General features: G+C 36.0%; 3 long non-coding RNA genes across 4 annotated transcripts, besides 4 other annotated features; 1 reads left to right on the forward strand and 2 right to left on the reverse strand.

Moving 5' to 3' along the window:
• Positions 3,768 to 4,269: an enhancer, noted in NCBI's record as "NANOG hESC enhancer chr4:43115153-43115654 (GRCh37/hg19 assembly coordinates)". NCBI's record gives its function as "activates a minimal SCP1, AML or CMV promoter by ChIP-STARR-seq in primed H9 embryonic stem cells {active_cell/tissue: H9 hESC(primed)}" and the evidence as "EXISTENCE:reporter gene assay evidence [ECO:0000049][PMID:30033119]".
• Positions 20,750 to 21,343: an enhancer, noted in NCBI's record as "NANOG hESC enhancer chr4:43132135-43132728 (GRCh37/hg19 assembly coordinates)". NCBI's record gives its function as "activates a minimal SCP1, AML or CMV promoter by ChIP-STARR-seq in primed H9 embryonic stem cells {active_cell/tissue: H9 hESC(primed)}" and the evidence as "EXISTENCE:reporter gene assay evidence [ECO:0000049][PMID:30033119]".
• On the reverse strand, positions 113,820 to 173,583 carry LOC105374432 (uncharacterized). The gene is made up of 3 exons (XR_925265.1): positions 173,536 to 173,583; positions 172,600 to 172,708; positions 113,820 to 113,883 (listed from the first exon to the last, which is right to left on the reverse strand). It is a non-coding gene; the product is annotated as an uncharacterized LOC105374432 (long non-coding RNA).
• Positions 173,584 to 187,493: 13,910 nt separating this feature from the next.
• LOC105374434 (uncharacterized) lies at positions 187,494 to 221,328 on the reverse strand. The gene is made up of 3 exons (XR_925268.1): positions 221,186 to 221,328; positions 198,544 to 198,670; positions 187,494 to 187,554 (listed from the first exon to the last, which is right to left on the reverse strand). It is a non-coding gene; the product is annotated as an uncharacterized LOC105374434 (long non-coding RNA).
• LOC105374433 (uncharacterized) lies at positions 206,712 to 233,094 on the forward strand. 2 transcript variants are annotated; one of them, XR_925266.3, is made up of 4 exons: positions 206,712 to 206,913; positions 230,092 to 230,190; positions 231,027 to 231,078; positions 231,451 to 233,094. It is a non-coding gene; the product is annotated as an uncharacterized LOC105374433 (long non-coding RNA). The 2 variants fall into 2 exon arrangements; XR_925267.3 differs by lacking the exon at positions 231,027 to 231,078 and having other exon boundaries at positions 231,451 to 232,008.
• Positions 229,999 to 231,198: an enhancer, noted in NCBI's record as "MED14-independent group 3 enhancer chr4:43341384-43342583 (GRCh37/hg19 assembly coordinates)". NCBI's record gives its function as "activates an origin of replication core promoter dependent on BRD2, BRD4, P300/CBP and CDK7 cofactors, and independent of MED14, by STARR-seq in HCT116 cells {active_cell/tissue: HCT116}" and the evidence as "EXISTENCE:reporter gene assay evidence [ECO:0000049][PMID:35650434]".
• Positions 245,054 to 245,223: an enhancer, noted in NCBI's record as "experimental_80132 CRE fragment used in MPRA reporter constructs". NCBI's record gives its function as "activates a minimal promoter by MPRAs in K562 erythroleukemia cells, with activity observed for both the introgressed and non-introgressed 4:43356524 variant alleles {active_cell/tissue: K562}" and the evidence as "EXISTENCE:reporter gene assay evidence [ECO:0000049][PMID:34662402]".

A 288,358-nucleotide genomic window follows, 5' to 3' on the forward strand; every position in this document is an offset into this window, starting at 1 on the left:
ATGATGGCCAGGCTGGTTTCGAACACCTGACCTCAGGTGATCTGCCCTCCTCGGCCTCCCAAAGTGCTGGGATTACAGGCATGAGCCACCAAGCCCGGCCTATACTTTCTTAACTTTTAATCTTGTTTATATAATTGTCAGATTTATTACATGTGGTTATTATTTTTTAATGCTGCAAATAACTTTTTCATGCAGCTGAGTAAAATAATTTTTAATTTAAAAAGAATATACTAGAATAATGTAATGATGTGTAATTCTCAGTCATTTACAAACCATTGTCATGGTTTCTGCTATTTGCATGCAATCCACTATTATTTACTAAATATTGAATTTTAAAATCAACCTTTGTTAACTCAAATTTTATTAAAAAGGAAACTATTATACTACTGTTGAGGAAAACAGTATAATTGTTAAAGGAAGAATACAACTGTTAAAATATAGATTAAACATGGTTTTAAAATTAAAATGAGAATAACTATAAAATATAAGCAATATTAGTTCTCAAAAATTTTGCCAACTTTTGTCCTGAAGATATTGATTGGTGAGGTGAATGGGGCTGTTTAATGCTCAGTTTATAATAAAGAAATATTTAGGTTGGTTGGGTTGAGAAGAAGGCAAGTTTTCAAGGTGAAAAAATTGATTCTGTGTTTTAGCTTTAATGGGAATTCCAGCTCAATGGAACAGATAGTTGGAAAGAACTGAAACTATTTAACTGCCTTATTAGTTAGGATTTAATATTGAGAATTAATTTTCAAAGAAAATGATGCAAATGACCTTTCAAAACAAATTTTGTTTGATTAAATCATCTGATGCAACTCTTCTGTCTGTTCAGTTTCTCAACAGATCAAGTTTTGGAAAATAAATGACAGTAATGGCAAATTTTTCCGTCTTCATAAATTGCTATTATCTGGTTTGGAAAATATTACTACAGGTCATTTATACCATCTTTCAAGTGCCTCTGTACAATGTTCATAATATATTTAGTGAATTATTCATATGAGTTCCTTAACAAGCCGTTTAGACACCAAATATCCAAGCCCACTCAATAAAGTGATGCACTTTAGTTTCTCTTATTCCATTTACGAGTTCTCGCACACAGAATGCTGACATAAGCCTCTCTTGTAAGAATAACTAAATTGTTCAAATGGCAAATATATCTGTAGTATATGCATATTAGCAGAGCCAGTGGCAGTCATAGAAAACACCTTGAATTGACAGTTTTCTTCAGAAAGACTTAATGTTCATCTTAAAATTCAAAGAGATGAATGAGAATGCCTCTACATAAAAGCCAATGAGCCCCGGTATGAAATAGCAGTCATATTGACTGTTCTCTTCATAAAGCTGAGAAACAAGTTGGGATTCAGTGATCCATCCTTAAATTGACTTGATGGTTTTAGTAGTTTCACTGAGTGTACTCTCTGGGGCCTGTATGATTTTGTACCCTGGCTCTATTAGCAGGATCCTATCTTACTAGCTGTGAAAACTTGGGCAAGTTTCCATTTCTGTGCCTGTTATCTCATTTGTAAAATATTGATAATATTATCTAACCTGAAGACTTGTTAGAAGGATTAAATATATAGATAAATATTAAGCTTTCAGAACAGTATTTGACATATAGTCTTGCATAAAATATTTGACATACAGTTTTTTATAAGTGTTTGTAGTTTTTGTTTTAATTATTGTTTTCATTTACTCTTAAAACATCATTTGTTATGGACTGACTTGTGTCCCTTGCCCTCCCCCAAATTCTTATGTTGAAACCCTAACTCCCAGTGTGATTATATTGTGAGATAGGGCCTTTAGTAAGGTAAGGAAGGTTAAATGAGCTCATTAGGATGGGGCCCTAATTCCATAAGACTAGTGTCCTTATAAGAATACGAGGAGACATCAGAAATGCCTCTCTCTGCACATGTACAAAGGAAAGGCCATGTGAGGACACAGTGAGAAGATAACTGTCTACAAGCCAGGAAGACAGCATTTTACAGAAACCGATTTGCTTCCACCTTGATCATGGACTTCTAAACTCCAGAACTGTGAGAAAATAAACCTCTGTTGTTTAAGCCACCCAATTTGTGGTATTTTGTTAAGGCAGTCTTGCAGACTAACACACTATTTTGAAGATTGAGGCTTCCTTGTGTATACAACAGTAGGTAGATTTTTTTTTCACAAGTGACATTTCTATGTATTAAAACAATATAAAATAAAACACATGTTGATTAAAACACACTACTAAGAATCAATACATAGGGTCTATGTAATTTGAACGCTCTATTTTTTTTCTTTCAAATAGGAATGGGAGACAGATTATCAAAAGTTTTGATAAAATTGACCATGATACAATAATTTAAGCACTTTATGTAGGTAGACTTTACAGAACTTTAGGAACACCTGATGCATTATTTGAAACATACTCTATTGCTCCAATTATCTATACTTTATTATTACATTTTTTTCTAATGGTTTAATATATTATACATTTTGATTTATAAAGTGAGTTAAAGATTACTATGGCATACATTTTATTTTATTCTTGAGGCATATATTAGGCCCATGAAGTATACCTAACTTGAGAGGACACAAGCACAGCAGGCTTAGAACTTGGGAAGAGCTCCTTCATCTCCATTTTATATCCTTTTCCTTTTCTTAAAAAAAAAAGGTACAATAATAAGAAAAAAGTATATAACGTATTTTGGTCATTGATAAAGAGATTATTCTTTGAGAACCTAGTGTATGTCATATACTGAGTCAGGAACTGAAAATATAAAGATAAATTAGCAATATTTATCTCTTTTGGACCACTTGTCACAGTTTAACCTGGTCACATTTTTAGTAATGTTATTAGGATACTTTAAATTATATCTGAGGTTAATTGTTTTGTGTTGGAGTTTATACATTTTTAGTCTTCTTCCACCCACTCTGTAGCATTTTAATGAGTAACCAGTTGGTGAAAAGAGATCACACTTACATACAGCTGGTAGAAGTTATTGATTTACCGGACCAAGGGTCCAGAAAATTAACAAGGGTGAGTTGGAGAAATGCAGTTGATGAGCATTTCTTGGCTTAACTTTCCAGAAATGTTAGCTCACTTGTGTGTGCATCTTCTGGTGAGCCACTCTACATATGTAGGGTCTTGTTAGAATTGGAAAAACATATAAGTTATTCTTAATTGGTACTTCGGTCTCACCCAGTGGAGTGCTGAAGCCAGTTCATACTAGCTTGTGAGAAAAAACTGTTATAATTTTAGGAAGTATCTGAGCCAGTAAACGCAGCCATACTAAAAAGACAAATTATGTAAAATTACAAAAATAAGTTATATTAAAATATTATTTTAGTCACAAAGAGTTGAGAAAATTAATATACAGTTATTTTTACCATATATTCCCAATACAGTGGAATTACTGTGTATTTTGACAAAATACTTCTATCTTACACTACGTTTTCAATAAATTTACCAAACTCTTGGAACTACAGAGCTACCTCATCTAATGTATGGAAAATATCTACCATAAAACTGAATGAGCAAAGCTGTCCTCACTGTCAAACCAACCATTGCAATCAGACTTTTTATTAGATGAAATCTGATTCTGTTTTCAATAAAGAGAAGTATATTAATATGCACTTGAAAACATATTTTAAAATCCTGAGAAATAATTATTGGATACAACTAATAATAATATAGTACAAGCAGAGAGGTAAAGCAAACTGGCAGAATAGAAAGCTCCACTGATTGTCTACCCTGCAAAGACACCAAGTTAACAACTATCTATGCAGATAAAACACCCTCATAAGAACCACAAAGCAGGTGAGCATTCATAGTTTTAACTTCATACTGCTGAAAGAGGCACTGAAAACAGAGAAAAAGCAGTCCTGAATCACAGACGCCAGTCCTTCCCTATCCCCAGCAGCAGAAGTTGGGTGAGGAGAGCTTACCTGTGAGCTGGGGGCGGGGGAGGGAAACACAGCAATTGTGAGACATTGAACTCAGTGCTCTGCTGTTACAGCAGAAAGGAAAACCGGCTCAAACTGAGCTGATGCCTGCCCATGGAGGCAGTATTTAAAGCAGCCCTAGCCAGAGGGCAATCACTGTTCTCAGAGGTCAAATTTGAGTGCCTGCAATCCTTGCCACTGAGGGCTACAGTGATCTGAGTCTTCATATAAACTTGAAAGGCAGTCTAGGCCACAAGGACTGCAACTCTTAGACAAGTCCTGGTGCTAAACTAGGTCTGGAGATAAGGGATTGAGGGGGCACTCAACATACTGAGGTAGTACATGGGGCAGCCAAGAGAGTGCTGACATCACCCCTCCCCTAAACCTAGGCTGCACAGCTCGCAGATCCAAAACAAACCCCCTTTCTCCTGCTTGAGGAGAGGAAAAGGGAGAGTGGGAAGGACTTTGTCTTGCATCTAGGATACCAGCTCAGCCACAGCAGGATAGGGCACCAATCAGAGTCTTGGGGCCCCCACTCCAGGCCCTAGAAGAAGACTTTTCTTGACAAACTGGGCCAGAAGGGCCTTAGAGTAAAGGACCAAGTCCTGGCAGAGTTCATCACCTGTTAACTGGGCCCTGAATAAACAGCAGCAATTCCCAGGTACTACATCAAGGGCTGCGGATGAGCCACTGAGACTTGCTGGCTTCAGATGAGACTCAGCACATTAACAGCTGTGGTAGCTATGGGGCAAAACTCCTTCTGCTTGAGAAAAGTAGAGGGAAAAGTAAAAGGGACTTCGTCTTGCACCTTAGGTATCAGCATGGTCACAGAGGGGTAGAGCACTGAGTGGGCTCTTGGGGCCCCTGATTCTAGGACTTGACACTTGGACAGCATTTCTGGACCTGTCCTGGGCCAGAGGGGAGCCCACTGCCCTGCAAGGTGAGTCCCAGGCCAGGCAACATTCACAGCAAGCTGACTTAAGAGGTCTGGCAGTTCTCCTCATAGCCTGGGCTACCGGGTGAGTCTCCTCTGCCTTTGGAAAGGGGAGCAAAGTAGGGGAAGGACTGCATCTGGTGGTTTGAGCCAGGTCATCTGCAATACAACAGAACAGGAGGTAGACTTCAAAGGTTTTGACTCTAGTCCCTGACTCTAGGATGGCACTTCTGGACCCATCTGGGACATGTGGGACCTTGCTGCCCTGAGGGGAAAGACACAGGCCTGAATGGCTATGCCACCTGTTTATTGTGGAGCACTAAGGCCTTGAGTGAGGTAGGCAGTAGCCAGAGAGTGGTTACAGAAGGCGTTCATGAGACCCAGTGCTGTGCTGGTTTTAGGTCTGACCCAGCACAGTCATAGTTGTGTTGGCCACAGGGGTGCTTGTGACACTCCATCTCAGCTTTAGATGGCTCAGAATAAATAAAAACACACACTGTGTGTTTGGGAAAAAGTAAGAGAAGAGAATAAAAGTCTCCGCCTGGCAGAGCTTCCAGTGAGCCAAGACCGTGCCACCGCACTCCAGCCTGGGCGACAGAGCGAGACTCTGTCTCACAAAAAAAAAAAAAAAAAAAAAAAAAAAAAGTCTCTGCCTGATAACTCAGAATTCTCCCAGATCTCATCCAAGATAATCAAAGTGGTACCTATACAAATCTGCAAGAACTACAGCATTACTGGGCTCGGGGTGCCCCCTAAGGCAGACATAGCTTACATTCCCATACCCAAGTCCTTTCAAATATCTGGAGAGTCTTCCCAAAAAAGATGGCTACAAACAAGCTTAGACAGTGAAAACCACAATAGATATCTCACTCTTCAGTGCCAAGACACCAAAGAACATCTATTAGCATAAACACCATTGAGGAAAACATGACCTCACCAAATGAATTAAATAAGGCACCAGGGACCAATCCTGAAGAAACAGAAATATGTGAACTTTCAGACAGAGAATCAAAATACCTATGTTGAGGAAACTCAAAGAAATTCAAGATAACACAGAGAAGGAATTCAGAATTCTATCACATAAATTTCACAGACAGGTTTAAATAATTAAAAAGAGTCAAGCAAAGATTCTGGAGAGGAAAAAAAGCAATTGGCATACTGAAGAATGTATCAGAGTCCTTAAACAGCAGAATTAATTAAGCAGAAGAAAGAATTAGTGAGTTTGAAAACAGGCTATTTGAAAACACACAGAGAAGACAAAAGAAAAATGAACAAAAAAGGGTGCCTACACGATATAGGAAATGGCCTCAAAAGGGGAAATCTAAGAGTTACTGGTCTTAAAGAGGAGATAGAGAAAGAGAGAGGGGCAGAAAGTTTATTCAAAGGGATAATAACAGAGAACTTCCCAAACCCAGAGAAACACATAAATATACAAGTACAAGAAGGTTATAGAACACCAAGCAGATTTAACCCAAAGAAGACTACCTCAAGGCATTCATATAATTAAACTCTCAAAGGTCCAGGATAAAAAAGGATCCTAAAAGCAGCAAGAGAAAAGAAAGAAATAACATACAATGGAGCTCCAATACATCCGGCAGCAGACTTTTCAGTGGAAACCTTACAGGCCAGGAGAGACTGGCACGATATATTTAAAGTGTTGAAGGAAGAAAACTTTTACTCTAGAATAGTATATCCAAAAACAAAACAAAACAAAACAAAACAAAACAAAACAAAACACCCTTAAAACATGAAGGTAAAATAAAGACTCTGTGAGACAAGCAAAAGCTGAGGGATTTCATCAATACCAGACCTGTCCTACAAGAAGTGCTAAAGGGAGTACTTCAATCAGAAAGAAAAGGACATTAAAGAGCAGTAAATAACCACCAGATGGTACAAAACTCACTGGTAATAGTAAGTACACAGAAAAACACAGAATATTATAACACTGCAATTGTGGTATGTAACTTAGCTTATCCCAAGTAGAAAGACTGAATGATTAATCAATCAAAAATAGTAACTACAACAACCTTTCAAGACATAGTCAATAAAATAAGATATAAGTAGAAAAAACAAAATGTTAAAAAGTGGGGGAATGAAGCTAAGGCGAGTTTTTTTAGTTTTATTTTTGCTTGTTTGTTTATGCAAATAGTGTTGAGTTGTTATCAGGTTAAAAAAACAGGTTACAAGATAGTATTTGTAAGACTCATGGTAACTTCAAACCAATAAACATGCAATGAATACACAAAAAATAAAAAGCAGGAAGCTAAACCATGTCACAGAGAAAATTATCTTCACTAGGGGAGACAGAAAGGAAAGAAAAAAGATGGAGAAAACCACAAAACAACCAGAAAACAAGTAACAAAATGGCAGGAGTAAGTCGTTACCTGCCAGTAACAACATTGAATGTAAAGGGTCTAAACTCTCCAATTAAAAGACTTAGACTGGCTGAAAGGATGAAAAAACAAGACCAGTTGATGTGATGCCTACAGGAAACACACTTTACCTATAAAGACACACATAGAATGAAAACAAAGGAATGGAAAAAGACATTTCATGACAATGGAAACCAAAAAAGAGCAGGAGTCACTACACTTATATCAGACAAAATAGATTTCAAGACAAAAACTGTAAGAAAAGAAAAGGTCAAAGGTAACTATATAATGATAAAGGGTCAATTCAGCAAAAGGAGATAATAATTTAAAATATATATGCACCCAACACTGGAGCACCCAGATATATAAAGAATATATTATTGGAGTTAAAGAGAGATATAGGCCTGAATACAATAATAGCTGGAGAGTTCAAAACCCCATTTGCGCAGAAAATCAGACAAAAGCCTCAAACTTAATCTGCACTATAGACCAAATGGATCATTTCCTCCAAGAGCTGCAGAATACATATTCTTTTCTTCAGCACGTAGATCATTCTCAATGACAGACTATATGTTAGTCACAATACGGGTCTCAAACATTCAAAGAAATTGAAATAATACAATGCATCCTCTCTGGCCACAGTGGAATAAAACTAGAAATTAATAACAAGAGGAACTTTGGAAACTATACAAATAAATGAAAGTTAAACAATATGCTCTTGAATGACCAGTAGGTCAATGAAGAAATTCAGAAGGAAATTGAAAAATTTCTTGAAACATATGATAATTGGAAACACAACATACCAAAACTTATGGGATATATCAAAAACAGTACTAACAGGGAAGTTTATAGCTAAATGTGCCTACATCAAACAAGAGAAAAAAACTTTAAGTAAACAATCTAACAAAGTACCTTAAGGAACTAGAAAAGCAAGAGCAAACCAAATCCCAAATTAGTAGAAGAAAATAAATAATAAATATCAAAACAGAAAGGAATGAAATTGAGATAAAAAATACAAAAGATCAATGAAGCAAAAAGTTGTTCTTTTGAAAAGTTAAACAGAATTGACAAACCTTTAGCCCAACTAAGAAAAAAGGGAGATGATCAAAAGAAATAGTATCAGAAATGAAAAAAAAAGACATTACAAATAATACTGCTGAAATTTATATGATCACTAGTGGCTACTATGAGCAATTGTGTGCCAATAAATTTGAAAATCTAGAAGAAATGGACAAATTCCAAGATATATACTACTTACCAAAATTGAACCAGGAAGAAATGTAAAATCTGAGCAGACCAATAACAAGTAATGAGTTCAAAGCCATAATAAAAATTCTCCCAGTAAAGAAAAGGCTGGGACCTGATGGCTTCACAGCCGAATCCCACCAAACATTTAAGAACTACTAATATCAGTACTACGCAAACTCTCCCAAAAAAATGGGAAGAGAATACTGCCAAACTGATTCTACAAGTTCAGTATTACCCTGATACCAAAACAAGACAAAGATTTATCAAATAAAGAAAATTACAGGCCAATATCTCTGACGAATATTGATTCAAACATTCTCAACAAAATACTAGCAAACCAAATTCAACAATACATTAGAAAGTTTATTCATCATGATGAAATGGGATTTATCCCTGAGATGGAAGGAAGGTTCATCATATGTAAATCAATCAATATGACATTATATTAACAGAATGAAGGATGAAAGCCATATGATCTTTTCAACTGATGCTGAAAAAGCATTCAATAAAATCCAACATTTCTTCAGGATAAAAACCCTCAAAAAACTGGATATAAATTAGCTGGGCATGGTGGCACATGCCTGTAATCTCAGCTACCTGGGAGGCTAACACAGGAGAATCGCTGGAACCTGGGAGGCGAGGGCTGTAGTGAGCCAAGATCATGCCACTGCACTTCAGCCTGGGCGACAGAGTGAGACTCCATCTCAAAACAAAAAAGAAAACAAGCAAACAAAAACAACAACAAAAAATACTGGATATAGAAGGAACTTACCTCAACATAATGAAAGCCATATTCAACAGACCAAATGGGGAAAAACTGAAAGCCTTTCCTCTAGTATCTGGAACACGAGAAGGATGCCCACTGTCACCACTGTTATTCAACATCGTACTGGAAGTCCTCGCTAGAGCCATCAGGCATGATAATGTTATAAAGGGAATCCAAATTGGAAATGAAGAAGTAAAGTTATCCTTGTTTGTAGATGATATGATCTTGTATTTTGATAAACCTAAAGATTCCACAAGAAAACTATTAGAACTAATGAACAAAATCATTAAAGTTGTAGAATACAAAATCAACATACAAAAATTAGTGGCATTTCTACATTCCACAGTGAACAATGTCTCTACAATACAAACTATAAAAAAGTAATCCCATTTACAATAGCCAACATACAATTAAATACCTAGGAATTAACAACTAAATAAGTGAAAGATCTCTCCAATACAAACTCTGAAAGAAATTGAAGAGGACACCAAACACAAAAACAAAACCAAAAAACAAATTCCATGGTCATGGATTGGAAGAATCAATGTAGTTGAAGCATCCATACTACCCAAAACAATTTACAGATTCAATACAGTCCCTATTAAAATATCAATGACATTCTTCACAGAAGTGGAAAAAAATCATAAAGCTTATGTAGAACTACAAAAAATTTAGAAATCTGATCATAAAATGGGCAAAAGATTTGAATGGACATATCTCAAAAGAAGACATGTATACTAGTCTGTTTTCATGCTGCTGGAGACGAAAGTTTCAAGACATACCCCTAGCAGTTTTCATGCTGCTGGACATGAGAGTTTCAAGACATACCCAAAACTGGGATCAAAAAAAAAGGTTCAGTTGGACTTACAGTTCCACATGGCTGGAGAGGCCTCAGAATCATAGTGGGAGGTGAAAGGCTCTCCTTACATGGTGGCAGCAAGAGAAATGAGGAAGACTCAAAAGTGGAAACCCCTGATAAACTCATAAGATCATGTGAGATTTACTCACTATCATGAGAATAGCACAGGAAAGACCAGCCCCCACGATTCAATTACCTCCCCCTGGATCCCTCCCACAACACATGGGAATTCTGGGAGATACAATTCAAGTTGAGATTTCAGTGGAGACACAGCAAAACCATATCATTCCACCCAGGCCTCTCCAAATCTCATGTCCTCACATTTCAAAACCAATCATGCCTTCCCAACAGTCCCTTAAAGTCTTAACTCATGTCAGCATTAACCCAAAAGGTCACAGTCCAAAGTCTCATCTGAGACAAGGCAAGTCTCTTCTGCATATAAGCCTATAAAATCAAAAGCATGCTAGTTACTTCCTAGATACAATGGGAGTACAGGTATTAGGTAAATATAGCCATTCCAAATGGGAGAAATTGGCCAAAACAAGGGGTTACAGGGCCCGAGCAAGCCTGAAATCCAGCTGGGCAGTCAAATTTTAAAGCTCTAAAATGATCTCCTTTGACTCCAGGTCTCACATCCAGGTCACACTGATACAAGAGGTGGGTTCCCATGGTCTTGGGCAGCTCAGGCCCTGTGGTTTTGCAGGGTACATCCTCTCTTCCAGCTGCTTTCATGGGCTGGCATTGAGTGTCTTTGGCTTTCCAGGTGAACGGTGCAAGCCATTGATAGATCTACCATTCTGGGGTCTGGGGGATGGTGGCCATCTTCACAGCTCTACTAGGCAGTGGCCCAGTAGGGACTCTGTGTGAAGGCTCTGACCCCACATTTCCCTTCCCCACTGCCCTAGCAGAGGTTTTCCATGAGTGCCCTTCCCTTGAAGCAAACTTCTACCTGAGCATGTAAGCCTTTCCATACATCTTCTGAAATCTAGGCAGACATTCCCAAACCTCAATTCTTGACTTCTGTGCACCTGCAGGCTCAACACCATGTGGAAGCTGTGAAGGCTTCGGGCTTCTGCCCTCTGAAGCCACAGCCCAAGCTGTACATTGGCTTCCTTCAGCCATGATTAGAGCAGCTGGGACACAGGGCACCAAGTCTCTAGGCTGCACACAGCACAGGGACCCTGGGCTTGGCTCACAAAACCACTTTTTCCTCCTGGGCCTCCGGGCCTATGATGGAAGGGGCTGCCATGAAGGTCTCTGACATGGCCTGGAGACATTTTCCCCATTGTCTTGGAGATTAACATTAGGTTCCTTGCTGCTTATGCAAATTTCTGCAGCTAGCTTGAATTTCTCCTTCAAAAAATGGGGTTTTCTTTTCTATATCATCAGGCTGTAAATTTTCCGCATCATTAGCCTACAAATTTTCTGAACTTTTATGGTCTGTTTCCCTTTTAAAACAGAATGCTTTTAGCAGTACCCACGTAACCTCTTGAATGGTTTGCTCTTAGAAATTTCTTCTGCCAGATACCCTAAATCATCTCTCTCAAGCTCAAAGTTCCACAGATTTCTAGGGCAGGGGCAAAATGCTGCCAGTCTCTTTGCTAAATGTAACAAGAGTTGCCTTTGCTCCAGTTCCCAACAAGTTGCTCATCTCCATCTCAGACCATCTCAGCCTGGCCCTTATTGTTCATGTCACTATTAGCATTTTCATAAAAGCCACTCAAGTCTCTAGTAAGTTCCAAACTTTCCCGCATTTTCCTGTCTTCTTCTGAGCCCTCCAAACTGTTCTAACCTCTGCCTGTTACCCAGTTCCAAAGTCTCTTCCACATTTTCAGGTATCTTTTCATCAACGCCCCACTCTACTGGTACCAATTTACTGTATTAGTCCATTTTCTTGCTGCTGACAAAGATGTACCCAAGACTGGGAAGAAAAAGAGGTTTAATTTATAGTTCCACATGGCTGGGGAGGCCTCAGAATCATGGCAGGAGGCAAAAGGCTCTTCTTACATGGTGGCAGCAAGAGAAAATGAGGAAGAGGCAAAAGTGGAAACCCCTGATAAACCCATCAGATCTCATGAGACTTATTCACTACCATGAGAATAGCATGGGAAAGGCGGTCCCCATGATTCAATTACCTCCCCCTGGGTCCCTCCCACAACACGTGGGAATTCTGGGAGATACAATTAAAGTTGAGATTTTGGTGGGGACACAGCCAAACCATATCAACATGCAAATGGCAAACAGGCATATGAAAAAGTGCTCAACAATACTGATCATTGGAGAAACGCAAATCAAAACTACAATGAGATCTCTTCTCACTCCAGTTAAAATGGCTTACATCTAAAAGACAGGCAATAACAAATGCTGCTGAGGATGTGGAGAAAAGGGAACCCTTGTATGCTGTTGGTGGAATTGTAAATTAGTGCAACCACTATGGAGAACAGTTTGGAGGTTCCTCAAAAACTAAAAACTGAGCTACTGTATGATCCAGCAATCCCACTGCTGTGTATATGCCCAAAAGAAAGGAAATCAGTATATCAAAGAGATATCTGCTCTCCTATATTTGTTGCAGGACTGTTTATAATAGCTAAGACTTGGAAACAATGTAAGCATTCATCAATAGATGAATGGATTAATAAAACGTGGTACATATACACATGGAGTACTATTCAGCCACAAAAAAGAATGAGATCCAGTCATTTGCCATGACATGGATGGAACTGGAAATTATTGTGTTAAGTGAAACAAGCCAGATACAGAGACACAAAAATTGCATGTTCTCAGTTATTTGTGGGATCTAAAACTCAAAACAATAGAACTAATGGACAGAGAGAGTAGAAGGATGGTTACCAGAGGCTGGGAACGGTTGTAGGGGACTGGGCAGGGAAGGTGGGGATTATTAAGGGGTGCAAAAATGTAGTTAGAAAAAATCAATAAGACCTACTGTTAGACAGCACAACAGGGTGACTATAGTCAATAATAGCTTAATCGTACATTTTAAAATAACTTAAATAGTGTAATTGGATTGTTTGTAACTGAAAGGATAGATGCTTGAGGGGATGGATACCCCATTCTCCATGATGTGCTTATTCCACATTGCTTGCCTGTATCAAATAATCTCATGTATCCCATAAATATACACACTTACTATGTACCCATAAAAATAAAAATAAAAAAATAAAATTATAGCACTTTAAAATATACATTATAAGCAGCCTAATCAAGGTGGAAATGTGGTAAATGCAATGTAATTAATTTGCATCTTATATAATTAATTCAAAATAAATCAATATGATTTTTTTATACATATATTATACAATATTTTGTGAAAATTGTTATTTATAAAATAAGACATATGATAAAAGGCATTGTATTAGTTTTTTATATTACAAACTAGAAGCCTTTTAAGAGAGAAATGTATTGTCTTCAGTTCTGTAGGCTGAAAGTCTGAAATCAAGATGCCAGCAGGACTGATTCCTTCTGAGTGCTATGAGGGAGAATCTGTTCCAGGGCTTGCCCCTAGCTTCCGGTAGCCTTAGGCATTACATAGCTGTAGATGGACTTTTCCCTGTGCTTTCGCATCATCTTTCCTCTATATGTGTTTGTATATGTGTCCACATTTTACCTTTTTTATAAGGACACAGGTCATACTGGATTATACTGGTCATACTGGATTAGGGCCCAACCAAGTGACCTCATCTTAACTTGATCATCTACACTGGCCCTATTTCCAAAAAAAGTTCAATTCACAGCTACTGGGGGTAAGGATTTCAGTATATTTTTCAGGGACACAATCCAACCCACAATAGGCATGCTGTTACTTTAATAAATGTATATATATAGCAAATTCATTTGTTTGGGTTTGGAAATAATACAATAAAAATTAATGATTTAAAATGAAAAGAACCATATTAACTTTGTTAGATGCTAGAATCTAATTTTCTCTGTCTTCTATAAAAGGAAACAATACCTAGTACTGAAAATTAAGACACTGATAGTTGGCATATGTTAATTTTTCATAGTAATAAGAAAAAGGTAAGTATATTGTACGATAATTAAAAATAAAAGGAGTAAATGTTTCATGATTTCACTTGAGATTATTGGTTTTAATTATCATATTGAATTCTAAATACCAACTCTGACAGTAATTATATGAGTTTTACCTGTGAATTTTATTCAATGTGTCAGGAAAGCCATGGTAGTCTTTCAAAACATTTGTTATGTTTGAAGAACCAATATCATAAGCCTTTGCTACTGTATCTGTTTTTAAGTTGCTTTTTAAAAAAAAGTTAATGACAAATTCTGGAGATGAGTAGTTAGAATATACAAAGCAAATTATCAAAAAAAAGCATTTTTAGGGTTCAATATCTATTTCCAATGCTCTGCTTTATTTTTATGAGATTTTACCTCAGACTTTACACCTTCTTTGACAATAGCCTGAAATAAAAGAGAAAAAGTTGTCAAACAAAAATTGTTGTCACCCACTCTATTTCACAACATTTGAACTCAGAAGATTCCAACTCACGACATAGTGTTCCATTATAGTATTATGTGTCCACCTTAACAAAAACATATAAAAATAAGAAAAAAGAAGCCCTGTGTATTTATTACATTTTGGTTGATTAATAACTAAAAGAGAGATATATAAAATAAATATTTTCAACTATATGTTTATTTGGATGGGTGAGGGCTGTATCTTTTCTGTAAAAGTGAAAAACAGGTATTGTGGATGCAGGAATGCTCCCAGTTAGGTAAGTTTTTATAAAGACAAATTATGAAAGTTGAGAATCTGGAAATTGATTTCCTTAAAAACATCTGAGTCTGTAAGAAAGTTACACATGTCTTAGTTAGCACCACTGATGTATTGGCCCCACTGCTGGACACTGTGGTTCTGGCCATTTGTTCCCAAGCCTGAAGTCTCTGTTGAAGCAGCTTCTGTTCTGAACCATGACTTTCCTGGTCTGTGGGTCAGCTTAGTTCTCTAGGGTCTTTCACCAAGCACTCCAAGTGCAGGATAAGAAATGCCAAGGGCCCCAGCACAGACTCACTTACCTATCTGATTCTTGTTGCTACTTTCACAAGTCACCCTCACGCCATATTGGATGTGATCTTGAGCCCAGATAAGGCCTTCTAATGGCCTTCACATTCCTTACTTTTATTATGCCAGGAGAACAGATCTCCTGCTCTGTCTTTCTGCTTATTCCTGTACATATCCAGAGGTTAAAAAAACAGTTAAAGGAGAGCCTGAAATGTGGAGTGAAGTGGTAAGAAGAATACTTAGGGTCTGATCATTTCTATCATCCCTCTTCCACAATTTCTGGGATGGAAAAAGTGGACTTAGTGTTTTCCCATTCCTCTGCTTACCTCCTCCATTCTTCTAGCTTTGAGCAGTGAAGCTCATAGGCTAGTTTTCATAGAACTCAGCAGAACCTGGGGCATTGGCGGTCCTTAAGAAATATTTGTTGAATGATTGCTTGAATCCATGAAAAGATAATCTAATCTATACATTGACATAACCTGTAGAATCTTATTCCTCCTGATATATTTTAGACATGCTATTGTAATGGCTTTAAGTACTATTGATTTAATTAAATAACCATACATTTTTTAGTCAAAATGTGAGAGACATTTAAATAATAACAGGTCAAAAGTAATCCCCATCCTACTGACTAATGAAAAGGATGTGTGTGAAAATGCAAGAGGCAAGCATGTTAATATACTTTTTAAAGTTCCCATTATAATTTATGTGTTAAAAATTATTTATAGTACTTTGAATTTTCAGAGCTCATTAACTATTAATTAATTGATTTAATTTCTGTACTTTGAAGCAGTTATTCCGTGCTTACTTTTGGCATCTCAGACTAGACATGGTAAAACTAGAAATCTTGACTCTTCTATTCTTAACCACTGCTTCCCAGATATATTAACCATCTAAGCTCATGGTGCTGCCATTCACCCAGTTTCCTGTCCCAATACAAGAAACCAATCCTTGATTCTCCTCTTCTTCATCACTCACACCCAACCCATAATTTAAGCCTGTTGTTTCTGTGTCAAAATGTACCTTGGATCTCAATATATCTTTAATCACCTCTTCCCTGCTACCAGCCTAAATCTGTCACCATCAACTCTTAGCAGTATTATTTTCCTAATTGGACTCAAAAACAGACACTTCACACGTTTCCTCTTTATCCCATTACCCTATAAGTTTTGTTACATCCCTTATAGCACCGCTTTTTATTCTCTTAGAGTATATCATGTTATTTTTTTTTTCTCTACTTGTTATATTATTTTTATCCCACTAGAATGTTAGATCCATGAGAGCAGAGGCCTTGCTTGTGCTTTTCAGGGCTGTATTCTTGTTAACAAAAACAGGGCTGACACATGGTAGGAAATCAAGATGTACAAGTGGGAGCTAAAAAAATTGAACTCATGGAGATAGAGAGTTGAATGATGGTTACCAGAGGCTGGGAAGGGTATGGGGTATTAAGAGGGGATAATAGGTGGAAAAATGCAGTTAGATAAAAAGAATAAGATCTAGTGTCCAATGACACAGTAGGGCTACTATGGTTACAGTAATTTATTGTATATTTCAAAATCACTAAAAGACTGGAATTGGAATATTCCTAACACAAATAAATGATACTTGCTTGAGGTGATGGATACCTCAATTACCCTGATTTGATCATTACACATTATAAGCTTGTATCAAAATATCACATGCACCCCATAAATATGTACAACTATTATGTATCCATAAGAAAAATTTTAAAAAAGTTGCATTTTTGGAATGAATAAATGACCAAATAAGATAATTACAGCAATAAGAGAAAGCCTTTAAATTTTTTTATACAAAGAGATAATATGATCAAAGAATTTAGTTTTGATAGATTATTCTGGTAATGAAAGGATTAGAAATGGGAGTTATGTTTGGAGAATATTGTAATTTTGCAGTCAAGAAATGTAGATGGTCTTAGCTAAGGTAATAATGCGGAAATGGAAAGGAGTGGGTAGATACATGGAACATTTATGAGGCAGAATTGATGTGACTCAATGAATGATTAAATGTAGCTGAGTTGTGAGCAGAAGGAAGTTAGAAAATGACTTAGGATTTTTTAGCTAAGGAGACCCAGTTGTTCTAAAATATTTTAAAGAGGATGTTTCTAAATGAGTTTCCTTCACTTCAACACTAGAGAAACTCATTTAGAAACATCCTCTTTGAAGTGTTTCTAAAGCATTCAGTTAGAGATATTTAGAAGCCAGTTAGAACAAGAAGTTCTCTATGTATAAGGAGAATGGTTATGACTGGAGATTCAGCTTTATGAGTCATTTACTTAAATATGGATGTGGAAATCAGATCAATCTAGTAGAGTAGAGAGAAAGAAAAGACCAATTCCTAGGGTCCTTTAACATTTAAGGAGTGAGATGAAGATGATGATTTAGTAAGGGATACTGAGTCAATGTTTTTTTCTTCCAACAGCATTTCAAATTCTTGCTTTTTATGTATTCATTATTCCACTCAAATTGGACCTTTCTAAATATGCCCATATTTTCTAACTTACATGCTTCTGTTCATGATGTTCCCAGGAATGCTTTTTGTACATTTCTATTCAATGAATAGTGTGTTTTTTAATACTCGTTGAAAATACTTCCCTTGAAAGCCTTTTTGAACTTGCTCAAAAGTTTTCTCTTAGACTATGCATTCCTTGAGAGAAAAAGGAAGTATTCTTCAACATTACTCAGTGAATATAGCAAGTTTTCAATGAATATTTAATAATTTAATCTATGGTAGATTGCATTAATATCCCCAATTCTTCACTCCTCCTTGTATTCCTGCTCTTTGGCATGTAACTTGTAGTGCCCTCTCTGACACGGCGCTCATCCATGTGATTTTCTTCAGCCAATGTTAGGAAGAAGCAATGGTATGTGTAGTGCTCAAGATGTCTTGTCTGTTTCTGATTGCTCCTTTCTTCTGTCATCCTCTGAAGAGGGATATGCCTGGGGTTGCCTGCCAGTCTTAAGAAAAGGATGAAAAATTTTGAGTCATGCCAGGGAACTCAGCATAGATCAACTGAACCTGCAAAGCATGAGAAATAAACACTTATTATTGTATGCCATTGAAGTATCATGATTGTTTGCAATGATTTTATGGCAATTATCTTATTTTATTTTTGAATATAAATAAGTTCATCTAAAAGATATTTGATACATAATCTCCAAGACAAAAACAGGGCTAATTAAACAACATTCTTTAATATGGAGATTATCATCTCCTCCTTAATACTGCTTTAAAAATCTTTTTTCAATTTCTTTAAAAAAACTGCTTTATTGAGGTATAATTGTTATAAAAAAACTGTACACATTTCATGCATACAATTTGATGAGTTTAAGCATATGCATACACCCATGAAACCATCACCACAACCAAGATAATAAATATATCCATCACCTCTAAAAGTTGCCTTGTGTTCCTTTGTTTTCCTGTTTATTTGTTTGTGTTAAGATTTGCTCTCAACAAATTTTGAAGTGTAAAATACAATGTTGTTAATGATACATGCTATGTTGTACAGCAGATTTCTACAACTTATTCATCTTTCATAAGTGAAACTTTATACCATTGAACAATAACTGCACATTTTCTTCTCTCTTCAGTCCCTCACAACCACCATTTACTCTCTGAGCCTATGAGTTTGGCTATTTTAGATACATTATATAAATGAAATCATACAGTATTGCCCTGTGACTGGCTTATTTCACATAATATCATAATGTCTTCAAGGTTCATCAATATTTTCTGTCACATATGGTAGGATTTTTTTTCTTTTATAAGGCTGAATAATATTCCATTGTGTGTTTTCTTTATCCACTTATCTGTCAATGGACATTCTAAATTGTTTCTATATCTTGGTTATTGTTAATAATGCTGCAAAGAACATGAGAGTGCAGATGTCTCTTTGAGATTTTGCTTTCAGTTATTTTGGATATATACCCAGAAGTGGGATTGCTAGATCATATGGGAATTCTACATATAATTTTTTTGAGGAGCCTCTATACTGTTTTCCGAAAATATAGGGGAAAGCCTTCTTGACATTGATATTGGCAATGATTTCTTGGATATGACATCAAAGCACAGGCAACAGAAGCAAAAATAAACGTGATACAACATTAACCTAAAAAACTATACAGAAAAGGGAACAATAAACAGAATGAAGAGACAATCTATGGAATGAGAGAAAATATTTCTGTTTTTAAATTTTTTTGACTTTTAGTTTAGGTTTGAGGGTACATGTGAAGGTTTGTTAAGCAGGTAAATACGTGTTATGGGGGTGTGTTGCACATATTATTTCATTACCCAGGTATTAAGCCCAGTACCCAATAGTTATATTTTCTGCTCCTCTCCCTCTTCCCACCCTCATCTCTCAAACAGACCCCAGTGTCTGCTGTTTTCTTTTTTATATTCATAAGTTCTTACTATTTACTCCCCACTTACAAGTAAGAACATGTGGTATTTGGTTTTCTGTTCCTGTATTAGTTAGCCTTCGGCTCTGCCCATGTTCTTGCAAAAGACATGCTCTCAGTCTTTTTTATGGCTGAATAATATTCCATAGTGTATATGTACCGCATTTTTCTTTATTCAGTCTGTCATTGATGGACATTTAGGTTGATTCCACATCCTTTGCTATTGTGAATAAATAAGCACAGTTTTTAATTGTTGCCTTATACAGTTGCCTTTTAAAACATGGGATAAGAAAAGTGTTACAAACATAATAAATATGTTTATATTGTCTTTTTTTAAAATTATACTTTAAGTTTTGGGATACATGTGCAGAATGTGAAGGTTTGTTACATAGGTATACATGGAGCGAAAATATTTCTAAACAATGTATCTGATGAAAAGTTAATATTCAAAAAATGTAAGGAACTCCAGCTCAATTTCAAAAACAAAAAACAAACAAAAAACAAAAAGACCCCACAACCCAACAAATACCTTGATTAAAAATGGGCCAAATACGTGAATAAGTAATTCTCTAATAGAGACATACAAATGGCCAAAAGGTTTATGAAAGGTGCTCAACATCACTAATCATAAGGAAATGCAAATCAAAACTGCAATGAGATGTCACTTTGCACCTGCTAGGATGGTTATTGTAAACAACCACTACAAAAAAGATAAATACTAGTGGGAATGTGGAGGAAAGTGAACCTCTGTACACTGTTGGTGGGAATGTAAAATGGCTCAGCCACACTTTATGGAAAATAGTGTGGCAATGGTTTTAGTGCAATTATTTTATGGCAATACCTAATACAATTTCAAAATGAATTTCTTAAAAGTAAAGAAATAAAATAGAATCTCTGAAATTTAAGAAAAAAAAAATGAGTTACCCAATGGCAAAGGATAGAATCTCTTATAACACTAGGTGAATAGACTTTGACTAACCAACAAAAACTAACATATTCAATTGAGTGTTGCCTTTCAAAGCCCTCTTATTGTGAGGTTATTCAATTATTTTAATAAAGTAGCTATAGGTTAAGAATTTCTCTTTGTAGATTACTTTTAGAGATAGTTTATAAATCAGTAAAGAAAATCTAGATTTTTTACTTCTTTTTCACATCCAGTGAATTCAGAAAATAACACCCTTCTGATATAATAATTGGATGCTAACCAAGGCAGCCTTAATCCTCTTACCTTGACTAGACTTTGCACAGGTTTCTTCCTGACTGTAGGCACCTGACCTCCTTTTGCTTAGAGAATTTGTTTTAGAAAACTTGTAATTGTAAATCCTTTCTCTGTCCCTTTGAAATGTATGTAAATTATCCTCTAGCCTCTTGCCTGTTTTACAACGCAGAAATTACCTTTCTCGAAGACCTAGAATCTATCCCATTGAGATGTAGTCATCAAGAGGAACAGCTTCCCTATCTTCCAGTCTCTGTGGTAGGGTAAGACCTTCATAAACAAACACCTTGAGCCTAATCACATTGAGCAACCTCTCTGCTAATGTCCTCCAGCACTTTGCTGCTGGCGACCCCCCATGATTAAAAACCCACCCATCTTTTGTTTCAGTGGAATAGAATTCAATCTCTCTCCCCTTTTACAATAGTCTTGGGTAAAGTCTTCCTTGCCTGTCAAACTCTGTCTGGCGTAATTATTCTTTGAAAATGCAAAATAATGTAAAGCACTTTTTTTCAAAATAGATCAAATCCAGGTGGTATGCCTATTTTTTTTTATTATGGTAACCAAACTCAATATGAAAAGCAAAGTGGAAGTGATTTCATGTAAATTCTTATCTGAGAATCTTTTAAAAGTCAATTTCCCGGCCAGGTGCAGTGGCTCACGCCTGTAATCCCAGTGCTACGAGAGGCTGAGGTGGGTAGATCACCTGAGGTCAGAAGTTCGAAATCGGCCTGGCCAACATGGTGAAATCTGTCTCTACAAAAATAGAAAAATTAGCTAGGCATGATGGCAGGTGCCTGAAATGCCAGGTACTCCAGAGGCTGAGGAGGGAAGATCGCTTGAACCCAGAAGGCAGAGGTTGCAGTGAGCCGAGATTGTGCCGTTGCACTCCAGTCTGGGTGACAGAGTCAATTTCCCCTTGCTCTCATTTCTTCTGAACATTTTATGTTAGCCAATTCTTAACATATTGAATTGGCACTTTAAGATTTGAAGGCATATATTTTTCAGAGAATGTACTTTATTTTTCTTTCAATTCATCCTTTTAAATTTCACTAATGTGGAAGTAACATTCTTTCTCCATAAGGGCTTAAGTTGTTAAAAGATGAGACACAGGGATTTTCTTCTGTGTACCTCTAAACTTAAGGGATATTTTGCATTCCCTTTCAGTAGGATGTCACACAGCATTCCAGAGGCGAAGTACTTAGGGTAGCAATTACATTACTTTAATGGAATCACTTTTAAAGGTGCTATAATCAATCATCATTAACAACAACAAAAGTGACAAAAACTAACTTTGTTAACTAGGAGAGATTTTGAGCTCGAGATCCTTCCAACTAATTATATTTTGATAGATCATTTGGAACTAGCTTTAAATGTTTCCAGGAGTTTCTGAACAGTTGCCTTTTTAGAAGCCAGTTTTATTTTTAATAATATGAGAAAGGGACCAGAGATTTTTCTGGGAGTGAATTAATCAGGGTGAGGAAAGAAAATAGGGGTTAAAGAAAATTTGCTTTGTGAGATGGAAAGATACTCATGTACGGTGATGTTAACTTTTATTAAAGGCAAAAGAGAGAGCAGCCATTTCGTACAAACATACACAGACAACCAATGAAGGAGACTAAAGATAGGAATTTCCCATAACTAATGGGCCTCAAATATTTGTTCTTTGAACACAAGTGTAAGGCCTTCTGCATGGGTCACTAGGCTGGGCCCAGTACATTGATATTACTTTTTGAGTCGTAAATTAGAACATTTGTCCTGGCAATTATAAATCTATGCAAAGAATACAGTAATATAAACTACTTCATATATTCTGAAGCTGCTTTTAAAATATTTTGAGTGTGGTTGTGTAGGCTAAAGTATAGATACTCTATTAGGGCCTCATAAACAAAGGAGAAATGTTGGATGGGATGGAGAAAATTCAAGGATTGGGGAAAAATGTCAATGCTAAACAGTAAAATTATAACGAAACTACCTTGATAAGAAAACAAAAGTGCAAAACACTTTGCTAGCTTTTTCTACGGCAGCTTCAGCAGGTGGCGCTGGTGAGCTTCCAATAGGTAATAATGTGCATGGTAAAAGTTGAGTTTCATGGGTTATGCGGATGTACTGCTCTCCTCTCCAGGGCTCCAGGGATGAAAAAACGTGCAGTCCAATAAAGATCTGAAATACGTCATTCTTTTAGTATATATGTATTAAACAGATGCCTATGTAGGTATCAATTTATATTAGCAATTACAAACATATTCATGGCTTATTTCTAAAGAAAAGTGCCTGATAATAAAAAGATTTATTTGAAATTACTCAACATAAGTTTTAAAAAATGTCTAGTCCTGGCAGGGTGCGGTGGCTCACGCCTGCAATCCCAGCACTTTGGGAGGCCGAGGTGGGCGGATCACGGGGTCAGGAGTTAGAGACCAGCCTGACCAACATGGTGAAACCCCATCTCTACTAAAAATACAAAAATTAGCCGGATATGGTGGCTCGCGTCTGTAATCCCAGCTACTCAGGAGGCTGAGGCAGGATAATCACTTGAACCCACGAGGCGGAGGTTGCATTGAGCTGAGCTTGCGCCACTGCACTCTAGCCTGGGCAACAGAGCGAGACTCCGTCTCAAAAAAAAAAAAAGGAAAAAGAAAGTCTCGCCCTCAGTTTTCCTGAATTTCTCTCAAGTTCTATATGAGTACATCTGCCAAGGGCCACATTATTTTGTGAATGGATAATTGAGATAATTGGCAGTATGTTACAGAGCAGTGGCAGTTCTCCTTGAACTTAGACAAGATGCAAGTCACTTAAGGATGTTGTAAAATGTGGGTTTTAATTCAGTACATCTGAGTGGGACCTGAGATTCTGCATTCCTAACAAGCTCCCTGATGATGGCAATGCTGTAAATTTTCATATTACGCCGAGTAGCAAGGCTATAGGGGAATTTATATCAGATCTACCTTCCAGCCCTGGTAATCTTCCTTAACAAGTATGTGACCTTGATGAAGTCAGTTTATCTCTAATAATGAAATAGAAAAAATAAAGTAGTATCTCTTCTTTTTATTTATAGTAATCATTTTAGGGTCTTATAAAATGCTGAATTATCTACCAAAGGAAACATTCAGTTATATTTTGTAAATAGTTGGAAAACCAGTTGCATATATTGACTTTAACATATTAGAAAATGATTGACACATAAAAATTATTGGCTAAATGTGAAAAGTTTACTTATTTCAGATTTTAGTTTCTGTATTGACTTTTAACCTTAGAGAGATCCTTAAAACATAAGTGAATAGGAATGCAAGGTATATAAATGAGAGAATTGACAACAAGTCTAAAAACGGGGTGGAAATACTTCATTGAAAGAAAGAATGAGAAAAAATGCAAATTACTTAATTTTGTAATTATGATTTTAAAATAACATCCCAGAAAGAAATGAGAAAATAATTGTAAGTCATTTTTAATTGTGTGACTCAAATAATAAATTAATATCCCCATAGGGATGTAGTGATCAGCTAAAAGCGGCTTGCTGAGTGCCTACGAGCACCAGTGAGGTAGTGAAGCTATCCTGGGCTAACAAAGACGCTTATCCTTAAGTCACGTCTTCCTTATAGTTGATACCTGGTTTCCTGTTTGACTTGAGTAAAAATTTCCACCACACACTGTTTGTCCATATGTGTCTCAGCAGTAGAACAGTGACTAACAGCAGTTTTATTGGATTGGGCATTTGTTATCATTGTAATTAATGCCTGAATGTTCAGCAAGTGAGTCGTGTCAATAAATGGCATCTCAGACATGCAGGTAAATCGAAGAAGAATGCTTAGGCTTCTATATGGAAGTGCTGCAATCTTCAGTTATGTAAGTAATTTGTATCTCCTTTCTTAGTGCTTTGGAATCCCACTGCCTAAGGTCTTATTCCAGCTCTAAAGTTTAATGACTATGGCTTGGACAAGTTACTCAACTTCTCTGAAACTCAGTTTCTTCATCTGCAAAATGCAAGTATTATCAGAGCTTAACTTTCTAGGGTTGTTTAGGAAATTTTAAAAGAGATATAATACATGGGAACACAGTTTTGGTATTTGGTAACCTATCAACGCATGTTGGCTGCTAGTATTGCACTTGCCATTATTATTATCAGTAGTTGTTATTGCTGCATTGCAGAAATGGACTCTAGTTTATTTTCTGAACTTTTTGATTGTTGTTACTTTGTGATCATATTGATACTCAAATTCAACTATTAATTACGAACTATTAGTGCAGTTTAAGAGTTTCAGCCTTGTTTTAAAATCACATTTTTCCTATAGTCATTTTAGCCTTTGACGAAGATTTATTCTTCTTTTAAAATGAAGTCATGTTAACTAATTAATTACTGTAACTCTTTAGGTGATTCTGTAAATAGTTTTAATATTTTGGATAATTGTCATTAGTAATAATTTCCGCAGTTTTTCTTACAAAAGCAGTAATCATCTCTTGCATTTTTATGTTAACCTTAAAAAACTATGACAACCTGAAGTTTCTAAAGATGAATTCTCCTAAAGGTGAATCTAAATATTAAAATTCAATGGCATTTAGTGTGTTTCATACATACTATATTATTTGGTAGAGCTAACTTCCTTATGACCCAAAGTAATTTTGAGTTATAGCGTATGTAGGTAGGTAGATGCAATCTGATTTTCACAAATGAATAATTAGATTTGAAATTTAGTTCAGTTATTTTTCACAGCTACACAGCTTAAAAGCAGCAGAGAGAGATCTCAAGCCCAGGCCTCATTGTTCCAAATCCAGTACTGTTTTTAAAGCCACAAAGAGACTTTGACCTATAAGGTCTGGGAGTCAGCTTCAGGAGGATGTCGAGTTAAATCCATAAGTAGCATTTGAGATTATGTGGTTCCCAAGATGTCCTAAAGGAATTATCTGCCATTCTCACTCAAAGGCTTCATTTGACAGTACTTCCATCAGGAAACACTACGCTTTCCTGCTAAAACTGCCTATGGCTTTGGAATGCAGTACTATGGTTGTCACCACAAGCTCCAACTAAATGCTCAGTGGGATTATTGGCTCAGTGAGAGCCTAGCTTGGATCCTGACCTTACCTACTAAATGCACAAGATATTAAAACTGGAATCAACTTAATTCTCCCATTCAGCCAACAAGTATTTCCTGAGCTCCTAGTATACAAATTGATGCATAAGTTATAAAATCTAGTGAGTAAATAAGTAATTACAAGTTGTGTTAATCATAAATATGAAAGGTCAGTGGAGGGAGCAGGTTGTTGATATAGACTATGAATTGGAGGTGGAAAGGAAGCAGGGTGGTCTGAGAAGGGCTCTCAGTCTCCTTGCTTTACCGATTAGAAAACTGAAATCCTGACACATGAATTGCTGGTGAAGATCCCTTAGGTAAGTGACAGATGGACCAACACCAGAACCTATGTCCCTTCACTCCAACACTCAGGATTTTTACTTGATGTTTTGGAAATTAGTATTTTCAGATAGTCTAGTTGGTTTTAAAACTCAGCAACTATTTTTCTCAGATATATGTAGCACTATAAACATGTATATTAAAAAGAGAAAAGTAAACCTTTTCCCTGAGGAAAAGGCATTAAAAGTAAGTAAAATACTTAAGAATGCCATACTAAAGTGTATTTTTGTACCGTATTCATGTATATATTTCTTTTTCTATCTATCTATTATTTATCACCTATCTATCCATCTATCTACATCTAGTTAGATAGATCAATGATAGATCAATAAATATATATAAACTATCTAGGATCTAACCCATTTAACCAGAGCCTGTTACTAAAGTTCTGCCTGGCATCAGGGATGTACTCAAGTTGGAAATCACAGGCTATACCTAAGACATCTGAATTGTGACCTTCACGGAAAACAGCCCTGGGAAAGAGTGGTCAGTATTAGAGGTTTTCAGAGACTGTGTCTTTTATTGACACCAACAATGGCACGTATTGGCCCCCAGTAGGACTGTGAGTGAAATCTTACCTCTGACACTTGCAGACATTACCAACTGATGATGCACAGCAGTCCTGTATCAAAGGCTACTCACATAAAATGAGAATTATTAAGAGAGTGAAGCTAATTTCACAACCAAGGTACACAGTGTAACAGAGAATTTAGTCACATTCGGTTATAGGCGGTAAAATGTTGATGTGGGGAGCCCAGAAGGGAAAATTCAACACGTTGAGTCACACAGCAGAGCTGGTCTATGAACTGGATTCTGAAATTTACAGTTGATAAGTATAGAATTTTGGTCTCACTATTTCAGTCTTCCATACCATAGACCTCTCATCCATGGGACTGAAGCAAGCAATGGTGTGCATTCAAATGGAAGGCTCTTGTGGCTGATTCCTGGGGTCTTTGAGGACTAAGTATCCATAGGGAGGTGGCTGCCCTGCATTGTGAAGTGTCCTTGAGGCATGTGGCAGAGTCTGCAGCAAGGAGCCCCAGAGTTAAGCAGAGCCTCCTTTTCCGATGTTACAGTATGAAGCCAGTCATTGCCTAACTTTCAACCCCAATAACTCCTTTTTATTGATTTTTTTCTATAAACATTAAGATTAGAGTATTTGCCACATTGTTCTTATCATGTGCAAATAATTAGCTGTCACATCGTTATTATTCAGGTATATAAAATCACAATTAAGAACTTCTGATTATTCAAAGATAACTAGTGGCATCACATTGAGCTGTCATCATTTTAGCCAAAGCAAGACAAAAGACAGCAAAACTCATTATTTTACTTAACCTGTGAGGTTTTACCTAAGACAAGCTTTGGCTTTTTTGAAATGTTGAATTCAGCCCTTCATTGATAATAGGGACCTCTCTGACTAGAAATCACTGGGTTAAGTTTTGAGGGTTTGTCTGACTAACTCACTTTTTCTTTTCTTTCCTCTCTTTTCTTTCTTTCCTTTCCTTTCCCTTCCCTTCCCTTCCCTTCCCTTCCCTTCCCTTCCCTTCCCTTCCCTTCCCTTCCCTTCCCTTCCCTTGCCTTCCCTTCCCTTTCCTTGCCTTCCCTTCCCTTCCCCTTCTAACCCTGGAAAGTGAACATGGATATATTTAATATAGTTTTATTTGCTTAATACATATATTACATATAACCTCACTGTAGAAATCAGGGTATGGGTAGAAAACAGAATTCCCCTCAGATTGGTCAAGTAATTCTTTTATTTTTAGTGACTTATAATAATTGTATATCTTTGTGAGATACCAAGTGATATTTTGAGATATATATATATACACTATGTAATAATCAAATCAGAATAATTAGTATATCAATCACCTCAAACATTTATTATTTCTTTGTGTTATAAATATTTGCAATCCTCTTTTCTAGCTTTTTGAAAATATACACTAAATTATTAACTATATTTACCCTACAGTGCTACAAAACACTAGAACTTATTCCTCCCATGTAGTTATAGCTTTGTTTCTGCCAACTAGCCTCTCCCAATCCTCCACTGCTTCCTACCCTTACCAGCTTCTAATAACCAAAATTATACTCTGTACTTCCTTGAGCTTAATTTTTTAGCCCCCGTATGAGTGAGAACATGCAATATTTATATTTCTATGCTTAACCTATTTTACTTAACATAATGTTCTCCAGGCTCATCCATGTTGCCAAGAATGACAGAATTTTATTCTTTTTTATGACTGAGTAGTAATCCATTGTGTAGATATGCCACATTTCCTTTATCCATTTGTATTAGTCTATTCTCAGATTGCTATAAAGAAATACCTGAGACTGGCTATAAATAAAAGAAAGTTGTATTAAGTTTCTTTATAAAGTTTTATAAGGTAAAGAAGTTTAATTGGTTCATTGTTCCTCAGGCTATACAGGAAGCATGATTGGGGAGGCCTCAGGAAACTTATAGTCATGATGGAAGGTGAAGGGGAAGCAGGCACATCCTACACAGCTGGAGCAGGAGGAAGAGAGAAAATGGGGAGGCGCTACACACTTTTAAACAAACAGATCTCCTAAGAACTCACTATCACAAGAACAGCAGGAGGAACTTCTGCCTTCATGATCCAGTCACCTCCCACCAGGCTCCTCATCCAACATTGGGGATTAAAATTCAACATGATGTATAGGCAGGGACAAATATCCAGACTATATCACCATTTATCCATTGAGGGACATTTAGATTGATGCTATGTCAGGACTATTGTGAATAGTGCTACAATAAGCATGAGGGTGCAAGTATCTCTTCAATACACTTTTCTCTTTTCCTTTGGATAAATACCCAGTAGTGGGATTGTTAGATCATATGGTAGTTCTGTTTTTTAGTTTTTTGAGATATCTCTATACTGTTTTCCATAATGGTTGTCTAATTTACATTTTCACTAACAGTGTCTAAAAATTCGCTTTTCTCTGCATTCTTACTAGTATTTATTATTTTTTGTCTTCTTGACAAGAGCTATTCTAACTGATATGAGATGATATCTTATTGTGGCCTTTATTTGCATTTCCCTGATTGGTGATGTTGAACATTTTTAATATACTTGTTTATTTGTATGTCTTCTTTTGAGAAATGTCTATTCTGATCCTTTGCCCAATTTTTATTAGATTATTTGTTTGTTTGGTTGGTTTTTTTCTATTGAATTGTCTGAGTTTCTTTGCATATGTTGGATATTAGCCCCTTATCAGATGAATAGTTTGCAAATGATTCTACAGGTTATTTCTTCACCTGTTGATTGTTTTCTTCATTATTAAAAAGCTTTGCAGTTTCATATGTCATATTTGTCTATTTTTGTTTTTGTTGCCTGTACTTTTGAAGTCTCAGCCATAAAATTTTTGCCTCAGCCAATGTCCTAAAGCATTTCCTTATGTTTTCTTTTAATAGTTTTAGAGTTTTTGGGTCTTATGTTTAAGTTTTTAATCTATTTTTAGTTGATCTTCATATATGGTGAGAGATAGAGGTCTAGTTTCATTCTTCTGCATATGGATATCCAGTTTACCTAGCATGATAGGGTGAAGAAGGTGGTTTTTCCCCAATGTATGTTCTTGGTCTCTGTTGAAGACCAGTTGGCTCTAAACATGTAAATTTATTTCTGGGTCCTCTATTCTGTTTCACTGGTCTATGTGCCTATTTTTATAACAATATCATGCTGTTTTGATTACTATAGCTTTGTAGTATATTTTGAAGTCAGGTATTACAATGTCTCCAGCTTTGATTTTTTTTTTCCAGGAAAAGACATCTTAACAAGGGGAAAATTTATAGAGGTATAGGCATGGTTAGTGGAACCAGCAAGGGATGATGAGGGACCCAGAGACTAACAAGAGTAGGAAGCCATTGTAACTCCTAGGAATGCAGATATCGAAAGGAGAAATAATTTCATGGAGGCCTGTAACATTTGAAGCCATAGAGAAGGACTTTTTGCTTGAGATTTAATCCTAAAAAAGTACTGAGCTGAAAGAAATGCAGTACTAAAGCAAGACACAAGTAAAGAAAGGAATCCTTTTTGATGTGCACTGGATTCAGTTTGCCAATATTTTATTGAGGATTTTTGCAGTGATGTTCATCAGGGAGAGTGGCCTGAAGTTTTCTTTTTTTGTTGGATCTTTGCCAGGTTTTGGTATCAGGATGAAGCTGGCTTAATAAAATGAGTTAAGGAGGAGTCTCTGCTTTTCAATTGTTTGGGAGAGTTTCAGAAGAAATGGTATCAGCTTCTCTTTGTACCTCTGGTAGGATTCAGCTGTAAATCAATCTAGTCCTGGGCTTTTTTTTGGTTGATAGGCTATTTATTACTATCTTAAGTTTAGAATGTGTTATTGGCCTATTCAGAGATTCAACTTCTTCCTGGTTCAGTCTTGGGAGGGTGTGTGTGTCCAGGAATTTATCCATTTTGTCTAGATTTTCTAGTTTATTTGTATAGAGGTATTTATAGTATTCTCTGATGGTTGTTTGTATTTCTGTGGGGTGAGTGGTGGTATCCCCTTTATCATTTCTGATTGTGTTTATTTGAATCTTCTCTCTTTTCTTCCTTATTAGTCTAGCTAGAAGTCTATTTTATTGATTTTTTTTTAAACAGCTCCTGGATTCATTGATTTTTTGAAGGGTTTTTGTGTCTCTATGCCCTTCACTTCCACTCTGAGCTTGGTTATTTCTTGTCTTCTGCTAGCTCTGAAGGTTGTTTGCTCTTGGTTCTCTAATTCTTTTACTTGTGATGTTAGGATGTTGACTTGAGATCTTTCTCGATTTTTGATGTGGGGATTGTTGGCTTCATCTCTGGGATACAAGGCTGATTCTACATATGCAAATCAATAAATGTAATTCATCACATAAAGAGAACTAAAGGCAAAAATCATATGATTGTCTCCATAGATGCAGAAAAGGCCTTTAATAAAATCCAAAATCATTTCATGTTAAAAAGTCTCAATAAATGGGTATTGATGGAACATACTTAAAAATAATAAGAGCCATTTATGACAAAACCGCAGCCAATATCATACTGAATGGGCAAAAGCTGGAAGAACTCCCCTTGAAAACTGGCACAAGACAAGGATGCCCTCTCTCACCACTCTTATTCAACATAGAAGTTCTGGCTAGGGCAATTAGACAAAAGAAAAAAATAAAGCATATTCAAATATGAAGAGAGGTAGTCAACTGTCTCTGCTTGCAGATGACATTATCCAATATATATAGAAAACCCCACTGACTCAGTTCAAAAGCTTCTTAAGCTGATAGTCGACTTCAGCAGACTCAGGATACAAAATCAATGTGTAGAAATCACAAGCATTCCTATACAGCAACAACAGACAAGTAAAAAGCCAACTCATGAATGAACTCCCATTCACACTTGCCACAAAGAGAATAAAATACCTAGGAATACAGCTAATAAGGGAAGTGAAGGACCTCTTCAAGGGAAACTACAAACCACTGCTCAAAGAAATCACAGAGGACACAAACAGATGGAAAAATATTCCATGTTCATGATAGGAAGAATCAATATCATGAAAATGGCCATACTGCCCAAAGTAATTTATAGATTCAGTGCTATTCCCATTAAACTACCATTGACATTCTCCACAGAATTAGAAAAAAACCATTTTAAAAGTTATATGGAGCCAAAAAAGAGCTTGTGTAGCCAGGACAATCCTAAGCAAAAAGAAAAAAGTTGGAGGCATCATATTACCCAATGTCAAACTATACTACAAGGCTACAGTAATCCAAAACAGCATGGTACTGGTACAAAAACAGGCATATAGACCAGTGGAACCGAATAGAGAACTCAGAAATAAAACTGCACATCTACAACCATCTGATCTTCAACAAACCTGACAAAAACAAGCAATAGGGAAAGAATTTCTTATTTAATAAATAGTGCCGGAGAACTGGCTAGCCAATTGAAACTAGACCCCTTCCTTAAACTTTGTACAAAAATTAACTCAAGATAAAGACTTAAATGAAAATGCAAAACCATAAAAGCTGTAGAAGAAAGTCTAGCAATACCATTCAGGACATAGCCACGGGCAAAGATTTTATGACGAAGTCACCAAAAGCAATTGCAACAAAAGCAAAAATTAGAGCTTCTGCACAGCAAAAGAAACTATCATCAGAGCCAACAGACAACCTACAGAATGGGAGAAAATTTTTTCAATCTATCCAGCTGACAAAAGTCTAATATCCAGAATCTACAAGGAACTTAAGCAAATTTACAAGAAAGAAAGTAAACAATCCCATTAAAAAGTGGGCAAATGACATGAGCAGACACTTCTCAAAAAAAGACATATATGTGGCCAACAAACATGAAAAAAAGCTCAACATCACTGATCACTAGAGAAATGTAAATAAAAACCACAATGAGATACCATCTCACACCAGTCAGAATGGTGATTATTAAAAAGTCAAGAAACAACAGATGGTGATGAGGTTTCAGAGAAATAGGAGCACTGTTACACTGTGGGTGGGAACACATTTACAATTTGGATGTCAACCATTGTGGAAGACAGTGTGGAAATTCCTCAAAGATTTAGAACCATAAATACCATTTGACCCAGCAATCCCATTACTAGGGACATGCCCAGAGGAATATAAATCATTCTATTATAAACATACATGCACATGTATATTCATTGCAGCACTATTCACAATAGCACAGACATGAAATCAACCCAAATGCCCATCAATGATAGGCTGGATAAAGAAAATGTGGTACATATATACATGAAATACTATGCATTAAAAGGAATGAGATCATGTCATTTGCCGGGACATAGATGAAGCTAGAAGCCGTTATTCTCAGCAAACTAACACAGGAACAGAAAACCAAACAACACCACATGTTCTCATTTATAAGTGGGAGCCTAACAGTGAGAACACGTGGACATAGGGAGGGAAACAACACACACTGGGGCCTGTTAGAGGAGGGCAGTGGAGGGAGGGCATCAGGAAAAATAACTAATGCATGCTGGGCTTAATACCTAGGTGAGGGGTTGATAGGTGCAGCAAACCACTGTGGCACAAGTTTACGTATCTAACAAGCCTGCATGTCCTGCACATAAGCCCTGTAACTTAAAATAAAATAAAATAAAATAAATGTTAAAAAAAAAGAGTCCTGACCCTTTCTCCTCCAGACCTCCAATCTCTTGAAGATGACCACTCTGATGGAAACCGACTGTCAAGGAAATCCACTGATTCAGTTCATATAGAGCATCCTCCTAGGGTACACACAGGAGGAAAATGGTCACAAATGAATGGGGTCAGAGATTGTGAGGCAAATACAGAATAACCAGCAGATTTACTACTCTTCTGGGTAACTTAAAGGTTGTAGCATTTTGCAAAAAATGTTTGGTTTTTCTATAACTTCATTTATAGAAATGTCATGGAAAATACTAAACGTACACAAAAATTTAGTTCCTGACTTAGCCATGGGTAATAAAATCAACCCGACCTTGAGGTCTGTGCAATAATGAATACATTACTGTGTTGCCTTTAGAATCAGTGCAGAAATATTTTCCTCTATTAGCAGTTTCACTAGAATCAGATCATATATTTTGTTTCCTAGAATAGTAAGAATTACTTATACTGCATTTGTTTTCAGAGAAAAATAGCAGATTGATTACCAAAGATGTTTTCATAAAGGATATTATTGCAAGACTTGTATTCCTATTCCTTGAAAATATGAGAGATGAAATTATATGTAAGTAATCATGTCATTTACATTCTAATATCTATTCAGTATGCTCTGTAAGAAATGAGAGACAATTTTCATAATCCTCACTCAGTGGCCAGCTTCATTTCTGTCCATTCAATGTTCTTTAGTGTCTGATACATGACGCGTATTATAGGCAATAATCCAAGAGCTAAAGCATGTTTCTTCATTTTTATAGAGTAAAATTATATTATTCTGGTCAATTCCTGTTAGTCCACATAAAATATGTATATTATCTTCAGTTTCCCCTTCAATTTGCTTGATTCCACTCAACTTTAAAGGCACCTAGACAATGTAAATAACAGAGCTTTCTAATTCTATAAGGAGTCAAATCTGAACTTAATAGTAATTGGGCTTAAGAACAAAGATTTCTTCTTTAAATTCAAGATAGCATGAATGACTTCTTTTAGTTTTCACTTTACTGTCAAAGTTTGGTACTGGTGGAGTGGGGGTCACTAGGTGGCTGGTAAGGCAAAGCACTTAGGAAAAAAGACCCAAGGGCACAAATAATTTCTTGGTTAAATTATACTTGGTTGTATTTTCATCTTTATGTGTTCTCTAAGTATTTCCATAAAAATACGAAAGAACAAGAACTTTATGCACTCACTAACCATAGCTCTGTTGGGTTCTCTAGCAGGTTCTCCAGTGAGACTGGGAAATATTCTTACCATATTTATGTCTAGTGATTAGCTCAATCTTACCAATCACCTAGCTTTTCATCTAACTATACTCTAGCTTGAAGGCATTATATCATAATAATGCATAATTATTTGACACTTTCTTTGGTACATGTTTAATTTTCAAGGTTAAAGAAAAGCAATGTGGCTTTATCTTAAGAGGCAAAATCATCAGCTTTATTAATTAATTTAGTTTGTTAATTACTCCTCCTGTGACAAGTTACCTAATCTTGGTATGTCTCTTAGAATTCTGTGTTGTAAGAATTAAACAAGGCAGCATGTGTTACTTACCTAGCACAGTGACTGGTGCCAAATGGGGGCCTGATTAGTATTATTACCCATATTATTTTTCTTGTTCGCTGAATGTAATAGTCAGTAGAACAGTAATCTGGAAGCACTACTTTAATGCATGTGTATATAAGAAGCCACTAGGAATAATAATCAGTAAGAGCTTGAATCTAGAATTTACTCAGAGGTAGCTCATCAGAGACTGGCAGGAGAAGCAGGTAAACCAGAACTTCATAGTGTCCAGAAAGAGAAAATTCCTGGCTAAGGGGTCTAATCATAAAGCAGTAGCGCTATAAGTGGGAGGCAGTATAATTTGTCCTGGAAGCAAGACTGATATGTGTGGATGGAGATAGATGTTCCTAGGTGAGAAGATTCAGGAGGTACAAAAATGGAACTTCTTTACTTCTGTATATTTGATTACAGATTTATAAATATTCTTGTCTCCATTAATTCTCACTCCCTAACCGTGACAGAGTTATTTTATAGAATCCAAGAATATTGACTTACAAATGCACTGTTATTGCAACTGGAGATCAGCTAAAGGCCTTTAATAAAGGACCTTCTGTGGTGTGGAAGCCTCCTAAGTCCTTGTTATTTTCCAACACTAATTTCTCTATAACAATAGTGAATATTCATTATTGTATGCATTTATTCAACAAATGTTTATTGAAGAGCTACTAAATGCTAGGTTCAGCATTAGGTTCTGGAGATACAGATGTTCAGATAGCACAGTCTCTTTCCTCAAACTCCATAATTCAATAGGGAAGACAAATGATTACAACAAAACTGATGATAATATACTGCCTAATAGCATCTATCTAATTCTGTATATGCACATAATAACTACAGTTCATTTAGCATTTGCTCTTTGTTGGCTATTCATAACTCCTAAGCCTCACAAGTGCTGTGCCTATTTTGCAATTTGGGAAAATGAGACAAGGAAAAGCTAAGTGACTTATCCAAGTTCATATAGTTACAAAAAGTTTAAGCCCAGATTTGAATTTGACCCTTTCATGGTTGAATCCAACAGTGATGAATTTTTTCTGGGATGATGGGAATTAAAGCACTGTAGGAGAGAAGACTAATAATTTTGGATTTGAAAGATAGTTAGGTAGTTTTCAGGTCAATGAGAAGTGTAAGCACAGTCCAACAGAAGAAATAGTATTTTCATGAGAACATGAGACAGCAAGGTGTATCCAAAATATTAAGGGGTTCATATTGCTGGATTTAAGTTCAGAGAAGAAATTGACAAAAGGTGAGACCATGGATATGGTCTCGTTAGGCAGAATTAGGAAATTGAAGAGCTGTATATGCTGTTTTTATCATCTTAAAATGAGGCGTTTGTGAAAAAGGGTTTATTTCCATCAGTGGCAAATGTAGGCTGTATTTTGCCTAAGTAGTGTCTTTCTTTGCCAGTCTAGACTCTAGACTAGTGAGGCAAAGACTGGAAGGCTAATGAAAAGGCAGTTCAGGAATAAGATTACAGGGATTTGAACTAGCATAGGGTCAGGTGAAAAGGAGAAAATGGATCCCAGTTGTTAGCTAGGTAGAATGCTCTGGATTTCATGTATCCCATAGTTGGGAATGGGGAAAGTGGGGAAAATGCATCATTGATACAATCTAGAAGAAGGGATTTAGAATGACTCACATTGCAGATTTGAGAGACAAGTTGTCCTCAACCAAAAATTGGGAATAAACAAGGAAGAACAGCAGACTTACAATTTTTTGGGAAGGGGGAATGAAGGGGAGGTAAAGGGAATAAGACTTTAGTTTTAGACATGTTTTGGAGATCTTTGTCAGATATATAGGTGCAATGTATAGTAATGTATTTAAGCTAAAGTTCACTACAGAGATCTGCTAGAGTGTTATATTTGGCAATCGCTAGAGTTTGAAAAATTTTCTTTATATTTAGAAATAATGAATGCAAGTGTTTGAGTCTATCCTATGTGCCAGGCATGGTGTTAAACATTTTGTGTGCCTATTCATGTCCCATCTTCAGGGAGGTCTGTTTTTTCCTTTTCTCATTCCACGTTTAAGAAAACTTCTATCATGCAGCTACAGGTGAAATTTAAATACTTAAGAATGTATGTGCTTGGGTAAAGAGAGAGAGCTTTGTGAAAGGAAAAAAGATAAAGAACCCCAGGGAACACTTAGGGTCAAGCAAAAGAGACTAAGACGCAGTGATGAGAGAGAAGAAAAACCAGGAGATCAGGTGTTGGGTAAGCAACGTTGGGGGAGAGACTGCTCATGATGTAATAACATCAAATACTACAGAAAGTCTAAGTAATATAAGTGCTATTTTCACTTGGCAATTGGCAGGTGAGTGGGGGCTCCCACTAACATCGCAGGGGCAGACATTAGATTGCAGTGTATTAAGGAGTGAAAGTAAGTCAAGACAGTATACTGAACGTGTTTTAAGAATTTTGGTTGAGAAAAAGAGAGAATGAGAAGTGACAATGGGGTTCTAAGGCCAAGGAAGAGGTTTCTAAGTGTTGACAGGATTGAGCTTGTGTGTAGGGTCTAAGAAACCAAATGCAGTTATTGAAGATAGTTGAAGAAGTCATGCTGGAGGGAAATGAGAAGGTGGAGGACTGCAGAGATTGGCTGTGAGAGGAGGCTGATGTAAAATTAAAATACAGAATTTCACCAGAGGGTGGAAGAATAGTGGATTGGATGCAGAATTGGGAATCAAAAATATTCTGACAGTATCTCTCAATTCTGTGAAGAATGATCTGTTTTGGGGAAGAGTCTAAGGAAGTGAGGTCTTGAGGGTGGGATGTTTGTTTTAGGGCAAGGAAGTAGTTGGAGGGTCTTTGAAGACCTAAGGCTATGGGACCACGGATGTTAATAGAGCTGGGGTCCCACAGGTAACAGCTTAAGGAGGAAGAATTTTTAAGGCAATTATAATTCCTGTGCAATTCTGCACTGTATAAAGCTGAGGTAAATCAGTGTGCAGAAATAACCATTGTAATTTCACCTTTAACTGAGTTGCTATAGATATAGGGAACATCTGGCCCCAGGCTCTGTCAGTACAGATGAGGTAACTGCAGCCTTCAGAAGGGAATTATTGCCAGGTCTCGGGCTTGATTTTCTAACTTCCATCTTCTATTTCCTTTTTTCCATCTTTTCTTTCTTTTTTTTTTTAATTTCTCTCCTTCTTTTTTCCTTTTCTCATCCTCATCCTCCCTCTCTTTTTCCTGCTCTTTCTTCCTTTCCATTATTCCTCAGTTACTTTATTTCTTTCTCAGTGTATTAATGAACATTTTTGAGGTCTCTGACATCATTAAAAACTTTATCTATTGCTCTATTGTATGTTAAGCATATTTTCTCTAAGATAAAGTAGAAGGTGACTTTAAATTTCATGCTGCTTTGATTTTTTTAAATTATTGATTTGACTCAGGCCACGTCTCTGAGCAGGGTCTAAAATAAGACATGGAGTATATTTGAGCTTGGATTCACATTTCACATCCACCTTAATTTCTTTATTGAGTGTTGGAAAACACTGTAACTGAAAGAATTCTAAGAGGAACACATACATACATGACAATAGTATTCAGGATGTGTTGGCGACTTGGTTAAAGCTATAGCATTTCCCATGAGTTCATTTAACTTCCCCTTTCATCAAAAGACTTTCTAATTAGTGTATTATCAATTCATTAAATTTTCTTTCTCATTCTACCTCTCTACTAACCCAGTTCCCCATGCCACAAAGAGTTTTGTGATCTTTAGGTGAGTACATGATCCTGTGCAGTAATACAATATATAGAATCAAGACAACTTATCTCTTTGTTTGCAATATCATTGTACTCTGGTTGGTGTAATCCAGCTATCTTATTCTCCATGGTTTTCAAGAAGAAACCAATCTGCTTTCTGTGTGGATTGACTGGTAATTTCCTCTCTTATTTTATTTCTTGCATTGATGTTTCATTTGTTGACTGACCCACCCATGAGCTGAGATTCCATTTATAAAACAGAAATTGACTATACACATGTTACATTAATTTATTTAGGATATGAAGTAACTTCTTTGGGAAAAGATGTTTTTGTGAAGTAGCAGTTTCTGCAACCTCTTGCAGAACAGAGAGACCCCTTTAAGGAAAAAAAAATAACAAAAGTAGTGTTTTCATCTCTCTGTGCAGGGGTTACAAAAATGGAAAAGAAGTTTGCATGGCTTGTGTTGCATAACAAATAAGGCTTATGTAACACAAATGTTCTCCAGCCTGACCAACTTGAGTACCACACACCATAAGTAACTCAAAATATCCAAATTACAAAGGCATCCTCCCTATGTACTTGAATGACAGAAATTAGCATCTCTCAACATGTCCTCTAGCTATTTCTAAGAGCTTCACAGATAGTTGTCACATGAGTGCCCAGAAATAAGCCTCCTACATGATTCTGCTGCAGCCCCCAGACATGCTGCCACTGTGCTGGCTCCGCTGAGGTTGGCTGTGGTGGTGCCACCACTCTGATGGGTACAGCTGTCTTCGCTAATGACTGCTCTTGTCACTACCACTCTAGCTTTAAGGAAGGGGACCCAGCTCTATTTTTTTTTTTTTTTTTGCTTAGCAATCAGAAACTCAGGAGAGATTGATTTGTAATTTCACACAAAAACACAAAGCCCGAACTCTAACTGCAACTTGACTCTACTGAATGTTCAGAATAACAGAAGTGATGTAAAATTTACAATGTATATTACTGTATGTGGATCTGCTGAGAGACTATCAGAATATTCATTTTTTCCAGGGAAACCTTACCAATCTACTAATATCTGCTTTTGTTATTTGGCACCTTATCAAGTCTAGATTGAACACAGTATGATTCTTAAAGTCTGGGTTATGCATTTTCTCTCATTATAGCATGTGAAGGCCATTGAAATCCAGAGAAAGTCATGCTGTACCAAGGTTACTCCCCTTAGTTGGCACAGTCTCTCTTGCAGTACAAGGGAAAGGGAAGGAAAGGGAAGACCTATACATGTCTGCTGCCACGTTACCCATCTCTATACTCAACCTTGAGCAACTCTTTAAACAGACAGCATTTAATTCTGCAGGAACATGCGATAATAGGCAGGGATAGGTAAGTGAAAATATGTGTAATAAAGAAACATTTCTTTAAGGGAAATGATCAACCAATAATCAGGTCTGGCAACCCATTACAGATCCAACCCACATGATTAGATTGAAATTGTCTCAGGTATTTCCATTTCAGAAAAGAACTTTGCTTGGTGTTTAACTAAAAGGATTAATCAAAAAATATTTCCAGGGAAAGAAATAATCTTCTGAGGATGCAGTAAACAATTCACAGTTTTGGAATTTCAGGTACAGTCTCAGGCAGACACCCAATAATATCCATTTTTAAAATTACATCGGATTTTACTGATGTTATTTAAATTTTTAAAGTCTGAAAATCTAAGAGATAATTGATGAAAGAGTTGTATTTTTTTCCTCTGAGATGCCATTACAATTAGAATATAGGTTGTAATCCTTTTCCAAAATGTTTGAGACCAAACGTGTTTCAGCTTTTGGGTTTCTTTGGATTTTGGAATATTTACATATATGTAATAACATATCTTGGGGAGGAGACCCAAGTCTAAACACAAAATTTATTTATTCATTATTTATATGCATCTTATACACTGTATTAGTCTCTTCTCTCATTACTATAAAAAATACCTGAGACTGGGTAATTTATAAAGAAAGTAGGTTTAGTTGGTTCATGGTTCGGCAGGCTGTACAGGAAGCATGATGCTTCTGAGGAGGCCTCAGAAAAATTTTAGTCATGGCAGGAGGTGACAAAAAAGCAGGCACGTCTCACATGACCAGAGCAGGAGGAAGAAAGTGGGTGGGGGAGGTGCCACATACCTTTAAACAACCAGATCTCCTGAAAACTCTATTATGAGAACAGCACCAAAGGGGGAAACCTTCCCCCATGATCCAATCACCTCCCACCAGGCCCCACTTCCAATATTAGGGATTACAATTCAACATGAGATTTGGATGGGAACACACATCCAAACCATATCATACACATAGACTGAAAGTAATTTTGTACAATGTTTTAAATAATATAGTGCATGAAACCAAGTTTATATACATGAATTCATCAGAAGGCAAAAGTTTCATTATCTAGGCCACACATGTAGACAATCACACTGCTGCCATCCAGTCTAGTATTTCTGCAGTGAGGGCAAACTACTGGTACAAAATGTTTGTGAAACCAATCAGAAAAGATCTCCCTGGTGATCCATGCCTTTTTGTTAGTATAATAATGAACTGGTACCTCTGGTAGAATTTGGCTGTGAGTCTCTCTGGTCCTGGACATTTTTTGGTTGGTAGGCTATTAATTATAGTCTCAATTTCAGAACCTGTTATTGGTCTATTCAGAGATTCAACTTCTTCCCGGTTTAGTCTTGGGAGGGTGTATGTGTCCAGGAATTTATCTATTTCTTCTAGATTTTCTAGTTTATTTGCATAGAGGTGTTTATAGTATTCTCTGATGGTAGTTTGTATTTCTGTGGGATCGGTGGTGATATCACCTTAATCATTTTTTATTGTGTTTATTAGATTCTTCTCTCTTTTCTTCTTTATTAGTCTTGCTAGTGGTCTATCTATTTTGTTGATCTTTTCAAAAAACCAGCTCCTAGATTCACTGATTTTTTGAAGGATTTTTTGGGTCTCTATCTCCTTCAGTTCTGCTCTGATCTTATTTCTTCCCTTCTGCTAGCTTTTGAATTTGTTTGCTCTTGCTTCTCTAGTCCTTTTAATTGCAATATTAGGGTGTCGATTTTAGATCTTTCCTGCTTTCTCTTGTGGGCATTTAGTGCTATAAATTTCCTTCTACACACTACTTTAAAAGTGTCCCAGAGATTCTGGTATGTTGTGTCTTTGTTCTCATTGGTTTCAAAGAACAACTTTATTTCTGCCTTCATTTCGTTATTTACCCACTAGTCATTCAGGAGCAGGTTGTTCAGTTTCCAGGTAGTTGTGTGGTTTTGAGTGAGTTTCTTAATCCTGTGTTCTAATTTGATTGCACTGTGGTCTGAGAGACAGTTTGTTGTAATTTCTGTTCTTTTACATTTGCTGAGGAGTGTTTTACTTCCAATTATGTGGTCAATTTTAGAATAAGTGCGATGTGGTGCTGAGAAGAATGTATATTCTGTTGATTTGGGGTGGAGAGTTCTGTAGATGTCTATTAGGTCCACTTGGTCCAGAGCTGAGTTCAAATCCTGTATATCGTTGTTAACCTTCTGTCTCGTTGATCTGTCTAATATTGACAGTGGGGTGTTAAAGTCTTCCCTGACATTATTATTGTGTGGGAATCTAAATCCCTTTGTAGGAGCTGGTACCATTCCTTCTGAAAGTATTCCAATCAATAGCAAAAGAGGGAATACTCCCTAACTCATTTTATGAGGCCAGCATCATCCTGCTACCAAAGCCTGGCAGAGACACAAAAAAAAAAATAGAATTTTAGACCAATATCCCTGATGAACATCAATGCGAAAATCCTCAACAAAATACTGGCCAACTGAATTCAGCAGCACATCAAAAACCTTATCCACCATGATCAAGTCAGCTTCATCCCTGGGATGCAAGGCTGGTTCAACACACACAAATCAACAAGTGTAATCCATCACATAAACATAACCAATGACAAAAACCACATGATTATCTCAATAGATGCAGAAAAGGCCTTTGACAAAATTCAATAGCACTTCATGCTAAAAACTCTCAATAAACTAGGTATTGATGGAACATATCTCAAAATAATAAGAGCTATTTATGACAAACCCACAGCCAATATCATACTGAATGGGCCAAAACTGGAAGCATTCCCTTTGAAAACTGGCTCAAGGAAAGGCTGCCCTCTCTCACCACTCCTATTCAACATAGTGTCGGAAGTTCTGGCCAAGGAAATCAGGCAAAATAAAGAAATAAAGGGTGTTCAAATAGGAAAAGAGGAAGTCAAATTGTCCCTGTTTGCAGATGACATGATTGTATATCTAGAAAACCCCATCGTCTCAGCCCCAAATCTCCTTAAGCTGACAAGCAACTTCAGCAAAGTCTCAGGATACAAAATCAATGTACAAAAATCACAAGCATTCATATACACCAATAACAGACAAACAGAGAGCCAAATCATGAGTGAACTCCCATTCACAATTGCTACAAAGAGAATAACATATCTAGAAATTCATCTTACAAGGGATTTGAAGAATCTTTTCAAGGAGAACTATAAACCACTTCTCAATGAAATAAAAGAGGACACAAACAAATGGAAGAACATTCCATCCTCATGGATAGGAAGAATCAATATGATGAAAATGGCCGTACTGCCCAAGGTAATTTATAGATTCAGTGCCATCCTCATCAAACCACCAATGTCTTTCTTCATAGAATTGGAAAAAACTACTCTAAAGTACATATGGAAACAAAAAAAAAAAAAGCCCGCATAGCCAAGACAATCCTAAGCAAAAAGAACAAAGCCAGAGTTGTCATGCTTCGTGACTTCAAACTATACTACAAGGCTACAGTAACCAAAACAGCATGGTACCGGTACCAAAACAGATATATAGACCAGTGGAACAGAACAGAAGCCTCAGAAATAACAACACACATCTACAACCATCTGATCATTGGCAAGCCTGACAAAAACAAGAAATGAGGAAGGGATTCCCTGTTTAATAAATGGTGCTGGGAAAAGTGGCTAGTCATATGTAGAAAGCTGAAACTGGATCCCTTCCTTACACTGTATACAAAAATTAACTCATGATGGATTAAAGACATAAACGTAAGACATAACACCATAAAAACCCTAGAAGAAAACCTAGGCAATACCATTCAGGACATAGGCATGGGCAAAGACTTCATGACTAAAACACCAAAAGCAATGGCAACAAAAGCCAAAATAGATAAATGGGATCTAATTAAACTAAAGGGCTTCTGCACAGCAAAAGAAACTATCATCAGAGTGAACAGGCAACCTACAGAATGGGAGAAAAGTTTTGCAATCTACCCATCTGACAACGGGCTAATATCCAGAATCTACAAAGAGCTTAAACAAATTTACAAGAAAAAAACAACCCCATCAAAAAGTGGGCAAAGGATATGAACAGACACTTCTCAAGAGAGGACATTTATGCAGCCAACAGACACATGAAAAAATGCTCATCATCACTGGTCATCAGAGAAATGCAAATAAGAACCACAATGAGATAGCATCTCACGCCAGTTAGAATGGCAATCATTGAAAAGTCAGGAAACAACAGATGCTGGAGAGGATGTGGAGAAATAGGAACACTTTTACACTGTTGGTGGGAGTGTAAACTAGTTCAACCATTGTGGAAGACAGTGTAGTGATTCCTCAAGGATCTAGAACTAGAAATACCATTTGACCGAGCCAACCCATTACTGGGTATAAATCCAAAGGATTATAAATCATGCTACTATAAAGATACATGCACATGTATGTTTATTGTGGCACTATTCACAATAGCAAAGACTTGGAACCAACCCAAATGTCCATCAATGATAGACTGGATAAAGAAAATGTGGCACATATACACCATGCAATACTCTGCAGTCATAAAAAAGGATGAGTTCATGTCCTTTGCAGGGACATGGATGATGCTGGAAACCATCATTCTCAGCAAACTATCACAAGGACAGAAAACCAAACATTGCATGTTCTCACTTACAGGTGGGAATTGAACAATGAGAACACATGGACACATTGCAGGGAACATCACACATGCCTGTCAGGGGAGTGGGGGTCTGGGGGAGGGATAGCATTAGGAGAAATACCTAATGTAAATGTCGAGTTGATGGGTGCAGCAAGCCAACATGGCACATGTATACCTATGTAACAAACCTGCACGTTGTGCACATGTACCCTAGAACTTAAAGTATAATTTAAAAAAATAATGAACTGGTAAGAAATTCACACCTTGATAAAAGCAAGGACACAAATTTTTGCCTATCACAGCAAGTTTATACTTATCTTCCGGCTGCATTAGCACAACCCAGCATAGTTATTCCATCCTTGGCATTCTTAATTCCCATAGGGGCTGTCGTTTTTCTGTAGTCAGTGTCTTTCAGAGTCAATAACAGCAAAACAGTGATATTTATTTGCTATTATAAGCTTGTTCTGGCATCAGGTTTTCATCAGAGATGACCATGACAAACTCATCAATGAACTTATCCACTGCTTTGTGATCAGCAAATGTTTTATCAAGACAAATTTTTAAACATTTAATTCTCTATCTTTTCTTAAATTTCTGTGACCAGTCTGTTGAATATTCACAGTTCCCTTCAGTTTTCTGTTCATCATGATTGATATTTCCTTGTTTCATGATCAGCATATCATTAAATGGCTTGTGGTTTGTTTTATTAAATCTTCATTAGTTTTTCTTTTCTTAACTTTTATTTTTAGGTTCAGAGGGTACATGTGTAGGTTTGTTACATGGGTAAATAGTGTGTCATTGGTGTTTGGAGTAAAAGTAATTTCATCATCCAGATAGTGAGCATAGTAGCTGATAGGTAGTTTTCTGATACTCAGTCTGCTCCCACCCTCCACCCTCAATTAGGCCCCGGTGTCTATTGTTCCTTTCTTTGTGTCCATGTGTACTCAATGTTTAGCTCCCACTTATAAGTGACAACATGCGGTGTTTGGTTTTCTGTTCCTGTGTTAATCTGCTTAAGATGATGGCCTACAGCTGCATCCATATTGCTGCAAAAGACATGTTTCATTCTTTTTTATGGCTATGTAGTATTCTATGGTGTCTACCATGATTTCTTTATCCAGTGCACCATTGATGTGCACCTGGTTGATTCCATGTCTTTGCCATTGTGAACAGTGCTGCAATGAGCATACAGGTGCATGTGTCTTTTTGGTAGAATGATTTTATATGCCTTTGGTTATGTACCAAGTGAAGGGATTGCTAGGTCAAATGGTAATTCTTTTTTAAGTCCTTTCAGAAATCTCCAAACTGCTTTCCATAGTGGCTGAACTAATTTAAATTCCTACCAACAGTACATAAGGATTCTCTTTTCTCCACGCCTCACCAATATCTGGTTTTTTTTTTTTTTGACATTTTAATAATAGCCTTTCTGACTGGTGTGAAATGGTATCTCATTGTAGTCTTGATTTACATTTCTCTAATGATTAGTGATGTTGAGCATTTTATCATATGCTTGTATGCTTGTTGGCTGTGTGTATGTCTCCCTTTGTGAGGTGTCTTAAAAAAAGTCTTTGCCCACTTTTTAACAGAGGCTTTTTTTGCTTGTTGATTTAAGCTCCTTATAGATTCTGAACATTGGACCTTTTTCAGATGCATAGTTTGTATATATTTCTCTCATTCTGTAGGTCATCTATTTTCTCTGTTTGTAGTTTATTTTGCTGTGCAGAAGCTCTTTAGTTTAATTTTGTCCCACTTATTAACTTTTGTTTTGGTTGCAATTGCTTTTGCAGGCTCTGTCATAAAATCTTTGCCAAGGCCTATGTACAAAATGATATTTCCTAGGTTTTCATCTAAGACGTTTATACTTTTAGGTCTTACATTTCAGTCTTTAATCAATTTTGACTTGATTTTTATATATGGTGAAAGGAAGGGATCCAGTTTTAATTTTCTGTATACGGGTAGCCAGTTATCCCAGTTTCATTTCTTGAAAAGGGACACCTTTCCTCATTGCTTGTTGTTGCCAATTTTGTTGATGATCAGATAGTTGTACGTGTGTAGCTTTATATCTGAGTTCTCTGATCACTTTCATTGACCTGTTTTTGTACCAGTACCATGCTGTTTGGTTACTGTAACCTTGTAATAGAGTTTGAAGGTGGTAGTGTGATGTCTATGGCTTTGTTCTTTTTGCTTAGAATTGCTTTGGCTCTTTATGTTCTTTTTTGGTTACATATGAATTTTGGAATAGTTTTTTCTAACGTTGTAAAAATGACACTGATAGCTTGATAGGACTAGCAATGAATCTGTAAACTGTTTTGGGGAGTAAGGCCATTTTAATGATACTGATTATTTCTCTCTGTGAGCCTGGAATGTTTTTCCATTTGTTTGTGTCATCTCATTTCTTTGCGGAACATTTTTAAATTCTCTTTGTAGAGATTTTTCACCGCCCTGGTTAAGTGTATTTCTAGGTGTTTTATTCTTTTTTTGGCCCTTGTGAATGGGATTGTGTTCTTGATTTGGCTTTCAGCTGAGATGTTATTAGCGTACAGAAATGCTACTAATTTTGGTACAATTATTTTGTATCCTGAGGCTTTACTGAAGTTGTTTATGAGATCTAAGAGGCTTTGAGAAGAGATTTTGGGGTTTTCTAGGAATATAATGGTTTTGTCTGTGAAGATAGATAGTTTGACTTATTTTCCTATTTGGATGTTTTTATTTCTTTCTCTTGCCTGATTGCTTTGACTAGAATTTACAGTACTATGCTGAGTGGGAGTGGTGAGAGTATGCATTCTTGCCTTGTTCTTGTTCTCAATGGTAATGCTCCCAGTAGTCCAGTAAGTATGATGTTGGCTGTGGGTTTGTCATAGATGGCTCTTATTATTTTTGAGATATGTTTCTTAAATTCATAGTTTACTGAGGATTTTTTATCTGAAGGGATGTTGAATTTTATTGAAAGCCTTTGCTGCATCTATTGAGATTATAATGTAGTTTTTCAGTTCTCTTTATGTGATAAATCACATTTATTGATTTGCATATGTTGAACAATCTTTGATCCCAGGAATAAGGCCTACTTAATTGTAAATGTGCTGCTGGATTCAGTTTGCTAGTATTCTGTTGAGGATTTTTGCATCTATATTCTTCAGAGATATTGGCCTGAAATTTTCTGTTTTCATTGTGTCTCTGTCAGGTTTTCTTATCTGAATTATGTTGTCCTTGTAGAATGAGTTAGGGATAAGTCACTTCCCCTAAATTTTGGGGAATAATTTCAGAAGAATTGATGTCAATTCTTTGCACATCTGGCAGAATACAGCTTTGAATCTGTCTGGTCCAGGAATTTTTCTGGTTGGTAGTTTTTTTTTTTTTCTGATTCAATTTTGAAACTCATTATTGGTCTTTTCGGGATTTCTATTTCTTAATTGTTCAATCTTGGAAGATTATATTTCCAGGAGCTTATGCATTTTTTCTAGGTGTTCTAGTTTGTATGCATAGAGGTGTTCATAATAGTCTCTGATTTTTTTTTAAATTTCTGTGGGGTCAGTAGTAATGCCACCTTTGCCATTTTTGATTGTGTTCATTTAGATCTTCTCTCCTTTTTTCTTTATTAATCTAGCTAGTGGTCTATCGATCTTGTTTTTTACTTTAGAACAACTAACTTTTGGTTTCATCAATCTTTTGTATAGATTTCTGAACCAAAATTTCATTCAGTTCATCTCTGATTTTATTTCTTTTTCTACTTGCTTTGGGGTTGATTTGCTCTTGCTTTTCTACTTCTTCTAGTTGTGATGTTAGGTAGTTAATCTGAGATCTTTCTAACTTGTTGATGTAGGCACTTAGCACTATAAACTTTCCTCTGAACACTGTTTTAGCTGTGTCCCAGAGATTCTGATATGTTGTATCTTTGTTTTCATTAGCTAAGAATTTTTTTATTTCTGCATTAATTTCATTCTGTGGCTCCAAAGCCATTCAGGAGCAGGTTGTTTAATTTCCTTGTAATTGTATGGTTTTGAGAGATCTTTTGGTATTGATTACTATTTTTATTATGCTGCATTCCTAGAGTGCGGTTGGTATGATTTCAGTTTTTTGGAATTTGTTGAGAATTGCCTTGTGTGTGAGCATATTGTTGATCTTGGAATATGTGCCATGTGCAAATGAGAAGAAAGTACATTGTGTTGTTGTTGGGTGGAGTATTCTGTAGATGCCTGTGAGGTCCATTTGGCCAAGCGCTTAGTTTAGGTCTTGAATGTCTTTGTTAGTTTTCTGCCTTCAAGGCCTGTCTAACACTGTCAGCGGGCTGTTGAAGTCTCCCACTATTACTGTGTGGTTATCTAAGTCTCCTCATAGGTCTCTAAGATGTTGTTTTATGAAGCTTGGTGCTCCAACGTTGACGGCATATATATTTAGGATTGTTAAGTCTTTTTGTTGAATAGAGCCCTTTACTATTATGGAATGCCTTTCTTTTCCTTTTCCATCCTTGTTGGTTTAAAGTCTGTTTTGTGTGAAATAAGAATAGCAATCTTCCTCTTTTTTTTGTTTTCCATTTGCCTGATAGATCTTTCTCCACTCCTTTAGTTCGAGCCTATGAGTGCCATTGCATGTGAGATGGGTCATTTGAAGATGGCATACAGTTGGGTCTTGTTCTTTATCCTACTTGAAGTGGAACATGTTCACTGTGATATTAATGAATCTACCCTTTTAGTACATGATGGGGATTTTTATTTTTCACTTTATGCAGTGTTTTTCTATTTTTTCATTAACATTTATTCATCACTTTCAGCACGGAACTTTAACAGTTTATTTTTCTCTTTCTTCAGGCCATAGTAATGGTCATTCCAACACCATACTCTTCTGTAAGACATTTTACACACACTGTCCATTTTCTCCAACAGCTTGACTTTCTGTGCTATAGGTAAACAGAAATGCTTCCTCTTTGTCTTATTACTGTCACACATAGGGCTACCTGCTGGTCTTTTTGATGTTTTCAACAATATCTTTACACCACAGAACAAAAAATACACCAAATAAACCAACAGAAAACACAGTGAGTAATGCATGTAGGTCTTGGCCTCCTGTAGAGCATAGTGGGGAACCTGCTGTTAGTGTGTCTGTCCTGCACATGTGCCATTTTATGACCCTTTGTGGGGCTACTTGGGACTGAGAATCTGTCTGTACATGGAAAAGATGTATCACAGCTGCAGTGTGATGGGTGGGTCTTTTTTCCTTTGGGGATACTGAATAAACTGTGCATTGTGCATCTGTGTTTTGACTGTGAGCCACCACATGTGGTCAGGTATGAAGTTTCCCATTTGTAGTATCATGTCGGTGCTGAAAACTTTTGAATTTTGGAGCATTTCTGATTTTCGGATTGGTATGCTCAACTTGTAGATCTGAAAACCTGTGAGTTTTTAGAAATATTAAATCACACACATAATGCATTTTAATATAAATGTAGTTTAAGAAGATGAGCAAAAATTAATTTAACATATATTATCAGGGTTACAACTATTCAGTGTTCAAAAACTAGAGGTTCTCCTTCTAAACATTTAATATAATCTAACATAACACAGAAAAATGTTACTTGACTATTAAGTAGATAAGTATATCATTAGAAGGCAAATGTATTTTTTCTGCTCTTGATTTTCTTTAAGTGCCTCTCTCTTTTCCTTTATTATTCCCATAATTCCATATGCAGGGTCTGAAAATTTCAGTAATGTGCAATATGAGGTTGTTGTGTTGAGAGGTTAATGAAATACCAGGGTGGACTGGCTAGAGTTCTGATGGCCTGAATTTATATTTTAAATCAATCCAAATCCTGACTACATTTGATAACACCTATTGATTGTTATCTGATCCATATGAAATATTTTGTGGTTAATATTTTAGCTTTTAAGTTTGGCAGGGAATTCTAAAACAGAGGCAGCAATTCCCAAAACCTTCTAGTTTGTTGCTGCCAATTTCAGTGGCATTATACAGGCAGATTATGTCAGGAGAATTAATATTGGTGGCAGAGGATGTACACTCCAGGTCCTAGCCTCCTGAGATAGAGTTGGCTACATTTCACTGCAATGCCTCACCTTCTCCTCTGCAACCTCCTTTCTTCTTCTAAAGTTAAGAAGTTTCATTTCTTCCAATTGATAGCTGGACATCTGGAATTAGGAAGAAAGAGAATCATCATACCTGTTATATATGAATTTGCATTTTACATATTTTTCCATTTAATATTTAACTACACCTGATTTGTAAATTTGGGAAGAATAACTGAATTATTTTTCTCTATTCTGTCCTTTCTTTTGGGGCCAATTTGCCTGAAGGGAGCATGGATCCTGCTCTACCACATATGCATTCAACAGAACTGTCCAGTTTAGATTTTAATGAATAGATAACTGAGTCCTTCAGATTTAAGACTCAGTATTTGCAAATTTTCTTGGAAAATAGGCTTAAAGTTATGTCCCTCAATCTGACCTCCTCCAGCAAGAACAAGGATAGTGTTTAGATAGATTTTCTAATTTTTTAAATAAATGATAAATTTCATCTCTCAATTTATTTAGAATGTGGGTAGTAATGAAGGATAATATAGTTACTTATTGGGTCATCCCTGAAGATGGTGTTATATGTAACATACAATGCTATGAATAAGTAATGTTGGATGTTCTTCATTTGTCTCTCAAGACCTACTCCTCATCCTTCTCTGTGCTGATAATCTTTGGAGTCCTAATATGTTTTGATTACATCAAGGGGCTCCCAGACCCCTAGGCTTCCAACTGATGTCTACCAATAAGGATTACCAATAAAAGACTGAAGAGAAGTAGTAGAATAGAGTCAGGATATGTATTTTCTAGTTTTCTTCCTTGAAGAAGGTTCCAACGGGCTCTGTCTCTTAATTGAAAGTCACTGCTCCTCCCAAGGCATGTAACTCTACATGATTCTATGCCCTTCTTGTTTTCAGTAACCATTCCTTCTTCTTGTCCTGTGGAATCTAGGTTGATAAGAGCTTGGTCGCTACCTGTGGTTATTGCACCATCCATTGTGGTTATCCTACAATCATACCTTGGTAAATGTTCCTTGTGCTAATAAAACTGTATTGGACTATTGTGTTTTGCATGTATCATGTTTACTTCTGGGAAATATATATGTATATATTTATACACACACATATCTTACATTTATATACATACATAATACCTACACACATATTTATTCAAGAAACTTTCTGAGTATCTTCCATTCCTTTGGGACGAGAAGTGCAGAAAGAAGAAATATAGTTTCTACATTTGAGTAACCTACAGTATAAGAGACAACAGACAAGTAATTATAGTATAAGAAGGAAACAACTCTAATAGTTGACAAAAGGGTTGTGGGAACACATGAAAGCAGTAAATGATTTGCCTGGAAATGTTGTCAAATGCTTCACTAAAGAGCTGCTATTTCAGATGAGTCTTAAAGGATGAATAGGAATTTTTCCTTTGAAAGAGGCTGAATAATACCCTTTAAAATAATTTACTATAATTGATAAAGGCCAAGAAAAGTTAATGTGTAGAAGCCTCAGTATTTTTATTAAAGAATGAGGTAGGACAAAGGTTAGGTTGGAAACGCAAACTGGGAATGTATTTGAATATCTGTAGTTTTTATGAGAAGGAATTACTGTGTTTTTCAGTTGGCAATAGAAAACATCCAAGAGTTTTAAACAGGAAGAATGTGACATGTTTGCTTTGTAGATCTCTACTCTGGTGGTGTCCAGTTCTGAGCTGACTTTGGGAGAGACTAGTGTTAGGAAATTAGAGAAGTTTACTGTAATGGGCCAGGGATGAGATGACTAAAGCCTTAACAAAAGCAAAGTCGAACGGCTGTGTGTAGTTTAAGATTGCTCTTATCCCAGCACTTTGGGAGGCAGAGGTGGACGTATCACTTGAGCACAGGAATTTGAGACCAACCTGGGCAACATGGTGAAATCCTATCTCTACCAAAAACAAAAAACAAAAAACAAAAAAACCCAACAAAAATTAGTCAGGCATGGTGGCACACGCCTATGGTCCCAGCTACATGGGATGCTAAGGCAGGAGGATTGCTTGAGCCCAGAAGGTTCAGGCTACAGTGATATAGTGAGCGGTGATCCTGCCACTGCACTCCAGCTTCAGTGGCAGAGTGAGACCCTTTCTCAAAAAAAAAAAAGAAAAAAAAAGGAAAGAAAGAAAAGAGTGCTCTTAATACATCATCAGATAAGGCTTCCAAACTATCCCTTCACAATTTTTTTTTTGGAATCCATTTTATTAACCTTTTTTTTTTAACTGTTAAAAATCTGGTCAGAGGATTAGATTGCAAAAAAATTAATGTTGAGAGTATAGTATTAGCTTAAAAGAAAATAAAATAACTATTTTTTAAAAGGTTAATGATGGTCATTCAAATAAGTCACAATTATTTTATTTTCATACATATCACAATTTTATGTGACATACTTAAATATATTTTCATATTTTTATTAAATTCTCAATTTTTGTATTTTTACTTCCACTTTTTGTAGTGTACATTCTACACTTAATTTGAGCATCATCAAAGACAACTGCCACCCAGAGCATTATGTCTTGAAACATAACTCATGTTGTATTCAATATTGTTGATAAATGAAAGTTACTTATCAGCATTTACCATATAGAGAAATGTGAAATTGAATGGTGTAATTTTTCAAAAGCAATTAGTTGTCTAAGTTGAAGACAAAGTATTAGGTATAAAATATTTTAATCAAACAAAAAATTAAATATTATGTATTTAAATGTTTAAACATGATACTTTCAAGCTAAAACTACCTTGCAACATGTTGATGAATGTCACTGTGTTTCCTCTGGGTAAACAGAGGAAGTTTGCTATGACAGTGACAGCCACAGGTCTTAAATAATTGCCTTGGAACATAAGATAATCAAGTATGCCAGTTGTTCAGTGTATCTTTCCTGCATGGGTAAGAAAGTAGGACAAACCATGCCATTCAAGGTCTATTTAAACTTCACCAAAATAACTAGAAAATGTCAAACAATTGAGAGAATATGAGTTTTCTCCTCTAAAATGACAGTTTTTTTCCAACTAAAATAAAATCATGTTTTTATCATGACAAACCAATTGAATAGTTAAACATACCTGGATATGAAGTGACTGCTTTATCATGCCCATTAATTTACTTGAGTAATATTTTTTATTGATTTGACTGACAATGGAATTTTATAGCATCAGAAAGCAACGTATTTCTTTTGTTTCATATTTAAGGAATTGACGACATTTAAGTGAGGCTTAGAAACCATTTGCTGAACATTGCTCTGTGCTAGACATTGTGCTATGTGTTACTGCCTTATGAAGTAGTGAAAGTAACAGAAATATGAACTATTAACCACAATCACTAAACTATATAGCGTGCCAATACCATAATGCTCAACACAGAAGTACTAAAAAGAAGTGCATACCACCCAGAGAAGGAGGAAATATATATTTTAATATTAGTAGGCATTTTCTTTATAGGCACAAATTTAAAAGCCATCGTGAGCAGATTGTCAATTTACACAGTAAAAAGTGAACATGTAACCACAAGTGAATTAGCATCTTGGGGCACAGAACAAAGAGGTCATTAAATTAGAGAGGTAGTCAAACACCAGCTCATATAGGTTTTTGTTTGCTAAGCTTGGGCTCTATCTTATATGTAACAGGAAGCCAGCAACTGTTTTCAACAAGGAAGTGGTTTGGTCAGTTTTTGTTTCAGAAAGATTTGCTCTAAAGGAGGTTTGGAGAATGGATTTTAATGGTAATAAGTACTCCACGAGACCAGTTAGGAAGTTATGGTAACATTCCACACATGTAGGATGTGTTGCTTGGTTGGGTGTGAAGGTGAGAGACAGGAGATCCTGAGGATAAAAATTAGATTCTATGCTTGAGTCACTGAGTGTAGGTCATGTCAGGTTCTAGGATAGGGAATACAGGAGGTTTTCTTGAGATCAGATAATGAATTATTTTAGACATAATTAAATATAAATTTTTAGAGTGATGTACAGTAAGTAGTTCACTAGATGACTCAAGGGAGAGATAGAGCTTCTTATGCAGATTTTTTATATGTCAGCATGTACATTCATGTTATAACCTTTAATATTAGATGAAATTTTTTTGGAGACAATATTTGCAGTACAAAACAGAGTGCAATGATTGAGAACTCTCATGTTGAAGGAATGGGCAGAAAAAGCACAAAATAAAGGAAACTAAGGAAGTGCAATCAGAAGGCAAAAATGAAAACCGAGAAAAGAAAAACATCATGGAAAGAAGGAAATAACTTAGATGGTTTGGGAGTTGTCAAAGTTCCATAACATGGCCAGCTATGATGAGAACTAAAATTATAATAGGAATTAATAACTAGGAAATCATTCATTCCCCTGGGGAGAGCCAATTCAAAAGATATGTAGAAGCAGAAATAAAATTACATCATGGAAGCACTGCATGTAATATTGAAAATGATAGGAGTGAGATGGGCCTTTACTTAGACAGATGCAGGTTCTAAGACGCCAGACTATTAAAGAAAAGAGCTTATTGAAACAGCAATAAATAGTGTTCATTGTAGCATTAGCCAGGTAAGAGATTTATTGGATTTCTGCCTATGAATACTTCATCTTCTAAGTAAGTAAAGAAAAAGTGTTATTGGAAATATTCTTATGGAATATGATTTGAGTGCTGGTATACAAATTAAGATATAAGTCTCTGAAGTCACACTATGACTGTTCAAACTACAGCTTTGTCTATTGCCTGTTGTTTGACCCAAGCCAGTAACTGAATCTTGATATCTCAGTTTTCTCATTTATAATATGAGGGCATGCATAGGCTTATATAAAGAATAAATGCTAAGATGTACATGCATGTGTTGTGTGTGTGTGTATTATCTGTCTAGTAAAATAATGCCAAAATATGTGTAAGCCAGTGAAGATTTTAAGTAACTTCTTAAATGATTCTCAAACTTTGGCATGTGGTAGGCAAACCACAAACCTTGGTTTTCTTTTTCTTTTATTTTCTCCACTTTCCTTACCCACAGGTGGATATTAGATACTGACCATGTATTGTAAGAAAGTGTTACATAAGGCTGGGCACGGTGGTTCACACCTGTAATCTCAGCACTTTGGGAGGCCGAGATGGGCGGATCAAAAGGTCAGGAGATCGAGACCATCCTGCCTAACACGGTGAAACCCCGTCTCTACTAAAAATACAAAAAATTAGCCAGGCATGGTGGCAGGCGCCTGTAGTCCGAGCTACTTGGGAGGCTGAGGCAGGAGAATGGCGTGAACCCAGAAGGCAGAGCCTGCAGTGAGCTGAGATTGCGCCACTGCACTCCAGCCTGGGCGACAGAGCAAGACTCCATCTCAAAAAAATAAAAATAAAAATAAATAAAATAAAATAAAATAAAATAAAATAAAATAAAATAAGAAAGTGTTAATACCTGTGTTTTTATCTTTAATATCTTAAAATATTTCAATTTTTGTATTCTAAATTAAAATTTTACTTTTTGTATGACGGTGTTACACATTTACTTTTAGATAATTTTAGATAATTTTTCAGCTTGATAACTAGGACAAAAATATTTTCTTAACTATGGAAATTCTATTGTATCTGTCAGGGGAAAGGAAGACAGATGCCTGCTGCTGTTTTCAGCTGGAGTCCCCAGTTCTGCTCTTTATAAGAGGATTCCATTCAATGTTTTTTAGAGTGGAAGACATTATACTAGCATTGAAAAGGGATGCTTATTTTTTAATGCTTGATATTTTGAGAGTTAAGATAAATTACTTCCAAGTATAATAATAATAATTTGTGTAATCTATTATGCATTTGAAAACTCACTAATTATCCCATGAATATTGTGATTTTCAAGTCCCTTAAAAATAGATGGGAAGGCTTAAATGAGTGGAAATAAGTCACATAGAATACATACATCTTTAATGAAAAGGGTCCTTTCCTGGTTTCTATATGAAATAGTCTTTAACAGGTTTCACAGTAAGATTCATAATTGGGTCAGTAATGTACTGTAAACAATTTTCTGACAAGAAAATTCAGCTAAGATTTGAACTTACGGGACATATTCAAAATTATCAGTGATCAAAGAAATGCAAATGTAAATAAACAATGATGTGACTTGTTAAGCCTATTATGTTTGAAAAGTCTGCCAAATTCATAAACATTATAGTGAGGATAAAGTAGAATCCTTATTCTCTTAATACTATTGGATACATGAATCTAGTCTTATGAAATTTTAGTACTCTTAAAAATATGTCAAATACCTTAAAGGCATTCATACTCTCTGACTCCATAATTCTATGATCTATTCTAGGAAAATGTTGAATGTGAAAAAAACTATATGCACTAAATTGTGATTGTATCATTATTTAGGATAATGAAACATTAGAAAAAACCTAGATATTGAACACCAGAGAAAGGATTAAAAAATGTTGCTACATTAATGTTGCATAGCCATTAAAATATGTTTATAAAGTCTTTTGTGCAAAGTAAAATGCTTTTTATCATCATGAAACAGGTACGATTTATAAACCTGACAGAGTTTTCCATCTTAGCCCTCTATTACTCCTTCTTGGGATAGGAGAAACTTTGCAAGACTGGTTCTTAAATATTTCCCCTCTCTTTCAGTATCGTGTATTTAGCATAACAGATGAATAGTACCTAAGAGTCAGGAAGAAAAGAACTTAGGGAAACTAACGAAATTAATACTATACAAATAAACAAGTGATACATTGGAAGAATAACAAGGTAAGAGAAAGCTATGAGGGCTGGAAATTTTCAAGACGGCTTGAGGGTTAATGTGAGAGTGGCCCAGCAGAAGCAGAATTAGGGAGTGAGGTGAGGCCTTCCAAGAAACATGCTTGGATTAGGACATATAGCACCTTGAATGTTCTTCAAGACAAAAGGAAGATTACATTTTCTTTATAATTACAATTTTGTGACTGGAACTGGCTTCTTTAAGTGAGCCTCCACATAGGTCTGAGACATGTGCGGTCTCTAATTTTAAGATATATACTATGTAGGTTTTTGGCAAACAGGTGGTGTTTGGTTACATGAATAAGTTCCTTGGTGGTGATTTCTGAGATGTTGGTGCACTTATCCCCTGAGCAATATACACTGTACCCAATGTGTATTCTTTTATCCTTCACCCCCTCCCACCCTTTCCCCAGAGTCCCCAAAGTCCATTGCATCATTCTTATTCTTTTGCATCCTCATAGTTTAGCTCTCACTTATAAGTGAGAACATATGATGTTTGATTTTCCATTCCTGAGTGAGTTACAATAATGGTCTCCAGTTCCATCCATGTTGCTGTGAATGCCATTATTGCATTCTTTTTTATGACCAGGTAGTATTCCATGGTATGTGTGTGTGTGTATATATATGTGTGTAATTGCAAAAATATGGAACCAGCCCAAATGCCCATCAATCGAATGATGATGCTGCTATAAACATGAATGTGAAAGTATCTTTTTCATATAATGACTTCTTTTCCTCTGGGTAGATACCCAGGAGTGGGATTACTGGATCAAATGGTAGATTTACTTTTAGTTCTTTAAGGAATCTCCACACTGTTTTCCATAGTGATTATACTAGTTTACATTCCTACCAACCTTCCTACCAACAGTGTAAAAGGGTTCCCTTTTCACCACATCAATGCTAACATCTATTATTTTTGAGTTTTGATTATGGCCATTCTTGTGGGAGCAAGGTGGTATCACATTGTGGTTTTGATTAGAATTTCCCTGATAATTAGTGATGTTGAGCATTTTTTCATGTTTGTTGGCCATTTGTATATATTCTTTAGAAAATTTTCTGTTCATGTTCTTATCCCACTTTTTGATAAGATTTTTTTTTTCTTGCTGATTTAAGTTCCTTGTAGATTCTGGATATCAGTTCTCTGTTGGAAGTATAGATTGTGAAGATTTTCTCCCACTCTGTGGGTTGTCTGTTTACTCTGCTAATTATATCTTTTGCTGTGCAGAAGAGTTTTTAGTTTAATTAAGTCCTATCTATTTATCTTTGTTTTTGTTGCACTTGCTTTTTGGTTCTTGGTCATGAAGTCTTTGCCTAAGCCAATGTCTAGAAGGGGTTTTCCAAAGTTATCTTCTAGAATTTTTATGGTTTCACGTCTTAGATTTAAGTCTTTTATCCATATTGCATTGATTTTTGTATAAGATGAGAGATGAGGATTCAGTTTCAGTCTTCTACATGTGGCTTGCCAATTATCCCAGCACCATTTGGGGTGCCCTTTCCCAACTTTGTGTTTTTGTTTGCTTTGTCAAAGATCAGTTGATATGCAGTTGATATCTGACAGCATATTAAAAAGATAATCCACCATGATCAAGTGGGTTTCATATGAGGGATTCAGGGATGGTTTAACATCCACAAGTCAATAAATGTGATACACCACATAAACAGAATTAAAAACAAAAATTACATGATCGTCTCAATAGACACAGAAAAAGCATTTGACAAAATCCAGCATCCCTTTATGGTTAAAGCCCTCAGCAAAATTGACATAGAAAGGATATATCTTAATGTAATAAAAACCATCTATAAGGAGGGGTCAAGATGGCCAAATAGAAACAGCTCTGGTCTGCAGCTCCCAGTGAGACATATGCAAAAAGGCAAGTGATTTCTACATTTCCAACTGAGATACCCAGTTCAGTTCATTGGGACGGACTAGGCACTTGGCATACTCACAGAGAGCAAGGAAAAGCAGGGTGGGGTGTTGATTTACCCAGAAGCTGCATGGTGCATAGGGACCTCCCTCCCCTAGCCAAGGGAGGTGGTGAGGAACGGTGCTACCCGCCTGGGGTACTACGCTTTTCCCATGGATTTTTTCAGTCCACGGATCAGGAGATTCCCTTGTGAGCCTACACTGCCAGGGCCCTGGGTCTCAAGCATAAAAGTGGGCAGACCTATGGCAGATACTCCCATTGGCTGCTGTTCCCGCCGACACTGAGCTGCAGGAGTGTTTATATAATTCGTGGCGCCCGGAAATCCAGTGAGGCAGAAGAACCATCCACTCTCATGGAAAGGGGGCTGAAGCTAGGTAACCAAACGTCCTCGATCAGCGGGTTGCACTCCCACGGAACCCCTCAAGCTAAGATCCACTGGCTTGAAATCCCTGCTGGCTAGCACAGCAGCCTGGAGTCTGCCTAAGATGACCAAGTTCCTGGTGGGAGGGCTGACAGCCATTACTGCGCTCTAGTCAATGGTTTACCCCTGCCAGTGTTAGGGAGACTGGGAGGTTTAGACTGGGTGGTACTCCCCACAGCACAGCACAGTGGCTGTGGAAATCGTGGCCAGACTGCCTCTTTAAGTGGGACCCGGCTCCATTCCTCTTCACCATGCGGGGCCTCCCTGCAGGAATTCCAGCAACTCCAGCCAAGGCCTTATAGTCAGAACTCTAATTTCCCTGGGACAGAGCACCTGAGGGGAGGGGCTGCTGCAGTCTCAGGTTCAGCGGACTTAATATTTCCTGCCTGCCGGCTCTAAAGAGTCTGACTGATCCTGATGAGGGGTATTCCCCCAGCATAGTGCGCAAGCTCTGCTACAGGACAGTCAGACTGCTTCCCCCGATCCTGTGCCCCCTGACTGGGTGAGACCTCCCAACAGGGGTCGCCAGACACTCCATACAGGAGACTTCTAGCTGGCATCATGTCGGTGCCCCTCTGAGAGGAAGCTTCCACAGGAAGGAGCAGGCAGTAATCTTTGCTGTTCTGCAGCATCCACTGGTGATATTCATGTGAACAGTGTCTGGAGTAGACCCCCAGCAAACTGCAGGAGACTTGCAGAAGAGGGGCCTGACTGTCAGAAGAAAAACAAACAGAGCAACAACAACAGCAACATAAAAGATCCCACAAAAACCTCCTCCAAAGGTCAATGGCCTCAAATATCAAGGGTAGACAAATCCACAAAGATGAGGAAAAACCAATGCCAAAACACTGAAAATTCCAAAAGCCAGAATGCTTCTCTTCCTCCAAATGATCACAATGCTTTTCCAGCAAGGACACAGAACCGGGCTGAAGCTGAGATGGATGAACTAACAGAAATAGGCTTCAGAAAATGGGTAATAACAAGCTTCACTGAGCTAAAGGATTATGTTCTAACCCAATGCAAAGAAGCTAAGAACCATGATAATAGATTATAGGAGAAGTTAACTAGAATAACCAGTTTAGAGAGGAACATAAATGACATGATGGAGCTGAAGAACACAGCGCGAGAACTTCATGATGTGAACACAACTATCAATAGCTGAATCAACCAAGCAGAGGAAACAATATCAGAGCCTGATGACTATCTTTTTGAAATAAGGCAGGCAGACAAGATTAGAGAAAAAAGAATGAAAAGCAATGAACAAAACCTCTGAGAACTATGGTACTATGTAAAAAGACCCAGCCTACAACTTATTGGAGTACCTGAAAGAGAGGGGGAGAATGGAACCCAGTTGGGAAACACACTTCAGGATATCATCCAGGAGAACTTCCCCAACCTAGCAAGAGAGGCCAACATTTAAATTGAGGAAATTCAGGGAACCCCAATAAGATACTCCATGAGGAGATCTACTCCAAGGCACATAATCGTCAGGTTCTCCAAGGTCGAAATAAATGAAAAAATGTTAAGGGCAGTCAGAAAGAAAGAGCTCCTGAAGGAAACACTAAGCATGCAAAAGAAAAACTGTTACCAGCCACTACAAAAACAAACTTAAGTACACAGACCAACAACACTATGAAGCAACAACATTACCAGGTCTGCAAAATTAACCAGACAACATCATGATGACAGGATCAAATTTGCAAATAACAATATTAACCTTAAATGTAAATGAGCTAAATGCCCCAATTAAAAGACACAGAATAGCAAGCTGGATAAAAAAGACCAAGACCCATTGGTGTGCTGTATTCAAGAGACACATCTCACATGCAAAGACACACATAGGCTCAAAATAAAGTGATGGAAAAAATTTCTGAAGCAAATGGAAAGCAGAAAAAAGCAAGGGCTGCAATCCTAGTTTCTGACAAAATAAACCAACAAAGGTCAAAAAAGACAAAGAAGGGCATTACATATGGTAGAGGGTTCAATTCAACAAGAAGAACTAACTAGTCTAAATATATATGAACCCAATCAGGAGCACCCAGATTCATAAAACAAGTTCTTAAAGACCTACAAAGAGACTTAGACCCCCACACAATAATAGTGGGAGACATAATTATGTCAATAGTCACAGAAAAGGCCTTCAATGGAATTCAACATCTTTTCATGTTAAAAATTCTCAATAAAAAAGTATTGAAGAACTATACATCAAAATAATAAGAACCATTTATTACAAACTGACAGCCAATATCATACTTAATGGGCAATACCTGGAAACATTCCTGTTGAAAACTGGCATAAGACAGGGATGCCCTCTCTTACCACTCTTATTCAACATAGTATTGGAAGTTCTGGCTAAGGCAATCAGTCAAGAGAAATAAATAAAGGTATTCAGATAGGAAGAGAAGAAGTCAAATTGTCTTTGTTTGCAGATGACATGATCCTATATCTAGAAAACCTCATGAACTCACCCAAAAGCTTCTTAAGCTGATAAATAACTTCAGCAAAGTCTCAGGATACAAAATCAATATGTAGAAATCACAAGCATTCCTAAACACCAACAACAGACAAACAAAGAGCCAAATCATGAATGAACTCCCATTCACAGTTGCCACAAAGAGAATAAAATACCTAGGAATAGAGCTAACAGGGGAAGTGAAGGACCTCTTCAAGGAGAACTACAAACCACTGCTCAAGGAAATCAGAGAGGATACAGTGGGTGAAAAAATATTCCATGCTCGTGGATAGGAAGAATCAATATCTTGAAAATCGCCATACTGCTCTAAGCAATTCATAGATTCAGTGGTATTCCCATTAAACTACCATTGACATTCTCCACAGAATTAGAAAAAAATGATTTTAAAATTCACATGGAACCAAAAAAGAGCTTGTATAGCCAGGACAATCCTAAGCAAAAAGAACAAAGCTGGAGACCTCACGCTACCCGACTTCAAACTATACTACAAGGCTACAGGAACCAAAACAGCATGATACTGGTAAAAAACAGACAGATAGACCAATGGAACAGAAAAGAGAACCCATAAACAAGGCCACACACCTACAACTATCTGATCTTTAACAAACTTGACAAAAACAATGGGAAAGGATTTCCTATTCAATAACTGGTGCTGGGAGAACTGACTAGCCACATGAGGAAAATTGAAACTGATCCTTTGCTTACACCTTATATAAAAATTAACTGAAGATGGATTAAATACTTAAATGTAAAACCCTAAACCATAAAAATCCTAGATGAAAATCTAGGCAAAACCATTCAGGACATAGGAATGGGCAAAAGTTTTATGATGAAATTGCCAAAAGCAATTACAACAAAAGCAAAAATTGACAAATGGGATCTAATTAAAGAGCTTCTGTGTAGCAAAAGAAACTGTCATCAAAGCATACAGGTAAGCTACAGAATGGGAGACAATTTTTGCAATCTATCCATCTGACAAAGGTCTAATATCCAAAATCTACAAGGAACTTAAGCAAATTTACAAGAAAAAATAACCCCGTTAAAAATTGGACAAAGGATATGAACAGGCATTTCTCAAAAAAGAGATACATGCAGCTAAAAAACATATTAAAAAAGCTCAGCATCACTGATTGTTAGAGAAATACAAATCAAAACCACAATGAGATACCATCTCACACCAGGCAGAAAGGTGATTATTAAAAAGTTGAGAAACAATAGATGCTGGTGAGGTTGCAGAGAAATAGGAATGCTTTTACACTGTTGGTAGGAATGTAAATTAGTTCAACCATTGTGGAAGACAGTGTGGCAATTCCTTAAAGACTTAGAAGTGGAAATACCATTTGACCTAGCAATCTCACTAGTGGTTATATACCCAAAGCTATATAAATCATTTTATTATAAAGATACATGCACATGTATATTCATTACAGCACTATTCATAATAGCAAAGCATGGAATCAACCTCGATGCCCATAAATGATAGACTGGATAAAGGAAATGTGGTACATATACACCATGGAATACTATGCAGTCATAAAAAGGAACGAGATCAAGTCATTTGCAGGGACATGGGTGAAACTGGAGACCATTATCTGTAGCAAACTAACACAAGAATAGAAAAGCAAACATCACATATTCTCACTTACAAGTTGAAGCTGAACAATGAGAATACATGGACACAGAGTGGGGAACAAGACACAATGGGGTCTGTTGGGAGAGGATGATGGGGAAGAGCATTAGGGAAAAGAGCTAATGCCTGCTGGGCTTAATACCTAGGTGACAGGTTGATAGTTGCAGCAAATTGCCATGCCACACATTTACCTACGTAACAAACTTGCACTGCACATGTACCCTGGAATAAAAGAAAAAAAAGGCCATCTATGACAAACCCACAACCAACATCATTATACTGAACAGGGAAAAGTTCAAAGCATTCTCCCTGAGAACTGGAACAAGTCAAGGATGCCTACTTTCACCACTTCTACTCAATGTAGTACTGAAAGTCCTGGCCAGAGCAATCAGAGAGGAGAAAGAAATAAAGGGCATCCAAAATCATTAAAGAGGAAGTCTAACTGTTGCTGTTCACTGATGACATAATAATATACCTAGAAAACCCTAAAGACTAATCCAGAAATCTCCCAGAACTGGTAAATAAATTCAACAAAGTTTCAGGATACAAAATAATGTACACAAATTAGTAGCTCTGCTATACACCAACAGCTACCAAGCTGGGAACCAAATCTAGAACCCAAACCCTTTTACAATAGCTGCAAAAAAATATGCAAATACATAAAATACTTAGGAATGTACTTAACCAAGGAGGTGGGAGACCCTACAAGGAAAAGTACAAAACACTGCTGAAAGAAATAATCGATGACACAAATGGAAACATATCCCATGCTCATGGATGGGTAGAATCAATATTGTAAAAATGGCCATACTGCCAAAAGCAATCTACAAATTCAATGCAATTCCCATAAAAATACCATGAACAATGTTCGTAGAACTAGAAGATACACAACACTATATTTTAACTGGCAAATTCTCAATGCCAGTTGGTGAAAGAAGAATTTAAGAGAAGAAGGAAGAAGAGGGGAGGAAGAGAAAGAAAAAAGAAGGCAAGAAAGAAGAAACAAAGGAAAAAAAAGGAAAAAAATTTGTTTATAGAATAATTATATTTAAATGACTTGCTAGAAAAGTCTATCAAATTAATAGGATATCTATAGTCTTGATAGTGATTTTCCATAAGGAGATAACTAGATTAGTGGTTGCCAGAGGCTGGGAAGGGAGTTTGGGGAAAAGAGGAGTGGCTATTACTAGTTATAGGGTTTCTTCTTTTTTTTCTTTGAGATGGAGTCTCTCTCTGTCGCCCAGGCTGGAATGCAGTGGCGTGATTTCAGCTCACTGCAACCTGTCACTGGTTCAAGCTATTCTCCTGCCTCAGCCTCATGAGTAGCTGAGACTACAGGTGCCTGCCACCATGCCTGGCTAATTTTTGTATTTTTAGTAGAGAGATGGTTTCACCATGTTGGCCAGGCTGATCTCAAACTCCTGACCTCAAGTGATCTGCCCGCCCCACCTCCCAAAATGCTGGGATTACAGGTGTGAGCCACCATGCCTGGCCAATTATACTCTTTAAATGGATGGATTAAATGGGCGTGTGGATTATATCAGCAATTATAACAGCAATAAAGCTGTTACTGCCCTGCTGTCTGCTTCCCTGCCCCTTGCCACCCCATCCAAAAAAAAAAAAAAAAAAAAAAAAAATTGTGATTGTGTTTGCCTGATGGGACATTTGATTTTTTTCTTATTTTCTTAGCACCTTTTTGAATTTGTTGTAATTAGAGCATATTTACTTTTAAATTTTGTGAAACTTTTATTAAAAATACCATAGATGAAACATTTTCTCTGTTTCTTATATTGAATGCATGTTTTAGAACAATTTCTCCTTATAATGGTTTTGTTTCTGTTTTTGTTTTGTTTTGTTTTGTTTTGGAAACAGAGTCTCGCTCTGTTGCCCAGGCTGGAGTGCAGTGGCATTATCTCGGCTCGCTGCAGCCTCTGCCTCTAGGGTTCAAGCCATTCTTGTGCCTCACCCTCCCAGGTATCTGGGACTACAGAGGCTCACCACCATGCTAACTTTTTTTTGTATTTTTAGTAGAGACGGAGTTTCACCATGTTGGCCAGGCTGGTCTCGAACTCCTGAGCTCATGCAATCTGCCAGCCTCAGCCTCCCAGAGTGCTGGGATTACAGGCATAAGCCGTTGCACCTGGCCTTCTTAAAATAATTTTGAACAGGGCAGTATACAGGCCATCAAAGGAGACAGTACCATGTGTAAGACACATACTGGCTTTGAGGGGGATGTAACTCCTCAAAGGCTTTTACTTTTCTTCTTATACGACACAATAGAAGTTTAGTGTTTTTTTTTTCTAGTCTGATTTTAAATGATTTCATGTTACTCTTTCAACTTTTCACTGTGTAAAACATTTTGATACATTTGTTTATCATGTCACTATTTCCACAACTATGCTATATAATGCAATGATATCACTGGCTAAATGCTCAGGAAGTTCAAATCTATACCAGATTTCAAAGGCCAAGATTTGAGTAATTTCTTAATTAGAAACAATAATACAGACCAAACTTGTTCCTTGAAAATGTGGAGAAATCAATATTTAGTATCTATTGTTTGTTAAATATTACCTGAGGTAATTAACATATGTTGCATGTAGTTCTCCCAAAAGTAGGATGAGGAGATAGAGCTTCAAAAATGTTAAATAACTTAAACATGGTCCCACAGTCTGATAGGGCTGGTGTTTCTGATGAAGATTTCCCACTTTTCCATTTTTGTGGACCTTCAGGAGAAACATTGAAGTATGGGTACAGTGTGAGTGGCACATGAATTGAGTCATGGATTAGAATTTTGAACTCCCATGGGGACACTGATTTTCTACTTTTTCATTTGTATCTTCTTGCAGTACTTTCTTTGTTAATCAAACACTATGAACGAAAAGAAATGCTATTTATTAAATCCAAACAAAGATGATTAAAAAGCAAATATTTTAAAAATTAAGTCAAATTAGCTTTGAATTATTTATATGTAATTCAGTATATATATATAAATAGATATTATACACACACACATACATATATATATGTATGTGTATATATATATATTATATAGTGCCCTCATGGGAGTTCGAAATTCTAATCCATGACTCAATTCATGTGCCACTTATACTGTCCCTGTATTTCATTGTTTTTCTCCTGAAGGCCCACAAAAATGGAATTGTGCTAGACCCCTCTCATCATTTCTCCATATGTGTCCAATTCTTTCTGAATTCTATAGGAAACACAACATAGACTTTTAAGCTGTAAATTCTGATGTACTTCATATATGTTTGAAACTAGAAGCTAACTATTGTGTTCTATGAAAGTCTTCTGGGATAAGTTATAAAAGAAATGAATATTATCATTCATGCTAGTTTATTCAGGTTAAAATAACTGGTTTATGTTTAATTTTATTTGAAATACCATTTAACCCAGCAATTCCATTACTGGATATATATATCCAAAGGCACATAAATCATTCTATTATAAAGTCACATGTACACATATGTTAATTGCAGCCCTATTCACAAACAAAGACATAGAATCAGCCTAAATGCCTATCAATATTACACTGGATAAAGAAAATGTGGTACATATAGATCATGGAATACTATGCAGCCATAAAAAAGAATGAGATCATGTCCTTTGCAGGAACATGGATGGAGCTGGAGGCCATTATCCCTAGCAAACTAACACAGGAACAAAAAAGCCAAATACTGCATGTTCTCACTTATAAGTGGGAGCTAGATGATGTGAAGACATGGACACAGAGAGGGGAGCAACATACTTGGAGGAAAGAGAGGATCAGGAAAAATAACTAGTGGATACTGAGCTTAATACCTGAGTGATGAAATGATCTGTACAACAAATCCCATGCTGCGGACTGGCTTTGTTTTTCTGCCTCCTGATACCACGTTTGGCTATATGATTTCTTTTGGCCAGTGAAAGGAGGTAAAGGTGACTATATGTTTGTTCCAGGCCCAGGCATTATGTGATATTTTATACCCCTATTTGCTTGATTTCACTTTTGCTATCACTATTAGAAAAACATGCCAGGCATGATGGCTTACACCTGCAACCCTAGCCAAGGTGGGTGGATCGCTTGACCTCAGGAGTTTGAGTTTAGCCTGGGCGACATGGTGAAACCCCATCTCTACAAAAATACAAAAATTAGCTGGGTATGGTGGCATGTTCCTGTAGTCCCAGCTACTCGGGAACCTGAGGTGGGAGGCAGAGGTTGCAGAGAGCTGAGATTATGCCACTGCACCATCAGTCTGGGTGACAGAGTGAGATTTTGTCTCAAAAAAAGAAATGAAAAAAGCAAAAGAAAAACATACTTTTGCAAACACATTGGTTTCAAGAGGAAGATGAGATACAAATTGAACAGAACCACCATCAAACCAAACTGACCCAGCCAAGATCGGTAATCTCCTAGCTGACAATTCACCTACCAGGGAGCCCAGCTGAGACTAGTAAAACCACACATATGAATCCAGCTTAGGTCAACCAAATCCTTAGATGGCCTGTAGGCTTATGAGCTAATAAATGCATATATTTAAATCTGCTGATATATTGGGCATTTGTTATGTAGTGTTATTGTGAACATAGTTAACTCCTAAAAGTATGGACTCAAGAAGTTTGCAGTAAGTTGAAAAGTGGACTGGAGTGATAGAGATCATCTTGTAGGCTGCTGCAGTGTTTATATGTCAAGTGATCTGAATCAGCCATAGGAAATTAGAATGGTAAGTAAAAGATCATTGCAAAAAGCTGACTAAAAACCTTTCCAACCCCAGGTTCTTTCTCTGCATTAGAAAGATAAAATTTCAAACTGCATGTGAAAATAATTATTGCTATACATACATAGTGGCATACTAATAAGACTTAAACTTCATAAGTGAAAGCAGATTGCAAACTGAAAAATGTTTTGTAAGTGAAAGGGATTATTTAGTGAAATGATTATTATGCCTTTCACTATAAAAAGAAATTCTTATATTGAAATATCTATAAAATTCTGCTTCACTGAGAAATACGACTTTCTTGGTAATTTCTCCAGCACTTTGAAAGCAAACTATCATAGCACAAAAATATTAAAAGGCAAATTTTCTGTAAACAGGGATTGTTTTAGTGCATTCTAGTGAGGAATAAGAGATTCTATATATCAGTTCCTGGAATACTGTAATATTTGCTAAAGGCATAAATAGTTTTCAATAATTTTTAAAGACAAAATGTACTTCTAATAAAATGATAAAATGTAATTCCAACAATCTGCATATTTTTATGAAATTCATTTATTATTTTGGAAGCATATGTACATTACAGTCATTCCTCAGTATGCCTGGGGCATTGGTTGAAGGAATTCTGCATACCAAAATCCGAGCATATTTCAGTCTCTCAGTTGGCCCTAAGAAACCTCTGTGCAGGAAAATAAGTCTTCCCTATACATAGGCTTCACACCCCCTGAATATAATATTTTCCATCCACGTTTGCTTGAAAAAAAATCTGTGTGTAAGTGGACCTGTGCATTTCAAACTCAAATTATTCAAGAGTCAACTGTACTTTTATTTATTTAAACTGAATTCAGAGAAGTAAATTCCTTAACTCAAATTATTAGATATCTTATTCCTTGATTCTTCATGAATTCAGCTACTTTATATCATGTTAACAATTGTAGGAAAAATTAGAGCAACGTTTTCTTCAAATTACTAATAGTTTAGCTTAGGAGATGATTCTTCCTGATGTTTTTAGGAAAAAGTTGTTGATTTAGGAGGAAGTAAGGAGAGACTACAGAATATTTTTCAACATCTACTGTGTCCCAAGAAATATGTTAGGTATTTTATTTTCCATAGCTCATTCAATTCTCACAAATTTTTGGGTTAGACATTATTATTATATCCATATTATAGTTGAGAAAATGAAGTGTATTGATATGAATAGACAACTATTGATAAAAGGTCACAACAAATAAAACAATGTCCTAATCATAGAATAAAGAGATAGAGTAAAACAGAGATCATAGAATAAGTTATAGAATAGAGACCAGTCAGGACTGACTGTACAGTATGTGAGGCCCAGTATGAAAATGTGCAGCCTCTGGTATATAAATTATGAAAAATGTAAAATCAGTGACAGCAGAGCATTAAATCAAGCACAGTACCCTTGCAAGCATGAGCCCTGTGTGACTGTACAGGTTACATGACCATAAAGCCTGCTGTCTTAGTCTCTTTGGGCTGCTATAACCAGATACCATAGAATGGTTGACTTAAAAAACAAAAGTTTACTTCTCACAGTTCTGGAGGTTAAGAAGGCTGAGATGTGGGCCAGCATGACTGGGGTCTGGTGAGGACTGTCTTCTTGGTTTGCAGATGGCTGTATTCTTGCTGTGTTTTCACATGACAGAGAACAGAGAGAGGAAGCAAGCTCTCTCTGTCTTCTTATAAGGGCACTAATCCCATCATGAGGCTCCATCCTCATATCCTAATTACCTTCCACAGGCCTCATCTCTACATACCATCACCTTGGGGATCAGAGTTTCAGCATATGAATTTTGAAGGGACACACACATTCAGTCCCCAGCACTTTCCTGATAAATATATTTCAAACATTGGATGAAGAACTGCATGATGTGGCCTTGAAGTTCTCTTCCTGAACTTGTTGAGATGTAATGAATGGTGATGCTGAAAGGAACTGTGGAACCCATGTCATTTAATCCACCAAGTGTTTAGACGAAGGCCCTAAGGTTCATGATAGTACAACTAGGATCTGGAAAATACTTACTAATCAGGGACAGTGACAGCACAGGAGTCAGGGGCTCCAGAGTCTTAGTGTAGTATTCCCTCTACTATATCAGGCTGCCTCTATAATGGAGAACCAAAAATTGCTCAATTTTAGTTTTTCAAGCAGAGATCACAGCTGCGAGGGCGGTACTCTCGCTGAATAAGGTGTGCAGAGTGCTTTGTTTATTGTAAACATAGTTTTACAATCATTAAGACAAACATGAAAGAATAAACATTTTATATTAAAAGTATGGATATCCACTTTCTTTTGAAAAATCAGGCTAAATTGGATGTGCCTTCCTGCCCTCATGCACAATGGGGATAGCCTGTTGCTGGGGAGCCCCTGACCCCCTCAACCTCTCACTAACCAAGAAAATCAGTGCTCTCCAGGGGATTACAGTCTCTAGTTTCCCTCAATTTTTATTTATAACAAGGCTGTTTTCTCCTTTATGTTATCTGCCTGGTTCTTGAATCAATTAAAGCTTTTGATTTCTGCTTTAAAGATTAAATCTTTAGTATTCCCTTACCTGAGATACTATGTCTTCTTCAGAAATAGAAAGTGAAGAGTTACACATGGGCAAAGGACTAGAAGATGCAATGTTCCTCCTGATGTAGTAGTTGTTTATAATGGCATACGGTTATATTAAGGTAATTCTACAATGTTCGGTAATTATGCCATTATAAAACCTCTCTTTACCATTTAAATTGAGCCTATGCAGCATGGCTGTTTATGTTTAAAACAACTTACTAGGTTTTTCTTTTAGTGGGGCTACCTGAATAGCTGTTCTCTGGATAATGAATGCAACTGGAATCTCAGGCCTTAATAATTTCAAAATTCTTGAGCATCCCCTTGGCCTCTTTCTCTACACCCCTTCCCTGTTGAGAATGAAAATGTGGATATACCTCATTGAATGTCTGAGCATATTCTTGTTTATACTGATGCACAAGTCCCCAAGGTCTGTCTCTAACATTGTCCTGCAAACAACACATCCTTAGCAGAGGCGTAGCCTGACTCCCTGCTGTAATCAACCCTCCAGAGAAATTTAATTTTTAATTAAAGGAAGCAGAGTGTTTACTTTTGCTCTAGAGATGATTAATCAGAACTTTGTTATTTGTGTTGCAAAAAAGGGATAAATTAACTATACCTTTAATTAGACCAGAGGGAATTTACTTTCACTGTCTCATATCTAACTAAAGCAAAAGCAGGTGCCCTGAAACGAAGATATAGGGCACTTAAAATATTCAATAGCAAGTAGTGCAGAGGTTAGGTCTTTTGATAATTAACATGTTAACTGTAAGTTCTGGACAGTGTATTCACTGAATTCCTTATCTTACTAGCGCAGGTTAATTTATAGTTTATTTTAACTCATGAATTTCGTTTTTCTCAAATTGTTCTCTCTGAACAGATGAAAATCAAATCAAATACTTTCCTCATTGAATTAGTCAGCTATGACTGGCATAACAAAATGCCACAAGCTGGGTGGCTTCAATGACACAAATGTATTTTCTCACAGTTTTGGAGGCTAGATATCCAAGATCAAGGTGCTGGCAGATTCAATTCCTTAGGAGGGTCCCTTTCCTGGTTTGTAGGTGACCACCTTCTCACTGTGACCTCACATGGTTCTCATATACAAAGTGATCGCTCAAATTTTACAGACTATTTTATTTAATAAAGATAGGATTCAAGTCCAGCTTTGCTGGAACTATGCTGGAGGAAGAATCATAAGAGAATTTGCAGTTATTGCTTCTTTACCATTTACCAGTCATTGCTTTCTTTACCAGTCATTGCTTCTTTACCAAGAATAAGTGAGTATAGAACTCTCTAAATAAATGATATGACTCCTTCTTTGTGTGAAATATATTCCCCTTTGCCTCTATCCTTTGGAAACTCTAAGACAAATGAGAATTTCAATCACAGCAAATAAGTTGATCATTTTATTGATAAATTTGTACTTTTATTTTATGACATTCTATTTCTACTTAAGTTATTCTACATAAGAATATCTGTTTTTCAAGTAATTCACTAAAATTCCATCTGAAAACAGTGAAGATATTAGATAAAAACTGCCAATATTCTGTCTTAACTATTTAGAGAAAAACCTTGTTTCATGTGACTCCAAAATCTGTTAGACACAGAAAATGTGTATTATAGCAAGAAGAGCCACAGAAGTTAATATCTTTAAAACATAAGTTTATTTGGTAAAATATTAACAAAGGTATACTCTTTTTTCTTTTATGTATAAGTTTTAGGAAAGCATATTTCAGTTATTTGGAAGAGTCACATATAGATACTTTCATATATGGCTTATTTATGTCATTCATTCACAAATACTTAATGAATGTTTTACTTTGGGCTAAATGCTAGAGACACAATGTCCATTAAGGTCTCATGAATTTTGAAGTGCAGTGGGAATGACAAACATTAATCAAACAACCACAGAAACATATGAAATTATAACTGACATGTGAAAAAGGAGAGAACCATATGCTATGGTGTTTATGATAAAAGTGTTTGGCCAAGTCGAGAAAATCAGAGGGTTTAAGCTGGTATCTGAATAATTAGTAGAATTAATATGTTAAAGAAAAGAAAGAAGCACACTGTAGGAGGAGAAACTATCACTGAAAAGACCCTCTTACCTGTCATATGGCATCTTAATCTTTAGAGAAACTAGAAGTTAATGTAGGCAGGAAACATGCTCATAGTTGGGGTTTGAAAATATCATTCTGGCTATGGTATGAAGAATGGAGTGGAGATTGCCTTTATTAGGAGACCATTACAATGGTCCAAATGATAAGTAAAAATAGATTATGGTAGCTAGAAATTCTTGCCTAGTCTGAAGCCACCTAACAGATAACCTTCCTGAATCGGCCTCTAAAAAAAGTCAGGAAGATGTAAATATGTTCAAAGTCAAAAATTTATTTTATGATTTTTAACATTTTTCTAACTTTTATTTTTGAAATAGTTTCAGACTTGCAGATAATCAGATAATGCCTACATACACTTCAAATAGATTTTCCACATATTCTCATCTTATGTCCACAATACAATGATCAAAACTAGGAAATTAATATTGATGCAATACTATTAGCTAATCTTCATATCTCATTCAAATCTTGGCAGCTTTCTCGCTGATCTGAATATGACCCAGGCATCAGGCATCGATCTGGAAGCACACATTGCATTGATTGCTGTTGCTTTAGTCTTGTTTAATCTGCGGCAGTTCCTCAACTTGTTTTGTCTTTCATCACCTTGACATTTTTGAAGAGTATTGTTCAGTTATTTTGTAAAATGGCCCTCAATTTGAATTTGTCTGATGTTTCTTCTAGACTAAATTTAGGTTATATATTTTTGGTAAAAATATGAAGAAGTGATGTTGAAATTTTTTAAGCACATTATCTCAGGAGACACGTAGTACCAATAGTCCCATTGTGATAATTTTGATCACTTGGTTACTGTAGTGCCTGCTGGGTTTCTCCACTGTAGAGTTACTGTTATTACACTTCTCTTTGTAATTAGTATTTATGCCAAGGCAATATACTTGCAGACTATGTAAATATTCTCTCTCATCATAATTTTGCCAATTAATTTTAACATCTATTGAAGACTCTTGCCTAAAACAATTATTAATATGGTATTGACAAATGGTAAACTTTCTATTTCTGTCATTTCTTGTACACTTACTAATTGGAATTTTGCGGTAAGGAAGAACTTTTCCTTTCCCCCATTTATTTATTTATTTATTTATTCAATTATTTACTTATATTGATATAGACTCATGGATAGTTGCTTAATTCTACAGATTATAATATATTACTCTCATTGTTTGTTTCCAGTAATTGTTCCAGCTTCGGCCACTGACAGCTCCTTCAAGTTGACTCCTGTGTCCTTTGGATGTGTCTCCACGATTTTAAAAAATTTCCTAACTTCCTGGTATCATAAGATTGTACAGGTTTATCTTGTACTTTTCCTGTCTTAGTCCTCCAATTAGACATTTATACAAGCACTAATGCCAAATAATTTCTACTATGTTGATCCCCAAAGGGAACTCTCAGGATAAGGAAAACAAATGCTTATATTCATCATATACTCACCTAAATATGAGTCATTCTTAATGATCAGACCATCCAAGATTGGTTATATAAAAGCTAAACTCCAAAGAAAGCCAACCCAATTTTATCTTCAAAATGTAAATGTAATGCCTATGATCCAGGAATAATTAAAATTCAATTGAATTCAATTCAGGGGTAGAGATAAGGTAGGAGCTAGATAGAACACATTTGAGGTTAGCTTATTTCTAAAGCCCAGTGCTCAAACTAAAATCTATTTCCTCACAGCTTAAATGCCGAAAAAACCTTGCTTAGACTGTAGATAGAATCTTCTCCTGGGAATGACATGTCTAGGAATTAGTTGCAAAGCATTATATAACAGGAGAACCAAAATTGTCAATAAAAACCCAAACTCTCTGATCCCAGGCTGAGAGTTGTGGAGCTCAGGGAGTGGTTGTTGGGCTACCATTGCACCAGGATTTGTAGAATTCAAACAAATAAATTATTTCATTTAGGAAACATTAGAAGGCCCATGTTATACTGCAACTTATCTCTAGGACTTGGTATCCAGTTAAGCACTTGGGCCTGTGTGGATTAGCTGAAAATGCCTGAAATACGTAGCAGAAGCAGCAGGAGGAAACACAGACCACAGAGCTTCAGGATATAACAGATATATACATATATATACACAAACATACATATACATGCATATCAATTAATTTCCAACAAACATGTGGGTCAGAGGAGAGTTGAAAAGTGATTGCCAAATGGAACTAGCTATTATCCTATTATGAAAAATATGGCATTCATGATTGTTTTGGTGATTTTTTTAAAATAGAAAATAATTTTGGAATTTGTTTTAGGACAGAATTCATTTGTAGAGAATGAAATAAAAGAACCAGGAAAAGCTGCGACATAACTGATAGCTCCAGCTTTCTTTGGTGCCATAGGCTCACATCCCACCCTCGACACACCAGTGTATAGACTCAAAAACACTAAAAATTGTGACTTTAAAGTCTCCAGTTTCCTACACAAAAGTGCTGATTCTCTATTTTTTGGACCTATTTATGAGACAATTCATCCAATTAATGATAAATCCTTTTTTTTATTATACTTTAAGTTTTAGGGTACATGTGCACATTGTGCAGGTTAGTTACATATGTATACATGTGCCATGCTGGTGCGCTGCACCCACTAACTTGTCATCTAGCATTAGGTATATCTCCCGATGCTATCCCTCCCCCCTCCCCCCACCCCACCACAGTCCCCAGAGTGTGATATTCCCCTTCCTGTGTCCACGTGTTCTCATTGTTCAGTTCCCACCTATGAGTGAGAATATGCGGTGTTGTTTTTTGTTCTTGCGATAGTTTACTGAGAATGATGATTTCCAATTTCATCCATGTCCCTACAAAGGACATGAACTCATCATTTTTTATGGCTGCATAGTATTCCATGGTGTATATGTGCCACATTTTCTTAATCCAGTCTATCATTGTTGGACATTTGGGTTGGTTCCAAGTCTTTGCTATTGTGAATAGTGCTGCAGTAAACATACGTGTGCATGTGTCTTTATAGCAGCATGATTTATAGTCCTTTGGGTATATACCCAGTAATGGGATGGCTGGGTCAAATGGTATTTCTGGTTCTAGATCCCTGAGGAATCGCCACACTGACTTCCACAATGGTTGAACTAGTTTACAGTCCCACTGACAGTGTAAAAGTGTTCCTATTTCTCCACATCCTCTCCAGCACCTGTTGTTTCCTGACTTTTTAATGATTGCCATTCTAACTGGTGTGAGATGGTATCTCATTGTGGTTTGGATTTGCATTTCTCTGATGGCCAGTGATGGTGAGCATTTTTTCATGTGTTTTTTGGCTGCATAAATGTCTTCTTTTGAGAAGTGTCTGTTCATGTCCTTTGCCCACTTTTTGATGGGGTTGTTTGTTTTTTTCTTGTAAATTTGTTTGAGTTCATTGTAGATTCTGGATATTAGCCCTTTGTCAGATGAGTAGGTTGCGAAAATTTTCTCCCATTTTGTAGGTTGCCTGTTCACTCTGATGGTAGTTTCTTTTGCTGTGCAGAAGCTCTTCAGTTTAATTAGATCCCATTTGTCAATTTTGGCTTTTGTTGCCATTGCTTTTGGTGTTTTAGACATGAAGTCCTTGCCCATGCCTATGTCCTGAATAGATAAATCCATCTTAGTCTAAGAAATAGCAGTTATTCTCTGGGTATTCAATACACTGCTTTGTATCTTACAGATATTCAACTAAGTCAATAATAGCAGGTATATTTTATAAAATAAAGAAAAGAATAATTATGCCTAGTTTTGAATAATGTTCGGTAGAATACTGGAGACAAGAAACAAGATTTGCAATTAAAAACATGTAAATGATAAAAGAACTACTTATATACATAATGAGTTTATTATAAGATGATGATATAAGTCATTTGCATTTATCTTCTAAAATACTTATCTGGATGTTTGTTTTACTTTTTCATTAGTTACATTCAAGTCTTCGTTGTATTTAAGCCTCTATTTTTCCCGTGCGTGCTATAAAACCTGATATACTTTGTATCAGCCATTTCATTCTTACGGATGACCAGAGAATAAAAAATACCTTAAAATAATCCTAAATAAAAAAAGGTAATAAGGAAGAAAACCTGTAGAAACTATGTAGAAAGCAGACCCAAAAAGACTATAGTAGACCTCTTAGTTCTGGATGATTCTTACCTTTGCTTTTGATTATTAATGCTTTGATGAAGACTATAACCCAAATGGTGAGACGATTATAAGCTATGATATTATACTTTACTTTTATGACATTTACCCTTTAAAAACATTAATTTTGGAATTAAATATGTGAGGTGGTATGTTATACTTTCTTGATGAGATTGAAGAGGAAATATTTTATTTGTTGGAAGTAGAAAATGTGTAATGATGTGAAGGTAGGTTGAAATCTAAAAATCACTAAAAATCCCTTTACTTCATTCTCTTATTTTTTTCTTTCAACTTTTCTTTCCTTTATTCAAAATATGACTTGTTTCAGTAGAAATAATATTAATAATTCATTTTGAATGCTAGTTGAGGCAGAAGTCACTCTGGCTTCTCATCTGAGGACTTTTGAAAGACAGATGTGGTTCAGTTGCCTGAGTGTCTACATTGATTCTTTAATATAATTGCTGAAAGATCACAAATGAAGAAAGTGATTTATGCTCTCTATGCAATTTTTTGTGTCCATCTCCATCATTTCAATGAGACGAAAACATCAGAAACGTTGTCATCTGTCAATCAATCATCAAATAAATGTTGGCATTTTTCCATTATATGTGGCTTAAATGACTTTGGTAAGCATATTTTGTGTTATAACCCTTTTTACTAATAAAGTAGGGAAAGCCAAGTTTCTTGAACACTGATATTACTGGGAAAATAGAGATATTGATAAAGGCATAATCATAAATCAAAATGACTGAAAATGTCCATTCATGGTATGCTACACATATTCATATTTATGTCCCTAGATAATAAATATGCTCTATTAGAAAGTTAATAGATTGGCATTTAATTTAGAATGTAGTATTTGCTAATTTTGTTGGCATGAGTTTGTCCTCTGGGTGAACTAATCACATCAGACTTGCAGATCTACAAAATTGAAGACCAAGATGAAATAGCTTCCCTGGTGACATATGGAAGAAATGGTGATAATACCTTTATACATGACTCAAAAAATCTAATACAAATATAAATTATAAGGAAACCAGGACATTCTGGTAATTAAACAGAACTAGAAGACAATAAAAAATGTAGATCCTCTTAATTCAGAAAGGAATGTAGGTGCTTTCTTCTCAATTTTTATAATGTATCATTGAGAAATTCTCAAGAGCTTGCTGCTTGATGGAACTTGATTGTCTCAAGTGTTGTTTATTAACACACAACACCTTTGTCGTTTCAGCACATTAAGAAGTACAAAGAACCTCATTATTATTTTAACAGCTGCAGAAAAATAATATCTGGGAACACACATGAGAAACCTTCTGGGGGACTCCCAGCCAGAGGCAAGTAGTGTGATAGATGGTTAAGGGTTAGATTCAAGAGAAATATAGGAACTTAAGAAAGCAAGGTTGTATAGCTAACAATTTCTTGCCACACTTACATCTGTTCGACATATAGCCCTAGATTATGAATACCTTCTCTGAATAGTTCTCCCCTTGTATCACCCAGTGGAAGGAGGTCTTTACCACATTGTCCAATGTGAGCAGTGAATATGATTGATGTCTCACGTCACTGTGCTGGCATATGATGTGGCTTAGTTAGTAAATACCACTCTTTTCTCTTAATACTGTCCCTGCTTCTCTGTGAAAGATCTAGACATAGTGAGGATTATGCTTTTGGGGTTGAGCCTTGCTCATCATTTTGTAAATGATACAGTTTCATATTAGAATCAATGATACAATATGTCATATCAAGTGACAATATGTGGCATCTAACAATGTGTGGCAATGCATGGCATCTCAGTACCTGGAATGACTTTTTGGGCATGTGCTCTGTCTCCTGGGGATTTTCCTAGGAGAGACATGAAGGAGCTCTGCCTTCGAGGCAACTTTACACTTGACTGTTCTTTTCACCCAGGAAAATTCCTGAGTGAGAATGAATTCCTTTGCTCTGTGTGACTATTTCTCCATCAGATGTGAAGAAAAATGGGGAAAACAACCTTCAATATAGATTTGGTTAAAACATGACTCAGAATGGCCTTGTTACTATGAGTAGTTATAAAGTAGCTATTTATGAAGTTATTTTACTATTTTCAAACTAGCAGAGATGTTTATTAAAGAATGCTCATAATCTGGTTGTATAGTGGAAAAATAAACAGGAGCATCAGACTCATTGATCAAGGACCTGGTTGGAATCCCTTACCCCATGTATTCCATGTAGCTATGTGACATTGTTTTGTGATTTTAGATTGACACTATTTGGAAGGTTAGTAACCCTCTGTGAACCATCATTTTCTTATCTCTAAAATGGAAATTATAACTGCCTTACTGATGTGAGGAGCAAACGTAATATCTTATGCTACCATGCTGTTGTATGCTATTGCTTGGTTAATACTAATCATTATTATTGAAGTAATCTCTTACCATAAACTCAGAAAATATGTAACAGTTAGCAGAATTTCAAATTAAGTTTATTATTTGCTATGTAAAAAAGCACAGATTTCTTCCCAATGTAAACAATGTATATGCTTCTATACTATGTGACATTTCAGATAGAGAATAAAAGGTTGTAGGTATTAATACATATTATATAAAATAGCTTTATGATGTCATAGAGCTATCTCACACAGTACATATTAATAGTTCCAATGCCTTAAGGTGACGTAGTATTTGTCCTTAAATATTGCCCAAGATTGAGTTTCTGAAAAGAGTGTTTAAAATCTAATTTAGGGGGATATAAAAATGAATGTATACAGAAACTCTTTAGCAAATTTTTCAGTTCCATAAATAATTATTTGTAGATTTATATTGCAATTCAGGAAAATATGCATATGGTTATAGTTTACCTAAAAATGAAATGCACTAAAATATTTTGTAGTTCTATTTTTCAAAATATCATAAATAGAGAACATGATTATTAGTCACATACTCTGAATTTTCAGAATATTAGCATCCAAATGAAAATGGTCAGCCCTTATTAAAATATTCCAATTTTAAAACCTAAACCTTTATATGAAAACTCATTTTTTTGTGCCTTCCATTCATTCTCCGTGAATATTTATTGAGTGCCTGAACTCCTTACGATGCAGAGAAAATGAGTTTCCAAGTTCACAGCTGTGGTTTATGGAGACTCCAAATTATTTCACTACTGAAAACAGTCAGAATTGAGAGTAGCTAGACAGAGACAATGTTTAAAGGGTATTTAAAGGTGAGGTCTGCCTGATGTGGCCCTGCCCAGCTTTCCAAACTCATCACGTGACATTTTTGCCCTTGTCCTCTATGATCCAGCTACATCATCTCTTTAATGTAACCCTATTATATTCCTGTCCCTATCGGGGTATAGCCTACTAATTCCTTACTCTGTAACTCCTTTCTTCCCCAAGGTGTTTGTAACTCTCCTTATGGGCATCTGTCCTATATGGCTGCCTTTTCTGTACTCAAGGGAATACTTCTTGTCGTAAGTTCCACCTGCACAACATAAATCAAAACTCAAAAAATCCCAGGTTCCCATGCATTAGGAAGCAGACAGATGAGCAAGGCCCACCAATCAGGCACAGTCCCAATAAGCTTCCAAATGCTTTGAGTGGTGCTTCCCTTTTGCCCATCACTGACAGCTATAGAGATGTCTGACTTTGGTGAACATGGTGGAAGTTGCAGCAGTTTTCCAGGGTTTGGAAAGTCAAGATACCAAAGTGACATTGGTGGACACCAAAGATGATTCACTCTGGTTGTGGTGGATCAAAAGAAACATCAGCAGCTATTTCATCAGGCCAGTTCTATTGTGCGGTTTTAAGTGGTGTACTGGAAGTTTGTGTCAGAGCCTGTTCCTCCCAACAACGTTGCAAGCTACCTGATATACTTCCAATATTTTCTGGCAACCAGCTAGAGTCAGCTTCTGTTGCTTGCACCTAAAAATTCTGTTAAACATCCCCCAATGCAGCACTATCGAAAAAAGTCTCTTCTGTATCTATTTTTTATCTCAGAATGCTGGTTTATTACCTTCTTAGCACTTATCAGAATTTCTTATTATTTGTTTCTTTATTTGATTTTTATGTCTTTCCAAAGGGATGGTAAGGCAGAGGAACTTGAAGGCAGAGGCAGTGTCTTCTTATGCATCACTGTATCCACAGCACTAAGTACAGTTCTTGAAATTTAGTAGTTGCTTCAAGAATGTTTTTTGAAGCAATACGTGAAGCATGTGAAAGCTACTTCTTCATTTTCTTAGCTTGTATTCTTCACTCAGTGAATGAATCAATGAATTAAAGAACCTTATCTCCTTTTGACTTAGTCCGATTTCCCCAAACTAAGCAGAGCCTGAGACAAAGGCTTATGATTTTTACTTAATTAAGGAGTGCAAGCCCAGGGAGTATAACTGAGGGACAAGGAGAGTAATAGGTCTGGAGAGAGAGTCAACATGAAGATGTTCTATTGAGCTGATTTCTACTATGTAAGTCTATTTGATATTGTTGGACCATTTAATAAGAAGCCATACACATGTGTCTCAGGAAAGTCCTCTGGGAGGGTGAAAAAGCAAGAGTGTATCCACTCACTTCTAACTGCCCCTGGACAATGGTGTGCTTTACAGAGTGGTAAATTCCCCTCCCTTTTGCGTTCATCTATAGGAGTTTGGAAGAATACAATATCACTGAGTCCTCAACAAGGGAGTACCAGGGCAAAGCACAAGGAGCATATGGCACAGGCAAGAAGAAAGCTGTGGTCATGATATGCCTGTGTGAGGGGGACCACAGCTCACGCAGAGCTGCTGGCTACAGTGGCAGCTCGAAGAAGGGAGGAATAAAATTTGGGAGGATCTCCTTAGAAGATGTCAACCACAATTTTTACTTCTCAAAGTGTACCTTGAGGGAAATAGTTAGATGGAAATCTTGTTTTGATCATATGTAAAGAACAAACGTTATGTTTTCTTCAGCTTTTTTTTTTTTTTTTTTTTTTTTTTGGTGTGAGTGGGAATTAATTCCCCATTCAAGCGATTATAGAAATGACTTCTGGCAATTTGTACAATATCTAGACCTTGGCCACTTTTGTTTAGTTTAGGAGAGAGCACCTGAACTTTCAAACAGGAACAGTTATTATTCTATTCTTGTCAATTTGGAATTGAGAGTGGAGGAGAGAGGTTATAGTCTATTCCCAACTGCTTCATCTGTAACATTTAAGTACAAAAGCTCACAGATAAAGTAAGCTTACTAAATGAAATTATAGGCGGGGGCACTTTGTCCTGCAAGTTAAAATAACAGGCAGCTTAGTGGGAACATCTGTGATGTTATAAATGGAAAGTAAATAAACTGTGAGCAATAATAAAATTATCATTCCATTACGTTAATATTCCTTCACCTTTCTTCCATGGGGAGTTAGGCTTTCAGAGCTTAAATGGTTTTCATATTGTCTTCCATATATTCTTTTTTCTTGAGCTCTTAATTCATTATTAAAGTTATTCTCTTTTTAAGTGCTCCTTCTGAACATCATTTATATTTTCTATGGTACATTTGGTTTACCTGGGTAATGCTGGCTCAATGCTTTGTCCTTCCTTGTTGGCACATACTATTGCTTGTACTTGTACACCTTCTTCTGTCGATGAGGAAGCATGAAGATGATGTGGGTGAGGGAAGGGCTCATGAAAAAAGGGTATGGGGCACTATTTCTCCTAGTTCACAGGTTTCCCTATTGCTACAAAATTTGTTGTACACTTTTGTTTGTTAAATACAATTTGTGGACAGATATATCTGTCCTGCAACTTTAAAATCATAGGCAGCTTAGTGGAAATACCTGTGATAAGGCAAGTTGAAAAATCAAGGGTAAGTAACAATCAACTTACTAGCATTCCATTATGTTAATATTCTTTCAGTCTTTGTTTTAAAGAGCTTCGATTGCACTCCCACTATTGACAACTAAATCTATGAACAGTGTAGACTGTTAGAGATGATAGTATTTTTTTGTAGCAATTTCTCATTTGCTCTAGGAATGTGATAAAGTGTCTCCACTGAGGCCAGAAATACATAATCTTATTTTCTCTACTTTAAATTTTCCCATTACATTTTCAAACTGCATTTATTGACACTGCATTTAAATATTCAAGTCTGTTTCAGAAAATGCAGTTCAGCACCCTTGAGGTATTCCCAAAGAACTTGGTAAGCATTTGTACAAGATTTCTTCTCAGGTTGAATGGAAAAATATATAATAATGATAGTAATAAGTATACTAACTGATTTTAAAATATATTATCAATTATTAGGGCAGTGCTAGTCTGAATGATAATATACATACAATATTTATGTGTCACATTTATAAACAATGATTTTGTCTTCTTTTAGGCAGGTATGCCAATTAGTATGACTTGCAGATTAAAAACATGGCTTTAGATTTAGACAATCTTAAATTTAGATCTTGATTTTGCCATTAACATACTTACCTTACTGATATGGTTTGGCTGTGTCACCATCCAAATCTCATCTTGAACTGTAGATTCCATAATCCCCACATGTCGTGTGAGGAACCCAGTGGGAGGTAATTGAATATTGGGGGCTGTTAATTCCATGCTGTTCTTGTGATAGTAAGTGAGTTCTCATGCGATCTGATGGTTTTATAAAGGCCTTTTTCACCAGTTTGCACTGCACTTCTCCTTGCTGCTGCCATGTGAAGAAGGACGTGTTTGCTGCCCCTTCTGCCATGATTGTAAGTTTCCTGAGGCCTCCCCAGCCCTGCAGAACTGTGAGTCAATTAAACCTCTTTTCTTTATAAGTTACCCAGTCTAGGGTATGTCTTTATTAGCAGCCTGAGAACAGACTAATACACTTACTAACATTGTGACCATTGGCTCTGTTTGCTCATTTTGAAAATGTATAGCTATCTACCCCTACATAGTTGTTGTACACAGTTAATAAGACAATGGAGGTCTTGGCGTATACTAAGTATTCAGCATAAGGCTGCCAAGGAGAGTCATTACAGCTTAGCGATTAAGAGCTGGAGCTTTGGGTTTCAAAAGATGTACCACCTACTACTCATGTGATCTTGGGCAAATTAATTGACCTCTCTGAGATTCAGTTCCTCAACTGTGAAACTGTGGTTAAGAAATATATTTCACAATGTTCGTTCTTGAGCAAAAAATTATATGATATATGTAAAGCATTTAGCACAGTGCCTGACCCATGGCAAGTACTTAATACATGCTAGCTATAAGGGATACTATTTCATTAGAAAATGTCACTAGGTATATTAAAGCTTCTTGAAAAATTTATTAGGTTACTATTCAGATCTTATAAAATAATAAAATAATTCAATTTTGTAATCTAAAGGTAACTGAGGCATTTTTGATGTATATCATGAGATATAATTAATAAATGATACTTTAAAATAGTAACCATATTTTACTCACTGATATGTTAGATAATATTTCTAAGATTTTGCATTTTTTCATTGTAGTATTTACTTATGGATATTGTAACATGATTTCCATTTGAAAAGTACATTTTTTAAAAAGAGAAAATATCACATCAGTTCTAGTATAATATGTTTATTTCAAACATTAGGCACAATCATAACTACAAGCATTTTTTTCTGTTTGGGTTGTCATCTTATTTGTCACTTATCTGCCTGATATTTGCTATTTTTTGCTGGAGGCATACCAATAGTCATTGTACTTTGAATAACAAAAGAGAATTCATAAAAAACATAAATAATAAGTGATAATATATTTTGGAAAGTGCAATACCTAGTCTTACTCTCTTTTACAGTTTAATGTATTTCAATATTTTATCTGCTTGATTTATTTTGGCAACTTTTTTTCCTATGCTATGGAAGCAACTTTCTGAAAGAAAAAACACTGATTGAGTGATTACAGTCCCTACTCATAGACAAGTATACTTTTTCATTGCTTCTTGCACCTAGAGTAGCATATATTCAGTCCTAATCAAAAAAGACCTGTTTCATACTAGTGTGGAAAAAGTGGAGTTTGTCAAAAATATGTCTGTTCTTGAATAACCCCAGGCAGGCCATGGTATTACTGTTTTTCTTTAGAATCTGCAATTTCAAATGCTTAAGCAGCAATGTAAGCCTATGTAGTAATACTAAACCTATGAATACCTGTTCTTTTGTAAAATGACTACTTAATATCAAAGATGTGTGCTCTTATCTTTGGTATCCCTAGAACTTAATATGGACTAGATGGTCAGGAAATGAATAGGTGAAGAATATCTGTGTTTTGTAAATTGAGGAAAAATTTTTACTATTAATAGATATTTATCTTATAGTATGAGCTCATCATTTTATTATTTTTATAAATGCTTTCCACAAAAGGCATACATTTTATTCACTAAGCGGTTTGAGTATTTCATGTGAAAAAAAAATGTGTGTGTATTATTGAGGACATATAATGGCCCAGGAGCATAAATTCCTTATGTACATTTTCCTTTTTAGTCATCACGTGAACCCTCTGAGATACATTCCATTCTTCTCTCCATTTTATACATAAGGAAACTATGGCAGAGAGATAAAGTAACTCGACCAAAGTCACACATATTGTAAGGGAAAGAGTCAATGTTTTAACTCAGTCATCCTGATGTTAAAACTCTTCAGAAATGTGTTTTTGGCAATAGTGCTAATTCAGGCCTGTTAGTAGTCAGCCTAGATCCCTGTAGAGGTAAGTAGTCCCTGCTCTTTAGTTTTCCCTTAGATATTCAAGTAGTGCTTAAATCATCTTTATAAAAGTGTAACATAATAAAAAGTAATTTATTAAGCAATTAAGTATGAAAGCCTCAGATTACTATAGCAAGGGATAGCGTTGCATAGAAAATGTCGTGAAACCATACAGCTGTTCCATTGTGGATGCTTTCTCCATTAGTTTCTGAATTTGGAAGTTGTTTTCAAACTGGGAGGTAAATTTTTTCCCTAAAAGAATAGGGGGATACAAAGACCATTTTTTTCCTACCACATAGAAGTTCTGCCAGATGTTCCACTGAACAAAGAAAGAGAGGAAAATGAGTGGGTATCCTGGGTATTAATAGGATAGAGCTGGCAATGATGACAGGCTTGTCTTAGAGCAAACATTGGCTATTTCAGCATTGCAAAAAGCTGTGCAAATAGGAACAAGCTTTAGAGCTTAGAAATACACTGGATGAAGATGGTGCATTTGATGTTTTAATTTTAGCACAATTTGGAGACTGACACTTTAGTTATTACTAGTACATTTTTTTTTGACACAGGAAAATGCCCACTGTTGTGCTGGTGGTGTGGAATAAGGTAAGCATAGATTACACAGAAGATCAGTTTAAAACCCACACAATCTGGAAGACAACCCAGTTGAGCTGGGGCAAATATAGTGTCACTAATCTCTCAGTGAGGAGAGATTAATAATAAAGTGAAACCACTATCACCTTACTTATAGTGACAAAGAGGAAGAAGCACCTATCATTAGAAACTTGCCTGGTTCTATTAGCTGAGCTTGGTATCACCCTGTTGAACATAAACAATTCATAGAACATTAACATCAGGCAAGGCCATGACTGTGATAATGATGGATAGAGAAAAAACAGGGCCACTCAATAATCATATGAGAATACATAAAAAACGTAGACATTGTCCATATCACAAAAATGACCAAAACTGTCTAATGGCTACTACTTCTTTACCAATGACATCTTCAGCCTAGTCTCCTCACCATCTAGGTAAGATTTATTAAAATACCCAGTCACAAAATTAGCTCCCTGCACAGCCTCCAAGCCAACATTCTGCTACTTAAGGTCTCCCCTAAAATCACAAGTCCACATCCTGTACTGAGTGTGTTCTACCAACCTCTACTGCAGTTCTCCACAGTCCCCATGATGAGCATCCTTTCTCCCTGCATGTGCAGTAAACACAACTTAATCAGCCACAGGTGTGTTCCTGGTGGTCTTTGATTGGACTTTGCTCTTTAGACAATTATACTAAAGTTAGTTCTATGACTGTGTTATTTGAAACTTTGAGTTGGAGAGTAATAGAAATCTACTTGAACAAGCTTAAAAATAAAGGATATTTATTTATTTGTCCAAAACATAATACATGAAGAAGCTTAAAAATAAAGTATACTTATTTATTTATTTATCCAAAACATAATACGTGACTAGCTCAAAGCATGAAAACTCAGAAATGCAGATAGGCCTGAAGAAACACCTGAAAAAAGAATATCGAAGTCATCGTAAACTTAGGCATTCTCTCTCTCTCTCTCTCTTTCTCTCTCTCTCTCTCAATCTCTCTCTCTCGTTTCTCTTTGAATATTTACTTATTTCCTTCACTGTTCACTTTTTCTTTAGTCATGACCAATGAATGGAATAATATGGTGTCTTTAGCTATTGAGTGAAAATGTTACATTTCAGTTACACGTAGAGCCTGGTACATAGTCGCACATGGATACTTAATGAGTGCCCATTTTTCAGTATCCTGTTCTTGTCCCAACTAAAATAAGAAGGACCCGCTCAGCCTGGATCATGTATCTTATGATTGAGACAACTTAAATGCGTGACTGTTGGATCTTAACTCCACTAATAACGGCTCATGGGCTAGGAAGATTTCTAAAAAATGTTTACTACATGTAGTTTTTATTTCATAAGCTAGTTTTAGTCTCAGTTAATTATATTGTTGTCTTTATGATGCCTAAACAGTAAACCAAAGGTGGGTACTTTTAGAGATTAATTTTAGAATTAAGATAATAGGTAATAAACACCATAGTCAAAGTTCAAGTGCCTTCAATCAATAGAAAGTTTTAAGTTATTCTGGATTAATATAACTTTTCCCCAGCATGTAATATAAATTACATATTCATAAGAATACTCAGCAGTTTATAGTAAACAATAGTAAGACAATGTTTACATCACTATTACTGCCAAATCAAACAGTATTTGGAATAGCAATAATTAATTGTCTCTTTGCCCAATTATCTCATGCTTGATCTCTGCCCAAGAATCTCATATTTACCATATGATACACTTTAGGGTATAACTGATTCACAAAAAATAAAAATATTATGCAAACTTCACCAAGACTGATATTTATAAACAGACTTGAAGTCTGTGTAAAGCAAAGGATTTTTAATGGATAAAAATTAAATCCTTAAAAATTAAGTGATTTCAGATTGTTCAATAACTTCTTCTGATCTTGAAGGCTTGGTTGCATGAAATCAAAATGTCATTCCCAAAATGCTTGTTTATGAGAATAGTTCAGTCACAGTTTTGTTCTGCAAAAGTGTGTATGTGCTATTTTAATCAAACATTTAATGATTTTGATGCTATAGATATAACCTCATTAATATTAAAAAAACTGCTAACATAGCCTCCATTAGTAAATACCATTTTAATTGAATTGGTAACTTTTGAGAAGGATATTTTTTGGTAGGCTTTTATTTTTGTGTATGTTGGCAATTCAGATTTCTATCTCTTGCAAAAGTTATGTAGTCTCTACAATACATTTATATTCATGTTAAAATAGATTACTACTCATGGAGAGTGTTTCCCAAATACTTCACTGGACACCATCCCATCAATATGCAACACGCTCTGGGAGAAAAGGTTTCTGAGCAACAGAATGCTTAGGGAATTCTTTACACTGTTTTTCTATGTTTGATATTCACAAGGCACTAAAATATATATTGAAATTCTGTGGCAAAAGACAATGGTTCAGCTTTGTTTAACTTGATATTTCGAAAACTCTTATATCCATGAAACCCTTTATTTGTACAATATTTTTTCTTGGAAAATATTTGAAGATTCTTGTTATAGGAAAAAAACTGTTTATTATCTGGTGATTTTTTTTCCTAAGAGTAACAGAATTTCTTGTAGACTGTAGGTAATATGCATACTTAAATTTAAATGAGGAAATTAATGTGAATAATGAGATAATGCACAAAACAACATTTAGTTTTATTTTAAGTGGACATGTCTAACTGCAATATTTTGTTTCTGATACTGAAGTCCTAGAGGCATTTCCTCTTTCAATGCAGGAAAATACTCAATTCAATAGCATTTATTGATTGTTCATTTTGGGCAATACATAGTTCCAAGTACTGTTAGGGATGGAAAGATAATTAAACATTAATCTCTGTCAAATAGAATTTCACCATCTAGCAGGAAATTACACACATGCAGACTCACTCACACATACAATACTCACTCACACACAACACTCAAACACATTCATTCATACGCACACACACTCACAGCTCTACAGTAACTTGTGAAACATGCTAGAATGAAGAATGGACAAAATGTTTAGAAATTAGAAAGCAGAGAGAATGGGAGATGCATACTTGCTGGAAGTGGGTGGGAGAAAGCCTAGCAAGTTTGAGATGTAAATTGGATTTAGAATGATGGGGATACAACTTAAAAGGCCGATTCTTGGGTATTTTGAGCAGAAAGAAAAGCTTGAATGTGACCTGAGAAACAGAAAGCATTGTTTTTCTTTGAGGGAGTTGTGAATCCAGCTTGCACAATGTTTAAGGGTTGTGATATGATATTGCTATGGTCTGAATAATTGTGATCTCTTCAAATTTGTATCTTGAAATCCTCACTCTCGAGTTGATGGTATTAGGAGGTGAGGCCTTTGGGAGGTGATTAGGTCATGAGGGCAGAGCTCTCATGATTGGGATTAGTGACACTCCCTGCCCTTCCCGACCCAGAGTGACTTCTCATCACTTTTCTAGGTGAGGTTAGAGTGAGAATGCAACTCTCTGTGAGGATGTGAACCCTCACCACACAACAAATTGCTGGTACTTTAATCTTAGTCTTCCCAGCCTCCTGAAATGTGAGAAATGAAGTTTTGTTGTATTTAAGTCCTTTCTGATATTTTGTTATAGCTTCCTGACTAAGATATGCAATGAGATTAGAAAAATAGTTATTGAAATATTATAAAGGATCTATACCTCTAGCTAAAAGAATTGGACATGGATTTTATCCTGTAAGTGAGTGAATATTAAATATGTTCATAAATGCATCATCAATGTTAATATAATAGTATTAAATAGCCAATTAAATATTTAGAACAAAGATTTATATCTTTAAGCAACATATTACCTATTTTATGAAGATATTTCAGGTCATAAAAGATAAGATGAACTCAAGTAGGTATGACCTGAAGACAGAGAGACCCATTTGGAGGCTATTTTAATAATTCAGAAGAGAATTGAAGAAAGCCCGACTTATAGCAGTGAAAGAGAACAGGGAATTGAGACATATGTAGGAGATGTTTTAGAAAAAGAACAGCGTAAATAATTGAGTGGCTACACAGGAGTGTGAAAAGGTTTGAGAGAGCATTGAGGTGGTTATGAAAGCCTGGATTGTCAGGGAGGGTGTAGTGGACCTGGTTTGCTAGGCAAGTGAACCTTCCTCTCCAGTTCTAAATCTGAGCTCTCTGATAAGAAAAGTGCCTTTAGACAGAGAAGGAACATGTTCATTCCAGGGGCCCAAGAATCTGAATTTACCTTTGGAGATTGTGAAGTTTTGAGTCCAAATGACTAGAGGAATAAAAATGCTATCCATCAATTAAAATGGGCAGAAGAAGCAAGAGTGTAGAGGAAAGGGTGCTTTTAAATTTTTGCCTGAATTCCTACTGTAAGCAGGGAATTATGCTAGGGCCAAGCAAACAAAGAGTTATAATACATATCCCTTTGATAGCTCTGTGGTCTAAGAAGATAGGAAAATTGTCTAATGAATTAATAAAGAAGGCATCATACATTTCATTCAAAATGAGTGTCAAAGAGAATAAATTCTTCAGAAGTTCAAAGAAGATACCAAAGAGAGCTAGAGTGTTAAAATTATTTTTTAAACTTTTATTTTAAATTCAGGGGTACAAGTACAGATTTGTTATATAGGTAAACTTGTGTCATGGGGGCTTGTTGTACAGATTGTTTTATTGTCCAGGTAAAAAATTATTTAATAATATGCAAATTGGTCTTCTAAAGAAGGGCTAATAATTTAGCTAAGCCTAAAGGAGTGGGAGAGGACATTCTAGACATGGGAAACAGTGTAAGTAAAGACATAGACGCTTGTATATATGTAAGTTCATTTGTTCATCTATCCATCCATTCATTTAATAAGTTTTGGGTACCTAATATATGCCAGGCACAATCTATAGAGAATATTCAGAAATAATAAAATGAGACCAATTTTATGGCAATGATGTTTTACATTCAACTAACACCTACTGTGCATTGCAGGAGGTGCTTCCACCTACTTCATTTATTTAATCTTCATAAGATGTCTTTACAGATAAGAAATTTTAGTTCAGAGAGATTAAGAACTTCAAAACTGCATATAGTGTCTTTTCAGGAAAGAAAACCACATCAATCACATCTTTTGACTCTAAACAGTTCTTTTACACCATTACATGCCCTTCGTGCAATAACCTTTGGGTTAATTTATTAACCCAGTCATTTTTATATTTGGAGATTAAGAACTGGGAAAGATTTCAAAATTAATTATAAAACTTGCTTTAGTCCTGAGAGAGGTGAGGTCATGGGAATTCTATACTTATCAGTCCCATCCAGGGTTATATGTGACTCTCATGGGCCCTATGCACTTAAGACTTTGATGGCCCCTTATTCAATTAAGTATTACATTTATTTTATGACTGCATTGGTATAAAGAAGAATATATGTAGTGTAAGACCTAAAATGTTCAATATTATGTGAAACACAAAGGGTCTTGAATAGCCTAACTATGAGCTCACATGGTTATTCTGCTTCCATGGAAAAGGTCTTCTAGAGCAAAATGTTTGTATTCCCACAAAACCACAAAATTCACGTGTTGAAGCCCTTTTCCCCAACCTGATGGCATTTGTAATGGAGCCTTTGGAGGTCACTAGGTTTATATTAGGTTATGATGACAAGAGTTTCATGATGGGATTAGTGGCCTTATGTAAAGAGAAAGAGAGAAAGATCTCTCTCTCTTTCCCCACCCATTGGCATGCACCAAGCAAAGGCCATGTAAGCACATAAGGAGATGGCATCTGTGCGTAAGATAGGAAGTAATCCCTCAGCAGACACTATATCTGCAGGCAGCTGGATCTTGGACTTCCCAGCCTCCAGAACTGCGAGAGAGGAATTTCTGTTGTTTAAGCCACCCAGTCTATGACGTTTTGTTATGGCAGCCCAAATAGACTATGACACCTAGCCAAACAATCCCCTTTATCAAAGGAACCAGGCTCAGTTCCTACTTATCCCTGAGTAGTAGGATTCAGTTTCCTGACAGTTCATGGAGTTGCTCAAGCAAGCCAGTTACATCCTCCTTTGAAAACCGGGGAGCACCCATCCTCTTGTTACCACCAAGCCTGCTTTCCACAGTCTCTGTTTGTTTACTGTGTTCTAAGTACAACCCCCATGTGGCCCTGTATGGTGTAATGTGTTCCTGCCCTGGGCTTTGAGTATATGTGACCAATAAACTGCTGTTGACATCACCTGTCCAATGTCAGGTGTCGTGTGTTTGGCCATTGCCATAATCCTCGGTCAGGGATCCTTCCTTTCCCAATGAGGTGAATAGGAGGCAATGGAAACACCGTATTAATAGTAGATATTAAGCCATTTCTTTGACCTAGCTCATTTTTAAAATTCTGATTTTAAAAGATTAGGCCAGGCAGATGAAGCGGTCAGGAGAGACCATCTTGGCCAACATGGTAAAACCCCATCTCTACTAAAAATACAAAAAATTAGCTGGCTGTGGTGGTGTGCACCTGTAGTCCCAGCTATTCAGGAGGCCAAGGCAGGAGAATCGTTTGACCCCAGGAGGTGGAGGTTGCAGTGAACTGAGATGGTGCCACTGCACTCCAGCCTGGCAACAGAGCAAGACCCCATCATAAATAAATAAATAAATAAATAAATAAATAAATAAATAAAAGAAATTAAAACATTTTCATAGGCTCTGAAAGGTACTGTGGGGTCTAGACAAGGTGCCTACTGTGCCTAATAGAGAATTTAGTCATGGCCCAATATCAAACTCTATTATAGTAGATTTTTTTTTATTTTACTTTTATTTAATATAAACTCCTTTCATCTCAAATATATTCTAAAAGTATGAAAATAGAAAGGCTCCTCATACTTTCTGTGAAGAAAAAATTTTATTCTAAATTAAACTAGCTTTTCTTTCCTCATTACACCTAGTACAACTAGACTTAGGATCACCCTTAAAAAGTCATTACCAGGTACTTTTATAGGATATGCTTAAATAGAATCTGAATGCTGAGGCAGGAAAGACACAGACAATATATTTTAAGTTATTTTGTGAACTATAAAACGTTACAATAGTGCAATGTGTAATTCTTATATAGGTCAGTAATTTTTAAACAATGCTCAGAAAACCACAGGGTTTCCTCCAGGCTGTCTTGGGGGCTGCTGGGAAGGGCAGGTGTTGAAAGCAGGTGGGACCATGGGATTTTGCCCACTCCGCTCTTTCTCCTCTCTCACTCCTTGGTTAATCAGTCCAGCTCTGTTTATCTACGTTGACCAAACAAAAGATTTTACTGGAAGCAAGGATCCTGCTGCACAAAATGTTTTAAAATCGCTAATTTTAATTTATCTCTCATGTCCTACATCTAACAGGCATTTGATACAATGAGAAGCTAGAAAATTAAGCCAAAGTTGAATTTGATACAATAAATTAATGTGAAAAAGAACCAGTTGATAATAACTTGGCAATAGTGACATATTATGAAGATGCAGGGATGACAAAGTAGAAATAAAATTTTACTTTCTTTGTTTGAAGATAAACACAGGTATCTTGAGAAGCCTCTGGACAATATTTTGAATTTAAAATGTTGCATTCCATTATTTATACCAGATACACACAAGCATCTGTTCAACCACATCTGTCAGGAACGGGTTTCAGGGATACCATCCCCTGTTAACAATAAATCCTTTCACGAACAGCTAGCGTAACTCCTTTCTATGTTGCCTTTAACCTCTTTTCTCTTACCTTGCTCTAAATTGAAATGGAAACAACCGGTTATCACTCTACTCATTATAGTCCTTATTCTGAAAGAATAATTTTCCTCGTGGTTGTCTGTTTTCCTAAAACTAAATCCCAGTTTTCTCAGCCTTTCCACAAAACTATTATTTCCAATTCTGTCAGCATACTTTTGGTTCCTGGAAACATTCTCCTCAGTCTTAAGAAGTGGATCAACATATCCTTTACCAACAACTTGGTATTTCACATTTTAAGGACAACTTTGTCACACAAAGCAATGTTTTCCTTGTTAGTAGACATCAAAAATAGCTTGTTTTATATCTTCTAAGGACCACTATTTTGGATATCCCAATTATTCAAAACTTTCTGAATGTCGGAATCATATTCTAAATTCAGATACTCACCAAAATTCCTGCTGTGATTATATGTTATAGTCAAAATAACACAAAGTTAATAAAAGGTACAATGACAAAATACTCAGAGTCAATGTAAACAAAAGAAAAGAGGAGTGTCAAAAAGAATAAACAGCTTTTTCTAGTTGGATTGTTCATTGAATTATGGATATATATCTTAGGGTTGTAAATGATTGTGTGTAGCTTGTGGCTTAAAATTATCCACGAAAGCATGTTTAACTCCCATTACCTAATATGAATGTTTCAAAAAAATTGTAAGTTTCAAAGTTTCAAAAAGATGTTGTTAAATAAATGACAATTCTAGTGATTTATTTAAAAGTTCAAATTAAGTTTCCAATGCACTTGTGAGCTTGTGCTGTGAGTGATTCCTGACACTGATCTTTTTGTGGTACCTTAAAATGTCTGCAAATACCATAAGGGCTATTGTAACATTCTTATACAAACTGGGCTTCTGCAGGCCACACCAGCTGAAGATCATAGAACAGTTGTAGAAAACGTTCTTTCGCTTTTGCCATCTTCAGATTATATGAATTGGATTGTATCTTTCTCAGATATACCTCCAAATTGTTTTGTAATTTTATAAGGCTTGCCTTAAGTATGATTCATTTTAAGACTCTATTCTACCTTGTCATATCTGACATTTTCTCCTTTTGTTCTATCCATTTTTGGAAGTGATTTTTGCATGAGGTAGCTCATGCTTCCAATGACTGAAGCAAAGCAGTTACAGGTTTTGTGTGCTAATCCAACTATGAAGCCACTACAAATTGCCACATGCTGACTCTTGTCACTGGCAAAGCAGTGACGTTGTCTGAACTAACTTGTACTGATGGAGCTGAACATTTTTATCTTTTTCTGTTACTATGCAGTTAATGTCCATTCAATAGTTTAAGGAATTAGTTCTTTTTATTTTTACTCACTGTTTTATTATAGACTCCTTTTCCTAAAGCTCAAAATAGCATTCATAGAAACTGGATCGCAGATAATCTGATGGAGAGATTTCTGACTGTATTATGGGAAAAAATGTTATTATATATCTTGGCAGCTTTCTTCTGAGTTCCATGCCAGAAGCATAGTGAACTGCTTCTACAAATAGAGCCCATGCGGCCCAATTCCTCCAGTTCTTTAGACTATCCCAGACCTTTTTTTCAATCCTAGGGTGAATATAGTTTCAGCCCAAGCTTAATTACAACGATATACTCTTCCAATTACAAGACTATTAATGCCTAGGAAACTATCTACTCCTACTCCTAAGGATCCTTTCTTAAGTGGAATTCCAATACTTTTAGGCTCCCAGATAAATAGTTGCATAAAATTCCTGACATCAATGGAGTCTCTCAAACGAGTTAGGCTTGGCACTCAGTCATTATTCCGACTCCTCTATGGGAACTGATAGTAGTTCTCTTCATTTCCTGTAAATATATACAGGGACCTACCAAGGTTAGCGGTAAAAGATATTTTTTACCCCAGCCCTCTGTAACAGATGCTGTTGGTCTCATGTCTTATTTGCTGACCACTTGAGTTCATCTGCAGTTGTGGCTCACAATTCCAGGCCTATATGAAGCACATTAAAAGAGCTTTCTCCACCACAGGCATTTGCTACCCAAAGTGGAGAATATGGTGGGAGTTAACACCCCTCCAATCCTCAACTGATGGAGGGTCCTGGCTTTCATGTTCTGTGGTGAGACATTCTGAGCTACATTTCACATGGCTTCTCAGAGAGTCCTCAGTGGGATTGAACACAGGTTTCCCAAAGCAATAAACCCTTTTATTAAAAGATATTTTGTTTTGTTGGCTTTACTCTCCTGTGTTACTTGGTCAATTTCCTCATTTGGGTTTTCTCTCAAATAAGCTACCTACAGGCAATTACTTGTCTCGAGGTCTGCTTTTGTAGGAGCACAAACTGACAGGTGTTCTCTTCCAAGCATTATGTTCTTAGATGATCAATAACTGTGTTTTGTTTTATTTTATTTTTATTCTCACAATAAATTAAAATAGAATGACCTCTTTATTTATTTATTTTTCTGAGACAGGATCTTGCTCTCGCCCAGGCTGGAATGCAGTGGTGTGATTTCATTCATCACAACCTCTGCCTCCTGGGCTAGAGTGATCCTCCCACCTAAGCCTCCCAAGTAGCTGGGACTACAGGAGCAAGCCACCAGACCTGGCTAATTTTTGTGTCTTTTTTGGTAGAGATGGGGTTTCACCATATTGCCCAGGCTGGTCAGGATGACTTTTATTTCACTCAAATTTGCAAAGTATCTCTATCTATCTAATTCAGTATTTTGTACATGATGAATAACCCTAGGATGTCGTTAAATAAATGAAAATTCTAAAATTTTTGTATGGATTGTGTATTTTGTATTTGCCCTTGAAAGAAATGGCAAAAACTGCAATTACTTTGGAACCAACCTAAAATTTTATATTTATATAGTCTATCTATCTATCTATCTATCTATCTATCTATCTATCTATCTATCTACTTACCTATCTAGCTCCTATCTATCTAATCCATTCACCATACACATCAAATTTAATATTTTCTTAACATTTATTCTATGCTAGTATTATTTTTGTCGTTAGGAAACCCAAAATGGCATTAATGGCTCCTGCTCTCACAGAATTTTGTAGTCTAATGGGTGAGAGGAACATTACATGAATACTTACACAAACTGTTACTCATGATTATAAGTACTAAAAAGGAACAGTGCCAATCACATTGAAAGTATAAATATTAAGGCATCTAAACATATCTTAGATGGGAGGGTGTGGTGGTTAGAAAAGATTCCCCCAGAAGTAATGCTTCCATTACTTTCTGAAGCAAAAACAGCTAGAAGCAGAGGGCAGTGTGGATCACAAACTCTCTCTCACCCCGTTAGGATCTTAGATGGTACCTGAATGAGATGAAAAATAATAATTATCTCTTCTGTTTTGCTTAAAAACAATTTTAGATCTTCCTATTACAACATTTTAATGACCTAATTGAACCATGGTGCAGAGACAGTTTCAATTACATTAATTTTAATTACTTACAACACATTTAAATTGAATGGTATGAATTTGAGTTGCTCCTCATTCTAATATTTCTTTGTGCCGCAGTTCCATGATAGATTTCTATTTTTGTGTGTAAATGTTACAGTTCTTGCTATTTCAAGTGTAATTCCATTTTCATTTGTTTTTAAGGAAAATAAATTGAGTTAAAATTATTTTCTCTTTCTTGAAGTTTCATTGGCTCATTAAAGGTCAGCCATTTCATAAAAATTTTCAAAATGATACAATGACATTTCAGAATAACATGGGTGCAAAGGAGAGCCAATTTTCAAAAAATAAAGAGTAAAAGAAGAGATGAAAAGTTTAAATCGAATACATATTTATGTTATACATTGCAGCCAATTTTTAGCTACAAAGTTATATTAATAATTAGTGCCAGTTTATAATTAATAGAAACATTTAAATGGTAATGATCTTAAGTCTTAATTTTTCCCCTTTCTTTTATCCTCTCCATTTTTCTTTAAGAAATTTACGAAGTCAGCAGAAAGGGAAAAAATCAAATAATATCTTTTGAGTAAAGACATGGGCATATATATTAGCTGAAATAATTCTTGACTCTTGGTTACACTTGAGACCTCTCATTGTACTCTTCATTAACAATTTCCTCCTGACCAAAGACCAGGCCACAGATTCCCTATAATATTACTCTTTTTTTTTTTTGGTCACTCCTAAAAGAGTTTCTCCAATTCATTTACCCAAACTTCTTTACATTGATTTACTTCATACCTAGTGCCCTTTGCCTACCTTCTTTGGACCTGTTACTTCATGCTGTCTTCGGTTTCCTTTCTTTCCTTGTGACTTTCAAATCAATTTCCCTTCTAGGCAGGCCTACAGTGGGACACTTTTTCTGTTTCCAGAAATCTATCTCAGGTCACAGCCCCAGTTACTTGGTTACTAAAAATGAAATTTTGAAGAGTTTTTGCCTTAGAATAAAAATATACCTAGAGTACTGGGCAGATTTTTGTCAGAGTTGTAAGAAAGGCAGAGCCATATTAAAAAAAAACAAGATAAAAATAATAAGGATGAAATAGCACAGAAGCTTTCATCAAGTGTGCTTCTACAATCAAGGTCAGTGGAGGGATCTTACAGGCTTATTTATATTAGCACAAAAGGTAATGAAGCTTGAAATTTTCTAGTGATACACTGGAGTGGAATAAATAGTTCTATACAGAATTTTCAAACAAACAACGAATTTTTCAGCTTAACAGTGTGACAATCAGTCCTAATTCTTTTTAGATAGTCTTTAAATGCTATTCAGTATTTTTTTTTGAGTCAAGTAAAACAAATGGTTCTGTAAAGCCCTACATTCCTCTTTTTTCCCCCTTTGACTTTGTGAATATTTATTCCCCAGGTACCTGTTGGCTTTGCATGCATTTGGAAATTAAGAATTAAAATTCATATCAAGAACAGGTGCTCATTTTATGGTTTAGAGACTTTTTAAGAATTTTTTGTTTGTTTGTTTTGACTCAGAGTCACATCTGTCACCAGGCTGGAGTGCAGTGGCACAATCTTGGCTCACTGCAACCTCTGCCTCCAAGGCTCAAGAGATCCTTCCACCTTAGCCTCCTGAGTAGCTGGGACTACAGGTGTCCACCAACAGGCCCGGTTGATTTTTGTATTTTTTGTAGAGAAGAGTTTTCACTATGTTGCTGGAGAGTACTTTTAATTATTGCTTCAAACATGTCTAAGACTGATAAGCCAGATTAGCCGTCATTATTTTTAAAAATCATAATGGGCCCTGTAATAACCAATTTAACAATAAGAATTATAATATATTTTTTGATGATATAAGGAAACACCACAGTCTTTATTTTTATCCAATAAGAGATAAGAATGCTAACTTCAGAAGCAATGATTACATAGCTGAATGTATTGATCAGCAGATAGAAGCACAAATCTTCAAAAAGAAATAAAAATCAAGAGGTTGAGAAGATAAGGTATAGACTTACAAATCTGGTAAAGGACTGTTATTCAGTGTATACAAAGAACTCTTAAAACTCAGTGATAATGAGTGAAAGATCTTGACAGCTCACCAAAGAAAATATCCAGAGGACAAATGGCATATAAAAAGGTGTTCAATATTATATGTCCTTAGGGGATTGCAAATTAAAACAACAATGAATTGCTACTACACACCTGTGAGAGTGGCCAAAATCCCAAAAGCTTCCAACATCAAGTGCTGTCAAAGATACTGGTACCAAAACAGACATATAGACCAACGGAACAGAACAGAGGCCTCAGAAACAATATCACACATCTACATCCATCTGATCTTTGACAAACCTGACAAAAACAAGAAATGGGGAAAGGATTCCCTATTTAATAAATGGTGCTGGGAAAACTGGCTAGCCATATGTAGAAAGCTGAAACTGGATCTCTTCCTTACACCTTATATAAAAATTAATTAAAGATGGATTAAAGACTTAAATGTTAGACCTAAAACCATAAAAACCCTAGAAGAAAACCTAGGCAATACCATTCAGGACATAGACATGGGCAAGGACTTCATGTCTAAAACACCAAAAGCAATGGCAACAAAAGCCAAAATTGACAAATGGGATCTAATTAAACTAAAGAGCTTCTGCACAGCAAAAGAAACAACCATCAGAGTGAACAGGCAACCTACAGAATGGGAGAAAATTTTTACAATCTACCCGTCTGACAAAGGGCTAATATCCAGAATCTACAATGAACTCAAACAAATTTACAAGAAAACATCAAACAACCCCATCAAAAAGTGGGCAAAGGATATGAACAGACACATCTCAAAAGAAGACATTTATGCAGCCAACAGACATATGAAAAAATGCTCATCATCACTGGCCATCAGAGAAATACAAATCAAAACCACAATGAGATACCGTCTCACACCAGTTAGAATGGAGATCATTAAACAGTCAAGAAACAACAGGTGCTGGACAGGATGTGGAGAAATAGGAACACTTTTACAACGTTGGTGGGACTGTAAACTAGTTCAACCATTGTGGAAGACAGTGTGGCGATTCCTCAGGGATCTAGAACTAGAAATACCATTTGACCAAGCCATCCCATTACTGGCTATAAACCCAAAGGATTATAAATCATGCTGCTATAAAGACACATGCACACGTATGTTTACTGCGGCACTATTCACAATAGCAAAGACTTGGAACCAGCCCAAATGTCCATCAATGATAGACTGGATTAAGAAAATGTGGCACATATACACCATGGAATACTATGCAGCCATAAAAAAGGATGAGTTCATGTCCTTTGTAGGGACATGGATGAAACTGGAAACCATCATTCTCAGCAAACTATCGCAAGGACAGAAAATCAAACACTGCATATTCTCACTCATAGGTGGGAATTGAACAATGAGAACACTTGGACACAGGGTGGGGAACATCACACACTGGGGCCTGTCGTGGGGTGGGGGTGGGGGGAGGGATAGCATTAGGAGATATATCTAATGTTAAATGACGAGTTAATGGGTGCAGCACATCAGCACATGTATACATATGTAACAAACCTGCACGTTGTGCACATGTACCCTAGAACTTAAAGTATAATAAAAACAAACAAACAAACAAAAAGATTAGAGCATCAGGACATCTCATTTGTTGTTGGTGAGAATGTAAAATAGTACAATGACTTTGGAAGACAATTTGGAGATTTCTTATAAAATAAAACATATCTATCATGCAATCCAGCAATCACACGTTTTGGTATTTACCCAAAAGAGTTAGAAACAAATTAAACACAAAAGTCTGCATATAGATGTTTATAGCAGCTTTATTCATAATTGCCAAAACTTGAAACTAACCAATATGTCCTTCAGTAGGTGAATGATAAACAAATTGAGGTACATCCAGGAATAGTATTTAGTGCAAAAAGAAAGGAGCTATCAAGCCATAAAAAGAAAAAACATAAAGGAATCTTAAAATGTGTATTACCAAGTGAAAGAAACCAACCTGAAAAGGCTACATATCGTATGTTTCAATCAATATGATATTTTGGAGAAGGCTAAACTGTGGAGATGGTAAAAGGATCAGTGGTTGTCAGGAGTTGAGGAAGGGTGGCAAAGATAAACAGGTGGAGCACAGAGGATTTTTAGGGCAGTGGAATTACTCTGTATGAAGCTATAATGGTGGTTACATGTCATTACACATTTGTCCAAACCCAAAGAATGTACAACAACAAGAGTGAACCTTAATGTAAACTACGGACTTTAGTCCATAGTTTAGGACCAAATGTAAACATACATCATGGACTATAATGATGTATCAATATACTTTTGCTGATTAAAACAAATTAACCACTCTGGTTGGGGAGGCTGTTGGGGGTGTGGGGGGTGTATGAAAACTCTATATGCTTTCTGCTCAATTTTGCTGTAAAACTAAAACTGTTCTAAAAATAAAATCCAGTTTTCTTAAAAAAAGAAATGAGGACCTCCAGAAACAGTAAAACTAAGGATAAATTATATTACTTTATATTTTTAAACTCTCTAAAGATAATTGACTATCTAAAGTAAACATGGTAGCAATATATTGTGAGGCTTATAACATATATAAAAGTAAAATGTTAGCACCAAAGATGGGAGTAGGGAATGGGGAGTACAGATTCTCACAACTCCCTCTGTTAACTTGCACAGACAGTGCAAACCATGAGCCACATTTCGCTGATGGCCTACGAACATATGAATCTTCCTGGTGTTGATTCATACTATATTTTAAGAGTTGAATCAGTTGTCAGTATTTAAAAATCTGGCAATTGTGTATAAATTCCTGATACTTCATTTTTCTTGAAAAAGATCTGGCTTTGATTGGCCTGCATTTATGCATAGCAATGATCATCTGCAGCTGAGGATCCACTGCTTCCTTGGGCTGGGTAAGGGGCTCTCCAGTATTCTTTTACCTTCACCGTATCTTATTTTATTCTTGACAATAAGAATCAGTTTCCATTTATCACCATATTCCAATATTGCTTTACTTGTTTCCTTCACTTGTTTTCTGATAGCAGCCATTTGATTTGTGATCACTGGTCTAAAATGCTTAAGGATGAAGAAAAAGAATATAATAACCGTTCAAGAAATGTACCCCATTGAGGCAAATGTAACATAATAATTATTGTGATACCCACATGAAGATCCACAAGATACAACCAAATTGTCTTTGGTGATATGGTGGGGGACAGCTCAACATTTATTTTTCCTTTTTTTAAATCATGGTACCTTAATTTTACTTTGAAGAACTCTGCCCACCTCTCCTGCTTTTCTGAATTGTGTGTGTTCTTGGTGCATCTGTTAATGAAATTGTCCTCCCCACTGGGCCAATAAGACTGGTAATTTGAAGCTTGAGGGATGTGAAGCAAGGATGGAGAATCATTGACACTCTTTCATTCTGGTTGCATGGCCTTATAAACTGGCCCTTTGTTCTTACCCTGGTTCCTGTCTTTTCTGATAGCAGAGATTTTCAACTCTTGTTTTTTAAATTTATAAGTTACTTCATATTACTTCAATAAAATGTGGTTTTCTTTAAATTTTTGAGACTTAGGAAATATTGCTTGCTGTCAAAAAATTCTAAGATAGGAATTGATGTATTATTTTACACTGTATTCTGGAATATGCACATAAGTAGAAGTGGGTGGTTGGAAACAGTTATCTGTTACAATTTATGTCTTCAAATAATTTGTATTTCCAGAATATAATGATTATTTTCCTTATTATATTGAGCGTTTTTATTTTTTTATTTTTATTTATTTATTTATTATTATTATTATTATTTTTTATTATTATACTTTAAGTTTTAGGGTACATGTGCACAATGTGCAGGTTAGTTACATATGTATACATGTGCCATGCTGGTGCACTGCACCCACTAACTCATCATCTAGCATTAGGTATATCTCCCAGTGCTCTTCCTCCCCCCCCTCCCCCCACCCCACAACAGGCCCCAGAGTGTGATGTTCCCCTTCCTGTGTCCACGTGTTCTCATTGTTCAATTCCCACCTATGAGTGAGAATATGCAGTGTTTGGTTTTTTGTTCTTGCGATAGTTTACTGAGAATGATGATTTCCAATTTCATCCATGTCCCTACAAAGGACATGAACTCATCATTTTTTATGGCTGCATAGTATTCCATGGTGTATATGTGCCACATTTTCTTAATCCAGTCTACCATTATTGGACATTTTGGTTGGTTCCAAGTCCTGGCTATTGTGAATAATGCCGCAATAAACATACATGTGCATGTGTCTTTATAGCAGCATGATTTATAGTCCTTTGGGTATATACCCAGTAATGGGATGGCTGGGTCAAATGGTATTTCTGGTTCTAGATCCCTGAGGAATCGCCACACTGTCTTCCACAATGGTTGAACTAGTTTGCAGTCCCACCAACAGTGTAAAAGTGTTCCTATTTCTCCACATCCTCTCCAGCACCTGTTGTTTCCTGACTTTTTAATGATTGCCATTCTAACTGGTGTGAGATGGTATCTCATTGTGGTTTGGATTTGCATTTCTCTGATGGCCAGTGATGGTGAGCATTTTTTCATGTGTTTTTTGGCTGCATAAATGTCTTCTTTTGAGAAGTGTCTGTTCATGTCCTTTGCCCACTTTTTGATGGGGTTGTTTGTTTTTTTCTTGTAAATTTGTTTGAGTTCATTGTAGATTCTGGATATTAGCCCTTTGTCAGATGAGTAGGTTGCGAAAATTTTCTCCCATTTTGTAGGTTGCCTGTTCACTCTGATGGTAGTTTCTTTTGCTGTGCAGAAGCTCTTCAGTTTAATTAGATCCCATTTGTCAATTTTGGCTTTTGTTGCCATTGCTTTTGGTGTTTTAGACATGAAGTCCTTGCCCATGCCTATGTCCTGAATGGTATTGCCTAGGTTTTCTTCTAGGGTTTTTATGGTTTTAGGTCTAACGTTTAAGTCTTTAATCCATCTTGAATTGATTTTTGTATAAGGTGTAAGGAAGGGATCCAGTTTCAGCTTTCTACATATGGCTAGCCAGTTTTCCCAGCACCATTTATTAAATAGGGAATCCTTTCCCCATTGCTTGTTTTTCTCAGGTTTGTCAAAGATCAGATAGTTGTAGATATGCGGCGTTATTTCTGAGGCCTCTGTTCTGTTCCATTGATCTATATCTCTGAGTGTTTTCTAATTTCTCCTTTTGTTGCATCTTTTCCTGCCCCTCTTTCCTTTTGCCTTTTGTAGTACTTAAGTTGTCTCCATTCTGATTTTTTTTCTTTCCACACTGACTTGGCTATTGTACATTCTCTTAACTGATTTACCTTACCATTTAATATGACATATTCTATTGAAACAGTTTAAGCAGTTTGAGAATGATCAGTATCTTTACTATTCCTTAGAACAATACGAAGACCTTAGAGTGCAGATGATGATTATTATCTTCCATTTCATGTACTACAGTTGTTTAGTAATTTAGTTTTACCTGGTATTTATATGCTCCAAATTAGGAGTTACTGTTATCATCTCTATTGCTGACATATTGTCTTTCTTACAAACCTTCATGAAATTCTTTTCTTTCTTCTAGGTTCATGTTGCTTCTTTCCGAAAGGTACAGCATTTATTAGTTTGTGAACCGGAAGCTAAACCAGAAAATGTTAGTGGTAAACGCAAGGCTTGATTATTTATTTATTTATTTTGGCCTCACACCTGAAAGGCATTTTAGCTGAATATAGAATAATATGTTGCAGCTATATCCTCTCAACTCTGCATAGATACTGTTCCATGGGAAAAGGTTTGTTTCATTATTGTTCCTTTGTAATAATTTTAATTCTTCCTTTTAAAATATTTTCTATGATTTTAATGTCTATAATTATACTACTGTGTGAATATATGTGGGTTTATTTTTATTTATACCCTCTTGAGAGTCTGCAATAAGAAAAATATATCTTTCATCAACTCTAGAAAATTTTCAGGCATTGTTGCTAAGAATATCGTCTTTCCCTCATTTTCTCGATTCTTTTCCTCTAATCCCTATCAGATTTATGTTAGACTCTTAATCCCTCTTTTAGGCTTTCTCCCATTTTATTTTTTTGGGGTACATTCTGAAATGTCTCTTTAATGTCACTAATTCTCTCCGTGGCTGTGGATAATCTAACATGTAATTTGTCCAATGAAGCTTCTACTTTTTCTTAATAATTATATATTTTTTATTGTTACTTGTTCTATTTGGTTCTTATCTACTTATTTTTTCATTTTAACTCATCCCTTTTCTTATTTTTTATGTCTCTGATCATTTTAAAAATACTTACTTTATCCTCTAAATCTCACAGTTGTATTATCTGATGTTTCTGCCTTTTGGCCTGCTGACTTATATTATCAGAGGGCTTTATTCATAGGAATCTCATAAAGTCTGTGTTCAGAGATAATTCATCAAGACAGGATTTTAGTTTCTATTGGTCAAGAACTCTAGGGGTCTCCTTAACCCAAGAACACTTCATTAAATTTCTAATCTCTCAAAAAATGTAAGTGGTTAAAAATGAGCATCAATAACAGGTAACTTTTGGCATATCATTAAATTCTTTTTTTTTTTTTTTCTGAGACAGAGTCTTGCTCTGTTGCCCAGGCTGGAGTGCAGTGGCACTACCTGGGCTCACGGCAACTTCTGCCTCCTGGGTTCAAGCGATTCACCTGCCTCAGCCTCCTGAGTAGCTGGGATTACAGGGGCATGCCAACACACCTGGCTAATTTTTTGTATATTTAGTAGATACAGGTTTCACCGTGTTAGCCAGGGTGGTCTAGATCTCCTGACCTCGTGATCCACCTGCATCGGCCTCCAAAGTGCTAGGATTACAGGCGTGAGTCACCGTGCCCGGCCAAATTCTTAAAGTAGATGAATGTTTTCACCTAGAGCTGAGGTGTCCAGATATGAACTTCATAATTTCTTCCTTGTGATAGTGCTTGCACTTTTAAAGTTGATTCTTTCACTAAGACTATAATAGCCATTGAGTGTTCTGACTTTGTGCAGACATGTCAGTTTCAAGGTTTTATTTTGCACAAGTTTGTCACCTATCCTCCTAAAAGCATCAAACCACAAGACAGTAGGTTATTGAGACCAACAATTTCCCAATGGCTAGGCTGCTGAATGTGAGTTCTCGTGCTTACTAGTTTGGTTTTTAATGACCTCTTTGCTTTAAGACCCTTTTAACTGTTTTGCTGCACAGCTTTGAGTTTAAAAGTGCATGTCTTTTGTTTTACCCAGCATTTTTTATTTGTTTTGTTCAGAAGGATGTTCAGGATATGTAAACTGTAATCATACAGGAAATAGAATTGTTTATACTCATAAGAGGCTTGCATGTATTCCTTCATTTATTCCAAAAGCCATTATTGAGTGTTTCCATTGACAAGCAATGTCACTTTACTCTCTATGTATATATGCATAAATTAATAGAAAACAAATAAGTGAATGTAGTGACAGTGCCAATCATTATTGCTAAAATATCCTTGTTTTTTACTTTTACTACAATGTACTTTATACTTTAAATACAGTCCAAAAATAACACTTCTTATATATGCATTTTAAAAAATTTCATAGCTCAACAATACTTATTTCACTCTGACCATATTTCATTTCATCCTGACATTTACTGTCTGATCTTTCACTCAAATGTGAATAAATAAATGTTTATGTAAACAACACATTTTATATGTGGCATATCTTTTAATAGCCACTTTCAATTCAAGTGTCAAAAACCATAGAATACTGTTTTCTATCTGACTATGAGTAGAGTTATTAAATCTTTGAAGATCTGTGATCTTCCAAGTTCTTACATGTTTTGAGGTGGTTTCAAATATAGGAAATAGTTGTAGGCATGAACTCTAGAAAGGCCGTATAGAGATGAAAGAGGCTTTAGCTCTCCTAATCTCTATTAATTTTTGCCGTCCCCCCCTTTTCAGGCTCCCTATAAACATGTGATCTGAATAAAAATAAAATATATTTATTATGGAATCATAGACTAAAGATGAGTCCCCTAAAACAATGCTTCTCAATTTAATGTACATATGAATCCCCTGATTTTGTTAAAATGTGGATTCTGATTCAGTAGTTCTGGACTATGGCCTGAGTTTGTGCATTTCCACCAACAGCATGAGTTTTGAGTTGCAAGACCTAGATACACACTTTCCAATCAGATTATCTGCTCATAAATCCTTCTAATTAGAAAATCTGAAGCTGAAACACAAACAATAGCAGAACTGGAAGGAATTATACATTGCATATTGGAATCATATAAAAGAAAATAGAAGATAATTATAATTTAGTCAATAAGTAAAACAGAGTATTCACTATTTTTATGTGGAAATTACTAATACACAAAAACAGAAGATTATTTTTGTCTTAAATAAGCTTTATTTCTGTTAAAATTTGTGTTTTTTTAATTACAAATCTACTTATTCATGCAAAAATCAAATATTGTAAATATTTATATAATAAAAAGTAAAAATGCTTGACCTCTTATTTTCTTTTTCAGAAAGCAACTGAAGTTTATTGTGTAGCTTCCAAAATATTTTTTTGTCCTCTTTGAGAGATGAGCATGTGCTCAGCTTTTGTTGATAAATAAAAACAAAATTTTACTCGGTTATATTATGCAGCTTGTCTTTTTAACAATATTTTTTGATCACCTTCCATTTCAGTACACGTATATCTTCAATATTTTGAGTGGTTGCATGGATATGCTGTTCCATAATATTTAAACATTTTTAAGTTGATGGGCATTTATTCCAATTTTATTTTTTGTTCTTAATTGAATATTCTATAAACTAAGAAAAATTATGCATCCAAACAATTATAGCTAAATAAAAATGATCTGTATGGAATGTGTATACCTCTCACATTCTTTACAACTTCATTTGGTGCTATGTAAACCAAATCCAAAGGAGTTCTGAGTCCTGCTCCTTTGACAACATCACCTCTTTCCAAGCTCCAGATAACCTCCAGATGCTCCGTGTTTGGTTTCATAGTGGAAAAATAGTATTTAGTCAGATTTTTATTCTGATTTCTGATAATAATTATTTAATAAAGCAGGCATGAAAAGAAGTAGGCAAATTGGAGGAGTTAAAATGGAGTATATAATACTTTCCATTTTAAAAATTGACAAATGCATGCTCTACGTGCATAGCCCAGCATACCAAATTAAGGTGTTAAAATACCTTTGTTTGGCCTGGATAAATAGCTTATGATTTGCAAAAGAGAGATGATATGTTCATTCTGGTTTATAAAAAGCCATTTTAGAAATACAAATTGGATATGGGCCTTGAGAGTTGTGAGACTTTCTAACTCATAAAATAAACACAGCTAGTTTCCATATATTTAAAAGATCCAGTCTACAGTGCCTTAAGTCTAGAATCTAAAGGGAGAAAAATCATTTCCTCTAATGTATATTTAATAAACAAAACTGTCTACACAGAATTTCTAATAGAAACTGCTTGGCCTACCAAATATTATCTGATCTGAAAGACGATCATTAGAGAATGTTCTTGCAATATTTAGAGAAAAATCAGCCAACTTTATTTTATATTTATTGACAGACTACTTTTAGTGATTGGTACAATGAAAAATCTCTTTCCTAGTATATTCTTCTTAATAACCATTGTACACATTTTCTACTGACCCTGAAATAATAAACCCACTTCTAAGAGCAGTGGGCAACTTCATTTACTAGTTAGTAAGAAAATAAAAGCCTGACATGCATTGTCTGTAGTCTCCTCTCTTCACCCTAAAAACGTGTTTATAGCTTTACCAATCATCTTTCCCTCAAGTTTATAGGAAGAAGTATCCTGTTCTCTTTCCAGAAACAAGATCTTAACTCTGCTCTTGATTTTATGCTGTGGTTTTATTATTTTTTTAAAAAATATGCTTTTCCTCATGGGTTGTAAGCTCCTAGAAGACAAGAGCAAAATCTTTGTTATATTTGTATTTCCCAAGCCCCTGTCTCTTTGTTTCATTTTTTTAACTTTTAAGTTCAGAAGTACGTGCAGGTTTGTTACACAGGTAAACTTGTGTCATGGGGGATTGTTGTACAGATTATTTCATCACCCAGGTATTAAGACCTGAGCACTCTTTATTTTACATATCATTCCTGAATTCTAAGGTGTCCAGAGCTAAATTTGATGCATAACAGTAATGCTTTCATAATATGGGTCTTGCATACCCTTTTACATCTTTTTTCTTTCATAATCATCTTTAAAATTCTTCTTCGCTATTCTATCTAATACCTCTTTAAATAATATTTTGGAGTAAGTTTGATATAAACTAATACAATTAGTGGTTAATAAATATTGAAGGCCTCAGAAATCTTATTGCTTTATATTTTGTAAAGTAAAAATAAAACTATATAGAGTAATTACTACTCTTTTTATCGCAGTGCAATCCTATTAAAGATGCTTCTCTCTCAAATCCAATTCTACTTCTCCTTTTCATTTCTCTGAATTGTCCTTAGTGCTTAAAATTTATAAAATAGGTGTATTTGCATTGTATTTGGGCTTTGAAGCAACTGTATGGTTAATCAGGCTGCTAATTTTGTGCTTCTTTTAAAAGAAGAAGCACTTTTTACTTCAACATCTTAGATTTAATCTTAAGGAACCGAAAAATTAACCTTCTGTACGTTAAGAAGACTGTATCATGTCCAACCCTTTTCCCCAACTCCTGGAACATAAGTATTACCACAAAAAGATTTGTGGGGATAGTTGTTATGGTCATTTCACCTATAAAATGATATAGTTGGGAAAGAAACCTAGACTCAATGACTAGGTCATGGCATACTTTGGTATTACTGTTCTAAAACCTCAAGCCAAGCCTTGGATGTGTAGCCTGAAATGTGACAGAAAGGTCTGAGAGGAAGAAAACAGCTCTCAACCCTGACATAGGGTTGGAGTGAATGGTAAGATTTATTGATGTCAGTATGGTGAGATCTCACTGATAAAGAGAAAATATAATATGAAAATAGATTAGAAGTAAGGAAGACAGAGAACTCTGAAACTAAAATGCACTGCTAGAGTTACCTATGTATTTTGCTTAAATAAATGAAAAAAAAAAAAAACCAACCTGTTTTATTCAATGTCTGCTTTGCATGAGGAAAATTGCCAGAGAGAGTATTCATGGGGACTGGAGAAACCTACGTGAGCATTCAGCAGGCCGAAGATGCAGATATTCATGTTTTTCAATAGAGCTCATGGTCACTGCCCCTTTGCAAATAGAAGCTATCACCTTTTTGGTGAAATCCTTAGTGACAGTGCAGTGCCAAATGACCGCTCAGTTTTTGCACCAGCTGGAATGTAGAACCTGAAACAGTAAAGTTCTGTCTTTAATGGTTCCGCAGTGAAAGACTCAAACAAAACTTTTTCAAAGAGGAAAGCCACAGCAGGAAAAGGAGGTGAAGATCCATTTAATAGTGCACTTAACAGATGGTGGGATGGGAAAGCAGCGGAAATCACAGCTGAGAGGTGGGCCTTTGCAAGGCGGGAGGAATGTGGAGAGAAACAGCAGAGCGCAATGAAAGCAGACAGAGCCACACTGTTACTGAGAAGAGCAAACTGTTAATACAACGGAATTCAGGATAGAAGAGAGACCCGACATGGAGATAGAGGAAGCACACCCTGAGGAAACTGCAGAAAGCCAAGAGAAGGTGGAAGAAAGAAGTCTTACTTTTGAGCATGAGAAAGAGTGTGGGCAGGAGGCAGTCACCAGTTGACAGAGAAGGGCCATGGTGACATTGCACTGGTACAGAAAACAATAGTGCTCTGGAGGTGAAGTCAATGCAGATCCCATAGCAAAAGGTGAGAGAAAAGAATCCATTCTGCCTTGTTCTATGTGTTCTGAATACGTTTTACAACTGAAATTATTTTTTGAGAATAAAGAGATGATTTGCAGCAGCACTCTTTGATAGAACTTTCTGCTATGATGGAAATATTTTATAGTGGTACTATCTGATATGGCTATGTAGCACTTGAAATGTTGGTGGTGCAGTGGAGGAACTGGATCTTTAATAACACTGAGTTTTAATTAATATCCATTTAAATGTAAGTAGCCAAAATAATGGAGTGCCAGGAAGTTTTTTGAGGGAGTGCAAATATTCTTTGTCTTGATTGTGATGATAGTGATAGGTGTGCAGGTCTTTTTCAAAATTCATCAAACCGTACACTTAGAATGGATATATTCTAATTATATAATTCAATAATGTTGAAAAATAAATAACTACAAGTAGCCAGGAGCTTGCAAATTGGGCAGCACAGTTCTAATGATTTGGGTGCATAGTCACTGAGGTAGGAGAATGCCTATCATCTAAGGAATGAAGTATACTATACCATACAATGTGCTTGCTTGTTAAAACAGTATCTCAATATCACTTACAATATCACTTGACATTTTTGTAAATCTTGACTTGTTAGTAGTGACAGATATCTGAGTTGTGATGGCAGGTATCTCATGGCAAATCTGTACAGGCATACAGCAACCTCAATTCTTGCCTCCTTAGAAGACAGAATACGACTGAGGGGCATAAGGCAGAAAAAGATACAGAGGCCAATTTCAGAGAAGAGTGGAAGTGTATTAAAAAGCTTTAGAGCAGGAAAGAGGAAAGTACACTTGGAAGAGGCCCAAGTGAGCATCTTGAAGTTCAAGTGCCCTGTTTAACCTTGAACCTGGGATTTTGTATGCTGGCCTACTTCAGGCGTTTTGCTCCCATTTCCCTTCATTCTTCCCTTACGGTGAGCCGCTCGCATGCCTGGTGCCCTGCATGCACTTGTGAGTTGAGCATGTGCAGTGTGTTTACTGGAGTCATATGCATGTTCACCTGAAGCTTTCTTCCCTTTTCTAGTGGAATGCCCCTGGAAGGTCACGCTCTGCCAGTTTGCCTCTTAATGTGCATGCTTGAGCCCACTTGCCCAATTTGTGAAAGCTGCTGATTACCTATTCCAGGTGTTTTTATCTACTGGGAAACTGCCTCTCCCTGGCACTGGCTGAGACCAATTATTATTTCAGAGAGGCAGTGTGACAACTGCCTAACCATCATCTGATGGTCGCCTGGCATTCCTGGTGGGTGGGAGGAGCCCTCTCCTGCCCTGCTCATGCCTGGCTAGCTATTTACTGTAACGGACTTTCAGTCCATTTTTTTTTTAAATATACCTTGTTAAATTGCTCCTTAAGAAGGAAGGGGGCATTAAATTTGGGTAGATTAATTGTTTCTGCTAAGAAGACATTTATTGAGGTAAATAAAGGAGAATAAGAGGAAACAACCTTTTTCTATGTTCTTGCCTACACAGTAATTTTGGAGAGATCAACTCCAACAGTTGATGAATGAAAACCTCGAGACCACTTCTTCTAAGACTTTTTTTTTTAATGGATAAACCTATGACTGTTGAAAAAAGATATGGGAATTTTTAAGATGAGAGATTTACTACTAGTAATACATCCTTTATAGAATGCACACGACCACAAAACTATACATAAATTTACATAAAATAAAGATCATAAAACATGAATACAATCTTCAATTCTCCCTAATTAAGTTTTGTGTATTGGTATTAATTAAATCCATAAATGGCAATCAGTATTAATGTAAGTTGAAAGTGAATTATTGCAGTGAAAGATTGAGATCAGTGATTTACAATGAGGTGTTCCATTCAGTAGAATTTTTAAATAATAGTTAAATAGTAGAGGAGCGGCCTGGGTAATTATTTCCGACTTTCATTTTGCCCAGAAAACATTAAAAACCCAACAAAAACAACAAAAAAGGGACCTATTACCTACTGACCTCACCATTTACAAAATAGAGGATATTTTAACAAAGGTTCTATGCAAAAAAAAAAAAAAGTAATAAAAAGGAGAAAGGAAATGATGTCAAAAACAAAAGAAGGCAAATTGAGTAATTTAACTTTATGAAAAATTCACTATTTTACCCTATGTTTCTCATTTTTTCACAAATTGGTGAAAACTTTAAAATGGACTCTCCAAAGTCCACAGAAAAGCATTTGGGAACCACTGGTTTAGCTTCTACTGTGGCACATCTGTAAGGGGCAAGGAGATCATTGGCCCAGTCCCCTAACTTGACAATTGCAAAAGCCAGTTCTCTGGGGCTTCAACAGTTTGTGAAAGACCACAAACTAAGAGAGTAATAGAGACTCACCTTGTGCTCAGGGCTCCTGATTTCCATTTTCAACCCAGTGCTCAAGTAGATAGATGAGATGTTTCTATATAGAAGAGAAAATATCAACAGATTATTTCTATAACAATATGGTAATAATAAACTTCCTATTCTTAGGCCTTTGATTACAGACATTTATAATAGAAAGTGAGTTTATAATTATTTATTTTGGGTTAATTGAAGTTTTATATGAGAAATTTACATAATAAATTCTAGAATGCAAAAAGATATGACCTATTAACTATTTTCCTTTGTAAAAAGAAGTTTTGAATAAAAACATAGCTTATTATAATGCAGGACACTCTTATTTTATGATGTATAAAATAAAGACTGAAAATTTGAAATGTCTTTCAAAATGTTATGAAGTTACAGATCAGGGTCTGCCAGTCTCTTAAAATCTATCATACATACTGTAAACTTATCTACATAAAATAGGGATAACTACGTTAGCTTTACATAAAATAGAGCTAACTTTATTAACTTTACATAAAATAAAAATAAAATTATACAGAGCATAATTTTATTGAAATATTAATTTTACAAAAAAATCAGTACTAGGATGATTTTCTTAGGATACATTTTAATCTCTTAGTAAAACAAACGTGCAGACAAACAAAAGCAAATATGAAGTCGACCAGTGCACTAGAATGACTAACCACTCTCAAATTGTATTTCAGGTTGAAATATTCAAAAAGTATATTCCAAACAACAAAAGAAAACTTTCTTAAATCAATAACACCACTCCTCTTGAATGTTTTTGCCAATTCAACTCCCACTACTGGAGCAGAATTGATGTCCTTTTTAGAAGATATTGCGCAACGAAAGGTTGTTAAGAATTGCTGACATTAGAATCTATTGTGGTGTTTTATAATGGTAATCCAGCCTTTGAAACCAAAATCAAAGAATGGACAAAATTAACAACATACTATAACTGCAGATTATACTGTCTTTTTTTTTGGGATGAGATACTTATTGCCTAGAATGGAGAAATATAAATGACAACTATAACAGGTTTTTAAATTAAGAGATCCTTACCTAAAATATTCAGCCATTGTGCAAAGGTGCCTGGATTCATTTCTAGTCACATATCTTTTTGTAATATTATGTTACATAGTAAAATTCAAATTCTTCATTGTCCCCCAAATCCTTCTTCTCTAATAGGAGTGTCTCTACACCATGGGAAGCCAACTTTATAGCACAATTGACAAATGTATACTGATTCTTCTATTTCTGTGTTTAATGATATTTGAAATTGTCTCTGAGTTTAGCGAGAGAGATGTTTATCCATTAGTATCATTGGCCATAGGCTCATAGAGGTAGCACGGTGGGTGCGGGGAGGTGTTGATGTGCTTGCTCAGAGTTGCCAATTCTGCTCTAAACATTAGGTAGTGGTTTCTCAGCCTAATTATTTGTTTCCTCATATGCTGTAAGAAGAGTAGCAGCTACTGCTATGCTGTTGCTGTTACTTCTTAATCTCTTTAATCTCTTGTTTTGCATTTGTACATTTATAGAACTCATTGCACTGCTGTCTGGAAGAGGCTTCTTTTGGTATAATCAGAAAAAGCACACTTCCTGCTTTATTGCATCATACATCAGTTCATTTACGTGAAAAAAAATGTATTGCTTGCCAGCTTGTGCAAAGTGCTGGAGATACAAAGAAAAACTGGACACGGTTCCCATCCTTGCAAAATATGCAATGTACTGAGAATTCATGGTGGAGGTACAGATTTCTGAATTCTAAAAAGGCTCAGGGAAGGATTCATAGAAGAGGAAGTTGTTTTAATTATGACTGGAAGAAGAAGAAAGGGGCCAGTGAAACAGCAATGTACAGGCATAATGGCATATAGTAAGGTAAAAGTTAAACTGATTGTAGGTAAGCATGAAGCTATTGAAGTGTGTGTATTGGCCAGTTAAGGTCCCAACAGAACACAGATGTCACACAGAAATTAGGATAATTTTAGAAGGCTTTCTTTTTTTTCCATAGGTAGGATTTATAAAAGCATACAAAGAAAACATAGGATAAGACAGTGATCTGTGCAAATAACACTGGAGAAGCTGTTTTTATACCCAAAAGGATAAGATGAGGGAGCAATTGTCAGATCCCAAAAGGAGAAAGTCTGGTAGAGAATGTTGCCTTGAGAGAAGCAGTAAACTGAGGCAGAGCCCAGGAGGATTTGCAGAGAGGAATGCAAGACATTAAACCCCATGAGGCTACTCTTCTCCCTCACTCTGATCTCCTGGGGCTGAACAAGCTTGGAAGCTCATTAATGTGGTCCCACTGCACAGAGCAGGATGGAGGGGTGAAAATGGATCTGGAGAGGTAAACAAAACATACCCAGCATAAAATCTGTGTAGAAAACTTGCAGAAGGCGAGTTGGGTGGGGTGAATAGTGACATGATTATAAAGTAACTTGAATACTAATTAGAACTTTTACTTTATTTTGAATTTTTAGGAAGACTGAAATATTTAATGCTTTAAATCAGGAGAGGGACAGATTTGTATTTTAGAACATTCACTCTGGCAGTGGTCAAGAGGATTGACAAGGTCAGACTGGGTCTAGAGAAACTAGTTAGAAACTTTTTCAGTATTTGGCTAAAAAAATCTGAAAAAGAGAAAACCGTAGGTGCTGGACTTGGGGTAGAGATTAACTTAAGAAACAGGGAACTTAAACAAATCAACAAGCAAAAAACAAATAACCTCATTAAAAATGGGCAAAGGACATGAATGGATACATCTCAAAAGAAGACATATGAGTGGCCAACAAACATATGAAAAAGTGCTCAGCATCAGGAATCACCAGAGAATGGAAATAAAAGCCACAGTGAGATACCGTCTCCCACCAGTCATAATGCCTATTATTTAAAAAGCCAAAAAACAACTGATGCTGGTGAGGCTGCAGAAAAATGGAAAAGCTTATACACTTTTGGAAGGAGTGTAAATGAGTCCAGCCACTGTGGAAAGTAGCCCGCAAATTTCTGAAGAGACTTAAAATATAATTACCATTTGACCCAGCAATCCCATTACTGGATGTATACCCAAAGGAAAATAAATCATTCTAACAAAAGGACACATGCACTCATAGGTTTGTTGCTGCACTATTCACAACAGCAAAGACATGGAATCAACCAAGTGCTAATCAATGATTGACTGGATAAAGAAAATATACCATAGAATGCCATGATAAAGGAAATCATTTCCTTTGCAGCAACATGGATAGAGCTGAAGGCCATTATCCTAAATGAATTTATGTGGGAACAGGAAAGCAAATACCATATGCTTTCAGTTATAAGTGGGAGCTAAACACTGAGCACTAATGTACATAAATATGAAAACAGTAGACACCGTGGACTACTAGAGGGGAGAGGGAGGTGGGGACAGGTGAAAAACCTACCATCCGGGTACTACGCTCACTTCCTGTGTGACAGGATCAGTACTACAAACCTCAACATCATGCAATATTCCCATGTAACAAACCTACACAAGTACCTCCTACATGTAAAATAAAAGTTGAAATAAAAAGGAAGAAAGAAAAACTGGAGAGGGCATCCTACAAAATAACTGGCCTGTTCTCCTAAAAAATTTCATAGTAATAAAAGTCAAGGAAAAACTGGGGCCTGTCCCAGAATGAAGGAGACTAAAGAGACATGATAAATTACTGAGAAAAATAGTCATAAATGAATTATCTTTTCTGCAGAGAAGACAATTGGTGAAATTTGAAAGGATCCAAGGACTAGACAGTACTGATATATTAATGTTAATTTCTTGGTTTGAATGATTATATTATGGTTGTAAGAATATCCTTTTGTAGGAAGTGTACCCTGAAGTATTGGGTGGTGTTGGGGCATTTCATCAACAACTTGATCTTAAATGATTTGTTAAAAAATTACACTGTACTTACATTTTTTAAGGTTTGAGATTGTTTACAATTTATTAAAATTATTTGGTTTTGCAACGATAATGGAAACACATACATTGGTGTGGCACAATATCACTGTAAAAACGACGTTCTTAATTACAAAGGCTGTGGAGCAGAAATGTACTTTGAATAGTTGTGGTACATATATAGTTTATAATTATGTTATTAAAGAGGCTGTTATATTCAACCAATAAAAGTTGAAGCTGAGGGTGTTAAAATTTACATGTATTTTTGTATTTAAGAGTTAGAGTCCCTGAGTGACCCTGAGGGATCAGGCTGTCATGGACTTCATGTGAAATTGCACTTTTGCTTGGCTTGTTCTCCTTTTATCTCCTGCTTCCCCTCCTCTAAGACTGGTTTCTATAGGAGAAAGCTTCCTAATAAAGCACTTTCACCTAAATCCTTAGCTTAAGCATTGCTTTGGGGGAATGCAACGCAAGACAGAAAGTAAGTAGAATTACCACATTTTCTTTATCTGGTCTACTGTTGACAGGCATTTAGGTTGATGCCATATCTGTGCTATTGCAAATAATGCTGCAATGAACACACGTAGGCAAGTGTCTTCATGGTAGAACAATGTATGTTCCTCTGGGTATATAGTCAATAATGGGATTGCTGGGTGGGATGGTAATTCTGCTTTGAGTTCTTTGAGAAATCGCCGAACTGCTTTCCACAGAGTTAACTTGCAGCCTGGAAAACAGCTAGGACTTGGAATTTAATTCTCAGTGTTGTAACTCAGTGTTGAGTCTTTGGGGCTTTATCCTTTCGGGCTTAACAATAGTACTCTAAGGACCAGCAGTTGGTATTGGGAGACACCTTATAAAGGTAGCAAGAGGTCTGCTGTTTACACAGACAACTTTTTCTTCCTCAAGAAGGTGACTATTCTTCTGCTAGATCTAAGACCCAGAAGCATTACAGAAGCAAACAAAACTGAACAAAACATCAGCAGGCTGCAAATTTTCCAAATTTTTATGCCCTGCTCCCTCTTGAATGCTTTGCCTCTTAGAAATTACTTCTGCCAGATACCCCTAATCATCTCTCTCAAGGTGAAAGTTTCACATATCTCTAGGACAGGGGAAAGAACTGCCAATCTCTTTGCTAAAGCATAGCAAGAGTCACCTTTGCTCCAGTTCCAAGCAAGTTCCTCATTTCCATCTAAGACCATGTCAGCCTGGGCTTTATTGTCCATATCACTATCAGCATTTTGGTCAAAGCCATTCAACAAATCTCTAGGAAGTTCCAAATTTTCCAACATCTTCCTATCTTCTGAGCCCTCTAAGTCTCTAGGAAGTTCCAAACTTTCCCACATTTTTCTATCTTCTTCTGAGCCCTCCAAATTGTTCCAACCTCTGCCTATTACCCAGTTAAAAAGTTGCTTCCCCATTTTCAGGTATCTTTACAGCAGCACCCCACTCTACCAGTACCAATTTACTGTACTCGTCTGTTCTCATGCTGCTAACAAAGACATATTCATGACTGGGTAATTTATAAAGGAAAGAGGTTTAATGGACTCACAGTTCCACATGGCTGGGGAGGCCACACAGTCATGGCTAAAGGCAAACGAGGAACAAATTCATGTCTTACATGGCAGCAGGCAAGAGAGCTGTGCAGGGGAACTCCCACTTATAAAACCATCAGATCTCATGAGACTTATTCACTACCATGAGAACAGTATGGGGGAAACTGCCCCCCGTGATTCAGTTATCTCCACCTGCCCCGCCCTTGACACATGGGGATTATTACAATTCAAGGTGTGATTTGGGTGGGGACACAGCCAAACCATATCAGTATGCCACCGCAAAGCAGACATGCATCCATAGCAATTTTTGTCACTTGATTAGATCCAGTTCTGTCCCTGAAAAATGACTCTTTATGGCCCCAGATTTAACTCCACTGAAGGCAGTACATCTTAATGGCCAAGACTGAAGGCTTCATGATTTGCAAACTGTGCGATGCTTGGCAGATGAGAATTTCTCTGAGCCTTCATGTCTTCATCTGTTACTTGGGTATTTTTTTTATAGTACTTATTGTGAGACTTACGTGTTGTGAGGTTGTTGTGAGACTTAAGTGAGATAATACATATAAAATCAGTAATTTTTAAATATGCTAGTTATTACTTCTAGAATGGGCTATTAAGTATATTGCATATAAAAATCTTAAACACTGCCTGGGATACCACAAATCCTCCATGGATGTGCACTCCAATTACTATTTTACATGTGTTTCTGCTCTGTAATATGTAGTGTGAAGACTTTAAAGATGTAGGGTCTAGCAAAGTGCTATACGTGCTTAGAAAATTTATACTCTACACACAAAATGTATACTTTTTCCTTCCTATGTTCTCATTTACATAAAAGATTTGAAAATGTCAGCACCCTTCTTGCAGTTGGAGAGAAAGGGATGAAATAATGCTGAAGGTCCAAGTGGAGTTTAAATCTTAAAATAAAACAAACATAGATTGATTTGGATTAGATAGGGCACAAAATAGGTGCAAAAGCTGTAATTTAGTTAAGTTTTCCAGCAGGTTTAAAGCATGCTCAGGGCAGCAAGGAATTCTGTAATGGTCTCTTTTGTTATGAAAAGCGTGCAAAATGTAAAATCAGATGTCATGGTGCTCTCATTGCTGGGAGGATAGTATCCAATTATCCTCATCCATTACTAGTAGGCTATGGTAAAACATTACTGGATGGTTGCTTGCAAAGTCCAAAGTGACAGTCCTGTCACAGAGTCATATCTTACCTGTCCCTCCAGCAGGCACTGAAATATTGAAAGAAATCAAAAGGAGTTGAATATTTTCAGAAGACTTTTTGGAAGTGATATATATTGTAAGGAAAACAATGGGTTCATTAGATGTCAGGATCATTCGTCATGTTAAAATGTCTTCTAAAGCCTCCTATCTGCCCCTACCTAATTTTCTTGGAATCTGTCTTTTATGGTTTCTCTTGAATCCTTTCTCTTTCTTAGATAGATTTGGATTATGTCAAGTTTTTAAGACAGTCTGGAAAGGAGCAAGGTGGAGATCAATGTAAAAATAATACTTTCTAAATAATGGAGAATTACTTGAAATTAAACCATAAACTCATGTCTTGAAGTCTGTGGCCAAGGGCTTGCTCTTAGGTTAGTGGCTTTACACTCTGTGTCTCCTTCTTTGCGTATCTGACCCAAGATTTCACAGAATTTTATAACTTAACTATTCGACCTCAACTACCAACCTCCTCAATTAGCAGACTGATTTTTCCTAGGTGCTTGCTATTTTAGGCTATTACTCCTACTAATACAAATGCTCCACCTTTACTAAGTGATAGAATGCAAACTATTTTTTACTGACACCCATATGCCACAGCTGGCTAACAGCTGCTTTTCACCTTTTGAAATATGAGGTTCAGTCTTTTGGTGATGGTTGCATTACAGACATTGTCTAAAATGACTGTCAGAATACACTCTTCTGAATTCCCTGCTGCCCTACCCCATCGACTGACTACTTTGGCAATATCTTAAAAAAAAAAAAAGACCTCAGATTACTAGTGCCTCTTGGGCAAAACTTTTATATCCCCTATATGCTCCTTTTCAAAATAAAAACTATTTTCCTCATTAGTTCTTTGTAGCTCTCTGTGAAATTATCTTCACTCCATATCCCAACTTCGTACAGTCAAAGAACAAATAGACCACATACCTTAACTATTTAATTAGAATGGTGTGATTTCAGTTTTCATATTTAATGTGCTGCTTAGCTCTGTTGAGCTAAAAGCCACAGCCATAAATTAGCAGCTTCGTTTTGTTTTGTAATTAAAATATCCCAGTAGATTTCAGCAAAAGGCAGTGCTACACTTACTGACTAGTTTAACTGAGCAGGACATGTTCTGTATGAAATAATGAGTCTTTATAGGAAATTCTTTTTAAAAAAATGGGATTAGTCAATGATGCTAATCAGGGCAAAAGAAAACAAGTATGGATCACTGAAAGCCAGAGATCATCCACGCATTCTGCCTTCGGTAAATAGCATCTTTTTTTGTTTCTTTAACTGAGCATTGACTGTAGCAGAGTGGCTAATGGCATAATTAAGAGAGCTGATTGGATTTTTTCATCTTGTCTTTTCCGTTATTTGATAAAAGGAACATTGGAGAGAAAAATCACCAGCAGAAGGAGGGAGCAAAGAAATGTTCCCAGAACTGACTGTTTCTTATTTATACCAGTATCATCCTGGGGTAGCTGGCAAAGGAGACTTGCTCACCAGAAGCATCTCAGGAAACTGCCCTGTAGCTTGAGGTAGGTTTAATTTTTTAGCTGTTGCAAGAGGAAAGCCACACATGATCCTCCAATCTAATGGTTCCCACCAGTGAGTTCTACCTGTAGACTGATATCTTCGTTGTACTGAGGATCTATACGACCAGTCTCTGAATAGGTATGATAGATTGCGTTTTTCAAAAAGACCAAGGCAATATTTCCAGTCACACATGATCTGCCACTAGATCAAATTTTGGGACACAGAATACGCTTTAGCAATTTAAAAATAATGGGAATCATACAATGTTTGATCTTAGACCACAATTGAATTGAACTAGATATCAATAATAGACAGATAACTGGAAAATCCCAGAATGGTTGGAGATTAAAAATTATACTTCTAAATAACAAGTGGTTAAAGAAAAAATCTGAAAAATAATTAAAATACATTTTGAACTAAATGAAAATGAAAATACAATGTATCAACATTTTCATGCTGTATCAAAAGCAGTAATTAGAAGGAAATTTATAGCATTGAATGCAAATATTAGAAAAAGAAAGGTTTAAAAGCAACAATCTAAATCAAGATGTCCTTGAATAGGTGAATGGAAAAACTAACTGCGGTGCATCAACTCTATGAAATATTGCTCAGCAATAAAAAGAAATTAGTTATTAAGCCATGAAAAGACATGGAGAAAAACTAAATGTGTATGAAGTGAAAGCAGCCAATCCAAAAACCCTACATACTATGTGATTCTAATTATATGACATTAAAAAATGACAAAACAATGGACACAGTAAAAAAATCAGTGGTTGCCAGTGGTTTAGCAAAAGGATGACTAGGTGGGGCACAAGAGGTTTTTACAGTGGTGAAACTAATCTGTATGATACTGTAATGACAAATACATGTCATCATGCATTTTAAAAAACTCGTAAGATGTATAAGACAGAGTGAATGCTAATATAAACTATGGAACTTAGTTAATAATAACGCATCAATACTGGCTCATCAGTGATAAGAAATGTACCACATGAATGCAATAGGATAATAATAAGGGGAAACAGTGGGGAGGGAGGCAGTGGTAAAGGGAATCTATGGAAACTCTCTATACTTCCCATTACATTTTCCTGTAAACCTAAAAGTTCTCCAAAAAATAAAAAGTCTATTAAATATAAATAAAAAGAGGTGGGGTCTATTTTCTCTCCCTTTGAACCTGGCTAGTCTTGTGACCAATCTGATTGATATAGTACAGCAGAAGTGACACTTTGCTTTCTATGATATGTATTCGATCTGGCTATGTCTTTCTGTGACATGCCCCCTTGGGACTCAGCCCTATGAGGAAGCATAGGAAACCTTGGGACATCATATAAAAGTGTTCGGGCCAATGGCTCCAGCTAATGTCTCTGCCTACTGCCAAAATCACCTATTTGAGACAACCTTTGAGACTTAGCAGGCCTTAGACATCATGGAACAGATACAATTCATTCCTGCTGTGCCAGTAGGAATTCCTGACCCACAGAATCCATGAACACAAAAATATTTGTTTTATGCACTGAGTTTTGGAATAATTTGTTTTGCAGCTTTAATAATCTGAACAATAGGTATTAGCTGGCTGCTTCTTAAACTGGCCTAATTAGACTCAGCATATGTCCCCATATTATTTGTAACATGGAATGCAGAAATCAAACAAACATAAAACAAACCATAATTCTTTTTCTCTCCTCTAACTGGAAAATCAGATATACTTTCTCCTCTCTTTTCAGTTATGGCTTCTGTGTTTTGTATCATGCTTTTAAAGACTTTGCCCATGCTGAGATTAATAAATTTAGTTTCATAAAATTGTCAAATTTCTGCAAGGCAAATTCAAAAGACAGATTATTAATGGAAGGGGAAAATATGCAACTTACTTCACAGAAGGCTAATTTCTTTGATTTATAATGCTACTACAAATCAATAAGAAACAATAACAACCCAATAGAAAAACTAGTGTTTTAGTCTATTTTCTGTTGGCATAACTAAATATCTGAGACTGAGTACTTTTTAAAGAAATTTATTTCTTACAGTTCTAAAGGCAAGGAAATCCAAGGTCAAGGAGCTGCATGTGGTGTGGGCCTTCTTGCTGGTGAGGAATCTGCAGATTCCTGAGGCAGCCCAGGACATTACATGGCAAGGCGGGCTCACAAGAGATGGCCAGACCCACTCTCATGATGACTAAGCCACTCTCTCAATAACCGATTAATCTGTTAATCCCTGAATGTATTAATCTATTCATGAGAGCAGAGCCCTCATGACTAAATTACCTCTTAAAGGCCTTACCTGTTAATACTGTTACACTGGGGATTAAGTTTCAACATGAGTTTTGAAGCGGACAAATATTCAAATCATAGCAATCGGTAATACAGATGTCCAGAGAATGCAAAGAAAATAGGGATTGTTCTTAAACATGTGAAAGAGACCTAATCTCACTCATAATAAAAAAATGCAAATTAAAGCAGGACACTGAGATTTCACTTTTTTCCCACATCAGATTGATAAAGATCAAAAGTTTGATAACTTAACTAGGTTGGTGAGGGTGTGCAGAAATAAGCATTTTTATGCTTTGCAGTGTAGTGCAGATTAGAAAAATTTTACACATGTATATGTATATACACACATACATACGTATGATGCATGTATAGTACTATTCATCATGGCATTGTTTATAATGGCAAAAGATTGAGAAAAACCAAAATATTTTTCAATCAGGCTTTGGTTATATAAATAATGGTATATTCCTCTCACGGAATAGTGTATAGCCAAATTTAAAAACAAATCAGAAAGTTCTTTACATACTAATCAAGTATTATGTAAAATATTAAAATATAAAGTAAAAAAGCAAGCTATAAAATCATGTTTTGGTTTTTATAATTTTGTGTGAAAAATATTTTTAATGTATATGTAATATATAAAATACATATATGTATATGTATGGTGTATGTTTATTTAAATATATGTATTTATATATACATTTAAATATTTTTAAATATGTGTGTGTATATATGTACATATACATGTATGTATTTTTATATACTTGGTAGTTGTTTACACACTCATGAAATCTCTGGAAGAATGTACAAGAGAACTGTTAACATTGGTTGCATCTGGAGAGAAGAGCTGAATAATTGGGAAAAAAGTTGGAAAATAATTTTCACTGTTTCACCTCTTTGTAACTTTTATATCATAGGAAAGTAGTATCTATTTTAAAATAAGTAAAATAAAGTGTTAGAAAAACAATAATTCTAAAATCAGCTATATTATAATAAGTTTCATTGTGTATTTGCACCTCTCTGTCAGACTAGGAGCATCTGCAATATACTCCTTATCTGTGATATACTCCTTATCTGCGATATACTGCTTATCTGCAATATACTCCTTTCACAGCTCTGGTGCCTGCCTACAATGGTGCTTAGCACAGAGCCACACTCACGCATTTCTGGAAGGAATGCAAGGCACGCTGTGGTAAGCAGGATGACACAGCCACAGTCCACTCTGCTAAAGGGATGCCGGGTCCTTGAAGAAGAAATTCTGCATTGCATTGGAAGGCTTCTGGGAAGACCTATGGTTTAACTTGGTCCATCACACAAAGAAAGAAAAGATACATGCAGTGTTTTGGAGGGAGCAAGAGGGTACTACAGAAACAAGAGGAAAGGAGGTCTTCTGGAAACTTGAGTCAACTGTGGTGCTGAGTAGGCTTATTATTAATGGAAGGAATGAGAGTGTGCAGTGAGAAGAAAAAATCAAGGATGGTCTTTGTTTTGTCAGTTTGAACAGGAAACACCAGTTGTTTATTTAGTTAGTGCAAAGGCCCTGGCAGTCACAAAAAAGCTTGATGTGGTTTAAATGATTGATAACTAATTGAATCAGGTGGTTGATGCCTACTATAATTCTTTATCACTTTGCTAACCAAGCCACCATATGTGGCTTGTGTGACAGATGCTAGATGCTTGGAATGGGGAAATGTAATTCGAAGAAACAATTTTTTAATGCTATAGTGCAGATTTAAAAGCCATTCTGTCAGCCCCTGAAGATGAAAAATGGATATATTCATCTGGTATTTTTAAATTGATGAATTTGGTTTACATTTACATTTTAAAAACACATCTTTCATATACACACAGATTAGCATTCCTAATATTGACATCTGGTGTTTATATAGTGCAGACAATCCCCACCTTACAGTTGTCACCCAAAAATTCATTTGGGAGTATGTTATTTTCCCATAGAAATAATGTTGTTAATGATGCCCTGATTATCAGGCCAGTTTACAGAAATTAATTTAAGCATCATGTACCTAAATTTCATATGGAGCATTCTTTTAACTCTATATAACTATTATTCACCATTATCTCTATGTGTGAGAAAATACGCTGCGACGACACTAAGTTAGAGTGCAGTGGCGTGATCTCGGCTCACTGCAACCTCGGCCTCCTTGGTTCTCAACGATTCTCCTGCTTCAGCCTCCCGAGTAGCTGGGACTACAGGCATGCACCACCATGCCCAGCTAATTTTTTTTTTTTTTTTGTATTTTTAGTAGAGACGGGGTTTCACCATGTTGGCCAGGATGGTCTCAATCTCTTGAACTTGTGATCCACCTACCTTGGCCTCCTGAAGGGCTGGGATTACAGGCATGAGCCACTGTCCCTGGCCCAAGGAGCAAGTTCTTAATCCTTTGTTGTTTCTACCTTTCTGCTCCTGCACATTAAATATTGTAATTTAGATACATTATACTCCAGATGTTCACGGATGAGTAATAAAAGACAGTTGCCCATGGGCTTTGACACCAGAAAACTTTTGGGTACAAATCCAACTTCTGCCACTGACCCACTACATTTTTCGATGTTAGGCAACTGCTTTGAAGCTCAGGTGCTTTATCTGTATAATGGGAATAAATCTACCTACTTTACTAGTCTTTCTGCACATTAAATGTTCCAAGATACACATAAAGTAGAGGCAGATAGTATTAAGATGTGGATGCCCCACTTAGGGTGCAAGGGTTCAAATATTTGACCTATGTGGTTCTACATGGTTGACCTTGGGCTGGTAATTTAACCTAGTGGCACTCAAACTTTGCTGCATGTTAGAATCACCTGGCAAGACTTTAAAATTCCTGCTGCACAGTCTCTACTACACATCAGTTAAATAAAATAATTCTGGGAGTAATACTCAGACACAGGAATTTTTACATCACCCTTGACAAGTGATCAAAGTCTACAGCCAAGTTTTGACTTCTGTTCATTAACTGTAAAATGGGAGAATTTATAGTTTCCATCTCTCCATGGAGTTAAAGGATTGAAAGCAATAATAATGCAAGTAAAGCATTTATGAAAGTGCCTGGCACATTCTAAGCACCTGATGCAGTTTTGCTCTAATTCTCTAGAATATAACAGTAAAATTATCCAACATATCTCTGCTTTTTAGAAAATTCAATGATTGTCTACTGCTGCAGTTCTCTTCTGGACTTCATTTGTATTCTCTGTGCCCTGGATCATTTGTCACAGTTTTCCTGTATAATAAAATTGTATTATGTGTGTAAAAAACGGACACCTGGCTTCTAAAACCAGATCTACCCCTAAAAGGCCTTGTGATATTGGGCAAGGTTTTGAGTTTGTCTGTGACAGTTTCCTCTTTGTGTTAAGTTCACCAAATGCTTGTATCCTTGAAGGGAAAGAAAGACATTGTCAGGCTCAAGGAGCCAGGATAAATAAATATCCAGGACCCTATGACCCTCCTAGCCTTTCGTGGCAGTGATTTCTGTTGTTCCCTGGAGGGAGAATGAAAAGACAGGAAAATAAACCATTTTTTCCATCTACTGCTTATCTTCTCCTATTCCAAGATTGAAGGAATGGGGATAAATTAAGTTTGCTCCTCATTTTTTAACATTAAAAATAAGTTAGGATCAGCAGAACTAGATGAGATACTAGAAATCATATAATTCAATGCCTTTGCTTTGCTGAAGAGGTAAAAGATTACCTGAGCTCATACAAGTAGTTGATAGCAGAGCCAGGACTAAAACTCAAAATTTCTTAGTCCCTTACCCAAAAGCTAACTTTTTCTTTCCATTTTACTACTGGAAAAAGATCATAGAAACAAACAACAAACACAACCCAAACGTTATCCAAAACATAAAGCCAACATGTCCTTCTGCTAAGAGGATTAACTTTATATATATCCATTGAACAAGGTATTTTACATTAGTCAATAGTAGTCAACCCAAACCCAACTTTATTTCATTTTGTTTGATAACACAGCATGGGTGAATGAGGGTTGGGTTAATGCATTTCCTAAGGCCAAACAACTAGAGAGCTCTCTATATAACTAACTATTTATTTATATTTATATTGAATGTATATATAGGCATTCACCTGGTGGAACAATTTTGAGAGTATGATGTCATTTACAGGCTCTTCTAGAAAGTAAGTTTTGTGATGAAATGGTTGGACATTGGTTATCACTTTACTTCTGTCAGATTTTAACATTAAGGCCTCTATTGGGAAGCTTGCATTAACACCAATCGATTCTCAGTCTGTGTATAATGAACATAATAAACTTTCACCAGACATTCAAAGATGTGATGGTCTTTGATCCATATTTCCCAACTATCTTTAACCAGATACCTCCTCCCTTTTTATATTTAGTCTACTATACAATGTCTCTAATAAAGATTAATCATCAGGTTGGCATCCTCAGAGCCTTGTCTCTCAGAGAACATTTGGAATAAAACTTTGACATGTACTTATAACCTATTTGAGAAGTTGTTTTTAACATATTCCTTATCACTGGGCAACCAGGTGGTTCCACCAGCGGCCCACTTTTCCTGTTTCAGAGGATTGATCTCCAAGTCAGAGATTAAACATGAGTATTTGTCCAGCCTCTCATCAGCATTTAATCTAGGAGAGGTTTAAATGGAGTTTTTCAAGTCATGTGCTTTCCAGTTAATTAACTTTGTTGAAACCTGATTTATTAGACAGACATTTCTGAGAATTAAGTGTTTTCTTCCCAAGCTTCAGCTGCAGGAGAGGCCCTGAGTCTCCTGCCACAAAAGCCCTCAGTTGTTCATAATTATAATTCACAATCATTCTTTTGTGATTTTTTTCTAATATTTTCATTGAGAAACTCAGAACAGGCAAAAGGTGAGAAAATTAAACATGGAGACTGGTAAGGAATAAGAAGCTAAAAGCTTAAGGACATTGGTTGGTTTATAGACCCTCCTTGAAAACAGTACCTTTTTGTCCCCCATCCCCCATACTCTCTCCCCTCTCAGACTTGCTTCCTTCCATCTTTCATTCAACAGATATTTGTTTGTTGCCTTTTACAGGCTTGGCAATGGACTAGGCACTACAAGGCAGCAATGAATGAAATGGATTGGTCTCCACCTCCATGGAACATTCTGCCTGGTAGGAAGACAGGCACTGAACAAGTAATTACATTTACAAAAGAAGCATAGAACAGAAGCAGCACAGCCTAGAATTAAAATTCAGGGCAGGTCTGCCTGAGAAAGGGATTTTTAAGTAAGAGACATGATGATTGAGAGGGACATAAATGGTTAGAGAGCAAGGAATGAAGCATCTGGTCACACAAGAGACTCAGAAAGTTAACCATGAAATGTCATAGTCCAGGTGAAAAAAAAGCAAATAATAGAGCCATAGAGCAGCAATGAGCTGTCTGTGTGCTTCTTATTCTTGATCTCAAAAACATATGGCCACTCCGATATAGATTTTCTGTATATGACCTACTTGGAAACTCTGAACTAGAGAGTAGGTTTGTGATATTCTAACACTACAGCTTATTCCTTTTGATAAAAGCATTCTTTTCTGGAGCAGTGTTAAAATACATTGTCTTAAGATAAATAGCTTAGATTATAATTTACTGCTGAATAGAGAAAATTATATCTAAAACTACAAATGTAAGGGTCGAAAAGAAAGGAATCACTCACTCAGGGCACCCGTTGAATGGCTATAGGAAGGTTAAAACTGTATGGAATTTGATAAAATAAGGATTACTAGAATTTTTGTTTTTATTTTGAAAAATGCTGTAAAATATGAAAAACACATAGAATATTCAAAGAAATATCATATACCACTACCCAGAACTATTACTATGTTGTCATATTTGACAACATTTTAAAATTAAATAAATTACGTATTACAAATTGAACATGAGATTTGTATCTAAGAAAGTACAGCAAGTTAAGAATCAGAGTTAAGGTTGAGCCTCAGAAGTTGAAAAGTGGAGTTCCTGATGCTGGGGAGACCTTGTCAATGCAAGATAAAGAAGAGAAGAAGGATTACAGAAAATAAAGTAGATATTTATGAGCAAGATTGGGAGTTATAAACCCAAATGCTCTCAGAAGCTAGAAAGGTCAAGTAGGTAAGTGAAGCTGGCTTGATGTAAGATGACACCGACAGGGAGGGTTGTGGCAAAGTTCAGATTATGTGGCCCTCCTAGAGAAGAGGGAGGAGGAGGAGGAGAAGGAAGAGGAAGAAGAAGAGGAAGAGGAAAAGAAAGAGGAAGAGAATAAAGAAGAGGAAGAAGGGGAGGAGAAGAAAGCAGGAGATACAAAAACAAAACAGCCTGATGCAGAGTTTAGTTCTTGATGTCTTGTTTGTGATCTCTGATCAAGACAGAGAATGGAGGAAAGTGGAAGAAGGTGGGCACAAGCAGAAGCTGCAGGCAGGGTGCTAATGGCAGTCCTGATTCATGCACGCCCCAGGCTGGCTCTCTTTGCATCCTTATCTGAGCTTAAAGACCAGATACCATGAGAAGAATCTGAGTTGTCATCAGACAGTGGCGTCTTGGTTGGTGTGGCTCTTTCAGGTCACTGACCATGCTACTTCTACCTGAGAACCGGGCCTTCCAGGAATGGGTCAACAGCATCATTAAACTGTGAAGGTCAAGAAAAATGTTCAAAGTCCAGAGAATTACCAAAGAAGGGAAAATCTGAAAAGTTTCTTATTGGTAGGATTAGGGATAACCTGCAGTGCTGGCTTACTAGATATCTGAAAATGTGGACCAGGAAGGAGAAGGAAGGAGAGAAGCAGAGGAAAGAGGTGAAGGACAGGAAAGGCAGAAAGAACTAACCCAAATGTGAAAGGGATCCCAAAGCAAAGTTCTGCTCTTTAACATTACCTAAGCTATGGGTCTTTGTGAAGAAAGATCACTGGACATTTTGTCAAAATGCCTGGGCTTGTATTCTGGGCCCTGCTGCTACTAAGATATGTGTTCTTGAGCTAATTACTTCAACTCTCTGAGACTCAGTTTTTCCTTTTACCTAAAAGTGGCATAATAAACATCTCATGGATTTCATGAAAATCCATTAATACAATGTATATGAAATAGTCTATAAATAGTATCATGTTATAAAAGAATGTAGTATCATTATACTCTACTAAACATAAATATCATTTCTATGTATATTCAATTCAATACATATAAATATAAATATCAATTAAATATATACATATATATAATATATATATGTATATATTCTTGGGGACTAGGCACACAAGCTGCCTAGGCAGAGAGAAAACCAATTTTTGTTAGCATCTCCTGATGTACCATTTGTGTGGTACATACAAAGCAAACACTTTTAGTGTTGTGGTTCCAGTGGAATCTTTCATAACCATAGCAAGAAACATTTGTATGATCACCATAAGGCCATATATTCAGATCCTCGGTAGTTTAGAATTGGAAAATTGAATGCTAGGGATTAATGAGACTCTGCTAGGAGCCTTTGTTGATCATAAATTTTTCTTCAACATTTACAATTACTTTAATTGCTAGAACTCAGATATTTAGTATAAAAAATAATCCATGCTAAACTGAAGTATGGCAGTTGTAATTTTTTCCCCCTAGAATGTAATTGTCTGTCTGCCTGCTCCATCATCTGGCTGCTTCTGCATGATGCTTCACTGTCATCTTAATTGTTTGTGCCAGTTGAAAATACCTTTTCCTCTTACCTGTCAGGAAGCCTACATTTCTACATTTACAGATTTATTTCTCAGGAATCTTTGGTTAGAATGTAAAATTCTTTGCAAGTGAAGGAGAGTCATATATCAGGGTTGTATAAATTGTTAAAACATTGATGTGAATTTTGTTCATAGTATACATTAAACTACTCAGCAATCAGTTATGTACAATAGGTTTGATAAACTGGATCATTTTGCCCTCTTCTGGATCTTACTCCCTAAATATCTCTTAAATCTCCCTGAATCTTTTCATCCTCACCATTCTTGTGTTCTTTCATCTGAGTAATACCCTTCTAATTAGGCTTCTAGTCTGGAGTCCAGTGTTCTCAAACTCTAGTGTGGGTAAGAATTATCTTGGGGTGCTTGTTAAAGTATTCGGGGTCTCTGATCCTACTTTCAGAAATACTGACTTATCCAATATGGGGCTTGGGTCTGGGAATTTGCATTTTAAAAAGTTTCCAAATGATTATGATGCAGGTGGTTCATGGATCATACCCTGAGAAACACTTTCTTGATTGTCTAATCTAAAATACCCGTTCCACGCTAGCATGGTGGTGTGTGTCTGTAGTTTCAGACACTGGGGAGGCTGATGTGGGAGGATAACTGGAGTCCAGCTTTGGCAACACAGGGAGAGAGACCCTGTTCCAAAAAAAAAAAAAAAAAAAAAAAGAAGAATTAAAGTAGCACATCCCCCTCCAACCCTTGCCAAAGTTAGCCTTATTACATCACCTTGATTTTCTCCCAGAAAGCACTCATGAGGCCTTCCTTCTACCATTAGTAGAAGGAAGTATACCATAGTATAAATAATTAATTTATGAAGTATACCATAGTACACATAATTTAATGTGTACTAAATTGAACACATTAAATTATGAACAAAATTCACATCAAGGTTTTTTTTTTTTTTTTTTTTTTTGAGACAGAGTCTTGCTCTGTTGCCCAGGCTGGAGTGCAGTGGTGTGATCTTGGCTCACTGCAAGCTCCACCTCCCGGGTTCACGCCATTCTCCTGCCTCAGCCTCCTGAGTAGCTGGGACTACAGGGGCCTGCCACCACGCCTGGCTAATATTTTTTATTTTTAGTAAAGACAGATTTTCATCGTGTTAGCCAGGATGGTCTCGATCTCCTGACCTCATGATCCACCCACCTCGGCCACATCAAGGTTTTAACATTAGAATATAAGTTCTCTGAGGGCAGGGCCTTGTCTGCCCTGTTCACCTCTGTATCTGTACCACCTAGTCTTAGGGCCTGCCTACAATGGTACTTAATAAGTATTTTAATGAATGAGTGGATGCTTGAATAGATTGCTTAGGCATTGGTCCTAGTCTTCAGTACACTTTTCTCACTTTTTAATTTTCAGAATGGCATTTCTGATCTTATCATTCTCTTCCTTAAAATTTCTGTGGTCTCTGGCTCACTTACAGGAGGAATGTAAACTCCTTCACACAAAAGACTTGCACAATCTCACCCCAAACTTTCTTACAGACTCATTTAGAACTACTATCCCAGTATCCTCTCTTTTTAGCTAACTCATTCCTCAAAAGTTAGCAGATTTTATTTCACACGTCCATGCTTCAGCTCATGCTGTTTTCTTGCCTGGAATGTCCTTCCTCCTTTTCTGCTCTCCCAACCCGTTTGAATTCTTGTTCTTCTAAATTTTAATAAATGTAACTTTCTCTGTGAGGTCTTTTTTAGTTCTTCCAGTTATTTGTTTGTTATTGGTGGTCCCACCTCACCCTTTGCCTGCATTTTAGGCATTTCCTATGTTACTTTGTGTCTCTCTTCTTTGAATCCCAGGGGTTTAGGACAGTGTCTCTCATGTGGTAAATATTTAATAAATAATCCTTAAGAAATTTATAAAAATGTACTTTTTTCCAGAATTGAGAATGGTGCTAGGAAGTGTCAGACAACTTATTCTCCAATATCAAACCTCATTTTTAATCTTGGCTGTAATGATATCAGAAGGAGTAAGTCAAGAGAGGGCCTTAGAGTGCCCTGAATTCCTTGGACAAATACATTTCTTTTCCTTACTTGGCTCAATGCCTGAAATTTTCAGCAATAAATATCTTTTTTCCTTAATGGCATCAAAGATTTTTTTAAACAGTAAGTGTAATACTGGGAGTTTTGTTCTGTGATTTGGCCAGTTGGGGGCTGAGAAAGATAAACTCTAAAGGGAGAAGGAAAACATAATAGCTAAGGATTTATGAGGGCACTGAAATGGCAGATCCAGCTCAGTCCATGTAATATGGTGAAGGAACTAGGTCTCTCAAGAGTATGGGCAAAGTTCCAGTGTGACTTTTATTACGTAATATCCATTAAAATTCATTCAATCATTAATTTATCCATCTGCGTATTAATTTTTCTATTTTTAAACTAATTGTCCACTAGACTAGGAGAGGGACCAACAAAAGAAGATAATAAATGTATCAGAACACAGGTATGCTCAGAAGTAGAGGCACTGCGTACCCCTGATGGTGGGGTATAGAGAGTTTGTTTAACAGAGTTTTACACCTAAGTTTTTAGTGAGACACAATGATATCGTAGATGTGAAATTTCAGAACAAGGTTTCAGATCATCAAGGGCAGCATTGTTAACAAAAGAAATAGAGGAACTTGTTCCATGTATCTTGGTTTCATCACTTATTTGTGAAATCTCCCCCCAAAAATGTTTAGAGAGTGGAGAACAAATCACTTCACTCCAAAGCTGGTTAATAAAACTTTGATTTATTCTCCACTCTCTCAACATTTTTGGGGGGGGGGGTGGATTTCTTACCAGTTTCTTAGGAGAGAGGTTTTAAAATTCCTCTTTTTTTTCTTCAAATCTAGTGAAGAAGGCTTCCTTTGGACCACTTAGAGATATTAAAATGTGTTCTCTGTACTGGGAGGAGGGGAAACATACTGAGGTCTGATTCATGCTTGAGGAAGGTAGTAGAATGCAGGTTACCGTGTACTTCCTGGATTTGCTAGGGCAAGGTGAGAGAGCTATCTGGAAGCTCTTTAATCCTAACCCAAGAGGTCTTCTGCTTCTGGACAAGTGGATCCCAAGAGTAATGTCTCTGTGGGGTAACAACCTCTGGAAAATCAGAGTTTGAGGGAACATTTCTATTTCCATCTAAAGGAAAACATGCATTTCCCATGTCAAGGAGCTACAGGAAGTTCCTAACGCATGGAAATTTCCCAGGATCCCACACAGATACCAAGGAAAGAGTGAGCCTTAAACAGCTGTCATCTAGAGCACCCTAACTCAGATAGTAATGTCACTCTGTGAAAACTTGTCTTTTCCCCCAATCTCTAACATGAGAGTGGAGAGAAGCTTACATAAGCAGACTGGAGGGAGGTGAAAAAGTGGGGATGGATAAAAGAAAAACTGACCACATACTCATTCCTGGTTTTGTTTGTTGGAGACCCCAGGCTGGGGAAGGGAACAAGATTTGCCACTAAATTAAAATGTAGGACTTGAAGATTGTTCAAGATAGAGCATGTTGATTAATTACAAATTAAGTCTGTGTTTGTGAGTTACAGGGGACTGTGAGTCTAAGGGCAACCCCAGTGTGTAGGTCAAATGGAAATTTCCATCTCAGGGCAAGGAAAGTAGTGTTGAATATAACTTAAAGTTGCTGCAGGAGATAAAATAAGTAAGCCAATAAGTAAAAATAAAATTAAACAAACAACAACAACAAAAAAACAAATTAAATGCATCATGCTTTGATTCTGTCACAAGTTCTGCTTATGTAACATCTACACTATAAGCACAGTTAGATGCTCAGAAACCTGCCAGCAGACGAGGGAGTTTTTGCTACCCTGTGGGAAATGAGAATTTTACTCTCTGAAGAGTGAAACCAGACTTTGGGTTTCAGATCTCAGGCAGAGCTAAAGGCAGAAGTTAGTTGCCATAGTGATAACAACAGGATTATGTGAAAGTCTGAATATTGAAGGGCAAATTCTCCTTCCCCTGCCCCACTCAGTTCATAAAATTCTGGAATCCTCCAGGGATAAGAGTGTAAGACTTATCTTTGGAGAAAATGCACAGATCAAACAGTGTGATATGCACATAATAGTACAGTGGTATTATTTTTAATGAAGCCCAACACTTAGCTCTGATTCTCCTCTCCATGCACACCAAACTTCCATTGATATTTTTCGTGCTGTTAAATAAAAACAGAAATCCATGAATCATCCAAGAAAATGTCAATTGTGAAAGATGGTGACCAAAGTTAATTAGGAGGAAATAGAGACAATACAGGAAAAAAGGGAAGAAAACTGAAAGGAAAAAGAAACATAGTTAATAACTCAGAAAGATAAAAGATGTTACAAAAAAGAGAAAAATGAAAAAGAATGTAATAAGAATCATGGAACAAGTAAATATCTTGGAAGTTTAAAAGTCATTACATGGTGCTGGTATAGCAGACAGAAGAATGAATCTGGACCTGTACCTTTCACCATATGCAAATATTAATGCAAGATGGATTAGGAATCTTTTTCAAATGTTAATTTTTGGGGGTATATAGTTGATGTATCTATTTATGCGATACATGAGAAATTTTGATACAGGTATACAATGTGTAGTAATCATGTCAGGTGGATGTCAATCACCTCAAGTATTTATCATTTCATTTCATTGTGTTATGAACATTCCAATTATACTTTTTAAGATATTTTATAATGTAGAGTAAATTATTGTTGACTGTAGTCACCCTGTTGTGCTATCAAACGTTAGATCTTATTCATCCTATCTAATTATACTTTTGTATCCATTAGCCCTCTGCACTACCCCATCCCCACTAGCTTTTCCACCAAATGAGAACATGTGAAGTTTGTCTTTCTGTGCCCGGCTTATTTCATTTAATATAATATCCTTTAGTTCCATTCATGTTGCTGCAAATGACAATATTTTATTCTTTTTTATAGCTAGATAGGACTTCATTGTGTATATGTACCACATATTCTTTTTTTTTTTTTGAAACGGAGTCTCACTCTGTCACCCAGGCTGGAGTGCAGTGGCGCCATCTCGGCTCACTGCAAGCTCTGCCTCCAGGGTTCACGCCATTCTCCTGCCTCAGCCTCCCTAGTAGCTGCGACTACAGGCACCCGCCACCACGCCCGGCTAATTTTTTGTATTTTTAGTAGAGAACGGGTTTCACCGTGTTAGCCAGGATGATCTCGATCTCCTGACCTCATGATCCACCCGCCTCGTCTTCCCAAAGTGCTGGGATTACAGACGTGAGCCACCGCGCCCAGCCCGTACCACGTATTCTTTATCTGCTTGTTTGTTAATGGACACTTAGTTTGCTTCAAATTTGGCTATGTGAATACTGCTGCAATAACATAGGAGTGAAGATACCACTTCAATACATTGATTTCCTTTCTTCTGAATATATACTCAGCAGTGAGATTGCTGGATCATCTGATAGTTCTAATTTTAGTTTTTTGAGGAACCTCCAAAGTGTTCTCCCCATGGATTGTACCAATTCACATTCCCACCAACAGTGTTTGAGGGTTCCCTTTCCTCCATATCCTTGCCAGAATTTGTTACTGCATGTCTTTTGGATAAAAGCCATTTTGACTGGGGTGAGATGTAGTTTTGATTTGCTTTTCTCTGATGACCAGTGATGTTGAGCATATTTTCATATGCCTGTTTGGCATTTCTGTGTCTTCTTTTGAGAATGTCTATTAGATCTTTTGCCTATTTTTTAATTGAATTGTTAGATTTTTTTCCCTGTAGAGTTGTATGAGCTCTTTATATATTCTGGTAACAAATCTCTTGTCAGATGGATAGTTTGCAAATATTTTCCACCATTTTGTGGAGTGTTTGTTGATTGTTTCCTTAGCTGTACAGAAGCTTTTTGACCAGGTGTGATCTCATTTGTCCATTTTTTCTTTGGTTGCCTGTGACTTGGGATATTGCTCAATAAATCTTTGCCCAAACCAATGTCCTAGAGAGTTCCCCTAACATTTCTTTCAGTAGTTTCATTTTGATTTGACTTTTGTATATGGCAAGAAATAGGGGTGTAGAATCATTCTAGACCCCTGAGTATGGTTATCAAGTTTTCTCATTTATTTATGGGACTGTCCTTTCCCCAATGTATGTTTTTGGCACATTTGTCAAAAATGAGTTCACAGTAGATGTGTGGATTTATTTCTGAGTTATCTATGCTGTTGCATTGGTCTATGTCTCAGTTTTTATGCCAGTATCACGCTGGTTTTCATTACTATAGCTTTGTGATATAATTTGAAGTCAGGTAATGTGATTCCTCCAGTTTTGTTCTTTTTGCTCAGGGTGGCTTTGGCTGTTCAGGATCTTTTGTGATTCCATACACATATAAGCATTATTTTTTATATTTCTGCAAAGAATATTCATTGGTATTTTGATAAAGATTGCACTGAATCTGTAAATTGATTTGTGTAGTATGGACATTTTAACAATATTAATTTTTCCAAACCATGAACATGAAATGTCTTTCCATTTTTTGGTGCCCTCTTCAATTATTTTGCATCAACTTTTTATGGTTTTCATTGTAGATATCTTTCACTTCCTTCATTAAGTTTATTCCTAGTTATTTTATTATATTTGTATCTATTGTAAAATGGGATTACTTTCTTAATTTCTTTTTCATATTGTTTGCAGTTGGCTTATAGAAATGACACTAATTTTATATGTTGATTTTTCTGTCGTGCAACTTTACTGAATTTGTGTCAGTTATAATAGTTTGTTTTACCGAAGTCTTTAGATTTTTCCGAATATAGATAATCATCTGCAAACAAGGTAATTTAATTTCTTCCATTCTAATTTGGATGCCTTGCTTCTAATTTTGCTGCTTTCTCTATCTAGGACTTTGAGTACTATGTTGAGTAACAGTGGTGAAAGTGAGTATACTTGTCTTGTTCTAGATCTTAGAAGAAAGGCTTCCTGTTTATACCTGTTCAGTATTATACTAGCTGTAGATCTGTTGTATATGTAGATCTATTGTATTGAGGTGTGTTCCTTCTATCAGTTTTTTTGAGGGTTTTTTATCATGAAGGGAAGCTGAATTTTATCAAATGTTTTTTCAGCATCAATTAAAATGATCATATGCTTTTTTTCCTTCATTCTGTTGATAAGATGTATCACATTAATTAATTTGCATGTGTTGAATCATCTTTGCATTCTTTGGATAAATCATATTTGCTCATGATGAACAGTCTTTTCAATGGGTTGTTGAATTTGGTTTGTTAGCATTTCGTTGAGGATTTTTGCATCAATGTTCATCAGGGATATTGGCCTGTAAGTTTCTTTTTTTGATGTGTCTTTTTCTGGTTTTGGTTATCAGGGTAATATTGGCCTCCTAGGATGAGTTTGAAAATATTCCCTCCTCTATTTTTCAAAATAGTTAGTGTAGGCTGGCATTAGTTCTTCTTTGTCTGGTAGAATTCAGCAGTGAAGCCATTGGGACCTGGGTTTTTCCTTGTTGGGATATTTTCTATTGTGACTTTTATCTCATTAATAGCTATTGGTCTATTCAGGTTTTGGATTTCTTCATGGTTCAAACCTGGTAGGTTTTATATTTCTAGGAATTCATTTCTTCTACATTTTCTAATTAATTTGCATATAGTTGCTGATATTAACTTCTAATGATCATTTGAATTTCTTCAGTAACAATTGTTACTGAGTACTGAGCACACCACAATTACAGTGTTAAAATATTTTGAATTTTTTGTGTTCTTACTATTACCAGTGAGTTTTGTATGCTCTGATAATTTCTTAATGCTAATTAACACCCTTCTCTTTCAGATTGAAAAACTCCTGTTAGCATTTCTTACAGGACAGGTCTGGTATTAATGAAATCTCTCAGCAATTTTTTTCCTCTGGATCTTTGTTTTAGATAAAAGGTTTTTGCCTTCTGCACATTAAATATGTCATGCCACTCTCTCTTGGCCTATAATGTTCCCACTGAGAAGTCTACTGCCTGCTCTATGGAAGCTCCTTTTCATATTATTTGCTTATTTTCTCTTGATTCTTCTAGGATCCTTTTTTTATCCTTGACCTTTGGGGGTTTAATTATTAAATTTCTTGAGGTAGTTTTCTTTGGCTTAAGTCTGATTGGTGTTCTGTAACTTTCTTGTACTTCAATATTGGTATCTTTATCTAGGTTTGGGAAGTTCTCTATTATTATCCCTTTGGATGAACGTTCTACCCCATCTCTCTCTCTACCTCCTGTTTTAGGCCAAAACTTAGATTTGCACTTTTGTGGTTATCTTCTAGATCTTGTAGGCATAATTTATTCTTTATGGATTAAAGATTTAAATGTAAGACTTCAAACTGTAAGAATTGTAAAAGACAATCTAGGAACACTATTCTGGACATTGGCCTGGGGAAATAATTTATGACTAACTCTTCAAAATCAATTGCAACAAAATCAAAATTGACAAGTCGGACCAAATTAAACTAAAGATCTTCTACATAGCAAAAGAAAATATCAATAACCTGACAACCTACAGAATTGGAGAAAATATTTGCAAACTATGCATCTGACAAAGGTCAAACATTCAGAATCTATAAGAAACTTAAAAATTCAACAAGCAAAAAAACAAATAGCCCCATTAGAAAGCAGGCAAAAGACATGAACAGAAACTTCTCAAAAGAAGATATACAAACTGATTACAAAGATATGAAAAAATGCTCAACATCACTAATCATCAGAGAAATGCAATTTAAAACCACAATGTGATGCCATCTCACATCAGTCAAAAGAGCTACTATTGAAACAAAACAAAACAAAACAAAACAAAAAACCCAGCAGTTGTTGGTGAGGTTGCAGAGAGAAGGGAAAGCTTATAACCTGTTTATAGGAATGTAAATCAGTTAAGCTCCTGGAAAAACAGTTAGGATATTTTTTCAAAGACATTAAAACAGAACTACCATTCAATTCAGCATTCCAATTACTATGTATATATCCAAAATAATATAAATTATTTCACTAAAAAGACACATGTTCATCACAGTGGTATTCATACATATGTTCATTGCAGTGGTATTCACAATAGCAAAGACCTGAATCAAGCCTGGTGCCCATCAACGATGATTGGAATAATGTAAATGTGGTACATATGCATCATGGAATACTACACAGCCATAGAAAAGAATAAAATCATGTCCTTTGCAGCAACATAGATGGATCTGGAGGCCATTATCCTAAACAAGTTAATGGAGGAACAGAAAACCAAATACCACATGTTCTCACTTATAAATGGAGCGGTACATTGGGGAGCAGTGGACATAAAGATGACAACAATAGACACTAGGGACTACTAGAGACAGGTGGGAGAAAGAAAGGCAAGGGTTGAAAAGACACCTATTGGGCACTATGTTTACTACTTGGGCAACAGGATCATGGGATCTAAAGAAGAAGAAAAGTATGGATTGTGATGGCATAAATGAAAAATTCATAGAAGGTTTAGAAAATAAGTAGAAAAAAAACACCCAGAAATAAAAATGTAAAATAAAATAAGAAGCAAAATTAGAGAAAAGGGCATTTCAACAGCAGAGTAACAGAAATTCCAGAAAGAAAGAAAGATAGCATTAAAATAAAATACAGAGAATGATTAAACAAATAGTTGAAGAAAATTTCCTAGTACTGAAAATATGAAAATTTAGATTGAGAAGTCTCACTGATTGCTAAACACCGTAAGAACCAAGTACACAGACAGTCAGATCATTATGAAAATTCAGACATGTTGGATAAAGAGAAAATATTAAAAGCCTTCCTCTAAAAATACATAATAATGTTTCCTTCTCAAGAAGCTATAGGAGTGTATACTCCAACAAAATAAAGGAGAAATCCAAGATGGGAGAAGAACTATAAAAGAGGTGAAAAGAATTCCCAGTGTGGTAATGAACAGAATACACAGCAGTTATCTTCAATACATGGCCCGCTTTTGTCCCACTTTAGCAACAAATCTCGATGGTAATAGTCCTATGATACATCTATAAAAATATTTAGAGGATACTTTTAGTTGCAATTCTACAAAGATTCTTAAAAACAAGACAAATTTCATTCTATTCAATGGGAACTTTACTGTTGAGTATACAGTTAAACATAATTGTGAAAATATAATTTATTCTTAGCCAAAAATAACTTTTCTCTTTTGTGCTACTTGGGTGTTATAGCTTTTATATAGGTGACCCCACATTATAACAAATCTCCTACTAGATTAAAAAATTAAATGGCTTAAAAACTTTTTATATTTATCATCCACTTCTCACATCTTAGCAGTATCACTGACAACATTTTGCATCTGCCTTTCTCAAGGATCTACCTTATTTTAACCCATGACATGGCTAAGCTGTTACTACCTTCTCTGAAAGCTTCCAAAGACTTCATAGTCCGAGACAGATAAGGTAGTGAAACCTGTAAATATTCATATTCTATAAGAAGTTTTACCGTTAAATGACAGGAACAATATAAATTCATTTAGTAGTTAGTATCTACATAAAGTTTTCAATTCAATAGTTGATGAGTACATACCAATGTGTCTGGCACTACTGAAAAACTATCATAGAGTCAAAGCTATGTAAACACCACTTTCAGACCTCGGTGAATTCCTTTTGGAGATGAAATGCATAAACATGAAAAAGAATGTAAGATATTGTATCTAAATGTGTGGTACAGACTATGGATGAAGCAAGAGACTAATGGCTGTTAAGAAGCAAGTGACTAATGGCTGTTTCTATAAAAGAGTGATGGCTTTGCCCCTATTACAAAATGATATTGATTTTAGCTGGCAGTACAGTTCACAGATTGGAAGTCAGCCAGCAGTTGAACTCATGCAGAGAACCATATGTCAAAACTAGACTTCTGTGCAAGTAATGCGGAGTTTGTCCTTAGTGAAACCTCTGTCACAGGCAAATACCTTAAAGATAATCCCAGGGTTCAAAAGTCCTTTTAAGTCTTAGTAGATATGAACAAAAGGTTGACAGAAATGAATTTTGAGTGTCCAACAACATTGTCTTACCAATTTGCCTTGTGAAACGTGATTAGACACTCCAAGTTTCCATAAAATAAACTAAGATGACAAATCTTCTTATATAATGAGATTACCTTACTTTTGTTTAAGGAATATATGTTCTGGTGTGTAGAATGTAGAATGATCCTTAGGATAATAAGAAGGTATAATTTTACTTTAGGGGCTTTTGCTGAATGTCAGCTTATGCATAGAGTTTAAAAATTATAAAGAAGAGGAGGAATTTATCCTATCAGTGCGATGGAAAATTCATTGTTAGGGATTTGGAATTTTAAAAATGTACCTGAAAGATGTTTAATATCCCTAACAACTATTAAGACTTTTATCTGCCCTCAAGGGAAATACTGTAGATTTTCATTCATATTAAAATGAAATGTAGACATTTAACTGACACTGCCTGAAGTTAACTTTGGTTTCATGACTCTACCAACTTATGTGGTTGGTGTGTTTCTTAGATTCTCCAAAGCGGATTTCAGAGTACAGTTAATTCACACTCATGCATCTCATCAACAGCAAGTACGTTATATGAGATACCATGGGCTATGGTTGGGCTGGCTGACATTTCTTCTGAACTTCTCTTGTTTGTTTCTCTCTGAGCTAAGAATATATATAGGAGAAAAATGTTCAATATAAGGAAATACAAGAAAGATGTGTAGATGTAGCAAGTAACAATTTTCCTTCTACTTCTGTTTACAGAGATTTTTTGAAATGTTTCTTAAAGTGGAAGAAAAATGTCATGTTTTTATTTTACTAGTTCTGTGAAACCCAAATAAAAACCCTAAGATTCTTGCATTTTTTAAATTAAATTTTCAACCCAGCCTACCAAGTCACTGAAGTGGATTAAATATCATTCCCTCAGTGAATGTGGAACAGTTGGTATACATTCAGAGGCTTTCTTGGAAGCAGTATAATAAACTGCTTGTAAATGACTTTATAAAGAGTTTAAGACAGTAACACTATGTCTTCACTTTTTATTTAACATCATTAGTTTTTATATGTTTAAAATAAATCTCATTTAAAACATTTCCAATGATCTATTTAAATTATTTGAAAGAACATGAAGATATAGGGTGTAATGTAATGAGACATTGGAAAATAATTACTAAAATGTGAGAAAGCTAATTCTCTTTTGAATTTATTTGGATTGTAGTTAAGCCACATTCCAATATCTTTATGGGAATAGGATACAGTGCAATTGAGAAAGAGGGTAACTTGAATAAAAACAAATTACTTGGGGGCCCTGCATGATCTTTCTTGATCTGCACAATCAATGTAACCACATCATCCAACTCAAGAGTGTTTCCCACTGTGCAGAGCTTGTGTGAGGCACTCTCAAAGCATATGGTCAAGAGGTATGATGTCCAGAGTGAAGCAGTGACCCAGATAGCTACTGGCTTCTGAGAACTCAAAACAAATCCATCACCAGACACTGGGCTTATGGAAATGGTTTTAAAAATACTTGGAAAAAAGTCACAAGCTGTTCACTGAAAGAGCCCTAAGCACAGTTTGATTTCTATGAGCATTTATGAAAAGTAACAAATGAGAGTTTCAAATGGAGAAGTGTCTGAATACTTGTTGCTAAGTTAGGAAAAAACTCTCTTACTCTTTATCTAAAATAGTGAAAAAGAACATTTGGAATCATTCCATCATACGACTTTATAAATTTTGTTTGCCATGTAAAGAAGCTATATTTAATAATAACAATAATACATAGGGAGAAGTGAGGCTTGACTTCTCCATTTTCTATGCTGATGAAATTATTTAAAAAGATAAACTTCATTTTGAATATGCAACTGATAATTACCAATATGTAAATAAAATGTTCAGGGTGTGATCGATTATAGTTATGCAGGGAGGTTTGCTTTCTAGAAAAGGATCTCAAAAGCATGCATTTTTATTATTATCATTAGATAAATATTGTTCATGGTTGAAACAAATCTTATGTTCATTATGATAATCCTTCTTGAACTCTTCTCCCCCAGGAGTTAGTTTAAATATTTTACCATATTTCATAATTTTGGTTGAACATCTAAGTTTTATTATGCTCACCAATGAGTCCATGAAATATCAGTCCCTGTAATTTCACACATGTTCTAACATGTCATATAGTTAATTGCTTATTTCTGAAAAAAAAAATTATCTTGGAGCCTTCCAAGTTGCTGCTCACTCTGAAACATTTTACTCTATACAGCCTTTGTTTGGGGCATCTAACTTTCTACTTTGAAGAGAGCTTGTTACTTTCCTTATCTCATTTTTTCTGGAGACTGTCCTCTACTAATGTCCTAAAGAATGTAGATGGGGAGCACAGTTTTAAGGACTTTGAAAATTTGAAAACATCACAATTCTACCTACATCTTTGACTAATGACGAAGGTTTGTGTAAAAATTTAAATAGATAATTATTGTTCTTTAAATACTGTAGGAATTTCTCCTTTGTTTACTTAATTCAGGAGTTGCATTAAGAAGCCTCACGCAATTTTTGTATTCCATTCTTGTATTTCTTGTAGATGACCTATTTATTTACTCTGGAAAGTTTTAGAATACTTTATTTATTGCTGGTGTTCTGAAATTTCAGAATGTGCTCCAGTATGAAACTTTTTTATTCAGTGGGTTGTGTTCTGAAAATGTTGTGGCTTTTTCATGTTCCCATAGTTCGGCGACGGGGAAGGAGTGGTGTTCAGTGGCTTTTTCACTCCCATAGTGTAGTGGGTGGGAGAGAGTGTTACAAGTCCTTTTACTCCCACTGCCCGCAGCTCAGTGATCGGGGGTGTTACAACTCTTTTTGTGCCCACAGTTTGGAGAGTTCCAGATTATCGTCCTGTAACAAAGAGGAATGAGGTTCGTGGACACCAGAGAGTGAGCTAGGAAGAGTAGAATTCTATTGAGCAATAGAAAGCTCTCAGCACAGAGAGGTAACCCAAAAGCAGTTGCCATTTGTGAGTCTGTCTGAGTCCAGAGTATTTATGGGCTTAGAATGGGAGAATGCATGCTGATTGGTCCATGGGTAGTCTTGGCAAAAGCACCATTCGATTGGTAAAGGCATCATTCAGAAGAAACCAATCAAGAGTGAGTGAGTACGGCAGGAATAGAAGATCTTACTCTGTTCATGGACTGTATCCACAACTGGCAGTTTGGTTTTCAGGCTTTAGACTGTCCTTGGCTTAAAGGTCGGGTTTCACCAGGGACTCATCTTTATCTGCCTAGAAATTTGTCTGTTTCCTGTCACTATCAATCTCCTCTCTAAATAGGTACATCTGACTGCCATTAGGATAGGGACGTGACTGTTCTAACTGCTTCATTATGACAGGAGGCGTTGTTTTTGGGAAAATGGCAGTCAGATTTCTCTCACAGGCCTATCTAAGGGTCTCTGGTAGAGAAAGTCTTTGTGCCGGACTCCCTCCATTTGCATGGCCATTTGGAGTTTGATAGCCCCTAGGTGAGAAGAAATAAATTTTCCAAGGAGGTTAAGTATGCATGGACCAAATATGAGTACTATACAAAGAGAAGCTAAAAGGGAAAAATCCATGCCAGTGTCAGAGATAACAGAAATAAGAAATAAAATAGACTAATCATTCTGAAAACAATGTCGTGGCCAGAGCTGTTTCACCCTGGTGAAAGAAATTAAATATTGTAAGGGGGGGGCAGGTAAATTTTAGAATAGAGATAGCTGTTTAGGGGAGTAGATGATCCCATGGTCATTCAGGGTTAAGGGGTTCTTGGCAAAGACACCTTATGGTGATGAACAGAATGGAGTCAAGAACAGCAAGTATAGGCCAGACTATAAAGAAGATATCCACGGAAGGTTAATTATTGACACTTATCATTTATGATCTTTAGCTTGATGTCTCTGATTTCTTCACACTGGTGCTTTGGGTGCTCTGTTTGGTCAACAGAGGTAATTACATCAGTTCCTCAGGCCTTTACTGAAGCGTAATGAATCCAATAATCTATTCCAGTGAACTTCACTGCTGGGGGAGTAGAGAGAAATGCAGTGTAAGATCCCTCCCAATCCAGGCTGAGAGAGAGAGAAAGGGAAGGAATAGCCTTTACCAGTACTAAGCCCTCTGGGTTGAATAGAGGTGGCCCTAGTTCACAGGGTTGGGCTTCTGACAGTTGTTTTAGTTCCTGTTGGAAATGGTCCAAATAAGTTATATGTTTAATCAAATCAGAGGTTTCTTAGTCTATCAGAAAATCATTGGTGAGAAAATGCTGTCCATCATCTGAAGGGACTTAAATCCAGCTTTGAAGGTGTGTTTCTAACATGTAGTAGGGCCACGTGAAGAAGAGTTATCCAGGGGTGATGAATCTCTTGAGACTTTTTTGTGAGGTTCCTTTTGATAATTTCATTTGTCTTTTCTACCTTTCCTGAAGATTATAATCTCCAAGCACAATGAAGATGGTATTGTATGCTTAGTGCCTTTGAAGTCCCCTGGGTGATAGATGCCTTGAATGACAGGTCATTATCTCTCTAGAGGTACTTAGGGAGTCAAAGCAAGAAATTATCTCATTAATTAATTTTATCACCTCAGAGGCTTTCCTGTCCAACATGGAAATGCTTCCACCCCGTTGGTGAAGGTATCTTCCCATGCCAGAAGGTACTGGATGCCCCTTATCTTTGTTTCCATAGTTTGGTGAGCTTGAGGGAGTGGCACCCAGTGGCTTTTTCACTCCTGTAATTTGGTGAATGGAAGAGAGTGTTACAAGCCCTTTTACTCCCACCACCTGCAGCTAGGTGAGCAGGAGTGTTACAGCTTTTTTCACACTCACAGTTCAGAGAGTTCCAGGTTCTTGTCTTGTGACCAAGAAGAATGAGGTATGCGGACACTGGAAAGTGAGAAAGGCAGGGTAGAATTTTATTGAGTGACAGAAAGCTCTCAGCATGGAGAGGGGACCTGAAAGTGGTTTGCCATCTGTGAGGCTGAGTCTGGGGTTTTTATGGGCTTATAATGGGAGAACGTGGCCGATTGGTCCGTTTGTGGTCTTGGCAAAAGCACCATTCGATTAGTTAAAAGGCATAATTCAGAAGGAACCAATCGAAAGGGAGTGGGTAAGGTGGGGATGGAAGTTCTCACTCCAGTCATGGACCATATCCAGAACTGGCATTTCACTTTTCAGGCTTTAGGCTGTCCTTGGCTTAAGGAGTTTGATTTCACTGGGGACCCATCCCTGTCTGCCTCCTGTCACTATCAGAGAGTCATGTCTATCTTGATTGGAGAAATGGTCTTTATTTCTTCCTTACAAGTATTTTCTGTTCTTCCTGACTCTGGGTTAAACCTCCTGGATTGTCCCTCAAATTATATTATTCTTTCTCTTCTATTTTATATACAAATACATGAAATAGTAAATTGTTAGCTTTTCCATCATCTATTGCACATTTTATTAAGATTACTATCTTATTTTTTAAACATTTCCAGAAGGTATTATTATGTGAATATTACTTCTTTTAGTATGATTTTGCTTTTTATTTTAAAGATACAATATCCTGTCTTATCTCTCTTAGGATATTATATATAATATGACATAACATAATATAATGTCATTATATAATATATAATATGTATTTTTGTTAATATTACTTTTTAAACCTATATTGTTTCTATTTTGCGTTTTTAAAAATTATTGTTTAACTGTTATGCTTTATCTTTTATGCTTAAAAGTTTGGTGATTTTATTTAAGAGTGACACACTAAAAACTTGATTGGATAGAAGTAGTTTAGATTAGTGATTCCACTATGATGTCAGGAACTTGATTTTTTTCACCCGTCAGTATCCATAGAATTCTTTTCTGAAGTGATTCAGTTTTCCAGAAAAGAGTCTCTCAGTTTCCTGCCTAACAAAAAATGTCTGGCAACTGGTGCCCTGAGCCAATTCAGGCAAGGGTGACTCTGACTTGTACTTACTGAGGCTATTTTCTCCCTCTCTTCCCTTGCACCGAACCCTGTCCTCTATCCTGGGGTCTCTGTTTATTCGTAGAAAGTACCTCCTCCTCCCTTTCAAGGACTGGGCAGAATAGTCACCTGAATTAGTAAGTGGGCAGTGGGAGAGGAGATGGGGATTGTGTAAATATCTAAATGTTTGAAACAGACTTTCAAATAATTTGCCTATTTTACCTCCTCATCTTCTCTCTGCCTTTACATCTAACTTGTGCTTCCAATTCTTAAGCCTTTCTAGGGTTTGGCCAGCAAAAGTGAATTGCCTTTTTTGTTTTGCTTTAGTTTGAATCTCATCTCTGCTAAGTGGTTTAGTTTTCCTTTATGGGCCTTTTAAATCTTTTTGACTTCCAAGTGGAAGTTTATTTTTTTGAGAATTGGCTGAAATTGATGGTTCCTAGATAAATATAATTGTTCTTTGATGTGAGAAAGTAGAAAGAATATTGATAAGTAAACAAGAAACATGCATATTTCCTCTTCAGAAACATTTTGATCCTGATACCATCCTGTAAATTAAGTTGACTTAAAGGTCAACTTACTATTCTGTTACTTCTTGTAGTTGTAATAGATGTCAAAAGTATTTAATTTTACTTAGCTTAATAGTTTTAGTAGTACCAGAGGAGATTCTGACTACCAAAACATTATTTGTTCCTGGAAATAGCATACATGCTTCTACTGTTAAAAATTCTGCCAAGCCTGAGTTGCCTTTCTCTATGGTATTTTAAGTCTGGGCTTATTTTTTGTTTTCAAGGAGATTATAACTTTCATTTGTTATATGATTATGTAAGTAAAAAGATGTGCTACTCCTAGGAGGTTGGTGTTGCCATTTAAAACTTTAAAATGAATAATTTTGCTGAGAGTTAAGTTTTAATTTTTCTACATGTGTTAATACATTATGCTTGTCTATTAGAGTCGATTTACATTTTGAGTATAATGTAGAGAATTGACTTTTGTATATATTACAAAATATTTTATAGATACATAGTCGGCATATATAATTATGGGGTACATGACATATTTTAATACAGGCATACCATGTGTAATAATCACACCAGGGAAATGGGGTACCATCACCTCAAGCACTCATCGTTCCTTGGTGTTACAGCATTCCAGTTGTATTCCCTCAGTTTTTCTGAAACATACAAGTTATCATTGTATGTAGTTACCTTGTTGTGTTGTAAAAGAGTAGATCTTGTTCACTGTATTTAGCTATATATTTGAACCCACTAACCATCCTCATTTCTCTCCTCTTTCCCACTACCCTTCACAACTGCTGATAACCATCCTTCCACTCTCTAGTTTCATGAGATCAATTGTTTTAATTTTTAGGTTCTACAAATGAGTGAGAACATGTGAAGTTTGTATTTATGTGTCTGGCTTATTTCACTTAACATAATGTCTTCCAGTTCCATCCATGTAGTTGCAAATAAAAGGATCTCATTCTTTTTTATGACTAAATAGTGCTGCATTGTACATATGTACCACATTTTCTTTATCCATTGTCTGTTGGTGGACACTTAGGTTGATTCCAAACCTTGGCTATTCTGAGTGGTGCTGCAATAAACATAGGAGTACAGATATCTCTTTGATATACTGATTTTCCATCTTTTGAGTATATACTAGAATGAGATTGCTGTATCATATGGGGGTTCTATTTTTAGTTTTTTGAGAAACCTCCAGACTGTTCTCTACAGTGGTTTTACTAATTTATAATTCCACCAATGGTGTATGAAGGTTCCCTTTTCTCTACTTTCAACCCAGCATTCATTATGGACTATCTTTTGGATAAAAGCCATTTTAACTAGTGTGATACTATCTCATTGTAGTTTCTATTTACATTTCTCTGATAATCGGTAATGCTGAACATCTTTTCATATGCCTGTTTGCCATTTTTATATGTTTTTTAAAAAATATTTTATTTATTCATTTATTTATTTATTTTACTTTATGTTCTGGGATACATATGCCGAATGTGCAGGTTTGTTACATAGGTATACATGTGCCATGGTGGTTTGCTGCATCTATCAACTCATCATCTAGGTTTTAAGCCCTGTGTACATTAGGTATTTGTCCTAATGCTCTCCTTCCCCTTCCCCCAACTCCCTGAAAGGCCCCGGTATGTGATGTTCCCTTCCCTGTGTCCATGTGTTCATGTGTTCTCATTGTTCAACTCCCACTTATGAGTGAGAATATAAGACGTTTGGTTTCCTGTTCCTGTGTTAGTTTGCTGAAGATGATGGTTTTCAGCTTCATCCATGTTCTTGCAAAGGACATGAACTCATTCTTTTTTATGGCTGCATAGTATTCCATGGTGTATATGTGCCACATTTTCTTTATTCAGTCTATCATTTTATGTCTTCTTTTGAAAAATGTCTATTCAGATCTTTTGTCCATTTTTAAGTTGGATTATTAGATTTTTTCCTATAGAGTTATTTAAGCTCTTTATATATTCTTGTTATTAATCCCTTGTCACATGGTTAGTTGGAAAATATTTTCCACTATTCCATGGAGTGTCTCTTCAGCTTGATTGTTTCCTTTGTTGTGCAGAAGCTTTTTAACCTGTGTGATCCCATTTGTCCATTATTGTGTTGGTTGCTTGTGCATGTGAGGTATTACTCAAGAAATCTTTGTCTAGTCCATTGTCCTGGAGAGTTTACCCAATGCTTTCTTTTCTATTATTACATTTTAAATATAATATAATTTAATCTCTGACTACGATGACATACAAATAAGGCAAAAGTATTGGCTGGGTGCGGTGGCTCATGCCTGTAATCCCAGTACTGTGGTAGGCCAAGGAGGGTGGATCACCTGAGGTCAAGAGTTTCAGATCAGCCTGGCCAACATGACAAAACCCCGTCTCTACTAAAAATAAAAAAATTAGCCAGGCATGGTGGTGCAGGCCTGTAATCCCAGCTACTCGGGAGGCTGAGGCAGGAGAATCGCTTGAACCCAGGAGGTGGAGGTGAGCCAAGATTGTGCCACTGCACTCCAACCTGGGTGACAGAGCAAGACTCTGTCTCAAAAAAAAAGAAGAAAGAAAAAGTATCGAGAAAATTAACATGGTGCTTATGGCAAAGTTGATAAGAATATGATATATTTCCCCTCAAAGTTTTTTCATGTAAAATAGGGTATTCATCCTATAATTGGAGTGCTTATCACCCAAAGTTTTCTTTTAGTAGTTTCATTCCTTGAGGTCATAGATTTAAGTCTTTACTTCATTGTGATTTGATTTTTATATATGGCAAGAGACAGGGGTGTAGTTTCATACTTCTGCATAATGTTAGCCAGGTTTCTCAGTAGCATTTGTTGAAGAGACTGTCGTTTCCCCAATGTATGTTCTTGGCAACTTTGTCAAAAATGAGTTCACAATAGATGTATGGATTTATTTCTGGAATCTCTATTCTGTTGCATTGGTCTATGTTTCTATTTTTATGACAGTTTCATGCTGTTTTGATTACTATAGCTTTGCAGTATAATCTGAAGTCAAGTAACGTGATTCTTTCAGTTTTGTTCTTTTTGCTCAGGATGGCTTTGGCTAGCCTGGGTCTTTTGTGGTTCTATATACATTTTAGAATTATTTATTCTACTTTCATTTAGAAGGTCATTTGAATTTTAATAACAATTACATTGAATCTGTAGATTGCTATAGGTAGCACGGACATTTTAACAATAATCCATGAATGTGAAATATTTGTGTGTGTCTGTCTTTTTCAGTTTCTTGCATCAATGTGTTATGGTTTTTATTATAGATATCTTTCTCTTATTTGGTTAATTCCTAGATATTTTATTTTATTCATAGCTATTGTAAATGGGATTATTTCTTAATTGTTTTTTAGTTCCCTATAGGCATACTGAAATGCTACTGATTTTTGTATGTTGATTTGGTATTCTGCAACTTTACTGAATTTGTTTATCAGTTCAAATCATTTTTTGGGGGAGTATTTAGATTGTTCCAAGTATAAGACTATACCATCTGCAAATGATGATAATTGTAATTTCTTCCTTTCCAGTTTGCATACCCTTTATAGCTTTCTCTTGTCTGATTGCTCTAGCTAGGACTAGAGCATTAACACTGGTGAAAGTGGCAATCTTGTCTTCTTCTAGATCTTAGAAGAAAGCCTTTAATTTTTCCCCATTTAGTATGATGTTAGCTTTTATTGTATCGAGGTATGTTCCTTCTGTACCCAGTTTTTGATAATTTTTATCATGAAGTGATGTTGAATTTTATAAAATGCTTTTCAGCATCAATTAAAATTATTTGGTTTTTATCCTTCATCCTGTTGATGTGATATATCACATTGATTGATTTGTGTATGTTGAGCCATCCTTGTATCACTTGGATGAATCCCACTTGTTCATGGAATGAACTTTTTAATGTGTTGCTGAACTTGGTTTGCAAGTATTTTGTTAATGATTTTTACATAGATGTTCATCAGAGATAATGGTCTGTAGTTTTCTTTTTTTTGATGTGGCTTTGTCTGGTTCTGGTATCAGGGTATTACTGGCTTCGTAGGATAGTTTAGAAGTATTCCCTTCTTAATTTTTCAGAATAGTTTAAGTAGCATTAACATTAGTTCTTTAAATTTAAATATTTCATAGAATTCAGCAGTGAAATCATTGGGTCCCATGATTTTCTTTGCTAGGGATTTTTTATTGTGGGTTTTTATCTCATTACTTGTTATTGGTCTATTCAGGTTTTGGATTTCTTCATGGTTCCTTCTTGGCAAATTGTATGTATCTAGGAATTAATCTATTTCTTCTAGGTTTTCTAATTTCTTGGCATGTATTTGCTCATGGCAGTTTCTAATAATTCTTTGAATTTCTGTGGTATCAGATGTAGATGCTTCTTTTTTCATCTCTTATTATATTTATTTGGGTCTTCTGTCTTCTTAGTCAAGTTAAAGTTTTCTCTATTTTGTTTAATGTTTATAAAACCATATTTTTGTTTTATTGATTTTTGTATTATTATTCTGATTTCAATTTCATTTATTTCTGCTCCTATCTTTATCATTGTTCTTCTTTTAATAATTTTGGGTTTGGTTTGCTCTTGCTTTTCTAGTTTTTCTCAGATGCATTATTAAGTTGTTTATTTGAATTTTTTTCTATTTTTTTTGATGTAGGCACTTGTTGCTATAAACTTTCCTCTTAGTACTGCCTTTGCTGCATCCTAATGGCTTTGATATGTTGTGTTTCAATTTTGAATTACTTCAATAAACTTTTTAATTTCTTCACTGACCCACTGGTCATTCAGGAGCATACTATTTAAATTCCATGTGTTTGTATAGTTCCTAAGTTTCTCTTGTTATTGATTGCTAGCTTTATTCCACTGTGGTCCGAGAAGATACTTGATATGATATGATTTCAAATTTAAAAAAAGTTTAAGACCTATTTTGTGGCCTAACATATGGTTTGTCCTTGAGAATGATCTGTGCTGAGGAGAAGATTGTGTATTTTCTAGTCACTGGATGAAATGTTCTATAACTATCCATTCGGTCCATTTGGTCTACAGTGCAAATTTGGTCTGATGTTTCTTTGTTGGTTTTCTGTCTAGATGATGTGACTAATGCTGAAAGTAGGGTGTTGAAGCCTCCAACTTGTATTGTATTGAGGTCTATCTCTCTTTTTAGCTCTAATAATATTTGCTGTATATATCTGGGTGCTCATGTTTGGTGCATATATATTTACAATTGTTATATCATCTTGCTGAATTGATTCCTTTATCATTGTACAATGACTTTCTTTGTTACTTTTTACAGTTTTTGTCTTGAAATCTATTTTATCTGATATCAGTATCAATACTCCTGCTGTCTTTTGGTTTCCATTTGCATAGACTATCTTTTACCATCCCTTTATTTTCAATCTACGTGTGTCTTTATAGGTGAAATGTGTTTCTTACAGGCAACAGATCATTGGATTTCCTTTTTTTATTTTAAAACATTCAGCTATTTTATATCTTTTGGTTGAAGAGTTTAGTCCATTTACATTCAATGTTATTACTGATAAGGACTTATTTCTGCCATTTTTTTGTGTTTGCTTTCTGATTGTTTTGTAGTCTTTGTTCCTTCCTTTCTTTCTGTACAAGTAATTTTCTCTGTTGGTATGTTTTAATTTCTTGCTTTATATTTTTTGTGTGCCTTCTATCTTTTCAAATTGTGTTTCAGAGATATGAATTTCTGCTTCTTTTACTGACAAAGAATTTTGCATTTCATTTATTCATTGTTGGTGAGATTTTTGAGTGAAGATGCAGCAGAATATTTTTACTCTTCTTACTCTGTCCTGTCTTCAGTTAAAATATCAGAAACACATAAGTGTATATTTATTATCTAGTTTGTTTTTATTATGCATACACAAGAACTCCTATAAGATTGCCCTTAATTCTTTCTTATGGATGTATGGAAGTTCAGAGCAGAATTTACAGTTCTCTAGCTGAGTATGTTGCATGCACAGATCTCTTAATCTAAATCTTTACTTTTAACATGTTTCACTATTATTTTCCCTTTGTTGACATCATATACATATATATATATATATATATACATATATATATATATATATACACACACATACATATATATGTATTTGGACATATTTATTTTATTTTGAGTTATATCAATTTCTATAACTCAATTGCAAATATTTGCAAGCTAAGCAGATAATAAATGATAAAAAAAGGAAGGAGATAAAATTGGGATACTAAAGTCTTACATTCCATAGTTTATTTAAGCTGACATATATTAAAAGATATAAAAATATCACACATTGTAGGCCTTTAATAATTTAAATCCTACTCCTTCCCACACACATCTTTGTTCTTAATATCTTTACATTACTTAATATCTTTACATTACTTAATATCTTTACATTACTTTACATTACATACTTAATATCTTTACATTCCAGTAAAAATTAATAGCAATAGGTATGATTATTAATAATAATGATGATGGCTACTTCTACCTTTATAGAGCCCTACTATGTGCCAGAAATTGTACTTAGTTTTAAATAAATTATTTCTAGTGCCAAAATATAATAAAGAAAAACACTTAGCACAATAACCAGCACATAAACATGCTCAAAAATTTTTTCTTACCAGTATTTATTGATTTTCTCTTATAATTTTTATTTATCTTTCTCTGGACTTTTTTTTAAACCTTTGATTTATGTTTAACAGTATTCTAAGCAGGCACCAGACTCAAGACATTTCTAGCAATGTTGCTGTTTTCTTCATATATTTCCATACTGTGTGGTCTTTTGCTTGACTCTTCTGCTTCTCACTAGATTTCACTGGCCCTGGATGGCCTGACCAGGTTCCTGGTCTCACACTGACCATGGGAAGACAATTCATGTTTTCAAGTTACACAGCAAGTTAGCTAGAAATCCATGCATTTTAATCAGGGGTTTTAGCTTAATATTGACAGCACTACATATTTTTTTTCTTATTTGTCTTTCAAAGATTGTATATGCTTATTTTTTCCTCAGCCAGTGCACCTTTGACCATTTAAAAAATTGCTGGTTACATGATTTTATTATATATACTTTAGTTATACTTATTGTAGAAATTTATTCTAATCCTTTATTTAGTGCCTTTTGTTAAAATCTTTCAATGTGGCAACCTCTCTGGCTGTCTAATGTTGACTCTTCAGTGTCTTCAACTATTACAATTCTTTTTCCAGTCATGCTAAGATGCATATTAATAAGATTTTGTCTTTTCAAACACAGCCAATCAAGAACCCAGAATGGACAGTTATTGCTCATTTTTTAATCTCTAAAATTAGAACTTACCATGAATTCTTTTAAACTAATGGTTATATACTATAATTTTCTTAATGATAATATATTCTGAAAAGCTGATGTTTTTGTTGATAATGATCATACCACATTTTCTAAATTCTGAATACCAGAAGACAGTACACAACATGAACTAATAATTACAGTGAATAATATAGAAAACAATGATAGGCCCCATGAGTTTAGTTTTCTTTGATAGGTCTACGTAATTTCATACTGACTTGCTCATGAGAAAATTAATGAAACTAACAATCTAAATGACAAGGAAGCTGGTAACTAGATTCTAAACGTTCATCTCTGCACATTGATGTCACTTGAGAAAACTATTAACATCAGAGAAAACTACAGAAATAGTCAAACACGTGGCTATGAAAGAAAAGGAAAGCATAATGAAATCAGAATAGACAAGCATAATTAAGAGACTATGAGAGAATATTCATCTGAAGTAACAAAAATATTTATGGATGGTTTTTAGAAAGTAAAAAAATATTAAACTTTGTTTGTGAGATTAACTGTTTTCACCATACTATGGAGTTAATCTCCTATGATTTATCTCTGGACTTGAGATTTGGGTAGCACTGGCTCTTATAATTTTGAAATTAAAAAATGTATACCTAATACATATATTTGTTTAAGTATATTCATAAACTTAATTTGAAAGCAATTGAGCATCTATAATATTTTTAACATTATTGAAATCTGGCTATATTTTAATTTTACTAATTTATGATTTTAATTGTTTTCCTTCTTTCTTCTCAGAGGATCAACTCACTATAAATTCTGTTTCTTACAATGATTTTAAATAGAATGCTCTTCACACCTTTCTCTTTACATATTTATATTATTGCTATTGCGATTACCACAATTTAATAAGATTCATTTAGTTTGCATATATCATATACACGTTAGCAATTTAAAAATGTACTGACTTTCCTTTCAAAATCGACATCATGATCCCTTTTAAAATGCATTTATTTTCATTCACCTTTTAGTTACGCATTGACTGTTTTCTGGTGAATGAGCTTATTTTTTATTTTATTTTTAAGTTTTAGATTCAGGAGGTACATGTGTAGGTTTGTTACCTGGGTGTATTTGGTGATGTTGAGGTTTGGGCTTTTAGTGATCCCATTGCCTGAACAATGAACATAGTACTTGATAGGTAGTTTTTCAACCCTTGCCCCTGTGGGAACTCCTTAGTGTTTATTGTTCCCATTTTTGTGTCCGTATGCACCCAAAGTTTAGCTCCCAATTATAAGTGAGAATGCATGTATTTGGTTTTCTGTTTGTGTGTTAACTTGTTGAGGACAATGACTTTCAGTTGTATCTGTGTTGCTGCAAAAGACATGATTTTACTCTTTTTTATGGTGGCATAGTATTCCATAGTGTATGTGTACCACATTTTCTTTATCCAGTGCACTGTTGATGCACACTTGGGTTGATTCCATGTCTTTGCTATTGTGAATAGTGCTGTCTCAAACATACAAGTACAGGTGTCTTTTGGTAGAATGATTTCTTTTCCTTTGCGTATATACCCAAAGTAAGGGGTATATAATTACGGGGATTGCTGGGTCAAATGGTAGTTCTATTTTTAGTTATTTGAGAAACCTCCAAACTGCTTTCTACAGGAGCTGAATTAATTTGCATTCCCACCAACAGTGCGTAAGCATTCCCTTTTCTCCATAACCTCTCCAACATCTATTATTTTCTAACTTTTTTATAATATACTTTAAGTTCTAGGGTACATGTGCACAACTTGCAGGTTTGTTACATAGGTATACATGTGCCATGTTGGTTTGTTGCATCCATCATCTTGTCATTTACATTAGGTATTTTTCCTAATGCTATCCCTCCCCCAGCCCCCCACCCCCTACGACAAGCCTCTGTGTGTGATGTTCCCCTCCCTGTGTCTAAGTGTTCTCATTTTTCAAGTACCACCTATGAGTGAGAACATGTGGTGTTTGGTTTTCTGTCCTTGTGATAGTTTGCTGAGAATGATGGTTTCCAGCTTCATCCATGTCCCTGCAAAAGACGTGAACTCATCCTTTTTTATGGCTGCATAGTCATCCTGACTGGTATGAGACGGTTTTGATTCACGTTTCTTTGATGATTAGTAACACTGAACATTTTTTCATATATTTACTGGCCAGTTGTAGGACTTCTTTTGAGAAGTGTCCATTCATATCCGTTTTCCACATTTTTATGGGGTTATTTGTTATTTTTCTTGTTGATTTGTGTAAGTCCACTACAGATTCTAGATATTAGTCCTTTGTCAGGTGCATAGTTTACAAATATTTTCTACCATTCTGTGGGCTGTTTCCTCTGTTAATATTCTTTTTTGCTGTGCAGTGGTTCTTTAGTTTAATTAGGTTCCAATTGGCATTTTTTTGTTGTTATTGCATTTGCTTTTGAGGACTTGGTCATAAATTCTCTGTCATGGACAATATCTAGGAAAGTACTTTCACTGTTATCTTCTAGGATTTTTATAGTTTGAGGTCTTACATTTAAATCTTTAATCCATCTTGTGTTAATGTTTGTGCATGGTGAGAGGTAGACGGTCCAGTTTCATTTTTCTCCTTATGCTTAGCTTCTCCAGCATCTTTTATCGAATAGAATACCTGTTCCTCATTGTTTATTTTTTTGACTTTGTTGAAGGTCGGTTGGTTGTAGGTATGTGGCTTTATTTCAGGGGTCACTATTCTGTTCCATTGGTCTATGTGTCTATTTTTGTACCAGTACCATGCTCTTTAGGTTGTTGCAGCTTTGTAGCATAATTTGAAGTTGGGTAATTTAATGCCACTGGCTTTATTCTTTTTGCTTAGGATTGTCTTGGCTATTTAGGCTCTTTTCTGATTATGATATACGGTCAGTAAACAAATAGTTGATATGCATACTACTTAAGGTGGAATTATTTCTATTTTACATGTGTACATATCTTACACCTTACTTTGACTCCTACACAGACATTTCCTCAGTATTTTCTATATTAAAAATAGCAAAGATGGGCCAGGCGCGGTGGCTCACGCCTATAATCCCAGCACTTTGGGAGGCCAAGGCAGGCGGATCACGAAGTCAGGAGATCGAGACCATCCTGGCCAACACAGTGAAACCCCGTCTCTACTAAAAATACAGAAAAATTAGCCGGCCGTGGTGGTGGGCGCCTGTAGTCCCAGCTACTCCGGAGGCTGAGGTGGGAGAATGGTGTGAACCCGGGAGGCAGAGCTTGCAGTGAGCAGAGATCGCACCACTGCACTCCAGCCCGGGCGACAGAGCGAGACTCTGTCTCAAAAAAAAAAAAAAAAAAAAAAAAAAAAGCAAAGATGAATGAATGTAATATGTTGTGTGTGCCAAGAACTTTTTAAAAGAACTTGGGCCAGGTGAGGTGGCTCACGCCTGTAATTCCAGCACTTTGGGAGGCTGAATTGGGTGGATCAGTTGAGACCAAGAGTTTGACACCTGCCTGGCCAACATGGAAAAACCCCGTCTCTACTTAAAAATACAAAACATTAGCCCAGCGTGGTGGCACATGCCTATAAGCCCAGCTACTCAGGAGGCTGAGGCACGAGAACCACTGGAACCTGGGAGATGGAGGTTGCAGTAAGTACAAGCTTGTGCCACTGTACTCCAGCCTGGGTGACAGAGCAAGACTCTGTCTCAAAATGAATAAATAAATAAATAAAAGAATTTACATATATTAATTCATTTAAAATTCACAACAAATGTATAAGGTATTTTTATTATCCCCATTTTACAGATAAAACATTGAATTTTAGAATAGCTTTTTTAACCTGGTGAATTACTATATTCTTTAAAAAAATAAAGAAATACATAGCTGAGGGTTCTCTAGTTGTGTGTTTCAACTATTATACAGTTTTTGGGCTATCTGTTACACTGTTGTGGATACTAGAAGATCAATTTGTCTGTTGTCTGGCTTCTGGAGAGCAGAGGCCGCTTATGGAACCCTGAGCTTGGTCTTATCATGTGGCAAATCTGTTAGCAGAAAGGGAAAACTTAAGTTGCTTCTATCTAGTTCAAACTAGATTATGTCGATACTTTTGGTTCTTTCCTAAAGTCAGTTGACAAATCATCACTTTGATACTCTTGAGCCAATGCCAGTTAAGCAAAGGTTTGAGGCATGATAGCTATGAAGCACTAGGTGAGGGTGTGTGTGTGTGTGTGTGTTTGTGGCCACTTGTATGACTTCTTTTGAGAAGTGTCTGTTCATGTCCCTTCTCCACAATAAATAATTGGGGTTATTTATTATTTTTCTTATTGATTTGTTTAAGTTCACTATAGATTCTGGATATGATGCTTTGTCAGTTGCATACCTTGCAAATATTTTCTCCCATTCTGCATGTTGTCTTTTTCCTCTGTTGATACTCTCTTTAGCTGTGCAGTAGTTCTTTAGTTTAAGTGGGTCCCAATTGTGTGTGTGTGTGTGTGTGCATGTGTGTGTGTGTGTGTGTGTGTCTACAGATCCAATATTTGTTAATGCGCAATTCTAACACTAAAATTAATTAGGCTCAGTATGCAATAAATTATTCAGGGGACAAGACTAAACTTGATTCAAAATGGAAATTGTCCTATTGAACTATTATAGAAAACACAACTAAATTTACACGGAAAGCAAAATGTACCTACCCCTACATGTACCATTTTCTTGCAGATGGAAGCCTGAATATTGTGAAAATTTACCATTTGTAAATATATTTCTAACAAGGTATTAAATCACATCTTTAATATTTTGACAGTACTGTTAACATTTGATAAAATGAACTTCACAGATTAGCATCCTGATTTACAACTCCCTAGACACTTGGAGATTTTAGAAGAGTGTCTTGAGCCAAAAGAGATTGAATAAATAAATGATACACTGGTTAGAAAAATTCTCTTCTCATTCAGAAATAGGGATGGAATGCATACCAATGAAAAGATACTCTGAGTCAGAAAATTAAAAAATATTAAATCAGATGAATATTGAAGTTAATCATTCCAAAGCAATAAGATCGTATGAATAAAATCATTGAGGGATAATCAAGAATTTTGGATTCAATTCATTGTTCTGCTGCTGAAGTTGTATCTATCTTGCCTCTAGTCATTTAACTATTAATCACACATTAATTGAACACCACCTACAGGAAGTGTTGATATGCTGAATGAGAAGATGAACTCAGAAGCTAAGATGTATTGAATTCTGACTCTTTCCTTTATGCTATATGTTCTTGCAAAGTCACTTAACTGTTTGGTGGCCTAATGTTTTATCTGTAAAATGGGGCTAATAAAAGTATGTTATACATTTGCTGTGCATTTTTAAAATGAATTAATATGTGTAAAGTTCTCTTAAAAAGTGCTTGGTACACCTAACATATTACATGCATCTTTGCTATTTTTTAATATAGAACATATTAAGGAAATGTCTGTGTAGCAGTCAATGCACACATGTAAAATAGAAATAACTCTACATTCAGTAGTGTGCACATCAACTATTTTTTTCCCATACATCATCCATTACACTTTAGACATCACCACAATATTTCTTTGAAGGACCACCCTTTAATTCAGTCCATGTGATTCAAGTGGGATTTAGACTTTTGTCTGCTCTACGCCCTCAGTTCCTGAAGTGGAGACTGTTCCAGGTCTGATCAATAATTCTATGCTATCCCATTAGCCATAGCATTTGGTTCAGGATGAAGAGGTGAAATAATGAGTGTCTGAGGGAGAATATCACAATTTGTGGATCTATTTAGAGATGCTCTATGCCTTTGGGGATCATTAGTTTTAAGTATGATGTGGTAAACTTAGGGGTGCCAGGAGCCACAGTAGTGATATAGATTGCATGTGAATGAAATAAACCAGAAGAAAACAGTGTCAAAAGATAGACAGACAGATAGATAGATAGATACATACATAGATACATGAAAGATAGATAGATAGATAGATAGATAGATAGATAGATAGATAGATAGAAGACTACAGAGAGAGAAGGGAGAGAGGGTGGTAGTACTCATGCTATCAGTTGAGTTCCTAAATGGAGCTGTGTCTGCAGTAAACATGTGCCTGGGATTTTGACCTGCATGAGTCAATATGTTCCCATATATATTTTGAAATAACTGTGATTCAGGTGCTTCTGTTAGCTGCCAAGAGTACATCCTAATGCACAGGAGTTAAGAATTGCCTCAAGAGACGTAAAAACATATATTATTAACATTTTAAATATCAAAATACTGCTTCATCAAGAGATATTGAGCCTGAATAATATTAGAGCTTTTAAATCTCTAGGCTTTTAAAGCTCTATTACTTATACAATCTTTACATATGGCAGCAGAAACTCTACCTTTTAGGCTTTGCTTTTCAATCTCCTTTCTGAGAGCACTTTAACTAGAGAGTTTCTCTGTCACACCATGTCACAGAGTCTTCCTCAACAATTAAGGTTGGGCAGCTATTTGCTCCTTGATTCTCCTACACACTTTGTACATAAAGCCCTGACCAGGTTTGATTTAAATTTCTGGTTTTACACATATCTCCCCAATGAGACTGTAGGCACTTTGAAAGCATAGAAAATGTCATATTCACCATTGCATCCTTTGCATGTATCACAATACTTGAAACATAGTAGTGCTCTGTATTTGTTAAATTCCCACACCAGGTATTAACAGCTGAATAATGGAGTGGTAATGTCTATTGTAAAATGATATTACTGTTACTTAGACAAAAACGCATCAGATCCCATGTGTACTAGTTGCTACGGCTGCTGCAACAAAATACCAGAGTATGAGTGGCTTGAACAACATAAATTTATTTACTCACAGTTCTGGAGCCCAGAAATCCAAAATCAAGGTGTTCACAGGTTTGTTTTCTTTCGAAGCTGCTGCTCTCTTTGGCTTCTTCCTCTGTCTTCATATAGTCTTTCCTCCGTGTGGTCACTTGACTATGTCCAAATTTCGTCTTCTTATAAGTGCACCAGTCATATTGAATTAGGGTCCAACTAGAGGGATTATTAACTAGATAACTGTTTTAAAAACCTTATATGCAAATAAAAGTACAATCTAAGTCCAACGAAGTGAAAGTAATGTCAGTTTGGTGGATCTTCCTCCATCTATTCAGCTTTTCCTTAGCTATGAAGTGTTCATACCACCTGAGACTACCTCATGGGACACTTTCTTCTGGTCTGTTCCACATTCTAGCTTTTTTTCCTCCTTAACTCCACTTTGGCAGTTCTTTAATCCTTTTTCAATCTCTTCTTCTTTCCCTCATCACTCACTCCCTTCCACTCCTTGCAAGGAGCTGCTTGACCTTCCCTTCTCTGTCTTAGGTAGAATGGTCTACCATTTATTGTCATCTAGTCTTACTTTTCTAGACAGGTCTATGTTGACATGGGTTTGAGTAGGAGACAGCAAAGCTTTGAATCTGGCAATGTAAGAGGGGAAGGGAGAGTCTGTTCATTGAGCTTTGGCTCCAGAATGTTCTATCTACAAGACAATCAGTAGATGCGCGAGCTTTAATATATCCCCTGAGAATAATTAAGGTCAAAGTTTATGCCTCTTGGTCTGTTTTCCCTTGCATTTCTCAAAGTCCTATTTCTTATCCTAGCACATTCTAAGCAAGGGGTGTGGCAACTGAAGAGAATATCTCTCACAACAAACAAATGAAATGAATTTGTGGTTCTCAATTAGTGATTGGCATTGGGGAAGACAAATATTATGTTCAGGACTGAAATATCATTAGTTCATTTATCATTACCTGATGATGCTGATTCTCTGTAGTGGTAAATCCATTCATTTGTTATTTTAAGCTGCTTGCTTGAGCTTCATAGAAAAAAGCACCATTAAATGTGAGAAGCTAGCAAGCACTTAAGAGAACTACCAGGCGTGGTGGCTCACACCTGTAATCCCAGCACTTTGGGAGGCCGAGGTGGGTGGATCATGAGGACAGGAGATCAAGACCATCCTGGCTAAAATGGTGAAACCCCGTCTCTACTAAAAATACAAAGAATTAGGTGGGCATGGTGGCAGGCGCCTGTAGTCCCAGCTACTCGGGAGGCTGAGGCAGGCAAATGGCGTGAACCCAGGAGGCGGAGCTTGCAGTGAGCCAAGATCACACCATTGCACTCCAGCCTCGGCGACAGAGCGAGACTACGTCTCAAAAAAAAAAAAAAAAAAAAAAGAGAGAATTACACAAGTATGTATAATTTAGTTACTCAGTAAGAAAGACTATACATATGGATAATAGGTAATAAACAATTCAGATCCAAGAGGATAAATACTATTGCTTTGAAAGTGCTTTGCTAATAACAGTTAACACCTTATGATGATATTAACATAAAAATGGGTACTAGCCCCATTCTAAAGAAAACATGCAAAAACGTGTACTCTAAGGAAGCCACAGTTAGGGTTATCATTGTTTAATGGAGCAGTTTACTATTATGCTTGCCAGCCAACTACTATGACCTACCTTGAACAGTGTCACTATTTGAAAAAATGCATGCCATTAGTTATCATGATAAAGCTGTACATGGTTCAGTGAATAACCACAACCATAATGGAAACCTTATACACATTGGAGGACAGTTGAGTCAGCAGTGTAAAATGTATAGCGAAGGGGCAGTGAGTTTTCTTAAGAATTTTAGAGACTAATGAGGGTGTTGATACATTTCAGTCCTGAACAAATTTATAATGAAATTTTGTATGTATAGTTTTTTAAAAATAAGTTTTTCTGTTGGGTTTCAGGTTCCTTTTAAGTTGTTATCTTTTATTCTCATCCTACTAGGAGAGTAACTCAATAATATGATCATATTAACAATAATAATAATTGCTGACATTCATTGAATGTTAGTGTGTTACGTACTATGGTAAACTCTTTCCATGGATTACTTTATTTAATGCTCACAATAGCCCTAAAGATTATGTACTTAAATTAGCTTCATTTTATGGATAAACTGAACTGAGGTATATTGAGATGAAATAATTGACCCAAGGTCATATAGGTAGCAATTTGCAAATCATAGTTTCTTATTCAGGCATTCTGACCTCAGCTCTGGCACTCTTATCACTAGAAATTGTCAGGCAATAAAAAAATACTAGTTAGTTTATACAGTATTAGGTTTGACTTATGCAGCTAGCAATAAATAGGTGCCAGAATAATTTCTTTGACTCTCTCAAGTTTTATTTTAAAGCTGAATGTGTTCAGAGTAGACATTATCATGTACTTGTTAGCATCTAGGACATGCCCCCAGTTAATAACTGGTTTTTGTCAATATGCTAAAGGGTTTGAAGTACCTGGACTTCATTCAAACCATTAATAGCTTGCAGCTATCCTAAACCCTGCGGAGCTATGATTAACCTTTTCATTACAGTTTCATCTATAGGATAAAACAGCAACTTCAGGAAAGCTATTAAGTGCAGTAATAACTTATGCTAACAGGAAAGATTCAGCAACTTTCAGTATAAATTCTCAAGAGTCATTTTCTTTTTTTTTTTTTGCCTGAAGATTTTTTGAAGCTCTGTATTCCATCAGTGATTCTGCAATTGTCTTTTCCACCTGTAAGAAGGTGAGTGGAAGAGGCTATGGCTTCCCTTTCCACCAGTGTGGAAATTTTCAAGTAAGGATTCTATCTGGAATGAATGTGCCAGTGCTTAAATAGATGGATAGATATGTATTCTGGTACCTGCCTGTCCCAGAGCAGGAAACTACAAGACCAATTCTTCTTCATAAAAATAAGCAATATACCTATGCCAATGTGCTTGCTTTGTATTTATCTATTTACTATCTCTCTAAGAAAACACTTTTATATAAAATCTTATTTTGCAAAAAATTACTTTCAGTATTACTTCAAAATACCTTCAGATTCATTACAAAGGGAGCGAAGTCTTGTGAAGCATGTCACATTGCCATGTAACCCTTGCTACTTTCCTTTAGTCAAATGTAAATATTCTCCTTTAGTCAAATGTAAATAGTTTATTTCCTGTTTCTTGAATTTGCTTTTTGGTTTCAGTACTTCAACACTGGGGTTAATGCTATGGAAATTACCCAAAGAGCTCAAACTCTTTTTTTTTTATTATTATTTTTTTTTTTTACTGTTCAAATCTGGACTGACATCTTAGAATACAACCTAATAGTAGCAGAAATCAGATTTTGTGTTAATTTGAAATGTACATAATTCAGTTTTACAGGAAGTTATTCAGATGTGTAAATTCTGAGTAACGCTTTGTTTTGCATTATATTGTTAAGAAATTGTTCATAAAATCTGTATTCTGCTCCCTCTAACCAGTTCTGTAGGCATTTATTGCTAGTCTTGGGATTGTCAGACCTATGGATATTTCTGGCCCTTTATTTTGAACTGTTTGAGGTAAATGTCACTTCCCAGAGTTCATATGTTCTTCATCTCAGCAACTGGGGAGTGACAGTAGGGAGTAACAGTACGATGTGCCTTATCAGGAGGAAGAAGTTTGTGGAGGTCTGAGCTAAGTGTCTATGATTTATTGTGAAGACTGGAAACTCCCCTGGAGCTCAAGCCACTAATTTCTTTTTATAGCATAAGAAAGCTTGGCCTGCACATTTTCCCTGCAGCACATATATTGACAGATAATACATTTTTATATGGGTCTGCAGACACATGAACTTCAAGGCTAATCAATGCCAAGGGCATACATAAAGAGGTATGCAAACGACAGGGAAGTCAGTGGAAACCATCTAAAGAAAACTTTCTCATATTCAAAAAATGTCCTCAATAAAATACCATGAATCTTAGTGTTAATCCTGAAACCAGGTTCTCTGTTTCCTCCTTTTTTATATCTCATTTACGGCTGTGATGCAGAAGTCTGGCCTTAGGTTTATATCCCATGGCTATACCCAAGGTGCTTGAATGCACCTTTACTGCTATCTTGGCACTCAAGGGTTCATAAAAAAATTATGTTCAACAAAGCACCAAAGTGAAGAGGTGAAAAGACATCACACAAACATTTTAAGAAGCAATTCATCATTTATAGTGGCATCTAACCAGATATTAATTGTCCTGCAAGAAAGAACAAAGTTGTTCTTAAGTCAAAATATTGAGTCTCATGCTGGGTTATAACCTTATGCATCATTTATGTAAGTGGTGTCTAGAAATAAAATAATTGTTTGCAGGATTCCACCACCACATACAGCCTGGTGGTTCTGACTCACTCCTCTGACTCATTGGCCCCATATTATTCCCTTTGGATAGATTAGGCAGAATGGTAGGATATTGACCATTAAAATAATTTTATGGGATTAACTTTCCAATTAGTGCTAGAGGAAATTTCTGATTTTTCAAATGAGACTCTTATGGTCTAACCAACGAACCACTCTGCCTTAATAAATTCACCATACATGTACCAGAAAAGAATTCTATGAAATAGTTGCAACACTGAATAATGAAGGCATTATGAAAATTTTTGGCTTAATCATTACAATTTCAAGTTTAAGGTGTAATTAATGCCATTTTTTCTGCAGTGTCACATGTAAGCTAAGTAGGGTTTAATACCTTTTCAATGCATTAATAAAATGCTTATGATGGAATTCTTGTCAATATTTTTTCTGAAGTTAGAGAAAGGAGAATATGTTCCTTAAGGGAAGATAAATGTTTTGTTTTGTTTTTAAACCCTTGTTTAGTTAGTACTATGCTTGTAATTGTTTACTTATACCAAAGTAGCTTCCACATTAAAACAGAAACTAGTGCTGCATATGCTTACGGGGTAAATGCATGCTCTTGTTCTTATTTTAAAAATTAAGATTTTATTACTTGATGTTTTACATATACAGTATATACAGAAAAACTCATGAAATGTTACTCTTGTTATTAAAACACATTTTTAGAAATTCTAAAAAAAATCTAAAGAGATGTTAATTTTCCAGCCATCCTCAAGCTGCTGTAATATAGTGTTCCTGATAACCCTGAACATGATTCAATTTCACACTTAAACAACATGTAGTCTGCTATCATTGTACCTCATATTTGTTCCAGTTGAAATAAAACAAGTTGGCTAAACCTTTATCCAGAAGGAGAAAAGCTCACAAATACTAACTTATCTTTCATTTTAAAACAAATGTATTGCTAACACTTTAACATTTTTTTCTTTCTATTCTCAGTTTGCACATATGGAAAAATGATTAAATTTTTAGGCCATTTATTTAACATATTCATTTAGCCTATATCTACTGTGTCCCAGACACCATTCCAATACTTGAAATATATTAGATAAAATAGAGAACACTTTGCCCCTGTAGGTAAAACAGGCAAAACTCTGCGCCCTTGCGCTTTTCTCTTTTCTTTTTTTTTCTTTCTTTTGCTTTATTGTAAATCAAAACAGGATGGAGGATTGAGACAAAGTAAATTTTATATCAATCAACAAACTCCCATTAGATGAACTAAATTTAGAACTTGAAAGCCATACTAGTCAGTATCTGGGGAAGTCATGAGAATTTAACATCACATACAGGCACAGACACACACACACTCACACACACACATATATGTTTAAAGATATATCTGTGTGTGTACATTTATTTTATATGTGTATATATGCTTATTTATTCCAAGACTACTCTACCTTTTAATAATTTTTGAAAGAAATGTATATTTTACATGATATAAAATTCAGAATTAAAATATTATCAAAACATTGGTACACTATTAGACATGCTTCTCTTGCTGGTTAATATCTACTTAAGGCATATAAAATATTAAGTAAACAAAATTATTTTAAAAAGTAATACCACCCCTGCTCCTGGGATCTGATAAAATGTGACACAAGCTTACTGAATTACTTCCATATTCAAAGTCTGTTTTCCTATTGTTTTAAGCTCTTTGTCTACCAGAGCAAATGTTGCAAAAGCACTACTCATTTTTCTAGAGAATTATAAATCTAGAAGTATAAATTATAGGATATTAAAATATAATTTCTTAAGAATTGTGAACACAATTATTAATATGCTGAGGATAATTAAGCCATGGGCATGTGAGAGTAGTTATTGGATACAGGAATCATTCGTAATTTTTCTTTGCAGAGCTCATTTAATTTCTCCTTATACCCAAAAGCTAAAGCTTTGTGGGTCTAGGTGAGCACTGAGATACTCAGCAGAAACCTATTTTCAGGTAGAGAAATTTACCACTATCAAGACTTCCACATGTTTATTGTGTCAAGTACCTGTGGAGCATAGACAGACTACTGTACCTACAAAACACCTACTGCATAGGTAAAAATTCGTTGCTAACCTGGGTTATAAGATTAATGCTAATGTTAAGTCCAATTATGAATCACCGAATGGTGTGTGGGTAGATCGTGGATGGAGGCTTAAGAAGGAGGGAACCGTATTTTAATGGAGGGTTGTTTTCACAATAGTGAATACACAGATTTTGATGAGAAACTTTACAACTCCATGATTTACTGTCTGTGTGACCTGCACCAAGTCATTTAATCTCTCTGACACCACTTCCCTCATTAGTAAAATGCAGATTATAATCCCAGCCTTGCAGAGTTGTGAGAACTCATGATGAACTCATGTCCTTTGCAGCGACATGGATGAAACTGGAAATCATCATTCTCAGCAAGTTAACACAAGAAGAGAAAACCAAACACTGCATGTTCTCACTCATAAGTGGGAGTTGAACAATGAGAACACATGGACACAGGGAGGGGACCATCACACACCGGGGCGTGTCGAGGGGTAGGGGACTGGCGGAGGGATAGCATTAGGAGAAATACCTACTGTAAATGACAAGTTGATGGGTGCAGCAAATCAACATGGCACATGTATACCTATGTAACAAACCTGCACATTCTACACATGTACCCCAGAACGTAAAGTATAAAAATAATAAAAAAAACTTAGTACAGTGCTGTTAAATCCTTGAGATGGGTATTATTTTATGTTCAGTCAAGTTTTGCTGGCAACTATAATCTTCCTTCTCTAAGGGAAACAAGAGATGTTCAGGGGCAAGGAGGGATTTCTGTCCCTTGTAGTTATGATGGAAATGCTGATTGGATGGTAGTTAAGCCACCAAAGAATGATGACCCTCTGTTATATTGTATAAATCTTTAGACTATGTGGCATAAAGTCCTCACTTTCAGGAAGCAGAAAAACATAGATTCGAAGTTAGACTTATCCCACTCTCTCAGAATAGCAGCATCACTTTGACTCAACGAACCTAGAAAATGGCCGAGTCAGCCTCCGATTCAAAATTCAAATTTGTAATTTTGAAATTCCCTAATAAATTCTGAGATAATTCTCTGTATTTGTTTTTGACGGTTGTGTAACAAATTGCCACAAGCTTAGTGGCTTAAAACAATTTAAATTTAGCATCTCAGTTTCTGTGGGTTGGGAATCTGGGTGTTGCTTAGCTGATTCCTGTGCTCAGGGTCTTGTCTGGCTGCAATCAAGGTGTCAACTGGGGCTACGGTCTCATCTGAAGCTTGCGTGGGTACTCTTTTAAGTTCATGTGGTTGTTGGCAGAATTGAGTTTTATCTTGTTGTAGGACTGAGTCTCTCAGCTTCTAGAGGCCACTCCTTTCTAAAGCAGTTCACAGCATGGTTTATCCTTCGCCCTGGTGGCCAGCAGAATCCCACTGATACTTCACCTTCTTTAAAGGTCTCACCTGATTAAGTGAACCCCACACAGGATAATCTCTCTTTTGATTAACTCAAAGCTAACTCTCTCAATTAGAAAGCTTAATTATACCTGCAAAACTGCTATATTTTTGCCATGTAATTATGGTTGTCAGATAAAATGATACCCAGTTAAATGTGAATTTCAGGAAAACAACAAAGTGTGGTTTTCTTTTCTCTGAATACAGCACCTTGTCCTTCCAGCTTTCAATAAATAGACATGCTGCTTACCTTACGGTAATCTAAATTAAATGTAGATGTATTGTCTAGTAGACTTTGCCTATTTATCTGTTAATAAACACATTTAGTCAGGGCTCACCCCCTGTAGTTGCCATAAACCCTGCTTACTACTGTCTTATATTCAAACTTTATTGTTCATTTTTCCCTCTTCCTGACGCAGTAAGCATGTGAGTTGTGATCGCTTTTCCAGTTTATTACCCATATTTTGCTCTCTCTCTGTATAGATACAAGATGTGATTATCCATGTTGATATCAACAATCCTCAAAATCTTGAGCCCATTTCTTTCTTTCTTTGATTTTCTAGAGTGCTTTGCCAGTGCTCCAATTGCCGCCATTTGCTATGAATAAAGTTACCCATCTCTATACATGGTTGCAATGACTTTGTATCTTGCTAGGCTATGCATAGCTGTCAGTCATGAGATTTGGTTTTCTGGCCAGCATATGACCACAGCAGTCTAACCCAATCATTTTTATTTTATTCATTACTGTCTCCTGAGAACAGTCCAAACAGAATAACATTGATTTCCAAATTTTCAGCCTCAAAACCCATTCCCTTTATTTACCTATCTTCCTTCTTTTTCTTCTCTGAGTAAGGAAGATTATCTATCCTTGTCTCCAAGGCTAATCCTCTGCCTGAGCTCTCCTATTGCTCTAATATGGTTTGAGGATTAGAGAAAATGCTTCTCAAATCCTGCCTTTCAAATATCTGGCTGAAGTCTAAAATTCTACTGATGGAGCTTAATTGGTCTTAACTTCAGGTTTTGATCTGAAAATTCATATATTTCCCTGAGAGAAGCTCTTCATGGATTATGCTTTCACAATGTTCTTCTTCAAACCTCTACTTGGGCAATTACCACCTTGTCACATCCAGTTATCATGTACCTATTTATACATCTAACCTCAATCTTAGTCTGTAAGAAATTCTAAGATAAGGATATGGTTTTATTTGTGCTATAATTCTCAGTATAGGCTGCTTGATGTATACTTGCATTTAATGAGTGCTTGTGGGAGAAATAAATGCCAACTTATTCTAAGTACTTACCTGAGAACGCATTGTTTTTACATGTTTGCATTTTGGTTCAGAGCCCTCATGGTTGTATCCAGATGAACATCTGCATTGCTTACCATGCCTTAGTAGATCAGGAGAAATTCTGATTGGGAAACAACGATGTGCAATAATATTTTATTAAGTATTAATAATTTTAAATAATAAGAATTAGTAGCATTTGTTAATAACTTTTTATGAGCTAGGCTATGTAATAAATAAGAGGTTTGGAAACTACAGTGCAGGAGCCAAATCCAGCCCAGTAGCTGTTTTTGTACACTCGATAAGATATGATTTTCATATTTTTAAATAGTGGAAAAAAATAAAAAGAATAGTATTTTGCAACAAATATCCAAATTTCAGTGTCCATAAATAGAGTTTTGCATTTCTTCTATAAAATATTTGTGATTTTTTTCTCCCTGTTTTATATAAGTAGCTATACAATATCCTCAAGTTTGCCTCTTGTTTCAAAAACCTTAAAATATTTATTATCTAGCTCCTTAGAGAAAAAAATTTCTGACCCCTACTCCAAATGCTGGACATCTTTTTTGTCTTCATACATAATAATGCATAATCAATTGAGAAAACAACTGTCTCCACTCTCTCCATGTATCTGCAGAGACTTTCTCGAAAGTCACAGAGGTCAGTCTGGTGGCTTTTGTTTTTTGAATGTATACCAGATCTGGTGGCCTTGCCAGCTCCTCTTCTGGGCTCTTGCTCATGGCTTGGTAGTGGCTGGCTGGAAGGGAAAGTGCTGAGCTGGGAGGCTGTTACAGCTGCTTTTGCAGCTTCAGGTCCTTAATGCTGCAGTTTTACACCAGTGAGTCTCAGCACTTCTTAATTGTCAACTATAAAGTTCTGCAGCTGTCTCTGTCAAATTTGTCTAGATTCTCACAAAATTCCTGGGGAGGCTGAGATACATTTTTTACTTACCTCAATAACTGTTTCTTTTTAGCTAAAGGCAGGCACAGTGTTCTTGCTTTCCCTGCTTCCAGGAGCTTCTGTTCCTCTTCAAGGACATCATCACAGTTTGGGATTGACCACGGCTCCTCTCTCTTTGTGTTTAGCTATACAAATGGCAGCTTATTGAGAGCGGGATTTAAAAATCCCAAATCTCTCTGGAAGGGCTTGGGATCTTTGCAGACAAATCACATTTGTTAATGATGCCACAAGAATTACTCAAAATAAATATGTAGACTGAATACACGTGATGACTCTCGCTTTTTACTAGGGCTTGTGATGGTGATGACTTAGTAACTAATCCACTCAATGGATGATCTTTAATTAAAAAAATACTCAACTCTGTGAAAGGTTAATTTACAAAGATTACTAATTTTTCATTACTTCATCAACTGTACTATTTCAAAAATACTGATTAACCTTTTGGGGTCTCCAAAAAAAGTAGATTTGAAGATTTACATGTAAACAGCATATACTTTCAGATAGTTATTGATTGATAACCAATAGGCTCCTAGAAAACAAGAATACCACACAACTGTTGCTATAGTGTAATATTATCTGTGAAGATTTGCATTATTTGGGGTTTAGTCTTGGATATTTTCTGCTAAAATCCAGGTTTTATTTTCATCTACTAAGAGGAGGCATTGGTCATATTATTCCCTCCTAGAAAGGGAGATCCAGGTAAAACTTTGTTTAAGGTGTGATATCCTCAAGACAAGCTGCCTGCTCAGGATGAAAAGTGCCTTCCCACTTCTGACAGTGATTTCCTATAATGATTCTGGATAATGGTAGCCTGCCTCTCCCAAGACTGCTTCACAAAACCACTGGGTTTCCTGGAATGTCTGTAGTGATGGCATTTTTTCCTAATATAATTTTTCTCCTACAGATTTTAATTTAGTTACAGATTTATCCATTAAAATTGCAATTTGATATAGGAAGTGTTGCTAGGATACTTAATATTTTTTCAAGGAAAGCATCTCTAAGGCTTTTTTCCCTCTTTCAGTTTTTGATAACATGATCTCCTTAGAATTAGTTTCGTTCCACGTACAGTTTCTGGGTAGAGTGATCTTTCCTTTCCTTGTCCGCATATTACCTCCTGCATATTCCCTCTTGCTATTCCCATATGCTGTTCTCTCCTCCGTCATGAGTGCCACCTGCACTGACCCTCTCCCTGTCCTTGGACCAGCCTTTAAACACTCCTGAAAAACTGTCATGGTTTAATTTTTGGATGATACAACTTTGAGAAGTAAGACTTCACTTCTTTTTTATTTTAATTTTTAAATCATCAGGTAGGTTAAACATTATTATTATTTGACTAGTATCTACTATAGATTTTGGAATTATTAACATTTGTGTACTTCTGATGACTCTCTCATTATGTGATACGTATTTCAGACATTAACTTGCTTAATCCTTTGAACATCTGTTGTGAAGGAGGTACCATTGCTAACCCCCTCTTACATAGAACTGAGTAGAGCTTTTGTTCAATGTGATTTCTTATCTGACCCTAAAGTCTCTGTTCTCAATTACTACCATATACTATATACACTAAATGGCTCTAATAATTTTCTGGTGAAGGAACATAAAAGCTTTTCAAAATCCCTAGCATATTATATTTTTATCAAGAGAGATAAGGTACTCTCTCAAGGGCTCACTTAGGTTGGATTTCAATTTGTCTATACCAGTGTTGTTTCATCGTTCTGAAAGAGGATGGAAAAGTAAAATAAAAACTAAAGAGATCAGCGTTTTCTCTTCCTTTCATATCTCCAGGTGATCCCTGTGGTTGCCTACAGTTTTTTAAAGTGAGTCTATCCCCTATTTATGCCTGCTCCTATTAGATGAAGTAAGAACTTTGAGATTCATTGTTTTCCTAAAACTCACTGACCTCTCCTCCCACACTTTTGCTTCTGGCTCTAATATTGCTTTCCTATAATTTTCCTTGTTTAAATATTTATTAAGCACTTTGACTAATAAAATACTATTGCAGAGCCATTTTGGAGCTGTGCTATGCAAGTGTTAAAGTCAACTCCCATGCCTTGAGGGAAGTGTGGCATGAACAGAGTTTTTGACAGAATCATCAAAATCAAGTTCTGGCCCTCTTGCCAACAGCAACGTGGTTAAGAGTTTACTTTTAGTGAGTACTTACTATGTGCCAGGCACTATTTCAACCTCTTTGTGTATATTTCATTATTCAGTACTCACAACAATCCAACATTATTATTATTGCTATGTTACAGATCCTGAACCTGAGACTCAGAGAGGTAACTAACCTACCCAAATTTACACAGATAACAAGTTATGGGCAAAGCTCTATGAGTTTTACCAATTCATTTTATATCCCTAGATTTCGTTTTTTCATTGGTAAAATTGATGGACTTCAGTAAATAATTTCTAAGGCCCCTTCCATTTCTTAAGTTAATTGATGTCTTCCCCTAGCAGCCTTATTTTAATATTCTATTTTTTAAGACAGGAAAGTCACATAAGTTTTATCTCTATCTATTTACAAATCCATTTTCTTCCTCTGGCTTTTCCTCTTCTGAGACTTGTTAGCACTAAAGAGTATAACTTTATTCTCATGGTTACTAACACAATCCTGACACCAGTTGAGTCCTTGAGTAAAATCAATATTTTTATTTCCTTTCTTCAACCTCCAACACAAAGTATAGCATCTGGCCCATGGTAGGTACTCATGAAATGTTGAACAATATGAAATATTGAAATGAAATGAGAACATGAAATTTTGAACAATACATATATTTTTGTGTTTATGTATATATTATATTGTATCTTGTTTTGCTCATTGAACTATGAATTCACTGAGGACTTTATGCTGACAGTTGAGTTGGAAATAGGGCAATGATTAGATCTAATTTGCCAAAACTTAATTTTGAACTATCAAACCACAGCCCATTTTCATCTTGAATCTGAGCGCCAAAAAGGAACACTATGCAGTAATTTCTCTGCATTTCAGCATTTTGTATATCCAGAGCATTTTGGGAATCTTGCTGCCTTTATGCACGTTTGCAGATGGAGACATTAATCTCTTCCAAGCACATTACCAGAGAATTTTCCAAATTCCGGATATTTTATAATTTGTCGCAAGGTTTACTGGGAGGAGGGAATGAACATGTAATGAAAGTGAAAAGTTTAAGGTGCTAATCATCAAATTCCTTATATTCCTTAATTTTTAAATATGAATACAATATTTGAAATCCCAGTTTAAAAGGTGGTACCAAGAAGAACTAACATGAATCAAAAGAGTTTATTTTCCTTAGAAAAAGAGTAATTCTTTTACATAAATAATTAATATTCAATGGAGTTGTCATACATAATTTTATCTTTCCATTTTTTTCTCCCTGTTTTGGTGTCATTCACTGCCAATAAGAATTGTTAATTTTAAAGTTGTGCTTGTTCAGCATTTTTCCCCAGCTGCCTAGTTTTTAATGAACTAAAGAATTTTACAATAAAATTCATATTTGACATTATTAAGCCTTCATTTCTCATAAATCCTGCTTGCTTTCTGTTTGCCTGTTCCATACATTCACAGATTAGAATATTAATGAATAAGCACGAAACTTCAAGTGCAATTTCTCTTTGCAATTTAAAAAGTGACATTTTTTCAGATAATGAAAATGAATTCAATGTATTCAAATGAATACACAGAAGTTTCGTTCCTCATCTCTTTGTTGACAGGTTTCTAATGCTTATTCTTAACTCTTCACTGGATGTGACCTAATCAATCCACTACGATATGAGGATCTTAACTGGTTTCTTTTGTTTTCTTATTATATGTTAATATGAATTTTACTAAGGATTGGTAATTAATCCTGCAACTTCCTCTTGGGGGAGTCATTCTTGAAATCCAGGGGTTATCAAAAATGTAACTAGCTAATGAGAGACAGGGCATCAATTTTTTTTCAGCTATTCACTCCAAAGCAATGAAATATAATGGCATTGAAAAGACATTTCGTGGTAGTTTGTATTTCTGTGGGATCGGTGGTGATATCCCCTTTATCATTTTTTATTGTGTCTATTTGATGCTTCTCTCTTTTTTTCTTTATTAGTCTTGCTAGCGGTCTATCAATTTTGTTGATCAGAGAATACTACAAACACCTCTATGCAAATAAACTAGAAAATCTAGAAGAAATGGATACATTCCTCGACACATACACTCTCCCAAGACTAAACCAGGAAGAAGTTGAATCTCTGAATAGACCAATAACAGGCTCTGAAATTGTGGCAATAATCAATAGTTTACCAACAAAAAAGAGTCCAGGACCAGATGGATTCACAGCCGAATTCTACCAGAGGTACAAGGAGGAACTGGTACCATTCCTTCTGAAACTATTCCAATCAATAGAAAAAGAGGGAATCCTCCCTAACTCATTTTATGAGGCCAGCATCATCCTGATACCAAAGCCGGGCAGAGACACAACCAAAAAAGAGAATTTTAGACCAATATCCTTGATGAACATTGATGCAAAAATCCTCAATAAAATACTGGCAAACCGAATCCAGCAGCACATCAAAAAGCTTATCCACCATGATCAAGTGGGCTTCATCCCTGGGATGCAAGGCTGGTTCAATATACGCAAATCAATAAATGTAATCCAGCATATAAACAGAGCCAAAGACAAAAACCACATGATTATCTCAATAGATGCAGAAAAAGCCTTTGACAAAATTCAACAACCCTTCATGCTAAAAACTCTCAATAAATTAGGTATTGATGGGACGTATTTCAAAATAATAAGAGCTATCTATGACAAACCCACAGCCAATATCATACTGAATGGGCAAAAACTGGAAGCATTCCCTTTGAAAACTGGCACAAGACAGGGATGCCCTCTCTCACCGCTCCTATTCAACATAGTGTTGGAAGTTCTGGCCAGGGCAATCAGGCAGGAGAAGGAAATAAAGGGTATTCAATTAGGAAAAGAGGAAGTCAAATTGTCCCTGTTTGCAGACGACATGATTGTTTATCTAGAAAACCCCATCGTCTCAGCCCAAAATCTCCTTAAGCTGATAAGCAACTTCAGCAAAGTCTCAGGATACAAAATCAATGTACAAAAATCACAAGCATTCTTATACACCAACAACAGACAAACAGAGAGCCAAATCATGAGTGAACTCCCATTCACAATTGCTTCAAAGAGAATAAAATACCTAGGAATCCAACTTACAAGGGATGTGAAGGACCTCTTCAAGGAGAACTACAAACCACTGCTCAAGGAAATAAAAGACGACACAAACAAATGGAAGAACATTCCATGCTCATGGGTAGGAAGAATCAATATCGTGAAAATGGCCATACTGACCAAGGTAATTTACAGATTCAATGCCATCCCCATCAAGCTACCAATGACTTTCTTCACAGAATTGGAAAAAACTACTTTAAAGTTCATATGGAACCAAAAAAGAGCCCGCATCGCCAAGTCAATCCTAAGCCAAAAGAACAAAGCTGGAGGCATCACACTACCTGACTTCAAACTATACTACAAGGCTACAGTAACCAAAACAGCATGGTACTGGTACCAAAACAGAGATATAGATCAATGGAACAGAACAGAGCCCTCAGAAATAATGCCGCATATCTACAACTATCTGATCTTTGACAAACCTGAGAAAAACAAGCAATGGGGAAAGGATTCCCTATTTAATAAATGGTGCTGGGAAAACTGGCTAGCCATATGTAGAAAGCTGAAACTGGATCCCTTCCTTATACCTTATACAAAAATCAATTCAAGATGGATTAAAGATTTAAACGTTAGACCTAAAACCATAAAAACCCTAGAAGAAAACCTAGGCATTACCATTCAGGACATAGGCGTGGGCAAGGACTTCATGTCCAAAACACCAAAAGCAATGGCAACAAAAGCCAAAATTGACAAATGGGATCTAATTAAACTAAAGAGCTTCTGCACAGCAAAAGAAACTACCATCAGAGTGAACAGGCAACCTACAACATGGGAGAAAATTTTCGCAACCTACTCATCTGACAAAGGGCTAATATCCAGAATCTACAATGAACTCAAACAAATTTACAAGAAAAAAACAAACAACCCCATCAAAAAGTGGGCAAAGGACATGAACAGACACTTCTCAAAAGAAGACATTTATGCAGCCAAAAAACACATGAAAAAATGCTCATCATCACTGGCCATCAGAGAAATGCAAATCAAAACCACTATGAGATATCATCTCACACCAGTTAGAATGGCAATCATTAAAAAGTCAGGAAACAACAGGTGCTGGAGAGGATGTGGAGAAATAGGAACACTTTCACACTGTTGGTGGGACTGTAAACTAGTTCAACCATTGTGGAAGTCAGTGTGGCGATTCCTCAGGGATCTAGAAGTAGAAATACCATTTGACCCAGCCATCCCAATACTGGGTATATACCCAAATGACTATAAATCATGCTGCTATAAAGACACATGCACACGTATGTTTATTGCGGCATTATTCACAATAGCAAAGACTTGGAACCAACCCAAATGTCCAACAATGATAGACTGGATTAAGAAAATGTGGCACATGTACACCATGGAATACTATGCAGCCATAAAAAATGATGAGTTAATGTCCTCTGTAGGGACATGGATGAAATTGGAAACCATCATTCTCAGTAAACTATCGCAAGAACAAAAAACCAAACACCGCATATTCTCACTCATAGGTGGGAATTGAACAATGAGACCACATGGACACAGGAAGGGGAATATCACACTCTGGGGACTGTGGTGGGGTCGGGGGAGGGGGGAGGGATAGCATTGGGAGATATACCTAATGCTAGATGACACGTTAGTGGGTGCAGCGCACCAGCATGGCACATGTATACATATGTAACTAACCTGCACAATGTGCACATGTACCCTAAAACTTAAAGTATAATTAAAAAAAAAACATTAAAAAAATAAATAAATAAATAAATATTGGCAATAATTTAAATTAAAACTATAACATTCCAAAGTAAGAAGCTGACCTATGTTTTGGAATTAAATTGTGCATTGGCTACAAAAAAAAAAAAAAAAAAAAAAGAAAAGACATTTCGTAGAGTTCTTAAGAAAGAATGTGAAAGTAGAAGGAAGGAAGGAAGGATTGATTGACAGTGGAAGATAAAAGATTTCCTGAGCATAGAGCCTCTGAGCACAGAGCCTGGAAAAGTGACTGCTTTTGCTCCCTGTTTAGTTTGCTAGGAATATAGAGTGGCAATAAAGAACCTCATGAAATACTGTAGCACAATGCTTCTAGTGCAATGGGTTGGATTTTTCACCTCTTAAACATAGATAATCTCAAAAGGAAATAGATGAGTTGGTGAACATTGTTATGGTTATTTGCCTATTGCTACCTTAGAATTACTTTATTTTTAGCTGATTTTTTTACACTTCTGTGTTTTTCTACTTATAGGCTTATGATTCTTTATGAATCAATATGCAAATCTTAATGCCAGAGATATAAAGGATGACCTTTTTTGTATAGATTTATAGACATTATTAAGGGGCCTTACAGATCATCTAGTGCAGACTTTTTACTCCATAAACTTAAAAAAAGATACACAGCAAGTTAAAATATCTGTATGATGTCATAGATTAACATGATCATTTGTATATAGAAATGAATACCAGATGGTACCCCGATTGTTATATATGACATTTGGATTCATGAAAACCAACATACATGTACTTTCAGTTATAAATGTTCTCATAAGCAAAGGGAAGTTAAAGGAGTTAAAGAGAGGAAGAGTGAAGCATATAGAAGAAGATACGTCTTCTTGAGCAACTTCTGGGCTGATAAGTCAATGTATGTATTCCGTTCAGAGTTAGTGGGGACCCTATATGGGTTGATAAGTCAGGGGACTGAAGTTCTGAGGAAATAATTATCTTGCAAATCTTATAAAACAAGGATTTAAATTTGGGTCTGTCTCAGGTGAGAGTCTATTTTATTTATTTGCTGAATAAAATCTTTAGAGCTTAAAACATAGATCATAATATTTTTTATTTGTACACAGCTTTTATATTTTCACACAATGCTTATTTATCCACCAGTCATTTGTTTGGACCATATTTATTGGTAATTTACTACTGGTGGTTTCTATACTATGTGTGGAGCTTAGGTAAAGACCTTCTGTTCCCAGAACTTACCATCTGGTACTGTTACTCAAGCACAGCAATGTCTCATAAGAGAGGTATAAGTATGACAATAATTTAAACGTGGGAATAATCACTTTTTGTTCATAAACCTCACAGGTTTTCATGAAAGAGATGGCCTTCATTTTTTTCTCTCCTGATTGAGCTTCGTTGGAGAAATTATGCTCCATGTGAGAAGATGGCAGGAGCCAATGAACAGGGAGGAGTTTGGAAGCAATCATGGAAGGTGATTTGAGGAGTACAGTATAACCAAAGTGTTCCTACTGTGAAAAAGTCATCTACAAAACAATTCTGAATAGATAAATTGAAACCATATTCCAGGGGCCTTCTGAGGCCACAGCAAGAAGTAGAGGTGGCCGTGGGAAAGCTGTTAAGTAGTGGTATCACATAATCAGAATTTGTTTAAAACCTTTCTTTAATACTTACCAGTTGTGCAATGCTGATCAACTCGCGTGGTGAGTTCAGTACTTGGTATTGGGTCCAAAATCTATCTCAGGTTTGGAATGAGGGAAAAAGATTATGATATTCTTTGGGGGACAATTGCTTCTTGCCTCCTAATCTTTTCTGTTTCATTGCTCCTGATTGCACAGGTTGGGCAGTACCATTAATGCCTCTCTATCTATTTTGCTTTAATGAAAACTTTGCTCTATTAACTACCTCCATGATTCTCAGAGGGTCAGGCCCTGCAGATGGTCTCTGCCATCTTGTTACTACTTTTGACTTTCTCTTTTTTTTGAGACAGTGTCTTGCTTTGTTGCCCAGGATGGAGTGCAGTGGCGTGATCATGGCTCACTGTAGCCTTGAACTCCCAGGCTCAGGCCATCTTCCTACCTCAGTTTCCTAAGTCGCTGGGACTATGGTTGCACACCACCACACTTGGCTAATTTTTTCTTTTTTTTCCTTTTTTTTTGGAGAGGCAAGTTCTTGCTATCTAAAACTCATTTTGATAATTGAACTCATTTTAGTTCTGAGAAGTAAGATGCCACCTACCCTGTCTTGTTTGGGGGATCTTTTAGGTTTTTTATTACTAGTAGAACATTTGGGTAAGGGATCTTCCACCATGAGCCTTGGCCCACACCACTGAATGTGGTGATCTTTGTGACTCTCTCACTAGCACGTTCCTTATTGCTTGTGTAAATGGTGTATCATCTAGGTTCTCCTGTTGAATATTGTTCTCTGGTGACTTTTGTAGTCTTTTATAGTATACCCACTTTAACATGCCCACTTTTTCAAGCTTTTTCTTTCTTTAGCCTATTACCCTGCCATAACAATTCTAGTTTTTCATTTAATTTAGTGTGGTACAGTGACTTTTCCACACTTAGAAAAGCCATCTTTTGGCATGCCTGTACCATCCCTGAACAACTTACCAAGGTATCGACTCTTATATCTTAGGAGAGTGCTCCCATATCAATAGGGAGTCATACTTTGCTTAATGACAGGAATACATTCTGCGAAATGTGTTGTCAAGCAATTTCACTGTTGTGCAGACATCATAGGGTGTACTTACACAAACCTCAATTGTATAGCCTACCACACATCTAGGCTATATAATGTAGCCTGGTGCTGCCAGGCTACAAATGTGTACAGCATGTAACTGTATCAAATACCACAGGCAATTGTAAAACAATGGTAGGAGTTTGGGTATGTAAACATAGAAAAAGTATAGTAAAAATTTGGCTTTGTAATCTTATAAGACCACTGTCACATGTGCAGTCTGTAGTTGACCAAAACGTCATTATGTGGTTAATGACTGCACCTTCTTTTATGCAAGTGTATATCTGACACTCGTTGATCCAGCACCCTAAGAATCTAGTTTATGTGTACTTTCCCATTTATTATTGAATTATGTTGGCTAGGTTCAGTAGTTCCCTTTAGATATAGTCTCTTTCCTTTATTTGCAGGCACGGTTTCTCCAACTGGGTTATATTTTGACTTAACATTAGTGATTGGCTTAGTGGCAAAAAGGGTAGGTAGTGGGGAGCAGATGCTGAGTGGAGGTGCATTTTATCTTGTAGGAAATAGGCCTCTGAATTATCTTCAATCAATGGTGTGTGTGTGTGGCGGGGGGGTTGGTATCTCTTAATAAGGAGGAATAAGCTGCTTTTGCAAGCTCATATGGTTCGCGGGAATCCAGGGTTTCAAGATTTTCAGGTGAGTCCACATTAATGTTCTTATCCCATGTGTCAGGGTCCCATTTTTTTTCTTAATTATTACGTGACCTTGGCATAACAGACCTGTTTTGTTGGAATTGTTGTTTTCTCTAGTGCTTGCGGATGCTTACTCTCACATTCCTGTGCCTCATCATCTTTCTCTGACAACCCACTGCAGGAGATAAGAATCCCTTTGGTTTTTACAGTTGGTTCTGAATCACCTACTAATAACTATCAATGTTTTATTATCTTCTCACCAGAGCATAAAGTAGGCTTAGTAATAGTCACCCAATGCCATTGTCCTTAGAGTTATCATTTCCCCAATATTCCTCAAACTCTTGACACATTGTGCCAGCCACTGTATGTCCTTTCATTCTCGTACCATCCCAATTCATCATCAAACAAAGTTTTAACAGCTGCCCTGCTACTATGCTCCAGGGACATTCAATACTCTACCTACCACAATTTATAGGGCTCCAAAATCTCATTTTAGTTTCTTGGGTCACTCCTGGTATCAGCGGTCACAGGTTTGGTTCCTTTGGAGGCATTCACTAACAGGAAGGCTAGAGGGCATAAAGCTGGGTTGGACATAAAGAGATGTTGAGTTGTGACGTGGCCCCAACAAAGGCCTCAGGTCACCCTATGGGAGACTCTGGAGTTCTGGAGCTGAAATGGCCCATGTTGGGCTAATGAAACTAGGCCTTCCCACCCTTCTATTGATCAACATTGAACATGCACAGCCCCAGAAAGAAAGCATGACCTTGGGCATAATAATTTTCTTCAGCTGAGGCAATCCTTAAAGAGGGTTGACAGCTGAGGTGTGTCTTCTGGCAGTACTCCCAGAACCTAGGGGGAAGATTCTTCTGATGATATTTCTGATAAGATATCTGGCAGTATATCATGGCATCTACCACAGTCCTTGTCTCTACTTCTTTCGTGTAGCTCAGAAATCACCCCACTGCTTTCTGACTTTCCTAATCCCTACTTCACGAAGACAACCCTAACAGAGGTCACTGATGCCTTCCTTATGGCTGTTTGGGCTGAAAAACACTGTGCCTGAATTGTGTCCTTGGTTCAACTCATACAGATGCTCTTCTGTCTTCTAGGTAGGAAGAAGTGTGAGTGAGGGGAAAAAAGCCTGACTCCATGTAGACCCTCTAATCTAGGTGATTTCCTCAGAACACATTATGGATAATTTGGTCTTAGACTTGCCGTAACTTATTGCAGTCTTTTGTATATACGCCTATTTCCCATTAAAGAGTAAAAATCTTGAAGATCGATTCATATTTGCATTTCTCGAATAGATTAAAATTCCAAGGACATATCATGCTAGTTTCCTTCTCCCTTCCCTTTCATCGTAATGGTGGCCCACGGGGAGAACCTCAAGATGTGACAACAGTGAAAATGCTGTAATCCAAACAGCATCAGTTGTCTGAACTAGGATGTGACAGTGGAAAGAGAAAAAGAGGCACATAATAAAGATTCCACAGAATTGATTTGACCAGATTTTATAATGGGTTTTCTGTGAAGGTTTAGGGAAGCTTAGTAAGACAAATATTGCTGTTGCGAAGGATACTGAAGATATGGGAAGACTGGTTCGGGAGCAAAAGGAAATAATGAGTTCACTTTTGGCAATTTGACTTGAAGATATTTGAGGGCTAATGATAGAAAATATCCAGAAATCTCCTAGACATGCGAGACTGAGCATTGAGAGGTGGCAATAATGGGACAAGAAACATAAATCCAGAAGTTATCTAGGTAATGCTTCTAATGGAAATCACTGGAATGAGTTGCATAACCTAGCCTGTAGAGAATACAGAGAAGACAATCGTGCATTGAATCTTGGGTAACACATGTATTTGAGGATGTAGGAAGAAGAGACCAAGATACCAAGAAGGCAAGAAGGAAAGGATGAAGAGGTGAGACTAAAACACATGTAGTGTAGTATCAGAGATGCTATTAATAAGGGACATTTCAGGAGGGATGAGGTGTTTGATACAGTTAGCAATGTTTCAGGGACACAAAAGAGGGTGAATAAAGGAACAATGAACTTAGCAATTATTTATCATAATTCTATTAACAAACATTTTTGAGTGTCTACTTTGTTCTAGATATTGTGATAGACATCTAGAGATACAGCAATAAGCAAGGTTGATACAACTTCCGTCCCTAGGGAAATGAAAACATCTTTGAGAAGGCAGTTTTATTAAAGGGATGGAAGCTAAAAGGACATAGTCTCACAAACATAGTCTCACAGACAACTCTTTCAACTAGATGGCACAGGTATCTTTCTCAGCTTCTTTCAATTTAAATTCTACTACTTCCTTTCTATTTACATATGATATCAGATAATACTTACTTATTCTACAAATGAAGAAACAGCACCGTGAAATAAGGGTCATGTCAAAAGCATGAAGTGAGTTAGTGACAAAGCTAGAAAGAAATTCTGATTCTATCGTTTCTGTTGTATTTTCACTATGCATGTCTGAATATTTATCAGACTTTAGGGTAATTACTTATCACTTAGAAATAGAGGTTTAATACCTCTTCTCAGGATATCATTATTGTTTTCTCATTTTGATTACAAGCAAGACATTAGACAGTAATATCCACTAACTGTGCTAGGCATTGAGATTGACAGATGAGCAAAGCAACACCGTCCCTACATTCATAGACCATACAGAGAAGTATGGGAGAAACAACAAACGTAAATAACTTTGCAAATAGAAAAGAAATTCTGAGAAGATCTATGAAGGAATCCTGCAGAGGATCGATTAACACAAGCAAAAGAAAAATACACTAATGAGCTATTTTTTTTAACATATTACATCTCAATGAGTGCATTCTGAATATAATTTATTCATGCACGACTGACTCAGGTTCATCTTTATCAACAACACCCAGTACACGTGGTCATATGCACTGAGGACTCACAAGGCAAGTGAGGCATGGAGGTTGTTTTTTATCTTCCATTAATAACTCCAATCTTGTGGATTTTTATTGTTTTCTTTTCCAAAGCTGTCTCTATTCATTGTCTTATTTTATTTTATAAAGGAGACAAACACAAATAAATGAAGTAAGTGGCTTACTCAAATTATCAAGTACCTTAGTTTTTATGCTAATTAGATTCTAGTTCTATGTTTTTCTGCCCCGTTTTCACTACCCAGGTCTAATTATTTATTAAATATAATTGATATTTATTGGATAGCACCTTCAGGATATGCTTGCCTAGCCTCATTACTGCACATAAATACACTTTCCACATGCTGACTTTGCTTTGTAGGAGGCAGAAAAAACAGATTCTATTCAGTACATGTGATGCCTACTGCACCTCTGCAGAGAATTCCTTCCCTTTGGTAAGGATGTCATCTACTCACCATTTCAGGGTAATGTTTGAAGGTTTCATTGGTTTGGTTTTGTTTATAAGGGTCAAAAAGAAGTCAGTAAGCATTAAATACAATCTAGCAGAAGGCTGTACAGCCCAAGTTAGTTTCAGTAAAACCAAATTTCCAGAAAATGTAATTCTGTTATTGGCTGAGGCTATTAGCAACCAGGAGGTGGTAGTGGAGACGATGAATGTTGTTATTTAAGCTAAAGAAACATAAGGCTACTCCCCAGTATTCATCTTACTTAGCCAGATCTTTATAGACTTCAGACCAGGGTCTGTTCCAGTAGGAGCCACGTTGCTTTCTCTGGAAAAAGAAAAGTACGAATTAGAATATAAAATTCTGAACCCTGGGGACCCATGGCCCCAGCCTGTCACTTGTTTCAATTATTGACTTGTAATAAGCACCCTTGAAGAATAGAGTTGTTGAATGACTAAATGTGCCATCTCTGGAGTAACATTTCCCATTTGACCACTTTAGTCTTAACAATGCATGCCAACATATATTATTTTGTGAATGATAAATAATTCATATGATGACTCATACTATGCAGGGTTTTTCCTTGAGAGAATGACACCATTCATACAACTCTATCATGATAATGAGGCAGAATCTGCCTTCAAATATTACTTTCCCCCCAAATTTAGACATATAGAGAACCATAATAAGTCTTTTAAGAAATATTTCATTGATCGGTTTCTTGCGTAATAGATCATGGAGAATTGGTGAAAAAAAAATAGAAGAATCTTGAAGCACATGTTGAGAACTGACACTCCAGTGTGGCTAGCTGAGAATTTTCTTATGATATAATCATTTTAGAAAGGAAGAGAAGGAGATGAATATATTACTAAGATAAGATATAGGCTTACAAGGTAACTAGATCCATTTTCTGGGGAGTAGACTAAATGAGTTATCGCAGAAACAGAGCAGGGGCCAAAAAGTTTTTTTTTTTTTTTTTTTTTTTTTTTTTTGAGACAGTCTCGTTCTGTCCCCCAGGCTGGAGTGCAGTGGCGCGATCTCGGCTCACTGCAAGCTCCGCCTCCCGGGTTCACGCCATTCTCCTGCCTCAGCCTCCCGAGTAGCTGGGACTACAGGCGCCCGCCACCACGCCTGGCTAATTTTTTGTATTTTTAGTAGAGACGGGGTTTCACCATGTTAGCCAGGATGGTCTGGATCTCCTGACCTCGTGATCCACCCGCCTCTGCCTCCCAAAGTGCTGGGGTTACAGGCGTGAGCCACTGCTCCTGGCCTAAGAAGTTTTAATAATACAGATTGCACTGAGCTGCTTTGAATGCTCAGTAATGCCAATAAACATAATGCACTGCATTAAGATTAAAGAGAACCTTCTTTTGAGCTGCTGAATTAAACAGGGATGTTCTCTAAGGACACACACACACACACACACACACACACACACACACACACTCAACTTTAATAGGCATCATCAAAACATTGCCTGCTTTTTTTCTCTTAATTAATCTTTAGTTGCAACCCACTTTAAATATTATACAGAGAAATTTTCATTTTGATTTCATAGATGTAGTACAATTACTCATTGATTAATCTGACAAAATAAATCTGTTTCAAATTTAGAAACTCCTCAAACTTTTCCAGTTTTAGGGTTTATTTTGGAGATCTGCAATTAGCAAGAAAACATTTTGGGTTTACTAAAATTATTTTTTCATTTAATTCTGTAATAGATATATTAATGCCAGCAATATGTAATGAAGGTATTTCACAAGTATTTATTGAGTGCCAGCTCTGTGTCTCACACTGGCCTAGGTGCTGGGAATTTAGCAGTGAATAAAAAATAAAATTTTTGCCTTGGTGGGGCTGGTATTTCAGTGAAATCCCTTATTTGCATTGCCCTTTTGAGATTTAAAGAGCTTTCTCTTTCTCTTCTTTTCCACTTACTACAGTTTTCATATGGGGTTGTTGCGTCAGGCATTATCAATAACACTTTTTACAAATAAAGAGAAAAAAGCTTAAGTGATTTTCCCCAAATTTGTACAGGTGTGGAAAAGCACGATCTCTTTCACTAATCTTAAATTATTCTAAGTAATAAACTGATTCTAAATGCTAAAAACTTGTTTCTTTCTGTCTTAAAAATGTCTGTATGCAATGCTTTTATTTACATGTTAAAAATACAATGTGATGCTCAGAATTGAATATCTAGTGAACAGTTCTTCTACTTGTTTAATTAATGTGTGTGCTGTATCTCAGAGATGACCATACCTAAAATATAAGATAGTGGTTCTTATCTATTAGTTCCCAGGATTTGGACTACGAATATACATAATTAAGTCGTTCTACCCAGTCAGCTCAGACCAAATGTCTGTTCATCTGAATGTAGCCAATTGTGGTGAACTGAGTATCAATCGGCTCTGAAAAATGTAGGTCCAAAGATAAGTTACAGTTCATCCTTGCCTTAAGAGTCATAAGTATCCAATAGAAAAAGTCTATAACTAATCATTGCAGCAGCACAATCTGTGATTGTTTATTAATGGAAACTTCATGGGAGCAGAGACTCTATTTGTCTATGAGTGCATTTTCAGTGCCTGAAACAAAATAACCTCTTAGTAAATATTTATTAAATAAAGAATGGATACAAGCGCTGTAAGAGACGTATGCACTAGGTTTATTCTGTTGGGCTTAGGACTAATTGGAAACTCAGTCAATAGGGGTAAATCTTTGATCTGAGCCTATGATCATTATTAGGAGGACATTCATTCATTCACTCATTCATTCATTTGCTCATTCATTCAAGTTTTCATTCAACAAATATTGTACTGTCAATATAGTATTGACCAATTATTATATAAGAGAAATTGTCAATATAGTATCTACCAATTACTATATAACAGAAATTGTCTTAGATGTTGAAAGATGGAACCACATTGCCATCAAGGAGCTTGGAGTCTAAGAAGCCATACATGCAAATACTGAAAAAACATCGAAGTTGCTGCAATATTGCATTGAATATAAACTAGTACCTGCATATAGTAGGCTTCTAATAAATAACTAGAAAGTGAATGACTGGAAGAACAGAATGAGATGCCTCTGAATCTTCTAGGCAAATCAGAGAAGACATCCCAAAAAAGACGATTTGAATTTTTACCAGAAGGATTGAAAGTGAAGGTCTGTGGCATGAGAGACCATAATGGGTTCAGGGAAATTGCAATAATTTCTGGGGTATGAAATGCAAACTCAAGTAGAATGATTATCAAAGGTCATGAGTCTGTATACAAAGGCAGAAGTCAGTTCGTAAAAGGCCTTGTGTTAACATTCTAAGAATTTAGATTACTTTTCTTCTGTGAGAAAGGAGGAGGCTTTGGAGTTTTGAACAAAGAGGAATGTGAATAGGTTGATCTATGAGAAACTTCTTTTTATCTGCAACATATTGGAAAATGGCTTTTTGTGATCCTCTATGTAAGATAAGTACCCACACCTCACACTTTATCCTCTTACCTTTCTTTGTTTTTCGTTACAATAATTTTCTTTTTAACAGACTCGCATCACTAATCCATTTACGGTTTGCTTTTATTTAGCTATTTAACTAGTCGTTTTTAACATTATAAGAAGTACCTGTGTACCTAACCAAAAACAAAAATTGGGAACTCAATAACAACAATAACCTGTGTGTAAATATGATTTTCTCTAGCAACTCATTGTCCTGACTTTCCCTGAAAGACTTAGCCAGTATTATGAAGCTTGTGTTCCTCATTCACTCTTTCTTTTTCTGTGGTTTAGCTGAATTTATATGTATTCTAAAAAAGCATGATTTTGCTTTATTTATTTTTAATTTCATTAATAGGGCATCATATTTTAGACTCATTTTCACTTTTTAAATTTTTTTCCATGTAGATAAGTTTTGACTGTTTTTAAAATATTCCTTTATATCACTGCACCATAGATAATTTAAATTGTTTTGAAGGGACAGTTATTGTGATCAGTTACTATGAAAATTATTTTATGTGGATTCTGTTTTGCTTGCACAAGTGTTTCTTTTGCATATATACTAACAAGTGAAAGGGCACCAGCACCAGGAATGTAGAAGAGCTATTTTGCATTCACTTTGTCCTGAGAATTGTTATTGTTTACCACTGAAATATTTGCCAGTGAAATAGAAGTAATATAGTATCTATTATTTCTTGATTTTTATTTCCCTGCTGTGTTAATCAGTTTTCATGCTCCTAATAAAGACATATCCAAAACTGGGAAGAAAAACTGGTTTAATGGACTTACAGTTCCACATGGCTGGGGAGGCCTCACAATCATGATGGAAGACAAGGAGGAGCAAGTCACATCCTTCATGATGGTGGCAGGCAAAGAGAGAGAGCTTGTGCAGAGGAACTCCTCTTTATAAAATCATCAGATCTTGTGAGATTTATTCACTATCAGGAGAACAGCATGAGAAAGACCTGCCCCCCATGATTCAATTATGTCCCACTTGTTCCCTCTCATGAAACGTGGGAATCATGGGAGTTACAATTCAAGATGAGATTTGGGTGAGGACATAACCAAACTGCATCGTGTGGTCACTAATGATACTGAATATTTCATACATATTTATCAGACATATGTATTTCCTCAACTCTGAAATGTTGAAATGAACTTCAACTCTGAGTTTTGTTCCTTTTCTACTATTGTGCTGATGTTTTATTTGTTGGCATTATTTATACACTTCGACAAATAAATATGTATATATATTTACAGTTTATGACAAACAAAAATATATATATTTACAGTTTACATCATGGTGCTCTGATATATGTATACTTGGTGAAATGATAACCACAATCAACCTAACATATCCATAATCTGACATAGTTACCATTTATATGTGTGTGTGTGTGTGTGTGTGTGTGTGTGTTTGTGTGTGTGTGGTGAGAACATTTAAGATCTATTATTCTCTTAGTAGATTTCAAGTATACAGTACAGTATTAACCATAGTCATTATGATATATGCCACATTTTCTTTAACCATTCATCCATCAATGGACAATTGGCTGTTTCCATATCTTGGCATCTTGGCTATTGTGAATAATGCTGCACTGAACATGAGAGTACAGCTATCTCTTTAGATACTGATTCAATTTTCTTTACATATATATCCAGAAGTGGGATTACTGGAACATATAGTAGTTCTATTTTTAATTTATTGAGGGATTCTCCATATTTTCCATATGGCTGTACCCATTTACATTCCCACCAACATTATGTAAGCCTTCCCTTTTCTCCACACCCACACCAACATTTATCTTTTGTATTTTTGATAACAGTCATCTTAACAGGTGTAAGGTGATATTAATTGTGGTTTTAATTTATATTCCTTCATTGTTAGTGATGTTGGACATATTTTTTTCATATACCTATTCACCATTTATTTGTATGTCTTCTTTTGAGAAATGTCTATTCAGGTCCTTTGCCCAATTTTAATCAGAATATTTGTTTTCTTGTTGTTGGGTTGTTTGAGTTCCTTATAGATTTTGTTTTCTAACCCCTTATCAGATACATGGTTTGCAAATATTTTTTCCCATTTTCCAGGTTATCTCTTCACTCTATTGGTTACTTTCTTTGCTGTGAAGGAACTTTATAGTTTGATGTAATCCATTTTTCTATTTCTGCTTTTGCTGCCTATACTTTTTATGTCATATCCAAAAAATCATTGCGCAAATTAATGTCAAGAAGCTTTTCTCTTATAGTAGTTTTATAATTTTATGTCTTACATTCAAGTCTTTAATTCATCTTGCATTTGTATTTGTTTATGGTGTGAGATAAAAGTCCAATTTCATTTGTCTGCCTGTGGATATTCCATTTTCCTAACACTAATTATTGAAGAGACTATCCTTTCTCCATTGATCCTTTCTCCATTGTGTGCTCTTTGTACCTTTGTTGAAGATTAGTTGACTGTAAATGTATGAATTTATTTTGGGGCTCTTTATTCTGTTCTGTTGGCCCGTATTTCTGTTTTTATTCCAGAATTGTACTGTTCTTATTCCAGTATCATACTATTTTTATTACTATAGCTTTGTAATATATTTTGAATTCAGGTAGTGTGATGCCTCCAGCCTTGTTCTTTTGGCTAAAAATTAGACTATTTGAGGTCTTTTGTGTTTCCATATAAATTTTGGGATTTTTTTTATTTCTGTAAAAATTAACTTTGGAATTTTTATAGAGATTTCATTGAATCTGTAGATTGCTTTGAGTAGTATGGACATTTTAATAATTTTTTTTTCAATCCACAAACACAGGATATTTTTTCATTTTGCCAATATGATAGCTATTTTCTCTAGTATTTGGATAATATCATCCTATTGTCTTTTGGCTCTAGCCCTACAATTATTAAGTAACATTGAAATGTGCCCCATTGTAAGGCACAAAATAGATTCTGGAACTAGCCTCTGTGAGTTTACATTTTGAATTATATCTGTGTTACCTGATTCAATAGATTATTCTTCAAGACCAAAAGTCAGTCTCCGGAAATATCAGGCACCATTGAATACTAGATAAACTACTTAATGAGTAGGTAACTTACTGTTTGAAAAGCTCATTCATAAGCCAGCAGATTGAAACAACCATAATTTTTGTAGGGTCTTACCTTACTTTAGAGATTACATAATAAAAATTACAGCAATATGCATAAAAAATGTTATAACACAGACTTGAATATATTTGAAAAAATATTTTTAGATGGCACAAAACAGGTGTAGAGTGTGATTTATAGTATAAGATCTGAAAACTGATTGGTTTCAAACCATAGCACTACCTCTTAGCAGCTATGAAACAAGAAACAGTTAATTTCTTTGAGCCTCAATTTTCTCACATGTGAAATAAAGATAGAGCTTTTGTGATTAGAAAGCAAGATAATCTATATAAAGTGCTTAGCACAGAGCCTGGCTCCTGGTAAATCCTTAATTAATGTAAGTTGTTAGTTGTATGGCCACTTGTAAGGCTTTTGCTGACATATTTTTCTTCTGTTTCCCAGAGTTGAATTTAATTTATAAGCATATAAAAGAACTTTCAAAGGATTTGGAAAATATACATTCATATACCTTTAGAAATGAGGGAAACATAGATTTTATCAGATCTATTGAAGTGTTTTGTACTTGTGGAAACTGAAATAAAGTGAAATATTTTACATCATTAACACCAGATTTTAGACTAGAACCTCTGCCTTTACAGCAATTTTTCATTCAGTGGACTCTCTACTACCTAAGATGCTGGTCACCATAAGCATTTGAAAACAAAACTGGAAAAGTCTGGAATAATTGGATGTAGATAGTTTCCAAATGTGAGCTATTAATTTGAGACATGAACAAGCATGTTTCCTTCCCCATCTTGACCCTCCATTCAAGATTTTACGTAAAAATGATTTCATTAAGTTTTTTACATTCATCAGAATGAGGCCTAAAAGTACATAAAATAGAACAAGTTAAAACATTAAATTGTAATGTGTTTGAAAACTTGATTCTATGCCAATGAAACTATAAGAAACAATGTCTATAAGGAACAGAGTCTGGTGAAGGAAACAGATTTGTTCAGCAAGAAAAAAAATCATAAACATGATGAGATTTCAAAATGCCTGAGACTTAGAAGTGCTAAATTAAAATGTTTGGAATGAATAAATTATATAAGAAAAATGGATTAATCAAGGTATGAGTACTTAAATTTGAGAACTTTATGTAAGATGATTTAAGTGATATGGAGGTTAATGTGGTTTAAGTTTTGGGGTGCTAGCTCTCTCAGTTCTCTGAGAATGTAACTGACCCTACTCAAGCTTCGTTCAGTCACTTTCTACCAGTCTAGACCCCAGCACTGGAGTTTTCAGCTCTATTTATGATGGTGCTGTTTCTGATATATAGAAAAACAGGACATTTTAGATGGCAGGTTTACCAGTCTGGCACTTTCCCCACCTATAACACAATGGGAATCACTAAAGTGGAAAAACATTAGAAATATAAAACCTTTTAGGTTGCCTAGTATTTAGCTAGATGGCCCAACAAAGATAATGTGTTTTCCAAATGCTACTGTTTTCTCAAGGATGGAAATGAAATGAATATTTTCCCACCACCACCTAGTGCTGCCTTGATAATATTCTCTGATGCACCAGATGGTGGAAAACAAACTTATTTTTCCATAGCTTTCTTGATTGAGCAGTTATTTATATGCCAATGGGATCCATTTATCCACCTTTATTATAAGGCTTTTCATCCTTATAGACAATAAATTCAAATAAAACAATCCTGGTAAGTTGATATACTTTATCCAACAGATGAGCTGAAGTGTATCAGGGTATTTATTGTACTTACTGTTCGCCCAGCAGCTTATTACTTCCTCCAAAAAGCAGAAGAATACAGAAATGGCGTTACAAGAAAAAATACTCTGTGCCTTAATAATTGTACTATTGAGGACAGTTTGGAGGCTCTGCAAAAACTAAAAATAGAACTACCATATCAATCCCACTGGTGTGTATATACCCCAAAGAAGGGAAATCAGAATATGGAAAAACTATCTGTACTCCCACGTTTATTGCAGCACTCTTCACAAGAGCCAAGGTTTTGAAGCAACCTAAGTGTCCATCAACAGATAAATGGATAAAAAATATGGACTTATGCACAATAAGGTACTATTCAGCTATAAAACAGAATGAGGTCTTGTTATTTGCAACAGTATGGATGGAACTAGAGGTTATCATGTTAAGCAAAATAAGTCAGGTACAGAAAGACAAGCGTCACATATTCTCACTTATTTGTGGGATATAAACTTCAAAATAATTAAACACATGGAGCTAGAGAATAGAAGGATGGTTACCAGAAGGTGGGAAGGGTATTGGGAGGTGGGGTGGAAGTGGGGGTGGTTAATGGGTACAAAAACACTTTGAAAGAATAAATAATACCTAGTATTTGATAGCACAACAAAGTGACTATAGTCAAAGTAATTTAATTGTAAATTTTAAAATAACTTAAAAATATAATTGAATGGTTTGTAATCCAAAGTATAAATGCTTGAAAAAAAATATATATGCCATTTTATTTTACATGCATGGCAGTCTTGAGGAGTAGCTATAATTAATATATTGATATTAATTAATTAATTAAGGAGTAGATATAATTAATATACATCTTGAATATATATACTCTCTATATACTCTCTATATTTCATATATATACTATATATACTCAATATATATACTATACATACTATATTTTATATATGTACACATATATATAGTATCCACAAAAATTAACAACAAAAAATATTTAGCTGTATCAGCATCTGCTGGAGGGCTTGTTAAAACACAGGTTGCCGGACTCTATCCCTAGAGATTTGAATCAAGCAGTCTGGGTTAGGAACGCACAATTTTGCATTTCTGATGAGTTCCCAGTTGCTGCTAATGCTGCTGGTGCAGGGACAACACTTTGAGAATCCCTGGGTTAGGCTGAAACGATGATGACAAAAGTTTATGAGTTTACCTTTATATTTGACTATTATAGCTCCTTAACGTCCAGCTAACTTGATTTATTTAGGCTCCATACTGTAGACATTTTCTAATAAATCATTACCTTCCAAAAATAACATGACAAGAAGGAGGCTGTGTGAAAAAAGTGTTTGCTGCAGGGTATTTTTGCCATTGAAATAGTACCAAGTTTCATATGGGAAATTTCAAGGTACTATACTTTTTTCCTCTCCTTTTATATTCAAGGAATTATATTCATGCATCCGAGAAGAGAAAAAGAAAATTACATGCCTTACAATGACTTTCTCAAATCCTTCATTCAATCATTTAAATTATTTCGACAGTGCCTTCATTATTATCTGCAAGTAGTTAATCTCATTTGAGAGACACCTATGGTGAAATTCTAGATCACTCAAACCCACAGTGTGCAGAAGAATTTCTGGTACTGTTTTTCATTCAGGTTATAAAAGAAAGTTATTATTTTAACTTGAACAAAAAATAAAAACTCATGTTATTTTTTTTCCTAAGAAAAGGGCTCAAAATGGAAATGACAACAGAAATTTTACTGTAAAAACATGTTGGGTGTTGGTATCTTGTTCCAGATTCTATATACAATATTGAGCTGCAAAATCAAAGAATGGTCTTCTACAGTGACATGAATGTGGACAAATAAAAAAGAAATATTGATTGTAAGAACTAAAATGAACATTCAGCCCATACTTCCTTTTTCTGACACAAGAATACATGTTTTGGTACTATCCATATTAGGGTTGAATCCAGGCTCAGCCACTTACTAGCTATTTGACATTAGATAATTTATGTAAACTTTCACAGTAGTAAAATTAATTATATCTATTCCTCAAGACTACCATGCATGTAAAATAAAATGGCATCAATAAAGCACCCAATATGTTATCTAACACACGATAGCTGTTTATTAAATAGTAGTATTCCTACTCATAAAAGGTCATCAAGCTTCACCTTGAACATATTCATTGGTGAGCTACTTATTCTCTTGTAAATTTATTCCATTTATAGAGTAGTTTCCAAATTTGAAGAGTTTCTCTATGTCAACATACTTCATTTCAGCTGCCATAAATTACAGCAACCACAATACGTTAGAGGATAAAAGGAGGAAAACTTTCAGCAATAGCAAAGTATTTTACTATCAAACTTGAGACTAGATAAACTTCGAGAAGTAATATAATACAAAATTTATATTTTGTATTATAAATTATAAGTAATATAATACAAAAATTTAAATACCAAAGGAAGGTGGAAATATAAAGCCCTTGATATGAAGTTTGTCTTAGTTTTGACAAGTAATAGGTATCACTGAAAAAAATGTTGGCATAGATATCGTATCCTAGGACTTTTTTATTTCTCTCATCCTTCTCGACCCCTTGCTTGCATTTCGTTTATTATATTTAGGCTAGACTAGGCTGTGCTGCATAACAAACAACACAAAATCTCAACGGTTTAAACAAAACAAAGGCATAATTTTCACACTCCGTGTCCAGTGGGGGCCAGCTGGGATATCTGATCTATCTATGCCGTTCTCACTTCTGGACTCTGACTGATAGAACAGATTTTTTTCTGGAATATTGTCATTGAGTATAGCATGTTCCTGCATTTAAAGGTTCCACCTGGAAGTGACACATTACTTCTTTTCACATTTTATTAGCTAAAGTAAGTTAGTTGACTTTTCTTGAATTAAAGGGAGGGGGGCGGTAAGTACTATCTTACCATGTGCCCAAGAGTAGAGAACAAAATGTTCGTGAACAGCACAAATAACTTCTTCAGTATTGTTTGCTAATTCCACCTCTGAGAAATACCTGTTTTCCCCTTTCGTAAAATAGAATTATGTTGCTTCCCCTGCTAGTTTCTTCTCTTCTTCTGCTAGTTCTTTTTCTTCCTCTTACCCCATTCTTTAATTTTGCAGCTCTATATCTTATATTGCATCTGGAACAAAAGACCAAGATCCAAAATGTTAATGAAAAAAAGATTTATTCTGTGTCATTTGTATTTTTGTCATTTGAAATTAACAGGCATTTCCCCTTAACATTAACCTTCGCTGGTTTGTGCTTTCTCATTCTCTTTCATAATTTTATCCACCCATAAAACATTAATTATTAAAAATATGTAGATAATTCTTATGTCAACAACTTTTTGTCTTTCCTGTATTCCAGGCATATATTTTTGGGAGAATATCCACCAGGATGATTCACAGCACTTGAATTTTCCTAGTCTTTCAGGAGTCAAGAAATCCAGTAATTTTAGAGATTCACTTTTTCCCAATATATCTACTCTTTTTTTTGTATTTTTTCTTCTTATATTGCTTTACAATCTAGCCTTTCTTCCAAGAACTATCTAATCAAGCAATTTCTCACTAGAGTCAACTGTTTTATCCCCTTCCCTTTGTTCGTACTTTACAGGAAAAACAAACAAAAAGACAACTTTATCAATCCAACTGGTTGTCTTTTCTGTTTCTATGTCAGAAATGTTGGGAAACACTGATAAAATTCATTTAACTACACGAAATAATGTCACTGTGACTTCATTGTCAACAAATTTATATCAGCTCTCAATGTTCAACAAAGCTTGAGTCTGTATTTACTGTGCTAAAACAATTTTCTTTCTTATTTTCCAGAATAATTTCAAAACCATGTTTTATTGTGTTCCTTATATAATCTACATTTACTATTACTTTTAGAAGATTATCTAGTGTCTTCCTTTACAGAAAAATAAAACTAAACGAGTAAAATAAAATCAAATTGAAGGTGTAAAATTATTCGATTTTCAAGTCCCTCTCCTGGTTATCCGCTTTTTTTTTTTTTTTTTTTTTTTTTGAGGTGGAGTCTTGCTCTTGTCACCCAGGCTGGAGTGCAGTGGCGCGATCTCGGCTCACTGCAAGCTCTGCCTCCGAGGTTCAAGTGATTCTCCTGCCTCAACTTCCTGAGTAGCGGGGATTACAGGCACGTGCCACAATACCCGGCTAATTTTTGTATTTTTAGTAGATACGGAGTTTCACCATGTTGGCCGGGCTGATCTGGAACTCCTGATCTCAGGTGATCCACCCACCTCGGCCTCCCAAAGTGCTGGGATTATAGGCGTGAGCCACTGCACCCAGCCTCTGCATATTTTTATGTCCCCTCCTTCCTTGTCCTAGAGGTACAGATGCCCCTCATCTGACCAGACAAATTTCTTCCCTTATACTCTGTCTTCCACTTTCTTATAAATACTTATTACCCTTTCTTTAGTTGTCCACATTTTCTTTTACTCATTCTCTTTCATTTTAGCTTTCAAATATATGCATGTGGAAATAATAGTCTACACTCCATTTTCCTAATCTCACTTTTAATTCCCTCTGTTTGCCTCTCTCAGTAAAATAACTTTGTCAAGGTCACCAATGGCTTTGCTGCAAAATCCTACCTTTGTGATACTTGTCTTACTGATTATTTGAAAATATTATTACATCAATATTTATTTATGTATTTATGTATGTATTTATTTATTTATTTTAGAGACAGAGGCTTGCTTGGTTGCCAAGGTTTCAATGCAGTGTTGTGATCATAGTTCACTGCAGCCTTGAACTCTTGGGCTCAAGGGATCCTCCTGCTCCTCCCAAGGAGCTGGGACTATAGGCATATGCCACTATACTTGAATAATAATTTTTTGTTTTTTGTAGAAATGGGAGTCTCACTTTGTTGTCCAGGCTAGTCTTGAACTCCTGGCTTCAAGTGGTCTTCCCAACTCAGCCTCCTATGTCAATATTCTTGAAATTATCACTTCCCTTGACTTTTTCCTATAGTCTTGTAGAGCACTCATTTTGAAACACTTTTGCCAGGTTTTCTTCTTCCACTTGCTCCTTCAGTAATATTTCTCTCTAAGCTTTGTACCTTGCCCTCATCTTGATTAATTATAAACACTTCTTGATACTGTTGGTTTCTAAGTCTGCATATTCAAGACAAACATATATGGATCTATTCGCCTATTGGTCAGCTGTATTTGGTTTAATCTGATTAAACCTAACCAAAAATGAATTCATCATTTTATTCCTTATTCCTTATCAGTCCAGCAGAACACACTTTGTACATGGTACTTTCATCCACTCAGTTACCCAAGCTAGAAATCAGAATTATCCTTGACTCCTCCATTTTTTTCTTACACAAATGCTCCAGGTGCCCATATTTTATTATTTCAATCTCCTCAACCTCCTTTATTTCTCCAGTTCCTCCCTTTAAATATTCAGTGACACTACCATAACTGGACTCCTGGAATTTCCTCTAACCAGCCTCCCCGACAACAGACTGCTCCTTCACAACTTCAATGTAATCTTTCTAAAATACAAATCTTCTTGCTTTTCTTCTAATCACCAGGATAAAATAAGACATATTCAACAAAGCAAGCTAAAATATTTTATCTATCTCTATTTTTCTAGCTCTATTTCTAGTCAATCCATTGCTAGAATTTCTTTTGTGGTTCCATTAAGTATGTGCATTTCCTCTAATTCAGTGGCTATTTTGACCACAGGCTATTTTCCCCACTCTCTACCCACAGGGTATTTTCCCCACTCTCTACCCACAGGGAACACAGGTAATGTTTAGAGCCATTTTTTTTTGTTGTTGTTGTAACTTGAAAAGGGAGTACTACTGGCATCTATTTGGTAGAGGCCAGAGATACTGCAAACATCCCAAAATGAACAGCACAGAACAAATAATTATCTGATCCAAAATATCATTAGTACCAAGCTTGAAAATTCCTGCCCTAATTCAATGTCATAATTCTCATCCCTGTGCCTTTGTACATGCTGTTCTCTCAGTGTGGAATCCTCTCCCTTTAACATCTGTCTGATTTCTGCAAGTTCATCAAGGTTCTTTCTGTGTATTGTCTCTTCTGTAATTATTCTAACTAATCTTCCTTCCAAATTACACTTAAGGCAATTTATTTTATCCTCATCACATTGCTATCTTTCTCAAAATCATTCAGACTTTCCATTTCCAAGTCAATATTCCTTACATTGGCACTAAAAGCCCAGCAAAACAGGGGAATGAACTGCATGAATGTTACCCCCCTCCAGTTTTTCCTATTCATATTCTATGATTCATCCAGAATGGGTTAGTTCACATTTCTGCATCTTACGCACGTCTGTAATTTTGATCCATTTCTTTCTTCTAATTTATATGCTTCTTTGTCTGCCTGATTATCTCTACCAACTAAACTCTTACCAGATTTCCAAGGCTCATCTTATGCAAATCTCTGCTTTTTTGAGACTCGTCCATCCAGCTCTACCACTTACTTGCCCTCATTTTGGTTACCTACTCTGTTCTGTGAATATTTCTTCATTCACTGGAAACTTTAGCTCCACAATCAGGCTTTATATCTACTTAAATCCCTGATAACATCCTGGGAGACATCCAGCCAGATGACATGTCTAGTTGCTTTAATGTCTCATTTCCAGCAATGGCAATCTTATTTTAAAATGATAATAACAATTATAATGTTAATAACAATAGGTTACACTAATTGAGCACTTACTGTGCTTGAGGCACTGTGTAAAGTCCTTTAACATCAGTTATCTCTCATCTTCCTTATCTAGTGCCTGCATTTTTCAAGAATATTGATCTCTACACAGCAAAACATCTTTTCTTCTATTACTTCATAGTGGACAGATCACTGTCCCTCCACAGTCACTCTTCATCATTGTCCAATTTTCTGTACCCTAGGAGGTGAATCAATATGAACTGCATCCATGGGTTCCTTTGCTTTTTGGAAGACAGCAGGCATTGACAGGAGATGATATGGTTTGGCTGTGTCCTCATCCAAATCTCACCTTGAATTGTAATAATTCTCACATGTCTTGGGAGGGACCTGGTGGAAGGTAATTGAATCATGAGGGCAGGTTTTACTATGTTTTCCTTGTAATAGTCAACAAGGCTGATGAGATCTGATGGTTTTATAAAGGGGAGTTCTGCTACACACGTGCTCTCTTGCCTGCTGCCATGGAAGACGAGGCTTTGTTCCTCATTAACCTAACACCATGATTGTGAGGTCTCCACAGCCATGTGGAACTGTGAGTAAATTAAACCTCTCTCCTTTATAAATTATCCAGTCTTGGATATGTCTTTATTAACAGTGTGAGAACAGACTAATATAGTAAATTAGTACCAGTAGAGTCAGATGCTACTGTAAAAATACCTGAAAATGTGAAAGTGACTTTAGAACTGGGTAACAGGCAGAGGTTGGAACAGTTTGGAGGGCTTAGAAGAAGACAGGAAGATGTGGGAAAGTTTGGAACTTCCTACAGACTTGTTAAATGGCTTTGACCAAAATGCTGATAATGATATGGACAATAAAGTCCAGGGTGAGGTGGTCTCAGACAGAGATGAGGAACTTGTTGGGAACTGAAGCAAAGGTGACTCTTGCTATGTTTTAGCAAAAAGACTGGTGGTATTTTACCCCTGCCCTAGAGAGTTGTGGAATGTTGAACTTGAGAGAGATGATTTAGAGCATCTGTCAGAAGAAATTTCTAGACAGCAAAATGTTCAAAAGTTGACTTGAATACTGTTAGAAGCAGTTTTATGTATTCACAAAGATGGAATTGGATCTTTTGGAATTGGAACTTAACATTTAAAAGGGAAGCAGAACATAAAAGTTTGAAAAATTGACAGCCTGACCATGCAATAGAAAAGAAAAACCCATTTTCTAAGGAGAAATTCAAGCTGGCTTCAGAAATTTACATAAGTAATGAGGAGCCAAATGTTAATCACCAAGACAATGGAGAAAATGTCTCCAGGGCAACCCAGAGACCTCTGTGGCAGCCCCTCCCATCACAGGCCTAGAGGTCAGGAGGAAAATATGGTTTCCCGGGCTCCGTCCAGGGCCCCCCTGCTGTGTGTAGCCTAAGGACTTGGTGCCCTGTGTCCCAGCTGCTTCAGCTGTGGCTAAAAGGGGCCTTGGTACAGCTTGGGCCATGGCTTCAGAGGGAGCAAGCCTTAAGCATTGGCAGCTTTCACATGGTATTGAGCCTGCAGGTGCACAGAAGACAACAACTGAGGTTTGTGAACCTCTGCCTACATTTCAGAGAATGTATGAAAATGCCTGGATGTCCAGACAGAGGTGTGCTGCAGGGGTGGAGCCCTCATAGAAAGCCTCTGCTAGGGTAGTGCAGAAGAGAAATGTGGGGTGCAAGCCCCCAGACATGGTCCCCACTGGAGCACTGCCTAGTGGGCCTGTGAGAAGAGGGTCACTGTCCTCCAAACCCCAGAATGGCAGATCCACTTGCACTGTGTGCCTGGAAAAGCTACAGACACTCAATGCCAGCCTGTGAAAGCAGCCAGAAGGGGGGCTGTACACTGCAAAGCAACAGGGGTGGAGTTGTCCAAGACCATAGGAACCCACCTATTGCATTACTGTGACCTGGATGTGAGACATGGAGTCAAAGGAGGTCATTTTGGAGCTTTAATATTTGACTACCCCATTGGATTTCAGACTTGTATGGAGCCTGTATCCCCTTCATTTTGGCCAATTTTTCCCAATTGGAATGGGTGTGTTTACCCAATGTCTGTATTTCCATTGTATCTAGAAAGTAACTAACTTACTTTTGATTTTACAGGCTCATAAGCAGAAGGGACTTGCCTTGTCTCAGATGAGACTTGGGACTATGAACTTTTGAGTTAATGCTGAAATCAGTTAAGCCTTTGGAGGACTGTTAGGAAAGCATGATTAGTTTTGAAATGTGAGGAAATGATATTTGGGAGGGACCATTGTGGAATAATGTGGTTTGGCTGTGTCCCCACCCAAATCTCACCTTGAATTGTAATAATACCCACATAATGTGGGAGGGACCTGCTGGGAGGTAATTGAATCATGGGGATGTGTCTTTCCCATGTTGTTCTCATGATAATGAATAAATCTCACGAGATCTAATGGTTTTAAAAAGGGGAGTTTCCTTGCACATGTGCTCTCTTGGCTGCCACCATGTATGAGGAGACTTTGCTCTTCATTTACCTTCCACCATGATTGTGAGGCCTCCTCAGCCATGTGGAACTATGAGTCAACTAAACCTCTTTCCTTTATAAATTACCCAGTCTCAGGTATGTCTTTATTACCATCATGAGAACAGACTAATACAGTAGATCAGAGAAGAGGAAGGTGGAGTTCTAATTCCTCTGGTTCCTACTCTATGGGGTCACTTTATGTTGGTGTTATTCCTCTAAGGTTGGCTTTATTCCTCTATTGATGACTGAAGATCCTTTTACTCAGCCATCTTCATATAGATATCTGTCTCTTTGTTCCTCCAGGCACAGTGTGATAATAGCTTCCCTCTGTTTCTAGTCCTCAGATACTGTACTACTTGTTGTTGGTTTCCCTAAAACCTACCTATACCTCGTAAATAGTTCCTGTATTAGTTTTTGCAACTAATTAGTTTAAAGTTATTTAATTTTAGTATTCCTTCTGTTTCCTGAAGGGACCCTGAATAATTCCCTACTTCAAATATTCACTTCCATTGTCACAACCAAGTCCAGACCTTCCCCTCTGTGATCATCTCATCCTTCCTGGTTACTTATTCCCAGTAACACCACTCCAAGCGAATTTTTATTAAGACTTTCAGGAGTTTATCCTACCACTTAATCACTATTACTCCACTTGTTGGTGAAGCCTGTTGTTACCTCACACTGGATGATGTCTTCCTGTTCCTTTCCTCAAAATGTCCTGCATATTCATTACAGTTAGAAATGCTTGTTTAATATTATTCTTTCTCACCAAAATATGTTTCTGTCACATTAACTACTGTTTTAATCACAGCACATAGGAAGTACTCAAATAATATTTCAATGACTATTTGTTTAAAAATACATATATGATGCTATAGTACTGTAAAAAAGAATTAGGAGGTGGGCTAATTTATTTTAGGGTAAAGGAAACCTTTTAGCAATAAGTGAGTTCTATGCACAGAGGTCTTTCATACAATATATCCTAATTTTTTCCAAATTGCCTTATTAATGCATTCTTTTAAATTCACATGGCACTTTCTTCTCTCTTACACTATGCATCCTAATTCTACCTTGTATTCTTACTACTGTGTACTTGACACCTCACTCTACTTCCCAGCACCCCACTCTATCCCACAATGATTATTATCTCTTTGGGTAAATATCAGTCTTCCTCCACTTTGCATTCTCTGTAGCATACAACAGAGACATGGGAATAGAGGTGGTACCCAATTTTTGATGTAATACATAGTTGTTGACACTCAGTTCCAATGTTATGCCCTAATATTTTTAATGCGTTAGTTTAATGTGCATTTATTTAAAACATTGTATTTACCAGACCCTGTTGTCTTATACTGAATTTGTAGTTGCAGAAATTTTAAGTTCTTTTCAAAATAGCTATAACTGCTTTCTGTCACTCAGCTCACACATTTTTGTAGTTGATTTTTGGATTATGAGTGCATAATTTTCACTTAACTTTGTTAAATTCACTTTGTCAATTTTAGCTCATTTTCAATAACTTGATAATTTCAGAATAATGCTCACAGAAGTGAGGTAAATACTTTCTGTACTGACATTGAAGACATACCTAATTCTTTAAATCATACTTTTTGTCATTAAAAGTAATTGCAGAAACAGCAATTAACTTTTGCATTGATCTAATATTATTCACGGAAAGACTCAAGCATTTCCATTTGGTATGTTAAAATATAATGCAGGATCTTGATGATGAAAACCCCTTGGAGTATTTATCTCCCTCGCGTTATCTTTTATTTTAAATTAAAAATAAATATGCTGTTTGTGCTCAGTCTATGGTATATGTTGAATTGTGTTTGCCCAAAAAAGGTCTGTTAAAGTCCTTTATCTCCAGTACTTCAGAATGCTACCTTAGTTGGAAATAGGGTCTTTACAAAGATAATCCAATTACAAATGAGGTTGTTAGGATAGGTCCTAATCCAATATGACTGGTGTCTTTATAAAAAGGAGGAATTTGGACACAGAAGCAGACACTCCCAGAAGAAATACAATGTGAAGACACACAGGGAGAAGATGGCCTTGTGACCAGGGAGATGCATCTACAGACCAACAAATGCCAAGGATTGCCAGAGAACAGAAAAAGCTGGAAGAATCAAGGAAGGATTCTCCCCTGGAGCCATCAGAGAGAGCATGCCCTGATATCACCTTGATTCTTCACTTCTACCTTTCAGAATTGTGAGATAATAATTTTTTGTTGCTTTGAGATTGTGGTAATTTGTTTACAGCAACCCTAGCAAACTAATACACTCCATATGCAAGTATTAACATGGTGTTCCTTTTCTTCCTCTGAAATTCATGGTAGTATAATTCCTTTTCCTTAGCTTATAACCACAAAATTCTCAAGAGGAAAATTTCTACAAATCGGTATTAAAAGTTGTAATTTTACAGTGGCAAAACAGTAGAATAATCAGAGTCTGCCCACTAGAGTTTTCTAATATCGTCCCTAAGTATTGACGCTCAGGTACTCAGATATTTATCTGTGTGCTTAAAACTGGTATTTCAGCTTGTAAATATTGCTCTAAAGATAAAGGCAAAAGTTTTCTTCTAGGGTGGTATTGATATTGTAAATTCTAAATAACTCACTTTGAAAGAATCAATAGCAATTTCTGAAGATTGTATAAAATTAATTATCTTTGCCTATACATATTTATTTTGCAACAGGAAAAACAATGAGCAGACATTTTGTGTACCTTTGTGAAGTGTTTGAATTTATCCAAACAACATCATCAGTAATTGCCTCTGTGTTTAATTCCATTCACTTTCCTTGTTCTTTTTTTCAGAGTAAGTTTGTGGTTTGGAACATTTTTCCTGATATTTAGACTTTGAAAGTTCTGCAGACATATTGTAATCAAAGTTTTTTACTCACAAAGTGTGGCACTCTGCCCTAAGTTAATGTGGGTGCGTTCATTCTTAGTCATAACCCTTGGGCACCTGCTCTCAGGCAAGAGATGACCCTGAACTTTGTTTTCTATATGCATGAGGTACATTCTTAACCCACATAGCTGATGAATTGGCTTCAAAGTTGTAGATTGTGTAACTAGTTAGTATCATGCCTGTTTAGTACCCAAATTTGTTGCCTTTTTCAAATTATATCTCCTTGGAGAGTGATATTTTGAACAGCCTCCAAAGGAAGCAGCTCTCCTTGACCCAGTTCTCAGTGAAGAGTTTTCCCAGCAGTACGTGTTTAAAAGAGATAATGTTCTGTTTTTACAAGTGGAAGTTGGTAGGGACAGACTTCATATTATAGGGCTGTGTTTTTGTTTCAATATTTATGTCAATGCTCTTGATTCAAAAATATGGGTGCACCAGGCTGGGCACGGTGGCTCTTACCTGTAATCCTAGCACTTTTGGAGACTGAGGCTGGCGTATCACCTGAGGTCAGGAGTTCGAGACCAGCCTGGTCAATATGGTGAAACCCCATCTCTACTAAAAATAAAAATTAGGTGGGTATGGTGGCACACTCCTGTAATCCCAGCTACTCAGGAGGCTGAGGCAGGAGAATCGCTTGAACCTTGGAGATGGAGGTTGCAGTGAGCTGAGATCATGCCATTGCACTCCAGCCTGGGGGACAGAGCAAGACTTCATCTCAAATATATATATATGCACCAAGGCTAGATTTAACTAACTGGTATCCAAATGGTCTGTCTTAAATGATGTCCAAATGGAAACAGACTCAGGATAGTAGTTATGAGAAATTCTAAGGTCATAGTAAGATACAATAACATTGTAATTTTTATTCGTTTTCCCATGGAGGAGATCCTTTATAATCAATTAAAGGCATATATACTTGAATCTGTTTTAGAACAGTGCTGTTCAATGGTAGGTCAATTTACCAGTATCACCATGCTTATGTATTATAGATTCATATTACATGTCAGCTATTTTAATTTACAATAGGGTAAGTACCTCTTATTATATATTTTAAGTTTTTTCTTACCCATTTCATTTTAATTTTTTCTTTCAAATTAATTTTGGAAATAATTTCTCTCAAGTTAAAAATATCTTCTATTTTCATTGGAATTTTGCTTTATATATACATTATTTGAGAAAATAACTGAGACTTTTGCAATCATGACTTCACTTTCATAGAAAAAAGAACATTTTTTCATTTATTTGATTCTTCTCTAACTTTCTGAGTAGAGTTTAAAACAAGTCTCATATTTTTGTGATGACTCTCTGGAGATAAAAGTGGCTAATATCAACTCGTAATTGTATTTATCTATATGAACAATAAGCCTGAATATTATTAATTTAAATAGAACAGAGATTTGTTTCCTCTGACATAATTAAGTCTAAATTTCAGTTTGCGATGGCTGCTATTGTGGCCTCATGGTATAGACAATATTCGAAGTTTATACTTTTTATTTGCTTTGACATTATTAGCTAGTAGCTTCTAGCTTAAGATTAACTCATGGTTGAAAAACAATGGCTGCAAAGCCAGCCATCACATCTATAATTCAGTAAGAAATTAAAAAGATTGGAAAGGCAAAATGCACCTGCCTACTATCACCCCAAAAGAGCTTTACTGGGAAGTCCCACTCAATGACTTCTGCTTATCTATCAGCAGCCATCCTTGTTTTCAGGAGCATCTTGGGTATATCATTTTTTGACAAGTGAATTATAAAATTTTACATATATTTGATAAGCATATATCCAAATATGTATGCTTATAACTTTACTATTGTTATTATTTTCTATAAAGTTATATATATTTGATAGGAATAGTCATAAAATTATAAATTATATACAATTTTATAATTTTCTACATCCATTCCAGTTTCTCTCATTTTATATGCTAAAAATTCCAGTATTGAAATATATTTTTTATTCTCTCCATATTTCAAAATACCATTATGAGGACATGAAGGACTGCAAAGTCTTCATTATTAGCCTACTAATGGGTCTTCAGTTCTCTTTGCTTCCTAATGCTGTATTTTGTGGATCATCTACCACTATATCTAATTCCCATATATGATGAAAGTCTGGCATGAGAAAAGTAGACTCTGAACAATATACCTGTATGAAATGTGAATATGATAGTGACTGCAAAGTGTTAGGTTTCTTTCACATTTTTATGCATCTACTGCCATTTATGTCCCAGATTGACTGAATTTTCCCACCATTTTCATCTATTTGAACGACTCTTAAAGTTTTCTTCATAGCTTCATATCGTATGCTTATTACTTCATTTATAGGTGACAATAAATACTTGAAGTTTCATTTAATTTTGTCTTTATTCTTTTCTCATTAGCCTGAGAAAATATAGTACAATATTGTTATCTCTTATATTGTTTTTTGTGATGTCAGATAATACTTTCAACTTATTAAATTACTTAGGAAGTAAAAGTGTATGTCTGAAAATATCTTTCAATTACAAATTAACCCAGAATTTTATCGGAGTTCTATCAGAAGCAGAAATGACTCCCGGTATTGCAAATAGAAGAAAATTAATACTGGTAATTGGATATGCAGGTGATGGAGGACCTGAGAATCTACACAGGCAAACATGAAACAAGCTGAGCAGTAGAAACAGCAAGAAGCTGCCACCATCCCTAGGCTGGAGGGACATAGGAGGTAGCAATGCCTCATTCCTAAATTCTGGAATTGTAGCTGAAACTGAAATGGAATTCCTGCCCTGTCCTGCTTTTCCCTACCCTGTGGGAGATAGAGGTGTGGGGAAAAGGACTGCCCAGTGATAGCCGGGCCATGGAGAACACACAGTCACTGCCAGATGTAATGTCTGAGGCAGAGAGAGATGGGGGAAGACAGTGTGACTTGATTTTCTTTAATCCTTCCATCTCTGCCCACTTGTTCTCAAGAAGCAGACAAGGATAGTAAGAAGATAGCAAAAACGTTTGGAGAATGCAGTTCCCTGTGTTAATATCAGATCAAGGATATTATGGCCTCATGGTATTGACAATATTCAAAATTTATACTTTTTATTTGCTTTGACATTATTAGCTAGTAGCTTCTAGCTTAAGATTAACTCATGGTTGAAAAACAATGGCTGTAAAGCCAGCCATCACATCTATAATTCAGCAAGAAATTAAAAAGATTGGGAAGGCAAAATGCACCTGCCTGCTGAGTAACACCTCAAAAGAATTTTACTGGGAAGTCCTACTCGATGACTTCTGCTTATCTATCAGCAGCCTGAGAATCCGAAAGAAAACAAATGACTAGCACACTTCTCTGTTTTCCCCTCCAGGTTTGTTTGCTGCTCACTGATGCCCAAATGTGGGCTCCTGCAGAGCGAGCTATGGGCTGCATCACCTGTGTCCATTTGCCTTTTGGCTTCCAGTTGTGTTTAGACTGATTGAAGATTGAGAATCTAGTAGAAAGTCAGATGTGGGGGTTTATTTTTCTGACTCCTTCTATGCCAGCCACAGCCACAGACCCGTGGTTGAGTCTTTTTTTGTAGCCCTGTGTCCTGCTGAGCTCTGGTAACATTGTTCCCCCATTTACCCCTTCAGGTCTAGGGGAAGTAATTGTCCCTTGCTCTTACTAGTCCCAGTGTACTTTATCATTCCTTATTATTCCTCTTATCCTTGTGCAAACATGTGTGTAAATACTGTCTTCATGAAACTATCTTCTTGTAAACCTTTTGAATGTGCGATCTATTTTCTGCCAAGTCCATGTTTGTTAAATTGAGCAAATGAGTTTTGTCTTTATAACCACCAGAATAATTCAGTAGGAGAGCAGGACAATTGCCATTTCAGCATTTGGACTTGCCTATCTACTGGCAGCCAGACTTATTTACTAAATATTAGAAAATAACTCTTCTCATTCTTGGTAATTACTTGGTATAATTTACTCTTAAAAATCCACGTATAAATATGTGCAATGTAATCAAAGGGTATTGCTCAGTTACAAAATATTGCAGCCATTGTCCCCAGAGAGGCCCGAAGCTGGGGCTGTCAAGTGTGTTCTAGCTGGAAAAGACGCATCATTCAATCTTGCAGAAAACTATTAGAATGGCTCTGTGGTAATTTTGTGCTAGTCATATTTAATTGATGGTCAGACAGGCACATAGCTGGTTTTCAGAACAGGTGAGTGGTCTTGCTAGTCTATAAAGCTTTTTTTGTGTCAACTTAAAAACAAAAACAAAAAACAGAGTACTTCTGCTTTGGGCAGTATTATCTATGTGAGCACAAGATTTGGGGAGCAGGGAACACATTTCTGTGAAGAAAACCAATATCCTTTGGTTTGGGTAGACCCTGTCTCACCAGAAATTCCAAGACTTCACAACTAAATTAGCAGGAGACTACTCAGGGGACATGGAACAGAAGCTATTTACCAACCAAAATTAAATATTTTAAATATTTAATAACCAATATGACCATTTGTCCAAATATCTCAGCTTGGGAAATATTGCTTTATGCATCTGTGATGAATCTACTGTCTTTTCTATGTTGCTGCACATCATTACCAAGTAGGGCCCTTTCTAAGCAAATCTATGAGGGAATTAAATATTATTTTCAATGTGACCAACCTTTACTTTCTGTGTGAACTTTTCCTTTATCACTGTGTTTGTCGCAACAGAAATAAAAAAAAAAAGATTTATAGGAAACAAAGTAGTCTGCTTCCTTGAAAAACATCAGTTTCTTGGAATTGATCTCTTAATACAATAAAATTATAAATAGAAAAGTGTTGGCCTTAAACCTTACTCCATCCCCGTCCTCCATTCATAGTTTCAATTATTCTTTGGCACTGTAGTGACTGTGTGAGGAGAGGCCTCTCTTGCTATTTTTGTAGTTCTTTGTTAATCCAGATATAAAGCTTGAGCTTTCTGTGCCACCCAGATACATCCATACCCCTTGAAATTTTTATTAAGAATTCTGGTAACTTCAGGAATCATTTTTAGACCTTGCAGCCTCTTGCATTTAATTATTTTTCAAAAGATTTTTTACATGTAGTAGACGAAATTGAGTTTGACAAGCTGAAGCAAATGAGGTTTAGTATCTTTGTCTGTTTGACATTTTTCAGCTTCATTTTTACTTTGTATTATGCAGTTCTCTCTTTTCTGGTATCTCAAAATGTCATTGCCCTTCCTACCCCTGCAACACACGGTTCACACCTCTTCCCTACCACTGCTCAGTTAGGAGGCACAGAAAGCAAAATCAGATAAAGAAAATCGTTCTCAACTATTGGGTTCTTCTTTGATCTAAATTTTTATCTAAAAAGACATAACTTTATCTACATCTATTATATTTATCATAGTAAGCTACCATTTCAACAAAATGGATTTTGCTAAAATATTATAGAATAATACACAAATTCTACACACAAACACACACACACACACACACACACGGAAAAAACTTGATCTTAAAATATTCAAGATCAGATCTTAAAATTGCATAGAAGCTCTTCAGCATTGACCTCTAGTTGACATGCTCTAAAAATTAATAATTCATGTATGGGTTCAAAAAATACTTGATGTCTTTCCATGATCTTCTGAAATATATAGACTTCCTCTGAAACCATGTCTATAGTAACTAAGATAAATTTAACAAATTAAATAACATTGGTACTTACAGAATTTTTAAATATTTTATTTACTTCTAAAACTCTCCTTTTATAATAAATGATACTTTTTTGGAAACATATTTTTATTAGTTGTTTTCTGATATGTCTTTCAAGTGTTGATTGGCATTTTTGTTTTATTTGTGAACTTATCTCCATCCTCTGCATTTCTGTAAGACTGTACTAAGAGCAGCTGAAGACCTTGTTTAGGGGACACTAAGTCAAAAACAAGAAAAGACCTTGAAATGTGACAGTCATCAATGACTGGGAACCTAGATATGCTGGAGTTACCCCATCCCTCACATTTAGATGCAGACTGGGTAGAGCTCATAATTTTATTTTAGATTCTAATGTCAATGTGTTATCTAATTGGAGCAAGGTAGCTAAGCCAACCTAACACAAGTAACTGTATTTATATTCCTTGAAGTTCTTTTTCATACATTTTAGACAACCTTTTCATAATTTCTCTTTTTTGTTTCTACTTTCATTTATCTTAATTTGAAGAACTCTTGTTGCCCTACTGAATTCCCTCGTTTAACTTTTCTGCATTTTTCCATTTCTCATTCTTCCAGACACACAAGCAACCCTCGTGAGTTCCCTATCTCTAAGCTGATCTTATATTATGATATCCTATAGAAACATTTGTTCTATCTGGTGATGATCAATCTTTACCTTCTACAAAGTCAAGTTCTCCATTGACATCCACAACTTTTACTACACCCAGGGTTAACTAGTAAGGATTGCATTCAGCTACATGAAATAGAAACATGGCCGAGCTTGGTGGCCCACACCCATAATCCCAGCACTTTGGGAGGCCGAGGCAGCGGATCACCTTGGGTCAGGAGTTCAAGACAAGCCTGTCCAACCTGGTAAAACTCTGTCCGTACTAAAAATACAAAAATTAGCCAGGCGGGGTGGCAGGCACTTATAGTCCCAGCTACTCGGGGAGCTGAGGCACGAGAATCACTTGAACCGAGGAGATGGAGGCTTCAGTGAGCAGAGATCGGGCCGCTGCACTCCAGCCTGGGTGAACAGCAAGACTCCGTCTCAAAAAAAAAAAAAAAAAAAAAGGAAAGAAATAAACATGATTATAGTGACTTAACAAAACAGCAGTTTAATTTCTCCACATAAGAAATGCAGACTTAGGGAGATTAGAGCAGGTATAGTAACTTCACAACTTCACCAGATCATCAATGTCAATGCCCAAGTTCATTCTAGCTTTCTGATTTAATTCTCAAGGTTGAATGATTGCTGCTCACTTCACATCTCATGATAGATTTCTAGGCAGGAAGAAGCAGAAGAAAGCAGCCTAGAGGGAGGGATAATAACAATAGTAGGAAATAAAAATTTCCACAGAACTTTTTAGTGCCTTATTTCTCAGCTCTTATTGGTCCAGATCATCATCACGTGACCTTACTTCATAACAAAGGTAGATGTGGAATATAGATTTTAGATGGGCACATGCTTCCTTGAACAGAATAGAGGTTCTGTGAGTAAGGAATGGGGGAGATTTGGTATTGGGTAAGCTACTAGCAGTGTCTGCCTCTGTTTTTCTTGATTGACCAGCATCTATATACATCCATTGCATTGTATATCACATACATTTACCCACCTCTTAAGTTTCTTTTGGTTTCTGCACTCACTTCAGAATCAAGTATTATTTAGTGCTTTGCATTTCTCTTCATCGTCTCTAGCTGTGGTTTCTCATGGTCCAGCAACCTAGACACTGAAGGCCAGTTATCCTCTGCAATTGTCTGAATGTTGGTGTCTCCCTCAAATTCACATGTTGGAATCTAACACCTAGTATAATGGTATTAAGACGTGGGGCCTTTAGAAGGTGATTAGATCATGAGGGATCTGTTCTCATAAATGGCATTAGTGCCCTTATACAAGAGGATTGAGAAAGTCTGTTTGGTTCTTCCACCATGTGGGGACACATAGAAGGTACTATCTATAAAGAATGGACTCTCAGCAGACATTAAATCTGCTGGTGCTTTCATCTTATACTTTCCTGCCTCCAAAAATGGGAGCAATAACTTCCTGTTGTTTATAAACTTTGCAGTTCCATTATAGCAGCCTAAATGGACTAAGACATCCTCTCTCAATAAATTCAACAACAGGCAGGAAGATGAATAAGGTGACAGTAATATGCATTTCCACTCAAAAATTAAGAAGGAAAAAGAACACAGACACTGGCAAATAGAAAATATAGAATCCTTGAAAAAAAGTGGGAAAGCACCTTGCTCTAGTAACAAAGCATGTTTCCTAATTAGTCAATTTTGCAGCCCCATTTCTGCCTTTTTGAGAGAATTCCCTTGAACATTGTCCTACAGAGCCAGAAAAACGATGGATATTGAATAGTATAATGCTATTAGGGATGCAAAGCTTCCTAAGTCAATCCCAGGGAGTCCAGGTATAGTTTAGAAATGGAATGATCCTGGCTGTGGCCACTCAAGCCTGGAGACTCTGTGGCAGTACAGTTTCCTCAGAAAGCTTTTTTTTTTGTTTGTTTGTTTTCATTTGAGTGTGGTCAATCCTATGCATAAAAACCACTGCTAATACTTGTATCAGGATATAGTTTTTAAGCATATAATTCTCCTACTCACCTATCTGCTTTTGTGCTATGCTCATATCTTTAAACATAATTAAGAATGTTTTTTACTGAAAGCCAGTAAAAACAATAGACTCTGGTGAGGATACGGTACAGTTTACATTATCTTGGCCACAGAATGAGACATTTCCAGGAAGTTACTAGGGAAAGGCAGGGGCTCCTGCTTCATCTTTTGCTTAGTCTGTCTGTCTGCAGCCACCTCTCACAACCACCTCAGTTTAAGGCATTGCCTCTTTTCACCTCTGAAAGCTCCTACTTAAAAGGCTGTCTTTTTTTCCTTAGCAAAGCTGTGTTGTCTTCATTGCTGCCTGCCAGCTACGTAGCATAAACCAAAGCTCAGCCCACTCCTTCAAGACTTTGCTGAAGGCAGCAAGAAGAGACCAGCACACTGCAACACTCTCGATTTTGCTTACTGTGGCTTCCTACTGCACTTGGCAGGCAACAGGTTGATGTTTTCTGTTATATAACAAAGGTTGCTAGTTTTCCAGCTTGTGATGTTCCTGCCCAAAGTCTCACACCATCATTAAGCCACTTCCTCATTTTCAGAATTTGCAAAACTCCCTTCCAGATATAAAGTCCCTTAAGAGGTAAGAGTGGCTTCGGCAACTATAACAGAAAACTAACTGTGGTGGTTTAAGGAAAGATAGTTTCCTTTTTTTTTTTTTTTTTCCACATAACACAAAATTCAGAGAGAATTAGGCTTGGGATGATATAGCTGGGTTTTTTTTAAATGTCATTAGTGGGCTAGGTTCTATTTGTCATTCTGCTTTGATATTATTTCTCCTCCATCCTTTCACTGCATATTCCAGGCAAGATGAAAAATAAGTAGATATAAAGAGGAAGAACCAAACTTTCCCAGAGATTTCTTACAGTCTTTGATTTCCATTTTAATGACCAGAATCATGCCTAGTCCCCATTTTATCTCAGAAAGGGAGAGTTCTAAAACAAATTTTATTAATTATTGACATGTTTTGTACCTTAAGTAATGAGAAAGGTGAAAATAAGTGTTCAACAGAAAATTAGAGAAGTATATTTTGTCCATAGCCTACTGTTTATCTTAGTCCTCTAAGAATTTCACACCAAAGTTTTAAATTTTTATGCAATACCACATTTTTCTCAACAGGCCAAATTACATTATTTTTCTACTTTTTAGTTTAACTTTTTATGAAATGGGAAAATTAAGAACTCATAGGGCCCATTGTGAAAGTCAAATACACTTATTTCATATAAGTGTATATTTCAAATTCCTTTTGCCTTCAGGGCTTTCTTCCTTGCAATAATAGCATCAGAAAGGACATTGAAGAAGTGTGGACCCAGGAAACATTTAGTTTATGAACATGGCCTATTAAAAGGTCCATCAGTAGACAAAACAGGTCTCCAAAAGAGAAGTTTCCTAGTAAACAACTAATTTACTTTCTTTGTTAATAACTCCAATTCTTTCTTTACTTATATTGTTCTTTGCAAGGGGAATACAATTCTCTAAAAAGTTCATCCCAGATTCATCCCAGATTCTGTCCCAAGTTTTAACTATCTAAACTGCATATTTTTACAAAATACTCTTTTTACTGGTTTCTATTGACTTAATTGACATATAACTTTTCCCACTACATCGTTTGTATAAGGAGAGATACCTGTTATTGCAGGGGACAAAAAACTTCTTTTTACTCTTTCAGGTTCTGTGACTGGCCCAATAATTAAACTGATATAATACAAATTAACAGGAGAAAGGCAGACATCTTTATTATATAATATTTTTACATGTACACAGGGATCTTCAAAAGAAAAATGAAGACCCACAGAAGCCAAAAGCTTATATACATTTTTACACAAAGAACAATAAATTGTGATGACGTGACAAGATGAAGAGCTTTGGGCTAGTGGTAGCAAAGTGTGGGACAGTTAAAAGGGCATATATGGGGAAAACTAATGGAAGAGAAAGGTTGTTTTGGTAGGTTTGTTTGTACAGGCTCATTATGATATTGAATTCCAGACTCTGGTGATAAGAATGTCTTCTTCCTTCTATAGGAGTCACCTTTCTCATGGAACATTTTATGACCTGCTTTTAGACAGAAAAGGGGAGGTCAGAGAGCCCTTCCTTCATCTGCTGTTTCTCAAGTGCCTTCAGCTCAACATAGTCAGTATGCCAAAGCAGTCATGTTGGGTGGTGTATTCTGAACTCTTCCATTTCCAGGACTATTAAGTGTGGTTTGTTCTTACTTCAGTCTTTGCTATGGCCTTGGCTCAACTTGTTCACATTTTAACTATGCCTTCAATTTGCTATACTCCTGCAAACACTCTTCTCCTTTTCCTTGCTCTCTCTGCCTTTCCTCAATTTGTGGGTGACCTTTCTCTGTACACTTGTATTTGAATTCAATAAATTTAAACCATATTATCTCTACCAGCTACTCCTGGTAATTTTTTCTTGTTCAATACAAGAGATTCTGTTCATAAACAATACCACCCAACACGCTAGCAAGCATGAAGTGATTATCTCAGTGGCCGGCATATAAGTAAGCATGCAAGTAACAATAACTATGTGGCAAGGTATTTTTTGATATAATAACTTGTGAGATGATAATCTTTTTCTCCCTCATAGTTTACCGGCCGGGCATCATCTAACACAATGTTTATTGCCTTAAGAACTAAAGGAAGTAGTCATAGTTCTCCTGACTTCTTGTTTTCTTTTTTCACAGAGGGAAGAGAAAATTCAGGGTACAGACAAGATATTTTGACACATAATCTGAAAGTAGAAGGATTCTCCTTGAGTCTAAAAGAAAGTTACTGTGGTCAGCTATAGAAAGGAGAGCGCTGCACATCTAAGAGCAGAGGGTTCCTCTGAGCTGTCAGACTAGGAACTGACTTAGGTGCAGGATGGTGGGTATCTCAGACGCCAACTGTGGGAACTGATGACTGACATTCACGGGCTTTGCTTTCCTCTCCCTTCACTCCTTGACACTTTATTAGATTCTTGATCCCCTGGTGTTAGACTGGAAGAAATATCTAAAAAGACTAAAACAGTTTCCTCCCAAATGAGTACGGTGGTGTTCAAAATAGGAATCACTCTGTGACATTAAAGCAAAACAAAAAACAAAACAAAACAAAACAAACACTAACTATATATATATATATAATTTTCCTAATACAACTGAGTTTCTGGACCATCCGTGATTCAAAAATGTTATATTATTATTTAGATTCTTATTTTCTTTTCATTCTTTTTGTTATTTTTATTGTCACTCTGTGCATGAAGGGGCTTGTAGAAGAAAAATGTCCTTGAGTTCACAATGTTAATGGTCCAGGGATGGGAAATACACTGCACAAATCTACTCTAATAAAAATTTAGCAACTTATGACTTATCCTCAGTAGTAAAAAGCTCAGCTTTTACTTACTTATTCACATCACACACACACATAATAATGCATTCAACTTATCTTACTGCCCACTTGAAGCCCACTGTCCCCTTATCAGAAAATATAGTTATATTTCATGGGCCTGCTTCACATTTAAATTTTCTGGCTCCTCTCCTGCCCCAGTCATTCTCTTATGATTTGTGTAAATTCTCTTTCCTCTTCCATTTCTACACAGCCTTGAGATACTGTGTGAATTTCCCTACATCTGCTTTTCACTTGGGAGTTTTTTTTTTTTTTTTTTTTTTTTTTTTTTTTTTTGAGACGGAGTCTCGCTCTGTCGCCCAGGCTGGAGTGCAGTGGTGGGATCTCGGCTCACTGCAAGCTCCGCCTCCCGGGTTCACGCCATTCTCCTGCCTCAGCCTCCCAAGTAGCTGGGACTACAGGCGCCCGCCACTACGCCCGGCTAATTTTTTGTATTTTTAGTAGAGACGGGGTTTCACCGTTTTTTTAGCCGGGATGGTCTCGATCTCCTGACCTCGTGATCCGCCCGCCTCGGCCTCCCAAAGTGCTGGGATTACAGGCGTGAGCCACCGCGCCCGGCCTCACTTGGGAGTTTTCAGAGAGTTTGTGTATGTGTGTGTTGGGGCGGTGAGGGGGTGGGGGAGGATGGGAGGGTACTCTCTCACTTTTCTTTTTCTCTAGGCTTCTTTTTAAAATTTTACTTCCTTTTTGTGCTGTTCCTTTGGTCCTTTTTTACTGTTTCTTTTTTCCTCTTTAAGAATCTCTTATAATGCTCTTTAAAATGAATACAGCCTATAATTTTAACTATTTTAAAGTCATGTTTTATATGGGTAAAATTAAGAATTCTGAACATATTATTACTAGAGAGATTTCTTTTACAGCATTTAAAAGAAAGGGTTGCAACGGTTACTATCATAAGTGTCACCTCAAAAATATTTCTTTGTTCACTCAACAAAGCATGCAGAGTACCCACTGTACAGCAGGCTCAGAGCCAGCTCATGAAATTGAATATATGCCATCCTTGTCCATGAAAACTTGTAGGAAGGTAGACAGGCAAAAATCACACTCACAGAAAGATCCATACTATCTTAGTTCATTAAGGCTGCCATACAAAATACCATAAACTGGTAGGTTATAACCAACAGTAACTTATTTCCCACATTTCTGGAGCCTGTAAGGTCCAAGATCAAGAAGCCAGCAGATTCGGCATCTGGTGAGAACCCATTCCTCATAGACAGCAACCTTCTCACTCTAAAGTCACCTGGTGGATTGGGTGAGGGCTTTCCCTGGGGCCGCTTTTATAAGGGCACTTTTCCATTTATGAGGGTGGAGCTCTCATAAGCTAATGACCTCCCAAGGGCCCCACCTTCTACTTCCATAACCTTAGGGGTTAGGATTTCAACATACAAATTTTGGAGGGACACAAATATTCAGACTACAGTACCTGATACAATCTAAATATGTTTAATGTTCAGAGAAAACCTAGGGGGAACACTTCAAAGAGGGACTAAAATCCTTTCTATGAAGGATTGAGTATACCTCAGCTCAGTGGTCACTATACTGCAAATACTCTCCCTAGTGCCATACATTTCCAGGACTTTAATTACTGTCTATAATGTAATTTCCTAAATCTGTTGTTCCACCCAAGATTCTCTCCTGTGCTGTAGATCTAGATATTCAGTTGTCTTCTACAACTTCCATTTGGATAGCCCAGATGTACTTTTATTGCAATTTGTTTAAAATTTTCAGTGTATACATCTACTCAAATGTGCTCTTCCTCTTCTTTTCCTTACTGCCAAGAATGGCCCATCCTACAGCAAGTGACTCAAGCCAGAAATAGATGAATCATTCATGATTCCACCCTCTGCCTTATTTCCTCATCCAATTAATCATCTTCTTTTCCTTCTATATACTAAATGTTTACCTTATGTTGTACCTTACCTTGTGTTGTAATCACTCAGCAGATGCAGGATGGGCTCCTACCCAAAATTTGGTTTAGATGTCAAGACCGATGACACCACACACAAACCAAGAGGGTATGAAAAGTTTTATGACTTAAAGAATAGGGCTTTCTGGAGATATAAGGGCAGGAGCAGATGTATCTAGTGAAGAGTGGACACAGGGCACTCCATACAGTGGGAACAATGTGAAGGCATAGAGGGGTGAAACGTGCGGGTCACAATTGTTACACCAGCAGGGAGAGTGTGTTACAACAGTGGTGTGTGGTTTGGAAGGGTGGGCCATGGTGATAGGATCTGAGAGTAGATATGGGTTAAAATAGTGAAAGGCCTGGTACATTAAACAGAAGTCTGCATTTTGTTGTGTAAGGTTATGATTCTCAAAGTTAAATATATGTGTCCTGAGGGTATGCCTGGTTAAGACTAAAAGCTACTGGATCAATGTGCAACTCCTCCTAGAAAACATAAGGGAACTATAATATTTTAGTATATTTTAAAATTGACACGTGAAAGTTTTTTTTATGTTAAAACTCCTAACACTATCTGCTGTAGAAGACTAAATCTACATGATATTTATGATAAATGATATATTTTTAAAATATTTAAAAATATATAAAATATATAAAAATATATAAAAAATCTTAGGGTGAACCATTTTGAGTAATCCCCACCCCCAGGATTCAGTCTCCAAATTGTCAATGAGAACATTTGGGAATTACTGCTGAGTGATGCACAGTCACTGAAGAATCTTTCACAGAGTTATGGCATCACCATCAGTTTGCAAGTGTATGAGCCTGAGGGTGGAAGTTGAACTGGCAGATCACATGGATTAGAGAAAGTGAGACATTGGAAGGCTATGAAAATAGAGCAAATGAGAGATGATGCTGGCATGTCATAATGCCATAAAAAGTTTGATGTCTGACAGCTTTTATACTTATCTTTCCCTTGTGTCCAACATTTGGGAAAGTGATAAGAAAGTCTAGTGCTTTCTCCTTTGTCTCTGGTAGGTAATTCAAACCACATGAGCCCTTGTCCATACACTGCAACCATCATCCTGATCCCAGACACTAACCACAATAAAAAGAAAAACCCAAGCAGCATCCTTTGCTGCTCTCTCAAGTCATTTTCAAACCAGCTTGGGATTCATGCCCTTATATCCCCAGAAAGCCATATTATTTAAATAATAAAATGTTTCATACCCTCTTGGTATGTGTGTGTTGTCATTAGTCTTGACATGCAAACCAAATTTGGGGTAAAGTTCCATCTTGCCTCTGTGGAGTGATCACAACACAAAGGCAAACTTTTAGGATATATGAGGAAAAGATGATGATTAATTGGATGAGGGAGTAAGGAATCTTGAGTGACTCATCCATCCCTGGCTTGAGTCACTTGGTGTTTGATGGGCCATTCTTTGTAATAAAGAATAAAAGAGAAAGAGCACATTTGGGTAACATGTATACGTTGAAAAGGTAAAACACATTGCAATAGAAGTATATGTGGCCTATCTGAATGGAAGTTGTAGAAGACAGCTGAATATCTAGATCTAGAGCAAAGGAGAGGATCTTGGATGGAAGCACAGGTTTAGGAAATTACAATAAAGGCAGTGATTAAAGTTCTAGAAATGTATGACACTTACTAGGGAGAGTATTTGCAGTATAGACCAGTGAGCTGGGGGAGGCAGGATGTTGTTGATATTGTGACTGAGACTGAAGAAATACTCATTTAGAGAGTGTACCCTCTTTATCTGGTTAAAACCTAATGTTTGATAGTGCTCAACTCAGCCACCCAAAATCTGTTATTCACCATTTGAGGCTGGGTTAGGAGTTTCTCCTTAATCCTTCCTTAACACTCAGAAAATCTCTATTCTTGCACTTTCAGTGACAATTTTATGATTATATTCCTCCATTTAGTGTATAAATACTATTGTGTGAGCACTTTTAAAATTTACCTTTGTACTCCCACTCTGCTACAAATTCCCCTGTATATTCCATTCTGCTAGGCACTGAGTAGGTATTCAGTAAATGTGAAATGAACCAAAGAATAAGAAAATTGATTTTATCTATTTCACCTGTGTCAAAACTAATCAACTGCATTACAAGTCTGGTATTTAGATGTGTCAAGAAAAACTATGAGATCTGATAATACTGATATTCTTCATAAAGGCTAGAAAACCACAGAGAACTTGATTGTGGAATACACACAATAAAAAATAATTTAAAATACATTTTAATTTCCTATTATTTCTGTTTTTATATCACATTTTTTGAATAGCAGTATTTTTTTTCTCAAAGAGCATTTTTCCTACTCTATAGAACAAATTGAATGATTAAATAATTTAAATACAAGGGATATTTCCTAGGCCATCAGCTAGTAAGGTTAGGAATATGATGGGGCTACCATAAAGAAGCAACAAACATCAAGTCAAAGTTTCACTAATTTCTACCATCTAATTCATGATAACATAATCTCTGAAAACTTCGTATTTTCTTCTTTCTCATTTTAAGAATTGTGGTCTCTAAAGAAGCATAATGACAGTGGCTGAAATTCTGGAAGAACTGTCATGGTTCAAACATTTGCTGTGTTGTTTATGAGTAGCATGACTTTTGTGCAAGACATAACCCTTTTGAGCATCAATTTTTTCTCAGCTATAAAGTACATTATAACAGTTGAATTGAACGTATAAAATTGTTTTAAGAATTAAAAGAGATAATGCATGTTAAAGTGTTTAGCTCAGAGCCTTAAATGTAGTAATCTATCAGTAAATTTTTATTGCTGTTTATGATAATAATATCACTTCCTGATATTATTGCTTAGGTGGCCCTGAGCAATGCCATTCCCTTCCTTCTTGCCTTCTTGTCGCTGCAGAACACTTTCCTCAGGACAATTCTGTTTGAGGTGCATCTTCTCGTGCTGTGCTTTACATGTTAGTTGTTTCCACTGCTTCATTTCTTGGTTCCATTTGTGGGGATGAGAGTCCAGCTCTGCCTGCCAATCCTTCCATTTTTCTTACCTGTACTGTCCTGGGGAAACGTCTGCCTCCTTTTGTCTTCAATTTGGCATGATCCACCATCCACTTCCTCATGATGCCATCTCACTGTGATAGAGAACAAGGCCAATGCACACATGTGCAGCCAGATACTTTCCAATAAATGTCTTTTAAGAGACTATTTTTTAAGTAGAATAAAATATGAGATAAAAGGAAAAGGGAAAATAATCAAGGAAGAGCCTTTTGTATCAGAATCTTTTTGGCCTTTCCCTACTGTTTTCAGAATTCAATTTTAAAATGTTGAAAATAAATATACCAACTAAAACAAACTTAAATGATGAAAGAAAAACAGCTTCTGATGTAAATTTTTAGAACTGAAAATAATTTAACTGCAGAATACACACATATGCCTTTAATCTGACTATCACAGTAGATTTAGATGTCTAAGACTGGGAAAATAATAAGAGTGAATAGAGCTAAACGAAGCATTTGTTCTTTTCTCTCTCTCCTCTCCAAACTTGATTTTCTTTTGATTCATTTGGTCATTTGTTCCTAGTTTATTTTATCCCCTAAAATACTATTTTTATGTTATAACTTTGCTCAAAAACCTTCACTAGCTTTCTTCTGTATATACAAAGCACGCCTCTTAGAATCATTAAGTTCTTCAATGGTCCAGTTCCAGACTTTTATTCTGCATATTCCATTTTCATCACAATGTGACCCCTTTCCTCTGACTTAGAAGGCCTACCCATTTTCTCAAAATATAATTTTTATTAATATACCCTTGTGGTTTTACTTGTACCTATTTTTTCTACCTGAAAAATCTTCTTCACTTCTTTTCTCACTCTTTGCATTCCACTGATTTTTCTAAATCTAACTTGGGGAACAAGTGTTCTTTGGGAACACTGGTCCCAAGCGTCCAGCAAGCAGTGACCTCTCATTCCTCCAAATCATTAGTTATCCAGTTATCCTTCACTTTTCATTCGATTTTACTCATTATTTCTTTACTCATTATTTCTAAAATATGCTTAAAATTTGAAGATTTATGTCACCAAAACTTTTCAATGTAGGTAGGAAACAAACATATTAGTCAATTAATGAGCTATAATTTTCCTCACTCATAGCACTAACTATATCTCATGAGGTGGTTATGTCTTGTAGGTTTTTGATCATGTGTAAGTGCTCAGGGCAAAGTGTTTGGAAGGGACCATCTTTCCTTTCTTATGTTTCCATGCGACTCGATCTTCCATTTGAGTAACACATTTGGTTTCTCTTTGTCCCCTTACTTGGTTCTCTAATTATGGGGAAAAACACTAGCTAGCTACATTAGCACTCATTCTAACTCATATTTTTCAACACTGGATTTATTGGTAATGAATGTGATATCTGGATCTCCATATGTGTAACTCTTATGCCTATCTCTCTGTTAGTTCTGACCTTCATTTAGGGGGAAGAGTAATAGTTATGAGGACCACTTAAACTCCAACACACGCTTTTGTACATGACATTATGCAAGAGATATTTGTTCCATTTACTAAATTAATAATTTCCAGTCACTTAAATAACAGAAATGAATCTGATTTAGACTGTCTAGTACTTACCTTTTGTTATTTTGAGTGGCAAAAATGAAAAAAAGTTACTTTATTAAGGTTCAAGTACCTGGCTATGAGAGCATTTTGAAGTCTTAATATAGTAAGTAAACCCAATTATGATGCATAGTCTTTAAAACAATTTTACCTTTCTTTCCCCATAAGATGCATTTATAGTTTTGAAGAGGAAGGAATGACAGGGTTATGGCATTGGCTTCTGCCTCAGGATGTTCTCTAGTTCATCCCAGCTCTTGTATTGTTTCATCTCTCAGTGAATACGTTCAGTTTTTTTTTTTTAATGAATGAAGCTACTTACACAGAAATTATAAAGCCATTTTAATTTCTTATGTGTGTCTAAAGTGTCCATAGAGCACATTATTAAAAGTAAGAAGGGAAGACCCAAAACTTACCAATGGAACTGATAGATGTGACATTCTTTATTATGACAATATTTTCCTCTTTTACTTGAAAAGCTTTTTGTTCTACTATTACAGAAAACTCTATGTATTACTTAAAAACTATACTATTTATGCAAGATTTTTTTCAGACAGCTCTAAAATGTAGATAGCTAAGTTGCTAAACACAACAATTCATAGTTAATAGATTAAGGAGTGAAAATGACATATTTGCTTGAAATTGTATGGATGATTTAGGCTGACAACACAATTTCCTAGCATAAAATTTAACCATGTATTTTAAAAATAGAACCAGGGGAACTTGAATGACAATTGTTCTGTGTTTTATCCACTTGAAAATTCATGAATATGTATTGAATATCTCATGAGTCCATTTTTCCTTATTTTACAAACTTATTTTCACTATAAAATCAACATAACCATATTTTTGAAACTTTGAAAAATGTAAGTAGAAATCACTTCTAATCACTGAACAAAACTACTTTTATAGTTTTGAGTATGACTTAGGCCCTTGGGTGAATTTCAACAAGTTATTTAACCCCTCAGAGACATTTGTTATACTTGAAAACAGGCAAGAATAAAATTAATTTCCACATGGCTGAATTAGAGTAAAAATTAGAAATAATATATAAAAATGTTACAGTGAGCTGAACTCACCAAATCTACTTAAGAATAAGGTAAGGCATAAATTCACAAAATCATTAGAAAAAGTTATGTGGAGAATTATTTGTTTTAATATATTTCTTGCCAATATTTTTCTAATAAATAAGTTTCCATAAATTTTTATAGTGTAGAATAATACACACACGCACACATGCACACACATATGCACACTACTTTGTAACCTGTTTTTGTTCATAACATTTTATCAAAAACATTGGCCATGTTATACATAGTCTTCATGTCATTTTAATTTTCCTGAAGACGTATTTCTCTTCTGAGGCTTGAGTTTTACATCATTCTGGACTTATAACTCTTTAGGATGGCTGCACAATGGTCATTTTTAATTTTTCTTAATCAAAAATGACCCAGGGATTTTCTTCATTTTTCTCTTTTGTTGGGACCTGTGGTCACTGAATCCTATAAGCTCCTTTTTCTTGATTTAATTTTTCATTTTGTAGAACACATGCATCAGTCATATCATGAGTGTCCTAGTTCATCATCCCTGAGGGAATGGCTGATACTCTATAAGAAAGAAAATAAAATGCATATGTAGAGTATGTGTTTATTTCATTCAAGATGAATAGCTGTCCCTTTAGAGTGAAGAGTCTTGTGAAATTAACTTGCCAACCAATTGAATGGTTGAAGAGACGTCACTATATGGGTACTCAGAATTGGTCTTTGTTTAGGCAGATTAGCCTTGGTGGGTGGAACCTCATGTTACTGGGCCGATGCATAGTCCCCATCTTTGCCACTATTGTTACAAGATGGGGATGTTCAATGACAGAGACTATCTGAATCACGTAGTCAATTAGCTAAACCATTGTATCTACTTGGTTGTTTAGTGCCTTTTCCATGGTAGATATTCTCTGATGAGTATTGACATGTGATACAAAGATTTTTGCACTTCATGACCACTCCGATAGGTCCATTCACATGCCTCTTCTAGAACTCTTCGTTTCTTATTTGCTATTTTTTCTCTTTCCAAACTCTGACCAAGAAATCAAGTCATTTTGTACCATGAATACACGCATGTTTTTGCCTTGGAAAATTTCTTTTTCCAAACAATGTAGAATAACAGGTGCAGGCCCAAAAGCTTTTTTGCTGAAATGATTGCCAACATTATAGTTTTCAGGGCCATTCTGAGTGGCTCTGTCCTATGTCAGCAATATATTAGTCTTTAATTAAATTAAGATTAGTTATTGTACTCATACTAACTGACCCATTTACTAACTGAGCTTGATCTTCCTTCACTTGTATCACATTTTAATAAGGGGCAAGAGCGTCCCTATATCAATAAGTTCTTTATATTCATCTTTATACATAATCCACCTTGATCCAGCCCTCTCTGATTCCACAACCATATATATTATTGTGGGATTTGCTGACATGTGTTTGTTATATTCTAGAGGTCCTTTGGTCTAGTACTTTTTCTTGGTTAATGGGCCAGCATCTTTCTGGATTATGTTGTGCATAAATTGCACTGTGGATTGGCCCTAATTTTTTTCTGGTAACTAGGAGAAGTGGAGGTAGATTTTGAAAGGGATATGTGTGTTTATACAAAGCAGGGTCCTCTGCATCATCTTAAAAAATAATGGGAGAGGGATGACTACTAATGGGGAGGAGTGAGTCACTTTTGAAAGCCTAGAAGTTTCATTTCAGGGGAATGTGAATTCTCAAGATTCTTGACTGTTTTATGCAACCTATCTATCTTTACCCAAAGTTTTAAAATTTCACTCTTTCTCAACTTGGGCCCTAATTTTTACATAGCACAATTGCCAGAGTTGATGTGATGACTGTCTTTGGAGCTCTGCTTTGCTAATAAGTCTTAAATCTGATTCTGACCATTTTTTGCCTCTAATATCAGCAGATAAGAACCTCATTGTCTTTTTTTTTTTCTTTTTTTTTTTGAGAGAGAGTCTCACTCTGTCACCCAGGCTGGAGTGCAGTAGGGTGTTTCGGCTCACTGCAACCTCCGCCTCCCAGTTCCAAGCAATTCTCCTGCCTCAGCCTATTGAATAGCTGGGATTAGAGGTGGGTGCCACTACGCCTGGCTAATTTTTGTATTTTTAGTAGAGATAGGGTTTCACCATGTTGGCCAGGCTGGTCTTGAACTCCTGGCCTCAGGTGATCCACCTGCCTCAGCCTCCCAAAGAGCTGGGATTGTGGGCGTGAGCCACCACACCCAGACTTCATTGTCTTTCTTCAATGCAATAATAGCATGAGCAAATGCCATCCTATTGCATTTTCTTCATAATAAGTACTCCTCTAGAACCTATCAAATGTCTGAGATAGTGCACTTGCTGGTACATTTTCTTTCATTGATTTCCCATCTCACTTTACAATCAATGAATGCTTTAAAAATTTCACAGCTATAATATGCCAGTTGCTCTCATCAGTCCAATTACCACCCATGTTCATGATAAAGCTCTTGTTGCCAGCCAGCTGGTGATGATCTAGCTCTAAACTCTCATTTTTAGACTCTGCTTCCTCAATCATTTCTGTTAACAGTTGTTTTAATTGAGTTCCTCAGAAATTGTCTCAAGAAGAACATTTATATGCAGAAAGATTATTCAGGAATGCTCTAAGGAACACTTGTGAAGACATGGGTGGTGGATAGAAAGAGAAATTAAAGTACAGCACAGAACATAGGTCTTAGCTGAACCAAAAGGAAGCTCTAGAGCTGAAATGGCCCTTCAGAGTTATTGTACATTGAGGATAGATAGATGGCTTAGTATTTGTACCCTTTCTCCTTGATCAGTCCCTGGATGAAGGCTGTCCTGGAGGTGGGGACATGCCTCCTTCAGTCAAGAGTAATCCCAAAGAAGGACATAACTGTAAGCAGTCAGCAAACAATATTTCCAGAAGCTGGGGAATGTGTACAATGTATGACACAGAAAAAGTGCGTAAAAGATAAAATTTGAGACCTTGCAAATAGAAAATCCAGTTGTTCTATAGCAATTAGTTTGGGTATAGAATGCTGGCTTGGACAAATTTATTCCTTCTGAATTCTAAAGTATTGCTCAATTGTATTCTCAGGTAGCCTCTAAAACAGTCCCAAGTGATCCTCACCTCCTGGTATTCACCTTTGTAGTCCTCTCCTCATGAGTATGAACTCAATTTAGTTATTTAGTTTTAATGAATAGAACATGGCAAAAGTGGTGGGATGCCACCTCTGACACTAGAATGAAAGTCCATGGCTTCTGTTTGGGGCATTCTTTCTCTCTCTCTTTCTTAGAAGGAAGCCAGCTGCCATGCTTTGAGCTGCTCTATGGAAAGGCACATTTGGCAAGGAACTGATGCCTCCAGTCAACAGCCAGCCAGGACTTGAGACCAGGTAACAAGCACAGGGGTGTGCTTGGGAGCAGACCCTCCTGCATTTGACCCTTGAGATGACTACAGCCCCAGTCATAATGAGTCAGAAGCATCCAGCCAAGTCATTCCCACTTCCTGACCCATAGGAATTGTGAAATGATAAATGTGGGGTTTTTTTTAAGCTGCTAACTTTGGGTATAATTTGTTGTGCAGCAATAAATAGCTAATATACAATATTTCCACTGAGAAGTTAACTGTTATTTTGAACTCTGAATCTCATATAGACCAGTGTTCACTTTATCTTACTCTCTCTCTCTCCTCTCTCTCACTCTCTGTCTCTGAAATTTCTTCAGATTTTTTATTTGTTTCTGGTGCTCTTACTTTTCACAATGTTGGAACTTATTGATGGTTCTGTCTGTGTCTATTGGGCTGGACATGCTTTAGGATCTTTTATAACCTGTACTCAGTTTGAGTAGTTTCTTGGGTTGATTCCGTTTTGATTTTCTCATTTCTTTGGAAATTTATAATTTTAAAATTTTGGACCACTGAGAACATTTTTAAATTGTCTTAATCTAACTTTCCACTTCTATTCTTTTGCCTATTCTTCTTAGATAATTTTTACACTTTATTTTCAAGCCCTTCTATTAATATTTTTATTTCTGCTGTGTTATTTCTAAGACTTACAGATTTTATAATGCTATTTTTTAGCATCTCTCCTATTTTGTGGATATGTCATCTTTTCTCTCTGAATATGATAATGAGGCTTTCATTTGTTTTCTAAGTTTTTATATCCCTAGGTATTTACTGTTTTGATAATTTTTTCTTCCCTGTTTGTTTGCTTTGCTTTTTTCTTCCAAGATAAAGCCTGGAAGCTGCACGTCACCTGCCAGCTTTGTGTGTGCCCAGTGAGGTAAGAAAATTGGCAGCATTAAGATTTAGTAGATACATTTTCATGCATACCAGGTTTTTAGTGCTATACTTCTGCTCTCAGATGTGCCTGTCATCTCCCTCTGATATCCAGACCCTGTTTTACCCTTTAGTAAACTGCTGGGGTTTGGAAAAGGGCAGCTGCCCAGCATAGAGAAGAGTTCTGTGAGGTTTTTGCCTTATGTGGACCTCCATTTTAGTTATATATTGCTGCATAACAACTCTATTCTTTCCCCCAAATTTAGCAATAAAAAGCAAAAACTACTTTATTATGTTCACAAATTTTGTGTGTGAAGAATCGAGAATGGGTGAAACATGAAAGTCTTTCTTCTTTCTGTAATGTTTGTGGCTTCAGTGCAGGTGGCATAATGACCAGCGGTGACTTGAATGACAAGGGGACAGAACAGCTGGACAATCCAATTCCTAGATGCTTTCTCCAGTTATGGCCCTGACTGGGATCTCCGAAGAATGACTCAGCTGAAACTGTCAGTGAGGATGCTTACCTGTGGTCTCCCCATCATGGTGGTATCAGGGTTGTTGAACACCTTACATGGCTCCAAAAGCAAGTGTTCTGGAATGTAAGGCAACAGCTGTGTGGTCTTTCATAATCCAGCATCAGAAGTCACATGGCATCACTCCTGCTAAAATTTCTTTGTGGAAGCAGCCACAAAACTGCCCAAATTCAAGTAGAGGGCACACAGATCTTATTTTTTGATGGGAGGACTCACAAAAATTTTGCCACCATATTATAAAAACACTATAAGATCTAATAGTAACTTTAACTTTTTTTAACCAATCCTTCTATTTTCAGCCCAGACTTCACTTCCTTATTCAGATGTATAAATGTCTTCTGTGGCTTTGTGATCAAATCTGAATGTTTCTTGGATTTACCCCTGCCAGCTAAGGATTTGGCCTTCTTTGATCTGTTAAATCAGTTCTCAAACACTGACTTGTTTTCCATCTAAAATATCAGGGTGACCTTTATCCCATTCTCATTGCTTTGAGGATTTTGTGCCCCCTTTTTTAAAGTCACTTTCTATGTATTTTTATATGAGTGAGGTTTTGGGAGAAAGTACAGATAAATATATATTCTCAATCTACCACTTTAATTGAAAATTCTTGTTTTTTCTTTTACAAAATTCCTAATGTTTGCCTAACAAACATTTATTGAGAAACTGCTGTATTTTCAGTATGTGTTAAGGTCTGTGTACATCTATTTTATATACATTATCTTATTTAATATGCTCATTTAATTTCCACATCTTGTTTAACATTTATAATCTTTTGATTTGTTAAATACAATTTGTAGAAGACCATTGGTTTAGCGTGAGCTGCACCAGGCCTGGCAGACCAAACCAAAATGTAGTATCTCATACTAAAGTTCCATGCCACCAAGCTGAAACTAAGTTGTTTATCTGACTTTCCAAGAAGTCAGGAGAAAGAGATAACAGTCAAATCCCCAAATATGCTAGTTTGAGTTGGCATGATAGGAAAGTTCCTTCCACTTTAGCCTTTATACGAAAGTAACTTTGGAATGATCAGTCTGCTTTTTGTTTCCTGTTTCTGTTTCAGCACTTTTTGTAAAGCCAACTTCTTCTCAGCACATCAGAACACTCATTCTACTTTATAGAATGAGGTATAATCTGAATCTAAAATCACAAATAAAAGCCAATTAAGATTTTTAAAGTAAGTTTGTTGTAATTTTGTCTTTTGACAGATTTCATCATTGCCTACATTTGTCTTCAGACGACCTGCAGTACAAACTTGGCTTAAACCTGCAGTTGACAATGGTAACAGGAATCTTATTTTAAAAAATAATATGCGCCACCAGCTAAGTTGGTCATGATGAGGTCTGGGCCTTGATAGCCTTCTGGGTTTTAATTCACACAATATGTTTGAAAAAAGAAAAATCAAAGTAACTGTAATTTTTTTGTAAAGCAAAATACTTTTTAAAAGCCATGAGGCACGTGTTACTCAAAGGGCTCCTTGGATGAATTATTTTGTAAGGCAAATGATTTGTTATAGTTCCAATGACATCTAAATTTGCCAGTTGTAAATACTGGAATTTTTGGTCCTTGCATTGAACTTACTGGTATTGATGTGCTATATAACTAAATGTCTTCTAAAAGGATTCACCGTGGGAGAATAAATTACAATGGATAAAAAACAGCATTACAATCCCTCAATAAAATGGGATTTTAACAGACAAAGGTGAGTCAGTGGTGAAAGGCAGGAGAAGATACAACAGGTAAGTGTCTGACTTCAGGCTGGAGCCCTAATATAATAATAAGTCCTTCTTGTATTGTAATCTCTTACAGCTGAATCTCCATGTGCTCTCTCTCTCTTCTAACATCAATGCAGCTCCTGGTATGTGGTCGTTCTCAGGCCCAAAGGCCCATTTTGCTTTTGGCTGCAACTCTGTAACTCTGTAACAGAGACCAAGTGCCTGCAGGGAGCAGATGTTTGGGGCAGTATCTGCTAAGGTGGCTTTGCTGAAACTTGTTTCTCTCATTGGGTCTTGGAAGTGGCGAATAGGACGTTCCTATAGAAAAACTCAGAAAGGTAGTGTTCTATCATCAATAACATGATCAGCATGACAATATTGTATTATGTTTATTCCAGTAACGGGCCAAATATTCTGCATAAATTACCTAATTTAAGACAAGTACTATGTTTAGTTCCATTCTTCAAATCAGAGAATTGAGGAAAAAAACAAAGGCTTTTTTTTTTCAGATAATGAAGCTGCTATTTGCAAGAACTGCATCTGTCTGACTCTCAGACAGATCTACACCAGTGTTTAGCAGACATGCCAAATGATAAGAGTCAATCACAGCCTCTGTAGAAAATACTGGAACCCTGATGTGGACTTACTGAATCAGAATCTCCAGGCAATAAGCTTGAGATTCTCTGGTTTGTAAAGCCAACCAAGTGATTTTCTTTCCTTCCTTCCTTCCCTCCTTCCTTCCTTCCTTCCCTCCCTCCCTTCCTCCTTCCTTTCCTTCATTCCTCCCTCCCTCCTTCCATCCATGCCTTCTTCTTTCCTTCCTTCCCTTTTTCCTTCCCTTCCTTCCTCCCTTCTTTCCTTTTTCTTTCTCTTTTTTTCCTTTTTCTTTCTTTCTCTCTCCTTTCCTTTTCCCTTTTTCTCTCTTTCTCTTCTTCCTTCCCTCCCTCCTTCCTTCCTTCCCTCCCTCCTTCCTTCCTTCCCTCCCTCCTTCCTTCCTTCCCTCCCTCCTTCCTTCCTTTTTCCTTCCTCCCTCCCTCCCTTTTTTCTTTCCTTTTTCTTTTTTCTTTCTCTTTTTCTTCTTTTTCTTTCTTTCTTTCTCTCTCTCCTCTTTTTCTTTTTTTCTCTCTCTCCTTCCTTCCTTTTTTCCTTCTCTCTCTCTCTCTTTACCATATTGCACTACCTTTTATCATCACATTTGATTTGATAATAAAGGATAATCAAATAAAAAGGTGAAAATTGCTAGATTTTTGATAATTTCTTCTAGTAATCATCACAGTATGTTCGTTTTGTTTTTGTTTTTGTTTTTGTTTTTGTTTTTTTTGACAGAGTCTCGCTCTGTCTCCCAGGCTGGAGTGCAGTGGCGTGATCTCAGTTCACTGCAACCTCCGCCTCCCGGGTTCAAGCGATACTCCTGCCTCAGCCTCTCGAGTAGCTGGGACTAGAGGCACAAGTCACCATGCCCAGCTAATTTTTTAAAATATATTTTTAGTAGAGACGGGGGGGGGTTCACTGTGTTAGCCAGGATGGTCTCGATCTCCTGACCTCGTGATCTGCTGCCTCGGCCTCCCAAAGTGCTAGAATTACAGGCGTGAGCCACTGCACCCAGCCTTATATTTGTTTTTTAATAGCTGTACATCGTACCATCCATAGCATCTGCTAATACCACATTCTGCCAAAACAACCCAGTCAGAAATCTCCCAGAGGAGGTATTGTGTCCAGGTATTTTAACTACACAAACCCATGCATTCTGATGATTGCTGCTGTATTTTCTTCTCTTGTTGGAAGACTGCGATTGATAAGATCCGACTCCTTTGGTTAGTAGTTAGCCTGCACAGGGCGGCAATAATGCCCTGTTTGCTTATCGTAAGAGTTTGCTGCTTACGAATTGCTTATTTCTCTTAGAAGCTCTTCTCCACCACATCCAGTTCTGCAGTATCCTTCCGATGTCATTTGTCTGTAGTTCATCAGCCCCCGGCTTTTCTCCCAGCTCAAGATCCTTTTCCAAGCAACCCTCCATGATACAAGGTTTTTTTTTTTTTTTTTTTTTTTTTACTTTTTGCCTCTGCAGTAACATGGTTCCATTTGCTCCTTTTCCTGTTCTTTCTCTGCTTGCAGGCCTCTGATGGGGCAAACATACAGTGGGAAGCATTCCCTTAGAGAAGTAACTTCAGATCTGCTTTTGTGATACTTAAGTGAGCTTACCGTTACTTTTTAGCGGGATGTTGTAAAATTCTCAAATAGTTCCTCTATAAAAGAATGTCTTATAAGGCTGTTGGTAGTATAAAGTATTAATGTGAAATAAAATAAATAATAGATTGTGAAAATTTTTGAAAGGACAGTTTTACTGATCTTTTGTTTGAAATGATTAATATCCCTTTCCATATGCCCACTTGAATTTCAAGGAAAGACTTAAGTTTCTCATAGACTTTAGCTTATATGCTATTATATATACCATTTGGGAAAAAAGTTTAACTCTAGTACATAGCTTTCTATGTCTTTTATGAAAATACTATATGCAATTTCAAATATTTAAATTAATTTTATGGTATCAGTAAAATATATGAAGTTAAAGGAAAATTTCTCAAACTCTACTTTTTACAAAAGTTGAAGCCTGTGGCTAAAATTACCTTTATGTGGCTTATTCAGAAGTGGTGGCAAAATGTTTAAAAATATGATCTTCCTCTTTGCAGAGACTGTGAAAGATAATCTTAAAGAGGCACTCACGAAACACAAGCTCCTTCTCCGGGAAAAAGAATCATCACCCTTGTTATCCCATGAAAATTCATCTTCTCCTTTTCAGCTGATATGAGGACTTGATCTGTCCTTTCCTATAAGTGCCATCTGTGTTTAAATGAGGCTGTTACTCTAACTCAAAGCAGACTTGCAAGAGTAAAATAATCAATCTTCATCATATTGCTGCACTTTCGACAGTTAATTTTCTAGAGTAATTTGTCATTGTGAGGAGCATAAGATTTGTCTGAATTTGTGTCAAAGGTTATTGACTGAATTGCCACCTCATCTTTTCAGTCAATCTATAAATATGGGCAAGTTTGGGCAGAGGCTAATGGCCTTCTCACTAAGGGGATGAGATTGTCCAAGTTAGGCAACTGATAAGAGGTAGAAATATCTATTGTGTCACCCATTTCTTGTGGTAGCATTGACTTAGAGTTAATCTCAGAAACTTCACTTAACCTTCTTAATCCTTTTCTTCCTGTAAAACAAGGCTAAAAATTGTCATAACTATATTCTAGTTTCCACAAAAGCTAATCTAAGTATTAAAATTTTTATTGTGACTTTGTGAGAGTGATCCTGTATTTTTCACAAAACTAAGAAGAAAATATTTTTATTTAGTGTTTTTCTATGAATAGCTTTTGGTTTTTGGAAAAACCATCTGATCTTTATTACTAAGATTCTTGCTTCTTAGGTCAAATTCTTGTTCCCTGTCTTTATATAGAGTCTAATATTGGGAACATACCCAAGGACCACATGGATAATTTTATGATGCTTGCTGACTATTATGTTTCTTGCCCACTTTAATAGCCTAATAATAATAGTTACGAATTCTTATTGAGAAATAGCCATTCTTAATCAATGCCAATGACAGTGTTTCCTCTTTCAGACTGAAGGAAAAACAGGGAGAAAACCAGTTCATATATTATGGTTAAACACTGATAAAACATTTTGGTTAAATATCTGCCTTCATGGGTTATTGCAAAATAGATTAGTTTAAAGCTCATCTAGCCCTGAAATATACAGTTAGATTATTTTTTATGGATTTCAATTATTTTTATTTCATTACAGTTATTTTTTTTTCAATACATGGCCTGTTTGAAGATACATCATAGTAATGGTAACAGCAGCAACCACTGCAGTAAATAACTGACAATTGCTGAACAATTCATGTCTGCCATGCCATGCTATGAGGGCCTTAAGGAATAAATACAACTTATATTCATAATAAACATAGGAGGTTGTAGAAGGCTAAATAATGGGTCACCAAAGATACCCACATCCCATAATTCCTGTAACTGGTGACTATGTTACCTTGCATGGTAGAAGGGATTTTGCAGTTGAGGTTAAGGTTAAAGACTTTATAAAGGCAGATTATCTTGGATTATCTGGGTGGGTCTTTAAAAGCGGAAGAGAAAAGCAGAAAAGCAAGTCAGACAGACAGATGCAACTACAGAAGAGACAGTAGGGACTCAACTCAAATGACTAACTTTGAAGATGGAGGAGGTGGTCCATGAGGCAAGGAATGCACTTGCTTCTAGAAGCTGGGAATAACCCACAGCTAGAAGCAAAGTAGGAAATGGAAGTCTCAATTCTACATCGTAAGGAAGTGAATTCTGCCAATAACTTGAAAGAGAAGGAAATAGATTCCCTCCAGAGGCTCTAGAAAATAATGTATCCCTGCTGACACCTTAATTTGATTTGAGCCCCATGAGACCCACGTTGGACTTCTGACTTATGGAGCTTGTAAGATAATAAATTTGCATTGTTTCAGCCACTACATTTGTGGAAATTTGTTACAACCACAATAGGAAACTCATAGAATAGTAATCACTAGTAATATCTTCATTTAACAGTTGAGGAAATTGAGGCAGGACAACACAAGTTATAAAAATTATCTCAGTTCTTAGTAGAGTTCCTGGCATATGACAAGCAGTTAATGTCTTTGTAGAATGAATGAATGAATAAATAAATAGATTTTTTCTTATGCTTTCCCAAACCAATGTATATTTAATTCTGTCTTTAACTAGATATTTTCCTAATGGAAATACTTTTACTAGTCAATGAAACTACAGACCTATAAAGTTCAATCACTGCTCTCTGAGAGTGCAGAAAAAATGACCGCTCAACAACGTATAATATATTTGAAGAGTAACATGGGGGGCCATCAGAAGTTGAGTAAGAGTATACATTAATTATTCAAGACAAAAATACAAGCAATATTTTAATATAGTATCTGTGTAATTGGAAAATATATAAATCACTTTTGACCTTCTCAATATCAACTAAGGTCAAATAAACAATTTCCCCCATTCTGAAACATGCTGTACAGAGTTGTCCATGTGAGAAAGAGCTCAATTGCTACCTTCTGTCTGCAATTCAGAGCATCTATATTTTTCAGTTTGGATTTGAAAATTTAAAACCATATTTGAAACTTTGATACGGTTTCTCTCCCAATGATCTTAACACCAATGACATCCTATAGACAAGAACTTTGTTTTACTTCCATTGCAGGTGTCCAGAGGAATGACTGCCTCTCTCTGTAAGATACTTCCGAGTTCTTCTTCCATCCGTAGTTAATTGTCTTATGCCACACAGTATAGAAGTTAGACCAGATTTCGCATATCCTCCAGAGTGAGTGCAAATCAGTGCTTCAGTTTCTCGTTCTCTGAAGGATGACAGCCTAGCCCTTAGGAAAGGTTTTCTTAAAGTCCTAAGCTTGTATAGGGCATCTAGCCTATAGTATCACTTCACAGACATAACAACTAAATATGGTGAAAGTCTTCCCAAGTTATTCCAAGTAATATAACAACAGACAAAAACAATGTTTATTTAAATGGACATAATATTTACATGATTTTGGGAAAAGTTGAGATCACTTCACCTTAGATGATAAAATAAAAGACAATCCAAAGAAGTGGAAATAGACTTAGGTCTTGGAGTATGTATAAAATTTAATTAAGGTAAAGAGAGGAAAGTGGACTATTCAGATGGAAGAAATGTAAGGATAAAAGTAGGTTGTGAGAAACTTCAAGGTGTTTAGAGGATCACAAACAGACCAGTTTAAACAGAACTAATTTTCAATTCATGAGAATTATAGGAAATAAGCCTGAAAAGTTATGTTGGCACCAGATTGTAGAAAGCATTGAATGTTAAATAAGGAATCTGAACCAAAGCTCAAGTTATTTAGTTTGTTCAAAAGTTGAGCAGTGTTACACTGAAAGCATGTTCATATGTTCAAAAAGTGTTAAACAGTATTCATTTTAAAATATGAGTGGCATTTAAATTCATAATGAATGCTTTCTGAAGACATTATAATTCCATTCAAATGACTCGATAGCATGAGTCTACATCTATAAGTTTACAAGTAGGAAGGTGAAAGTACACTTCTTTATCTATTTAAGACTTATTACTTCAGAGATCGCACATGAATCAGTGTGTGTTGAAAAGGTAATAATGGGCAAGAGACTAGGTATTCAGCAATAAATTATATTTTAGATAGACATTTATGAATGCAGTGAAGTTCAATATTTCTGTATTGAAACCTCTTGCAGCTACTGTTTTGGTTGAATATACTGTTGAGATGAAAGCCTCAGGTTTAGGTTGGCACTTCAGTTCTCCAAGGATTAATTCAGTGGTAAAAAACCAAAATCCTACTCTAGGAGAACTGATGACACATTGTGTCTAATTGACTGAGATGAAATAAATTGGCTTTTTCAAAAATGCCTGCATTGAAAATTCAAGTGTATGAATATTGCAAAAATGAGGGAAACAGGAGAAAACTTTTTTCATAAAAACAAGTCTAGCAGTTAAAAAAAAATCTTGGAGATAAATGTAAATTTCATGCTTCAAGGAAAAATCTAATAAATGTTTAACATTCTATTTCATGAGACAGACTTGTGTATGCTTTAGACACAGAGCTTAAGATAGGACAGACACTGTAAGTTAACAGTATGTTTTAACTTATTTGGAGATAGAAAATGCTCTTCCAAAATATTTAATTTTCTGTTAGTTTTGAAAAGTATTCTCCTAGACAAAGATAAACCAAAATGTAACTTTCAAGATTAATTAATAAAGAAACCCAAATTAGGCTGGGCACGGGGGCTCATGCCTGTAATCCCAGCACTTTGGGAGCCGAGGCGGGTGGATCAACTGAGGTCCGGAGTTTGAGACCAGCCTGCCCAAAATGGCGACACCCCGTCTCTAATAAAAATACAAAAAAATTAGCCGGGTGTTGTGGCGGGCTCCTGTAATCCCAGCTACTCGGGAGTCTGAGGCAGGAGAATCGCTAGAACCCGGGATGCAGAGGTTGCGGTGAGCCGAGATCGAATAACAAAAATCATTCCTCTTAAGAAAGTACCTGGTTATCTGTACTCATGCTTGTAATCCCAGCACTTTGGGAGGCCAAGGCGGGCGGATCACCTGAGGTCAGGAGTTCAACACGAGACTGACCAACATGGAGAAATCTCCTTTCTACTAAAAACACAAAATTAGCCGGGCGTGGTGGCACATGACTGTAATCCCAGCTACTCGGGAGGCTGAGGCAGGAGAAGCGCTTGAACCCAGGAGGTGGAGGTTGCGGTGAGCTGAGATCACTCTTGTGAGCAACAAGGGTGAAACTCCATCTCAAAACAAAAACAAACAAAAGAAAAACAACAAAGTACCTGGTTTTGATAAACTACTAGTGAGTAGGGAACCACTGTGGGCAGATGAAGCAATGAGAATCACTGGGTCATTAAGGGGCAAGACATGAGAGGAGTTACCAAACTCTTCTTTCAGAAATGAATGGAAATTTGAGGAAAATTGGTGGGTGCCAGTAGGGGTGAAAGAAGAGAGAAGAGAAGAGGGCAGAAACGAAATAGGGTGTCCTATTGCCAGACAAGGCAGAAGGCAGGGAATAAAATGGAGAAATATCCTAAGGCCCTTTAGTACTCAAAATCATTATGACAAGGTTTTAAGTTGAGTTGCTGTACTGTAACCCCTATAATTTTTTCATCACTTTTAGTAATAATGTCTTTCACATATACACATACTTTATGTAACAGGCTGGTCTAATATAAATTAAAAAAATAAGTGGAATGAGTTTCGTATCTGAATGAATGAAAAGACATTACAAAGGTAAATCAGAGGTCACAGCCAAAGGTTGGAATAAAAATTCTGGCTCCCTGTAAACTTAGGGAAATCTTGAAGCCAGTTTTTTTTATTCCACATGGCAGGTAATGGGCCTGGGAACAATAAAGTATTGCTCAAGGGGTGACAAAATCCCAGCTGAAACTTGGGTTACATATCTTTCTATTAAAGTTTTACTTTGGAGGACTTCTGAAAATTTCTGTAGGCATTTGGGTTCTTCAGGTGAAAACCACAAATAAATCTGGGTAACTATAGCAAAAAGATAATTTATTAAACTAATACAGAATGGCTCACGGAATTGAAGAATGAAGTAAATAAGCAATCAAAGTGTGGTAAGGATTGGAGCCAGGGCATCTGTGGTGTCTTCAGCATTACCAATGAACAGTCTATTCTGGAGGCTTCTTATTGGAAATCTTTTAGTTCAGATCTCAAACCATATTTTTCTAAATTTAATTTCCCAAAAGAAAGAGAGCAATTGGCCTGATCAGAGTGATCTGCCCTTCCCTTTGGACAATAGAAGGGGTGTGGTTTGATCTACTGGTCATTATATTTTCTTAGTCTCCTTCAGTCTGTGACTCTTTTTTTAGACTCTTTTTTTGTTTGTTTTCATGGCCTTGAGAGTTTTGAAGTCAAACGTTTTGTAGAATGTTCTTAAATTTTAGTTTGTCTGATATTTTGTCATGATTAGATAGGGGTATGCATTTTTGTGAACAAGATCATAGAGGTGAAGTGTCCTCATCATGTTATATTGGGGGGTATATGGTATCAACATGATATTACTCATGAAGTAAACCTTGATCATATGGTTGAAATGACATCAATAAAGTTATTTTTTCCTTTTCGTCTCTGTTAGTTAAATGCAATAGCAACTTCATCCAAAGTGGAAATGGCCACAAATATCCACTAACTGTTGAATGGATAAACAAATTTAGTACATTCATATGATTAAATACTTTCCAGTGATAAAGAAGAACAGACTAATGTTACATGCAACAACATGAATGACTTTTGAAAGCATTATGCTAAGTGCAAGAGTCCAGACTCAAAATACTACGTGTTGAGTGATTCCATTTATATGACATTCTGGTAAAGGCAAAACTATGGGGACAGAAATCAAATCAATGGTTTCTATGGTCAGGGTGTGGGAGAGGGAGATTGAATATAAAGAAGCAAATTTTTTGGGCTGATGGAAATGTTCTATATCTTAACTGTATCATATATATAATCATGTTTATATTATATGTGATTGCCAAAATTATAACACTGGACATATTACAATAGAAGTAAATGTTACTACATGTAAAATATACCTCAACAAACCCGTCTTTAAAAAATGTAGTGCCACAACAGGCTGCTACAGACTAGGCTGATAGTTGCCATTAATTGCCCACAAAGAAATACTGAGTTTCTACTATAAGCAGGTGAATCTCAGAACAGAGTATATAAAAGAAAGGAAATAGTTTAAAAATACTGTAGACTCTATCAGTGCCTTATCATATCTTCTGGGCACCCACTTTATTTCTATAGGCCAATGGCTTCCTATTCAAAGCAACAGCAGATCTTTGAGGGTTTGCTAAGGCCACTGGAGGCCACTCTATTGATGCACATGGCAGGAATGAAATATCAGGAGTTGACCATTCCACAGGACAGCTCTCAACCAATGATTTACCAGAGTTAGTGGGTAAATACTCTGGCTCTCTTGCTACATAGTCTCCAAAGGGCCCCCATGAGGACCAAGCTCCAGCACCCACAGGGGTATCCTTTGATAAAGCACTGTTTGTTCTCTTTCTTCCTTTCCTTCACTCCCCACGTCCTACTGGGGTTTACTAGGATCACCTGCTCAATAAGCACTTTTACATACATCTTGCCTGGGATCTACTTCTCAGGAAAGTCCATCTTCTCAGGAAGACATTTAAAATGAATTTCTATTAGTAAGCAGCCTAATCCCTGATTTTTCATGATAGGACAGTACTCCCTCCAGGGGAACTAAACATAGCAAAGCTAAGTTGCCCTGTTACTCATGTGAAGGTCCTGTCAAGTTAATAGAGTGCTGACAAAGGCTCTCTCCTTGACCAAACATTAGTCACATTCTTTGATCTTTGGCCTTCCATGTTCATCTTTACATAACATAGTTTTAACAAGAATTTTGCTAAGTCAGTTTAGTGAGAATCTCCTACCCTCAATATCTGGTCAAATTCCTCTTTCCTACCTGCCCTTTGTATCTGATCATCCTGGCCTGCCTTCAGCTAGAATCCTTTCAAGCAGTTTATCCAGAGTCTCCTCTTACTCTGGATGTTTGCTGTAAGTGATGATTTTCTACTGCACAATCACCCTACCTCCAACCTGCTCCTTGGCTATGCATCCCCACTTGTCTTTGCTGTGTTTGGAATTGAGCCTAGTTCCATGTTGAGGTCGCTTTTCCCCATGGCAATAGTTCCTGAATAAAATCTGGTTTTTCTCCACTTTACTACTACAGTTTTACTGCTGTCTGGTTCTGGTTTTATTCAACAGTAAATATCAATGGCAGACCTCAGATTAACAGGAGCATGGGACTAGAGCTACTCAGCGACATTTGCCTTTAGTTCAAATTAATACCCAGGCATGAAAGCCATGCTGAGCAAGTCGTGTGGTTGCACTGATCCCATCTGTGAAAAAGGAGAACTACAAGCTCTGGAATCCTGGTTAATCTTCAAGATGATACATTTGTAAATATTTGGTGTTTAATTAGCTAACTTTGTTGGTATAGATTACAGAAAGTTTATTTTCAGTCCAATTTGAAATGCTACACATTTTGTGTGATGGAGTTTAGTATCTATTCTATTTTATTACTCAACTCGAGTATCCACACTTCGTGGGAGATGATAAGGTTGATTGAGTGAGGAAAAATTGGCTGGACACTAGAGGTTTTAAAGTATTCAAGATCTCTGAATATACAATAACTGTTGCACTAAGAGGATTTTTGGAAGAAGGACATTGCTGGATGTAAATGTAAAGAATTATTACTGTATCTGGGATCGTTTATCTGAATTAGTTCATTACATATTATTTTGGCTTGGGTATATGTACACAATGAAACAAATTGAAAAACTATACATAGATCTTACACAAAAATTATAGAACTATATGAAACTAATGCTAATGAGATTGTAACTGTAGTTGGTATTTCTGAGGAGAGTTCAGAGAACAGCTATCTAAGTGAAAGGTTCAATCATTAACACTTGGGTCAATATTCATAATGCAGTTACAATTTGTATTATTCTTTTTATGCCACCATATACAACTCTTATGGTGGTAATAAGAAAAAATTATAGTCATCTTTGCATTTCCTGAGCAAGAATTTTTATATTATGTATACCTGCTTAAAGATGGTAACAAATAACCTATTAATCACTGGTCAAATGAATAAAACTGACTTTGGGATGAGTTGGCATATAAAATAAAGATACAGAAATATGAATAAATTAATGTACACTGGAGGTTACTAGTAGTCAAGATGATAAAATCAAGAAAGAAATTGTTAAAAGTTAAATAGTGCCAGGAGTGGTGGCTCATGCCTGTAATCCCAGCACTTTGGGAAGCCGAAGTGGTCAGATCACCTGAGGTTAGGAGTTCAAGACCAGCCTGGTCAACATGGTGAAACCCTGTCTCTACTAAAAATACAAAATTAGCTGGGGGTAGTGGTGCACACCTGTAATCCCAGCTACTATAGGGACAGAAATCAGAGGCTCAGGCAGCTGATTTCTCAGGAGGCTGAGGCAGGAAAATCATCTGAACCCAGGAAGCGGAGGTTGCAGTGAACTGAGATTGTGCCACTAAACTTCAGCCTGGGCAACAAGAGCAAAACTCCATCTCAAAAACAGAAAACAAAAAAAGTTCAATAGCATTTTCTCAGTCATTTCTGTTAGAAGAAAAATATATTAATTTAATATTATAGATTTATTTCTAAAAACAACTTTACTGCTAAGAACCATGATTATTACTTAAGATAGATTTTCAGTTAGTAATATAAAATGTTCTTTTTTGCTTCTAAAAATGTTTAAGTAATCCTACACAAATTTTTTATTTGCTTTATAGATTTAAAAAATATAATGTTACTTGTTTTGTGTCTACCTTAATGGATATAATAGTTCTGCAAACAGGACATAGGCGTGATTGATACAGTTGGCATTTAAAAACTGCTTCTGACAATGAGGTCTGGATATATTACCTGGAATGTGTGCAGTTAGAAAGAAATAGATGGTCATTCTTGCATAAAGTTTTTGGTCGTCTGTGATTCGCAAACAGCAGGCTTTAAGGAGCTTTGAAACATGCGAAACTAAGCACTGTAGTAATAGTTTGCCTCCATGTGACCTAAGAGAAGAAAATCAGCCATTTATGGCAACATTACACAATTCAGGTAAGATGTTCTCAAGGGAAATATAAAGTTCTCACACTCATTAAATAAACAGGAAAGCAGCGTTCACAGATAATACACAAAGAGATAGAGGCATCATCATGCCTAATGTGGTGGAGAGACCACTGGACTGGCAGTTGAGATACTTGGTTCACAATCTTGTCTTTGAAATACATAATTTGAGTTTTGAGCTTAAACAAACTTGTTTTCTCCAGCATCTATTTTCTCATCAGTAAATAAAAATAACAATACTATGATTACACCAACATCATTATGAAGTTCACTTGAAATGACATATGTAAAAGGCTCTACAAACTTTAAAGCAAAATAACCAATATATACTCATAGATAAAAGTGTATTACAGGAAAAAGTCTTTATTTTTTGGCAAGCATATCTGGATTCTAATCCCAATTCTACTATTTACTCCCTTATTTTCTGTGTCCTCTTATCATCAATGTTTTCACCATTAAAATCCTGATAATATCAAGCTCATCATACTTTTCTGGAAATTATATGAGATAATATATGTATAGGGCTTAGTACAGTGCCAGATATATATTACAGCTTCATACAGAAGCTGTTCCTTTTGTTTTGTAATTTCTAACTTTGTAGTTTCTAACTCTTATAAAACATTTACTTAGTGCTAGGCACTATTTATGTATTGACTCATTTGATTCTCACCAGAACCCTGAGAAGAATCTGTGATTGTTATATTCACTTTATAGATGAGGAAACCTAGGTGCATGACAATTTGCCCAAGGTTACACAGTGAATAAATGGTGTTGCCAGGTTTCAAACTTAAGCAATAAGATTTCAGAGCTCTGCTGTTAACCATCATGCAATACTGCTTCAAAGAGGAATTGATGAAAAAAATATTGTTCATAATTATGTACTGTGTGTAGGACTCTGTTCTGAGTACTACAGACATAAAGAAGAATATAACAGGCTTTGAAGTATGGTTAGGGGAACAAGAAGTCTGTAAAGAGAATAAACAAGAATAAAAGAGAAGAGATATCTGTACTCTCATGCTCATTGCAGCATTATTCACAATAGCCAAAATATAAAATCAACCTAAGTGTTCATTACCAGATGAATGAATGAAGAAAATATGATTATCTATCTATCTATCTATCTATCTATCTATCTATCTATCTATCATCTATCTATCTATCTATCTATCTATCTATCTATCTATCTATCTATCATCTATCTATCTATATCTATCTATCCACCTACCTATCTATCCAATGGCATACTAATCAGCCTTTAAAAGAAAGAAAAACCTGTCATTTGTGACAACATGGATGAACCTGGAAGAGGACATTATACTACTGAAAGAAGCCAGGTACAGAAAGACAAATACTGCATGATCTTGCTTATATGTAGAATCTTAAAAAGTCAAATTCATAGAAGTAGAGAGTAGAATGGTAATTACCTGGGTCTGGGAATTGGTAGGTGGGGAATAGGGAGTTGATGGTCAGGGGGTATGAAGTTTCAGTTAGACAGGAGGAGTAATTTGGGAGATCTATTGCAGAGCATGGTGACTATAGTTAATAATAATATAATATGTACTTGAAAATTGCTAACAGATTAAACTTTAAATGTTCTTACCACACAAACATGATAAATATGTGAGGTGATGTATGTGTTCATTACCTTTAGTCATTACACAATGTATTCACATATCAAAGCATTATTTTGTACATCATAAATATATACTACTTCTTTGGTTAAATATTATTAAAGCTGAAAAAATTGTAAATTCTCAGAGAATTGAAAACTAAATAATTAAATGATGTTTGTAAATGTGCTAATTGCAAAAATAAATAAATAAATAAAGGAATGAAGGGGAATAAGTATCCCCAAGTGTTCAGAAAGATAATCATCTCTCAGAAATGTTATGGCTTCACTGGAAGAATGAAACTATACTCGTGCTTTCAAGTCCAAGTACACCATAGACAAACAAAGGTTATAGAAAAAAGGCATCCTGGTGGGGGAAAGGTAGAAAAGCAAGGGTATGCCCAATGTGTTTGATCGGGTATGATGAAAGAGAACCCTGTTTCTGTTCCTTTAGCGACTTGACTGTGATGAAATTGCTACCCTCAACACATTCATTGTTGAGTTTCCTCTCATCAGTTATATCAGGTTGACTTTCTGGTTATAGAAGGACAGAGTCCTAACAGTTTGGAGAGTATGATTAAAAGGCTCAATGCTACCTTTGGTGGGAATTACCACTTTCATAGGGGAATGGTTGGTTTACCTTGTTTATTTCATATGGATCTTTGGGAAACAGTTGTTTCTACAATGAAAATGTTATTAAATTTCTTTCTTGGTTGGCCTGATGTCTGAATATATTCTGAGATTTGTAATTGAGAGGGAAAATTGCCACTTTACACCTGATAAAATATAGTATTTGCAGGTAATTTCTAATGGAAAGACAGAACTACTAGTCACCTGTGAAAATGGAGCGTTTCTGCTTATCAAAAGACCTTGAAACAAGGCCTCAGAGAACCAGCTGGCTTACAGCCTGTGGAAAAAAATCCAAATTACTCCTATATTTGCCAGGTTCAGTGTAAAAATACTAGCCATGTTTGAAATGAATAGAGTTTGAGAAAAGACTGACCAAATCTGTCATGCAAAATTATTTTCACCATGTGTGTTAAAAAGATAAATAATTTAAATATTTTACTTCCATGTATATTTCATTGAAATTAGAAGAGAAAAATGAGAGGTGAGGGGTGAAACAATTCTTTTTCTCCTTTTCTAGGTTTAGTAAAAAATGATGTGCCATATGTCTCCAAGCCATATGTCCACTGATTTTTTTTAATTCTTGTTTCAGCTAAAAAAAAATTGGCACTGACTTAATTTCTTGATGCTATGAATTCTATTTGGCTTGTTCCACTACTTTCTTTAAATTTTTCCTGTTCTCTGAAATGAGGGGGTTACGATATGGACTTTCTCTGGATTTGGTTCTAACAACATATTGGCAAGAAAAATATCCTACCTGCAAATACCTGTTTATCTTAAAATGCATGGTGTTTTGGTGGGGGGCAGGGTGGTAGGGTTTCCTTCCTGGAATAGAATATCCTGTAATTCTGTAAGAATCATCAAGGTGACTTGATTAAATGATTTTATATTAAAATTGGAATTTGCAAATATTTATTCTTATTTATCATAACATGCCTAGTAACGATGTCCTTATTTAATGCTCTATAACTTAGTAATTGGTTTCTCTGAAGTTATAGGAAATAAGGCCAAGTAACAAACTTGAGATAATTGAGTAATGTAGTCCATAGGAAAAAATGCATTTTTGCACTTAGACTATTATTACGTTAGACTACTAAACATGCAAAAAATAATCATGGAAAAAATGATGAAGAGCCACACTGGCTTGTCTGAAACGCCTATTTGGTAGTTCTCTAAAGCTTATGTATCTACATGGAGCAGTGAAATAAAACTGGAACAGAAACTGCCACTGAGATAGCTGCTCCTGCCTCAAATGAGCTTAGTAGGCACTGAAGTGTGTGTTTAATAAATAAGTAAATGAAGCCATTTTAATTCAAACCAAACTTTCCAATTGAAGTGAATAAAGGTTTGGATTCATGCCATTTGAGTTAAGGAAAGTTCAAACTGAGAATGAATTGGCCTCATATACTAATGGCTGGCATAAGGAAGACACCCAGCCACCACAAGATGGATTTTAGGATTAATCAAGTCAACACAATGCAGTAGAGAAAGCTCTCTAGATTTATATTATAAATACATGGCTTTTCCTCTTGGTTTGACTTGTTTATTGGTTCTTGAAAACATTTAATGAAGCCCTACTATGTGCCAAGCAGTATGCTGGACAATAGAGACATGAACATGGAATGGCCCTAAGTTTGAAAATCCTCTGGTAAACTGAGAGGGACAAACAAACAGGTTATCCCAAATCATTGTGACTCATGTTGTAAGTGAGATTTCTTCCAAGTTTTATGGGAGCAGAATAGCAAGAATACATCTGCTTTCAAAGCTGTAAAAGGTTTTACAGAGAAGGTAGAATGTGGAAACACCCAGATTTAGCATTTTAAATAGAGGAACAAATTCTGTGAAAACATAAAAAAGAGAAGAGTTTGCTGTACCTCAAGTACAAAGTGTTCTCCATGGATGCAGAGAATATGTCTGGGTTGTACTCAGTGATGGCAGATGAGATGGAGAACATGGCTGGGTAGCACCCAGTAATGAGAGATTTGAAGGTAACCTGTAAAGCATCTTGTATTCTATATATAAGCACTTGAATTAGTCTTACAGACAAGTAATATGTATGACTTAGACCAACTGATAGGTAACCAAGTACAGATCAAGGCAAGGTCTTCTTCTATGTTATGTAATTACTATAGATGAGTAATGATATAGTTTGGCTGAGTCCCTACTCAAATCTTATCTTGAATTGTAATCCCATAATCCCAATGTGTTGTGGGAAGGAACGAGTGAGAAGTAATTGAATCATGCGGATGGTTTCCCATATGCTGTTCTCGTGATAGTGAGTGATTTCTCATGAGATCTGATGGTTTTATAAGTGTCTGGCATTTTCCCTGCTAACACTCATTCTCTTTCTCCCTGCACTGTGAAGAGGTGACTTCCACCATGACTGTATGTTTCTTGAGGCCTCCCCAGCCAGGTGGAACTGAGAGTCAATTAATCCTCTTTTTTAAAAATAAATTATGCAGTCTGGAGATGTTTCCTCATAGCAGCATGAGAATGAACTAATACGGGTAACATGAATATTTGTAGAAAAGAATGCATGAAATATTACTGACTTTTAGTTTCTTTATCTTTAAGATAAGGAAGAGGGATAAAATTATTTCTGAGGTCCTTTTAGCTCTACAGTTCTGTGAATGATCAGTCTCATAGAATCTGTTCCTTAGTATTAATAATTCACTTATCAGATTGCCTTGATGCCTTGATATCGAAGAATTTTCACCATTAAAGACATTTCTTTTGGATGTGTACATTCTCTGAGAAGGCACATATTGAAGGATATTCTTATAGAAGATATAGTGTTATATATTGTAATATTAATAAGATAGTTGTCAGATTGGATAGGCTTTTAAAAGTACCAAGAAGAATATAAGCTACCCAAGTAAGGTAATAAGGAATGGTTGTTATGGCCTTGTTAGAAAGTCTTGGAGAGACATCAGGAAAAGAAAGGTGAGGTAACTTAGCTCTTTATGGGATGAGATGATTCCAGGATGTGTGAAAATATCTGTGGTGTGTAGGTGTGTATATGCATATATATTTCTTGAGTTCAGAAGGAGGGTATCACACAGAAAGTGTAGATTTCCAGGACCAATTAAAGCTACTAATTTTAATTTGGTAATTATATATAGACATAGACTAAATAATATTCTTTAGTGCTGCTTTCCTTTGAGTTTTTAAAATATAGCTAATTAGGTTCTGCCTCACTATCTTATCAGACACGTAGATTTGGTGTTTGTACTTTCATGCTGGATTAGTCAATGTTGACAGAGGAAATAAAGGCCTTATTTTGACCTTTCCCTTTGTGCACCTTTTAAGGTGAAAAAGACAGGGAGGCATTTTTTTTTTCATGTTTCTCTCCTGCTGAGGGAAGTAGACAGTGAGTGTACATAAGTCATTGATCAATAATAGTGCAAGCATACTTACAGTCATTGATAAATCTTTTGAAAAACTTACTTTATTTTGGAAAAAAAAAAATATGTACACTTACACACCCCGAAAACATTTACTCATTCAGCCTTTAGGAAAAAATAACTACCGACTGATCTCAGTTGTTAACTTCCAGAAGTAAAAAGAAATTATGACCTAAGCTTTTAAATCCAAATCAGATGGATTAAATCAACCCTAAATTGGATTTTAAAACCCGAAGAATCAGACCTCCATCTGTCTCTGAGTTCCATGGCATAGATTTAAAACCAGAAACTCAGAGCTTGCTTTAAAATAAGAAGAGGCTTCACTTTAAGAAGTTTTCGTGAACTCTCCTTTGTAGAGACATGGACGAAGCTGGAAACCATCATTCTCAGCAAACTATCGCAAGGACAAAAAACCAAACACCGCTTGTTCTCACTCATAGGTGGGAATTGAACAATGAGAACACATGGACACAGGAAGGGGAACATCACACACCGGGGCCTGTTGTGGGGTGGGGGGAGGGGGGAGGGATAGCATTAGGAAATATAGCTAATGCTAAATGACGAGTTAATGGGTGCAGCAAACCAACATGGCACATGTATACATATGTAACAAACCTGCACGTTGTGCACATGTACCCTAAAACTTAAAGTATAATAATAAAAAAAAAGTTTTTGTGACATTAAGGGCAAGATGAGATGCTCATTTTATATTGTAAATTATGTCTTCCATACATTGGTAATTATATATGCAAGACAAGAAGCACATACAAATACTCATTTAATAAAAAAGCACTCATTGAAATTCACATTAAATTCCTGTAATGATTTCCTTATAAGCAATTCAAAAGGTTTCTTTATTTCTAAAAAGGTTTTTGTTGTTTCTTCAATTTGTACCATCAGGTGCATTGCAGAATGTACCTGTATATGTGGACAGATCTGGAGTCTTAGAGACTAAGCACAGTCTACTAATCCAGACTCTGACATGACTGCAGTGATCTTGAATGACTTGATTAATTTCTTCTCAGCAGAATGTGGCTAAACAATATTCTATTGCTTTTCTCACAGAATTGCTATGAGGCTGATGTGAGACAAAATATATTAAAGCTTTTTGTACATTGTAGAAAAGCTACAAACTGCAATGATTTTCAACATGTGCTATCAAAGGTTTTGTTTGAAATGTAGCAATTAGCCTTACTATACTACAAATTTGTTTAAATTATAATTGTTTAAATTATGATTTCGAAAACTTTCCCCGCTGCACATAAGATGTGTACTATCTCATTCCCATTAAATAAAAGAATAGAGATTGACCTTGTTCTTTTTTTTTTTTTTCTTTTTTTTTGAGACTGAGATTCGCTCTTGTTGCCCAGGCTGGAGTGCAATGGCTCGATCTGGGCTCACTGCAACTTCTGCCTCCCGGGTTCGAGCAATTCTTCTGCCTCAGCCTCCCAAGTATCTGGGATTAGAGGCATGCGCCACTACACTCGGCTAATTTTGTATTTTTAGTAGAGACGGGGTTTCACCATATTGGTCAGGGCAGTCTCTAACTCCTGACCTCAAGTGATCCACCCACCTCTGCCTCCCAAAGTGCTAGGATTAAAGGCATGAGCCACTGCACCCAGCCTGACTCGTTCTTTAACTATAACTTTAAAATACAGGTCTATGCACATCAAAGGCCATGGCCACTAAATTCAAGGGCTTACTGATGAAAGCAGATGAAAGCTAGGTAATATCTAGCTCATAGTATTTATAATGTACCATTTTTGTAAATACTTTTACCAAAATGAAAACTAAGAAATGTAATACTCAATAAGAACTTTAAATAAAATCTTCAATTCAATGTTTGATATTTATAAATGTAATTTAAATTTATTTTTTTCTTCTCTACTCAAATACCAGCTAACAGCCCTAAGCAAACTCAGACGGAGTACTGAATATAATCTTCTAACCTGACATTTTGGTCAGAATCAATCTATTCATTTTTTTTCACAGTCCACCCAATCTGGATATATAAAGTGGTTGAACTTTATTGGAAGTAACAGAAAGCAAAATAGATCGAACTCAATGTTGTTAAAAATGGAATATTTTAATATGTGAGTTTTGCCAGGATGTGATTTGAAACTGCTTTTATGCTAAATATAATTTGACAGAAATGACAGCATATGGACTTCCAGTTATCATTTATTGTATAGTTCTTTGACTTCACTTTTTTGTATTCACTGAATATAAAAAATAAATTTGGTACTAAATACATTTCTTGAAATATCAATAGGGTTTGGCAGTGGCAGCATCACAAAACAGAATCATACATAGTATCTAAGGAGAACTCTGAAGCAAAACAAGCATCAACTGTGTAAACTAAACCCATCAGTTCATTATGTACACATCTGCATACTGAATTCTAACCTGGTTATTCAAATGATCACCTCCAAAAGAACATTAGGGAATCAAGAATACCAGCTGATAGATTTTACTTCTGCTTATTAATGATGAGTCAACAAAAGCCAAGAGATTTGTAAACAATTTAGATCTTCAGAATAGAGTTAGGCAGATTATCTACCTGCTAACATATGTATTCCTAAAAGTTAAAGAGCTTACTTGTAACAAATAAGTGGCATTTAAAACTCACTAAGTACCATTTGACTTCCAAATAAACATTAAATATGTAATTTTGATGGCTAATAAAAATTTCTGAACTTCATGATTCAAGCAAGAACTGAAATTGAATGTCATATTGTACTGAATGGAATTATATTGGTTGAATAGATTCCTGACACAGTCTATAAATATTGTGCATCTTTTTTCATGAAAATATCATCATCTAATGCATAGTCAGCACATCCATGAGCAAAGAATTATATCTTTGAACTGAGTCTTATGTTTTAAAATGATCAATTTTTTAAGCAAGTAATTACTTTATTGTAGTTTTAAAAAATGTATCAAGACATCGATAACATTAAGGAATGTTAATAGTGTATCTACACTGAATTTCCTCATATACTCACACAAAAAGGGATTGTCCTCAAATGTAAAAATATATGCTAACAAAAAGTTATTACCATAGGTGATATCGCTTTACACGTTGAAAATAGTGAATTTATTTCATTGCCAAAATTGAGATGTGAATGCATGTAAATTTATATACACTAATTAAGCAACATAGTCTTATTCATAAAACATATACTTAAATTATGTGCTCTATGTTAGTATATTGGGTGAGTACCATGCTGAAATCTTAGTAGCTTTTGCTTTCTGTCTCACAATTTTTTTTTTATTTATTCCAGAAGTAACACAGTTGGATGATATATCTGTATCTGGTTAGGAAAACGGGGCTTAAGTATTATGTGAATATGGTGCTTAATATAAGAATCTTTGTCCTATATTAAGACAGAGCTAGGGGAGCAAATACCTGAAAACCTATGGCTGTAGTACTGGGGAAAAAGCCAACCTGGCAGCAGCCTTTTAGTACTGAGGCAGAATAAGAAATTTTGCCGGAGAAGAATGCACGAAATGCTTGTACCATAATGATGTTGCAGAACTCTGTGAACCACCGTGATTGCAAAAAGTATTAGCTAGTGAAGAATCTGGAAGCTTGTTGCATTTAACCACTCTGGCCTCTGATAATAATGGGCTCTGATTTGCTGAGCTTCCCAAACTCATGAATATTCTTCCCTTTGACAAATTCAAACTTAAAAATGTACAAGGGAAAGGTTCTGGGAAACACAGTTTCTGATCTTAGAAGAGACAGGTGGTGATAATGCCAAGTTGACAATGACCAATCCAGCACTTAATGAAACTCATAAAACAGGTTTTTATTTGGGGAGGTGGGTGGGGGAAGTAGAATTAAAGTTATATATTTTGTTCTTATTTTTATTTCTATTCCAATTATACCTAAATGACCATGTAAAATGTTTCTGTGAAAAAAAATGATAAACACCTATTTTCTGAGCCTGTGTTCCAGTAAGCAGAAAGAGTTTGGATTCCTGGTTATGAAACTGAGAAATATGTATGTAATGAAGGTTTAGAGATTGGGAAGTTCTACTTGTTAGCTGTTTATTCTTTACAAATCCATAGCTGTCAAAACCCAATGTGCTTTTCTAATCCTTCAATCCTTACGTGGCTACAAGTGTCTACACTTATGTGGTCAAGTGCAACAGGCTTCCAGATTATTCACTAGCTGCCACTTTGCAGCCATAGTGCTTCACAGAGTTATGCAACATCATTATGGTTGTACTTGAAGAAGCAGACTTGATGCATGTTAAGAACTCACAATATCTAGAAAATTGTATTGTTATGTATATAAATTTTTAAAGTTGTGTCTAGAAGGGTAGTACAGCATGTTATTTAGCAGTGTTTCTATTTGTATCAAGAAAACAAAAACCCTTGATTTGAATTTTACCCCTTCCATTATTATGTGACCCAAACAAAATACCAAATATCTTTAAGGCATCATTTCAAAAATATGGATAATAATATTGTGGTCTACTCTTAAAAAAAAAAAGCTTTCTGGCAGGGCGCAGTGGCTCACGCCTGTAATCCCAGCACTTTGGGAGTTTGAGGCAGGCAGATCACGAGGTCAGGAGTTCCAGACAATCCTGGCTAACACGGTGAAACCCCGTCTCTACTAAAAAATAAAAATAAAAAATTAGCCGGGCGTGGTGGTGGGTGCCTGTAGTCCCAGCTACTCGGGAGGCTGAGGCAGGAGAATAGCACGAACCTGGGAGGCGGAGCTTGCAGTGAGCGGAGATCACGCCATTGCACATTGCACTGCAGCCTGGGCGAGAGAGTGAGACTCTGTCTCAAAATAATAATAATAATAATAATAATAATAATAATAATAATAATAATAAAATAAAATAAGAAAAGCTTTCTGTGGCTACAACTCATTTTGGAAAAATTGGGGTCTCTTTACTCACTCTTCCCAGTGGGTACAAGAGTGAATTATTGGATTGATGAGTTGGGGAAAATAAAATGTAATGGTGAATATCATTCCTCCCTTCTTCCTCTTGGGGACAGTGACCCCATGTAGAGAACGCTCCATCCAGGAGCTGTGAAGGTATTTCCAGTTGACTCTAGGGTTTATTGTCAACAAGCCTAGTTTCTTCTCAGATCAAAATTTGTGTACTTCAATTTGGCCTCTTTTCAAGGTGATACTTTAGTAGTCCAACTTTGTATTTTTTTATTTTTACTAATCAGCATGTACAGAATGTGGGAAGTAAGAGGAAAGTTATTGGGCCCTTTCAGAAACCCCAGTCTCCACTTTGTAGAATTGTATTAGCATTAAATAAAATAATTCAGTACCAGTGCATTTAATAAACTTCAATAAATATGTTGGCTACTGTTACTATACGTCATTCTGAAATTAAATATCCATAGGCTAGTTATTTGTGTTTTAGTTCATATAATATTCATAATATACATTACTTTTCCAAATGCTGCTATCCTAACATAGTTTTGATCAAATGTTAAAGACTTTTGTGGAAAAAGAGAATGAGAATTTGTACCAAAATATTTTGCTCTAATGATTTTTTAAGGAATAATATAATGTAGTGCAAAGATGTTGACCTAACTCATGGATACCTGGGGATCTTCTACACCACCTCCCCTGCCTCAAACTGATTTGTAATGTTTGATATACTAAACACAGTAAGAAACTTGAGATTTTTCCCAGCAGAATGGAAACGTTTGTATTCTCTATTTTATAAAGATGCAAACATGTTGGCAATGTCTACCAGTATGGGGTCAATGAAATATCTTAGACTTTATTTCAATTAACTCTAATCAATTTAGCCCTTGCTTACTTTTTGAGTTCTTATGTTTTACAGAGATAGCTCAAGAACCTTCTTGGGTGACAGATGATTTTTTTTTTTTTTTGAGACGGAGTCTCGCTCTGTTGCCCAAGCTGCAGTGCAGTGGTGCGATCTCGGCTCACTGCAAGCTCCGCCTCCCTGGTTCCTGCCCTTCTCCTCCCTCAGCCTCTTGAGTAGCTGGGACTACAGGCACCCACCACCATGCCCGGCTAATTTTTTGTACTTTTAGTAGAGATGGAGTTTCACCGTGTTAGCCAGGGTGGTCTCGATCTCCTGACCTTGTGATCCGCCTGCCTAGGCCTCCCAAAGTGCTGGGATTACAGGTGTGAGCCACCTCGCCTGGCCGGGTGAAAGATGATTTTTACAATAGTGTGTTGTCTCCAAATCATGCTCTCAAGCTTTCTGTGTAAAGTTTTTGTTTCTCTTAATTGTGAATAAACATTTCCAAATTATATTTAAACCACTTATTTTTAATAAGAACTTATTTCTTTCGTCTTGATTGTGACAAATGCATGAATTATAATATTGATCATGTGAATTGATAGAATAAATTACTGTCAAGTAAAGATAATAGCAATATTGCTGAGTGCTTACTATGTACCAGGCAGCCTTGTTATCAGTCCTACTTTAGAGATAAGAAAAGATGGGCCAAGTGTGTGGCTTATCCCTATAGTCCTAGCACTTTGGGAGACAAGGAGGAGGGATTGTTTGAGCTTGGGAGGTCAAGACTTCCATGAACCATGATTGCATCACTGCACTTCAGCTTGAGTGACAGAGAGAGACTCTACCTCAATGAAACAAACAAAGAATAAAGTGGTGATGAAGAGAGACTCTATCTGAAAGAAAGAAAGAGAGAAAGAAAGAAGGAAGGAAGGAAAGAAAGAAAGAAAGAAAGAAAGAAAGAAAAAGAGAAAGAGAGAAGGATGGTGGGAGGGAAGGAAGGAAGGAAGAGAAAGAAATAAGGAAAGAAAGAGAAAGAAATGGTGACACCAAATTGCTAAGTAATTGCACTAAGATTGCACAGCTATCTACTGTGGAACTGGGATTAGTGCTCAGAGATGACTGCAATAAGCATATACTCTTCATGATTATACCACACTGTCTTTTTTGACCTGTGTCTTCATATAACAGTGTTAAAAAGTTTGATTGTGTTTTCTTAAACACTTTAATTCTAAAAACCACATATTCTGCTTCTTTACCTTCTTTGAATGAAGCAGGCTAGAATATAGTGACAGTGTAGACTGAATATATAAAAAATATCTAATTCTGCTATGGAATGGGGGGGTGAAAACAAGGAGGATGTATGATACTAAGTGCAGAAGAAAATAGCTTGTGAGACATAGAAGTAAGTAGAGTACCTATGTGATGAATAGATAAAAATGGCGGAACAAATGAGAAAATTACTCATACATGGCAAAGAATGGAAGGACTGCGTATGCATCAAATATTCATGATTCACTAAATATGCATATGACGTATATGAGGCACTCAATATTTATTGCATTGAAAATCAACCACCTATTGGTGACATCCAATCTGGCCCCACAGACCCTCTGTCCGAAAAGTACAAATAAAGTACATAGTTGCTTATTGGCCAGGCATCATTGCCCCTTCATCTTTCTAATAGAACAGGTGACCCGAAGTATTTCACATCTATTAGGCAACTTTGCTCTCAGACCTTAATTCTGGTTCTTGTAACCATACCATCAATAGAGAAAGTTGATGTGGCTGAGTTAGATGGGAAAAAGACAAAAAAGTGAACTAATTCAGACAGCTCATATGAGACTGTGTGACCCAATATTCAGGTGATGTGACCTTTCATCTGTTTGTAACCTATTCTTCCTGGGTTAATGTAATCTCTTTCCTCCACATCTCACTGTATAGTTTAGACTGATTTAATAAACTATGTGACTTGAACATCTTAAAAGAAAAAGAAGTGTCTTTAATTTCAAGTGCTGTTATTAGTCAAAATTAAACAACATATGTAATAATGCTATTAGCATAAGAATAGTAAATAATGTATGCATATGTTAGCAAACATTTTTTAGGAAGGTGAGTTTGATGTGAAAAGACAAGTTGGCTAATCAAATCTGACTCAAAGAAAATAATTATTCGTTATTAGAATGTCTGCAAGCTAAATAAAAATTGAAGAACTCCTCAAATTCATTAAAGAAGTTTGATTTAATTTGCATTTGAGTAAATATAAAACTTATCATCTGTTTGCTTCCAAAATTGTATTGTGTTGTGTTTTGAGAATGTGTACTTGACATTGGATAGACAAGCACAATTATAAAAGTTTCTGTGTATTTGGACCATTTTCACATTTTATTAGGTTTGGTATAAATTGTAAACTTGGCCTTAGAACACTCTTTCTAGAATTGACCTAAAATATTTAGTCCAAGAAAAAAGGCATATTTATAAAATCACCACTTTACACTGACATAGCAGAAAATAAGTTTCTAGTTTGCTTCTATTCCAGTGAAGGAAAAATTAAATATTTTCTTCTTTGCCATAGAGTAAAAATATAACTTAATACTTTTATGGAACAGACTTGAGAACTTGAAGTATAAATCTGGGTCTACACTTTACCATACATTATCTTGTTCAATTTCAAGAAGAGTTACATAATGAAAAAAAATTGTTTTTGATTTTCTAAAATGAAAACTGGTAACACTTTAAAGGATAGAACTTCCCTAAGGGAAATAAAATTGTTGGTTCATACTGAACATTTGCTCAGGTATTAAAACACGGAAGCCAAATGTCCTATAAACGGCAAGGTGCCCTAATAACAATCCTGGAGGCTCAGAAAGATGTGTGTCTGGTAAATGAGGCAGAGGAAAAATCTGGACCAGTGACAGAAAAACTTACAAGAATAGTTCACCACCCGTTGTTTCTGTTGTTTAATGTCATTTCTAAGACTTCAAGGAAACTAGTCTAGTAAGTTCAGGCCACATTTCAATGTCATAACTGCCACAGATCTAAGAAGAACAAACTTACTTGTCAAGTTCAGAACGTGTTCATGTTACTGAAACAACATTGCAGCAATATTGCATTATGTTTGAGTTTGAGAGTTGAGAGGGGCAATTCACATAAGAAAAGAGAAAAGTATTTTCTAATAGAGACAGCACCACAGGAAGCTGTATCTGGAGTGGCATGGGAGTAATACTTCACTGAATGGCAACAAACAAACAAACAAACAAACACATAAACCTCAACAAACACCTGGCACATTGTGCTGTCGCTGACGTGAAAACAGCACCCTAGAGAATGATCTTAGTATCATCTTTCCTATTAGAAGAATATTAACATTTATATGTCATTTATACATTAATTTTTGAATTCTCCTTCTTAATTTTTGAACTTCATAAATAAATTGAAATACACTCAGAATGGTTTGCTATTTCCACATAAAATTCAGAGAGTTTGGAATTATAGATTTCTGAGATTTTTATCTGTTACCCTCTGATAAATAATTCAACTTGGGATTGAATTTTGTCTTAAACACTTGTTCTCTGTGAAGGCTGTTCAATCAACTAAGGGAATATGTGAGCATCGTTCTTTGTTCCACACAACATTTTGAAAAGATAAATATTTTAGGCAAAAGCAGAGGTACGTTGCTCTAGGTCAGAGGTTCAGGAATTTAGAGTTGGAGATGGTAGCTTCAGATTGGGAAGATGAGAAAACTTCTGAAAGAGGTAAACATTATGTGCTTATTTCACATTGCATGCCTGTATCAAAACATCTCATGTACCCCATAAATATATATATACCTACTATATACCCACAAAAATTGTTTTTAAATATTAAAATGGTAAAAAATAAAAAAGTAGGTAAGTTGGAAAATTATCACCTCTCAATTTGGAGCAATAATAGAAAATGGAGAAAGAAGAGCTCCAAAACTTCCTTTGATAAATGTGGTACATTAGCATTATTTGCTTAATATGTCCTTCCTGTTTAGTTCATCTAGAATACATTTTAGAGAACTGGCTGGTTCTGATAAACAGGAAGCTTAGGAATTAGCCAAGATAATTGCTCATGGCAGGATACTGCCAAGAGAAGGTGCCCTATATAGCGAAAGCAGACTTAGGTAATGGACAATAAAGTGAACTCTGGTAGAAAGGTAGAGGTGAGTTACTATCAAGCAGAGAAATTGTAATATCAATATATCTAATTTCAAAAAGCATATTAGTGCAAAAATTGGAGAATGCACAATGAAATTGGAATCATGGAGTATGAAGAATAACTGAAGCATATTGTTTTAGATATAAGGTAATAAAAGCTGAGAAAAGAATTCCTTCAGGAGTGGGATACCTCGTGCTGTATTGATTCAGAATTAAACAAGCAAACAAAACATGGAAACATTAAAGGAAAATTCAAGATTCAATAAGAACTTGAGAATAAATAAAGTAAAATAACAATTATTTATTTCTCTCTTCCTTCAATTTTCCCTACATATTTTTTGATAGCTAAGCTAGTGGAAAAGTTAGATAGTAGTTATAGCAGGGGACAATAAGAAGACTTTACCTTGAGAAGTACCTGAAATTCTGGAGACACATTCTAAAATTACTAAAAATCAAGCAGGTGAAGGAATGGTACAGGCATACTTCTCCTTGCAGTTATAAAGAAGGAAAAGACCCAGAATGAAAGAATTAAAAAAAATTCTTAATTTATATTAGGAATATAAAATAACAACCTAGGCTTTATTGATTAAAAATTTGATCTAGAGTATCACATTAAAATGTAGAAACTTTTTATTTGGAGAAACAGAGGGTTTTTTAGTTCAAACTTTGTTGGAACAGTATAAAGGGTTATAGAAAAAGCAAATTGTTTCAGTAGTATTTATCAAATTTCTTATTTATAACTGAGTATCCAGAAATAAATAGATGAATAGGTGCTCAACAAGTATTATGCTAATCACAGCAACAAAATGCTAGAGCAACATAGAGAAAGGAGTAAGTAATTCTGTTGGGGTATTAAGGGATAGTATGGGCATAAATGATCTAATTAGAAGGCAAAATTTCCACCACGTGTTGTTATTGGAATAGGATTCTGCCTGATGGAGAACATGGTGTCTGTGTTGGTGTGTGTGTGTCTGTGCTAAAAGAGGGAAGATCAGAGAGGGAAGGAGGTCTGTTTCTTCTTTTCTTCAGAATTAATTGCTTGAATGAAGGAAAGCAAGAGAGTACAACTTGCTTAGTGTTCATCAGACACAGCTGTGAGGCTAATGGATAGGATTTCAGGGTAGAGGGAGTCAGGAGGTCATACTGAAAGAAGGAGAAATGTGATGAAAAATTAATATGTAATATGACAGAAAATGAAGGTGCAATATGATGTAATATGATAAAAAATAGTATGCATAAAATTGTAGGATGGTTGAGGAAGGCAAACTGGAAGGCAGGATGACTTGCCAAGAAGTAGGGAGGCATTTCAGTGACTGGAGTGTGGCTGAGGAGGAAGCTGAGCCTGCAGTGAAGAGCCAGAAAGATTGAAGGTCATGTGAGGTGGAGTCAGAAAGAAGGTAGATGGCCATGTGGGGAGCATAATCCATGCATGTGCATGTGTGTGTGTGTGCCTACATATGCTGTAGCTAAACTTGCAAAACTGAATGTGACTTGATCTCTTCTTCGAAAGATGGGATGAATCTTAGAATCTGAAACTTACCTAGGGCAGAATCAAGTCAGCATGCATGGTACTAAATAATTAATCCCACAAAAGCAGACATATGAAGTCATCAGATACAATGTTGAATTTACCTGCTGAGATTAAATTGTGCTAACATCTGAAACGAGAGACGAGAGGGGTCATGGTTCACTGGAGTTAGGGTTGGTTAGGATTTAAAGTGAAGTGTACTTTGAGTTTTGTTAAGGAATTTTATTTTTAATTTTTGTAGGTACATAGTAGATGTATATATTTATGGGGTACATGAGATGTTTTGATACAGGTATGCAATGTGAAATAAGCACATCTTGGAGAATGGGGTATCCATCCCCTCAACCATTTATCCTTTGAGTTACAATCAATCCAGTCATGATCTTTAAGTTATTTAAAAATGTACAACTAAGTTATTATTGACTAATCACCTTGTTGTGCTATCAAATAGTAGGTCTTATTCATTTTTTTCTGTTTTTTTTTTTGGTACCCATTAACCATTTTCACCTCTCCAAAACCCCTCACTACCCTTCCAAGCCTCTGATAACCATCCTTCTACTATTTATGTCCAGGAGTTCAATTGTTGTGCTTTTTAGATCCTACAAATAAGTGAGAACATGCAATGTTTGTCCTTCTGTGCCTGACTTAGCTCTATTCTGAAGACCCAAGTCAGGCAGGAATGCCAGGCTCTGCCTTCCCTCTTGTTTTTTCTCTCTTTCTGGAAATCATGTAGCCAACAAAAACATTCATAGGAAAATAAAAATAACTTTATTTTATTTCATCCTTTTTTTTTCTTTAGGTAGTTAAAAATCTTCTAGTCTACCACACACAAGCACACCCCCATCCCCCCCTCCACACGACACGTTCAAGTCTTGTGTTCTGCCTTAGTTAATCTATTTCTTTATATTCCTTCCTTTGATATCCAAGAGACACATGATATGTGCATGCAGGGTCACCATGCTGAGTCCCATCAATTGTAGGACACATTACCCCTGGTGGCACAGTAGTGATTCTCATTCTTATCTTATACATGATAAGTCTAAAGTAGAGGTGAATGTAATAAACCGTCTTAGATAAGAAGTGAAAATGTAAAGTATGATAGAGCAGGTAAATGTCGCATTTTTCTACACAAAACCAAGCAAACAATAGACTACTTTTATTACAGACTTTGTTAAGCATTATTCATAACATACTGAGAAAATGTGGAGGCAATATTGCTTCCTGAACTACGTAATTCATAAAATTAGGTAAAAAATATGTACCACAAAACTCAAACTTCCTAAGGTTTTATTGCCACTGTTTGGTTATAATCATTGCTGAAACAGGGAGATAGTGAGCCACAGTGCTCCTCTTGGAACATGTGCTTAGTTCAGGCAATCTGTTAGGGGATCTGTTTGAATGCTTCTGTCATATTAAAAATTAAATATTGTAGTTGATGCTGTACAAAAGGTTATGATTATATAAGTTCTATATAAAGGCAATATTCTGTTATTGAGTCTTTCTTAATGTACTGGTTCCTGCAAATATCTGCAGACACTCTCCTAAAGATTTTGAATTTTTAATATTAAAATATATTTTTCATTAAACGACACCAATGTAAGATTAAATAGATTTTATCCTGATATTTCTTTGAGTGAAATCACTGCCGTGCATGCAATACTCTGTCTCTAAATAGCCATTCTTAGGAAGTGAATAAGTGCTCATAGATCATCTGCAAGAGAGAATTAAACAAACATCAAGAGAATTAAAAACTATTTGTAATTTTAAAACAGAAAGTTATAGATGGGCATTTTATAAGTATCTTTGAGAGTACATGGATGTTGAAGTTGCACTAATGCTTAAGAGAAATGCTTCAAGAATATATGCTAAACAGATGTACCAAGGTAATGCAAAAGCCTATTTATTTCCATTTACAGAATAAAAGACCCTCTACTTCTTTATATTGCTGCCAAGGAGGGAAATTTTCCAATTTGTGTCCATGATTAAGCAAATTACTGCAAATTAGACACTTCACTGTCAAGCCTACCCGGAAAATACCCATGGCTGGACATCACATTGAAGAGGCACCAGCTTTCTTCTATAATTCCTTTCTATAGCTTTTATTTGTGAGTTGATAAGAGATGGCCATTAGCATCTTTAAATATTAGCAAAAAGATTATTGAATTCACTATTGCCCTCCAAAAAAGATAGAGCAGAGCCCCTAAAGAGTGCACTCTCAAAAAGCAGGGCCTAGAATTGGTATATTTTTATTGAATATGCATTTAGGGGACAGAATTGAAAGTGTTAGAGAATTAGGTGCATCCTAGAGGCACCCTGGGGATAAGCTGGGGAAGCAGATGGTGGCAACATACATACTTATTTCCAATACAGTCTAGTAGACAGAAAACACTTAACTGGCGTTAAATTGTCTCAGTTGTTGTCCCAATCTAAATGCTTTTATGTGTGTGTATTTTTTTTTTTTCAGAGACAGAGTCTCACTGTGTTCCCCATGCTGGAATGCAGTGGTGTGATCATAGCTCACTGCAACCTCAAATTCCTGGGCTTAAGTAATCATCCTGCCTTAGCCTCCTGAGTAGCTGGGACTACAGGCATGTACCACCAAGCCTGGCTATTAATTCTTATATTCTGAATGTTGTTGAATAATATCCTATCATGTTATAGCATAGAGGTTGTATTAGTTAGAGTTCTCCAGGGGAATAGAACCAACAAGAGATATAGATAGACAGGTAGACAGGTAGGTAGGTAGGTAGATAGATAGATAGATAGATAGATAGATAGATAGATAGATAGAAATAAATAGATAGATAGAAGAGGAGATTTATTATGGGAATTGGCACACACAATTATGGAGCCTGAGAGGTCCCACGGTATGCCATTTGCAAGCTATAGATGTAGGAAAGCCAGTGATATAATTAATTCCTAGGCTGAAGGCCTAAGAAGAGGGTTGGTTGGGGTCTGGTGTTGGAGGGTTGGTTGGTGTAAGTCTTGAAGTCAAAAGGACCAAGGACTGAGACATTCAATGTTCAAAGTCAGGAGAAGATGAAAGTCTGATCCCAATGAGGAAGAGAAAACTTATCCTTCTTGCACCTTTTTTGTTCTGCCTGGACACTCAATATGTTGGATGGTGCCTGCCCACATTGGTGAGGGCAAATCTTCCTATCTCAGTTCACTGATTTAAATGTTAATCTCTTCCAAAAAACACCCCACAGACAAACCCAGAAATAATATTTCACCAGTTACCTGTGCATCTCTTAACCTGGTCAAGTTGACATTGAATTTATCATCACAAATGATTTCATCTGTAAAATGATATTTTGAAATTAGATACAGTCTCTTCCAATTTGAAAATAGAAAAGTTTGGCTGGGCAAGGTGGCTCATGCCTGTAATCCCCGCACTTTGGAAGGCTGAGGTGAGTGGATCACTTGAGGCCAGGAGTTCGAGACCAGCCTGGCCAATATGGTGAAACCGCATCTTTATTAAAAAATACAAAAATTAGCTGGGCATGGTGGTGCATGCCTGTAATCCCAGCTACTCAGAAGGTTGAGACACAAGAATTGCTATAACATGGGAGTCAGAAGTTGCAGTGAGCAGAGATTGTGCCACTGCACTTCACCGTGAGCAACAGACTGAGACCCTGTCACAAAGGAAAAGTTATATCCAAGGTACGCATAAATAATACCAGCATTCTAGTGAACAAATACTTTAGCATTACATGAAAAATATTGTCACATAAAAACCAAATGTATATTTTGGAAAAGGGGAAGAGATTGACATTTTTTGAACATTCACTATGTACAAGGCATTTTACAAAGTTTTTTATTTAAATAATCTTGTTTAGTTCCATCAAGTTCTCTAAGATATTTAAAGAGGTAGTAATTTGCCATTTTATACAGGTGGATTAATTCCAAAATAATAACAAAAAAATTAAGAGAAAACTCTCTGCAGACAAGAAAATGGTTATTGAAAACATTGAAATGAAAAAAGATGGACTGGGAAACATTGTAGATGATTATTTAGCCTAAGGATTGAACTTGGAAGCTTTAAACCTAATGTGCAAATCTTAGTAATTTTAATAATTCACTGATTCGCTTAAGATGCTTTGGGGCTGAGTGGATGGACTTTTCTAGATATAGGATCATGTCATCTGCACACAAGCCAACTTTAGCAAAGTCTCAGTTTACAAAATCGATGTGCAGGATCACAAGAATTCTTATACACCAACAATAGACAACCAGAGAGCCAAATTATGAGTGAATTCCTATTCACAATTGCCACAAAGAGAATAAAATACCTAGGAATACAGCTAACAAGGGAAGCGAAGAACCTCTTCAAGAAGAACTACAAACCACTGCTCAAGGAAATCAGAGAGGACACAAGCAGATGGAAAAACATTCCATGCTCATATATAGGAAGAATAAATATAGTCAAAATGGCCATAATGCCCAAAGCAATTTAGAGATTGAATATGATTCCCATTTAGCTAATATTGATATTCTTCACGGAATTAGAAAAAAAACTATTTTAAAATTTACATGGAACCAAAAAAGAGCTCGTATATCCAAGACAATCCTAAGCAAAAAGACCAAAGCTGGAGGAGGCATCACGCTACTCTACTTCACACTATACTACACGCCTACAGTAACCAAACACCGTGGTACTGATACAAAAACAGGCACATAGGCCATTGGAACAGAATAGAGAACTCAGAAATAAAACCGCACATCTACAACCATCTGATCTTGGAAAAACCTGACAAAAAAAAGCAATAGGGAAAGGATGGTGATGGGAGAACTGGCTAGCCATATGCAGAACATTGAAACCGGATCCCTTCCTTACACATCATACAAAAATTAATTCAAGATGGATTACAGACTTAAATATAAAACCCAAGACCATAAAAATCCTAGAAGAAAACCTAGGCAATACCATTCAGGACATAGGCATAAGCAAAGATTTTATGACAAAATCGCCAAAAGCAATTGCAACAAAAGCAAACATCTACAAATGGAATCTAATTAAGCGAAAGCACAGCAAAAGAAACTATTATCAGAATGAACAGACAATCTACAGAATGGGAGAAAATTTTGCAATCTATCCATCTGACAAAGATCTAATATCCAGAATCTACAAGGAACTTAAGCAAATTTACAATTAAAAAAATTAAAAAGTGGGCAAAGGATATGAATAGACACTTCTCAAGAAAAGACATACATGCGGCCAACACATATGATAAAAAGATCAACATCACTGATCATTAGAGACATGCAAATCAAAACCACAATGAGATACCATCTCATACTGGTCAGAATGGCAATTATTAAAAAGTCAAGAAACAACAGATGTTGTAGAGAAATAGAAATGCTGTCACACCGTTGGTGGGAAAATAAATTAGTTCAGCCATTGTGGAAGTCAGTGTGGTAATTCCTCAAAGATTTAGAACTGGAAATACATTTGACCCAGCAATGCCATTACTGCATGTATACCAGAGGAATATAAATTATTCTGTTATAAAGATACATGCAAGCCTATGTCTATTGCAGCACTATTCACAATAGCAAAGACATGGAATCACCCAAATGCCCACCAATGATAGACTGGATAAAGAAAATGTGGTACATATACACCATGGAATACTATGCAGCTGTGAAAGGGAACGAGATCATATCCTTTGCAGGGACATGGATAAAGGTGGAAGCCACTATCCTCAGCAGACTAACAGGATCAGAAAACAAAACCAAACACTGCACATTTTCACTTATAAGTGGGAGCTGATCAATGAGAACACATGGACACAGGGAGGGGAATAACACTCATTGGGGCTTGTCAGGAGAGGGTTGGGGAGGAGAGCATTAGGGAAAAGAGCTAAGGCATGCTGTGCTTAATATTTAGGTGATGGGTTGATAGGTGCTGCAGACCACCATGGCACGTGTTTACCTGTGTAACAAACCTGCACATACTGCACATGTACCCTAGAACTTAAAAAAAAAATTCACCAATCCATTTTTTTTTTAAGTTTCTCAAATGCATTTGACACAATGGATTTAATCTTTATTTTTTGTGAGGGTTAGGGAAGATTGGAATGGAATGCTTGTATTTTGATCTCATTTTCAGAAAGCTTATAGTTGAGCAGGGCACATAGGCCATGTCAAAAATAATAAAAGTTTGAAGCTAATTATTCTAGTATTTATTGGGTTGCTTCCTTTTTGTATTGGAATTATGCATCCACACTCTTTGCCATGTAACTTAGCAACACCTTTTACTATGGGTGTACTTTCCTAATTCATTGACTTGGAGATTGGTGAAATGACTTGCATTGGTCAATGAAATGTGAATGGAAGTAACAGTGAGCAAGTTGTCAGCAGAAGCCTCGAAGCATCCTGTGCTTTTTCATAACTCCTATGATCCATGATCAAACAAGCATTCCACAATAGCTGCTTCAGTCTAGGTCTCAGAATACATTTAGATGAAGGAGACCAGAATGAAGACAAAGCCTGGAGTCTAGCCTAAACCAGCCAAGCTCAACTTAGATCAATGGATAGGCAGTTGATTTGCACAGCAGGAAGAATATATGTTGTGAGCTACCAAGATACTGAGATTATTATTCAGCAAAACATGACTTACATAGTTCTCAAACTCTTTTTAGCAGGTGATGTTTGTTTATATTTTTAAAATTGCAGAATTTTGTAGCGCTGAGTAAGGAGAATAGATGCATTATATCACAAACTATTTCTCAGTTTTCTTTGAATACTATTCTAATATTTAATTATAAGAATATTGGAATCTTGGATTTCTAAATGGTGAGTTGGACATATTCAATGGTGATATTATTAAGTTTTATTTCAAAGCAAAATGTCCATAAAGGAGTGGTTTTTAGAATTTTTTTACTCAATATGTATTAAAACTGAATAATGTAACTTTTTATATCAAAGATTATAAATCATAATTACTATTACATTATTCTTAAATTATCTCACATTAATGCTACAATTTTCGGTGCCATAAATCTTACTAAATCTATGTGCAAAGAACTATAAGGCTCTGTGAGCTTTTTTTCTATCTTGGTAGTACAGTCAGTATTGTACTGCTCTAAATAATGAGTGTTTTATTTTGGATCAGTGCTTCTCAGCTTTAAGGGCCATATGGCATAAAAACCACCCTGAGATCTTGTCAAAATGTAGATTCTAATTCAGTAGGTCTGGGATAAAGTCTGAGATTCTGCATTTCTAACAAGTTTCCAGATTATCCTGATGCTTCAAGTCCAAGGAACACTCAGGGAGTAGCAGGGTCTTGGAATATCACTTAACAAACAAAAACCCCCAAAACATATAGATGAGACAGATGGCATTAAGTGACTATGTATGCAAGTGGACTGCACAGAATTAAAGACTAATCAAAGGTTTGAGAACATAGCTTTTATCACAGATATATTTAACGAATATTAAATGTAACTACTATTAAACCTACTAATATTAAACATAACTATTATTATCTTTTGAGTAAATAAATATGGGATTTTCAGTTAACATTGCTCTTCTTTTGCTGTTATTTAAAAATGGCCAAAGATTCTATATCTATATCTACGTATCATCTACATGTATATTTCAAAAATGTAAATGAAATGGTTTTAAATGTTAAAGGTATGTTTAAAATAGTTGGAGATAATAATTTTGCTATGTAAATTCCTAAGCATGCTTTTTTATGTTTTTGTTTTACTAGAAAATAGTAAAAAAAAAAAAAAAAGAAGAGAGAATATAGTATAAATAATAATCTTCCTATAGAAGAATAATCATGACTAATTTTTTTAACAGGAATTATGATTTTAGTTAGCAGAGGCAAGAAATTTAATGTTTCTCAAAGCCTGATCAAATTGACTTCGTTTTATTCTGGATCTTATTGTACTGTATTATTTCTGGAAACAGCCAGTTGTAGCAGCAGTCTTTCCTACCTCTTTCAGTTTCTAGCACATCCTTTGTAATTTCTCCAGGATTTGGCTTCTTTTTGACCTCAGAAAATTCAGGTTCTCTCCACGTGTTATTTTCATTCATTTCAAACAGAAACATACATCTCTGAACTTCATGTTTTACAAAACAAAAACAAAAGCTTTCTTTTCCTTGGACTTTTATAACCCCTCAGATATCATTCTGTATTTTCTTCTTTGATTAAGCTTCACGTAACTATGGCTTTGTTTACTGGCTTACTCTCTTTCCCTGCCGTTCATTGGCTCCTCAGCTTGCTGCAATCTGGCTTCCATGCATCTGCATGACTAAAGGTCTAGAATTAGAGGGCACTTGAATGTTTTATTGATAGTCCAATGGCATTCCAAGTCTTCTTTTTCACATTCTGTTTTATTTTAGGTCATTGCTAACATCTTCCTTTTTGTGATTTACAGAGACTCAATTAAATTCCAGCTTATTTCCTCCTTCATTGACAGACTTTTCTTTCTTCCCCATCCAATCAGTGATGAAGGCCATCCAATCAGTGATGAAGGCCTGTCCATTTTCTTTCCTATAAGAAAGCAAAGTATGCACCCTTTCTCAATTCCTAATCTCATGTCCAGTCCCTGCTCCATTCTTTACTTAGAACAATATCGCCGAAGGCGTCCTTTCTTCAGTTTTGCCCCAGAAAATCAACAGTTCTTCACACTGACAACAAGGCACTGTAAAATTTTCTGGAATATAAATCTCATCATGTGAGTCCTCTATTTAAAACAATTGCAAGACTACCCATTGCCTATAGTAGAAAATCCAAGCTTTCAAATAGGGTTATATTTTGCTTTTGCTTATCTTTCCAAGCTCACTTCTCACTCCTATTCCCTCATACACTCTCCATAAACCATAATAACTTACTTCAGTCTCTATGTACCTAATTGATTTTTTAAAAAATAAATTTCATAGAAAAGAATAATTTATTTTAAAATACAATGGAAAAAGATACTTTAACAGAATCAACAAATGATAAAGCCACTAGGAATAAGCTCAATAAGAAATACATAAGATATATATGAATGGAACTTTAAAATATTAAAGGGACTAAAAAAACTTTTGAAGAAATTCATTTATATAGAGATTCAATATTGTAAATATGTCATTTCTCCTTAGTCTACAAATTTAAGCATGGTCAAAGGAATATTAAGTCAATAGATTATAAAATTCACATGGAATAATAAACTTCAAGAATGTCAAGGACATTCTAAAAAGGTTGGCCTATGGGAGATGACAAAAGATTAATTATGGCCAATCATAAAAATAAATCATATGTAAGCCAGGGTATAGTATATAATGAATGAAGAGGTGCTCAGTAATTGCATGGCATGATAATTCCTTTATTTTATTACTTTTATGTCTATTAACAAATAGCATTCTCTTGAAAGATTACCTGACCTTATATTTTATGCTTGTGGAAATTTTAATTGCAGTGACAATACATCACTTTTTGATAGTTACACAGCATCCTACGATATGTCAATTCCTCCTGGCTCCAGCACTACTCAGTTGAGGCTACGGGTGCTTCTCACCTGCTGCTCCACCCTATTAAGTTTCTCCATTAGTTTTGAGTGCATGTTCTACCTCCTGTAGTGGTGAAATGTAAATTAAATTTGTTACTGTATACAGTCAGCTAAGGTTGCACATGGGCCTCAAAATACCCAAAGAGCTACCACCTGCCTGGACTGTTCCATTGGTTCTTTCTCTATGTCTGTGTATCATTCTTAATTCTTCATGAGCATTTGGCTTACTCTATTGTATCTAGGATGGAGGAATAATGGGTTTGATAGTGTCCTTGGTTATTGCAATCTCCCATTCCCATGGTAGTCAGACCTTGTCTCTATCACCCACTTGCTGGTTATCATGTGCTCCAAATAGGGAAGCACATATGGAACTATGAGGCTTCACCTTTCCCAAATGAGAGACTTGTCAGAGCTTAGGTACTGCTGCCTCCTCTTATAAAACTAAATTCCTAATTTGTTGCCTGTCAAGACCCGCTGCAAGTTACCCAAACCAATTTGGTGACCAATTAAGACAGCTTCCTTCACAGTCCTTACTTCAAAGAGATCCCCTGGCTTTGATTGTGTTAGGTGATATCTTGTTCCCCTGGTTGGTCTCACAAATATATTAACTATGTTTTTCCCCCTCATTTATCTTGCTGCTTTTATGATTCCAGTTCATGCTTCAGAAAAATGAGAAATGGTATGTGATGACTTTCTGGGGAGCTCACAAATTTTTCAAACATGGAACATTGAATTTCTGAATGCCTGGGATCTACAAACAGTTCATACATAGAAGTAGGCTAAATAATTATGACTATCAGATAAAGCTCCTAGAATTAAAAAAAATGGTCTATGTCATAACTTCAGTTATTCTACTTTTAGAGAAATATGTGTGACCTGAAGATTTTGATGTTATTCACAGGCCACACTTTAAGGTTTTATTAGCTAATGCCTCATTTAGAAATCAGATGACAGTGACATTCAGCCACTAATGTGTATGAAATGAGGACAGACTGTCAAAGGAACTTTGGCAAAGAGTTCTAGAGGCAACCATCAATTATTTGTCTACTTTCCAATGTCATCCAAGAAAACACTAGTTTGTAAGATAAATGCTAGTAGAAATAAATAAAACAATACATATATTTCTTTAAAATTAGAAGATGATGTTAAAATTAAGGTCCATAGTTTTGTAGTATGTTATATTTGGAAAAGCATGGATTGAAATGGCAAAGACCAAATCTTTGAGTTATAGTACAAAACCTCTCTTGCTTGAGACTGTTCAGATGAAATATCAGGGAAGACGAAATTTGGCCTTTCACATCTTTGAAATTGCACCTGAAAAGCAATTCAACTTTAGCACTTTTGTTTCTTCCCAAGAATCTGATAATGGGAGTAGGTTCATTCAAGTTTGGGTCATGACTTCTACACATTTGATTAGTGGAATATATAATATTTTGTGCTGAATCAAATTGCAAAACCTCTGCTGAATATATTGAAAAATGTGGCTGACCCATAATTTGGGATGTGAAATATAATATGTAATTTTTTTGGCTTTGCATCTTAGAATTTTTTGTGACCATCTTCAGAACATGCTTGCTTTCTCCTCTAATATAGTCTCACTGGTGATGCTTTGCTTTCATTGCAATTTTTGGTCCCATTAATATAATGCTAAATACCTTCCTCTCATTATTCCACAACTTATAGCCCTGATAAAGTTATGTCTTTAATTTCTTAGTCACCAAGACCCTAACATCAGCTAAAACGTTTTTTATATATGTGTGTGTGTATATATGTGTGTGAGTGTATATATATGTGTGTGTATATATACACACACATTTCAATCCACGCTTTTCCAAATATAACATACATGCATGCACACACACACCACACACATATACATACACGCACACCACAGACATACATACGCATAAGAAAAAATTTAGTTCCAAACAACATCTCTTCTCTGGTGATTTTATATATATATCTCTCCCATATATATATAATATATATATATAATCACCAGAGAAGAGATGTTGTTTGGAACTAAATTTTTTCTTATGTGTATGTATGTCTGTGGTGTGCATGTATGTATGTGTGTGGTGTGTGTGTATGTATGTGTGTGGTGTGTGTGTGTATGCATGTATGTACATCTGTGGTGTGCGTATGAGAGAGGAGAGAGACAATGAGAAAGAGAGGGCATGTCTGTGAGTTTTCTTCTCTCCATGTGCTTTCTTTTTCCTACTTATGTTTCTATGAATTCAAAGTAATCAGAGAGTAAGACACTAGGAAATTATGAAACTAGTTATTGTAATATGAAGTTTCCACGTAAAGGAGCATTTTCATTTACAGCATAACAAAGAACACTTGGTTATGGGTTGAAGGGATCTCAGAATGTCCTATCTTGTGTAAAAAGCATATCCCTTCCTTTTAGAATATGCCTTGTTGTCTAACAAAGAGAAGTAACCCTAGTTTCAAATATTAAGCTTCCTCTAATCAATACAACCTTAATGTGAATTAGATCATTAAATCTTTGTCAAAAGAAAAGACAGTTATGGAAGAACCAATTTTGCCTGACAGTAAGAAAGTGGAAAGAAAAGGGTAGAGATTTAAAAGAAAGACAAGTTAAGCCAAAGAAATAAAAACAAGGAAGTGGAGAGATTTTAAATATATTTTGACCTGTGAAAAGTATCACAATGTTCAACCTCATAAGCCCATCATATATCAGGTCAGAGAGTGCCCAGAATTATTATGGTAACTGTTTTCTCCAAGTGAAAACTGAGCAATTTCAGTTCTTCCATCGGAACTGATAAAATGCTTGATGATGAGTGTTGGTTAAAATTATGTCTATTTATTAGTGGCCATGAAATTTATTGTTCTGTCTTAGGTGATTAAGTGATCTCTTGAATCAAAGGAACTAGCTATAAGTGGGTGCTAAATTTTGCTAAGTTTTGGCCAGCTTTTACGATTCCTTAGGAGACAACAAAATTTTAGAAATTGGACACTTTCTCATCATGCTTTATTCAATAAAATACAAATCTTTAATCAGTTACTTGGACCTCATTGAGTTTTGAGGACCCCTTCACTTCACTTGTGGACTTTGGAAGTCATATGAACATGTTTAAAGGCTGTTAAGGAAATAAAAGTTAATCAGCAGTGTATTCATGGTCTCATACAGTCTGATGTATAATGAAAGCTGAACATTTTTAGGCTCTTTCAGTTTTCACAATAAGCGCCACACCATTATTTTAAATAAGCCACAGATTTTTAGACTAAAGAATCATGGCTCTCTCTCTCTCTCTCTCTCTCTCTCTCTCTATATATATATATATATATATATATTTATATATATTTATATATATATTTATATATATATTTATATGTATATATCTATGTATCTCTCTCTCTATATATTATATGAGAAAATAAAGTGTCAAACATTTCAAGACTTATAATTATGAAAATTAAGGTGTTTAACTGGGTTAAAATAAGGCAATAGTTTATTTCTACACTGCATGTAAGAAGGAGATTCTTTGAATTATAGTGTCATTTAAATAAAACTGTTTGCTAATATTTGTTGCTCCCCTATCTTATGCCAAGCACGATGGTAGGTAGTGAGGATTCGAAACTATAAACAGTAGTCCCTTATGCATCCGACATTCCTTTTAAGAAATAAAAAGATGAATTCAAATCCATTCATCCATTGTATGTTCATTCACTCAATAACCAGGTATTGAGTACCCACTCTACACCAAGCATTCTTCTAAGCTTTATGGCACAGAAGTGAGCAGGAGAGAAAAAATGTCTTTCATGTTAGCAAGACAGGCAGACACATCAACATACACATACATAAATAATTGTGATTTAAGGCCAAAAATAAGAGGCTGAGACAGAGAATACAATGATTGGGTGGATTGTGGTACTTTGGTAAGATCTTTCTAAGACAATATCCATTTAAGCAGAGATGGTAACATGTGTGTGCGAGGTGCTATGGAAATACAGAGGACAACCACTTGCTTCGACTTGGGCAAGTCTGAAAAGGTTTCTAAGCCAGATGTCATGACTGAGAGACAAATAATACTTAAAGCACTCCCGGGGAAGAAGAAGGCAGTCCAGTCAGGGGAATGATATAATAAAGGTAGAGAAGGATGATTAAGTATACCATGAGCCACAGCATAAGGTGTTCAGTTGGGAGGCTGGAGGGTGGTATAAGATGAGATTGAAGAGGGGCTTAGAAGCCTTATTAGGGAGCCCTCTGAAATTACCACAGACAGGATTTGCTGTCATCATTAGCTGTGTTGCCTGATATGAGCATACCACCTTCTTAAAATATCAAGCTTCTCATTCTGGGTGTAAATCTGTATTGTTTGTCTCCTGTCACACAATCATGAGGAACACTGTCTAAAAAAGACTTGTTTGTTTACATGAGTTTACAAGAAATCATGTATCAGGGGAAGTTCATTTGGGAAATGTGGACAGTAGAAATTGAGAAAATATTTGTTTTTCAAAAACATTAAGAAGGAGTGCTTTACAAATCCTTATCACATTGGAGAGTCTACTTCAGGCATCTTAGGACAGAATGATGGGATAGGGGTATCAAGAACAGGCCAATTCATTTTCTTTCCTGAAGGGAGAGAGATACCACAGTAAATTTATCTATGTCACAGAAACTAAGTAGTTAATTAATTCCTTTGACAAAATATTTATTGGGCAACTACAATGTGTTAGTCACAGTGATAGGTGTTATTCTTTCTGCATTTGATGTGTAGTGACTTTATAAAGCTATTGATTTTTACACTCAAGCCTGTTCACAATCACTTCTTAGTTAATTTTTTACATTTTCCTCCTCTACTGCAAAGGTGAACCTAATTAGTTGTGGATCTGACAGAGGGATTCCTCTTGTTGTCATTCTTTTCCTTATATACTTTGGAGAATTTTGTCTTAAACTATAATAGACATATTATTAAAATTAAAATAGAAAAGAAAAAAGAAAACTAATCAGGAAGAATTTGCTTTTGTTGTTTTGTGCTTAGTAATTGCTTTGGTGGAGTTCAAGAGAATTATGTCTAACTGAAGTCCTTTTAAACTGCTAACACTTATTAGAGTGGACAAAAGTACAAGTTACCAAGCAGAAAACAATCTCTAGAGTTTATTAACTTTAGCCAATTTTCCAATGGATGCTGTGGGCCACATACAGAACCCATGAGTTATTACTTTTATATTAAAGGAATAACATATCCTTTGGTTAAACAAAAAAGATATAGAAAAATTGAGACTAAGTTAGATTTTTGGTGAATATGGTGATCAGATTGATACTAAAAAATTAAACGTTAACATTTTAAAATTGTGGTTATTTCGACATATTTTTAAATCTTAATTTTGAGGCATAAAAGATCTGAACAATTATCTCGTAACAGCTAATTCTAAAGTGAGCACCAATACAGAAACAGAGGCTTCTAAAAGTTTGACTCAACCACTTTCTCACAGCTTATTTGTGGTGCTGACCCTAGATAAGTTATTAAATTTTGTAATGCCTAGGCCAAAGGTTGCTCCATTCACAACAACCAGAACACTTTCCTTTGCACTTAGGATGATCACAAACTCTTTTTTTTGTCTTTCTAGTTTACATGTATTATTGCATATTGTTCAAGAAATGTATTATTTATAATTTCTACAACTGTGGTAGTCTCATTACTTGCTCAAATTCACATAAGACAATGATGGAACTAAAATCTATATGTTCTGATACTCAGTGCAGTGGTAAATGCAGCAATCTGCTTTTCTGTTATTATTAAGTAGAAAAAATAAATATAACCAAATCCTTCTTTGATGATTGAAAATGTGAGATATGCCTTGTATTTTCAATTTCCATTCATATAACTTTGATTGAACAGTATTAGAGTTATAGAAGTGTCGTGAGTTTAATTTTGTTCCCCAAAATGTTATATTTTAGCCCCAGTACTCGTGAACATGACTTTACTTGGAAATGAGATATTTGCAGATATCGTGCTAGATGGGAGACCATGCAGGATTAGAGTGAGCCCTAAATCCAATGCAAAGGTAAGTATTACCACTATTTATCAGAAAAAGCTGGCACTATAAAGTACAGTATTGACCCAGTGCAATACTCTCTGCTGAAGATATTGCTCCACTGAGTTTTTTTAATGTAAAACTCACTTTATTATCTTTATATTTTCTATAAAATAAAGTTGTTAGATTAATAATCCATAAGAATGTCATTGTTTAGATATATATTAATTTTGATAAATTATTTGAGCAAATATTGCATTATTTGCATTGAATAGGTAGGTGGTGTCACTGCTCATTAAATATTCTTTGTCCAAAGGCTGTTAATCAGTGACTTATCATTAACATTTCTTTCAAACGTGCTACAAACTATTAAGTTTGTCTCCCTCCTATTCTTCTCAAAACTTATTACTTTATTCAAAATCATGCATGTTCTATTTGAAGATCCATTTCTCTTTTCAGTACCACCCTTCTCCACTAGCCTAATCACATTATTCCTATTTTCAACATCTGGAATCCAAATCCGTAATGAAAATGGAATATCTAAGAAATAATAATCTCAAAAGCTATTCCATTTTTCTTCTTCCTTACTCCTAGTCAAGCCTAGGGTGAACGTCTCCCCATCCAAGAAGGGTCCTCTGAAGCACCACAACCTGTTTGTCTGCCACGTGACAGATTTCTATCCAGGCAGCATTCAAGTCTGATGGTTCCTGAATGGAAAGGAGGAAATAGCTGGGGTTGTGTCCACCAACATGATTCATAATGAGACTAGACCTTCCAGATCCCAGTGATGCTGGAAATGAGCCACCAGCAGGGAGACATCTACACCTGCCAAGTGAAGCACCCTAGCCTGGACAGTCCTGTCACCACGGAGTGGAGTGAGTTAGTCTCTGATGACCCTCTAAACCCCACCTCTGAAGAGCAGGGGACTCTCTGGCTCTGGGGTCCACTCATCTTGTCTTCTGTGTCTATACTCTGGGGCCATGGCTGACCCCATCTTTCTTCTATACCAGTTCCTGAGAGTGGTTTCAACCTGGGGCAGTGGAGACTTGCCTGTCTTTGGCCTAGGGGATCCTGAGGATTCACAGTTTTCCCACTCATCAGAGTCTAGGGACAGAGACACCTTCTTGAACTGACCTCACACATGGGAACTGTTCTCTTTCTTCAGCCTTTTATCCTATTCTGAGTTATTTTGAGAGACAACTGCTGAATTCTGCATTTGTGCCTTGTTGAGATCACACCATATGTTTCAGAATTAAGGGAGTGGCTTTTTCTCAATTTCCTCTTATGCAAGGTGTACCCCCCTCACTGTACTTGTGCCAATATCCTACAACAGGCTGCAAGATACCAGACAGGATGTGAGCAGGGGCGCAGCTGGTGGAGGTGACAATGACCCTGGGTCAGCTTATAGAAACTCAGCTCCACTGAGTTTCTATAAAGTAGCAGCTTTTTGTACCTGCATAGAAATAGCCAGAATGATAAATAATTCCATCATCTATGATCACTTCTATTCCAACATCCAATTTTAGTTGCCAAAAGATTGGAGACTACTGGTAAATCACAGGAAAAATAAATCGTAGTCTGCATTTCTTTTGTAGTATTCATAAAATTTCTATATCCATCAAAACTTTGTACTTTTCTGATTTCCATAATTACATTATTGGTTGAGAATCTAATCATTGGACTACACAATATAACACAAAATAAGCAAGCAAGGAAACTAACAAAAACAAACTATTTTTCCTTACTTTGTTACTATCATTCCAACTTCAAGCAACAGAGACATGTAATTTCCATTTTTGTTTTAATAAGTGTCTTTAATGTTGCCATACAAAAATAATATCCATGATTTCCATGTTACTGAGATGTTATCTAAAAATAAACATGCGTCTTCTAATATTCTCCTTTCTTTAGAAAGCACAAACATTGAACCATTCTATCCAAGACCAAATTTGGTTAAGTAGCCAAGCTCCCCAAAGTCAGCTGTTATTACTTTCTTCTCCTCCATGAAGTTTCAATAGCTTCATGATATATTCACATTTGCCAGCTTGAAAAAGAGTCTTCTTCACTGAGTGTGACAGGGAGTAGTGAATCTGTTCATTGTGAAAGTTTTTCTACAGCAGGATAAGACACAGCCCTGGTACCTGGGATAGCCACTGGCAGAGAGCATTATCCAACAATATGCTGCATGCAGTTTAACCTTGTTTTTACTCCACAGTCATGAGGCATGAATTCACTGTACTTGCTTCACCAACACAGGTTTAAAAAACATGCTGCAATTGCCTCTTTTATTAAACACAAATGAACACCTTAGACCCCGGGACAGGTAAGAAGAAATTTCCTGTACTTAGGAAATATTTTCATTTAATAGCAGCAGTGAGAACTCAGCCTCTGTACTTGGTATTAGAGCACCTTTTGTTTACTCCAAAATGTGAAAACAATTAACAAACATTATTAATAAGAGATATTAGAATTTGGAATGTTCTTTTAAAAATACTATATTTTATGAGGATTATACTCTTTGAGCCTTGTAGATCAAGGAGGAGATTAAAGAGATCTTTAGAAAGAAGGGAAGAGTCTGCTTCTTCCTGTAGAAATCTTTTAAAATCTGAGTGTTGTAGGGACGTATTATATTCTAACTCTGCCTCCAAAAAAGCAGCTGATATTTATGAAGCAAATTGTGAAAGTGAACATTTTTTATTGAGCTCCTTTAGTAGGTATTCACAGCCACCCTTCCAGGTACGTATTCATTTTGCATATGAGAAAACTAAGGCTTGGTTAGTTTAAATGAACAACCTTTCCAACCCCACGCATTCTATCCAAGACCATACGTTAGTAGTAGCAGAACCGAGATTCCAAACTAGAGCTGTTCTAATTACTATGTTTCTACTATTTTCTATATACCTATTGCAAAAAAACTATGCTGGATTTGTCATATAAAAATTTAAAGTATAAAACAATTTTATGTACTCAAAAAGTTTAAAGTACACTGTATACATAGCAGATAAGTTATAAAATGTGTAAAACTATAAGAGATAATAGAGCTTCCATGGCATAATCATGGTCAATCACAGACAAATTTGTCTCAAGACCTTAGATTGTGAATAGCAATCTGACTTATTTACATCAATTATCAGGTGAGTTTTTTGATAACTATCTTCTATTATTCCTTTTGCATTTAATGAAATTTCTAAAATACTAATGATAATGTGATTTATATACAAACAACTAGGTCAATTTGGTACCTACCTACACAATTTTTAGATATCTTCTTTTTTAATTTTTTTTTCTTAAGGAAAAAATAACCTCCCAAAAATGGCTGACAATGTTATGGCTCCTGGTGATGAGTGGAGATGTGCTCAGTGTGCTCCCTATTAATGAAAAAGTGACATAAAAAAATGACTTGCACTCAAAGAAGTGATGCACACTCCATCACACATCAAGTGGAGTTATAAGTCATTGCTCTGAGTTTTTAAAAAAATGGCCTGGGTTAAATTAAATACATGGCCTTTTACAAATCACTTACTTTTTTCAATTTCATTTTGACAATTTGATGATTTAAATATTTTTATAGCTTCAAGGTATAATATGTTCTGAGTGTTGAATGGGTTGATGAAACATTAGAATGATAGGTTCTGGACAATCTCTTCCAGCATTTTAGCAGATGCTAATTGTGCAAATGGTCTTGACAGCCAGTGAAAGACACTTTTCTCAGTTCTTGAATGATGTCTGTTTCCCTGTCAGTTAGCTGAAGACATCACTGAAGGCCACTACCATACTGACAGCAGACTTCAAGGGGAAAAGCAGACCTAATAAATACTTTATTCCACCCACAAACTTCTTTCTCTTAACGTGTTATTTTATTAAGAACACAAGCAGATATTTATTATATGTACCAAGTCACAAACCACCATGAATTCTGCTGAAACGTGAGACCATAATCACTTTTTAAAGTTTACATGCCATAAAAGGAAAATGAAAGTTCCACGACTACCACATGAATTTCATGTTTTGACAGTTCTTAATATTTTGAAAAGATAACATTATTTATCATCAAACTCAGGCTTCCCAAATTTGTGGTCATATAAGCAAATATTTGTGTCTCATTTATCTTTTCATTTTATGGGAACATTTTCAGAAAAATGATAAAATGTTAGTTTCACTAATTTATCAGAGCATTAAAAAAATAATGGCACAATATTTCTTTTCTTTTATTGTTCTCAGGCCCTTGACCTTTTTGTCTCTAACTTGTCTGGAAGACATTGAAAATGGAATTCTTTCCAGATATATTTTCCTTCAACCTTAAATATTCTGTTTTCATTGGTATAATTTAGCTTTAGGAAAAGGTCCAAACCATGCTGATAACTTTTTATCTAAATGTTTTTAACTTTTATCTAAAATAGACCATTTAAAGTGAGTCTATTAGGTCTTATACACAATGCTGGGCACTTTCATATACAGTTGACATTTGAATGCACACAGTCTTTTGTGTTTCCTTGTGTTGCAAAGAATATAAATGAAATTCACAGAGGTTAAATGACCTTCTCCAAGTATATGTAATTAATAAGTGTAAGAGACAGGACTGAGGCTTCTTTTTGTCCAATAATTAATTAGTCTTTTATCTCACTAATGTCATACATATGCCATACTGTGGAGTTGCAGTTAAGATCACACACTCTTGAATCAGTCTGCCTTAGTTAAAATTTCAGCTTCGTCAATTACTAGCTATGTCACCTTGGTAATGTTTCTTAGACTGTCTATGCCTCAATTTTCTTACTACTAAATGAGATAGTAGTAATTAGCTTTTAGAGATTCTGTGGGATTAAATTAATACACATAAAGCCCATTGAAGTTGTTATTATTATTACATTATCACTACCTACTCAGTGCTAAACTGACTCAACTGTTTTTTCTCTATCAGGATATTTTCATTAAGACCTAGACTTATATATCCAAACACATCCTCAAAATCTTTACTTGGTTGTCTCAAAGACATCCTCACTTACTCTATTGAGAAAGAGAAAACCAGCCTCCAATATCCAGGGCCTGACCTGGCATTATCACCTGCTGGGTCTTGAAGCTACTATGAGCTGGCCTGGCACTCACAGAGGGACCATGGTGTTCTCCTCTTCACCATAAACAATTTTACAGAACGCCTATAGCAGACAAGGCCACTCTGTGACTCTGGTGGATCAAGACACAATAAGGCCACTTTGTAATCCAATCTGAGTACAGAAAAAAACATGACAATTTTCCAAACCACAAAAATGACCATACATCTCAATATCCTCATTAATATGAATCACTGCTGTTTTATTAACCAAGTTGGTTTTATTCCATTCTTCCTTTATCTTAAAGAAGAATGATTCAGATGATCATAGAATTGCTTCTTCTGACAAAGAGTATCCAATTCAGAACAAATCTCTGCTTTCTTATACCTTCCTCAAATCACCCAACACAAACCACACAACGAATAATTCCCTTTTCAAATGCATTTACTGAGATGATCCACAGCTCTCCATAGTGTGTGCTCTCCCTTGTCTTTGTCTGTTTAGTGTCGTTATATAGGAATACTCAAGGCTAGGTATTTACAAAGAGGTTTATTTGGCTCAAGATTCTGCTGGCTGGAAGATTGGGCATCTGGTGAAAAGTCTCAGGCTGCTTCTACTCATGGTGGAAGATGTAGGGGAACCAGCATGCTCAGGGAGCACACAGTGCCAGAGAAAGCAAGAAGGAGCCGGGAGGGGCCAGCCTCTTTTTAACTACAAGCTCTGGAGGGAACTAATAGAACAAGAACTCACCACCGCTTCCCTCAGGGAAGGCATTCATCTATTCAAGAGGGATCCACCCCCATGAACTAAACACCTCTAATTAGACCCTTACTCCAACATTGAGTATCAAATTTCGACATGATGCTTGAGAGAACATCCAAACTGTAGCATCCCTCATTGCCAGGATTAAATAATCCCAACTTTATTCAGATAAAGCTGTGCTCTTTGTGGTTTTTGGCTACAAGGTATTGATAATATCCAAAAATACCTCCAAAATGATCTATCCCAGACCTGATATATTCTCCTTTTGTGTAGTTTGAGCCGAATAGAAGCCTATGAGTCATCTTCAATCCCTCCAATTCTTTTATTTTCCATGTCTAATCTATGACTGAATTATTTTTATTCCCATGACAGCAGTTGTTTAAATTGTCTAAGTTACTATCATCACTTACTTGAACAAATTCTATAGCCCTTTAACTAACCTCTCATGACTCACTTTTATTTCAATTGGAGAGATTTTTCTATAGAACCAATATTATCATATCTCTCCTTTGCTTATTACTTTTAAATTACAATCGTGTGCTGCATGATGACATTTTCTTCAATGACATGGTCCCATAAGATTATAATGGAGCTAAAACATTCCTATTGTTTAGTGATGTTGTAGCCACCTTAACAACCTGATGCAAAGCATTATTCACATTTTTTGGGTAATGCTGCTGTAAACAAATCTATTATGCTGTCATTCATTTAAAAGTATAATAAATACAATTGTGTACAGTACTTAATACTTGGTAATAAATGACTATGTTAAAGGTTTATGTATTTACTATAGTATACTTTTTATTGTTATTTTAGAGGGTGCTCCTTCTACTTATATACAGAAAAAGTTAACTATAAAAGAGCTTCAGGCAGGTCCTTCAGGAAGTATCCAAAAGAAGGCATAGTTACCAAAGGAGATGGCAGCTCCATGCATGTTATTGCCCCTGAAAACCTTCCAATGGGAAGATATAGAGGTGTGAAACAGCAATAATGATGATCCTGATCCTGCATAGGCTAATATGTGTGTTTGTGTCAAAACAGAAACACAAAGTTTAAAAAGCAGGAAAAAATTTAAAAAAAGAAAAATAGTTTATAAGATAAGGATAAAAAGAAAATGTTTTGTACAGATGTACAACATGTTTGTGTTTAAGCTGTGTTATTACAAAAAAATCAAAAATTAAAAAGTAAACAGCTTATAAATTTAAAAGTTTTAGCAAGCTAAGGTTAATTTACCTTTGAAGAAATAAAACAATATTTAATAAATTTAGTACAGCCTAAATGTACCTTGCTTATAAAGCATAGATTAATGTACAATAATGTCATAGGCTGACAGGGTTTGTATTTCTGACAGTGCCCAAATCTCATGTCAAGTTGTAATATCCAGTGTTAGAGGAGGGGCCTGGTGGGAGGTGACTTTTTCTCATGATGATGAGTGAGTTCTCACAAGACCTGTTTATTTAAAAATGTGTGGCATCTCCCCTTTCTCTCTCTTTTTCCTGCTCTGGCCATGTAAGACGTGACTCCTTCCTCTTCTTGAAAGTAATGGCAAAAACAGCAATTACTTTTGCCCCAACCAAATAATAGCCAAGACAATGGGGAAAATGCCTTAGAGGCATTTCAGAGGCCTTCCCATCACGGGCCTGGAAGTCTAGGAGGGAAGAATGGTTTCCAGGGCCAGAACCAGGGCCTGGCTGCCCTGTACACCTTCAAAACATTGCTCCCTGAATCCTAGCTGCTCTCACTCCAGCTGTGGCTAAAAAGGCCCCAGATATGTCTCAGGCTGCTTCTCTGGAGGTTGTGAGTCATAAGCCTCGGTGGCTTCCATGTGATATTAAGCCTGCAGATGTGCAGAGAGCAAGAATTGACGCTTTGGAGCCTTCACTTAGATTTCACAGGATGTACATCCAGGCAGAAGTCTGCTGCAGGGGCAGAGCCCTAATGGAGAACCTCTACTAGGGCAGTGTGGAGGGGAAATGTGGATTTGGGACCTGCACACAGAGTGCACCTTGGGGCACTGTCTAGGGTAGCTGTGAGAAGAGGGTCACCATCCTCCAGACCCCAGAATGGTAGATCCACCTACAGCTTGCACAGTACACCTGGAAAAGCCACAGGCACTCAATGCCAGCCCATGAAGGCAGCCGTGCGCACTGTATCCTGCAGAGCCACAGGCCACAGGAGTGGAGCTGCCCAAGGCCTTGTGAGCTGTATTAGTCATTTTCATGCTGGTGATAAAGACATACTTGAGACTGGGCAATTTACAGAAGAAAGAGGTTTAATGGACTCACAATTCCACATGACTGGGGAGACCTCACAATCATGGCAGAAGGTGAAAGGCATGTCTCACACGGAGACAGACAAGAGAAGAAAATGAGAGCCAAGTGAAAGGGGTTTCCCCTTATAAAACCATCAGATCCCATGAGACTTTTTTATTACCATGAGAACAGTATGGGAGAAACTGTCCTCATGATTCAACTATCTCCCACTGGGTCCCTCTCACAACAAGTGGGAATTATGGGAGCTACAATTCAAGATGAAATTTGTATGGGGATACAGCCAAACCATATCAGGAGCCCATCGCTTGCATCAGTGTGGCCTGGATGTCAGACATGGAGTCAAAGGAGTTTATTTTGGAGTTTTAAGATTTAATGACTGCCTACTGGGTTTTGGACTTGCATAGCATGTTTAGCCCCTTGTTTTGGCCAATTTCTCCCATTTGGAAGGGGAGCATTTACCCAAAGCCTGTACCTTCATTATATCTTGGAAGTAACTAACTTGCTTTTGATTTTACAGGCTCAGAGGCTCAAGAGACTTGCCTTGTCTCAGATGAGACTTTGGAATGTGGATTTCGAGTTAATGCTGAAATGAATTAAGACTTTGGTGACTTTGGGTGACTGTTGGGAAGGCATGATTGTATTTTTCAATGTGAGAAGGAAGTGGGATTTCTGAGGGACCCAGGGTGGAATGATATGGGTTGTATTTGTGTCTCAGCCCAAATCTCATGTTGTATTGTAATCCCCAGTGTTGGAGGAGGGGCCTGATCAGGGTAATTCGATCATAAGAGCTGATTTCCCCTTTGCTGTTCTCATAATAACGAGTGAGTTCTCATGAAATCTCATTGTTTAAAAGTGTGTCGCAAGGCCGGGCGCGGTGGCTCACGCCTGTAATCCCAGCACTTTGGGAGGCCGAGGCGGGCGGATCATGAGGTCAGGAGATCGAGACCATCCTGGCTAACAAGGTGAAACCCCGTCTCTACTAAAAGTACAAAAAATTAGCCGGGCGCGGTGGCGGGCACCTGTAGTCCCAGCTACTCGGGAGGCTGAGGCAGGAGAATGGCGGGAACCCCGGGAGGCGGAGCTTGCAGTGAGCCGAGATTGCGCCACTGCAGTCCGCAGTCCGGCCTGGGCGACAGAGCGAGACTCCGTCTCAAAAAAAAAAAAAAAAGTGTGTCGCAAGTCCCCCTTCTCTCTCTTCCTCCTGCTCCAGCCACGTAAGATGTGACTCCTTCCTCTTCACCTTCTGCCATGATTGTAAGTTTCCTGAGGCCTTCTCAGATATGCTTCCTATACAGCTTGTCAAACCATAAAACAATTTAACCTCTTTTCCTTATAAATTACCCAGTCTCAAGTAGTTCTTTATAGCAATGTGAGAACAGACTAATACACAGGCCTTCACATTCACTCACCATTCACTCACTGACTCACCCAGAGCAACTTCCAGGTGTGCAAGTTTCATTTGTGGTACATTCTCTATGTAGGTGTACCATCTTTTATCTTTTACACCATATTTTACTGTACCTTGTCTATGTTTAGATATACTAATAGAATTACATTAAAATTACCTACAGTATTTAGTACAATAACATGCCATACAGGTTTGTGGCCTAGGAGCAATAGGCTATATCATATAGTCTAGGCGTGTAGTAGGTTATACCATATATGTCTGTGTAAGTACACTCTGTGATGTTTGTGAAATGACAAAATTGCTTAAGGACACATTTTTCAGAATAATTTCCCATAGTTAAGCAATACATCACCGTAGTTGTTTCTCTTATTATCAAGAGCAAAATCCTTATTGTGGCCTGTATGTAGAAATATCATAAATTCTTATTTGCCTTGGAGAGTCTTGATTTATGCCTAGTGTCCTGAAAAAATTAATAGCTTCACCTTTCACTCTCAGAAGCATAATAGTTTGAACAATAAGTTATATGGTCACCATATTCATGGGAACCTACATTCTCTGATTCGTACCCACATGTCCATTCTCATTTTTTGCTACCCCTTCCTCTCTCTCTGTGCTTCATCTACACTTGATTTTATTTTCCTTTTATTTTTATGTCTGTGACATAATCCATCT

The sequence above is a fragment of the Homo sapiens genome, chromosome 4 (assembly GCF_000001405.40).
Source record: "Homo sapiens chromosome 4, GRCh38.p14 Primary Assembly".
Taxonomy (NCBI): Eukaryota; Metazoa; Chordata; class Mammalia; order Primates; family Hominidae; genus Homo; species Homo sapiens.